This window comes from Lepisosteus oculatus, chromosome 12 (genome assembly GCF_040954835.1).
Source record: "Lepisosteus oculatus isolate fLepOcu1 chromosome 12, fLepOcu1.hap2, whole genome shotgun sequence".
NCBI lineage: Eukaryota > Metazoa > Chordata > Actinopteri > Semionotiformes > Lepisosteidae > Lepisosteus > Lepisosteus oculatus.
The window spans coordinates 26957218-27245575 of NC_090707.1; the positions used below are offsets into that span (position 1 = coordinate 26957218).

Genomic DNA, 288358 nt, shown 5'->3' on the forward strand with positions numbered 1-288358 from the left:
CCCTGGATTCTACTTGCGCCCACCCCAATTCCAGAAACAGGGTTAAAATCCCTTCAGTAGTGTGTTGTGCATATTTTATTATGTATTGCCTTGTAATTTGGACTATCTGTACTTTGCACTATGTGTATCCTGTCTACAATGTCTGTGTCAGTGTCCTGTCTGTCCTGCCTTTATTTGCACTGTGGACCAGTAGGAACAATATTTCGTTCCACTGTATACAGTACGTGAATATGGCTGGAATGACAAATAAATGTGAACTTGAACTTGAATTTGGTCAATTAGACCTATCCCTTGATAGAATAATATTTCATTGTCATACCTGCTCTCACGAATACTTGCTCATGAACCCAAATAACTATGGCAACAAGGACACAAATTTAGAAATAGGATGTATTTAACCTTACATATAATATTTGTAGTGCATAATATTTGATTATACGTTGTGGAAACCAAGTGCATATCTTAGGGAACCTTCATTTATCCGATTTTGGGACATCAAGAAGTTTATGTTTTGGAAGAAAATGTTTTCCTCTGTATCACAGATACTACAAAAAGATATCCTCTGTTCACCACAGTTGCTTTTATTGAATGATGATTCATCTATGAAACTTCCTTTATTACAAAAAAGGATGTACTAAGGCTGCCAAAAAATTACTGAATTACATTTGCTGACTTTTGGTACTCTCCCTTGGTCTCAATGGAATTTTTTTGTTTTTAGACATTTTAATTCTGGAACTTTCCAAAGCCCATATCTACTTGCCAAGATACAGACATTTATAAAATAGGAATCTGAATCTTTTTAGTTAAATCATTGCTTCAGGTTTAATTTATATTTTTATGTTATCATGGCAGTTATTTTCGAGGACGTTTTCATGATTTTTTAAATCATTTTCAGTGGGGATAAGATGGACGGGTGCAGGGAAAGGTAAGGATGTTTTGTTATGGTTTTTGGTTACTGTTTTGTGAATGTGCATTGTTTCCAAAATAAATAATAGAAATATTTTAAAAAATTGGTTTCTTTAAATTTAACCTCCATTCCTCCACCATTTCACTGTGCCAGGGAAACACATCAACAAGCTTGGTTGTTGTTCAGTTTTGACTATAGGTTGTGTGTTATCTGGTATTTACAATTCATGTCAGGATTATTATTTCACTTACATTAATTCATCCTCCTCTTCTAATTATATTATACATTTTTATAGGTTATTTTTTATTAAGTTCAATAGAGTATATTTTCATCTTTATATCTCTGGATCTTTGCATAAAAAGGCTACAGTTTTATTGAAGAATGATCCTGACAACATAATTCTGGTAATGTGTGTTCTGTATTTTTTGCTTTTCTGTGAAATACATTACATGCCAATGTAATGGATTGTGCATCTTTATATGTGCATTTCACAGTATATACAGTATATGAGACACAGCATACATACTGGATATAGAGACAGAACATGATGCAGTGTTATAGAAAGAGTGTATTATGAACCAAGAGTGTTAAAAACATTATAATATACCTTCTAATTCAATTTGATAAAAACTAAGATTCCCAGTAGGCAATGAGAAGGATTGTTAGCATCTTTTTGTGTTATGAGACATGGGTATGGTGTGGCAAACACAACACTAGATATTTTGTTTGAAGAATCTTTTTATTTGTGCTGGAGTTTAATTTGTCACACAGAAAAGTTTCATATCATGGAGAGGACAAAGCACAACTGAGTTTGAAAAATGTATGTGTACTCTAAGCTCTGAAGAATATAAAAAGAATATAGAGTCATAAGAGACCATTCTGGATTTTGCTGAAACAGGGGAATCTAAAAAGTCTTCCTATAGCTATTGTTGTGTCTTAGACTAGAAGAAGCAAGTAAAAGAGCCTGGTACCCCAAATCATCATGATCTATTAATACAGAATCGTACATATTATATCAGTAATTGTATTTATATTATAAACTTGTGAAGAGTTTGTAACATGTTCCCATACTGCAATGTGTGAAGAAGTGTTGATAAAATCTGAAAAAATATCGATTTATAATGAACAAAATCACAAATGTGAGTGCTGGTGCAGGGGAGGGAACTTCATTTACAAAGTAAAAAAAGTGCATCCACCCCAAATTACAGATTCATTTATTACACTTTTGCAACTGTAAGGTATTTTTACTTTTAAATACATGTGTCTAAATATAAGTCAAAGGACTGATATTGTAACCATATTGCATAATCATTACTTTATCAATGTGAAATACTGTAAGTTTAGATGTGTACCTGCATTTTGAAATATTACTGATATTGTATGTTTAACAAGCAGTCAAACAAATGACTAATTAATGACTAAGATGAAGCAGCTGTCTTTACGATACCTGACAGCTGCATTGCTTTCTACTTAAATACTGTATGTGTCTCTTCTTAGTAGGTGTGTTGGTTAGCCTGGTAAAAGGCCAAGATGTCACACACCTGGGTATTGCACGAGAGCTTCAGCTATTGAGAAAAATGAAATGAGCAAGAAATAGAGAGAGAGATTGGTGGAATGTATAAGGTGAATGAACCACTAGATTAACTGATTTTTTTGAGAAAATAGTGAACTCTACCCTACATTGAGGTCAAAGTTGCTTGACATTTTTCTGGCAGCCTGTAACAACATATATACTGTATACTGTATATGCACAAAATAATCAAATGACTAAACCAGTAATAACCTTATGAATACAGTATATCTTTTTTTTTCAGTTTATCATTTAAGCATGCTATATTTGTAAGTCATGTATTTTTGCATTTATCTGTAGTAAAATTACATAACAGTTATAATATTGGCCAAATATATAGACATAGATATGTATACATATCGTAATGCCTCTGGGGTTGTCATCAGACAGTCTGAAATATAGGTAGGTCTTGAGATAAAACACACCCAATCCAGATAATACAGCTTTTACTTATTTAGCAAGCAAAAAATAAAACAATAAACTAAAATTTACCTAGCATCTAACTCATTTAGTATTCTCCCTAAGTATTAGGTGTAGCTATTTTATCCCTGATATGTCAAAATAAAATAAGTTTGCCATACTGTATACTGTACTGTATAGTTAATTCAATGAAATAAAATAAATAAATCTTATAATAAAATAAATCTCTGCCAGCACACTGCTCCAGGTTTTCAGCCACATCTGTGTTCTCTCTGTCTTGAGCTATTTCCAAGCCTGTTTCCTTTGCCCTTTTGTCCTTCATTGTTTGGAGTTCTCAGCTTCTCAAGATTTAACACAGCAAGTAATTTACCTAAATAACTTTCAAAGAGATTGTTTACTCCACACAGTTGAACCTTCCAGCCTCATCTAATTACATGCATTTTTCTTCTAACTCCTCAGACTTTTGAGTAAAGGACAGTAGTACTTAAAACACAGTGTAGCAGTGTTGGTATCGAAGACTTTCACTTTGGATCACGGTACTTTCCCCGCTCTTCTCTAGTGGATTATCATGCCTGAACCAGGGTGTTCACCTGTTCCAGGTATGATTGTCATGCCACCATTTTACATACTGGTTTCTTGCTAAGGCCACCTTAGTACAGTCAAAACTTCAATAAAAACCTATGACACGCTTTTGAAACTTCCACTAGTCAAGAATTATACCTGTAGTGGCATCAGCATATAAGAGAACCTCAAAAAGATTTATTCCATTGTAAAAAGAAAAAAAATGACAACATTTCAGCTATAGAGCCTTCTTGGGGTTCTTCAGAACACCTCTTTTCTTTTCAGCATGGAATATACAGCTTTGGGTTATCAGAAAGCCAGGATTGCACAGGCAACTCCTTCTCATCTTATTATACAGAAGCGCAGTTCCTTTCAGTCCCCTGCTTTTCAGGCTACAGTTGCAGGTTCCTCTTTCTGGTAGATGGCCCTTCCAGCCTAGCCACGACCTTTCAGGTATACAATATGCTTTTACAGTTATGCGAGGATTTTAATTTACTGTAATAACTGGAAATTGGAATGGTAACATGCATAACAAACAACAAATGTAATAATGTAAATGTATTGTGGAAAAACCTGCTGTGATAATATTTGTCCAGTCAGAGATTACAACAAGAAGAGTTAATGACTTCAGTGCTAGAATACATTGTCTATAAAGTGTGTTATATAGTCAGACTGATACATTTTATCTGTCTCATTTTTATATCACTCTCAAATTCTTATAAAGAAGAAAAGTGTGTATTTACTATCACGAACTACATGTTTGGAATAATAGTTAAAATCTCAAGAAATGAGTACTTCTTTACACACTACAGCTCTTATACTAATACACTCAAACTCCCTGTAGTTCCTTTAATTATATTCAAATATTTACATTTTTGACAAAGTGGCAAAATATGTGTGGAACAAAAGTGTCACGTTTAATTTAAGTTTGTGTTGAATGGCTGGTGTCTTGGTGTCTGAGGGTTGATGCATTTCTCAGCTTATTTTTGAGCTCACTCCTATTGATCAAAGGCATCCCAAGCTTAGACGCTTATTAACTACGTACCACACAGTTCAGAGGTGACATTGGAATTGTGAGACGCGTATAACTGTATCCCAAACTAAGGGGGTGGGCACCAGAACAGGGTAAGAATAGAAGATGCATCATTACATGTGACCATCTGCATACAGCAAGTTTGTAAATCAACCCGGAACCATTAGCTTTGCCCTCACCCAAGACAAAACTCCCAGTAATAACCGACTAACCTGGCATTAAACCTGACATTGAAATTAGCTGGAGGGAAGGGGGTCAAGCCAGCATCGGTGCCATGTATTTTTGTCACTTGGTTATACTGGGATATTGAAAAAAAGGGTCAAGATGGGTAAAATAAGTATTGTGTGTGTTCACAAGTTTTGACCAGCAGTTTCAGATTATTCAGTGAAAGAGATGCTGCTCTGTAGGGAATGACTTTGCATCTTTCTCCATGTTTATTTTCTTATTTTTCTTTCCTTCTTTATTTATTTTTAACTTTTTGATAGTTTGACAGTCATTTAATGGATGTACAGGTGAAAAATGATCAGTGACAAGTAAAACTCATTAAGCTACTTGCTTTGAAAGCTGTTTTCTGCTGAATGCATAGCTGGCAATGTTGGTTTGAAATATACCTGCAAATTCCTCTTAACTTAAGGTGCTATCTGTTCCAGCCGTTGGATAAACTGCATGCCAAACTTCCTCAAGGTATTCTGAGTTCTGCACAGAACATGGATTTTAAAGGCATAATAAAAGGGATGAATATATGCAGTTCTTGCACGTATTTAGCTACACCTGTGTAAATGCTTTTACAGAGATACAGCTAGATGAGACAATATAGGACAATAATGTTCAGCCTGCAGGGTTTTCATTAGACTGGCTAGATAGAGACAAAATAACCACAGGTAAACATCATTGTGGAGGGTCTGTCTGGTAGTTAATAACTGTTGATGTTTCAAGAGCTTTTGTCCTTGGGCTGTAGGAGGAAATCAGATGTAGGTGTTTTGTGAATTTACTGGGTCAATTTAATAATTATAGCAGTAATGACGAGGTGATTCATTATGGCTATTAGAAAATCAATTGTTCAGCGACACACACACACGGATTCAATACACAAGATACATTTATTAATACATAAATTGTTTATATAAAACATACAGTATAACAGTCTGCCCGGATACAGATGGGAGATCTTACCGTGAGGGTTATCAAAATGCAAGGTATATAATCACGAGCAAGCAAAACAAAAAGAGATACAAAACAAAGAATATACTTCAGTATACCATTCAGTTATACTATCATTAATCAGTCTCATTAATACCACTTCTATATTAGAGATTCAAAATATGCATTATGCATATGTTTAAATAACAATTGAATTCTCGAGATGCATTGTAGAACATTGGGTTACTTATCCAGATATGGATATATGGATTCATATTTCTCGGGATGGACACCAAAGACCAGCTGGCAAGCTGCATCCAATCACTGCTGCATTTACTTCTGGTGGCTGCACCACAGAGATGAAGATGAGAGATGGGGCCTCATTTAAGAAAGAACAGCAACACTTGCTTTTGTCTTATTAATAAGAATTGCCACTACACAGGTATAAATAAACCTAAAAGTAACAGGGCATTAAATCCATGGCCAATCTCTCTCAAAAAGGTAATGATAATACTGTACCTGTGTTACATAGAAAAGATAAGTAAAAGCTGTTTTTTTTAATTAAAACTCATAATCACCTCACTTAACATTGTTGATTTCTCAGTATACAAAGAGCATTTTAAAATTTTCATGGAAGAGATGCATAGGCAGTTTTTGAGGATGAATGTAAAGAAGAGTGTAGGTGAAGATTATGTGTGGGCAGAGTTCTGCAATCTTCTACAGATCAGCTGTGGAACAATTTTAGTGTGCTTTTTCAGATGTCCTTAAATTTTCTAATCATCCCTTCTCTGTGAAAGAAATCTATTATTATTTCCATCCACATAAATGCCAGGACAAGCAAGCTTAACAGCTACACGCCAGTTGCTCTCATATCTACCAGTGCAAAGTCTGGAGAATAATCAAGCAACACATTACAAAGAACACACAGAAGCTTACTGATGACACAATACTGATGTTGTTAAATATGGTTTATCAGAATCTTGACTAAGATTTATCAATTTGTCAGAATCTTCTTATTGATTTTACCTTTGCTTTCAACAGAATAAATCACTCTTGCAAGCAATGAAAATCTCAGAGAACTGAAAATGAAACAGTAATTTGATAAGATGAAATTATTTATCAGAGGAGCAGGACAAAGTCTTACTGTATGTAGATTCTGTTTTATGCCCCGTGGAACAGACAAACTGCAAGGGATTCCCAGCTCTTATATACCTGTAGTACACAGGCTAAGAAAGATTATTTCACACTTTGAACATTTGTCTTCTTTTATGACCTGTTTTTAAGTATTTGTCCTGTCCTTCCATATGTGACAAAAGTTATGGGTTGGGGTATAGTCACGCCATTATTTCTATTCTTAACATCTCGTAGAAGGAAATTAGTTGCTGCAGCTGTTAAAGCAAGTCACCTTACTATTCTGTAATATTATACCTTTTGGCAAAGCCTAAATTGACAGATCCTAGCAATTATGCTAATACTTTCCACAATGTGGTTCAGTAGCTATATTGTAGCACCTGGCATGTACAATAAAGATATCAATCAAAGTTGATATATCAAATGCACAACAATACAGCATGCAGCAGTAGTTGCTGGCAATGTAATGTCTTTTCTATGAGCTCACTGGGGGGTGGGGGGATAAAAATCACAAACTTAAGGTTACAAAATAAGGTTTCATATTAGTAGATAATAATGTAATAGAAATTGAATAAAATAAACTCAGACAAAACCCATCATAGATAGAGCTGCTATGGGTCCAGGGCATATGCAATCTATTATGTCCAAGTAGTGCAGTATGCTGAATACAGTGAAAATAGTATGCCCATGTAGCCATTCTGGGTGATTTGCTGAAGGAGCTGCAGGTTGGCTATTTAGCAGTCTTATTGCCTGGAGGTAGAAGCGGTTTTGTAATATGTTGGACTTTGACCAACTGCTTCTGTACCGTTTACCAAATGGTAGGAGAGAAAACAGCTTGTAACTGGGATGACTGGGGTCTTTGAGAATGGACCTGGACTTCTTAAGACATCTAGCTGAGTAGATATCCTGGATGTTTCATAGCTCACAGCAGCAAATGCACTGCACTGACTTCACCACCCTCTGCAGTACTTCGCAATCCCAGGCAGAGAATTTCCCATACCAGGCAGTGATGCAACCAGTCAGGATACTCTCAATAGTGCACCTGTAGAAGCTGGCCTGAATATGTGATGGCATGTCGAACTTTAGCCTGTGGAGAAAGAATAGGCGCTCCTGTGCTGTTTTGACCATGCTGTTGGTGTGGTGGGTCCAGGGTTAAGTCCTCTGTGAGGTTTACTCCCAGGAACTTAAAACTGCTTACCCTCTCCACTGCAGTCCCATTGATATAGATAGATATGTGATCTCATCCCTAGTGTTTCCTATAATCCACAATCATCTCCTTAGTCTTACTGATGTTCAGAGAGAAGTTGTTCTCCTGGCACCATGCTGGCAGGGTTTCAACCTCCTCCCTGTACGCAGACTCTTCACCATGTGTGATTAGGCCAGATATATGTGCTACTTCATGACAAACAGGTGAAAGTAGGATCATTGTTATCCAATATATGTTGCTAGATCACAACAGGGCTGTGTCTTGTACCCCTTTTTGTACATTATTTTACAGTAACAATTGTAAAAGCAAACACAGAGACAGACTTGTTATTAAGTCTGCTAATGACACAGTCCTGGTCAGCTTATTAATGGACCCAGAAAATCCTCACTGGTCCATCCCATCATACATTTCACAATATATGGTGTGCCAAGTGCTCTTTTTCTCATTTTCAATTCAATTCATTTTTATATAGCACCTTTCACAACAAGGTTGCCCCAAGGTGCTTAACAATGCAAGTAACCATACATTTTATGAATACAGAACAGAAGATCAGAAGACAACGGAGAAGAGGAATGAAAAACTCATTAGTAAGGAGAAAAACTTCTAGGGGTCCAAGGTCAACTGGCTGCTCAACCCCTTTGGGCATGCTAACATCATATAATTTAAAAAAGGAAATAAATGAATGGGGGTATTAATCTATCCATCCATCATATGTCAGTACTCCATGCAGATCTCTGTAGACCAGCAAAAAACAAAAGAACTTAACATTGATTTTAAGAAAAATGCAGTTATTTAACCAACTGTAATGTTTTAACAATACTATCTCACTTGTTATTTTAACAACTGTCACACGTGCTCATGCTAGATAACTGCAAAATGCCCTAGAGTCACCATTGCAACCACCTTAGCCTCAGCTACACCCGTCAATCAACTGGCTGCCTTGACTTCACTCTGGTTGAAGATCCATTTCACCTCAACACAATTAATGTTTATTTACCTCATGCACCACAAAATATTTATGATCAGCACTACAGTCACATAATTGTTTAGTCTTAGAGCTTTGACTTGCATCTAGCCAGCAGCCATATCACCCTGCAACTCACAACTGGCAACCTACTAAAACTAAGCAGGTGTGAGCCTGGTCAGTACCTGGATGGGAGACTTCCTGGGAAAAACTAAGGTTGCTGCTGGAAGAGGTGTTAGTGGGGCCAGTAGGGGGCGCTCACCCTGCAACTCATGTGGGTCCTAATGCCCCAGTGTAGTGATGGGGACACCATACTGTAAACAGGCGCCGTCCTTCGGATGAGACGTAAAACAGAGGTCCTGACTCTCGGTGGTCATTAAAAATCCCAGGGCATTTCTCGAAAACAGTAGGGGTGTAACCCTGGCATCCTGGCCAAATGTCCCATTGGCCTTTATCAATCATGGCCTCCTAATAATCCCCATCTATGAACTGGCTTCATTACTCTGCTCTCCTCCCCACTGATAGCTGATGTGTGGTGAGCGTTCTGGCGCACTATGGCTGCTGTCGCATCATCCAGGTGGATGCTGCACATTGGTGGTAGTGGAGGGGAGTCCTCATTACCTGTAAAGCGCTTTGAGTGAAGGGTCCAGAAAAAGCATTATAAGTATAAGCAATTATTATTATTATTATTATTATTATTATCTTGGCATCTTCAGTTTTGTCTCCTCCAGTATTTGGTTCCTGCTTTTTTACTTTCAGATTTCCAATTTGTTTCTTTTTGACTTTGTCTTTCAAATTTCCCCTGTGTGTTCTACTGTGACTTTCTGGCTACAAACTTGGCTTTTTTTCCCCTACAGATACAATAATGGACTTTTTCTTTGTGTTTTCCAATATGCTTTCCTGGTTTTTGACCTCACCTTGTTTTTGACTTTGTTCTCATGATCTTCTGTAAACTGTTTGCTCATTGCCCGTCGACTGCTTCACCCTGCACTTAGGCTCACCTTGAAGTCACAGGTCACTGCTCTGAATTAGGAAAAGCGCTGTCATCACAAATACATGAAACACTGTTAATTGTGATAGGCTGGGAAGATTAGTGAATACAAACAGCAAAATCACTGAGGCAAATCAAATAAACCTAACAGCCCTCTACAAAAATAGCGTTCTAAAAAAAGACTATAGATCCTGTGACTCATCCCCTCTACTGTGAATTTACAATACACCATTCTGGGAGACAGCGCTGTATTCTCTGGTGTAACAGTAATAGACTTAGGAAATCTTTCATCCCCTCTGAAATTTCACTCTTAAACAATGTAAAGTAAGTAACTCCCTTATCTCCCAAATTACTACTATACTGTCTTCATTGATGGTAATGTATATCACTCTTTGTTATAGTGAAGTATGCCCTAAAATAAATTTATCCTATTAATAAACACAGACAGGGCCCTCAAAGCTGTGCTGCACATCTTCTAAATTGGCCATCATCCATGCATACATGGTAGTGGGGGCTTCCTCTGCTGTTGTTGTGCTCAGCTTTCAGCACAGTGGGCTGTAGCGGTGAACCCACCATAAGCATGTCGGGACAATTACGAATGATGGTCGAGTTGGTGTCCACCAACACCTGGCATGGTTCCCCCTCTACATGGGTCTGGAAAGGGTAATATAGCCAGAATTTGCTTCTTAGGTGTTTGGTGCAAGCTTTTCAAAAATTAGACCATTCTTCATGCTTTGTGGAACTGCCCAGGAGGCCATTGGTGACACTCTTACACCGATCTCCAGCAGATTCCTAGTTTCTGAGTGGTGACATTGCAGGGTCCAGTGTGGCTTCTACCTCTTAGCCATTGCCCATGGCACGGAGCTTAGACTGAGTGGCGCATGGTCCTGTGTACTCTGGACTTCCTTCTTTTTATCTGCAACAAGACTGAAGTCATGCTCATTGGCACCCCCATCGACTTCGTAAAGCCAGTCCTGTAACCCTATCTGTAGATGGCTCTGTACTTGAGCTTTAATCAAAATTGAAAAACCTTGGGGTTATATTTGATTCTGGCTTAACATTCGACCCACATGTGCAGCACACTGTCAAAACATTTTTTTCCACTTTAGAAATATCACTAAACTATACCCTATGCGATTATTAACTATGGGTGAAAAGCTGATCAACACATTTGTGTTCTCTCAAATTGGCTACTGTAATGCTCTATTCACCGGGGTATCTAAATCTTCTTTGAACAAACTGCAGTATGTCCAAAATTCAGCAGCCAGAATCCTGACCAGGTCTAGTGCAAGTGTTCACATTACTCCTATCCTGGAGTCCTTGAACTGGCTTCCAGCCAAATTCTATGTAGACTTTAAAATCTACATGCTCACCTACAAGGCTCTGCATGGCTTGGCACCTCAGTAGCTGTCTGAACTATTATTGCCCTACTCCCCACCTCGCAACCTTCACTCTTCTAATTCTGCTCTCCTTACTGTCCCCCAAGCCCATCTACATTGTATGGGTGACAGGGCCTTCTCCTGTTATGCCCCCAAGCTCTGGAACTCTCTGCCCAAAGATATCAGGAAGTCTCCTTCTCTAAACTCCTTCCAATCCAGACTCAAAACCCTCTTCTTCAGAAAAGCCTTTACTTAACTGGTTCCATTCTTCTCCCCTCTGCTCTTCTTAGCACCACCATCCACGGTCTCCTCTACATATCACAATTGTGTTCTCTTATTTCTTGTATTCTTGTTTATGGTCATCCTGTAAAGCACTTTGAGAAGCCACCTTTAAAGGCACTATATAAAATAAAGTTTATTATAAAACCTCCTCAACCTCATGCACCTTCTAGAGCATAGGGGTAGTCAGGTGGACCTGAAGCTGCAAGTGGTCAGGAATAGGGCCTTAGATGAGTAGTCAGCTCTTTTCGTACTTTATGCTAAGCCATGTGCTGGTGACAAAGAACCCAAATTTTCCCCACTAGGCCATTGCATGCAACATTTTACCTGCTACCACAACACCAGCATTCTCTCGAGTGACCGCTGAGGAAACGGGAAGATGCGGTACTTTAGGAGGGTAAGAGTCAAGTCGAGTTCTGAGGTTAATAGAAAAAGGTAGGCGAGTTGATTTCCAATCCAGAATAGGGCAAGGCTAAAGTCATAGTCAAAAGGCAGTTCCAGGATCCAAATGGTGTAGCTCAACAAGAAGGCTTCCTAATCCAAAGGGGCAAGACAGTAGATGTAGTCAAAGGTAAATTCCAAGGTGCATAACAAAGATCAAGTAGGAAACAGAATCATAGGCAAGGTAGGCACTCAAAAGAACAACCAATACCAGCCAAAAAGCAGAGCGTTCAGAAGGGCTTAAGTATTGTGCGAGGAAGAGGGTGCATTGATTGATGGGGTGTCGTGGTTGGATGATTTGCAGGAGCAGGGTCGTTTGGCAGAAGTGTTCAGGGCTGGGGAGTAATTAGTACGGGTGTGTTTCCGTGTGGGAATGTGGTAGGCAGAGGGCGTGACAAGCATGGTTCAGCAACTCCAAAGTGGCAGTCACAGGCAGAGAGGATAGCTTTAGAATTCTTCACCTTCTTATGTGCCAGGTCATTCTCTCTTGCAGTTGCAGCAATTTTAAGAGTGCGAGGATACCACATATTTATGCACGGAAAACTCAGATGAGATTTTTTATAACACCACTAATACAAGATAAATGTAATAGAACAAATGCAACTGCTTGTTGGAAAAAGTGTGGGGAGATTAAAACTCATTATGTCCATATTTTATATACCTGCCCTGTTTTGACAAGATTCTGGGATGAAGTTTAAAATTGTGGAATTTATTTTTATATGTCAACTATATTTATGCCCAGAGGATTTTCTCCTTGGAAGGACTCCCTAGATCTTGTTTTATGAAATACTGTAGATAAGTACCTCTTTAGAATAATAAGAATGTTTTAAAGTATATAACAAGATTATGATCACAAGCACCTCAAATCAGTAAATGGACTGAAACAATTAGGGAAGTGTATAAAATGGAATGGATAACACATGGCATGAGGAATCAGAACAAGCTTTTTGAAGAAAGGTGGGAAAAATAGTAATATTATGTGAAGTGACATTATGCAAAATAATGAATAACAAAGATAATAATTGTTAAATTTAATTATTATTTTATTAACATAAATGATAATTAATAACATTAATAATTCAAAAATAAAATAGTATTTCTTAAATAAATACGATATAATATATAAATATATAGATGAATATCTATTTATTCTTTACAGATGTATTGCAGATTACATTTTTAAATATAATAACTGTTTTTTTGGGGTGGTGATGGAGGGGTGAAAGGGGATCTTTTTTTGTGAGTGTATATTACCTGTTTTATTACTTTATTGTTTATTGTGTATATGACAATTATGAAAAAAACTGGATGGTAATAATAAAAGAACAAAAAGACTGAAATGGCTTCCGTACCTCTTTTTCATGGTCTTTGTTGCTACTGCTAGCCTCCCGTTGAAACACTTTGACTAATTCAGTGACTATAGTCCTTCCTGTCAGGATTCCCAAAAGGGTGAATCCATTGTTTCACCCAGCTCCAGTGTGCTCCAGCGTGCTTCAGGCAGGGGACTCCTTTCTAGCACCAATGCAGCAACACTATCTTCTTATTAGCAGTGTTTGATGAGCACAAAATGCAGACAGGAGAGCAGCTTCAGGCTCAATCAGGTGTATTGCCCTTTAGTAATACAGGTAGGAGTGCAAATAACAATACAGCCTTGGAGTGCTTAGAGTAGGAGAGACAGACATGTACTAGACAAGACCTGGGCAAAATAAGGCCTGTGGATCACATCCAGCTTGCAATCTTGTTCTGACTAGCCTGCCACATCCAAATTGAAGCAACAATATTTTACAAAATAGCAAGTGCAGAATTTGTCAAAATCAAAGAAAAAATTCTGCTAATGATCACCGATTAATACTGTAGTGGTCTCTGTTACCTCACTTGACATTTGTCAGGGAGATGTACTAAGATAGAGCTGCTGTATGGTCAAGAGGGACAGGGAGAATGGGAGATTACTATGGTGGCTAAGAGAAATGCTGTGAACTCTGTGTTTCATGTTGGACTCTGCATTGTAACTTTTTTTGCTTCTTTACCAGTTTGGTTTGGTATTAGCCCTTTCTATACATAAATGGGCAATACATTTCTTTGTATATCACAGTGTTGACCTCAGTCACTCTTGCTACAATACTTTTTCACTGTAAGTCACTTAAGTTACTTCTATTCTGATACTAAGCTTACAATGCCACCATGCTGAAGTGGGAAATGCAAGCAACAAGCAAACATACATATATCAAAGGTATTACATATCAAAGAACTGGATGAGCACTCAGATTGTGAAACTCTTTCTGAGCTATAAAAGTTAGGAATATTTAAGTTATATAAGTTATATAAGTTTGAGCTATATAAGTTTTAGTTTGTCTGTTTAGCTCGTGTTGCTGTCCTTATTGAACTCAATAAAACCCGAAACTGCACAAGACTGTTCCTGTACCTACCAGGAAAAAGTTAAATTATTTATGTTTTTAATTATTAGTGATTTAAATTACTGGGGCAAAGCCCTCGGAACTTTAAAATCTATACCTGATCAATGTTTTAATTCATTTCCCTAAAGGCGTAATTATTAGTGTTTCTTATTAAACTGTAAAGAAATGTATAAAGGTAGAGCAGTTTAAGAAAATACTAGAGCCAGTTCAGTTACAGTATGTCTCCGTCCCAGCGTTCCAGGTTTTACCAAGTTCCCTAGAGAGAAAGTTCACTTCTTGTAGTACCCGGCATGCATTGAGAAGATTTGAGTCCACGTGAAACAGCATAGTCTGATATTCGCAGTTTACAGCGGTTGTAAGAAGATCTAGGAGGGAATACAATGGCTAACTCTGAGATAGGTACTTCATATAATACTGTCATTTTTTTTTAAATTAAGATTATATACTTCGATTGTGTATGTTATGTCGTTTGTGTTACGTGTAAAATTAATGTTTCTCAGGTGCTGTATTGTGGAGTATAGACTTGGGTGAACACGAAGTGTTTGTATTTTATTAATCATCAAGCCCTTAAAAGCAATGAAGGGAATATCTGTTGTGAATCATTTTATCGAATTTAGTAATATTCCAAACTTCGGGTTTAATTCGTGCTTTTTAACATTTGTTTTGCATGTAACCTGTCATGTCCCTTAGCATTGTTTTTTTCAGGATGGCGTAGTTCATTTACGATTGAAAACAAAAAAAAAATCAAATGAGTGGAAGCGGGAGCGGAAGAAGCACTGAAAGAGCATGATCTGTTCAAGAGCTTGACTTTTTAATGACTACTCCAAGTGCTTCGTTCTCGGGGCTCAACTTCGTTATCACGAAAATAACCGTTTTATTTAATCTAATCTGTATTGAAGTGCTACTGAATGAATTGAAAACAACCCCCACGTACAGTATCTGTAGGAATTTGAATGCCACTACAGTCAGAACGCTGTTCTGTGCTAAACAGTACATTTCAATACCAGTTTCAGCGAGCTTGGTTTCTCGAAGTAGTTCCCGGCTCCTCGAAAAAATATATTATATTGCAATCAACCCAAAGGGTGTTATCGAAGGGGAAAGGGCACGGGAGTTAAGTACGTTCAGTTCTTGCTGTAGAATTAGGATTTTTAGGACTTTTTAAAGTCAATCTGGATCGTATTAAGATACCTAAAGGTATCTTTTCCTTGGACTGTATTGTAATGCTTAAGTATACATGAATTCCAGTTACAGTACACCGGTATATTGGTAATACAGCTACTAATATGTTTAGTGTCTGTGGTATTTGGTACCGAATTGTTATAAATGGACATTTTAGGGAGGGAAGCGAGGCAAACGGCATGTTACTATTGCTATTATCATATCTGGGTGTCTCTTGAGTCAGTTTATTGTCTGTTGTACTGATGCGACCACATACTGGTTGCTCTGAAGAGGGAGCTGTAATGTTAAGTAATAGGAATACTGGGTAACATGTAAGGATAGCTTAAAGCAAGTGGTCTTATCAGGTTCTTTTTAAACGTAATTATGTTTTTTGACATCTCCACCTGTTCTCCGTCTTGTGGTTGAATAATTGTCATAATTGCCATTGTATTGAAAGCAATGTTGTGAAGGTATGCACATATCATATTCCTGGCTTTCATTAGACTGTTGCATCTCCTCTTGAAAATGGCCACCCTAAAAACAGTGACTCCCAATCCATTTATTTGTGCTGCTTTTACTTTTTAATATAGCAGGGATCAAGAAATAACCAGAACATTAGGTAAAACTTTAGAAATTTGAGTTTTTTATATTCTCTTTAACTTCTGGTAATCAGAGTTGAAACTTGGTGATATAATTATTTATTAACTGTACATAATACAATCTATACAATGCACAACATAAACATAATTTGAAGTATATGTGGTGTACAAATCTAGATTTTCCAGGCCTAGGTTCTGTAGACCTAGAAACCTAGAATTCTACCTCTAATCTTAAAACACAATGCAACACATAAATGAGTTTAAAACAAAAAAAAAACATAACTGAATTAAAGATTGAATTAAAAATTCAGAACTAAATGTCCTTTTCTAAAACATGGATGCCCAAAAGTAACTAAGAATCAGTTTACTAGGAGAGAATGTTTTAGTCCATGATACAGGAAATCAGGTTTTCCTAAAATAAAACTTGTAGTGCAGTCAGGATATGAACTACATGTTTGCTAAACTTTGAAACCACTAGTGTATAATTTAGAAGGCAAGCTTCATAAAGCCTGCTTGATAGTGCCAGTCAGAAAGTGTATTTTTGGAAGAAATCTGAAAATCAAGCGGTATTAAGACTGCAGTTAGGAATTTTTTTTTATCCTAAAAAATGCTGTAAGAAGCCCCCCCAATCATACTTGCTTAAATTTTTTAAAATACATTTTACTCACAAACGACAATTTTAGGTGCTTTGTAAGCTATTTGCATACATGTTCATTTAAATGCTTTTTTCCTATAGCAATTGGGAGCTCAGAAAAATAATAAATAAAAGGTTACTGAAAGGTAACTGTTACATTGTTTTTATCCTGGTTTGTAATTTGCAACTAAGAATGTAAGGTTCTGTTTATTGCTTTGTTAGCAATAATGCAGTTTTTATATTTTGCATTTGGTAAGAAAATGTATGTTGGTACTTTTAAGTAAAGTACATTTCTAGCACTGGTGATAATCAGACAATGCAACTGTGACAACGGTATGCAGTCTACAGTGTTACTATGAATGCATGCTAACCTGCTTTGAGTAGACCTTATTAGTCAAGGAAAGGGGCCACAGACCTTTTGGTATGATAGGAAAGCAAAAACTATTCGTATATGATAAGAAATGCTTAAGCTTATTTGGCAAAGATTTTGATACCTCACCCCTATTAGATGTACTTTCTGTGTTGATTTTGCATGCTCTTCTTTGTCTGAAATGTAATTGTCTCAAAATACAGCCCAGGAAATTTCCTTGCTTCATTTTTGCTTATAAATCAGCCGTGCCCAATAGAGTTCAAAATAAAATACTATTTTAGAGAAGTCAGTTAATGACAAACTGTATATTTACAAAAATACCATTTCTCAAGTATTTTAGCCCTGATACAAACATTATGGCTGATATACAATATGTATATTGTTATGAGCTAGTGCTCTTGATGTTTAGCTATGCTAGCTGTTCACGTATTGAAATTACTACTTGGTGCCTTTCCCAGAAACCTTGAAACAATGCATATTTTTTAGCTATATGCATCACTGTAGGTGAGTGAACAGGTAGGTAAACAAAAATGTTCAAAGGGGATTTCAGATTGTCTACTTTGGTAAACTTCATAGTGAATCATTAGAAGCATAATAAAGGAGAACCATTGAGGCATAGAGCATAACATAAATATAAAGGCAAGGAAGAGGATGAGAGTAGGGAGAGAATCATATAATAATGATGATGTTCCCATAATAGTACAGCAGTAGTTTCCAACACAAAAGCTTCACATGGTGTTTTGTATTCCAGCAGAGCTCTACAGCTCCAGGCTAATTAATAATTTAATTGATCTGCGTACTTGTTTAGACTTTTTCTTTGGTCAGTCCTGAGTGTCAAAAATACCCAACTTCAAGAGTTTCCAAAAATGTACATTACCTCTTAACTAGCTTGAAAATATTACAGATTAAATAACTCTTATTACTTGATCAATAAGCAGTTGCATGAAAACGTTTGTGAACCCTTTTCTTACTCATAAAAATGTGGTCTGATTTTCAACTAAGTCACAATAATAGACAAACAATCTGCTTAAACTAATAACACAGAAACAATTCTACTTCTTGTCAGTACTGAACATATTGTTTAAACATTCACAGTCGAGGTTGGGGCAAAAGTATGTGAACCTCTAGGCTAATAACTTCTCAAAAAGCTAATTGGAATCAGGTGTTCCAATCAATGAGATGAGATTGGAGGTGTGGGTTGGTGGTGCCCTGCTCTATAAAAAGGCACACAAAGGTTGGTTACTGACAGAGACTGGTCTTCTCAAGAAAGAGCTGTTCGTGTAAACCGTACTCTGATCAAAAGAAATATCAGAGGAGCTTAGAGGATGAATTGTGGAGATGCATAAAGCTGGAAAAGGCTACAAAAGCATTATTAAAGGCCTGGGTGTTCATCAATCCACAGTAAGACAAATTGAAATCTAGGTAATTCCAAAGGGTTCACAAACTGTATGATGTACAGAGAGTGGTGTGTATGTTACGGTATCCGACACTTCCATAATGAATTTTCTTTCTGAAGGGGTCCAGCTGATTACATTTCTTGTAACACAAGTTTCAGAACTGCCTTAATTGGTGTAGGTTCCAATTTAAAATAAAATTGATGTTTTAAAAGCTGAAAAGTTTTACAAAATGTGCCTCAAACACAGAATAATTAGCCTGTGATAAAAATACCTTATAGCAAAATGCAGAATGGTGTTTCAACTGCTTTTTCGTTGTTTTCTGCAGCGCTGTTGAGTGTGTCTGACAAGACTGGTGTAGTGGACTTTGCCAAGCAGCTGGTCTCTGTCGGTCTCTCCCTGGTTGCTTCTGGGGGCACCGCACAGGCTCTGCGGGACGCTGGTCTTTCTGTAAGGTATGGATTCCAGTATACTGGCATGGGTAATCTGCTGGCCTACTGTTAACATTTTTTTTGTAAGTCTGGGTGGTAGGTGATCTGTGGGTAACAGCATATCACAAAGCTAATATTACGTTGTGTATTTATCTGAAAATACCACTTTTTAGCAATTGCCTGTATTTTCAAAATGCAAATGTACATTACCTTGTCCTTTCAGCTTTCAGCTATTATGCTTTATTTCTTTTAATAGTTATTAGTCAAATTTACTGTTTGCTTTGGGTGCCACAGTACACCTTTATGATCCTATATTCATCATGAAGTAAATGGTTATGTTGCATAATGAACATAGATCATTTCTATTTGAATTGTAGCTGAAACCCTCAATAAATTGGTAAAAAAAACTGATGAGTTAGCAGCTGTAAGCTAATAATTAGCCAGTTCATCCCAGTACATCCAACTTTCTTTTTTTCCCCAAGGGATATTTCAGAACTTACGGGATTTCCAGAAATGCTGGGAGGAAGGGTGAAGACATTGCATCCAGCAGTTCATGCAGGTAAATGTGTCAATAACACAGGTTGACTGTTTTCTTTTGAACAGAAACCGAGTTCAAATACAACTTATGTTATTGTGATGTTTGACTGTTGTAGCTTTATTTAATTTCTGTTTACTTTTTGTACGTTTATATTCGGCTAATGTTCTTCTTATTTTCTATTATCATGCAGTTTTTTAGGTATTATGTAAGAACATAATAAATGGGGCGGGCTATAGGTGACAGCGGCATGTGATTTGCTGGCCAAAGATGATCGACAGGTGGCAATTGTGGTGCATTAGATCTTAGTGAAATGATTGCTTCATTTAATCACTCTACTGTGCATGTTTAAATCTGCTTAATATGGAATATTAATATAGAATTTTACAACTAAAGGTAGGCTGGGCAAACGATTTTTTTTAATAAATAAAAAATGAGATGCGCGAAAAATGGGTGATTTTTCTTCCTCGTGATCAGCTCAGAATCTTTGTGTACGCTGTAAGGTTTTTACTTCTTAATTAAACGTTTAAAATACACGAATTTCATAAAGACAACACACGTTCCGAAGAGAAAAAATCCCATTCTTTTCTCTTCCTGGTGTGTGAAACTGATCAGCAGGTCTTTTTTTCCCAATCAGAGGCTCTGAAAATAGCGTACTGCCCACTGCGCTCCGTCAGAGAGGGGCGCGGCACCGAGAGAGGGAGGAGGCGTGGAGCTCAACAGTACAGAACGAACGTTCTGCTGGCTGGAGCGCTTATGGCAGCAATCGCGTCTGCATTTATAACTTAGTTTTTAAAATTAATCACACAATATGAACCATCTCTTTTTACTTATAAGTCACTTAATTATCATTAAGCACAGCTTTCTCACCACTTAGATTACTTTTTGATACCATCCTTAGACAAAGCAGAAACTTCTTGTTCTGTCTAATGACATTACAAGTGGAAAGATTACAGATTTTAATCGTCTTTAATTTTGTTACGTTATACATTTTAGAAACATTTCATCCATACAAACACCACAAAAATATTCTCGATTGTATTTCTGAATGGTTTGTTACACTTAGTTCACTGTTTCAAATACATCTAATTAAGAAAGTTAGGTGTTAGCATAAACTATTAGTAATCAATAATATTAAATTTAGCACTGTAATAAGTTGTTGCACTTTCCCCCGCATCTTGTAAACATATATTTTCATTGTTCAAATATACATTAAATCTGACTATCATATAATAAGTTAAATACAAAACTAAAGAAAAAATAGGGTTAAATATAATTCAAAATATTTTGCTAACAATGTTAACTGTTTATAAATAATAAATTGTATTAACTAAAGAGTAGGATGGCACAGTTGTTAGTATGCTTTTTGTTTTGTTTCTTTTTCATAAATACAACAGTAGTACCTGATGTCTCAGTGCCTTTCAAAATTAAATTATGCATGCAAACCTGTGAACTAGAAAGATAACTAAGATATCCATCCATTTATAATGGTGGCAAAGTGGTTAGCATTGCTATCTTGGAGCACTGGGGTCCTAGGTTCAATTCCTGCCATCCTGTGTGTGTGGGGTTTGCATGTTCTCTCTGGGTTACATGGTTTTTCTCCATATGTGTGATATGACTCCCTCTCGCACTCCAAAACATACTGGTAAGTTAATTGGTTTATGGGAAAACTGGCCCTGGTGTGTTTGTGTCTGTCTGTCCTGTGATGGACTAGCGCTTTGTCCAGGGTGTATTCTGCCTTGTGTCCGTTGCTTACTGGCATAGGCTCCTCTGTACTGGATAAAGAGATTAGAAATGGATGGAAGTAAAGGCACTGTGTGGATGGAACTATACACAGTGTTAGAAACCCACTATGAAATGGCAGCATCTCACTGAGAATAAAATATTTTATAGTGCTGGCTTAAGGAAACAGCCTTTCCACCTCTCTTGCACATCAGTATCCATACCTAGTTATTTAAACAAATCGCCTCTAATTATAAACATCTTAATATGCTGGCTCTGTGGATCCGCATCAGCTATGTTTGCCCATTCCTTCAATTCATGTACATCCAACACACAGTTCAACGCTAGCAACTACACATAATCTAAAATACAATCCTCATTTCAGTATCTATGTAAACATACAGTCTGTTAACTTCATCATCTTCATCAAAAGTATGCCTAACCCCATTAGGAAGTGTTCTTGTTATCAGTGTATTCCTCAGCTATCCCAAAATTATCTTCTTCTTACCAACATCTCTAGTCTTTTATCCTGCAATAACTCAGCCAACACTTAAATCTCCAAAAGCTGCTTGTGTTAATTTCTTTAAATTACAAATATCATGTGTAAATACTGGCCATGTAATACTCTGCATTGTGGAATAATAGTTTATTTTAAAGGGAACTAGAGAAACTAAGAACTAGAGAAATCAAGAAAGGCTTTTTTTTTCTAGAATTAATAAATGCACATCCTGTTCACTGGGGAAATTAAATCCACACTGAGCAATCTTCAATATGTTCAGAATATGACAGCGAGAATCCTATCAGGGATGCATTACACCTGTTTTCAAGTCCTTGCATTGGTTATCTATCAGGTTTCGAGTCAACTTCAAAATCCTCATCCTCATTCAGTACCTACAGTATATGGCTTATTATCTGTCTACTCCCCACCTTTGTCCGTCTGACTGGTCTTCTAGCTGTCCTCAAGAACATCTACATTCTGTGGGTGACAGGGTCTTCTCTAGCTGCACCCCAGAGCTCTCAATTTGTATTTCCAGTGATATCAGTCACGTACCCTGAGTGCATTTAAATCTAACCTCAGAACCTTTCTTTTCAGAAGACTTAGTGTCTGTATCTGCTTCATTTTCTAATTTTGGTAGCACCTCTAACTGCTTGTCTTTCTTATATGTATTTACTTTGTAATCTGTGGTCCTTTTATCTGTTTTTATATCTACTGTATTGCTTTGAGATGCCACTTTTAAAGGTGATATATAAAATAAAGTTTTTTATTATTGTTATAGAGAAACATGATCAGTTTTCCCTGGTTCAGATAAAAAGATCTAAAGCATTCTAGTTTGTCACTCTTCTCATTCCCTTTGCTAAATAACTTTTCATACTAATCTGATCAATCTAACTGCCTGTTTTCTGTGCTTTCTCTATCCTGCAAGATTTGCAATTATTCTGAAAATTTTCTTCTTGAAATAACTCATTTCTAAATACCTTTTTTCACTGTTAACATCTTGCAGCAACTCTGCGACAAAATATACACTTAGCACAGTTCATCCTGCTACCAACATTGAATAAAAAAAATCTTATGATTTCTATATTTATGTCTTTATTTAGTGGTTTCATTAGTGACAAAGGCTAAACTTTCTTGGAAAAACGTCTTTTATGTGTTGCGGAAAAAACTGACTTGCTTTAACAAAGTATGTTTACAAATCCTTTCACCTGGCAATCTACCTAAATGCCCAACTATCTGAGAAGCCCTCCATGAAACCATGGTTGCTATTAATTCATTTAGGGCTCATTGACAGAATTGCTGTTTTTTATGCATGCTAATTTTCTGATTCCTCACTCTGTTTCATGTTTATAGATAAGACTTTATTGATCACGAAGGGAAATTGATGTACATGATGAACATGTTTGCATGTTCTTTTGTAACATACACCTTTTTGTGATTTTTTTTTGTATATCTAAGCAAGTGTTCCTGCATCCCTCTTCTGCACTATAGGCATGGCTTTTATTCTATTTGCTCCATTTCTAAAACTTTTTGCTCATGTGCATTTTTGTATTTTTTTACACTTCTGGCACTTTAACGTCCTGAATTTTCATTTGCTTTCATTTGCCTTAATTTGTAGAATGAATTTGAGTTTTAGCCTTAAAAATCTTTTGTTTCTTGTCCTACAACTGTTATTATTGATCACCGAATTATTGTACTTGACATGACTTAATTCAGCCTTTCCTGAACGTCTATGACAGGCAGAGAGAGTGCTGTTTGTGGTGCGATCTTTTGCAGCTGACATTTCACTGTTTTAAATGAACAAGAAATTAGATTGCTCATAAATCACTTATCCTATATAAATACAGCGTAATTGCCCTCCGAAAATCCTCTTTTTCTTGTTCGTTTTAGAGACCTTGATCGAAACTGATTTTAGATGTCAGAAAGGATTTATTTTCTCTGTATTTCCTACTTTGCTTTGTCGAGATTTTAACTTTATATTTAGGCTCAGATTTCAACTATAAATCGTACACTAATTATTAGCAGTAAATACTGATGTTTTGCACCCTTCTACCACAAAAATATATATGTTTTGTAGCTGGGATGAACTTTATTTCGTACGCGTAGCTACTACCATTCGGACCCGAAGCGATTAAAGATGGCAGCAAATCAGACACCCAGAGAGGGTCTCCTCGCCTCCATAACTAAAATGCCAAATAGGAGTGGCTTAAGCGACATACACAGTCGTGTAACTGACAGTTTGAGGTAGCCTATCGTGTAAATTTCGCTTTGTTGCTGATAGGTTAAGCTTTCGAAACTCTGCCCCAAAGTCATGTGACTGATTTTTCGTTGGTTAAACGCAATGATCACAAGCACCACCATGGTAACTGGGATGTGTAGTTTTTAATTCCGTTTGAATTATAACTGTACGTACTATCTTCATATTTGGCCAAGGCTTTAAAGAGAAGGCGCGCCAAAAAATTTCGGTGCCGTCGTCTCCACTTTAAAGGTACCCTCGTGCTGGAAGAATTTGACCTCGGAACGTTTGCCCAGCGTACTAAAGGTGGACATTTAGCAGCATAAATATAACAGGAGCATAACATCCCTGACTGTCAAACTATATTAATTTAGGCATATAAATATATTATACATACTGTATATGGCAGGTAGTGGTAGCTTAAATAAAAAATGCACACCAGTATTCCACTTTCTTCATAAACATTTTGTGAATCAAATTCCATCGCTTACTATGGTTATTTCGGAAAAGTTTTGACATGCTTGTTCTGACTATATTAAGTTTATGTACTTTATAAAGAGCTAGAATGTTTTAATCTTTTCTATGAATACTTGCTGTCGTTATTGCAGTAAAAAAACGTGTGCTTTATGGAATCCACTATTAAGGAATATAATATGGAATTATGTAGTTAAAGAAACTAATAATATTAATTTAAAGATCAAAATGTATTTTTATAGTGGATAGTATTACCATAGTCCACTTTCTTTGTAAACATGTTTTGGGTTTTCTTTGACTCATTGCTTTGGAAACTGTTTGTTTCACCTACATTTCTGAGCGACACATTGATGCAGTGGGTTGGTACATGCCTCTCTGACCTCAGAGATCTGGGTTCGATTCCAGCTTAGGGCACAAGTTTTCTTTCTAAGAAAGACTCCTTTTTTAAAAATTTAAAATAGTAAATACTACGTACACTATATTAACAATTTTAATTATTTTTATATATCAAAACATATTCAGTGTTAAATGATATTAATTATAAAAAAAAACACAAATGAGCAAATGTGAATACTGTCAACAGTGTGAATAATAACCAGTTCAACCGGTTTAATTCAATTCAAAAGACTTTATCCATCCCTGTGGGGCATATTTAATACAAGCCTTTGCAACAAGCCTTAAAATGAAATTGCATATATTATAATTATAATCGAGAATAACAAAGTGGTATTAAAAAGACCACTGAAACTATAATAATGTCTGGTCATTATTGACAGTATTAATGTATTAATAAATATTTTCAAACTTCTTGTATCTTTTTTTTCAGTCATTTGTTTTCTCTGGTTATCATAACCTTCGCTTTCTTATTAACTATTTATGACACAGTGTTTCAGATGTCAATACCTTTGCGAAAAATGACTTCAAACCATAGTCATTTTAAAGATTGTGGTTTGTGAACAATTTCACAGCTTTTATTTAAACAATATCTAGGACCTGGTTGCATTTTTAGGAACCTTAGTTTGAATTAAGTGGATCCCAGGTGTAAGCTAGTTCATAACGCAAGAAGGCATTATGCTACATTTTTCATGCATCAGTCGAAGTTTTCTGGAATTTCTAAATATATAAAAAATGTAACATAATATAACACACCACAATGGCCAACTGATTTTTTTGTTTTAAAGAAAATCAAAAATAAGAAAAAAGAATGCGTCCTTGCCTAAAATAGAAATTGTCTGACTTTAAAAGCTATAAAACGTTTTAGATAGTTAAACACTTTTTATGCTTGAAAAAATGGTGATTTTTCTTCCTCATTATCAGCTTCAAATCTTTGTGTAAGCTGTAAGTTTTTTTTTTAACTTTTTAATCAAAAGTTTAAAACGCTTTAATTTTGTAAATGCAATACGTATTTCATACAGAAAAAATCCCATTCCCCAATCTTCCTGTGGTGTAAAGCAGATCAGCAGGTCTTTTAGTAATAACATGAATGAATGAACCTCAAGACCAGCTCCAGTATACTTGGAAAGAGCACAGGAGGGATTAATTTGTGCCAGCCACCTAGTGCATTATCACCTTGCAGTTAGGTGGAAGGGAAACTGGATGTGGGCTTTAATTTCATCAGTACACATTCCCAATAGTCACTGATGCAGCTTTAAGTAATTCCTGGTTTTAAGAAAATAATGTGATTTTTTTATGTATACGTTTCATGTTGTGTTGGCAAAATTATTTTAACTTAGTGTTCACAAAGATTCTAAGATGATCATGAGGAAGAAAAATCACCTTCTTTTTGAACATAATAAGTGACATTTAACTATCTAAAAACATTTTTTATAGCTTTTAAAGTCATGCAATATTTTAGTTAGTCAGGGAAATGTCATTGTTTCTTTTTGATTTTCTTTATAAAATGTTTAAAAAATCAGCTTCCCACTTTCACCTTTCCGTAACTATAGTGGGGATGAAGCATTTTTATGGGTAATTTTGGTGTCCATTGTGGCTTTCTGTTTAGAGGATTTTACTCTGCACCCGACTTTGGAGCAGTTGGAGAAAGGCAGATGTTATATGGTTTTAGTCTCTCAATTTACTGGGAATGTATCAGATGTTAAATTGAGGAAGAGAGACAACACACACCCCTTGGACAACAAAGGTGATAATGGGGATACAAATCAATTTAAAAGGGTGCAGCATGTTAACACACTCTGCCAAGAGAACCGCTTGTAAGAGCAAGGTGACTTTCTGCTCAATTTAATGAAAGTATAGTCAGACAGATTTTAAGTTCAACAGATTTAAGGCAACATTAGCCTTTTGTCAAATTCATCTAATTTGTGCAGTACAGGACCTCTGAAAAGGTACCTTTTTCTCTCGTGCAAACTCATAAAAGGTTTATTTATAAATTCGAAACCTTGGATGGTATGCCTCAGGAACTCATTCATAGTATGATCTAAACAACCCGCCACCTTTCCCTTGCTGGGTCTTGTCTTCCGCTGTTCCACACACGCCAATCCCATGAAGTCAAACCCACAGATATACCGAAACTGTAGCGTACATGGCAATTAATGGCAGTGTGATATCATTGCTAAAATTTGTATTAAGACAAATATAAAGATTTTCTTAATGCGGATGTAAACCTGAAAGGGGCACATCGCATTCACAAGAAGCTATAGTAATAAACTATTTTATACAATAATAGGGCCAAAAGGATCGCTCTAAAGGTTAATTCTAAGCTGACAAGACTCAACATATCTTCTTTATAACTCCTCAGCTTACAGCTCGTTCATGGTCATTCATTATTAATATTATTAATATTTTCTGTATTTTCTGATTTTATGATGTGGATTAAACTTGCAGAGGCCTGTGGCATTCCCTTTTGATAGAGGTCAAAGCTATTATTTTTCTTTATGAAAATACTTTAAACATATATCCTGTGTAGAGTATCAGTATTAGAGCAATTACTGAAAACCCATTAAAGCCCTTAACATTCTGCACCTCTGTAGCCTGACCATTGATGTGGTGAGAGTGCTCCACTGCATACATAGTCCACCAGAGTTATGTTTTATTTTTTTTTACATTTAGTTGTTGGTTGTTTAGGCTGCACCTTTCAACTAATTCAGCTACTTCAATTCTATATACAAATTATGTGTGTACAGAGAGTAAAGCAGAGGTGATAAGCCACAACCCTGAGGAGCTCCTGTGCTTCACCACCTGCTTCCTATCGGAAAGGAAGTCCAGTAGCCAATAACACAGTCTGATTTATGCCCATCTCTGCTAGCTTATCAAAAAGCTTGAGAAGGATAATTGTTTTAAAGCATGTCTGTAGCTAATAAAGAGGAACCGGGTGTAAGTGCTGGGTACTTCTAGATGTTGAAATAGATCATGGATCCCAAAGCAGATGTATTTTTCCATTGACATGTTTGCTCTAGGCAAACTGGCATGGGTTGAAGTGCATATTTGATAGGAAATTGGCTGAGTCACTCAATTGCCTTTACGGATGGCAAGGCCTGTAGTTGTTGAAGCAGCTCGCCATGGATTTCTTAGCTACTGGTGTTATGGTAGCCATCTTAAAGCTGTCCAGTACCTTAATTGAAAATATCTGTAAAAATATGAGTAAGTTGATTGTCACAATTTTAGTGTAGCTGTTGATACAAAGTTGGACCCAGATGTTTTTCTGCTGTTCTGTTTGTGGAAAAAACATCTTATGTCATGCTGCTGAATGATAAATGGTGGCTAAAGGGATACCACGGGCTGTCTGGGTGCAGGCCACTGCATTTTTTGTGTAAAGCCTACAGTAGAATTCATTCAGATTTTCTGCAAGAAAGTGATCATCAACTGGAGAATTTTGTCACCTACTAGTTAGTGATTAGTTGAAGGCATTACCAGCAACCTCAGGTGTCCTTGATAGTTTGTTTTTGTATTCAGCTTTGGCCATCTTTACTGCATGTTGGAATTTATATTCACTAGTTTTCAAGATGGCATCATCTACTTCTTTGAAAGCCCAGTTTTTCTTTTCCCACAGGGTTTTAATTTGCCGGTGGAACTAGGGCTTATTTTTGTACACAGTGACCAATTTGCAAGAAATGCATAGACTCTCGCAAACGTGAATATACAATGTCATTGTATCGGTGAGCTCATTAAGATCATGTCAGTGATTGAGATTCAGTACCCTTACGTGTAGATGCATTATATCCAGTCTGTTATACTTATTTACATACAAAAAACTTGGTAAACAAAAACAAAAACAATAACAAAACACTGTCTTCCAGATTGGAACCATCATTATTTATCTTTGTCTTGGCACATCCTTTTTTCATGTTTGATATTACTGCGTGCATATAATACTCTGTCACTAAGTGATATCTGCCAGGTTTCTGTCCTGTATTGAATTGACAATTCATTTACAGCTAGACAGTTGAAATAAATTTTTGTTAATTGTTGTTGAGGTTTGTTAATTCCTTGTAATTCTATTTCTCCTTTCCTTAATTGCAGTCAGGCACTGGATATTTAAATGCTTCTGGTAATTATAAAACGGCAGAATTGTTATACTGTTTCATAAGGAGCTTTTAATATGGAACTTAAGTAAAAACTTGTATTACTTGTGGTAGACTACACTGCAGTATTCCATTATTTAGTTTTTACATGTGCTTGCTGTTCAATATATATCCACTCGTAACAGTTTCATGTAAACCGAATCCTATTCAAATTGAAAGCTACCTTTCTGATCCATTGAGTGAATACATATAGAGAATTAACATTCATGATATTGCAGCAGTCCTCAGTTATTTGACCTACCTGTGCCTGCCAGTGAGGAAGGAGGGAGAGGAAAGCAGAATTGCAGACTTGCAGGTTTTTTTGTCCTTTAATGGTAAACAGGTCTGTGCTAAGTGGGGTAGAGGGCAGAGAGAATGTAGCAACAGCCATGAGGTTTCTGCTGACTTTTTATATTGTATGACTAATCAGAGTAATTCACCAGAAAACCCTTTTGATCATTTTAATCTGTCTGTAAGCTTACCTACAGCCATGTAAATCCATCAGATGAAACTCAGGTTTTAAACTTTGACTCCCCTCCAACTATTATTGAATCATTACTGATTACATATCTTTCTGCTTCTTTTAAGTCTGCTTTTTTTAAGTTAACACTTGAATTGAACAATTTCAGAAATACTTCCTTGTATTGCATGTTTCCTAATGGGTCTTTCATTTTTCTTTAAATTGTTTAAAAAGACAATTTACTCTCTAGCAAACAGTTTGATAAACTTAGTAAGGAAGCATCCAGTTGTGTACCGTTTCAGTTTATGGTGCTATTAATATTTACCAGTCTATTTAAGGAAGGTTTTACACATGTCACGTTTTTATTCCTTAATTTTTATTTGTAATATCTGAATTAGGGCATGTCTAACATACTCCTGATAATCTTTTGAATATTTGTTTTATAAATCTGACCTTCATAGATTCTCAGCAACTACCTTCATTAATCATTTTCCTGTGCCTTTTTTATTACACATTTTCTTACATCTTACTCCGTGGGACAGTGTATCCATTGATATTGTATTCTTAACTCGTTCTAATTCTTAAGTTCCATGAGACATTTGATTTCTTTTATCCAGGTATTTTGGCTAGAAACACCTCTTCTGACAACTCTGATATGGATAACCTAGGTTTCAACCTTGTGAGGTAAGAGAAGTGAAAGTTAAGTTTGCTAAATAAAAATATTTCCTTCAGACTTGGGCTTGCATAATTTGTTTTTTAAAACTTTAAAAGAATGTTTTCTGAGGTTTAATTCTATAATGTCTTCAAGAGTGTCAAATTGATTGCAATACATTTAGATCAGGAGGTTGATCATGCACATTCAAGTTAAACAGTGAAAAATGTTGTCCTCAAATTAAACACTAATTACATGTGCATAGCCACTTACAGCAGCAAGAAAAATGATTGGTTGCATGGTTGGGTGTGTGTGTCACAAGTTCATGAGGTTTATTGTAATTGATTGTGAATGAACCACATAAACTGGAATTTCACATGAGAAGCATTATAGTTTATTAATGGAACAAGACTTCATTTGTCGATACACTAAAACAAATTCCTAAAACACTAAAATAATTCCCGTGTTCCGTTAACACATTTTTAATGGATTCCACTTGGCTAACCTACAGTGGATATAAAAAGTCTGCACACCCTTATTGAAATTGCAGGTTTTTGTGATGTAAAGCCAAAAATCAAAATAATGTCAGACATTTTTCCATATTTAATGTGACCTTGCAACCAACAAAATTCAAGGGAAAAACAAATAATTATAAGGAAAAATGAATTTAAAAACTCACAACACCCTGGTTGCATAAGTGTGCACCTATCCCCCCAACTAATACTTTCTGGGAGCACCTTTTGCATTTATTACAGCAGTAAGTCTTTGTGAATAAGTCTCTATCAACTTTGCACACCTGGACTTTACATTTTTCTCCCACTCTTCCTTGCAAAAAAATTAAAGCTCCTTCAAGTTACCAGGGGATCTCCAGTGCACAGTCCTCTTTAGGTCATTCCATAGGTTTCCTGTGGGATTGAGGTCTGGGCTCTGATTGGGCCATTCCAAGACTTTGATCTCCCTTTTCTGAAGCCATTCCTTGGTTGACTTGGATGTGTGCTTTGGGTCGTTATCATGTTGGACGTTGAAATTCCTCTTCAACTTCAGCTTTTTGACAGAGGCCAGCAGGTTTTGTGCCAAAATATCTTGATTTTTGGTGCTAGTCATTATCCCATCTATCTTGACTAGAGCCCCTGTCCCAACTGAAGAGAAGCAGCCTCAAAGCATGATGCTGCCACTACCATGCTTCACAGTAGGTATGGTGTTCTTTGAATGATCAGCTGTATTGTCTTTGCACGAAACATATCTTTTAGAATTAAGGCCAAAAAGTTCAATCTTTGTCTCATCAGACCGTAAGACATTTTCCCACATGGTTTGGGGTGATTGAATGTATTTTTTTGCTAAATTTAGATGGGTTTGGATGTTTTTTTGTGAGAAATGCCTCCCGTCTTGCCACCTTACCCCATAGCCCAGACGTACAGATTAATGGGAGATTTTTGTTACGTGCAAGAAGTGACCAGTACCTGACACAAATTCCTGCAGCTCCTTTAATGTTGCTGTAGGCCTCTTTGTAGCCTCCCCGATAAGTTTCATCTTGTCCCGTCATAAACTTTGGAGGGTTGTCCTGATCTTATCAATGTCCCTGTGGTGCCATATTTTCTCCATTTATTGGTGATAGTCTTCACAGTGCTCCAGGGTGCGTCCAATGCCTTAGATATTCTTTTATACCCCTTTACTGATCGGTACCTTTCATTGTGCTGAAACAATATGCATGTTCGACCACTTTTGGCATTGCTCCCTATTTTACATTGCTGCTTGTTGGAGAAGTGTTACGACGAGCGGGATATGCCCTGCATTTTGATGAGACTTAATCACGCACTGCAACTCATGCAAATGGATTTACATGTGAAGATTTGGAATGGTGGAGAAGTGAAAACTAGATACGTAGGCTAGGAGTTTATGGGGTATGCAGTGCTCATGACATTATGGAAAAGATGCACAACACACTCTCGGAGGGTGGACTAAAAAATCCATTGAGACTGATCTGATTCCCAAATGACACCTTTCAATATTAATATTTCATGTTCAGTTTGTCAAGATATTAAGATATTGAGATACTTGAAGTTATTCAGATAGACAACAGTTTGTGTTTACGCAGTGAAGCATTTCAGGAATGAAAAAGACCATATATTTTCCTAGCCTATGTGGGCTTACTGATGAGGAATGTGGCTAATGTTCTAGGAGTAAACATGCTGTTCAGGTAAAAGAAAAGTGTGCCATGCAAGAATGTATTTCAAATGAAAGTATTCCTCTAACCAAGCTCTAGCACACCTGAAAAGAGACTAATCATTACATCACCTAGCACTTAGTGGAAAAATATGGAGGACAGCGGCCCAATGAATGAATTAAATACCATTGCTCTAAATCCTACAAATTGTTGTAGCAGTTGTAAAGCCAACTTATGAAAGTGCAGAAATATAGTCATGGAAATTTGGCTAGAAGTTATGGAAAAGTCATGGAATTTTGTTGGTAAAAATGAGTGGGAAACCTGTTCCTAATTGGTTGCTGCTGGAAGAGGTGTTAGTGGGGCCAGCAAGGGGCGCTCACACTGTGGTCCTGACTCTCTGTGGTCATTAAAAATCCCAGGGTGCTTCTCGAAAAGAGTAGGGGTGTAACCCCGGCGTCCTGGCCAAATTTCCCATTGGCCCTTACCAATCATGGTGTGTGGTGAGCATTCAGGCGCACTATGGCTGCTGTCACATCATCCAGGTGGATGCTGCACATTGGTGGTGGAGGGGAGTCCCCACTACCTGTGAAGCGCATTGAGTGGAGTGTCCAGAAAAACGCTATATAAGTGTAAGCAATTATTAATTATTATCTATTTGTTTTTCTCTAGAATTTTGTTGGTAACAAGGTCACATTAAACATGGAAAAATGTCTAACATGATTTATCTTGATTTCTGGCTTTACATCACAGAAACCTGCAGTTTCAATAAGGATATGTAGACCTTTTATATCTACTGTACTTTAGGGTTTTAAGATTAACAATAGTATTGGAATATCTATGTTTAACTTTTGCAGTTTTCCTCAGGTTTTCAGTCTTTTCCATACTTTGTTTTTCCTAATTCACAAAAGTAGTGACTCTTCAGATAACTATTTTTTTTTTCTGTTTAGGGTTGTTGTGTGTAACTTGTATCCATTTGTGAAGGCCATCTCTTCCCCCACTATCACTATGGAAGAGGCTGTGGAACAGATTGATATTGGTAAGATTATGATAAGCAGTAGATTGAAGCATGCATTTCTTGTAGAAAGAGCCATTTATTGTCTTGCTAGGACATCAGACTGTGCCATGGATAATGTGATTATATATTAATTCCTTACATTTGTATAGCACTTCCAAGCCTAAAGGAACTCAACCTTCTTTTAACATGGGAAGTGAGTATTCATTCCCCTTGGATTTTTTACACTTTATATTGCAAACCCAAATAGAAATACATCCACAGATGCAGCAATCTCGAATGCTCAGGGTGTCAGTCGGTATACCACAGTATATTTTTTCTCATGCAGGACTATTACTAATTCTGTATAAATAGTAATTGGGAAAACAATTTAGATTTTGATTATTAAATGTGTACGTAATGGCTTTAAAAACATCATATTTAAAAGCAGTGCCTGATGTAACACCCCAAGGCCTCTAGGTGTAACAATACGATTTAAGTTGTGTACTGAGTATACCTTTGCATATTTGTGTTCCTACTCAAGACTGGAAGGGCTAAGGGTGTTACATTTGTAAGTTTGTGTTTCAGAAGGATGTTCACAAGTGCCCCCAATGCGCCGTTAATGTGCCCTTCTCTGAAGTCTGCATCAGAGTGGACTTCACAGTGAAGGGAATTATGCCCAATAACTTGTTGAATGTTGACGTTTCATGTTTAGCTTATCAAAGCTGAGAAAAGTTGCCATGGAGAATAAAATATTCACGTTAGTACTTTTTTACACTTTTAAGACTCATTTTATCTAAAAGCAATTTCATTAGGTTTCTTTAGATTCATAGTGTTTGTATTGTAGGTATGAAGTTTTGACAAAGCTTTTATTTCATGTATTGCCAAGTTTACCTTATTTAGTTTGTTTTGAATGTGAATAAATGAGTTATGTTCCAAGTACTGTCAATTTTGTACTGGGACAGACTGTATGAAATGCATTAAGTAGTACAAAGCTTTGAAGAAGCACAGAGTGGCATCATCAGGTTTTCCTTAGTTTACCTGTTTTGAGTCGAGCCAGCTCAACACAAACGAACACAGTGTCACTACTTTTGTGCAGGGATAGATGTAATGAAGTTTAATTTAATCAAACTGCGAGTGGAGACTGAAAAAAATATTTTAAAAAAATTGTCGACATGCACTTAGCCACTGGAAAAGAAGCCTCAACAACAGAAAGCATTTTGACCCTGAGCCTTGTAACCAGCAGATGATAGCATGTAAGGGTGTCCCATTATCCTTTTTATGATGTACACTTAAATACTCGTGCACTTGAAGTCCACACTTGTGCTATGTCACAGAAGGATTTGGAGAAAGGGTTAAGGGCAACAACTGGGACATGGTCTTTGAGTAAGGGTACTTTGTACCAACTGTTGGTAAAGTTTAGAAGCGGGAGCAGGGAAATGAATGCCTATGCTCTCGCCTCGTTAAATCATGCGATATATCGTGGATATTCTCTTCACCCAATTTGTTAAATAAGAAATCATAAAACATTGTGGTTCTACAGTTTTCTCACAAGTCACATTTAAAATTAGACGTGCAAAATACATTTGAAGAAAAACTAATTTTTAGTTGCAAATAAAACACTGAAGCATCTTTTTCTGATAAGTATTGTTGAATTGGAAACTTAACTCAAGTTCGGTCAGAGAAAGGAGTCCTTATTGTGTACACAAGGTGCAAACACTTAGCGGGATAGCAAATTAAGCTCAAATTGCATTGAGTCTTTCATTCTCACCAGTGTTGCTAAGCAACAGAGTGGTCAGCAGAAGTACAAGTACCAGAAAAAAAGGAAAACGGGGTAAAGTAGTACTCCCAGAACCTTGAGGACTGTATGACTACTGAACTGGAAGCATTGTAGCTCGCTAGAACCTTTTTAACTCTTTATTACATCAGTATTTACCTCCTTTGCTATCACAATTCATTTTGAACCTAGATGTATCTAATTTTCTTGATCACTCTAAACTTGAATGGAGTCCATCTGTGGTCAATTCAGACCCCTACACTTTTTCCATACTTTGTTGTGTTGTAGACTTATTTCAGAATGGATTGAATTGATTCTTTTTTGCCCTCAATCGACACACAATACTTCATAATGACAAAGTGAAAACACGTTTTTAGGAATTTCTGCAAATTAAGGGCTTTGGCTGGGCCACTCAAGGGCATTCAGAGATTTGCTATAAAGCCACTCCAACATTATCTTGGCTGTGTGCTTCGGATCATTGTCATGCTGAAAGGTGAATCATTGTCCTAGTCCAAGGTTGTGTGTGCTCTGGAGCAGGTTTTCTTCAAGGACCTCTATGTATTTGGCTATGTTCATCTTTCCCTCAGTCCTAACCGTTTTACCAGTCCCTGCCACTGAGAAGCATCCCTACAGCATAATGCTGCCACGACCATGCTTCACAGTAGGGATGGTATTAGTCAGATGATGGATGACATGGCGTTTGGCATTCAGGCCAAAGAGTTCAATTTTTGTCTCATCAGACCAGAGAATCATTTTCCTCATGCTCTCAGATTCCTTTAAGTGCCATTTGGCTAACTCCAGGCGGGCTGTCATATGCCCTTTACTCAGGAGCTTCTGTCTAGCCACTCTAACATTGAGACCTGATTGATGTAGTCCTTCCAGCAGGTTCTCCCATCTTTACAAAGGAACTCTGAAGCTCTGTTAGAGTGGCAATTGGGTTCTTGGTCACCACCCTGACCAAGGCCCTTCTTGCACGAATACCCAATTTGGCCAGGCGGCCAACTCTAGGAAGTCTTGGTGGTTCCAAGCTTCCATTTGACAATGATGGAGGCCACTGTGCTCCTGTGAACCTTCAATGCATTGCCAATTTTTTTTCGTCCTTTTCCAGGTCTATGAACTGACACAATCCTATCTCGAATGTCTGCGGAGAGTTTCTTGGACTTTATGGCTTGTTTTGTACTCTGCCCTGCATTGTGAACTGTGGGACCTTATAAAGACAGGTTCTAAATCATGTCCAATCAAGTGAATTTGCCACAGGTGGACTACAGTCAAGTTCTAGAGACAGATATGAGAAAATGTTAAATGAGATTTTAAAAGACTTCAAGTTAAAAGATGTTAAATTTTAAAGGCAGACGGACACGCTCAATGTAAACCTGCATTACGGTTTTGATGTATTGCTCCCCTCCTCTAATTAAAAATGTTTAATTAAAAAGTTAAAAATACATCAAAATAGTGCATTAGATGTTAGTGAAACGATTGCTTCATTTAATCTCTCTCCTGTGCATGTTTAAATCTGCTTAATATGGAATATTAATATGGAATTTTTTTTTTTGGTATCTTAGTAGAAAAATAACAGGAGCATAACATCTCTCTATCATAAACGGTATTAATTTAGGAATATAAATATATTATACATACTGTATATGGATGGTAATGGTAGCTAAAATGTAAAAAATACACACCAGTATTCCACTTTCTTTATACACATTTTGTGAATCGGTTGGTCACTTACTATGGTTATTTTGGAAAAGTTTTGACATGCTTGTTCTGACTACATTAAGTTTATATACTTTATAAAAAGCTAGAATGTTTTAACCTTTTCTATGAATACTCGCTGTCGTTATTGCAGTAAAAAACGTGTGCTTTTTAGAATCCGTAATTAGGTAATATAATATGGAATTGTGTAGTTAAAGAAATTAATAATATTAATTTAAGGATTTAATTATATTTATATAGCTCATTGTATTTTCGTATTCCACTTTTTGTTAACATTTCCATCAATTTTTTCACTCATTCACTTGTGATTGCTTTGGAAAGATTTTGACTTACAGTATCTGTTTCGGCAATGTTTCTATGCAGCGCTTGGGTACAATGGATTTGGTGTATGAATATTAACCAGAAGGTCCGGGTTGGATTTCTGCTTAGGGTGCAAGTTTTTCTTCTAAGAAACAGATTCCTGTTTTAAAAATATAAATATATTCAAAAAGTGTACATTTAATATTTTATATCACAACATGTTCAATGTTAAGTGATATTAAAAACATAAATGAGCAAACATGAATGTTGTCAGCAGTGAGGTTAAAACCCAGTTCAACCAGTTTAAATCAATTTAGTTAAAAATACTTTTTCATCTCCATAGACCAATTTAACACAAGTCTTTACAACAAGCATTAAAACGAGATTGTGTATATATATGTATTATAATTATAATCAATAACAAAATGGTATTTAAAAGCTCACTGAAACTTAACTATAATAATGTATCTGATCATATTAATATTATTTTCTTAAGTTTCTAACTGCTTGTATTTTGTTCAGGGTCATTTGTTTTCTCTGGTTTTCATAACCTTTGCTTTCTTGTAACACATTTATGAATCACGATGCTTCAGATGTCAATAACTTTGCAAAAAATGACATGGAGCCTTCAAATCACAGGCATTTTAAAGAGTGTGATTTGCGAAAATTTTCACTGGTTTTATTTTTAATAATATGGTCAGGTTACTAGAGCTGTTACATCCTCTATAACCTCACCATATAAAGCAGAATAACAAACTCATTGGGTTCAACCTCTCTTTAATTTGAGAAACTTTCTGTATCTTCAGTTTTTCAGATACATTTTTGATAGGAGGAAAGATTTAATGTGATCAATCGCTTTTTCACCACAGCATGCATTATGCTACATTTTTACACATCAGTCATTTTAAGCATTCTAAAGTCTCTAGAAAACATAAAAAATATAACACTGTACAGCACAATGGGAAACTGGTTCTTTCATTTTATAAAGAAAATAAAAAATAAGAAAATGACGTGTTCCTGCCTAACTTAGACATTGCGTGACTTACAGTATGTTAAAGGCTTTACATGCATGAAAAACAGGTGATTTTTCTTCCTCTTCTTCCTCGTGATCAGCTTAGAATCTGTGTCAACTGTAAGTTTTTTTACTTTTAATTAAACAATTTCATTTGGTAAACACAACACCAGTTTCGTGCAGAAAAAATCACTTTATTTCTTCCTGTGGTGTGAAGAAAATCGGCAGCTCACTGAGAAAGTACCATACGGGCCACTGAGCTCCTGTTGGAGAACAGGCGGGACCTAGAGAGAGATGAGGCGTGGAGCTCAGCAATACATAAAGACCGTTCTGCAGCTTGAAGTGCATATGGCACCGAGCATGTCTGCCTTTAAAACTTAAAACTTATTTTTTTTAATTAATCATGCAATGTAAATCATTTATTTTCAACTTTCAATTGAAAGTTCAAGTCTTTCAATTATCATTAAACATAGTTTTCTCCCAACTTTGTTTCATGTTTGAAACCATCATTAAACAAAGCAGGAGCTTATTCTTAATGACATTACACATGGAAAAATTATAAAAAATGAAAACCATTATGAGATGGCAGCAGTTACTGAGGATACATACAAGTGCTGACTTAAGGAAACAACCTTTCTACATCTCTGGCACATCAGTATACATATCTAGTTTGTTGTTTAAACAAATTGCTTCTAAATTTAGACATCTTAAGATGCTGGCACTGTGGATCAGCATCAGCTACTGTATGTTTGCCTATTCCTTCTGTTTACAGATGCAGCCATTCAAAATGCGGTACAAACCGGTACTGCACACAGTTACCCACAAGTCACTGTGTAGTACCGCGGTCCATAATTGGCTGGCCAAAATTACCGACAGGGACACTTGTGGTGCATTGGTCATTAGTGAAAAAATTTAATCATTTAATCTCTTTACTGTACATATTTTAATCCGCTTAGTATTGAATACTTATATGGAATTTTACAACTTAAGGAACATTTTAGTAGCTGAGCAAAAAAAAGTGGAGCATAACGTGTCTGATGGTCATAAATGATATTAATTTAGGAACATAAACATTATGTAAACTGTATATGGATGGTATTGGTAGTTACCTTTCTTCCTAAACATTTTAAGCATGAAAGTCTTACATGTGGTTATTTTGGAAACATTTTTACGTGCTCCTTCTGACCATACTAAGTTCAAACCCAGTGGAGTCTTCTTAGGTGAGTTTGCTGATTTTCTCTCATTCTTATCCCTTAAGTTTAAAAGGATCCTTATTCTAGGGGACTTTAATATACACATTGATTCAACCTCTTTCAGTCCGGCTAAAGACTTCTTCTCTTTTGGAATGCTTTGACCTTACTCAGTTTGTTTGTACCCCTACACATAACAAAGGACACACCTTAGATCTAATTATTGCAAATGACTCCTTTGTCTCCCACTGCTCTCCCCTTGATCTAGGCTTCTCTGACCACTTAGCCATTCTCTTCAATTTGGAATTACATGTTTCTAACACCTCCTCCCCATGCTCTGTAAATATCCGCAACTGGCGATCAATTGATCACCCAAGGTTTGCAAATTCTGTTCTGTCCTCCTTATCCTGTTTCTCTTCCTCTGACCCTCTAGAGCAGTGGTTCTCAAACTGTGGTACGCGTACCAGCTGTGGTACGCGGCGCGCCGCCAGCTGGTACGCCATATTATCCATAGAACTTTGTTGTGTGCGGTGAAAAATCGGGACGGTTTTCATATTTTCTATTTTAATACGTGTCGAATACGCAGCCTACGTACTGCGATACAGTGCGCGCTAATACTTCAGTGGACACGAGATACTCTGTAATTCTATACCACTCTATAGGAATGCGTGCTATGGACAAAGTGACCAATTGTATTTAAAAAAAAACTATCTCCAGCAAATAGGGAGGTAGGAAAATGTGTGTGATTTTGGAACAATGCCAATGTTGTAAACACAGGAATGCATAGAAATACGTGCTACTAACGCTTGTAATCTTCTGAGCACAGGAAAGCGTGATAGATAACAGAAAAATATTTAAGAACTGTTCTAAGTTAATTTGAGAAAAATACACAGAGCGTATCTGCGTTTCGCTCCCATGCACATGAAATAAAAACCTAAAATAAAAACGGAAACAGGGAAAAATGCAAGCTTGCGGATTGCTAAAGCAGGTAAGCTCCACACTATTTTTGAAGAACCTTATTTACCGTTGGCAAAAGAGCTGACACGTATTATGTGTGGAGAAAAAGCTGCTAAACAGCTCAACCTGCTGCCCCCCTGAAAGACACAGTCATTCATAGAACTATTGAAATTATATCAAAAGTATGCTGACAGAGTGCGTTAAGATGAGCAGATGTTTTTCACTGCAATTAGCTGAGTCTGTAGTCAATTTAGCCAATTCACTCGTTTACGTTAGATACGAGTTTGAGGGTACGTCCCATGAGGACTTTATGTAAGCCGCTACCAACAGGAACTACAGGAGAGCACATATTTCAGCTTCTGAACGAATTTTTCGAAGAGAATGGCAAAAATTGTTTAAAAACTCGAACCATCTCCTTCTCTCGCCCTGCCCCCTGGTACAATGACCATCTGCGATTCATGAAGGCAGCCTCTTGCAAACTTGAGCGTAGGTGGCGTCTTTCTGGCCTAAATGTAAATTATCAAGCCTGGAGAGATTACTTATCTGATTATAAGGTTACTATAGAGTCTGCTAGTCACCTACTTCTCTCACATCATTGAAAATCACCAAAACAACCTCAGACATCTTTTCTCCACCATCAACAGACTGCTCAAGCCAAACTGCCCTACCACATTACCTGCCTCATCACAACTTTGCAACACATTCTTAGATTTCTTTAGATCTAAGATTGGCAATATCCGGCATCATATTCTCTCCACTACGGATATCATTTCCATACCTCCTCCCTCCTCATCCAACTTCTCTGGTTCCCGTCTCACCGGCTTCTCTCTTCTTGACTCAGCATCCCTAAACAAACTAGTTATGTGCATGAAACCCACCACATCTATTTTAGATCCCATTCCCACCACTTTATTCCAGTCCTGTTTCTCTTCTCTCTGTCCCATTGTCCTCAATATTATACATGAATCCTTGAGCACTGGCATTGTACCAACGTTCCTCAAAACTGCTGCCATTACCCCTGTGCCAAAGAAGCCTAACATGGCTCTCGACAATCTTAACAACTTTCGCCCCATCTCCAACTTACCCTTTCTCTCTAAAATTCTAGATCGTGCTGTCACACTTCAGTTACATAACCACCTCATGACAAACAACCTTTTCGAACCCCTCCAATCTGGCTTCTGTCAATTCACAGCACAGAAACCGCCCCGGTCAATGTCACCAACGATCTCCTAATAGCTTCTGATTTTGGTTCTCTTTCCATACTCATCCTTCTTGATCTCAGTGCTGCCTTTGACACTGTTGACCATAACATCTTACTTTCTCGTCTTGAGACTGTGTTTGGAGTTTCTGACACTGCCCTCAAATGGTTTAAATCTTACCTCACTGATCGCTGTCACTTTGTCTCTCTCAATGGGTACATGTCTGAAATTGGTCTTGTCAAGTCTGGTGTCCCCCAGGGCTCAATACTGGGCCCCTTGCTCTTCAGCATTTACATGTTCCCACTTGGTCAGCTTTTAAGATCACATGGATGTCAAATATACATCCATACCAAACATGACACTGATGTGGCTGTCTCTATTCTATCTAATTGCATCTCTGACATACAAATTTGGATGACTCAAAACTTCCTTCATTTTAACTGTGACAAGACTGAAGTCACGCTTATTGGTACCCCCATCAACTTCGTAAAGCCAGTCTTGTAACCCTATCTGTAGATGGCTCTGTACTTGAGCTTCAATCAAAATTGAAAAACCTTGGGGTTATATTTGATTCTGGCTTAACATTCGACCCACACGTACAGCATACTGTCAAAACGTCTTTTTTTCCACCTAAGAAATATCGCAAGACTACGCCCTATGCTATCATTAACTGTGGCTGAAAAGCTGATCAACATATTTGTATTCTCTCGAACTGACTACTGTAATGCTCTACGCGCTAGGGTATCTAAATCTACTCTGAACAAACTGCAGTATGTCCAAAATTCAGCAGCCAGAATCCTGACCAGGTCTAGTGCAAGTGTTCACATTACTCCTATCCTGGAGTCCTTGCACTGGCTTCCGGTCAAATTCCGTGTAGACTTTAAAATCCTCATGCCCACCTATAAGGCTCTACATGGCTTGGCACCTCAATACCTGTCTGAACTATTATCACCCTACTCCCCACCTCGCAACCTCCGCTCTTCAAATTCTGCCCTCCTTACTGTCCCCCAAGCCCGTCTATATTGCATGGACGACAGGGCCTTCTCCTGCTATGCCCCCAAGCTCTGGAACTCTTTGCCCAAGGATATCAGAGAGTCACCTTCTCTAAAGTCCTTCAAACCCAGACTCAAAACCTTCTTCTTCAGAAAAGGCTTTACTTAACTGGTTCCATTCTTCACCCCTCTGCTCTTCTTAGTACCACCTTCCACGGTCTCCTCTATTGTTATTGTTGTATTGCTGTAATTGTAATTGTCTTATCTTGTGTATTCTTCTTATTTATTGTTGTAGTCTTCTTATTTATTGTTATTGTCATCCTGTAAAGCACTTTGAGAAGCCACCTTTAAAGGCGCTATATAAAATAAAGTTTTTTATTATTATTATTATATACTTTTCTGCGAATACTCTTATCTGAGTAAACAAAAGCATACTTTTAGAATTTGATTAATAGGGAATATAATATGGTATCGCGCATCTAAAGACATTAATAACGATATAATTATATTAATGTACTGTAGCTCAAATAGTAGTATGATGCACTTTCTCTGCATATGTGTGCTTCAGTTTCACTCCTTTCCACATGATTACGTCTGTGGCGTGATGGCTTAAGCATGTGCCTTATATGTCTTGGGTCGGAGGATCGAACCTAGCTGTTGCCATGAGTTTTCTTTTAACAAATAAACATTTCTTTGAAAAACTAAAATAGCAAATATACTGTCCATAATATTGACATTTTTTATATTTCAAAATATCACATATGTTCGAAGCTAAGTCATTTATTAATAGCAAATAATTTAAAACTGTTACAGATATTATTACTGACAATATTATCAACACTGTATTGAATTTGTTGATGGTTCTAAATATCACGAAATGCATTTTAAACACCTTGACTTGTGAAATTTTTCACAGCCTTTGCATAAAACTATATTAGTTACACACTAACTGGAATACTGGGGGACCGCTGTGTACACATGTTCATAACACGAGACATACTGCTCAATACTGCTTCAAGCGATAGGAACCATAGGAAGCAGAACAGCGCAGTCTCCAATTACCCAGAGTGTAAGCACTGGAATAAATCTGTTTGATATTTGAAACACTTTATTTCCTGTTTTCATTCAGCAGGAAAATTCATATTTTTTACTCAATAGCTTTTTAAAAACAGCACCCATGATGTCCATGATTTTTTTTTACGTAGAAGACTGACACGGCTATATTCGGCTAGTGTGTATTGCCTGTTCAGGGTTCTGTAGCATTCCAGTTTGTTGTGTTTGTACTTGCAAGAATAGCGATTACAAACATTAAAAAAACGTAATCATACTTTTATAAAATATACCGACTTTTTCATGTTTAATGTGTAAGATGCTGTAATACAGTTTAAAATGATTAAAAGTCTAAACAGTATAAAACTTGAATTCTTATTTCTTAATATAACTATCAAGTGGTATTAAATGCAACTTTTTAGTATAGATGACACTTTTCTAAAATTAAAAATAAAAACGATTACAATCTAATCTTTCAACGTGTGATCCCATGAAGAAGTACAATACGCTCATGCTTTGTTTAATGATGGTATGAAAAATAAATCTAAATGATGAGAAAGCTATGCTTAAAGTTAATTGAGGGACTTAGAAAACAAAGATAATGATTTACATTGCATTGTCAGAATGTGAATCAATAAAGGCATTTAATTAAATGCGTTTGCGATATAAGTCAAAATTGGGGTAATGGGGACTCTATTATCAAAACTCGTTCAAATGTGGTTCTTTTGGAAACCTTTTGAAATGTTCCTTGTAACTACACTGCTGTCGCTATTGTAGCAATAGACAAAATGAAACGCTTGGAGTTTGTAATGTAGGGTTTCTATATTTTTCTTTATCTAGTGGTTTCATTAGTGACAAAGGCTAGACCAGCTTGCCTGCTCTGTCCTGAAGCTAGCTGGTGTCTGGGCCACACACACCTCAGGACGTTGACGTCACTGCCTTTCATATGAATCCTTTCAAATGGAAATATTTTGACACTGCGCTCAACAATTTAAGGAAGAACATGAAACACCTGGGATTCAATCAATTAAAAATATTTTTTTTGTAAAAACTGCACCAGGTACTAGATCTCGTTTATAGGTCTGAAGTAGAATTAACAGCTTCAGATTTAAAAGGTTATTAATAATGTCTTCAGTGTCGCATTAACATTGGAATGTTCTTCCAAGTGTAAAAAGAGGCGATACATGTGTCTCCTCTATAAAGTTTCAGTTTACAGACCATCCAAGATTATTTTTTTATGAAGAATATCTTCCATATCGCATGAGGTCCCTGCTATTCACACGGAAAGCTGGTGACGTCACTGTACTGGCAAGCCGGCTCGCATGACCTGTAATGTCGGCCGTATGCGTTACAATATATTTAGATCTTTAAATTAATATTGTTATTAATTTCTTTAGCCTCACAACATTGTCCAATAATGCTCTTCTTGTATCTTATTTTTAGTTAAGCAGGATTTGAGCTACAGACCATGAAAAAACAGCGTTCACTTTTTTCTGTCTTTCTCACCTGCTGTGATTCTGGTGTTAATAAAACACATTTACAAAGAAAGTGGAATACAGTAATACCAGCTATTTAAGTACATATACAGCATTTAGTTTCTGCATTGAAAAAAGTGGGTGGATAAAACAGTTCTTTGTTTTCAGGAGTAAATTTTGTCTGGCTTTTTGTCCATTTTTATCATAACAGTTAAACCCACCATATGTTCTTCATTCCCATATCTAAATTTTTATTTTCTTAAGAACTATTAATATGTCCTAATATTACAGATGCCTGAGACAAAACATCTCTTCATTTTGATCTGTCAGCTATACAGTTCATATTGGCATTTATACTTGTGCCCAAATAATATGAAAGTCAGTATCAACAGCGAGGAGGTTAAAGTCTGTTTTGACTTGCCCTAGTGCAGTTTGAGTTCTGTGGTAACATTTGAGCGTGGGTCATGTCACTGGCTGACTTTGACTGGGATATTCCTAGGTTCACACAGTAGAGTAGGAGCCAGTTGGTCAGAGGTCTTTGAGTGAGATAGTGGCGCCCCTTTGGATGCTTGCAGGCATTCTGAATCAGTACTGAACATCCATCAAGGGACTGTGGCACCTGTAAAGCATTAAAAGATGAATGACTTGAAGACAGGCAGTTCAGAACATCTGGATTACACTTTTTTATTTCTGCCTGTGTGCTCTTGTGGGATCATAGTTGAGACCTGGGACATGGATAAAAAATGTTTTGCCAATGATAAATTTGTTGAACCAGTTTTAATGCATTTCCTTTTCAGGATGAAGTTTGATTATAATATCTTTGGTATTCCATCTCCTTCATGGTTCAGGTGGCGTTACTCTGCTGCGTGCTGCAGCGAAGAACCATGTCCGTGTGACCATTGTGTGTGATCCCAGCGATTACAACATGGTTGTAAAGGAGATGATTAGTTCTGAAACCAAGGACACAAGTCTGGAGACTCGGAAAATGTTGGCTTTGAAGGTAATTATGGAATTATAGATTTGATCTGAAATGTAAACTAAGAGACTGGTATCCACAGGAAACAGAACTGGAAAGGCCTGGCCTCCATCTAAGTATTCATTATCCTATAATGTTGCTGAAACAATGTTTGCAGTTGTAACTTTTATATCAGCTGCACATTTTACATGCTTCATAGCTATAGCACTGTTTACAATGGAGAGGAGGACATTTGGCCCTTCTGGCTCACCTGATTGCTAGTAAGTATTCTCATTTTCTTCAGCTTTTTTTAAAAGAAAATTGGTAACGAATTTGACATTGTGGCTTGGTAGGTTTTTCCACACTCCCAGAACCTGTTATGTGAAACGTTCCCATTTTAATGCGACGTGGTAAAACGTGGTTTTAATTTTAAAACCACAACCCTGGGGATCCACTAAAATAAGTCCATCGGATTACTTTTGTAGGTACCTATAAGGATTTTGAATGCTTGAATCAGGTCTCCTTGTCGCCTTCTCCGTCCTAATCCTGAAGCTTAGGACATTCCTTTTCAGCCCTAGAATATACCTCGATGTTCTTTTTTTAAATGGATTCCAGAGCAGCAGCATTTTTGTATTGAGGTGGCAAAGTACAAGGTATTTTAAATGAAGTCTTATGCATTTCACAATCTTAATATAACTTTTCTTAATATTCACTTAAACATCCTAACATTTTATTTGCATATTTATTACTTCCCTACATAACTCTTTCTATTGCTCTTGAAGTAGATAAGTCAAGCTCAGGCTTTTCCAATTTTATTTATTAACCTTTTAAAGATATAACACTTTAAATTTCTTGTTCAGCTTCTTCACAGTTTGCTAATTCTGCTAAATTGGTATCTAATTCGAACTTGAGTAGGTTCTAGAGGACAGCAGTTCAGCAAATTGGTGTGGTGCACTATAACTATTCTATGCAGATTACACAGCAGTCCGGACTAATTCAATATAAACCCTGATTTAAAAATGGCCACAAACATAAAGAACTTTTGGAACCTTATGATTAGAAACATAATCAAAGTCTCCTGTTTCCAAAAACGAGTCTAGTTTCTTTTTAGAAAAAATAGAGATCAAATGTCAGTAATTGAAAAAATTAAATTTAAAAATGTTGAAAATATGATCCGGATGTTAAAATAGTGTAACCACTTTGCAAAAAAAGAGGCTGTTTTTAAAGATGCAGCAACTCATAATGTGTGCTATTTCTTCCAAATGTGGTAAAAGTAGCACATTGTGTTGTAGTATGTAATTCACTTGCTGTCTATTGCGATAAACGTGTACTTTTTAGAATCTGCTTAATAGGGAAAATTAAAATGGAGTTGTGTAACTAAATAAATTAATAATGATATTAACTTAAGGATCTTAATATATTTATATAGCTGGTAGTAGTACCATATTCTACTTTCTTCGTAAATATATGCATCAATTTCTTTGACTCATTCACTTGTGATTATTTTGGAAAGATTTTGGCATGTTCGTTCCGGCTACTGTTTGTTACTGAGCTGTGCTTTGGTAAAGTGGGCTAAGTGCTTCCCTATTTCCCAGAAGGTTCTGTGTTCAGTTACTGCTCAGGGTAAAAGTTTTATCTTTAACAAGTAGACTCCTAAAAATAAAATTGTAAGTAACGTGCACTCTATTGACATTTTTTATTTTTATACATCACAATGTGTTAAATGTTAAAATGATATTGATAAACATTAGTTAACAAAGTTTAATACGGTCACCGGTGGCAGTAAAAACCATTTCAACCGGTTTAATTCTATTCAGAATACTTTATCCCAGGTGGGCAATTTAAGACAAGCCTTAAAATTAATTCCTATATATTATAATTATACTCCAGAATAATAAATTGGTATTAAAAAGACCACTGAAACCAAAGTTCAATGTCTCTGATCATTAATAACAATATTAATTTATTTATAATTAATGATTCCAAATTGTTTGCATTTTGTTCAGGGTGATTTGTCACTGTTTTCACAACCTTGTTTTCTTATTGAAATAGTTGAAGTAGGTAGCTGCGTCAGCATGCGTAGACTGCAAAGGAACAGGTAACAGGTTTATTCCATGCTGAAAAGAAAGGAAATACAACGTGTGGAGCCTTCAGGTGAAGAAGGCATGGAATAAACCTGTTACCTGTTCTTTCTTATTAAAATGCCTATTTTTGAGAGACAGTGTTTCAGATGTCAATAACTTTTTGAACAAATAAACAGAGCCTTTAAACCACAGGCATTTTAAAGATCATGATTTGTGACATTTTTCACAACTTCTGTTTAAACGATATCCAGTACCTGGTTGCATTTTTAGGAACTTTAGTTTGAATAAAGTGGATCTCAGGTGTAAACGAGTTTATAATGTGAGAATTACTATTCAAAAGCTAATCTATGTATGCAAAACAGCTTTTTCCAATTATGAATTTAAGCTGTATACTCTTTAGACTTTTATTAATTTTAAATTGTGTATTACAGCATGTTAATCATTAAACATTAGGAAGTCAGTATATTTTATAAAAGCAAGATAGCTCAGTTGGACAAAAGTTCACAACCTTTCACCTTCATCATAAATATTTTATGCATCAAAGTCTTTAACTTGGTAAGTTAAATGGGTTCTGGTTTTAACGTGCTTGCTCTAACATTATTAAGCTTATATTCTGTACTTCATAGGTTATAATGCTTTATCCTTTTCTAAGAATACATAGTAAGAACACCACTTGCTGTTATTGTAAGAAGATAAATGTTGTAATGATTTAACATCACTTGATAGTTAAATTAATATTGAATCATGTAACTAAACAGCTAAAGTATCACAAGTGGACATTTCTGAAACATTTTGACATCCGTTTCTTTTTAAAAAGCTTTTATTGTCCTTGTAGTGGTAATGGACAAAGCACTGCACCCAGTGGTTCAAAGTGCAATCCGAGTATTACTTTGTTTCTTATATACAAATGCAGCCATTCAAAACGAGCGAGATACGCTGTGGTACAACGTGGTGGGCGTGTCACATCATTATGCTTTATATCATGTTATAGTGCATTATACCGCATGCAAATTAGATTGTTAATAGTATCCGGAATCACCTTGTAAAGCTCATAAAGCTTAACCTCTCATGTACAGCATTTGAGCTGTCACCAGAGAACACACGGTTTTGAATTCTGGTCAATACTGAAGGACAATCTTTATTCAGTTAAGAATTTAAGTTGTATACTCTTTAAACTTTTAATTTTAAGCTGTGTATTACAGCATGTTAACCATTAAACATTTAAAAGTTGGTATTTTATAAAAGCAAGGTTCCTCGGTTGGACATAAATATTTTAATTATGCAGAAATATTTTATGCATCAAAGTCTTTACCGAAGATATTACTAATAGTATTAATAATGAATGACCTTGGACAAGCTGTAAGCTCAAAGTATTACCCTGGTCCACTTTCTTTGTTACCGTCTTTGTAAGCGAAAAGACTTTATTTTTTCTTTGACAAAAAGTAACACCACAGCATTTCATTGATCCGATCATGTATTTGTTTCCAGTCATACAAAGTAAGTTTAGTAAATCTCCGATTTACCATGCCTTTCACATGCTCATAAATGATATAAATTTAGGAACATTAACATCTTACTGTATGTAAACTGTATTGTATATGGCTGGAGAAAGTATTCCAATTTCTCCCTAAACATTTTAAGCATCAAAGCCTTACATGTGGTTATTTTGGAAACGTTTTTACGTGCTCCTTCTGACCATATTAAGTTTATATACTTTGTGAAAAGTGATAGTGTTTGAACTTTTTCTGTGAATTCGCTTGTTATCAGCATAAACAAAAGCATACTTTTAGAATTTGATTAACAGGGAATATAATATGGAATCACATATCTAAAGAAATTAATAACGATATAATTATATTCATGTACTGCAGAATAAACTGTAGAGTTAGTTAATGCAACACGGAAGATAGTATTAATAATGTAGCGCTTTCAGGCACCAGCTGGGGAATTGAACCCGGGCCTCCAGCATCACTGAACAGGGAAGCAGCCAGTCGAGCTACAGTGTGCTCTGCCTTCAACCCTGACGGGTCCCTCCTATTCATATGAAACATAGTGATGTCACCTCCCTGGCAAGCCCTCATCAAACTTTAACTCGTTCAGAGTGCCCTACATTACAAACTCTAAGTGTTTCATTATGAGGTGAAGACACTCACACCCGAAGAAGGCTTAACAGCCGAAACGTTCATTTCTTTTCAGCATGGAATAAACCTATTACTTGTTCCTTTGCAGACTACGCAAGATGACGCAGCTACCCACCAAAAGTAGTTACAGTACAGATGCAGCCATTCAAAATGCGCGGGTGATACCGCATTATTTTCCGGTACGCTGTACGCAGTCTACCGCGAGTTACCGTAAATACCGCGAGTTACCGGTAAATACCGCTAGCAAAATAATAGTATCCGGAATTTCCGCAAGGTGGAGCTAATAAAGCTCAACCTCTCATGTTTGAGCTGTCGCAATCAAAGTCTTTAACGAAGATATTACTAATAGTATTAATAATGAATGACCTTGGACAAGCTGTAAGTGTAAACTCAAAGTATTGCCCTGGTCCGCATTCTTTTTTTCATTGACCGTCTTTGTAAAAGTAACACCACAGCATTTTGCAATCACGCATTTGTTTCCAATCATGCAAAGTACAGTAATTTTTGAGAATCCATTCACCATGCCTTTCACATGCTCATAAAAGAGATTGATTTAGGAACATAAACATATTACCGTATGCAAACTGTACTGTATACAGTATGTATATGTATATTTAACGTCTTAATTGTGCCCGTTTAAGTATTGAATATTTATATGGAATTTTGCCACTGAAGGGAAATCCTAGTGCCTGAACATAAAAAGAATAGGAGCATACTGCAACACGTGTGAAGGCCATAAACAATATTAATTTTGGAACATAAACATACAGTATATGGCTGGTCTCGGTACTTTAAAGAAAACATACACGAAACATGGTTTCATTATGACCAGAATCGGTCTTGAGATATTTTTAACTTGATTTACAGTATTTGAGAGGTATGTCTTGACACCGATACTACAGTGCTTAAGTACTGCTCACGTATATGTTTCTAGGTTTATATTATGCATTTCATATGGTCAAATTACTTTTGAGAAACTGATAAGAAGCGCGAAACGGTATGCCCAGGGCGTTTTAGTTTTCGTTTTGTTTTAATGCAGTGCGGGGACTCTGCTTTAATTATATCGCCGTGGATTGATTAGAAATATCAAGTACATACAAGTCATTTTTTAAATGTTGTAGTTCGTCTTGTAAAAATGTTACGAGTACATCATCTGTCAACAAATACACAGGTTCTGTTTCCATATTGTGGATTTTGGTTACGTAATATTTTCTAATTTCACGTTGTGAATATATGATTTGGGCAAACAGAGCTGCAAAGAAGTACATCATGGGTTTTGTTTTTTTTTGCAGTTTTATCTAGAACAAGCGATGCTTAAACCTTTGTCTGATTCTTGTGAAACTATCCACACGACAGTTACCTAGGAGTTGACTTCAGTGATGTCACTGATGGGATGTTTCTAAAAATCCATCCACTGTAAAACGCCTTCTCCAGTTGTCCTGCATATGTATTCGCTAATGAAGCTGTGTGTTCTGAGCCTGGATCTCTACATTTCTGTATGAACCAGCTTAGAGGGCTAAAGACAGCTTGTGTTTAAATTGAGTGTAAGGTAATTTATGCTTCTAAAGTCATGGTCAGCATTTATTATTGTACTGTGCTGTAAACTTGTTCTGTGCCTAATTACATTATTTTATAGCTTTATCAAATCTGTACATTGTCTGTCGATAATGTTTCTGTAGTGCTTTTTCAGCATTCAGCATGTGACCGCGCCGGTGGCGCTGTGGGTTAGGTTCCTGACTCCCATGTCATACGGTCTGTGATCGAATCCCATGGAACTATGACTTTATTTTTTAACAAACATTTCTTTGAAAAAATGAAACGTTTCCCTTGGTCAGAAATTAAAAAAACCTCACTCGCACCAAACAAATTTATATTTCTAAATATCACAATATGATCGAACTTAAGTCTTTTTAATAACAATGAATAGTCACCTATGCGTTACAAAATAAACATTTATATTGATTTGAATCGCGTTTTGATTTAAATCGTGAACGCGTGTTTAAATATATGTGTTTAAAGGTGATATACTGTATAAAAGCGATATAAAATTTATCGTTTATGGCCTTCACACGCGTTACAGTATGCTCCTATTCTTTTTATGCTCAGCTACTAAGATTTCCCTTCAGTGGTAAGATACCATATGAATATTCAATACTACAACGGGCACAGTAAAGACGTTTACTGTAAATCTTTCTATGACAGACCAACGGACCACGAGTGCCCCTGTCGGTCAACCAATCACGTACCGCGGTACCCCGTGTAATTGACGCCGTAGCCAATTACCTCCGGTACGTGACTGTACCGCGCACTTTGAATGGCTGCATCTGTATATGTATTGCAAGGCACTCTGTATTATTAATAGACACTCTGACTCAAGTGTTGTACAGTGATAATAGACGTGGGTAATGTCATCCCCATTAAACAATGTGCTTATTGCGTAAATCCTGCTAAACTAAAAATTAGACGCAAGAAGAGTATTATTGGAAAATGTTGTGAGGGTTTGGCGGAATTTCTCTGTAAACTGAAGAGTTATAGAGGAGACGCGTATCACCTCTTTTTACACTTGTAAAAAATAACATTCCACTCAGTGGGCGATGCATTGTTATCTCAATCACCTGCTTAATTCGTTTTACACCACGGGAAGATGGGAATGTGATTGTACTGTATCTGTACGGAATGTGTGTTGCCTTTTCAAAATTAAAGTGTTTAAAATGTATAATTAAAATAAAAAAACGTCAGGCTTACACAAAGATTCTAAGATGATCACAAGGAAGTGTATTACATGTCTAATGGTCTTAACCCCATTACCCCCATTTTGATTAAAATCGCAAATGCATGTTTAATTAAATGCCTTTATTAATTCACAATCTGGCAATGCAACAGATGGTGCATAATTGCTCATCAATCAAAACCCTGAGTTTCCCCGAGTGTCAGAAAAAAATAATTAGCTCACTGATACGTTTATGTAGGGGTTGTGATCTTTAAAATGGATTTGGTTTGAAGGCTTTCTGTGTTTCCCTTGCGAAGATATGGACATAAGAATATTAGTGCATGGTCAAATATATGGCATAGAAATGACAAAGTGAAGGCTGTGAAAACATTCACAATGTACTTTATACACAAAGCAAGTGTTCTCACAACTCTAGGAGGTTTTGTGAAAACCCTACTTCAAGCTAACTTAACCTCGGTAATAAAGCTTTGTTTGATTTCTGAATCCCTTTATTTATGTCCTGTTTTCATTCAGGTAAAGGTAAACTATATACATAATACTGCTAACAGCAGGAAAATTCCTATTCTTTACTCAGCAGCCTATAAAAAACAGCACCCATGATGTTCAAACCGATTTTTTACACAGAAGACTGACACAGCTTTGCATTGTAAATCTCTCTAATAAAACATTTGGCAGTCTGTCCATGGGGGGAAGGAGGACTGTCTTTCATTGGAAGGTTCGCCTATTCTACTTTGAAAATGAAGAGGGGGAGGAAAAGTGCCTGTGGTCAAAAATACAGTATGCTTAAGAGCCTTAAAACCGGTTTATTTCCAGGCAATTTAACAGACGCCTCAAGCCTTTGAAAGACTTTTTTAAAAATTAAAATAGCAAATATTATGAACACTATATTGACATTTTTAGAATTTGATTAATAGGGAATATAATATTGAATCGCGTATCTAAAGAAATTAATAACAATATAATTATATTCATATACTGTATATGCTGACAGTTCCCTGGTTTCGTACCCCTGTTATACTTGTATCCAATTGCCACCCCATCAATGACGCGTGCCAGCAGAGAAAAAGACAGACAAAGTGAGAGAGAACGAGCAAGCGCCAGAGAGAGACGAGAGAGCAACACACTGGGGTCTATTTGGGTAGTTACACAGTGCTAGGGTGGCAATTGGATACAAGTATAACAGGGGTGCGAAACCAGGGAACTATTTACAAGAATGCAGGCTATCTCATCACACTGTAATGCCGCAGGGAACTCTAGTTTTTATGTGCTTGCTTTTAACCGAGCGTTTCATAGTCTCTAAGAATAAAATTGATTTAAACTATGCGACACTTATCATTCAACGAGAGCACAAAATATCAAGTTTACACTGTTAACTGGTCAGGAAAGGTTGAATGAAAAGTCATGTCAAGTACAATAATTTGGCGATCAATAATAACAGTTGTAGGACAATGAACAAAAGATAGTGAAAACTTAAGATTTTTAAGGTTAAAACTAAAATTCAGTCTACAAATTAAGGCAAATGAAAAATAAGGATGTTAAAGTGCTAGAGGTATAAAAAGTAAAAAATGCAGATGAGCAAAAAGTTTTAGAAATGGAGCAGGTGTTACTTTGAAATAAACAAACAGAAAAAAGCCATGACTAGACATAGTGCAGAAGAGGGATGCAGGAACACTTGCTTATATATACAATAAAATCACAGAAAGGTGTATTGCAAAAGAACATGCAAACATGAAATAGATTTGGCAGAGAGTGAGGAATCAGAAAATTAGCATCCATAAAAAACGGCAGTTCTGTCAGTGAACATGGTCTCACAGAGGGCTTCTCAGATTGTTGGGCATTCATGTAGATTGCCAGGTGAAAGGATTTGTAAATGTATTTTGTTAAAGCAAGTCAGTTTTTTGCAAGAGAAAAAATAGATTCGAAGGTGAAACTGTACTTGTCCCTGCCTTAAGTCAGTGCTGATGCTGATGCATTGGCTTGATTGAAGGCACACATGAAAGAAATGCCACATCTTTCCAAAGTGGGCAGAAAGTTCATGTGCAACAAAGCTGCAAGCATGCCTTCTAAAAGGGTGTTTAGTACAAGTGGCCACATCTTATCCCCTCAGAGGTCAAGACTGTCAGAAAATTAGCACGCATAAAAAACAGCAATTCTGTCAGAGAGCCTTATATGAATGAATAGCAAACATGGTTTCATGGAGATTCTCAGATAGTTGGGCATTCGGGCAGATTGCCAGGCGAAAGGATCTGTAAATATTTATATTTTGTTAAAGCAAGTCAGGTTTTTGCAATGCATAAAATACATTTTTCCAAGAAAGTTTAGCTTTTGTCACTAATGAAACCACTAAATAAAGACAGAAATATAGAAATTTAATTTATTTTTTAATTCCATTTTGGTAGCAGGATGAACTGTCAGGCTGAGCTAAATGCTAAATGTTTTGTTGCAGAGTTGCTGCAAGATGTTAACAGTGAAAACGGGTATTTCGAAATGACTAATTTTAAGAATAAGATTTTCAGAATAATTATAAATCTAGTAGGATAGAGAAAGTAAAGAAAATACGTTAGATTGATCAGATGAGTATGCAAAGCCATTTAGCAAAGAGGGTGTGGAAAGAGTGACAGCCTAGTATTCTTGTAGATCTTTTTTTATGAACCAAGGAAATTCTGATCATGTTTCTCTATAACAATAATAAAATACTTTATTTTATATAGCACCTTTAAGAGTAACATCTCAAAGCAATACAGTAGGTGTAAAAACAGTTATAAGGACCACAGATTACAAAGTAAACACATATTTAGAAAGACAGTAACATACATAGAAAGACAAGCAGTTAGAAGTCCTACCGAAATTAGAAAATGATGCAGATACAGACACTAAATATGTCTTCTGAAAAAGGTTTTGAGGTTAGATTTAAATTCATTCAGGGTAGGTGACTCTGATATCACTGAGGATACAAATCCATGGCCCTGGGGTGCAGCTAGAGAAGGTCCTGTCACCCACAGAATGTAGATGTTCTTGAGGACAGCTAGAAGACCAGGAGTTGCAAAGGTTGCAAAGTGGGAAGTAAACAGGCAATAAGCCAAATAGATACTGAAAGAGGATGCGTATTTTGAAGTTGACTCGAAACCCGATATGAATCCACTGCAAGGACTTGAAGACAGGTGTAATGCAACCCAATCAGGATTCTGGTTGTCAAATTCTGAACATATTGGAGATTGCTCAGTGTGGATTTTATTACCCCAGTGAACAGGTTGTGCGTTTATTAAATTGTAGAAAAAAACCCTTTCTTGATTTCGCTAGTTCCTAGTTTCTCTAGTTCACTTTAAAAGAAACTATTATTCCACAATGCAGAGTACTATATGGCCAGTATTTACATATGATATTTGTGATTTAAACAAATTAACACTAACAGTTTTGGAGGATTTAAGTTTTGGCTGAGTTATTGCAGGATGTAAGACTAGAGATGAAGGTAGAAAAAATATAATTTAGAGAAAGTTGAGGAATACACTTATAACAAGATCACTTCCTAATAGGGTTAGGCATACCTTTAGATTTTGTGTAGATACTAGCATTGAACTGTGTGTTAAATGCACATGAATTAGGAATGGGCAAACATAGCTGATGCTGATCATAGCTGAAGCCAGCACTATAAAATAATTTAACAAGTAAAAGGGTTTTTCCATGTTGAAAAAAGAAGATGTCGGAAAGGATAATCTGTTTTTTGAGGGAGAAAATGGTAGAAAGCATTGGTTTTCTAGAAAATTGTTTTAGAGGTCTCTTAGTGTTACTCTGGGTGGCATCAGAGTCAACAGAAAAGGTATTAAATTTCAGGCAACATCCTTTAGGGATGATATTATGTCGACGACATCTGTAAAGGAATAGAAGGTGGTTAGAAAGCCTGGTCTTGGAACAGATAGCTGTGAAGAGACGGAATGCTGGTTTTGTGAGAGAAGCGGGCAAGTGGCCCAGGGAGGAAGAAAAGGTATGACGAAGAGATCTAGAAAAAGATCTGAAGGAAGGCATAGTAGGTCGCAGCAGGTGTAGGCTAGGTTCAGGTGGGTAGCTGCATGAGCATGCGTAGGCTGCAAGGGAACAAGTAATAGGTTTATTTCATGCAAAAAAAATCATAATTTTTTTCTTGTTCCTTTGCAGCCTTCGCATGCCGACGCAGGTCCCTCATAAAATAAGTTTAATAAAATAGTTTGTCCTCAGTGAGATGCTGCCATCTCATAGTGGGTTTCTAACACTGTGTAGAGTTCCATCCACACAGTTCCTTTACTTCCATCCATTTTCTCATATCTTTATTCAGTACAGAGGATTTTGATCCTATCCCAGCAAGCAACGGATGCAAAGCAGAATACACCCTGGACATAGCGCCAGTCCATCACAGGACAGACAAACTGACACAAACACACACACACACACACCAGAGCCAGTTTTCCCATAAGCCAATTAACCTACCAGTATGTTTTGGACTGCGAGAGGAAATCATATCACATATATGGAGAAAAAAACATGGAACCCAGAGAGAACATTCAAACTCCACACAAACAGGATGGCAGGAATTGAACCTAGGGCCCCAATGGTGTAAGATAGCAATGCTAACCAGTTCGCCACCATTAAAAATGGATGGATAGCTTAGTTATCTTTCTAGTTCAGTTTTGCATGCATAATTCAATTTTGAAAGCCACTGAGACATCTGGAACTACTGTTGTAATTATGAAAAAAGCATACAAAAAGCATGCTAACAACTGTGCCATCCTATTCCTTAGTTAATGCATTTTATTTTTATAAACATTTAACATTTAACATTTAACATTTGTTGTTAGCAAAATATTTTGAATGCATTTTATCCTATTTTTTCTTATTTTCTTATACTCAGATTTAATATATTTGAACAATGAAAATATATTTTTACAAGATCTGGGGAAAAGTCCAACAATTTAATACAGTGCTAAATTTAATATTAAGTCTCCTAGTAAGTCTTTGGTCTGCGCAGTACTGTATAGTACAATATATTGGACTGTGCAGTAATCTACTGCAGTGTGATATAATTGGTATATAAATATAAATCCACTACAGTGAAATATTTTTTTATAATCAAAATTAAGTTAATTTAGTCTTGTCAATTTTGAGGGACAATCTTTTTCCAATTATAGGTTTTAAGTTGTATACTGTTTAGACTTTAATTTTAAACGGTGTATTGCATGATAAACATACTAATTAAAAAGTAAGTATATTTTTTAAAAGCAAGATTCCTCAGGTGGATATATAAAAATAGTTTATTATTGTACTTTAGCTTGTGAACACAGTTTCATGTGTGGATGTGCATGTGTGGAACAGCAGGAGGTGAGGACCCCGGGGGGGTTTATTGAAAGTGCTGTAATATAATATTAGCAGTGTGCTGTGCATACTGTTCCTTGTTAGTGTCATGCTCAAAAGTCTTTTCACTGCATAAACTGTATATCTTCTTTATTTGGAAATTATTTATGCCTAACTTTTTGTATAGAACATTTCACTTACAAAAAACTTATATGTTTCCTATATAGTAAGAATGTCCATGATAAAAGTTTGTGATGATAACAGAGTTTAATCATTTCATCACCCATATTAATTTATTCCTTTTTCCCTTCATTTATTCCTGTTTTTAATTGTATAATGTTTGCATGCCCAAAGGGGTTGGCAGGCAGTTGACCTTGGACCCCTTGAGGTTTTTATTTGGTTCCTCTCCTCCATTGTCTTTTGCTCTTTTTTGTTCTGTATTCACAACATGTATGGTCACTTGCTTTGTTAAGCGTCTTGAGGCAACCTTGTTGGGAAAGGCCCTATAAAAAATGAATTGAGAGTTTAGAGACTTGGAAATTAATAATCCATGTTTTCTGAAATGTGTGTTTTTTCTTTCTAGGCTTTTACTCACACTGCACAGTATGATGAAGCGATTTCTGATTACTTCAGAAGAGAGTACAGTAAAGGGATATCCCATGTCCCCTTGCGTTATGGAATGAACCCCCATCAGGCACCTGCACAGCTCTACACTGTGCGACCTAAACTTCCCATCTCAGGTATGCAAGACACATGGCCCCATACTGTTGGCCAAATAAATTGTTTGAGTTTGTATTCAATTCAAAATGTGAAAGAGTTACACCAATAAGTAGGCTAATTTTAAAGTTATTATTTTAAGGTTAAGTTTATAACTTAAGGTTTAATAATAAGTTGAATATATTTAATAGACAAAATAGGAAAACAGACTGGCAGTTCTGCAAGACAAATGTTAGGGATTATCCTGCAAATGGCAGAATGTCAATGGCGGTAATCTCAGGCAGTGTACCAATGCCATGTGCAGGCCCAGCGAAGCAAGATGAAATAGGAGATCAACGTGTATAGAAGATGGTGGTCCTTCTGAAATACGTGGGCACTGTACAAACAGGATAGGTTGTACTTTATTTTTGCATAGTTAGGTGAGAGTAATGGGAATAAATACACCAACAAAAACACTTCCAAGACAGAACTGGTGGTGGTGTGGGAGTATACATCAGAGATATAAGAGTATATAGAGCTTTTAAAAGGTGCAGCTATAAAAATACTAGAATTGGACAGTGAGCCTGAAAAAAATATTACAGTAGAGGCAAATAATGCAAAACAGTTTTTCCAGTACTACAACTGTTTAAAATGTTATAAATATTATTTAATATATAGTAAATATATGCTTTAAATAGTTTGTAAGATAGCAGGGAATTAACAGAAGATGATGAAGATGTAGTAAAACATACTAAATGTCTGTTTTAAACATCTGTGTAAAAATATACTAAAAGATGCCCCATGGATAACAGTTAAGCAGTATTAGGTAAATTTAGTATAACTGATATTGAGGTTCAAAAGGCACAAATAAAATGATCAACAAATAAATCACTAGGACCTCATGGTATTTTCCCAGTCCTGCTTAAGGAAATGATATATGTTATTCACAGGAGGTGGAAGAATATTTCAACTCGAAGAAAGGCAAATTGCTGATGTACAGATTTAGCCATTCAAAATGCGCAGTAAAACCCATACCAGGGGTTCTGAGCTATAGATGCCCGTGGTATATGATTCGCTGACCAAAGATGATAGATAGGTCCCAGTTGTGGTGCATTAGATGTTAGAGAAATGATTGCTTCATCTAATCTCTCTACTGTGCATGTTTAAATCTGATTAAATGAATGTTCATCAGATCAGCAGGTTTTTTAGTAATAACATGAATGAATGAACCTCCAGACCATCACCCAGGTACTTGGAAAGGAGGGATTTGTTTCGTGCCAGCCAGTTGGTGTATTATTACCTTGCAGTAGGGGAAGGAAATGGGCTGTAATTTCACTCTCCCATCAGTACACCTTCCCAATATTCACTGATGCAGCTTTAACCAAGTAATTCCTTGAAGAATGTGATTTTTTTGTGTATAAATTATAGAGCTGCCACGATTAATCGATGAAATCGACGAAAAACAATAATGTAGTCATATTTTTTAAATCTACTAATTGCTGCCCTCCCCCTGCCCTCCACATTGTGCGCCATTAATAGGATGCTACCATGCTCTGTACATTATAGGGAATATAATATGGAATTGCTTATCTAAAGAAATTAATAATGATTTCAATTTAAGGATCTAAATATATGTAATTATATAGCTGGTAGTATTACTGTAATCCACTTTCTTTGTAAACACATTTTATTTTTAATTTTACTCATACACACAATTACTTTCGAAACATTTTTAAGACGTTCGTGTGACCATACCAATTTCACCAAGGAAAGGGAAATATACTGTAGAATAAACTGAGTTGCTTTCCGTTTAGGATAGCGACCAGAGTCCCTTATCATATAATGGGATTTCCAACCATTACCAATTCTGAATACTGTAAGTTTTTACTAGAACCTATTAGTCCTACTGTACCAATATAGAAAAGCACATATTAAATTTGAGAAATTTGGTTTCAAAAGTCCTCATATCAATGATGCCTATACTGTTTTCCTCTATGTTCCTAAATCAATATCTTTTATGAGCATGTGAAAGGCATGGTAAATCGGAGATTCTCAAAAATTACTGTACTTTGCATGATTGGAAACAAATGCGATATTGGATCAACTAAATGCTGTGGTGTTACTTTTACAAAGATGGTCAATGAAAAAAAGAATGTGGACCTGGGCATTACAGCTTGTTTACAGTTTACAGCTTGTCCAAGGTCATTCATAATAAATACTATTAGTAATATCTTCAGTAAAGACTTTGATGGCGACAGCTCAAACATGAGAGGTTGAGCTTTATTAGCTCCACCTTGCGTTAATTCCGGATACTATTATTTTTCTTGCGGTAAAGACATTGAAATCTTTCTACGACCGACCAACGCACCACTAGTGCCCCTGTCGGTCAACCAATCACGTAATCACCAGTCACGCGGTATGACGCGTGATGACGTAGACAAATGCCCGCGGTACGTGTTTGTGCTGTGCACTGTGAATGGCTGCATCTGTATTTTATAACATATTCAATGTTAAGTTATATTAACAATTAAGTAAAAACATGAATAAGCAAACGTGAATACTGTCAACTGTTCAGTCGGTTTAATTGAAAACACTTTCTTCAGTGGGGCCATTTAACAGATGCCTCAAGCCTTAAAATCAAATTGTATATATTGTAATTAGAATCGAGAATAACAAAGCGGTATTAAAAATACTACTGAAACTATAATAATGTGTCTGGTCATTATAAACAGTATTAATTTAATAATAATTTCAAACTTCTTGTATCTTTTTCAGAGTAATTTTTTTCTTTGGTTTTCATTAGCTTCGCTTATTAAAATACCTATTTATGAGACACGATGTTTCAGATGTCAGTAACTTTGTGAACAAATAACGCAGAGCCTGCAAGCTACTGGTTTAAAGATCGCGATTTGTGTAAAATTTTGCAGCTTTTATTTAAACTATCAAGTACCTGGTTGCGTTTTTAGAAACCTTAGTTTGAATAAACCGGATCTGAGGTGCAAGTGACTGTATTTAGCGCGAAGGCATTATGCCATTTTTTTAGGCATCAGTTGAAGCCTTCTGAAGTCTCTCAAGAACATAAAAATGTAACATAATATTGTGTGGCATGATGGGCAACAGATTCTTTTAATTTTAAAGAAAATCAAAAATAGGAAACAATAACGCGTGTGCCTCAAATAAACATTGCATGGTTTTAAAACCCATAAAAACGGGTTTAGTTAGAACACGAAAAACAGGTGATTTTTCTTCCTTGTGAGCAGCTTAGAATCTTTGTGTAAGCTGTAAGTTTTTAAAACTTTTTAATTAAACATTTTAAGCACTTTAATTTTGTAAACGCAACACACATTCTGTACAGATACAGTACAGACACATTCTCCTGTCTTCCCGTGGTGTGAAATGAATTAGCAGGTAATTGAGAAAAACGTTCACCTCCCACTGAGCTCAGTCATAGAAGAGGCGGCACCGACTGTATTTCAGACTGTTATGTTACATTTCAATTTTTTATATACATCTAAATAAAGTCAGGCATCAGGTGCATAAACTATTAGTAATCAATAATTAGTATTAAAAATTCGCTCTGTGATAAATTGTTCCACTTCTTCATCTTGTAAAAACATTAATTTGCAAACATGTTAAATCTGACTATAAAAAGTTCACTTTTTTCTGTCTCTACCTACTCTCTCACCCGCTGCAGTTCGGACACAGAATGGTTAAAAATGGGAAAAGGTGAGACAGGCAGAGGGAAGGGGGAGCGGGGAGGCGTCTTCCCACCTCTTTGACTAAAATGCCAAAGAGAAATGGCTTGAGTGACATACAGAGCCGAAAATGTTTGGTGCGTTCTTCTCCACTTTAAAGGTACACTTCTTGTGGAATAATTGTCACCTTGAACGTTTACACACCAGCTAACACACAGAGGCAAACTGAATACAAAATTTACTTGCAAGAATAGCAAACATTACAAACATGGAAAAAAAAAACATACTTGATTTATGCTGTTATACAGATGCAGCCATTCAAAATGGGTGAGGTATTTCGTGGCATACCCCGGTGGGCGTGTCGCGGTATCACGCAGTTCACGTGTGTCACGTGACTAACTATCCGGCGTCGCCTTGTAAAACCGCCAGGGGGAGCTTAACCTCTCATGTACAGCATTTGAGCCTTTAATTTTGAACTGTGTATTACAGCATGTTAATCATCAGTCATTAAAATGTTGGTATATTTTATGAAAGCAAGATTGCTCAGTTGGACAAAAGTACACAACCTACCTTTATCAGAAATATTTATGCATCAAAGCCTTTACTGAAGATATTACTAATAGTATTAATAATGGATGACTTTCGACAAGCTGTATACTCAAAGTATAATTTCTTTAGCACATTTGTACAAGCACTTGGAATCTGTCCAAGCCATACTTTGTCAGGCATTTTGTTTTACTTCAACGGGCATAAAAACTTCCTTGCTTTAAACAGGGCGTTTCATAATTTCTAACTACGAAAATGATTTAAAATGCGACACCTATCATTCAACTAGAGCTTAAAATATCACAAGGAAAAATACACACCGGTATTCCATTTCTCCCTAAACATTGTAAGCTTCGAAGTCTTTAACGTGATACCGGAGTCAACAAGCATACTTTTAGAATTTGATTAAAAGAGAATATAATATGGAATCGCGTATCTCAAGAATTTAATAACGGTATGATCATATCTGTGTACTGCGGCAGGGTTGTGTAGGGCTGTTTCGCCTGCCTGTTCGTGCGAGCTGTCTTGTAGCCTACTGGTCTAGGTGCGTGACTGCCAACTGGCAGTTGTGTGTTCAAATCCAGCTGGTACTGGACTTTTCATTTTTATTTATTTATTTTTTAATCGCGTAACATAAACATATTACCGTATGCAAACTGTACTGTATACAGTATGTATATGTATATTTAATGTCTTAACTGTGCCCGTTTAATTGAATTTAAAAAAATTATTTAATACACGAACATTAAGCTGTTTACATCTTCCGCCTGAGAACAGTCACCCGTTGCTACCCAACGCAGAATGGTGATTGGCTGACACCATCTGACACCCCTCTGATTGGAGAAAAAAGACGTGCTGGTTTGCTATACATACTGTACCAGGAAGAGGATTTCTTTCTATTCAAAACGTGTATTTTAAAAGTTTAAGAAGTAAAAACCTTACAGCGTACACAGATTTCTAAACTGATCAGGATCGTTATCTTTGTCTTATGCATAATAATGTTCACCGCTCTGTCCAGCAAATTAATAATAAACTTTATTTTATATCGCGTTTTAAACGAATAAGTAATTAGATTGCTCATAAACCTAATCACTTGCTTTTTCTTTTTATTTAGGCTCAGATTTCAACTATTGATCGTATTATTAATAACCATAATAACAACCAACCAACAAAAACAACCATATAAACATAATACCAACCAAAAACATAGATAACAACCACAATACAAAATCAAATAATCAAACCATTTTACTCTCGCAAAGTCCTCCAATTATCATAATCCCGCCCCTTATGCAAAACCAAACCTTCCTCCCATCCCAGTTTATCCTGTTTATCATAAACAAAATCCACCTCAATTTTCAACATAAAGCATTACACAAAATCAATACCTCAACACTCCATACTCAACAACGATAATTCACAAACAGCCAGAACATGTAACTACACATTCCCAAACAGACCTAATTTCCATAGCCCCGCCCCTTATGCAAAACCAACATCCCTCCCCTGTTCTCTCTCTCCCCTGGCGGGGGATAAATAAATAAACATAAACGTTATATTAAATTTATTATATTTATTATATTTATAATAAAATAAATTTATTATTTATTAATACGGGATAAATAAATAAACAACGGGTTTAGAAATGAGTTATTTCAAGATGAAAAAGAAAACTTACACGAAACATGGTTTCATTACGACCAGAATCTGTCTTGAGATATTTTTAACTTGATTTACAGTATTTGAGAGGTATGTCTTAACACCGATACTACAGTGCTTAAGTACTGCTCACGTATATGTTTCTAGGTTTATATTATGCATTTCATACGGTCAAATTACTTTTGAGCAACTAATAAGAAGCGCGAAACGGTATGCGTTTTACTTTCGTTTTGTGCTGGGACCCGTGGATTGATTAGAGATATCAAGTACATACAAGTCATTTTTTAAATATTGGTAATATTATTTTCTAGATTTCACGTTGTAAATATATGATTTGGGCAAACAGAGCCGCAAAGAAATACATTATTGGTTGTTGTTTTTTTTTTGCAGTTTTATCTAGAACAAGCGATGCTTAAACCTTTGTCTGATTCTTGTGAAACTACCCACACGACAGTTACAGTACGTAGGAGTTGACTTCAGTGATGTCACTGATGGGATGTTTCTAAAAATCCATCCTCTGTAAAACGTCTTCTCTAGTTGTCCTGCATATGTATTCGCTAATGAAGCTGTGTGTTCTGAGCCTGGATCTCTACATTTCTGTATGAACCAGCTTAGAGGGCTAAAGACAGCTTGTGTTTAAATTGAGTGTAAGGCAATTTATGCTTCTAAAGTCATGGTCAGCATTTATTTTTGTACTGTGCTGTAAAGTTGTTCTGTGCCAAGTCACATTATTTTATAGCGTTATCAAATCCGGTGGCGCTGTGTGTTAGTTTCCTGACTCCCATGTCACATGGTCTGTGATTAAAACCGGTTTAATTCGTCACAGCCAGCACTCTTCAGGTGTGAGGGTCTTCTGCTCAGAATGAAACGCTAAAATGTTTGTGTATATTCTAATGGTAGTGGGGGCAGGGTGTGTGGGAACAGGTTTGGTTGAAATTGCATTGGAGATCTATGTTCTTCACACCTGAAACATTTTCTCTGAAAGCATTTTCTTCGCAGTTTAACCAATCTTGTTACAGCATGTTACAGTTTACTATTATTAACCATATTAATTTTAAGTGCTTAATGTAAAATCTTGTAAAAATATATTTTCATTGTTCAAATATACATTAAGTCTGACTATCATATAATAAGTTAAATACAAAACTAAAGAAAAAATATTTTGCTAACAATGTTAACTGTTTATGAATAATAAAATGTATTAACTAAGGAGTAGGATGGCACAGTTGTTAGTATGTTTTTTGTTTTGTTTCTTTTTCATAAATACAACAGTAGTACCTGATGTCTCAGTGGCTTTCAAAATTAAATTATGCATGCAAACCTGTGAACTAGAAAGATAACTAAGATATCCATCCATTTATAATGGTGGCAAAGTGGTTAGCATTGCTATCTTGCAGCACTGGGGTCCTAGGTTCAATTCCTGCCATCCTGTGTGTTTGGGGTTTACATGTTCTCTGGGTTACATGGTTTTTCTCCATATGTGTGATATGACTCCCTCTCGCACTCTCGCACTCCAAAACATACTGGTAAGTTAATTGGTTTATGGGAAAACTGGCCCTAGTCCAGGGTGTGTTCTGCCTTGTGTCCGTTGCTTACTGGGATAGGCTCCAAATCCTCTGTACTGGATAAAGAGATTAGAAATGGAATAAAGGCACTGGGCGGATGGAACTATACACGGTGTTGGAAACCCACTATGAAATGGCAGCATCTCACTGAGAATAAAATATTTTATAGTGCTGGCTTAAGGAAACAGCCTTTCCACCTCTCTTGCACATCAGTATCCATACCTAGTTATTTAAACAAATTGCCTCTAATTATAAACATCTTAATATGCTGGCTCTGTGGATCCGCATCAGCTATGTTTGCCCATTCCTTCAATTCATGTGCATCCAACACACAGTTCAATGCTAGCAACTACACAAAATCTAAAATATGAGCTCTACTTGCCACTTACAATACCAACAGTACCAGCTAACTTTAGTAGTGACATTTTCATGGATCTTTTTAACAATAAAATTTACAACATCAGACTTCAGACACAATTAAACAGGCCTCAAAAAAGTCTGGTACAAACATTTTCAGCATGGAATAAACCGTTACTTTAATGGTATAAACCTTAAATGGATTCATATTCTCAATAAGATTTGGTGCTCAGTAACATGACTTAGAAAATGACAGAAGACATACGTATCATGCTTATCCTTCTATTTTTCATAATCGTAAACTCCTTAAGGCAGTTACATTTTCTCTGTTCTGACCTGGAGTTACAGAGAAATTTAAATTCTAATAAGAGATTTGTAATGAGGAAAGTCATACCAATCACTCATACAGTACCAGGATTTGCAATTACAATACAAATACTTTCTTTCTGTATGTGTTTATTTTGCAGTTTGAGTCTATGGCATTCCTTTGGGGGTCTATACTCCAAGCCATGACTTTTTTTATGGGAACATGACATTTTTTTAAACATATATTTTTGTGGTAGGAGGGCGCAAAACATCAGTATTTACTGCTATTAATCACTGTATGATTTATAGTTGAAATCTGAGCCTAGATATAAAGTTAGATATAAAGTTAAAATTTCGACAAAGCAATGTAGGAAATACAGAGAAAATAAATCCTTTCTGACATCTAAAATTAGTTTCGATCAAGGTCTCTAAAACGAACAAGAAAAAGAGGATTTTAGGAGGGCAATTACGCTGTGTTTATATACAATAAGTGATTTATGAGCAATCTAATTTCTTGTTCGTTTAAAACAGTGAAATGTCAGCTGCAAAAGATCGCACCAGAAACAGCACTCTCTCTGCCTATCATAGACGTTCAGGAAAGGCTGAATGAAGTCATGTCAAGTACAATTATTCGGTGATCAATAATAACAGTTGTATTATATCCATGGAAATATATTCATTATATGCCAGCGAACCTCACCGTGCCAGGCCACCACTGCTTCACAACACACAGCTGCCAGTGCACCTCTACATACCCGACCACCACTGCATCACACAGCCGCCAGCGCACCTCACCGTGCCAGGCCACCACTGCGTCACATAGCTGCAAGCGCACCTCACCGTGCCAGGCCACCACTGCATCATACAGCTGCCAGGGCACCTCACCGTGTCAGGCCACCACTGCGTAACACCACATAGCTGCCACAGCCTCACCATGCCAGGCCATCACTGAGTCAGAGATTAAATAAAACCTCACTCGCACCAAACAAATTTATATTTCTAAATATGACAACATGATCGAATTATTGTTATTAAAATGACTTAAAATAGTCACCTAGGCGTTACAATATAAACATTTATATTGATTTAAATAACGTTTTGATTTAAATCGCAAATGCGGGTTTAAATATGTGTTTTTTGAGTCACAATCAGACAAATGCAACATAAATTGATATCTTTGTCTTCTAAGTATCTTAATAAACTTTCAGCATAGCTTTCTCCCCGTTTAGATTTATTTTGGGATCAAACGTGGAAAGATTAGATTGTAATCGTTTTTATTTTTTAAATACATTTTAGAAAAGTGTAATCTATACTAAAAAGCTGCACACCACCTGCTATAAAGATACATATTGTAATACTTTCGGGTTCGGATAGGACAGACACAAGAACTCAGGCTTGCGGAGTTAAAGCAAGTTAAAGCCTTGATTTTATATATCACCTTTAAAAGTGGCATCTCAAAGCAAAGTAAATACCCAACACTGATTGTACCCATCTGTCATGCTAATAAAGCAGCTTGAATTGAATTGAGAGGGGGGGGGTATATTTGCTTTGTGTATAAAGTACATTGTGAATGTTTTTACAGCCTTCACTTTGTCGTTTTTATGCCATTTTTTGACCACGCACGAATATTCCTATGTCCGTATCTTCGCAAGGGAATCAGTGCGAATTTTAATGCTAATTAAATGACCGCGGGCACTTTCCACCCCCTCTACATTCTCAGAGTAGAACAGACTAACCTTCTAATGAAAGACGGTCCACCCCCCACGGACAGGAAAAGTGCCCACAGGCACTTAAACTTAATATGGTCAGTAACAGTAAACAGTAACATGGTCAGAAGGAGCACGTACAAACGTTTCCGAAATAACCGCATGTAAGACTCTGATGCTTAAAATGTTTAGGGAGAAAGTGGAATACTGGTGTGTATTTTTTCTTTAAACTACCAATACCAGCCATATACAGTCTGTAACGTAGGGATTTCTATATGTCTTTATTTAGTGGTTACATTAGTGACAAAGGCTAAACTTTTAGCTTCAGTAACGTGTACATATCTCCCCCTTTTTATAAAACGACTTGGTTGAAAACTGTTCCAGAGCCACTGTTGTTTCATCAGTGAAAAGTACATCATGAAATGCCTCTCCCTGTTCAATCCACTGGAAAAAAGAAAAGGAGCATAAAGCTTCTGATGGTCATAAATGATATTCATTTAGGAGCAGCATCAGAGGTATGTTTTTAACTGCACTGCATTGGAGAGAATACCATAGTGTGTTTTTTTTTTTTACTCCCTGGCGGAAACTGGCTTCCAGAAGAATCAGTATGGCTCAGATTAAATAAAACTTCACTCGCACCAAACAAATGTATATTTCTAAATATCACAACATGATCAAATTTAAGTCAATTTAATAACAATGAATAGTCACCTATGCGTTACAATATAAACATTTATATTGATTAAAATCGCGTTTAAATCACCTTTATTTAAAACCCATAAATAAAGACGATACACAATGCAACGTAAATCGCTAACTTTGTCTTCTGTGTAATAATGTTCACCTCTCTGTCCACCAAATTTACAATAGTAATAATAATGAACTTTATTGTATATGGCGCCTTTAAAGGTGGCTCCTCAAAGCGCTTTACAGGTTAAAAACAATACTGTTAGGCTGGGAAAACAATTTTTTTTTTAAGAAATTCAAATTGAGATATAATGATATGTTCCGGCTTAGACATTAACGAAGAGCATAACGCGTGTACTGTATACACTGCAAGTACAACCCAACTCTCTGCAGGAGTGCTGGCTGTGACGAATTGAACCGGTTTCACGGGTATTTTCAAAGTAGGAGGCGAGATTTCCAGCGAAAGACACCTCCCCTCCCTCAAAAACCCAGTAAGTACAGTACTTACTAGTTAAAGGCTAGGCTCCCGACTACGGCGAAAGGAACCCTTCTTTCATTAGAAGACAATGAACATATTTTAGCCCTGAATGAATTTATAGTAAACATGGTTTACATAAAAGACATTTTTCCAAGAAAGTTTAACCTTTGTTACTAATGAAACCACTAAATAAAGACATAAATATAAAAATCTTAAGATTTTTAAAAGACATGACTTTGCTAAAATTTATTTGAAAATAAAAACAATTACAACTGCCAGGGGAGAGAGAGAACAGGGGAGGGATGTTGGTTTTGCATAAGGGGCGGGGCTATGGAAATTAGGTATGTTTGGGAATGTGTAGTTACATGTTCTGGCTGTTTGTGAATTATCGTTGTTGAGTATGGAGTGTTGAGGTATTGATTTTGTGTAATGCTTTATGTTGAAAATTGAGGTGGATTTTGTTTATGATAAACAGGATAAACTGGGATGGGAGAAAGGTTTGGTTTTGCATAAGGGGCGGGATTATGATAATTGGAGGACTTTGCGAGAGTAAAATGGTTTGATTATTTGATTTTGTATTGTGGTTGTTATCTATGTTTTTGGTTGGTATTATGTTTATATGGCTGTTTTTGTTGGTTGGTTGTTATTATGGTTATTAATAATACGATCTATAGTTGAAATCTGAGCCTAAATAAAAAGAAAAAGCAAGTGATTAGGTTTATGAGCAATCTAATTACTTATTCGTTTAAAACGCTATATAAAATAAAGTTTATTATTAATTTGCTGGACAGAGCGGTGAACATTATTATGCATATGACAAAGATAAAGATCCTGATCAGTTTAGAAATCTGTGTACGCTGTAAGGTTTTTACTTCTTAAACTTTTAAAATACACGTTTTGAATAGAAAGAAATCCTCTTCCTGGTACAGTATGTATAGCAAACCAGCACGTCTTTTTTCTCCAATCAGAGGGGTGTCAGATGGTGTCAGCCAATCACCATTCTGAAGCCCTACCATAATATCTGGTATGGGGAGACCCCAGAATTCTGTCCCATAGTTTAGACAGATGATAGATACTTTTATTGATCCTGTGAGGGAAATAAAGTAAATCATTTTCATTTTAGGAAATTATTAAACGCTCGGTTAAAAGCAAAGGAGATTGTCTGTTATAGTGGACATAAAAACAAGAGTTCGCTAGCATTATATCCTGGAAGACACAGACCGGCGCCAGACCGGTAAAATGCCTGATGAACTAGGGATTGGACAGTTTCCAAGTGCTTGTACAATCGATGGAAATGTTCAAATAAATGTGCAAAAGAAAATAATCATTTGTTTCTTTATCATATTGGGTAGCTAATGTCCTCTCTTTGATAGTTAGTGGCTGTGTTTCTGCGTTGGGTAGCAACGGGTGACTGTTCTCAGGCGGAAGATGTAAACAGCTTAATGTTCGTGTTAAATAATTTTTTTAAATTAAAATTCATTCTATACAGCAATTGCATATTTGGGTACCGTTTCACAAAACTTTCATGCTTAAAATGTTTAGGGAGAAATGGAAGACTGGTGTGTATTTTTTCTTTAAAATACCAAGACCAGCCATACACAGTACAGTTTACATACATACAGTAATGTTTATGTTCCTAAATTAATATCGTTTATGACCTTCAGATGCGTTATGCTCCTCTTCTTTTTATGCTCAGCTACTAAAATTTCCCTTTAGTGGTAAAATCCATATAAATATTCAAAACTAAGCGGATTAATATGTGCACAGTAAAGACTTTAAATGATTAAATCTTTGCACTACCAACCAATGCACCACGAGTGCCCCTGTCGGTCATTTTGGCCAGCCAATCACTTACCACGGTGCCCTCCGGTGGCTTGTGGGTAGGTTACTGTACCGCGGGTTTTTATCGTGCATTTTGAATGGCTGCATCTGTAGGTGGCTAGGAAGTGTCTCTTAGCTTTTAGATAGTTTGTGACACATGGCAGAGTAAACACTTCCAGCTTGAAAGCAGAGGTGATGTTTGCTGAGATGTGGGGGATTACCAGATCAAAAACAATTGTAAAGTTTGCCTTGGTATACCTAGGTAATTAAGTCAAGAGTTAATGACTGTCAATAATCAGTATAGAAACATCATATAAGATCACAGTAAGACCACAGAGAAACAACAGGAAAAGAACGAGAAGGACAGAAGGAGAGAGGAAAGAAAGGTAAGACCACAAGAGAGGAGTTGGAACTTGGGGCTTTCACCTCGTGCAAGCTTCTGCTTCATGATCTTCCAAACGAAACCTGACAGGAGCAGGCATCTGAACCTTGCTAGGGAGAGCTTGCTATTCTGTTTTTAGGTAACTTGGGTTTCCAGGGTAAAAAAAGATACCTTGGTTAGTGACATCTTTCTGCTTAGGGTGCATTTTTAGAATAGGGAGATGGGATCCCATTTATTTTGTGGCATTGGGGATGCAGAGAGAAAGATTTAACTGCAGGTTGTATTGCATTTATTTAGAAAAGCATCTTATTTCTAATTTGGCCTTTCTGTAGGCGTTAAGAGTTTAATTCTTACTAGAAGTCTGGGGTTTTTTGTTAGGCCTCTGAAATGTCTAGTTTGTAAAAACTGTATACCTAGAGTGACTTGTGTTGTCTATAGCATAGGGTTTGTCTAGTCTTTGTTAATAAACACTTTTTTAACCAAGTGTGCCTGGATTATTGCTCTTTTCACAAAACAAAGAATCACATGCCTCTAATTATACCAACTGCTCGATAAATGTCATATTTAATCAATTTTAGTGAGCTTACCATTTTGTAGAGAATTAAGTAACTGATGCAGTGATGTGCTGTTTAATGTTTAGCAATTAAGCAAAGAATAGTGTCTTGATTATAAATTCAGTTTCATTGTGCAAGGAAAGGAATGTTACCTTTATTTTTGCCACCAGAGTATACTTGGCTTTCCAACTTATACTCAATGAATGTTGCTCACATTTCAAATTTCTTAATTAAATTCCAGATCCTTTACCATTACTTGTAGCAACCAAGCTCTTACATTATTCTGTTGTAATGTAAATAGCCATTTCATTTAAGACCAAAAAAGAGATACTTGTGAATATTCACTTGGATATTCCCTGGTATCTTGATTTCCAACAGTGCTTTTCTCTCATTGTGGTTTGTATTGATATTGGTATATTTTGGTGATTGTAAGGTACATTAGTCTGTTTTCTTAAACCAGAACCCTCTTAAAGAATCCAGTCCTTTTGAAGTGACTTTCTTGCCTTGCTAAATTTACTATCCCCTCCGTTCTGTCTCGGGTCCAGGGGATTTCCTTTCCCAGGCATGAGAGAAACCATGCTTACTTAACATTCCTACATGACAAACTCTTATTACTTGATTATTCACATTCCTTATCATACCAAGGAGTCATATGGAGGACTGATTCATATATATTAACTTAGACATTTTTCTTAAGGATTTCTCCTTAGTGGGAAAGTAATAGAAACTATTTCCCAAAGGTTTCCCATTAAGACTTGTAGGTATGTGGGGAAATACTGATTTCCTAATGATTGTATCTAGGTCTGTAAATCTTAGTTTATGTTATGTTGTAGCATTTAATATTTTTCTCACTTGTGTATTCTTTGTTTGCAGTTCTGAATGGGTCTCCTGGTTTTATCAATCTCTGTGATGCCCTGAATGCCTGGCAACTGGTGAGAGAACTGAAGGAAGCCCTGGGACTCCCTGCAGCTACATCTTTCAAGCATGTCAGCCCAGCAGGTAATATCCCGTCCTGGGATTATGTGTTTGGTCCTTAGGTCCAACCATTGAGGACCAGTGCTTCATATGATTATTTTCTTCTAGCATTAGATAAACATATTGTATTGCTATTAATAAACAAGCTAGCTGAAATGTTTGAAGTCTAAAGCAGTTAATGAGAGAGACCTATAAACTTTTCTAATTTGAGAAGAAAGGGAGGTACAATGTGGGGAATGGTAAGTGATAAATTTGTGTGTACAATATTGAAACCTTCCTTCATATCCAAAATGTAGACTCACATGAAAATCCTAAAAACTGGTCAGACTAGTTTCTCTGACTCCCCTTACATTCTTTTTATGCCTGTTCCAGCATCAACAACAATTAAAAAATTTTCCACTTACTCACAAAGTACAAAATTACCTTGCCCATCACCTCTTGCCCTAATAAATCCTTACGATTAAGAACTCCTGTACTCACCCATGTCTGCTATTTATTTGAGTTAAATTGTTTGAATTTTATATCCAATAAGTATGAAAGTGGAACACTGCAGAGTGTTTTTGATTTTATAAAATCTTTGGAATTATCTGTCTATGGTGTCAGCGAGTACTGAGATATTCCTACTACCACTACTACCTACTAGAATTCCTGCTTCTGCTCCATGACAAGGCATTCAGTATTGTCAACATTTATTTTTAATAAAGGGAAAATGGAGGAATAAGTTCAAGAAGCCAGGTGCTAGAGGTGGTGTTAATTTGGTAATTTCTGTCAAATGTCTGGTCTCTTAACAAGATAGATAAAATAGTGGCAAGAGTCAAGTTTCAGGAAGACGTCAGGCAAAGTAGTCATATTTGCTTCCCTAATACATGGCTCCATCAGATCAACAGTAATATGTACTGTTATTAGAGCAGATCAAGACAAACAGCATCACAGAAGCCCATCGGCGGGGGTCTTTGTATCTATGTCCATAACACCTAGGCTATCCATTTAAATGTATTGGGAGTAGTTATGTACTAAGGACTATTAGATTATTTCTGTCCTGTTTGGGCCATTTCATTTACCTCCTGGGTTTGAACAGATAACTATTATATTAGTTTATGTTGCTGAACCAAACAAGGAGGCTGAGGAAAGGATTGCTACCAGTTTTAATTATGTGCTTTCACGATCAGCTGACCAGCCTGTTTTTGTGGTTAGGGACTTTTGGCGTATCTTCCTACCTTGCAGCAATATTACCTGCCCTACTCATATGAGTACTACATATTTTAGTTCAGTGTTATGGAAATCTTGAAGATGCATACAAGGCAGTGTGCATACCACTGAAATCATACCATGTTGTTCCTTTCCCTCCTTGCATTTAGGTAGTGCATGGAACATGAGAAGCCTATACTATAATATCCACAGATTTATAGATTAATAGAGAGTAAGGAGGATCTTATTTACTATTTTGAAACTTTAAACTGTCAGGTGTTTTTTGACACGTGGAAGGATTTGCATGAGTTGACACTGTATAACAGCATACAGTTCTGTGAAAGCACTGTCATTACTTCTACAACTTTCAAACTATTTGCCTATAAAAACCTTGGTTGTGTAAGGATTTAAATATGTTTAAATGGGTGAAAAGTCTCTTTTTAAGTTGGGAAACTGCTGTTGTTTGGGAGAAAGATTAAGTAAAAAATAAGGAAGGCTAAGAGGGATTTTAAAGACAGGATTGACAATAGGTTCTGTGTAGACAATCCTAAGCAAGTGTGGAAGGGGCATAATGTAATTACTGTATGGGCAGAGGTGGGAAAACAGAAGAGGAATTGTGCTTTGCTCATCCTTTGTGAATGATGTTAATTATTTGTGTGGAAGATTCAGCATTGTTAATTTAAGAAATAAATATAATGAGATAATTTAGGAAATTCCAATCAATTAATGTGCCGATATGTGGGGAAAGGTGCTTAAGGTGTATGTTCAATTTAGGGAAAATTCCAACTTGGTTAATCCGGCAATACTTGATTCTTGTATTTTAGCAAATACAGTTTCAACTGTTATACCTGTACCTAAAAGTCTATGGTCAAAGCACTAAGTGACTTTTGATCAGTGATATTCACCTCCCTATTAGCTAAGTGGATGGAGGGGGTTATTTGTCAATATCCTACCCTTTCAATTGTAGATAATCTGTATCCCTTTAATTTGCTTATAGAGATTGTATGGGGACTATAGTTTCAACTTTTACTTGAGTGAATTTAGCAGCTAGTCATCTACAGATCCAGTTCAGGTGGGTAGCTGCTTCAGCATGGGTAGGCTGCAAAGGAACAATAGGTTTATTCCATGCTGAAAGGAGAAGAAAGAAAACACAGCATTTCGGCCTTGGAGCCTTCTTCAGGTGTATCTTTGCTGTATTGTTGTTTAACGATTACCCTGCTATAAATTTTCTCTAGCTTGAAATGTTAGTTTGTTTTTTTACACATCTGTAATTAGGGCTGGGTGATATGACCTCAAATCAATATCGCAATAATTTCCCACATTTACCTCAATAACGATAAATTAACAATAATTTTTCTGAGACCCATTGAAATTATAATATTACATGATATGCTGAAAGATCACATTTTAAATATGCGAAACTATTAAACTTGGTAAATGTCAGGCACCACAGCACCACAGTGTGAGAAAAAATATTTTCTTGAAGACACAATGTATCTCTTGTCATGGGCTTAACGAGTCTTTTGAAACCGCTATACTCTACTGTAGCTATAGGAACCATGTCCTTTGCTATGCAATATGTAATGGCATTAGTTGTCTCATTACATCTGCGTAAATCTTTTGCATATTGAGTGGCGTTAGTAAATGTTTATGTTAGAGACAGCTGTTTGGGGGAATCACTTCAGCCATGAGTGCGTTTGTCAGTTTCTCTCTTTTTTTGAGCCATGCACTCTTCGTATTCCACGACATGGTTGTGTTTCAAGTGATGAAACAAGGTGCTCGTATTACTCTTGGGCGCAGAAATGGTTTTCCGACAGAGTTAACATCTGACTTCTCTTTGTTTAGTATCCGGTTTTGCTCGTCTATTTCTTCCTCGCTGTTCCAAAGTCCCCCATACTGTCTCTACCGCTAGTACTTCTTTTGTCCTTATATCTCGTTTCCTTTTCTGTCTTTTTTTCTTCTTCTAAGTGTCTGCAACCTGTCATCTCTTATCTTAGCCATCCTCTCACAAAACACAGCCCTCTGCTCTTTAACTGATGCTCTAGGTTGAGATAAAACTTCTGCCTTTTTTTCAGAATCTAGTTTTTCAGTCCACTGCCAAGACCTGTTCTCCTTGAACATAATCATACCCTCAACAGCTGTTGCTCTGTCCTTAACTTTAAGTTAATTGCCAAAGATTCCAAAATCCCTCTCACAGCGTACATTCACCTTAGTTGCCGATTCAAGTTTTTTATACATCTCCTCTGAAACCTCATCATACCTGACATATTCTAAATGATCTTCTACCATCCTACAACACACCTTTACAAAACTAGCAAGGATCGGTTCCACAGCCTGTATAGTCATCTCCTCAAATTCAGGGCTCCTCTGTTCTGTGAGCTTCTGCAGAACAGGTCCAGAATGAACCTTTATGTTGGTAAACAAGCGTACCTCACCTCTGACTAACTTACTGCTATCAGCCTGCCATTCTTTCAGTTTGCACACTGCATTCATTTCTAAAACATGCTCTTTTTACCCCAGAGCTTTCTACAAAGGCTCTGTCACTAATTTACAAATAATTCCCAGTGCTCTGCATCCTGCAATAAATTGACCTACAATCAAATCCTCAAACACTGCTTCTATTAATTTGTTTTCATGATGTATATCATGCATGAATTCCAGCAATTCAGCATGCAAAAAATAAACTCTAGCTGCATTGTGGAACATTTCATTAATTCAGTTTCCTTTAAAGGGAACCAGAGGGACATGATCAGATTTGATATCTATCATTCTGGAAAGGGTTACATTTCTAAGGCTCTGGGACTCCACTGAACCACAGTGAGAGCCATATTTTCCAAAGGGAGAACATTCAGTCTGTTTGGATACATTTCTACCAACTTTGCACACCTAGTGGGAGGAATATTTGCCCATTCATCCTCACAGAATTGATCAGGCTCAGTCAAACTGTGTGGTGACCATTGATGGCCCTCTTCAAGTCATTCCAAAGATTTTCAGTGGGATTAAGGTCGGGGCTCTGACTAGGCCACTCGAGTATATTCACCTTCCTGTCCTTCAGGGACTGTACGGTTGCTCCAGGTCATTATCATGCTGAAACGTGAACCATCTTCCAATTTTCAACTTCCTGGCTGAGGGCTGAAGGTTTTCTTCAAGAATTTGCCTGTATTTTGCACCATCCATCTTCCCTTCTATGCCGACAAGTGCCCCAGTCCCAGCTGAAGAAACACCCCCACAGCAGGATGAGGAGACTTTAACAAGGAAATTAATCATAATTATTAAATTGTTTTCATAAGAATAGTCACTTATCCCTTGAACAGTAAAGAGACCATTTAATAAAGTCTATTACAATAATAGTATTCTCTTAATCGTTTTAATTTTCATATTAAACATACAATATAAGGATTTTAAAACAAACAATTATACCTTTAAGAACTCAGTGTTCAAATTCACATTATCACATCTAATTTTATATCAGTGCCAATACTAAGACAGTTTTTCTTGATTTCCTGCAGTTCTTTTTCCATGCATTTTAGAGATTGTAAAGGTACTTCAAGTTAAATGCTAAGATGATAGGAATTGAAAAACCCTTGTCGTAAGTGTCAAAGTTAAGATAGGGGTGTGTGGTGCAAAATTCAAACTTCTGGACAAACTTCTGTCATTCTGGACGAGAACTATGTTGACGACATTAGTCGGGGGAGTTTTAACATCACCATTTGGGGTGTACCTCAGTTTATTGCCGATATCAGTGTGAAAAACACAAGACTACATTAAACAGCACCCCCATGTATATTATTTCATACTTTATTAAGTATTGGCATGTTCCTTTAATCTTCCCTATTGTAGGTACTACTAATGCATTACTACCCTTACCAATTAAAGGTCACACTCAAGTATTCAGTGCCAAAAGAAACAGTTTGTCATTGTCATATTTACTCTACCTACTTATACCTGTAAAGATGTTCAATTAAAATAAGTATGCCCTTGTCCCCCTCAGGTTTTTTTGTATCCTTCCTTTCAATAAACATTTATAATGCATTTTCTAATTGGGTGTTCTTATTCCAAGTGACTGTGTTCTTTAAAAAAACACTATAAAGATATTAGTAGCATTAAACAAGATCCTTGCAGAATTGCAGTATGTTCAGGTAAGTATCTGAGCACATTTCCAAAAGCACTTGAATACTGTCCCATATTTTTCATTTTAGTTTTATACCTCAATATCTTTATTAAGCATTTTAGTGTAATTCTGTTTTTACTTATTGTATCCGACTGTTGTGCATTTTTTACACTTTTGTAGCCACACTAATGTTGCATTTTGTCCACTAGGTGCTGCTATTGGAGTGCCATTGAGTGAGGAGGATGCTAAAGTCTGTATGGCATATGATGTGTACAAGGATCTGACACCCCTGGCTACTGCATATGCAAGAGCTAGAGGTAATTTCATTACAATATCTCATTTAATGAGATTTATAAAGATTTATAATTTATAAACATTAAATGCTTGAACCACTTAATTAGAAAATCTCCTTCCATTCTTATGTCTTTCCTAAAATTATACAAATTTGTTAAATGCAAAGGGGTGTTTTAGTGGCTCCCTTTATTTTAAAGTTTTTACTTAATATAGAATAATGTTATAGACCATACAGCTACAAATTTTCTGTGTTGTTGGAACAATACTTTCTGACAATTTCCTGTAGCTCTTTAAAGTTCTGGCAAAGCAGCATTGCTGGTTGGTCACAAGCTTTGTTGTAAAGTAAATCTCAACAATGGAAAAAACTCAAGACATACAACAGTTGTTCTTGAACATTTGTATGGTTAGCAGAATACAATAATTTGTGAATGTTGGTATGGTAATTACTTTATTGTTAAAAATGTGTTTACTGGATGATCAAAGGAACTGAGAGGCAAATCAGAAAACTAAATATGTACTTATAAAGGTAAAATATGAGAAGCTGACTTTGCATAATAATGTTTGCAACCAATACTGAAGTCAGAGTAATTGATTTGTATAGTTTAAATTTACTTTTAATATGTTACTATGTAGTGCATATTTAGTAAACTTTGTATTTGTATCTTTCCAAAAAATTACCTCAAGAGCGTTCTATTTTATGTCTAGGCTCTGACAGAATGTCTTCCTTTGGAGATTTTATTGCCTTGTCTGACAGCTGTGATGTTCCCACTGCAAAACTCATCTCCAGAGAGGCAAGTTTAAGAGAAAAATCAGTTTCTTTTTGAATTAAATCTAAGGGGTTAGACTAAAAACTGATTTGGTGCTTTCAAATATGTTTCCTGCTTCGGAAGCTTTTTAATTGTGATTCTAGCAGCTCCACATGTAAGGACTTTTAATTAAATTATTTTGCAGTCCATTTAAATGGTAAGATGCTCTTTTGACACACTTTCATTTTAATGGTATGGTAGATCTGATTGCTGGCTTTCAAAAAATTAAACTGTTTTCTATTCATATGAATAAGTGTAAAATTATTAATTTTCTCTTCTAGTTTGAACTTTCCCAAATTCCTAAGCCAAAGGATTTAATTGCAAAATGTCTTATTGTGATTTCTGAATGCCATTTGTAGGTTTCTGATGGGATTATTGCTCCTGATTATGAAGAAGAGGCGTTGAAAATTTTAGCCAAGAAGAAAAATGGCAACTATTGTATTTTGAAGGTGAGACTTGTCTGGTAGCTTTTAGGTGTATTTTTCAAACCGATATTTGAATTAGTTTGTTCATTTAAAGGAATTATGACTCCCAGCTGATCTTTAAAGTGTATTATATTCAGAACACAGTGCATATAATCGTGAAAAGCTGTTAATGAATATGACAAGGAGAACTTTTACATGCAAGAGCCTATATAATTTTTTCTTAGCATTCTTTCATATACATCTCTTCTTAGCTTACCAATGTTTGTTGTGCCATAAAACATATAAAAAGCTTAAGATAAAATAATAAGTGCATAGCAAATGTGGACATCCCTTTTGTAGAAGATAACTAGTGATATCAGCGGTTAGTGATATAAACAAACCTGCACATTTTCAATCAGTTGGTGTAATGATTTTTGCAACGCTGGTAATTTAAAGTGTAGGGGTGTAGGAAGTCACAGCAAAGATTAAAGAATTTTTAAAATTGAATTTATTACAAAAATAGCCTCTTCAGAGACCAAAGACTAAATTATATCTGCTGTGCATCTAGACATTTGCAAGCTGCTCATACACTTAAAATGTTTATCAGAGTTACTATAATTGTCAGTTTTAGAGACTCTTATTGAGCATATATTGAGGACCATCATGTGTTTCAGATTAATATTTAGGTTCGACATATAGATTACTATACGTATCATGACACTCTGACAAAGCTTAGTCTCACCTTCCATTTAGTCTTACATGCTTTTTTCTGCAAACACTCCACAAAACTGGTGTCTTATCTCTCTTGCAAAGACCTTAACTAAATTTAGAATGAGCATATCACAGATCAAACTCTACAGAAGTTAAAGAAAAGGTTTAAGCAAGAACTGAACTTTGACATTAATAATAATTAGCATTGTACACAGTTTGAGTTAAAAGATCAAATCGTTTTTGTAAAAGAAAACTGAAATGGTATTTGCAAAGCACATAATGCAGTTCTGAAGCAGATGTGTGTGTAATGAAATCTGTGAGGTATCAAGTCAGTGGAGTATTTCCAAAATATTTAGAAGCTGCATAAATTGCTTATAGCGACAGGTCAGCTACAGCTAGCCTTCCATACAGATCCAGCCGTTCAAAATGAGCGAGGTACGTCCAGTTAAAACGTGGTGGACGTTGCGCAACATACCCCAACAAATCACGTTTCTTTAAATAGGATAGTAGTATCTTGTGAAACCACCAGATGGAGCTAATAACGCTTAATGTCTTATGTACAGCATTTGAGTTGTTGCCAGAAAACACCCAGCTTTGAATCCCGCTCACTGCTGAGGGACAATCTTATTCCAATTAAGAATTTAAGTTGTATACTGTTTAGACTTTTAATAATTTGAAAGTGTATTACAGCATGTTAAACATTAAAAAGTTGGTATATTTTATAATAATTCACAACCTTCCACCTTCATCATAAATAATTTAATTATGTATTAATTATTTTATGCATCAAAGTCTTTAACTTGGTAACTTACAATGGGTTCTGGTTTTAACGTGCTTGTTCTAACATTATTAAGCTTATATTCTGTACTTCATAAAAAGTTATAACGTTTTATCCTTTTCTAAGAATACATAGTAATAATAAACATTATTTTATATAGCGCCTTTAAAGGTGGCTTCTCAAAGCGCTTTACAGGATGACAACAACAATAAATAAGAAGAATACACAAGATAAAACACAATTACAATATTTAAAGGAGACTGTGGATGGTGGTTCTAAGAAAAGCAGAGGGGTGAAGAATGGAACCAGTTAAGGAAAGGCTTTTCTGAAGAAGAGGGTTTTGAGTCTGGATTTGAAGGAGTTTAGAGAAGGTGACTCTCTGATAAACTTGGGGAGAGAGTTCCAGAGCTTGTGGGCATAACAGGAGAAGGCCTTGTCACCCATACAATGTAGATGGGCTTGGGGGACAGTAAGAAGAGCAGAATTAGAAGAGCGAAGGTTGCGAGGAGGGGAGTAGGGCGATAATAGTTTAGACAGGTACTGAGGTGCCAAGCCATGCACAGCCTTATAGGTGAGAATAAGGATTTTAAAGTCTACATGGAATTTGACCAGAAGCCAGTGCAAGGACTCCAGGATAGGAGTAATGTGAACACTTGTACTAGACCTGGTCAGGATTCTGGCTGCTGAATTTTGGACATACTGCAGTTTGTTCAGAGTAGATTTAGATACCCCTGTGAGTAGAGCATTACAGTAGTCAATTCGAGAGAACACAAATGTGTTGATCAGCTTTTCAGCCACAGTTAATGATAGCATAGGGTGTAGTCTAGCGATATTTCTAAGGTGAAAAAAAGATGTTTTGACAGTATGCTGTACATGTGGGTCGAATGTTAAGCCAGAATCAAATATAACTCCAAGGTTTTTCAATTTTGATTGAAGCTCAAGTACAGAGCCATCTACAGATAGGGTTACAGGACTGGCTTTACGAAGTTGATGGGGGGTCCCAATAAGCAAGACTTCAGTCTTGTCGCAGTTAAGATGAAGGAAGTTTTGAATCATCCAAATTTTTGTGTCAGAGATGCAATTAGATAGAATAGAGATAGCCACATCAATGTCATGTTTGGTATGGATGTTTATTTGAGTATCATCAGCATAGAAATGAAAGCTGAGGCCATGTGATCTTAAAAGCTGACCCAAGTGGGAACATGTAAATGCTGAAGAGCAAGGGGCCCAGTATTGAGCCCTGAGGAACACCAATGGAAGACCAATTTCAGACCTCTACCCATTAAAAGAGACAAAGTGACAGCGATCAGTGAGGTAAGATTTGAACCGTTTGAGAGCAGTGTCAGAGACTCCAAACATAGTCTCAAGATGAGAAAGTAAGATGTTATGGTGTTAACAGTGTTAACAGTGTCAAAAGCAGCACTGAGATCAAGAAGGATGAGTATAGAAAGAGAACCAGAATCAGAAGATATTAGAAGATCGTTAGTGACTTTGACCAGGGCAGTTTCTGTGTTGTGAAGTTGACGGAAGCCAGATTGGAGGGGTTCGAAAAGGTTGTTTGTCATGAGGTGGTTATGTTACTGAAGTGTGACAGCATGTTCTAGAATTTTAGCAAGAAAGGGTAAGTTGGTAATGGGGCGAAAATTGTTAAGATTGTCGAGAGCCATGTTAGGCTTTTTTGGCACGAGGGTAATGGCAGCAGTTTTGAGGACCATTGGTACAATGCCAGTGCTCATGGATTCATGTATAATACTGAGGACAATAGGACAGAGAGAAGAGAAACAGGAATGAAATAAAGTGGTGGGAATGGGATCTAAACTAGATGTGGTGGGTTTCATGCATGTAACTAGTTTACAGAGGGATGCTGAGTCAAGAAGAGAGAAGCTGGAGAGAAGGGAACCAGAGAAGTAAGAACACCACTTGCTGTTATTGTAAAAAGATAAATGTTGTAGTGATTTAACATCATTTGATAGTTATATGAATATGGAATCGTGTAACTAAGCAGCTAAAATATCACAGGTGGACATTTCGGAAACATTTTGACATCTGTTTGTTTTTAAAAAAGCTTTTATTGTCCTTGAAGTGGTAATGGACAAAGCACTGCACCCAGTGGTTCAAAGTGCAATCAGAGTATTACTTTTGGTTTGTTTCTTATAGTGAATGCATAAAAATAGTCCACTGTTGTAGCTTGTTGTTGGCTCTGGCATGAATTTGTGTACCTGGATAAATTAAGTGATGGTTTTCTGATTAAGTATTTCTTCACAAAATTCTTTAAGCTAAACAAAGGAGGGAAGAAGGGTTATTTTTACAATTGGCACTCCAAAATTCTGACTGATTAAATTCCCCACATTTAGCTGACACGGATAAAGAAATCATAAAGTAGTTATACGTATTAGAAGGCACTCTGTTTTAATAAGACACTCCGACTCAAATTTGTGTTGTACAGTGATATAGACGTGTCATCCCTATCAAACAATGTATTTATCTCGCAAATCCTGCTAAAGTAGAAGCATTGCAGAAGGTGATAAACTGTGTGTTATTTACTGGAGCACAGTTGAGTTCAAAGAAGGAAGTCTGTGAAGCCCCCCTGTTTATTGGTACAGATGCAGCCATTCAAAATGCAAGGTACAACCCTGTACCACGTGAAATTACCCACAGTTCACCGCGTTGTACTGCAGTACGTAATTGTCTGGCCAAAATGACCGACAGGGACACTCGTGGTGCATTGGTTGTTAGTGAAATTATTTAATCATTTAATCTCTTTACTGTGCATGTTTTATTCAGCTTAATATTGAATATTTATATGGAATTTTACAACTAAAGGGAAATTTTTGTAGCTGAGCATAAAAAGAGTCATAAACGATATTCATTTAGGAACATAAACATATTATGTAAACTGTATATGGCTGGTATTGGTCGTTTAAATAAAAGATACACACCAGTATTTCACTTTCTTCCTAAACATTTTAAGCATCAAAGTCTTTCATTCAGTTACGTACTGTGGTTATTTTGGAAAAGTTTTTACGTGCTCCTTCTAACTATATTAAGTTTATATACTTCGTAAAAAGTTATAATATTTTAACCTTTAACCTAATATTTTCTTACACTCGTTATTGTAGTAAAAGCACGCATATTTTTTAGAATTTGGTTAATAGGGAATATAATATGGAATCGTGTATCTAAAGATATTAATAATGATATAATTATATTCATATAGTTCAAATTATCACAGTAGTACACTTTCTTTGTAAATGACCACATCAGTTTAACTCATTCAACTGTGATTATTATCTATTGTGTAATGGCATAGGCGTTTGCCTTGCATGCTGAAGGTCGGGGGTTCGAACCCAGCTGACGCCATGAGTTTTCTTTTAACAAATAAACATTTCTTTGAAAAACTAAAATAGCAATTATTATGGACACTATATTAACATTTTTATATTTCTAAATATCACAACATGTTTGAAGCTTAGTCATTTATTAATAACGAATAATTTCAAACTGCTGCTGTACTGGCACTACAGTATAGCTTGTGGGAAATACATTTATTTGTCGTGCATCAAAGTTTAATTCGTTTAGAGAACCCTACATTACAAACTCCAAGCGTTTCATTTTGTCTATTGCTACAATATCGACAGCGGTGTAGTTAAAAGGAACATGTCAAAATGGTAGATCGAGTCTGGGTGTGGAGAGTTTTGACTATTTTCTGCCAGTTTTAGGCGAAAGCAACCTGTCTTTCATTGGAAGGTTTGCCTATTCTACTTGTACATGAGAATATAAGGGGGAAGGAAAAGTGCCCGTGGTAATTTTTTTCACTGACAAAGTTGTGTTGTCTTAACAAAAACTATGCTTAACAGAGCCGCTTGTAAGTGCATGTGACTTTCTGCTATCTAAACCATTTTTTACAGCATTTTAAGTCACACAACGTTTGAGTTAGGCAGGAACACGTCATTGTATCTTATTTCTTTTATTTTTAAATAAATATAAGGCAACCAGCAATCAAATGTCCTGTTTTCTTAACACTCATTTTTCCATACTGTAGTTTGAGTATGTGTAAGCTGTAACTTCTTTTTACTTCTTAATTAAACATTTGAAACACTTCAATTTTGAACGCAACACACATTCCGTACAGAAATAAAATAATGTTTTCTACAGATGTTAAGCAGATTAGCGCGTTGCTGACAAAATAGTGCACCGTCCACCACTGCCCATTGATATAACTTTAATACAAGATCTAGTACAGTTTAAAAAAAATATATTTTGATTTAATTTGAATCAGCTTAGAATCTTTGTGTACACTGTAGTTTTTTTTACTATAAGTAATCAATAATATTAAATTTAGCACTGAATAAATTGTTGCAGTTTTCCCCGCATCTTGTAAAAATATATTTTCATTATTTAAATATACATTAAATCTGACTATCAGAAAATAAGTTCAATACAACATTAAAGAAACAATAGGGTAAAATAATATTCAAAATATTTAGCTAACAATGTTAACTGTTTAGACAAATAAAATGCATTAACTATGGAATAGGATGGCACAGTTGTTAGCATGCTTTTTGCATGTTTTTTTCATAAATACAACAATAGTACCAGATGTCTCTGTGGGTTTCAAAATTAAATTATTCATGCAAACCTGTGAACTAGAAAGATAACTAAGCTATCCATTCATTTCTAATGGTGGCAAACTGGTTAGCATGTCTATCTTGCAGCACGGGGGCCCTAGGTTCAATTCCTGCCGTGCTGTGTGTGTGGAGTTTGCATGTTCTCTCTGGGTTCCGTGGTTTTTCTCCATATGTGTGATATGATTTTCTCTCGCAGTTCAAAACATACTGGTAGGTTAATTGGCAAACTGCTACAGATATTATTACTGATAATAAATATTATTGACACTATATTGAATTTGTTGGTATTTCTAAATATCACAAAACGCATTTTAAAGACCTCGACTTGTGAAAATTTTCACAGCCTCTACATAAAACTATCAGTGAGATGATTCTCTGTAAACCTCAGGTTTGTCATCAAGTGTAATTACACACTAACTGGAACACTGGGGGATCGCTGTGTACACACGTTCACAACACAAGAAATACTGCTCAATATGGCTTTGTGCGATAAGAGCCATAGGAAACAGAACAGTGCAGTCTCCAATTACCCAGACTGTAAGCATGGAAATAAAGCTTTGTTTGATTTCTAAAACCCTTTCTTTATTTCCTGTTTTCATTCAGCAGGAAAATTCCTATTCTTTACTCAACAGCTTTTTAAAAACAGCACCCAATGATGTTCAAATCATGATGTCCATGATTTTTTACACAAAAGACTGACACAGCTATATTCGGCTAGTGTGTTTTGTCTTGTTTAGGGTTCTGTAGCATTCCAGTTTGTTGTGTTTGTACTTGCAAGAATAGCGATTACAATCATTAAAAACTAAAATACATAAAAAATAGTTGCTTTATACCATTTATACTAACTGAGCGATCTTGCTTTTATAAAATTTTATAAATTTTTTTGTGTTTAATGTGTTATATGCTGTAATACAGTTTAAAATGATTAAAAGTCTAAACAGTATCAACTTGAATTCTTCTCTATTAATATAACTATCAAGTGGTATTAAATAAATACAACTTTTTAGTATAGCTTACACTTTTTTAAAATGTATTAAAAAAAACGATTACAACCTAATCTTTCCACGATTGATCCCAAGAGGAAGTACAGTACACTCCTGCTTTGTTTAACGATGGTTTGAAAAATAAATCTAAAGCTATGCTTAAAGTTTATTAAGATACTTAGAAGACAAAGATAACTATTTACGTTGCATTGTCAGATTGTGAATCAATAAAGGCATTTAATTAAACACGCATTTGCGATTTAAATCAAAATGGGGGTAGTGGGGACTCTCTCTTTCTCTATTATTATCAAAACTCGTTCAATTGTGGTTCTTTTTTTGACATGTTCCTTGTAACTAAACTGGTGTCGGTATTGTAGCAATAGGAAAAATGAAATGCTTGAAGTTTGTAATGTAGGGATTTCAATATGTCTTTATCTAGTGGTTTCATTAGTAACAAAGGCTAAACTGGCTTGCCTGCCACACACACACCTCAGGATGGTGACGTCACTGCCTTTCATATTAATCCTTTCATATGGAAACATTTTGACATTGAACTTAATCTTAGGAAGAATACAAAATAGCCTGTTTTTTGCCTAAAAAATCACGCCCGAGAAAGTGAAGTAGCATTAACTAGTAATCATAGGTAGGCATAGGCATAATTCAGGCTTTATGAACTCTAATAATTACTAGCCCTAATTAATTGAATCCCAGGTGTCAGTTCATAAAGCCTGAATTACGTACACCTGTTTAATCTACTGTAAAGCTTTCAGTGCTTTGTGTATATTCTAATCGCAGTGGGGACAGGTTTAGTCTGAAATTGAATTGGGGATCTGTATTCTTCGCACCTGAAACATTTTCTCTGAATGTGTTTTCTTCCCTGTTTAGCTGATCTTGTGCTGCCTACGCATGCTTACACAGCTCCCTAGGTAAATTATCATACTTGACTGAGAAAAGCTTTAAAGAACTTAACATTTTTATTATCAACAAATTGTAAATATGACGTTTTTCACTTAAGTATATGGAGCAGACTTAAGCAGACCCCCCCTCTTAGGCTGGGCAAACATTTTTTTTAATTTTTAAAAAAGAAATAAAAAATGAGATATAACGATGTGTTCCTGCTTTACTTAGACATTGCATGACTTTAAAAGCTATAAAAGCAGGTTTTCGATAGTTTTTATGGGCGAGAAACAGGTGCTTTTCCTTCCTCGTCATCAGATCTTTTTTGGAAAAATGCCTTTTATGTGTTGCAAATAACTGACTTTCTTTAACATATTTAAAAATCCTTTCACCTGGCAATCTACCTGAATGCCCAACAATCTGAGAAGCCCTCCATGAAACCATGTTCGCTGACAGAATTGCTGTTTTTTCTGTGTGCTAATTTTCTCCCTTCCCTCCAGGGATAGACTGATAAAGCAATTTTGAAATGTGTTAACTATACATTGCAAGCCACTGCAGCAGCCACAAATAAATAAAAAACTTTTTTCTCCTGATTTAAACTGTAACAAATTGCCACGTTTCACATCCTAGCTAAACAATCATGACGTTCTCATCCAGTCAAAGGTTTGATGTTTTTTTATTTTGAAACCATGATCTTGACATGCAGGTGTGAAGTAGAGTTAACAGCTTCAGATTCAAAATGTTATTAATAATATAATAATTTATAAAAGTGTCACATTAACATTGGAATGTTCTTACAAGTGTTAAAAGAGGCAATAAACATTGTGTCTCCTCTATTAATCTTCAGCTTACAGAGGAGTTCTGCCAGAGCCTCACAACATTGTCCAATAATACTCTTCCTGTGTCTAATTTTAAGTTTAGCAGGATTTGCGCAATAAGCACTTTGTTTAATGGGGATGACATTACCCACGTCTATGTCACTGTACAACACTTGTTTGAATCAGAGTGTCTGTTAATATGTATTGGATAGCTAATACATATACTGTAACTACTTCAGATGGGTAGCTGCATCAGCATGCCTAGGCTGCAAAGGGACAAGTAATAGGTTTATTCCATGCTGAAAAGAGAAGAGAGAAAACAATGTTTCAGCTGGGAAGCCTTTTTCAGGTGTGAGGGTCTTCAGCTCACACTATTACTTGTCCCTTTACTGTAACCATTGTATCTGTTTCAGCTAAATGATTTAAGTCAGTCAGAATCTCGGAGTGCCAATTGTAAAAATAACCCTTCTTCCCTCCTTTGTTTAATGTAAATAATTTTGTGAAGAAATCCTGAATCACAATACTTAATTTATCCAGATACATAAATTCATGCCAGAGCCAACAAAAAGCTATAATAGTGGACTATTTTTATGTATTCGCTATATAAGAAACAAACCGAAAGTAATGCTCCGATTGCGCTTTGAACCATTGGGCTCAGTGCTTTGTCCATTACCACTACAAGGACAATAAAAGTTTTTTAAAAAGAAACGGATATCAAAATGTTTCTGAAATGTCCAACTGTGATATTTTAGCTGCTTAGTTACACAATTCCATATTCATATATCTATCAAGTGATGTTAAATCACTACATTTATCTTTAAACAATAACAGCAAGTGTTGTTCTTCCTATGTATTCTTAGAAAAGGATAAAACATTATAACTTTTTATGAAGTACACAATATAAGCTTAATAATGTTAAAACCAGAACCCAGTTACCATGTTAAAGACTTTGATGCGTAAAATCTTTATTAATAATTACATTATTTATGATAAAGGTGGAAGGTTGTGTACTTTTGTCCAACTGTGCAATCATGCTTTATAAAATATACCAACTTTTTAATGTTTAATGTTTAACATGCTGTAATACACAGTTTAAAATTATTAATCTAAAGAGTATACAACCTAAATTCTTAATTGTAAAAAGATTGTCCCTCAGCAGTGACCGGGATTTGAAACTGGGTGTTTTCTGCCAAGAAAGAGGTTTATTAGCTCCACCTGTCAGTTTTACAAGGTGCTTCTGGATACTTTTATCATAATTCAATTAAAATGCGGTATGATGTGGTAGGATGGTATCAGTCTGTATGTGGGGAGAAGGGAGGGAGCTGACACTTGTCCATACGCTTCGGTGGAAAATTAATAATAACGCCAATGTAAACGTCATATTTACAATTTGTTGAAAATAAAAATGGTTGTAAAGTTCTTTAAAGCTTTCTTAGTCAAGAATGAGAATTTACATAGGGAGCAGTGTAAGCACGCGTAGGCTGCAAAAGATCAGCTAAAGAGGGAAGAACACGCTTTCAGAGAAAACAATGTTTCAGGTGTGAAGAATACAGATCCTCAATTCAATTGCAGCCTAAATGTTACCAGTAGATGGTCAGGTGTTACGTAGGGATAGTACAGAAGCTGTTGTCTTTACGAATAGTAGACAGTGCGCTATTTTGTCAACAGCCTGCTAATCTGCTTAACATCTGTAGAAAACATTATTTTATTTCTCTATGGAATGCATGTTGTGTTTACAAAATTAAAGTGTTTAAAATGTTTAAGTAAAAAGCTAATTGCGCAGAAGAAAAACTACCTCTTTTTTGTGCATAAAAAGTGTTTTTAACGGATTTATATGTTTTAAGTCTTTTCATGTTGATTTAAATGTCCTTCTTTCACTTGGATTGCATGAAACAACTCGGGGTTATAGTTATGATTTCTCTGTGATTATCAAATCCCTCAACTCGTTCACTAGTGATTATTTTGGAAATATTTTGACATGTACCTTTTAACTCAGAATTTGTAATGTTGGGCACTCTGAGTTAAGCTTTGATGTAGTACACAAATATATTTCACACAAGCTTTACTGTAGTGGCTTTAAAACTATACAACATCGCAATGTTAGCATGTGGCAAGTTGTTGTTCAAGTTTTAAAACTACAGTATGGAAAATGAGTGTTAAGAGAAAACAGCACATTTGATTGCTGGTTGCCTTATGTTAAACAGAAAGAATGACAACAGAGCATGTTACTGGAAAATCCTTCGCATCCCCCAGAACTGGCAGAACTGTCTATTCTGCATAACATTACACAGAGGGGTGCTGACCGTCCCAGCCTTTGTGAAAAGTAAGGAGCTGCGTTACATAAAGTGGCTGCAATGGAATATAATAGTAGGTAAAAGTTCATTCCAAGCTGGAAAGAAAAGACAGTACATGTCTCCTCTATAAATCTTCAGTTTACAGACCGTCCATGGTAATTTATTATTAATAATATCTTCTGTATCGCATTAAAATGATAACGTTTTTGCAAGTGTAAATCCACCTATTTTCTAACCATTTTGTCCAGGACAGGTTACACTTTCACCAGTACTATTTGGTAACATTTTTTATGATTTTGACATTTTGGCATTCTGGCGTAAGAACACAGAACATCTTTCCGCCTATGAAAAATTTGCATATGTAGTTTATTCTTATCTGTGTGAAAACAGGAAATACAGAGGGTGTTTCAGAAATACCCCCCCAAAAATCGTTTCACTAACAACCAACAAGTGCCACCTGTGTGTCATTTTGACCAGTTAATCACTTGCTGCGGTATAACGCACTAATCTCCAGATAATTTCGCCCAGTATGGGGTTTTACCATGCATTTTGAATGGCTGCATCTGTAGGTTCTTTTCCACTGCATTTAGAGGTAATTGGACAAACAATTTTTTAAACAGTGGGATTTAAACGTTTTGGGCCTTTTATCAACAACAATAGAAATTAAGTGAGTATATGACTGATTTGACTTAAGCAGGAACCCCAGTTTCACATTTTCAAAATTTTGTATATACTACAATTACACATGAAAATTGGAATTAATTAACTAAATATTTTTTATAACAGGAGCAGTTTGTATAAGCCGTGGTCCTCAAAATGTTCAGGGCTTGAATTTCGGTGCGGTATTGTGGGTATGCCGCACAATTTTAGTTATTCTCGCAAGTCCAGCATTTATAATGTGGAAATTTCCAACACATATTTATTGGCAATCTATCTCCCAGATAGAATTAGCCTAAATCAATCCACATGTATTCTCTGTCAGATTGAGTTTTCCCAGCATGTTGCATGGCACTACTGCATGATTCGGTGACGTAACCATATTTGTGCAGTTGCGTTTCACGTCTCGCATTCATTATAGGCGGACAAATAGGGATAGAAAACGGGTTGATTTAGACTTGGAATTGGTTAACGTCAGTTCAACCCGAGAGCTTCAACATCTACAGATGCAGCCATTCAAAGTATTGTCAAAGTATTACCCTGGTCCACATTCTTTGTAACCGTCTTTGTAAACGAAAATACTTTATTTTTTAATTGACAAAAAACACCACAGCATTTCGTTGATCCGCTCACGTATTCGTTTCCAATCATACAAAGTAAGTCTTGACAATCTCAGATTCAGCATGCCTTTCACATGTTCAGAAACTATATTAATTTAGGAACATAAACATATTATGTAAACTGTACTATATATTGCTGGTAGTTTAAAGAAAAAATACACACCAGTATTCCATTTCTCCCTAAACATTTTAAGCATCAAAGTCTTACAGTTGGTTATTTCAGCAACATTTTTATGTGCTCCTTCTGACCATAGTAAGATTAAATACTTTGTGAAAAGTGATTGTCTTTTAACCTTTTCTGTGAATTTGTTCGTTATCGGCTTAAACAAACGCATACTTTTAGAATTTGATTAACAGGGAATGTAATATGGAATTGCGTATCTAAACAAATTAATAACGATATAATTATATTAATGTACTGTCTGGTGGAATAAACTGAAGAGTTAGTTAATGCGACAGAATTATTAAGAATTTTCACCTCTTTTTACACTTGAGAACAAATGAGAACATTCCACTCAGTGGGCGATGCATTGTTATCTCAATCACCTGCTTATTCGTTTTACACCACGGGAAGACAGGAGAATCTGATTGTACTGTATCTGTACAGAATGTGTATCTGTAAAGAATGTGTTCAATCAATACAGTAATTGATTAAAAACGCAAATGCGTGTTTAATTAAATGCCCTTTTTGATTTACAATTTGACAATAAAAACCGGGGTAAAGTTAGCTTGAATTTAAAAAACGATTTTGGCACGCCTGTAGCATTTTCACGAAACCTAGAGTTGTGATAACACTTCTTTTGTGTATAAAGTACATTGTGAATGTTTTCACAGCCTTCACTTTGTTGTTTTTATGCCATTGGTTTTACCATGCACAAATATTCTTATGTCCATATCTTCGCAAGGGAATCAGCGCAAATTTTAATACTTATTAAATGACCGCGGGCAATTTCCACCCCCTCTACTCTTCTCAGAGTAGAATAGGCTAACCTTTGGTGGATGTTTTGGGTTTTGCTTTTTCACATATCTCCCCTTTTTATAAAACGACATGGTTGATGTTCCAGAGTCAATGTTTTTTTATCAGTGAAACGTACATCATGAAATGCCTCTCCCTGTTCAATCCATTGGAAAAAAGAAAAGGAGCATAAAGCGTCTGATGGTCATAAACGATATTAATTTAGGAACCACATCTGAGAGATTTTTTTTAACTGCACTGCATCGGAGAGAATACCATAGCGCGTTTTTTACTCTTTGGCTTCCCGGGCTTCCATAAGAATCAGTATAGCTTCTGGGAAATACATTTTTCCTGCATTAAAGTTTAATTCGGTCAGAGCGTCCTACATTACAAACTCCAAGCGTTTCATTTTGAGCTGAAGACCCTCACACCTGAAGAAAGATTCACAGCCGAAATGTTGAAGGCTGACGCGGCTACCCAACAAAGTAAAAGTATTCCAAAGTATTCCAGTAAATGTTTATATCATTATATCTAATTTTTTATTTCTTTTTTTAAAATTAAAAAAATCATTTTTCCCATTTTTCTCTAATTGACAGCTGACACTCCTCCATACATTCAAGTGAAAAATTAATGCCAATGTAAATGTTGTATTTACAATTTGTTGATAATAAAAATGTTAAGTTCTCTAAAGCTTTCTCAGTCAATTATGATAATTTACCTATGGAGCTGTGTAAGCATGCGTAGGCAGCAAAAGATCAGCTAAAAACGCTTTCAGAGAAAATGTTTCAGGTGTGAAGAACACAGATCCCCAATGCAATTTCAACCAAACCTGTCCCCACACACCCTGCCCCACTGCAATTAGAATATACACAAAGCACTGAGTAGATGATCAGGGGTTTCGCAGACATAGGCATAGTACGTAATTCAGGCTTTATGAACTCACACCTGGGATTCGATTAATTAGGGTTATTAATTATTAGAGTTCATAAAGCCTGAATTACGTACTATGCCTACATCTGCAAAACAACTTTGCTAGTTAATGCTACTTCACTTTCTCGGGTGTGTTTTTTTTAGGAAAAAACCAGGCTAACAGGCTTGTTTCGTGATCTTTCTAAGATTGTTAAGCGCAGTGTCAAAATGTTTCCATATGAAAGGATGTGACGTCACCGTCCTGAGGCGTGTGTGTGTGGCAGATCTGTTGAGTGTGAATTGTGGTGAGCCTCTGATTGGGGGAAAAAAAGACCTGCTGATCTGTTCTACATACCAGGAAGACAACAGAATATGATTTTTTTTTTTTAAGTCGTGCAATTTCTAAGCAGGAACACATCATTATATCTTATATATGAAAAATGTATAATATAACTTATGTATGAAAACGTGTGTGTACTAGCTGTACTGAAAATAAAGCCCCGTTTTTCATTCAACGAGTGCCTGAGTCACTGTGTCCATCCTATATAAAAATGCCACAATATTATAAACACCCTTAGGCTGGGCAATATAATTTTTTAATTAAAAAAGTAATAAATGAGATGTAATGATGTGTTCCTGCTTAACTTAGAAATTGCATGACTTTAAAAGCGATAAAAACAGGTTTCGATAGTTAATAACCACTGCACGAAAAACGGGTGATTTTTCTTCCTCGTCATCAGATCTTTCTTGGAAAAATGTCTTACCCGCTGCAATATGGGCACAGAAGGGTTAAAAAGTCAGACAGATAGGGGGGAGAGTGAGTTGTGAAACTGTTACCTGTCCTGGATAAAGCGGTTAGAAAATAGGTGGATTTACACCTGTGAAAAGCGTTCCAATTTTAATGAGATACAGAAGACGTTATTCATAAAAAATGATTATGTTAAATATGTGTTAAATATATTTAAATCTTTGAATTAATATCGTTATTGATTTCTATTTCGTTATTTCGATTTGTCCAATAATACTCTTCTTGTGTCTAATTTTTAGTTAAGCAGGATTTGAGCTACAGACCATAAAAAACAGGATTCACTTTTTTAACATATTGATGATAATATCAGTAGCAGTTTGAAACTATTCATTGTTATTAATAAATGCCTTAGATTCAAACATGATATTTAGAAATATAAAAAAGTCAATAGAGTGTTCATAATATTGCTGTTTTGCTATTGCTATTTTAGTTTTTCAAATAAATGTTTGTTAAAAGAAAACTTGTGGCGATAGCTGGATTTAAATACCCTACCTCTCGCTTATCAGTCAGGCACTTAAACCATCACGCCACTGATGCAGTCACGTGACAAGCAGTGAAACAGCCTTACACATATCAATAGTACATGAATATAATTATCGTTATTAATTTCTTTAGATACGCGATTCCATATAATATTCCCTATTAATCAAATTCTAAAAGTATGCTTTGTTTATTCTGATAAAGAGCGTATTCACAGAAAAGGTTAAAACGATCACTTTCACAAAGTATATAAACGTACAGTCAGAAGGAGCACATAAAAATGTTTACGAAATAAACACATTTAAAGACTGTGATGCTTAAAATGTTAAGGGAGAAATGGAATACTAGTGTGTATTTTTTCTTTAAAATACCAATACCAGCAATATAGAGTTTACATAATATGTTTATGTTCCTAAATTAATATCGTTTATGACCTTCAGATGCGTTATGCTCCTCTTCTTTTTATGCTCAGCTACTAAAAATTCCCTTTAGTTGTAAAATTCCATATAAATATTAAATACTAAGTGGATTAAAACGTGCAAAGTAAAGACATTAAATGATTAAATCTTTCCAAGACCGACCAACGCACGCGTCGGTCATTTTGGCCAGCCAATCACATACCGTGATACGGTGCGGTGGCTCACGCGTAATTGCCCGTGGTATGGGTTTGAACCGTGCATTTTGAATGGCTGCATCTGTATACATACAGTATTACATTACTGTTTAGGGAATTAATGTACATAAATGTTGCTAATTGTTTCAGTGACTTCATGGAAAATGTTTTTTTACTCTTTATTCTTTCAGATGGACCCTGAATATGTTCCTGATGAAAATGAGGTGCGTGTTCTCTTTGGGTTATATTTGAAGCAGAAGAGGAACAATATTTCTATCAACGGCTCTCTTTTCAACAATGTTGTCTCCAATGGAAAAGTAAGTGCTTCTTTGGTAGAGATGTGACCACATCTCAAATCTGTGGGTGTAGCTTCTTTCCTTTGTGGTAGAAATATCCGGTTTAAAAATCTATGAAAGCAGCCCGTATTTATGATTATTATTTTTAAACTGTGATCCTCCCTGTTGTTCTCTGTCAAACTAAAAATTACTTCATACTAATGAAGCTCCTTTTAAATCTTTGATATTTTGGTAATTTTTCACTTGTGTAAAATGTTGAAAACCATAAATCTTCCAAACATACTACCAGCTCAGAAATTATTTCTGGTCAATTTAAATAATCTTATAACAGCTGCAATTTTGCATCTTTCATCATCCAAGGTCCTTGTTCCTTTCTATGGTATTCAGTTTTACTATCTTAGGGCTGAACAATAAACTAATAATTTGTTTGGTATGTGCATAAATATTATGTGAAAAAATGTTTATTCTCCCCATTTAGCTAATTTGGTAGTAGTTAATTGATCCCAGGATCTCATCCAACCAACCATGTCTTGAAAAAAGCCAAGGTACTGTATCAGCTTCAACAACATAGCTGAGTAGCTTATTCAATATACCACGGTCTGGAAAAGGTGGTACTAGTAAAGACAATTTTAAATGCACTTCCACAAATTTTCATCTACGTCCTCCGGCTCATGCTTTACTGTTTATTATGAAAAAGTCCAATTGGTAAAGTTTGTTAATACCTTTGAGAATTGTGGATACTTGTCAAGTTGTAATCTTACCTGTTAAAAGTCTAAAAAGGCTTACATTCCTTCACCCTGCCAGTGTAGGACATACATTTTAGCCCAGAAATGGTTGTAGTTGCTCTTCAAGGGAATGATTCCACTGTAACCTCTGCAGTGTCCAAAATTGTATTGAGTATTATAAAGGGGACCTTCTTAGAGCATTAATGTACATTTAGCACTCACCTCTTGATTTAAATAATATGGTCTTGGAAAAAAGAAACACAACATTTCTGGAATGAGAATCCTATAGTTATAGCTTATGTACTGTGACAAAAAGTTGTAAATTTGTTTTAAGTCCTCTGAGCAGTAATACAGCTTGTGCAGAGAGGCATTTCATCTGGCCAATCACACGAAAGCTTCTTAAATGCACTTTTACCAAGCAAGGTCGAGGTGGAACAATGCCTTTAAAAAGGCCTTAATTTAAAGCTTAGGTCACTGCAAGAAAAAGGCCACACTTAGTCAGTTTTTGTGCATTCCATAATGCCTCGATTGTCACCAGAAGCAAAGGAGAGGGCCATTGGCATGCCGGCTTGGGTAATTGTTGATTGTGTCAGGGACATGTAACAGCTGTATTTGCAGTCACAGTGTCAGAAGAGCCTGATGATTGGCTCTGTCACCATGTGTTTCTGAGGGTGGGTTTTCTGAGTTGGACAGACCTAGATAGGCCTGTGTCCACTCTGGAAGTAAGTAGATTTTGCAGTGTACAGATGCAGCCATTCAAAGTGCGCGGTACAGACACGTACCGGAGGTAATTGGCTACGGCGTCGCGCATCGTGACGCAAGATGACGCAGGGTACCGCGGTACGTGATTGGTTGACCGACAGGGGCACTCGTGGTCTGTTGGTCTGTCGTAGAAAGATTTACAGTAAACGTCTTTACTGTGTCCATTGTAGTATTTAATATTTATATGGAATTTTACCTCTGAAGGGAAATCTTAGTGCCTGAACATAAAAAGAATAGGAGCATACTGCAACGCGTGTGAAGTCCATAAACGATATTAATTTTGGAACTTAAACATACAGTATATGGCTGGTCTTGGTACTTTAAAGAAAACATACACACCAGTATTCCATTTCTCCATAAACATTTTAAGCATCGAAGTCTTTAACTAACGTGATACCGGAGTCAACAAGCATACTTTTAGAATTTGATTAAAAGGGAATATAATATGGAATCGCGTATCTCAAGAAATTAATAACGATATAATTATATACATGTTGCAAAAAAACTGCAACGGACATAAAAACTCCCTTGCTTTTAACAGAGCGTTCCATAATTTCTAACTACGAAAATGATTTAAACTGCGACACTTATCATTCACCAAGAGCTCTAAATATCACAAGGATCCTCTAGAGCACAGCAAAGACTGTATTAAAAGAATCTCGTATCTCAAGAAATTAATAAGATATAATTATATTCGTGTAATTCGTATAATTATATAATGCGAACTCTTGTTTTTATGTCCACTATAACTACGCTGGGCAAACGTTCCGAGGTCAAATTCTTCCAGCACGGGGGTACCTTTAAAGCGGAGACGACGGCACCGAAATTTTTTGGCGCGCCTTCTCTTTAAAGCCCTGGCCAAATATGAAGACAGTACGTACAGTTATAATTCAAACAGAATTAAAAACTACACATCCCAGTTACCATGGTGGTGCTTGTGATCATTGCGTTTAACCAACGAAACAGGGCGAAAAATCAGTCACATGACTTTGGGGCAGAGTTTCGAAAGCTTAACCTATTAGCAACAAAGCGAAATTTACACGATAGGCTACCTCAAACTGTCAGTTACACGACTGTGTATGTCGACATTATGAAAAAAATGTTTCAGGCATTGATGTGAAGGACAACAGAGCTTTCACTGGCCGATTATCATTATTATCATTATAATCATTATTATTAATAATGATATTAATTTAAGGGTCTAAATATCTAAACATATGTATCTGTATAGCAGATAGTATCACTGTATTCCACTTTCTTTGTAAACACGGAAAAACAGATTCACAACACAAAGCTGTATCGCTGTGTAAAAAAACCCGGTTTGTAATGAGCTGCTGAGCTAAGAATAGGAATGTTCCTGCTGGCAGAGGGGGTGGAAAGTGCCTGCGGTCATTTAATTAGTATGCTTTCAGAGAAAATGTTTCAGGTGTGAAGAACATAGATCTCCAATGCAATTTCAACCAAACCTGTTCCCACACACCCTGCCCCCACTACCATTAGAATATACACAAAGCACTCAAATCTTTCGAGCTAATGATCAGGTGACCCGAGAGAGAGCGAGAGAAACACCAAGGGGTGCGGAACCAGGGAACTATTTACATGGAAAACGGGCGATCTCCCCAGACTGTCTGCCCGTTTCACTGTTACCTGGATACCTCTTTATTTAGGACTCACTAACACTGATTTTTAGTTTAGAAGGATTCAAGTAGGGTTTTAGATGAAAGGCAGCGACCTTAATCTCTGACCAAGAGAAACGTTTCATTTTTTCAAAGAAATATTTGTTAAAAAATAAAGTCATAGTTCCGTGGGATTCAATCACAGACCGTGTGACATGGGAGTCAGGAAACTAACACACAGCGCCACCGGATTTAATAACGCTATAAAAACGCTATAAAATAATGTGACTAGGCACAGAACAAGTTTACAGCACAGTACAATAATAAATGCTGACCATGACTTTAGAAGCATAAATTGCCTTACACTCAATTTAAACACAAGCTGTCTTTAGCCCTCTAAGCTGGTTCATACAGAAATGTAGAGATCCAGGCTCAGAACACACAGCTTCATTAGCGAATACATATGCAGGACAACTAGAGAAGACGTTTTACAGAGGATGGATTTTTAGAAACATCCCATAAGTGACATCACTGAAGTCAACTCCTAGGTACTGTAGCTGTCGTGTGGATAGTTTCACAAGAATCAGACAAAGGTTTAAGCATCGCTTGTTCTAGATAAAACTGCAAAAAAAACAAACAACCCATTATGTACTTCTTTGCGGCTCTGTTTGCCCAAATCATATATTCACAACATGAAATCTAGAAAATATTACGTAACCAAAATCCACAATATGGAAACAGAACCTGTGTAATTGTTGATAGATGATGTACTCGTAACATTTTTACAAGACGAACTACAACATTTAAAAAATGACTTGTATGTACTTGATATCTCTAATCAATCCACGGCGACATTGTTAAAAGCAGAGTCCCAGCACAAAAACGAAACTAAAACGCATACCGTTTCGCGCTTCTTATTAGTTGCTCAAAAGTAATTTGACCGTATGAAATGCACAATATTAACCTAGAAACATATATGTGAGCAGTATTTACGCACTGTAGTATCGGTGTTAAGACATCCCTTTAAAATACTGTAAATCAAGTTAAAAATATCTCAAGACCGATTCTGGTCATAATGAAACCATGTTTCGTGTATGTTTTCTTTAAAGTACCGAGACCAGCCATATACTGTATGTTTATGTTCCAAAATTAATATCGTTTATGGCCTTCACACGCGTTGCAGTATGCTCCTATTCTTTTTATGCTCAGCTACTAAGATTTCCCTTCAGTGGTAAAATTTATTCAGAAGCTGAAATATGGGCTCTCCTGTAGTTCCTGTTGGTAGCAGCTTACAGAACAGAAAGTCCTCACTGGATGTACACTCAAACATGTATCTAACGTAAACGAGCAAATTGGCCAAATCAACGACATCTACAGACTCATCTAATTCCAGTGAAAAGCATCTGCTCATCTTATCGCACTCTATCAGCGTACTTTTGATATCATCCGCCATATCAATAATTCTATGAAGGACTGTGTCTTTCAGGGGGGCTGCAGGTCGAGCTGTTTAGCAGCTTTTTCTCCTCACATAATACGTGTCAGCTCTTTTGCCAACGGTAAATAAGGTTCTTCAAAAATATTGAAGTTTTTATTTCATGTGCATGGGAGCGAAACACAGAGATGTGTATTTTTGTCAAATTAACCTACAACAGTTTTTAAATATTGTTCCGTTATGTATCACGCTTTCCTGTGCTCACAAGATTGAATAATTTCTATGTATTCCTGTGCTTACAACATTGGCATTGTTCTGAAATCATGCACATTCTCCTACCTCCCTATTTCCTGGAGATAACTTTTTTAGATACAATTGGTCACTTGGGTTCGTAGCACACATTCCTATAGAATGGTATAGAATTATATAGTAGCACTTGTGTCCACTCAAGTATTAGCACGTGCTGTATCGTAGTACGTAGGCTGCGTATTCGACACGTATTAAAATAGAAAATATGAAAACCTGTCCTGATTTTTCAGTGCGCACAAAGTTTCACGGTCATATGGTGTACCAGCTGGCGGAGTTCGTGGTATGCATATCATAGTTTGAGAACGACTGTTCTAGAGAAATAACTTACAAGTTTGGGGTTATGAATATTTATTTCATTTATTGACTAAACCGTTCGGTCAAATCCAGATTTTCACCATTTTCGGAACCCCTTTGTAACAATACAATAAGAATTGTTTAAATATGTCAACTGTGTATCTGTTAAACTCACTCAAGGCTGTCACAAAGTCCATGGGCATACAAGCAGTACTCATCATTTATTCAGTTAAATCATTCTTGGCCATTTTAGAGTTAGTCATTGTGACCAAATTATTTTGAACCTGATCATTTAGCTAGCCTTCATTGATAGGCTAAAAGAGATAATTTTAGAGAAAGAGAAAAGAGGAAATGAATCAGTTGAGATGCGTCCTTCAGCAAACTGAGAAGCCAGAATCTGTCCAAATTATCTGAGCACTGGAAGAGTACCATAATATTGGTTTTAAAGGACTTGTACGTTTGGGGAAATAGTGATTTCCTAGATGTAGTATCCACAGGGTGTCATTGTTTGGTGATATTTTGGAGTAGGAAAATACTGTAGGTTTTCATTCAGTATCCATTTTTAAGTGATTTAGTCTTGGGCCGAGTCCTTGTTTCAGCCCAGGATACGGAAAGCAACACAGGTTGCTTCTTTCACCTTTTAAGATGTTTTGTATTTCAATTTCAGGGAGAATTGTACTTTTACAATGTCCTTTCATAGTTCTTTCATTTTGCAGACTAGCCCCATCCAGTTGGCCAAAAGGCAGATATATCAACTTGATTAGCAGCTGCTCTTCCATTTCAGATATCAGAGGTTACAGGTGCAATGTCTAACAATCAAAAACATAATTCTCATGAGATACTTTTTGGCGCTTGAGAATGTATGCTACATCATAAACCTTTCATATATTTGTTTTGTTGATATCTGAAGAAGAATTAAAAATATTAAAAAATATTGAAATGTCTTTCATAGCATTTTACCTTACTTCAGTACCATTGCTACTCTTCCTTAAGAGTTGTTGTGTTTGTCCAACAAAATTCACCATAATACTGCTCAACACCTTACTTATGCTTTCCTTTTATTTTTCTGTGCAGTTGTACAGCATAGGACTTGTGACCATAGATTGTATTTTTGGTGTAGACATTGTACTTTTATTGTGCTTGTCAAGAAATAAAAATGATACATAGGTATGTTTACTTACAGATACCCCCATATGTTACCTTCAAAAAGAAAGTCAAATTGTTCACTTTTACTGTACATTAATCGCATTCAGTAACAGTTGCAGGTGGTTTACCACTTCTAAGTTATTTTTCATGTAGAATTTGAATTAATATTCATTTTGATATCTGCTGATTAGAGAAGGGAAATATTTTTTGTAATTTTTATGACCTAAGCAGTCATAACTTATGTAGCATATATCACAGGACTAATACATTTGTGTGTAATTGCTATATTTAAGTTACTATAATTTAAAGGTAAGAGATCTTGGAGCAATATTTGTACACCCTAAAAATGTTTTGTGTGAGCTTGACCATACCTATGTCTTAGGTATAAGCAGATACCATTGAATTCAGTATTTTTAGTGTTCTTATCTTTGACTCTTAAATGTGAGTTGAGTAAAGATCATTTATCTATATTAAAGGTTGTGTATATATCTTTTGCTGTACAGAAAGCATTTGTGAAACTCTGTTTTAACTTCTTTGGCCTTAATCTGATATCTTACCCTTCTATTATTTCAGCTGTCGGAGCAGGCTGTTCAAGACTTACTTGTAGCCACCATAGCTGTCAAGTACACCCAGTCCAACTCTGTGTGCTATGCCAAGGATGGCCAGGTAAATAAAGCATGAGATATAATTGTACCTCATCTGGGAGAACTGGGTTTCACAGCCATGATTCGTTGTATTTCTGGTTTCACTCTCAGAAGTGGCTTATAACTTCTTGAGGCGGTTCAAAACGTGATTGGAACATTACTTTCAGTTTGTTTCTCATATATCTGAATGCAAAAAAATAGTCCACTATGATAGTTTATTGTGAACATTATGTCTCTCTTTCAGGTTTGCATCCAAATTGAGAAAATCTATATTTTGTCTTAACCCACGTAAAAAGCACGTAAAAACTTTTCCAAAATAAACCACAGTATGTAACCGAATGAAAGACCTTGATGCTTAAAATGTTTATGAAGAAAGTGGAATACTGGTGTGTATTTGTTATTTAAACTACCAATACCAGTATACAGTTTACATAATATGTTTATATTCCTAAATTAATATCGTTTATGACCTTCAAACATGTTATGCTCCTCTTCTTTTTATGCTGAGCTACTAAAATTCCCCTTTAGTTGTAAAATTCCATATTAATATTAAATATTTAGCAGATTTAAGCATGCACAGTAGAGAGATTAAATGAAACAATCGTTTCACTCACAACCAATGCACCGCAAGTGCCGCCTGTCGGTCATTTTGGCCAGCCAATCACGTACAGCTGTATAACGCGCTAAACTGCAGATCATTTAGCGCAGTATGGGGTTTTACTGCTCATTTTGAATGGCTGCATCTGTATGTGATAGTTCACTGATGTTTAGTCACTGTAAGATTGTGTTGTGTTGTATTTATTGATCAACTGATCCACGTTTTATAATAGAGCCACTTATTGATCAAAGTACCTCCTGTAGGGAAGGTGCTCAACATATTTCATTATCACTAAAATTAAACATACAACAAGTATGTTAAAGTATTGCAGGATAATGATTTAATTCCTCTATAATCTTTAAGAGCTGTATATGTGTTTACTGAAGTGATGTTAAGCAGCAACATAATAAATGTTTTATTCCTCAAGGAATAAAATACTTTATCTATTAATAAAGGTGTGATTTTGACAAACAAAATGATTTCACTAAGGCTTTAGATTAAATTATGACTTCAGGGGTAAATATATAAGGTGTAATTTTTTTACATTAAACATTTTTTTTACATGAAAGTAAAAAAATGCACTGTGGCATCTCGCAATTGAGACTTTAAATCTCAGAATTCCGAGTTTATATCTCGTTGTTGCGACATAAAATCTCAGAATTACGACTTAAAATCTCGCAATTGCGATTTTTTATCTCACATTTGCTACTTCAAAATAGTCCACATTTCATTGTCTGTCCTTTTGTTATTGTAATGGATTCGGGTTCTATGGCTTGTACCCTCGCCACTCCCACCCTAGTCCTTGCCTCACTGCATGAGCTCAAACCCAGGTTTTGCCAGCTGAGCTAAAGAAGACCTTCCGTTACACTATATTCATAAATCATACAGGATCATAGATCTATAGGCCTGAAGACTTGTCTTCTCAAGTGCCCTGATAAAAATATAATTAATTACAGTTTTATGGAATCCCATTTCCTCCAGGGAGGCTTCCATAATACCCGGATGGAATAGTGGTCTTTTTTAAAAAGTTTTTATTTAAACACCAGAAATACAAAAAAAGAGACAGACTATGAAAAAAGATACAGAAATAGGCACTTCACATCCAGAGGAATTCACAGTTCTTAAAGCAGGAAATTATACTTTTAACATTTAAATTTCTAATAGAATTTAAGTAAAAAAGGAATCATACTTTAAAAGCATTAATAGAGGGAGCAGTATTATACCATTTACTTTTATGGATGAAGTATTTAGCCAAAATAATTAACAAATTAATAATAAGAACATATACTTTATCCAAATCAGATCTAACAAAATATAAAATATAAAAAACTTAAAATGTAACATTTACCTTTAAATGTTTAATAATAACATTTTCCAAATGTATCCAAAATTGTGTTTGTATATATGCAATTAACAAACAAATGTAACAGAGATTCCTTCTCATTATTATAAAATACACATAAGTTGTCTTGTTTGTGTTTAAATCTAGAAAGTGTCAAGGATAAAATCTGTGAACGATCTTAAATGAAATTTCTTTAACTTTATTTGTAAGGCAGTATCTGCAATTGTCCAAACTAATTTCCAGTTTATATTCCTAAACATTGCATTCCAAAAGGAGACCTGGCCTGGCTATGTTCATTGCTGGCTCCAGAAGTGATGTCACAATTGCGAGATTTAAAGTCGCAATTCTAAGTTGCAATTGAGAGATATAAACTCGTAATTCTGAGATACAGATACTGCCAGATACCACACCATACCAAGAGAGATTTTTATTTTTGAATTTTGCCACTATGATGTAGCTTGAATGTTCATTATATGTGTAATGCTACAAATGTAGTGTCCTAACCATTTTCTGCAGTGTTGTTCTGTACTGTTCATATAAGTAGTTAATGAAAATCATTTATTTGAATTATGATTTTTTTTATTGTATGGCAAAGCTTCTGCTTTAAATGAGACTAAAAAAAGTACTTGGTACTTCAGTACCGAAAGGTTGAAGAGGCCTTAGGGCAAAACCTTTACATGTATTCTTAATATAACTTTATAAAATACTAGTCATATACAGTATTGTATTTTGTAATTGTTGAGATTTAGCATAGAAGGGGTAAAATAATGTAGGAAATGCTGACCATTTTTAATACCTTGTTTGTGTTCTTTGTCAGGTTATTGGGATTGGTGCTGGACAGCAGTCTCGTATCCATTGCACTCGCTTGGCTGGAGACAAAGCCGATAACTGGTGGCTGAGACACCACCCCAGGGTGCTGACCATGAAGTTTAAGCCTGGAGTGAAGAGAGCTGAAATTGCCAATGCCATCGACCAGTTTGTTAGTGGGTCCCTTGGGGCGGTAGGGAAATCTTAATCACATTTCTAAAATATTATTTGCATCCTAGGGCTTACATTTTTAAGTTTAAGAATAAGAGTGGATTTCCTGTTTCAGTAAATGAGTAATTACAAAATTTTGGTTAGTTTGGGTTAAGGGTTAGAGAAAACATATTTTCACTAATAAACAGTTCCCCACATTTTAATGGTATACTTTTCCTTTCCTTAATAAAGAATAGATTGCATCAATTTCCCTTCCTTCCTTGCAAAAAAGTACAGTAAAAACCAAGCAAAAATTAATACTAGTGACATCTAGCAGCCTTGGGGTTCTATTGCAGACATTGACGGCGCTTTAATTAAGCAGCCTGTGCCCTAGAGGGGCTAATGGGAAAGGACTAAGCATTTGATGTAAGCACACATGTTGCCTTTATGTGATTGTTTTTTCCCTATAGTTGTAATAGTTACCTATTAAGACTCCTAGCCTGGTTTTTGCTTGTAACCTTGTCAGCAGCGAAGCTACCATCCTCCTGTTGTCTTCACTTCAGTGGTCTGGTGGTTAGCAACTGTGTTTTTGAGAGATTTGGGGGTGGGGTGTTTGTTGCTGAGACAGTAAAGCAGGTGGAATTACCTTGGTCATCCTGAGTGGTGTCGTTTCTCTTAAGCAAAAATTCAATTTCTGGTAAACTTACAGTACTTAAAATGTTATAATATGTAAAAGGCAAGGTTAACAATTTTTTCCTGTAAGATTTATCAAAGCCTCAGACAACTACTATCTGAATAGTGTTAATATGGCTGTGCCTGGTTGGGTTAATGTTAATGTGGCTATGCCTGCTTGGGTTAATTTCATTTAAACCTTCAGGGCTTCAAAGCTTTAAACCCTGAAATTAGCCTTTTTGCTGTTTTATAGACTTTCTCTATAGCCTCAAATGACCAGGAAACGAATTATCATTCACCACCAAACATGACAGATGCATATTTTGAAAGATGGTTACAGTTAGTAAAGCATGTAGAGTAGGGGTTGGTAACCTACAGCATGTGTGGCATGCGCAATAAAAGTCTATTAAGCCATGAAGAATCCAAGTTAAAAAATGATAAACTATATTTGACTGTTCTGTAATTTACTACTACAATGAAAGCTTTGGTACAGAATAAAGGAATCACTTGTATGCATTAGTTTTAGCAAGGCTGGTCTTTTGTTTTCACAGCAAGTCTCACAATCCATGCTGCTGATAACATTTTTCACACTTAAGAGTAAAATCAAACTGCACAATGAACAAAAAGTTGCAAAACTGTTTCCAGCAAACATCACCGCATGTATGAATGAATTCAACCTCTGTCTTGGGACACTGGCACCTCAGCTTTTCGCTATTTCCAAGATTTTAAAGAACTTTTAAAACATTACACAATTTATAGTATGTTGCTGAATTCATGCAAGAGCTGGTATCAGAATTGTTCAATTAATTTCTGATGTTTTGGCCTGATGTTTTCTGATTATAGCAGACAGTGACATACATTTATTTTTCAAGGATCACAGTAAATGGCAGTAAATTAATTTTATATGTAATTAATTTATATGTTTTATTAATTAAAATGTAAGTAGGGCTTTTATTGACATCAAAGTATCAATGGCATGTAAATCAGTAAATTGAATTAAACTTTACTTGTTTTTGATTTAGCTCAGATTTTTGATGATAAGTAACCAGTTCAGTTTCACTTCCTTTCAGGGTGCTGATCTGGAAGCCTGGAAGGCACTGTTTGAGGAGGTTCCTGTTTTGCTGTCTGAAAATGAGAAAAAGGACTGGATTAGAACACTAAAGGCTGTGGCTCTCAGCTCTGATGCCTTCTTCCCATTCAGAGACAATGTGGATCGAGCTAAACAGGTAGTTTTTTTAATGACATAACTATACAAAATGTGCTTTCTGCTCATTTTCACATTATGTAACATTTTTTTTTACATTTTAATTCAGTTTTCAGACCAGAGCAAGACACAATAGATATCAATGGACCTCAGAAAGAGGCAAACAAATGCTGAAAAACATCTGACCACTGTTTTTGCACTTGAGGAATGTGTAAAAAGAAGCAGCATGATTCATTTTTTATGCTTGCATGTTTAAAGAAATTTCAGCTTGAACTTTGTGAATAGTGCAATAGTGCGCTTTTATGTATGTGTAGATGTAAACCTGGTAAAACATCTCCCTCGAGATTTAAAAATAATGAACACCTGTTAAGTCATTTACTCTTCTCAGTCTATATATAATGACACAGATAAGGGCTCAATGTCTTTTTTTTCTAGAGTGGAGTGGAATATATTGCAGCTCCTTCTGGATCAGCAGCAGACCAAGCAGTGATTGGTGCCTGCAATGAGCTGGGAATAACACTGGTACACACTAACCTGCGTCTGTTCCACCACTGAGACACTCACATTGCAAGATCATCATTCCTCTTGGAAGGCCAACCACGGGTGTTGGTTCCCATTATTCCATAAAAGATTGCTTGATGATGTGATGTCTGTCTGCTTTTTTTGATTAAATAAACTTATAGACATGTATTTTTTCTCTCATTTTTGATGTTCTTATAGTCCTCACGTAGTAGAATACTTGGTAAGAGAAAGCACTGTCAAAGTAAACTAAATTCAAATCCTCATCCCGCAGTTCAGGGTAAAAGTTAAAATACATTCAAGGAAGGACAGAACAAAATCAACAATGAGTCATCAACCTTAAAATGCTTAAGCTTCCTTAAGAAAAAATATGCTGTTGTCCTTTTGAGGATCAAGTCAGTATTGGCTTCGAAATTTAGCTTTGAGACCAGAACAGTCCCCAAGTACTAAAGGCTGTGGAGCTAGTATTGTTCTAATTTATAGTGTTTATAGACTTAATTTGTAGTATTGTTCTACTAGTTCCACTGAATTTCCCCCAATGTAGGTTAGGGTGAGGTTTTTTCCTGAAGCCAATTATCATGTCTTTGCCAACTGGTGTGAACAAAGCTTCCTCAAGCTAAATGTGTCCAAAACCAGCGATGAGTCTGTGGCTCTAATCCTTTGATTGCAGGAGTAACGATGACAGCCGTCTGCAAATTTGATTGTGTCTCGAGTTGTGATAGCTCTTGCAGTCATTTGTGTATAGGACAAAGAGTAAGGGAGACAATACTCATCCCTGGAGGGACCCAGTAGAAAAGTGATGTTTATTAGATAAAACATTAAGTCTCACCTTCTGAGTTCTATCTGTTAGGAAATCAGTAACCCAGTTGAAGAGATTGAGATTGAGATCAAGTTTGACAATAGTTTAGTTGCCAGTAGGTGAGATTGAATACAATTCACCAATAGCACTCTAGCATGGATCTCGTTTCCCTCAAGGTTGTTGGAGGATGAGATTGAGAAGGCATTCTGTAGCATCTTCCACCCCCATACCTGCCCTGTAAGAAAACTGGAATGGATCTAGCTGATCCTGTACTTAAGCCACAATCTCATTTTTCACAATCTGTTCAAAACTTTTCATAACCAGAGAGGTGAGGGCTACTGGTCTGTAATCATTGAGTGAACTGGGAGATTTGACTTTTGCCACTGGGACAACAACTGATTCTTTCCACACCTAAGGAACCTTTTCTTGGGTTAATGACAACTGAAAAATAAAAGATGCCACACAGCTGTCGAGCACACCTTTTCAGTACACTGCCCCCAACAGAATCGGGACCCGGACTCTTCCTCTCCTTAAACTGACTGAACCGTTTGCTCTCCATGAGACACACAGACAGGGAAAGAAGGTTGGGGTCAGAGCGCAGGGTCACCCATTTATATGGCGCTCCTGGAGAAGTTGGAGTTAAGGGCCTTGCTCAGGGGCCCAACGAAGTAGGATTCCTCTACCAGCTGTGGGATACGAACCGGCAACTTTCCAGCCACAGGTGGAAACCGGCCCTAAGGTAAATAAAATGGTCATTTTCACTGAATTAATTCTACCCAAACTGAGAATGGTGGAACTTCGGATGAGATATTGTTTTGTGCATTCTATATAGTGGATATAGAGTGGCAGCCTTTAATGGGAGAATATAATTAATGTGATTAAGTTCACTCATCAAAATTTAATTTATACTCAGAAATGTGACTGGATTTAAAAGGCATTGTCTATTTTGTTGTGGAATAAAGCCAGTAGGATCAGAAATATGAAGTAATTAATCTGTATACTATGATTATATAGGAAATATATAGATAGTATATAAGAAAACTTTTATGTTCTTGTTCTACACACTTCAAATGAATTCAATAAACAGTGATGAAAGTGGATATCCCTACCTTGTTCCATGACAAGGCATACAGTGTAAAGTATTGTCCTGAGTTAAACTAGATGCTAAAGGCAATGTATTGACCTAGGTGATGAAAACGACCAAAGCCAAATTGAATGGTAGTATTAAATAAGTATCTCTACTCATTTCACTACTCAACAAGGACTTCAAGGAGTGTCCATGTTGATGGAGTGTAAATAATATTTCAAACTAGAACAGAAATTGCCTTTTCATAAATCTTTTGTGATTTGTTAAGGAAGGGCAGACTAGATGCTAGATTTTTGGCAAGGATTCTAGTCAACGTACTAGGACTTGACTAGATCTGGCAAGGATCTTAACCAGTTAAGGTCAGAAATAAGAGATGCAAAAATTGGGGGGGTTATCTTTCTTCAGCAACAACAGTGTAGTATCTTGAGAAGGGGTAAAACATGTTAGTGTTAAGTACAAGCAGAGGTTGCTGAGCGAACCGTTTGAAAAACTGGAGATTTGCCACTTTGCTTGAACTGATTGCCATCGGGGGTGGCAACAGGGGAACTCTAGTGAAGTTTTGGGGAATATTCAAAAAGATTAAATGTTGCAAAAAGATTAAATTCACTTTAAAAGGGTAGGAGCTTTTTATAAATGTAAGGTGTTTTCAGCACTTGCCTGGTCTGTTTATAAACTATAAGTGGTCAATTCAGCATCTGCAAGTTCTTGGTCTTAATAAAGTTATTTGCCCTTAAAGATACTATAAGCCTTAACCGTTTCCCATAATGCACCAGAGGAAATGTCTATAGTGGTATTTCTTTCGAAAAAATGGGAATTAATAAAATAAAATGCGAGTCAGAGAGCAGCAGTGGATTTTCAACTTATCCACATTAAGAGGGGATGTTTAGAAATTACTATCTTCTCATAGTTGCAGTTATTATATATATAATGTATGGTACACATTTGAAAAGTACTGTATGGCTCTTGAAAAGGATGTAAGAAAACTGTCAGAGACAGCATAAGAATTAAGGATGTAATGGCTGATGCAGTCTTACATAGAGGAAGAATAGTCTAAAGGAGGGATTCCCAAACTTTTTCATGCCTCCCTTGACCAGTCAAATTTTCCACGTCACCCGTGTCCAAAATAAGGCAGTGTGATATTTTGCATTTGAAAAGGAAATGATAGGTCAAAATAAAAACATTGATTCAATTTTAATTATATTATAATATTTTTAATCATTTTCAAAACTAAAATACTTGTAAACGCTCAATCAAAATGGTTAAAATACTTGAAAAACATTTTATTGAAATTGTTTGAATGTGAAAACAATTTGAAAAAAAGTCAACACATTTGTAATATGAAAATAAATCCTGATTTACTAGGCTCCAAAATCCAAACACCAAAACTTACCAATTTCTGTGAACAGTTTCCAAATGACATTTCAATTTACTGGGTAGCATGCTCTCAGCAGCCAACGCTTTTAGGCAGACGACACACTGAGGAAGTTGTCCAGTTATGCACATGAAACAAAAATCCAAGTAACTCTCGTCATACTTCCTGTATTTGCATTTGTTTCTCTTTAGAACAAGGCTCCGTGTTCTTCACATTTTTTACTCATGTTTAAAAACCACTCCATTGCGATCATGTAACAAAAAACACACAAAATAACCACTCCTAGAAACATTGTGAAACACCAAAGCCGCACAGGGAGCTACGGTCAACTTGTATGCTGCTTACCAACTGCCGACTCTCGTGCCCAGTGTCATGCGACAACGTTGTACAGTACCTTAAAATCGGCTAGGTTGCATGCGACTCATACATTCTCTGTACACGAACAGCAGGTTTTGTTTGTAATAGAAAAAAAATCTTCGATTGGCGATACCTGCAACACCCCTGACCGATAATGACGCTTTGCTAAGGTGGCATGAAGCACAGTTTGGGGTGTGACATCACTCCACCCCCTATAACAGCACAAAAGAACCAAACCAGTCTCATTCATTAGTGCTATGTTTGTACCCATAATCCCAGTGTAGAGAGCAAAGGGGGGGAAACTTTACCTAATGTTGCCGAGTACACAGTAGCTCCTCAAGGAAGTTGGCATCATACAGGAACTTAGGTCTTCATAACAGTCTATGCAGTCATCTGCTTGGGTGGGAGACACTTGGGTTCATCCCAGCTATAACTTTTTACTGATCATGCTGGAATATTCAATATCTCAACAAAGTCTTGTTTAATTGCATTGATGAAGCAAAAAATAATTGGTTCACAAAACACATTGGAAGAAATCTTGGGCAGAATTGTTTATGAACTCTCTCAGCCTGTCATATTGGGATAAAAAGTCCTGATTTAGCAGTCCCATAGTTGGGAATGTCAGTGCCAGGTTAGTTGAAGAGAAATTGAGTTAAACAAAATTAATACTACTTTTATAAAGTCAGAAAGCACAGATGCATTGTGCAGATAACTCATTGGCTGATCATCCTGTGAGTGAAGGACAGTGACCTCTGACCCACTGCATTGGGCTGAAGGTGACACAGGGGAGACGGACTGCACCACATTTAATTAATGTGCTTCATAATGAACACGGCTTTATGATGTCCTGGTCTGCGTTCCATACCCAGACGATGTTTATCATCAGATGGGACCCTTCTACCTGCATCCCTATGCTTACACAGAGGCCCAAGCAACTTTATCAAAGCTACAGAAAAATCTTTAAGAACACTTAATTCTAAGCAAGGCATATTATTAAACTGTTACACTTGACTGTAGCGATGGTCCTGACAGAATGATGTTGTTAAGAGTGATAATTGTTGTTCGACAATGAACCCAAGAACAACTATGCAGTACTCAGTATTCCCTGACTTGAGGGTGGGATGTTTTTTTATCTTTATTGCTTGCACATCCAAGATAGTGCCAGGACTGGATTCTAATAAAATACTCAATTGTACATGGTAGTCAAAGAGATGAAGACCAACACTGAGGTTCTTGTAAAACTTTACTAATAAGGGGTTTCTGTCCACAGAAGTAATGGCTTTGGCAACTACAATATAAAAATAATAAAAAAAATCTTGTTTACATCTTGGTGTGCACTTGTACCCCTCTTTTATCCAAGCAAAGTAAGATTACAGGATGAAAAAACAGTTACTTAAGAGAACTGTTAACTACTACATTAAAAACAGTGCTGCACCAGTAAAATGAAGAAACAGGTGCTGAAGGAGAAAAAGAACAAATTAAAAGAGTAATGACCCATTAAGATGCTTTGCATTTTATAAAATGGAATAGTACAAAACAGAATGTAAGGACGTAAATGGGGTCCAGCATTTTAGAATTGTAACGGTAGATTTAACTAGTCTTGGATGACACTGTTGGGGAGTTTTGTGTCCCTATCAGGAGGTTTTGGGAGTAGTGTGTATTTAAAAAAATAGACCATAGGGCTATCGTGCTTTAAAGAATACTATATTGGTTTACAAATGCTATGCAGGGAATGCTTTTAAAGTGTCTTAAAAAGGAAAAAAAATACTTTTCAAGTATTGAACACTTCATGATACTCTGAAAAGCTGTGATTTGGAATGATAGCAGTGTTATGTTTAAATAAGGCACAGAGGTGTTATTACAGTTTTCAGATAAGAACTCAATGGCACCACTGGCTTTGGATGTAGTTCAAGAAGGCTTCTCTTCTTATTTTCCAGGAACATGTGCATCCGCAAGCAGCTCTGGCCTTGTGCACTCAATGGGACACTTGATGTGCTGCCGGGAAAAAAAAAACATTACTAAACTTTTGGAAAAAATGCAGAAAAATAAAACTTCAATCAAACGTTACATTTAGATTATTGGGGAAAAATGTCAATACAAACGTGGAAAGCATTAGATTTTCAAAATGCTGAGTTCAAATCTTTGATGGGAGAAATGGCTTCCAGAGATTCTCAGAAAACAAGGGTTCAAATGGTTATTTCCAATTTAAAAATGAAAATAAAACATCTTGCGCTGTAGATCTTTAGTGATTTGTTAGCACTGGTGGGATACATGATATAGAAATAATAATTACACTTACAACTTTCCTCAGAGTGTTGTCCCTGTATCTGTCAGAAAAGTGCGTCTGTGTGGATGGTAGGGAGACATCTACTTCAGCAGAGGGCCTGCGACAGTTTTCACAACGCCATCCCTACAGGCAAAAAAATAGCACTTACTGTAAAACCCTATATGCAGCATTGACAAATTGTGCAAGGCACTGTAAATGGCTGTATACGTGCTTGGTGAAGTTTTGCTATTTCAGACCTGATCTGATGGTATTGCATTACATACAAAATGAAATGTGTGCATTTAACTTCTCTGAATACCTGAAGAATATTTACATTAAATATCTGCAAAAAGAAAAAACTACATAAGCATTCGGATTCATAAAGAAAAACCTTGCAAGAGAAGCCACTGCATTACCTCCAACTATATATCCGGGAGCACATATATAAAGCATTACCAAAAGTATTCATATCCTTTTTATGTTAGCCCATTTTGTGAAATTAGAAAATGATACATAAATATTTCTAAAACCTTAATTTTATTACCAATTTGAATGAATAAACAAAAGCCTTAAGGGTAAGCTATTACAGTAAATATGAAATATGTTGTTTGCATAAGTATGTGGACTTGTGAACTCAAATTATTGGTACAAGCAAATGATTGAAAAAGCATAAACCTAATAAACAATGCCCAAATACCAGTTTCACTATACTAAGTGCAGAAGAACAAGTTTACCTGCTGTCCACCAAAGCATGTGCAGGTGCAGATAGCTCCAAGATATTCCTTCTGCCACTGCTGTCCAACCTGGTACATTTTACCTTCATCATAGCAGGTGGCTTCATCTTTGCAAATATAGAAAATTCCAAACACATACAACATTAGAGGGAGGAAACTTTAGAAAATCTAAAATTTTTGCCCCGGTGACTTTGTCTACTTGTCTAAATGTATTAAAAAATCCATAAAAAACAAGTAAAAATTGAACATTAACTTAACCCCCCCCCACCAAGTCTATAGGGTCTCCTACTAGAATTTCTCCTTGAAACAGTTCAGAAAAAAGGTGCATAAAACAGGCTTTGAAAACCACCCTGTTGGTGCCATTAAGCAAAAAGTACAATTTACAGGCATCTAACAACCAAAACATAATACATTTGTTGAATTGGACAGTTTTTTAAAATGCTTACCTAGTAACGTTGAGATTTTAACTTTAAAACTAACAGCAAAGAAGCTAGATTTCCCAATCAAATAGGACACAAAATATAATGCCAACTTAAGGTTACATTTTTAGTAATTACATAACACTTACGAGGCTCACACTTGAACTCTCCTTTGCCATTACCCAAGCATGTACAGCTCATCATATGACCGTTCTCTGTCTGGCGGTTCCATTTCTCACCAATTCGATAGTTGTTCCCATTGTCATGGCACCACTCTAAAAAATAAATAAATAGCACATTCCAATACCTACTTCAGATTTCTATTCATACTTAGTATTGAAGAGATAAGGGAGACACCTGGGAATTGAGATTTTTTTTGTATTTGTATTTCTGCAAACTATGAAGTCTAGTGGTTTGAAGTTGGCTTTGTGCCCAAATATATAAAGATACTGCCTGTCCTTGGTCAGTAAGATAATGGGCATGTATTTGGTAAGCTGGGTATATGCCCAGAACATGAAAAGAACATGAAAAGTCTGCAACTTAGATATAATTAATAATATTGGCATGTATTGCTATCTTATCTGTTTAGAATGTGTCGTAGTAGCTTGGTTGCTCAGTATAAAAGAGCATCTTTAGCTACTTATTTTTAAGTCTGGTGGTTGCAAGCCGGACTTTCATACAGTATGCACATGAAATAGAGACTTCTGCTTAACAGACATCTGAACTTTGTCATTTGTATGACAACAGTATAATGCTTCAATTGTTTTTTGTAATACATGTACACACCTTTCCTCGTCAAAGGAAAATACATTTCCACTGTCAGATTCTAGCCAACATCTATCATACACCTTAATTCTGTAATTGAATTACAATATGCAAAGATTTCTAGACAAAGATTTCTACCAGGACATCTAAACTGATATTCAAAAGAAAATCAGAACTATGCATGTACAGTTTTAGAAAACGTTAGTGAAATTTTTATAAACTGACTACCACAGTCGTCTTGAATGACGCAAGTTGCTGGAAAATTGCATAAGCATTAAATCATTAATTCTCTAAGACTTTGTACAATACAAGATTTTGTCTAGGTGTTTGTGGTATGGAATAACTTTATTTGCAAATTCAACTTGTTTAACTGTAAGAGAATCCAAGTCATTGACATAGATCAGGAAGTCCAAAAGGTCAAAAACAGACCCCTGCAGTACACCACCGCTCACATGAGTATTAGGGATGATGTTCCTTTATATGATACATTGTTTTCCCTTTTCCAGTCCACATGCATACATACCTAGAAGAACCCTGGGATTTAATTTTAGAATAAGTTTAAATCGAAAGCTTTCAGGACTATAAATATTGTGGATATACAGTGCAATCCATAAGTATTTGGACAGTGACAATTTTTGCTGTTTTCGCTCTGTAGTCCAGCACATTGGATTTGAAATTAAACAATGGTTACAACGTTAATACGAGGGTATTTACATCTATATTGGGAGGACCACATAGGAATCGCGGCCCTTTTTATACATAGTCCTCCCATTTTAGGGGACCAAAAGTAATTAGACAATTGGCTGCTCAGTTGTTTCTTGGCCAGCTGTATGTTGTTGCATCATTAGTTCATGCACAAGAGAGCTAACAAAAGGTCTAGAGTTGATTCTAGAAGTGGTATTTGCATCTGGAGTCTGTTGCTGTTGTCTCTCAACATGAGGACCAAAGAAGTATTAATGCCATTAAAGCGGGCCACCATAAGGCTGAGAAATCAGAATAAATCAGAGACATAGCCAAAACATTAGGTGTGTCAACATCAACTGTTTAGTACATTAAGAAGCCAGAACACACAGGTGAGCTTAGCAATTGCAAACGACCTGGTATACCATGGAGGACCACAGTAGTGGATGACCGAAGAATACTTTCAATCGTGAAGCAAAACCCCTTTTCAACTACTGAACAGATCATGAACGCTCTCCAGTGTGTAGGCATAGATGTGTCAAAGACTACCATAAAGAGAAGATTAAACCAGCATAATCTCAGAGGGTTCACCACAAGATGCAAACCACTAATAAAATGGCCAGGTTACAGTTTGCTAAAAAGTACATAAAAAAGCTTCTAGAGTTCTGGGACAAAGACTTATGGACAGATGAGACAAAGATTAACCTGTACCAGAGTGATGGAACAAGAAGAGTATGGAGAAAAAAAAATGGAACTGCTAATGATCCAAAGCATACCACCTCATCTGTGAAACACGGCAAAGGAAGAGTGTCATGGCTTGGGCATGTATGGCTGCCAGTGGAACTGGCTCACTTGTCTTTATTGATGATGTGACTGCAGATGGCAGCAGCAGGATGAATTCTGAAGTGTACAGAAGCATATCTGCTCTGAACCAAATGCTTCATTGGATGGCAATTCACCCTGTAGCAGGACAATGACCCTAAGCATACTGCTAAAGCAACGATGGGAATTTTTCTGGGGCAAAAAGTGGAATGTTTTTAACTGGCCAAGTCAATCACCCACCCTGAATTCCATTGAGCATGCATTTCACTTACTGAAGACAAGACTGAAAGCAAAAGCCCCCCAAAACAAGCATGAACTGAAAATGGCTGAATTACAGACCTGGCAGAGCATCACCAGGAAAGATACCAAACATCTGGTGATGTCAATGGGTTGCAGACTTCAGGCAGTCATCAATTGCAAAGGATTTGCAAACATGCCACATTTTATTTAAGATTATGTTAATGTGTCCAGTTACTTTTGGTCCCATGGGGGGACTATTTAGAAAAAGGGCTGTGATTCCTAAATGGTTCACCCAGTACAGACTAAAAAACCCTCAAATTAAAGCTGACATTCTGCACTTTAACCTCATAGTCATTGTTTTATTTCAAATCCAATGTGCTGAAGTACAGAGCCAAAACAGCAAAAATTGTGTCACTGTCCAAATACTTACAGACTGCACTGTAGTTATGTTATATCTCATTACACACATTTCTAATTTTTAGGGCGAGACCATATGCATTCTCAAAAGCAAGAGCTAGTAAAATTGGAGCCCTATGGCTGCCCCCTTATTTTATCAGTTGAGACAGCCACAACGGTCCAAATAGCCAGATTCAGAAATCCTCAGAAATGACAGCACTAGAAGGATCCATGGAAGGCTGAATTCTTAGGATGTCAGCAACCCAACCCATTTTTAAAGTGGCAGAGGAAAGGAAGTATAGTATAAAGATGATTTTACATCCTCTGATGAAGAAATGGCACTTTGAATGAGTTCCCACCTTTCATAGGCCAGACTGGAGTTTCTTAGATGAATTAAAAAAAAACAGCTGGTAATTTGAGCTCTGTACAAGACCAATCTTAATATTCAATGCCAGAAGAACCCCAAATGACCCACAAAACAAACCCCCCTTGTGGTTAAAATATTTGTGCATACATCTTACAATTGATTTTTTTTTTTGTTTCCTTGGGATTTAATATGGCACCAGTCAAATTCTGGTATTCTGTCCATTCTTTTAAACTAGATAATAAAATCAATTTTAACCTGCTGTTATAGCATTGTCTAAATTAAAACAAATTGAGATTCCCTATAAAACATGTAGGGCCATGACTCTAGGGCCATCCTCACTCCAGATGTGAGGATGAAGTCCATACTTCAGAAATTAGGAAACCTGCTCAGAATTGCATCCTAAAGCAAATTGTAGAAACCCTTAGGTTTTGTCACTTGATAAAGAAAAAGTGAGCAAACTAGGCATGATACAGTGATGTAATTCCAGAAATGATTCTAAAAGTATAATGGGTTTCCTCATCTACTAAATTTAGCTTCAAAATGCTACTCTAACTCAAGTGTAAATAGCAAAACGTCTAATATAATAAAAGGTTGGGGAAAAATTTTCAGAACACTGAATTTTGACAAACCTGCTATATGACATAAATGCATATCAATTCTTAAATTAGACAAAATGCATGAAAAACCTGAAGTTAGGTAAAACTTGTCCATGACCAGTAAAAGAAATCAAGAAGACTGAATTTGCATAAAATACTCAAAACCTTTTCACAATAATTAGGGCATATTTTCCTGCTTCCTAAAAACCATTAATACACTCAACTACACTCAAATTTAAAAATTGTGATCTATTATGTGGTTTGCTTTTCACCGGAACTCAGTTTCATACTCTTTACAATTACAATCGGAAATTAAACCTATAACCTTAGCACAGTTGTGTTCACTTAACATTAGTTACCAGCATATCAAGGGAAAAAAAGAGATGATTACTCACTGGATGAGTCACACCTGAAATGGCCACTGCCAAAGCCTAAGCAAGTACACCACAGCTTAAAACCAGTTTCTGACATGCGCTCCCACTCAGCTCCAACTTCATGGTATGTTGCGGTGAAAGTATCATAGCACATATCTTTTGTGGGAACCCCTTCTGAAATTGCAAGAAAATAAAATTTGTTAAACACTAAGGTGCTTTAATTGCATGAACTGACTTCAGTGAAAAGCGTGGCATTATGTGGGGCTGTGTTCAGTGTGGAGGCTGAGCCTCCAAGGGGAGAATCATTCCAGCGTCAGAATTGTGATGTGAGCGTAAGGCTGTCTGCTAACCTCACACCGGTACCTTTGCCCCTTAGACGGGGCGTTAACTTTATGGGACTCACCAGAGCTCCTCCCACTCCCGCATTATTACAAAAGACGTCAATCAAATTTTGCGTTACATCAACCTAAAACATAACACTGAGTTTCTCCCAACTTGCATTAACTTCATCTTGCAAAAGTTGTCCCCTTCCACTATTAGAAAAAATATCATTTAAAAATGTTTTGCCAATTAGAAAAACAATGTACAATATCACTAATTCTTCAGTAAACCCTGCAATGTAAGCATCTCCAAATATACCTTTTTTAAGTAGGAAATAGGAACTCAATCCACTTCTGCATTGAAGATTATTGACAAGAAACTAATCCTTACCAGCATTTCCTACTGTAATGATTTCCTCCAAAACCTTATGCTTCAGCCCTCCTTTCAGGGCCTCAACAATGACGTTATATGAAGCTCCAGATGTGAGGCCATTAAGGGTTGCACTAGTGGAAGTTCCTGGCACACGAAACTATTAACAAAAAAAATAACCATTTGATTTTAAAATGCTGAAATCTCTTAAGATGGTACTTCTCTGTAAAGCATAAAATTGATTAAAACTGCACAAAGAAGGATAGTTTTGTTCAGTTTTAGTGTTAACATTTCCCTTCTCTTTACAGTAAGCCCCATCTGGTTCCTGCAGAGGGGCAGGCTTCTTACAAGCTCAGTTGAGAAATCTGAATGGCTTCCCAGTGACTCCCAGTCAGTTGGCAAGATTTCAGGACATGCTGTAATTTCCTGTCTCTTCCGGCTAAAGGTCAGCAAGCCAAATACATTCTCATCGAAATCAGAACAAACCTCAAACATGATACAACTAACATTCTTACTGGCACAGTACCTAAAATAAGAATGATCCAAGTTGTCTAAATGACGCATATGGACTGAAAAGGGAGGTAAGGGTTGTAATTGTAATTCTGGAGATCTACAGATTTTTATTTACTTTTATTTTATAATGTAATTTATTTTAATTGATCAATTAGTGCAACTCTACCAGAATTTTAAATTGATAACTAATGCACCACATCTGAAGGATCTCCAAGCCACCTTTCTGTGCAACCTACTTTGGAAAAACAATTCAGCATTACAATGCAAGCATACTTGTATCCAAAGGTTCCAAAAGTTCTATGAAAAATTTATATTCCTGTTCAGATTAAAGATATCTAACATCTGCAGTCCTCTCTATAAAAACCAGAGACATGGTGAAAGTGATAGTGAGAAACCAAACGAGCCAGAGCAAACCCACAGAGGAAAGCAGCTTAAGAGAGCTGACAAGAGGAGATCAGAAGGAACAAAAGTCTAAGGAAGCCTTCTGCTGAAGCAGAAGAACTGAAACCAAGGGTTTTCTCTAGTTTTGGTGTCAGTGATGAAAAAACTGCCATGCTAATTCTTGCTTAAGGATGTACTCTTGGCATTGCTTTTCTATTCAGCCAGCAAACAAAACAAAAACATTCTGATGCCCCTCATTCCCATTAGTCTCCATAACCAAAAGAGTTTCTTCTGCTTTCATGCCATCACTTATTAGCATGCATTTAACCTGATTGATCAATAGCACAGTAATGTTCTAGCTAAAACAGATAAACATTGGCTACCAAAATACATTTAGAATTACCTATTACATCAGTGGACACATATGGCCACTAATGTAATATGTAATATGTAATATGTAATATGGCTGGGCTGTAGCAATCAATGGTGTCAAGCCACAGCAGCCAGGAAGTGGTACGAGCATTTGCTCTTACCCACTGATGTTGCTAAATCAGTCACACTGTAATATTAATTCCCATCTTCAAGTCTGTTTCAAAGACATTTAAGTAGTACAGGTCTTCTTTTATAGCCAAATGTAGTTTGTGTGACAGTCTCAAACTTTAAATGGTTTCATGAACCTTACCTGGAACACCTGCTCATTGGGGGCCAAAGGGTGGCAAGAAATTAGGTATTCAGAGGTTTGCTGCAGAGGATTCCAAGAAATAGTAGTCTGTGACTGGGCCTCCTGGGTGGTATCCGTCTCATTGTCTAGAATATGAAATGGAGAGCCATGTACAGGAGGTTCATTTAACACAGGGCAACTGAATACCTATCCCCTATTTTCCTTGTGAAGGAAAATATTGTATGGGCCCAGTGCTATGGGACCCACCTTGATCATGATGCCCAGAGTTTCCCAGACTCTGGTTCTCAATGTATACGTGCTGGCCCTGCTGTCCTAGCCCATGCCCATTGGTACCCACAAGCTGGATGCCATTGTCGTCATCAAACCTGATGGGAATCACCTCTGGAACATCCAGGATATCAGGCACTGGTCGCTGGGGATTTGGCAGCTGAGGTTCATGTTCTAGCAGAGAGATGGGTGTTAGAAGCAAGCATGTCGGGATCTATGGTTAGCTGCTACAGCAAGTATGTTTGGAAATAAACAGTATATTATTGCCATATTTATAGCATATGCATTGCATATAGCATTGTTTATGCAAGCAAAAGAGCAATTATATAGCTACAGCAAAAGCCTTCTTATCTCTTTTGCCATCCAACTAATTACTTGAAAATAATTTAAATTAAACCACCAACTTAGGCAGTTATCCAAAAATATCCTGCGGTTCTCACTTCATGAATCACTGTAACACAAAATAGCAGCCTGGGAAACCCCGTAGTGTATGATTTAACAAAGGAAGAATTCATCCTTTTTCCCATGAACTAGCAATATTTGATATTTTTATATGGTCTACCACTCAACTCCATGCATAAGCAGTCATAGTAAAGCAGTAAAGATTTCAGCTGCATCTTCTGTAAACTTTCTTTCTGAAGAACCTGTAGTAAAAAAACCTCTTGCATCAAACAGTTCTACTTAAAGGTACCTTCAATTTCTATGTATTTCATGGCTCTAGTTATCACTGAAAACCCCCACTTATATATTTAACCATGAAACTATACATTCAGCAGGTTCTTTCTTTTGGTATTTATATAACAATTTAGTCTGAAAAATTCCAAACAAGCTTTATACTATAAAATGGTTCATGAAAACTAACACCAGAAGAGTTTGTGGAATTATTTATATTATTTCTACTCACGTGTTCGGGCAATCCCAACAAGTGGAGCACTTCTCAAAGCATTCTGTAAAGCAATGATCTTGATGATGTACTCTGTGCCTGGTCTCAGACCTAATGAAAGCAGAAAAAAAATTAAGAACATCTAGGAACAAAAAATATTCCATGTTTGAGGGTTAGCTAAAATGTTTGTACTTCCCACCTAAGTTTTCCTATTCTGTATTTTCAATTCAATGGATATTGTCTTAAGTGTTTAAGTAGCCATCATAAATCCTCGAGATGGTCAGAACTGTCAAACATCCAAAGGAGTAAAATCAAAAGAGTGCTACCTAAATGCTGACTTTGACTAAGTATTTTTATACTATAACCGACTTAATTCAACATTTAACAGGACAATTTCTAGTCATTAAGCCAGCTTTCATGGAGATGAGAAATACATTAAAAACACACCACAGAAGAGGGAGTTGTCAACAGTAAGCATAAACTCTTTCATCAGACTGCATAATTCTTCCATAATAAATGACAATTTTTTTTTTTATCCAACGAACACTGGAAGAGAACTGTATCTTTCATGAAAGGGTGCATAATCTTATTTGTGGAAATTTTGACTTCTTATATTGTGGAATTCACAGGCTGCAATCTCTCCTTAATGGTTTATGATGCATTGTTTAGAACAGGTAAATCACTTCATATTTGTTTATTAACCTCTGTTTTAAGAGTATGTAGTCCTTGGAAGAATCCTTTTGTTTATCAAGACATTAGCACATCAGCGCAAACTCTGGAAATAATTCTGATTTTTTTCTATCTCTGTAGAAGTGACGACTGATAAGCCTGACTTATCTGATCTTACCTTTTTCTATTTTATCTGTAAATGCTTTTATATAGCTTTATCTGTCGAGTGTATTGGTGTTCCTTGTAATACATCTCTTGTTAAGCCTGCTGTGTGGTCATTACTCCAGGCACCAAGCTGTGCTCAAGAACAAATTACATGCAGCAATATACTTGGATTTTCTTAATTTGGGAGGTAAAATGATCAATAATTTTGTATCACTTGTTTGCACAACAATCCAATTTCAAGACAGTTCTTTATTTTTTATATACATCATACTTGAAATTGAAGGTCCCCATTTTTATAACTGTAGTCTTTTTGAGCACTCTTAGTTTGAAATATCACATTGATAAAAGCACTATCCAATCAATCCCAAAGGTTTTTATATTTTAATGTAACCAAATCTCCATCATAGTTTTAAATATTTGGGAAGTTTTAAATATTTGGGATTCTTGCCCCTGCCTCACTGGTAAATACCCTAAAGAAAGGTTTCTTTCAGAGTATACCACTGTAGTTTGCTGAAGAAATAGTTAAGTACTAGAAGAGTTACCCATATGGATGAGCAACAGTAGCGAACATGTAAACAGAACATTCCAAATTCTGCCTAAGTACCAGATATTGTAGCTTGACTGATGCCAGCATGGGGCTGTGGAGTGATTTCCTTGCGGCTTCCACCAGCCTCTTCATAGGTGATGAAGTAGCCAGTCACCCTGGCACGTGGGGGCTCCCAAGTGAAGGAAATGGAGCTTGGAGTGATGGAAATGAACCTGATATTTGATGGAGACTCAACTGCTGGCTTATCTAAAGAAAAGAAAACTTTTACAATCCTATTAATGTAACAAACTCTTGCTCTCCAAAAAATATCCCTGACTTCTGGATTAACTATATGTAACTTTTAAACATCTGAATTATGCCTAGTATTCAGTCCAAATGGCATACTTTTTGGATGCTAGCTTTTATATATTTCTCTTTAAAGAATAAGCTTAATAGCATACAAACAAATACAAAACGTATAAAAAACAAAAATACAAAACTATTTTCTTGCTCTTCCAAGAGACATTATGTTTTGAAGCAATGTGACAATAGACTCTTAACAAAAAAGATGTTTCAATGGTAAATAAAAGTCCCTTTGAATTGCATAATATTAAACAATCTTTGTCCTTTGTTAGAAGAATACTTACTTGTGGTGGCAGTCAAAGTGAATGGAGCACTGCGAGCTTCACCGTTCATGGCATAAATGTGAATGGTGTACATAGTGCCTGGCTGGAGGCCTGAAAAGTTTAAAGATGCATCTTAATCTCTCATGTCCAAACATTCATATTGTAGTTTGTCTACTTTGTGTCCTGTCCTATAAAAATAATCTTTCATAAATAATGGTGCTGCTGTCTTCTTGGGTGAAAAAGCACTTAGGGACCATCAAGCTCTCAAGAGTAGTCGTTTTCCCAATTAAACAAAAAGATAAGTTTCCCATCTTGTAAAACACATTCAATTGCTTACTTTCTCTCCAGAAGATGTTATGCTGAAAACCAAATATGATTTTGATCTGGTGTGAAAGACTTTCTACTGTTTAGGTGTCTGGGGAGCATAGATACGCATTATTTTTAAAAAAAAAACTTGATGTTGGAATGTATGTGGTGCTTAAGTGTTTGCATTTGCAAATGGGTGTAGTAGAACATTAGTCTGCATATGGTTATGATTTAAAATCAACTTTAAATAAGTTGAAGGAGGCTCCTGGCAAGAGGCACACAGTTAAGGTATTTTAAATGTAAGACCTGGTAAGACTTGCCTCCTAGCACAGCTTCTTTTATAGGGGAAAGGTTTTTAGTTATGTTTTGCTAGGACAACAGGTGTGTGTGGGAAGAAGCACAGTGGCTGTACTGGAAGTATCTAGCCATGACCCAGCAGGCACTTTCTAAAAAACATGGTTTTGGAAGGGAAGACCAGGAGGGGTGGCCCACTGTCAATTTTCCCCAGAGGTTTACTATGAAGTTAAAATCGAGATGGAGCTCTCAGGTAGAAATGGTGTCTGTTGTCAAAGGTTTAGCAGAGGAATTCACTTTAAATATAAGTGGACTAGAGCAATGAAGACAGTCAGGACCTTAGTTGTACATCTCATCTGAAGGAAAGCACTTTTTGTTTTACAGTATAGTGTCCCCATCACTATGCTAGGGCATTAAGACCCACAAAGACCACAGGGTGATTCCCCCTGCTGGTCCCACCTATACCTCTTCCAATAGCAACCTTAGCTTTCCCAGGAGGTCTCCCATCCAGGTACTGGCTAGGCTTAGTCGGTTGCCAGTTGTGAGTTGCAGGGTGACATACCTGGTGCAATCTATAATTAAGTACAAGGGACTAAAGGCAGTTATCCATATACTGTTCAACTAACACTGGAGAGAGTCTGGATATCAGGGCTCCTAGAACCCTTGGATGGCCATAAAAGGGAGAATGCAGCTGTGTGCTCTGCTTATTGTAATAAAGTCATCTGTAAGGCATTCTTGTAATTTCCTAGTTAAAAGAGAAGCAGCACATGAGGAACCCTGCAGTGTAAGTCCTCAGGTTAATAGTGGCCCAAAAATACTCCTGGAAATCACTTGCCTAGAGAAAAGAAGTTACTGAGTTTTCCCTGGGAGAGGAAAATATGGTTATCTATTCTGGAGAAGATTAAACTGATAACCTGTGTTCTTTTTACTTGGCTATCATGACAGAGAAAACTTCCACAAGGACCAGCTGAAGCTCATAATATCAGCTAAGGATGCATGTCTAGTCCTGGAGTTAGTGAGGCTTTGGTCGAGTCTATTTTAGGTTACAGTCTAATGAACCAGTGAAACCCCTGGACCATAGAAGAAAAACCCTGCAGCAGATCAACTAAAACACAACACTTAAAAGGGAAACTGCAAGCTGCAGGCTGTAAGGGACAGGTCGAAGATTAATATGGTGCTCATGCTGACAAGTGAAGACCCTGTGGCCTACCTGTAATGGTGTAGGTCCTGGCATCTGGGCGGACAGAGTTCTGAATAGGGGTCTGGCTTCCAGCTGGAGTAGCTTCAATATAGAAACCACTAATGGTTTCTGTTTTAGAACGCCAAGTGAGAGTGATGGAGGAATCTGACAAATCTGAGATCCTAACACGCCGAGGTGGACTTATATCTGTATAAACAAAAGGTCAGAATTATAGACTTCTTAGCCACACAAGTCTGAACTGTCACTTTAAACACACTAATATAAGACATGAACAGAGGTGAATAGTATTGTGTTTGAAGTTATTGTATAGACACTGGAAACATCACTTATTTTAATTCACAGGCTTAAAATTTACAATCTCAAATTAATTATATTTATATTAACTCAATTAAATTATATTTTAATTGCTGAAACTATTTTAGGAACACTGCTCACTGTCCAGCGTGATAACTTCTCCACGAGCAGGTCGGCTTGTCAGAGAGCTCTTCAGGGCATAGACATTTACTTCATATTTAGTAGCAACCTGGAAAACATTCAAAAATGGAATTCAGAATCCCAAACAAACACTTTGGGTTAAGTATGAACTTGATATACTGTTAATCTAAATGTTTCACATTTCCACTATTCTTCCATTTAATGTTACAAAAGTGTTTTACATTATGTGTTGTACATGAACCATTGTACTGTACTAATATAATATGCTTATTATAATATAGTATACTTAAAATAAGGCCTGCATAGTAGAAAATAACTGGGAATTTTACAGTCACATGTCTGGTTTATTAAAATACCCCAGTAATGAAAAACACTTTTACCATTAATCCTGAGACAAAAACAGAGGTTGTATCAGGTGCCAGGTTGATCTCTTTGGTTGGTCCAGTCTTATCCTTGGGATTGACCACCACACGGTAACCAGTGAGTCTGGCTTTAGGTGCTTGCCATGATATCGTCAGGCTGGATGGGGCAACTTGCGAGAACTTTAAATCAGTGGGAGCAGGTATTGCTAGAATGGGAAGACATGGAAAATAATCAATCATGAATATTTTATCAATATCAAACAATGCAACAGAAGACAGGATTCTGTATAGCTCAACCTACACACAAATCCATGCATAATTACTTGCATCTGCAGCTGAGAAGCACCCATGCAATATGTATGTGGAGCACGTCATTACATTTCACTACAGGCATGCAAATTAACAGTCCAATTGATGACTTTGGCAAAAAAAAAAACTCTTTCCACTGTTTGCATTACCTACCTCTTTTATTGTAGTATCATTAACAAATCTGACTAGTTTAACAACTATACAAGAAACTAGATTGATACAGATCAGGAAGAGCAATGGGTTTAATATTGATATATGTAGCACACCACTATTCACATATGCTTACATAGTGGTTATTCCCTTCCTTTTCTAAACCCATGTTAGCAGCCTCCTAAAATATCAAAGCATTCCAATATTTTAGAATTATTTCAATAACTATCTAAAATCAGTAAGAGATGCAAGACTGATTTCTATGTAGTTTTCATGTTCATGTCTGTCCCCATTTTTTTTGGTTTTAGATTTGAGATTTTTTAAAATCTATGGGTAATGAGTTGAAATATTCCAGATACTGCTCTGTGAATAACATCCCTCATTTCCTCATGACTTGTTTTTAACTTGTCTTCTAATCTTGTATCTCCTGTCGAACTGGTATCAAGAAGCTCAGTATCAGTTATACTGAAATTACTCAATACTGCTGGAGCTTGATCCATAACAGGCGTCTCCAACCTACGGCCCGAGAACAGAGGACAGCACCACTGCACTGCACTTTGATTATGGAAGCTCGCCGTTCTTATTTGACTGCACATAAGTAAACTGAATGTGAAACCTCATTTCAGATTTGTTTTCACATAAAATCCTTCAGACAAAAATTTATGATTTTTGAAAAACAGGTGGCAGCTAACAATATTGTTCATTTTGCAACTTGTGAAAAGTACAGAAATTAATGTACCAAATCTCTTCTGATTTCACATTCAAAATAGCAATTTTAGGACCGTTTTCAAGATTCTGACAGTATTTGCAATTCAATTCAAGGTGCTTTATTAGCATGACCGATAGGTACAATCGGTGTTGCCAACGCAAATAAAAATAATAAAATTAACATAGGACAAAACAAAAAATAGAGGTAACAGTATCTCAGAGAACATAAGATTGTTCCAGAACCCTTTTGCAAGTGATACTGGAAGATCTTCAGCCCGAGTTGCAGTTTGAAGTAATTGACATTGCTGTGAATGACTTTTCTGTCTTTGTCTCCACATATATGTGTGAACAAACTTTTAAAGATGAAATATGTAAAATCTAAATATCAAACATCACTCTGATGAGCACCCCAAGCAGATTTTGATTTGGGGGGACTACAGAATGTCCTCAAATTCTGGTTCAAACTTTGTCACAGAAGCAATTCCAAATATCACATTAAATTTGTACACATGTACATGGATTTTTCTTTTAGTCCCATTTGTTCATTTGAACATTACAATATATACATTTATTAAGTGTACATTGTGTTGTTTATTACATATTCCTCCATCATAAAATCTCCCTGTCTACCTACCCTCCCACTCTCTGGCCCTCCAACCTTTCTGCTGAAGCAAATGTGGCCCTGAAGGAAAAAAGGTTGGAGACCCCTGATCTGGAATATGGGGAATATTATCAATGCTTTCTATTGCAGACATTTCAGTGAAAAAATAACATTTTTATTGAACTCTAATGTTGTACTACTGGAAAGGGTGCTTTGAAATATTTTCTGAACCATTACAATATTCTTTTTGGCCTTCCCATAGCCAATTTTACCATAGTTTTTCAGCTGTGCCAGTAGTTCTATATATTCTTTTGAACTCAGGATCATGGACCCTTTTATGTAGTCTGGGTCCATGCAGCCTGTTAAGTGTTCTTTTCTTCCGTTTTTTTTCTTAATATCACCACTAAACCATTTAGGCCATTTTTCCCTGAAATTAAACTAATTTTGGAATAAATTCACTTTGAGCCTTTAACTATGTTTCAACTATCATGGTTTCCCCTACAGCTGTATACAGATGGCAAGCTACCAGGCAAAAAATCAGTAATAACACCGCAAGATCATTTGCCAGCTAGCAGCCGCAATAGTACATAACTACATAGCTAAAAAACGTATAATGTATTAAAGTATCAGGACAATTTATGGTCTCATGTCTTGGTCTGAAAATCTCATATATTTGCATCAAGTCTATGTTGACATAAAAAAAAGAAGAATGTAAAACTCCGAATTTGTTACAGAGACTCACAATTCAGTTAACCAATTAAAAGAATCAGTGTTTTTAGATTAAAATTTTCTTAAACTATACACCAAAAGTTGCCATATTATGAGCACAATTTCCCAGTGGAAATATCATGTCTTTCCTTAATTATATGGTGGTTATTAAAGTCAATAAGCACATCTTGCCATTTCTCTACAAAACGTAACTTAAGCCATTTCAGGCATTAATCCCCTAACAATAGTCACCTTTGCTACATACCTTCTTGATCCGATCATATAGTAAGCTACTTGTACAAATATCTTTATCAGGTGGTCTATATCATACACCCCCTGATAAGCCTTTTGAATTTCTATTTTCCAGTTTAACTCACATCTTACATATTCTAAGCTAAGATAAGACTATTGGCCATATACAATTTCATGTATTCGGAATTTGTCTTTTCGCATACCCCAACTAGCTCTCCACGAGAAACAGACAGGGAGAGAAGCTTGGGGTCAGAGCACAGGGTCAGCCATTTATATGGTGCCCCTGGGGCAGTTGGGGTTAATGGCTTTGCTCAGGGGCCCAATGGAGTAGGATTCCTCTGCTGGCCGCGGGATACTAACAGGCAACCTTCCGGCCACAGGTGCAGATCCTTAGTCACAGAGCCACCGCAACGCCTCAAGCTGTAGCCTACAGTCACATAATTCTTTCTCAATTGTGCCGATTCCTCTAATGATTGATCTCCCCCAATATGGGATGTAAACTAATTCCTGTAATATTAAATGCAACCTGCAGTGTAGTTCCACAGATCATGTACCCAACATGCAGCAGAGGCCTCATGTTGATGCTGCTTTTTGCCTTGATACTAAATACAAAAATTAATAAATGTTTGTTATATAACTTGTAATTATATCAAATTACACCTGAATACCCGCTTCCCACAAAAACTGTTGCTCCTAAGGAGGCAAAACAAGCCTGGAAGAAAATTTCCAAAAAACACTTAGGTAAAAAGTACTCCATTGCCTAAGGGCAACCAGAAAGATTGCAGGAGCAACAGCAAAATTATTTTTTCTAAAATTGAGAAATTGCAAAACTGAACAATTTCTCAATTGTTCAGTTTTGCAAAAACTGAACAATTGAGAAACTAAGAATAAGCTATAATGCTTTTGCCAGATACTTCTGAACTGAACTGTTCCTTGCATCTGTGCTATAGCATTGTGCATCCCAGTTACAACAGAATTAAGACTCATCCCAGCAGTCATTATGAATACATACATCGTCCCTGATATTCAAAACAATGTTATCCAGAAAAAATGCATTACCCGTAGCCTGAGTTCCAACAAGAGGCTGACTTTCCAAGTCATTGTGCAGAGCAATGATTTTAATAGTGTATTCAGTGCCTGGCCTCAGCCCATGCAGCTCTGCAGTATCATCCTCCCCATGGGGGGCTGGCCTCAGCTCACGTTCCCCATCTTCTGGGCTGGAATATGTCACTCTGTATGAAGTCACCTGGCCCTCAGGGCTCTCCCAGGCTATTTTGATGGAGTTTGTGTCAATGTCCGTAAAAGTAAGGGCTTTGGGACGGTCAACACCTGCAAGTGGAGAATGTTAAGTCAAACTGTAGTGCACAGTATTGAGTTTCAGAACCCAATGAATGGAACTGGAGAACTTTTGTAAAAAAAAGTTAGCAACTGTTTAAAATGTCCTGAACAACAAAAGCCCAGGAAATAAGAAAAGAAAATATGACCTTGACAGATCTACTTAAAGGGGAACTGCAGTCCCAATTTTAGACTGGTTATTAAATCTTGGTAACAAATAAATTAATTGACTTCACAATAAAAAGTTAAAAATTAAGCACAAAATCACTAACTTTGTGAAAGTACATCCCCATGAACTGCAACATGATACAGCCCTTCCTCCTTATTAGTCTCCATAATGGCTAATGTAATGTGCGAGCAAATAAAAACAGGATTTGCAGCAGAAATGTAATCACTGCAGAAATATTTCATGATATGCATGCAGAGCAAACAAGTCAGTAGTATTTGCTGGCAAATACGTATTGAAATAAAAAAACATTTGTACTGGATTTAAAAGAGACTTATTCACAAGCCTGTTCTGTCTTGGGCTCACACATCACCAGATGTTTCGTTGCTTAGTTCTGAATCGCAGAACATGGCACTGTACATACCTGGAAATTTAGCTTATTCTGTGGTGGAAATTGGAGGTTTACAAGTTTATATATATATAGTTTACTTTTATTGCGGTTAGAAATGCTGATTCTTTATAACCCTGAAATATGAAAACTGTATTGCTGTTCCCCTTGAATAGCATAATTAAAATTTTCCAATACGAGTACAATTTACATTTTGTCAAGACAGAAACTATAAAACAAATTACAAGAGATGCTATGAAGGATATTAATTTGGAACGACTGCATTTATACCGTGAAAGAAATACACTTACCTGTTACAGCGCTTTCTATAAGAGGGGCACTCTCTCCATTCTGCCCTTGGGCATACACACTAAGCACATACTCCACTGTTGGCATCAGACCCGAAAAGGTCATTTCTGTTTGGTCTGCAGTACAATAATCAACATTACCATTTTGGGGTATCAACTTTTATCCTACAGTGGCATGGTAAGTAGCAATATGCTAAAAGCACTTCTATTCACAGTTACAATAGCTTAGAGCTTCACATAGTCTTAAGATCGGTGTGTGCTTGTCACCTGTTCATGCTACTAGTGTTTTTGATCCTCACTATCCAGTTGTTTGACTATAACTTATGGAGCATGCACTTTTTATAGGCAAAAACCCAATCTCCCAAACTTCTTAATTAGATATCAAGTAAAGGTTTGGAAGCACTTAGAAGCAGAAGGAAAGAAAAGAAGGTGTTAGGGAATGAAGCATCTGTTCTGTAATAATAATCATCATCATCATCATCATCATCATCATTACAATTTTGGTGTCCCAAAAGGAAGGGAAAAATCACTTGCTGTACTTATGACTAGCTACTGTACTTTATACAGCGTGTATATTTTTGTATATTCAACAATTAAATTTAAGAGAAAAATCACTTATTTGTTCTTATGACTATTGTAACTATTACAATGTACTCTTTATGAACTATTCTTTTTTGTTTGTCTTTCCTTAAAAGTGGGGGGGAAAAGTCTTACCAGGAGAAACAACCTCAGAGAATGAAGGCCCCATGCCATTTTTGGGAATGCCTGTAACTCTGTACCCAGTAACTGATCCAGATGAAGGGGTCCACCTCACTGTAATGGCATTGTCTTTTACATCTCTCACTTCCATTCCAGAAGGAGACTCAATCTCTAAAAAAATATTAGGAAGGTTTTACACTCTTAAAATCTTTTTAAAAATAATCCGCATCCTTTAAATTTAAAAAAATGCCTACCGAGAAAATTACAAGTGAGTAGTACTATATAGTATGCAAAACTTGGGAATGTTTTGTAATCTTTTATATGTAAAGAGGCATTTTCATTATATTAAATTTCATATTGCAGTTTCTCCAGAAACATTACCTTGGAAAACTAGACAAGGGTATTAATCAACAGGCAAACTGCAGTACTGAAACAATTAAAGGGACTCTGCAAGTAAACAGCAACACTGGCAAAAACGTCCTTGAGTGCTGATACTTTGCCAATTACAAAACAAGGCAAACTGCTTTTAACTTATAGATACAGAGTTTTAGCTAAACAATTGACAAAAGCAAGCTTAAATTGGCAAACACTGAAAAGTAGAACACTGCAAGGTAGCAGCGATATAAAAACAACAATAAATGTATACCATTATTGCTATTGCCCTTTGACAAAAGCTACTTGAACAAATCAACATCTTTCCATTACGTCTATGAAAAAAGTCTCCACTTCATTAAGTATGTGGCTTAAGATAATTACAAAGCCCTTATTACTTTATATAAAATATCCTTGAGATCATAATTTTAGTGAGATCAACAAAGGTCCAGGCTCTATGTATGTTTTTCCTCCACTAATTTTGTGAAAAGACAACTGTCAATCTAGAGATGTAACGTTAAATGGGGACAATGCAACTGGATTAAGGTAGAGAACTAGAGACCACTATGCGTACGAGACTAAAAGTAACAAAAATCACCAGATCTGTGTAGTCTGTTAAGGTTTTTTGGACCACAGACAAAAGAATGATCTTGGTGGTCTGGATATGGACCACTAGCCATGTTTGTCAACTCTACTCTAGTACTTCACACATGAAAGCAGATAGTGATATCAGGAAACTGTTTTTGTAGATTTACACTGCAAAACAAAGCTAATTTAAAATATATAAGCTTTATAGTATATCATAAAAACAAATCACCCAAATACCACATTTAAATTTTCAAATTGGAGAGGACTTTTAGTCTGTCAAAAATCAGTACTAATTTAAATTGGGTTTTCCTCCAAAAACATTGCTCATCATTTATTTACAGCTCGCAAACCAAGATGACTTAATATTTCAATACACTTAAATCCCAGTTCCCTACCACAAAAAGAACTACTTGGTTCTGGCCTTCCCTGTACCTGTTTTGTGAGTGACCGCGATTGGAGTGCTGGAAGCTGGGCTGTCACCTCGCCCAGTGACAGCATACACAGTCACAGTATAATCGGTGCCAGGCTGCAGGTTTCCAATGGTGGCAGTTGACTGGGACCCAGGGACAGTGAAATCTTTAACAGGGCTGCGACCTCCTGCAGGCAGCCATAAAACGACTTTGAGGAAAAGAAAATGTCTCTCCAGAAATTCATAAATATGGGGGAATAATTTTGTCAATATTTTTATTTCTGACTTACAGCAGTACTTACAGCAACTAATAAACAAGTTACAAATCAGCTTCATTATGATTCTCAATTTAACAGTACCTATTTTTAAACTATTCAAAAATAAAAAGAGAAAGAGCTATTTAAATCAATTTTGGAAGTAAACCCCTGTATGGGTAAATCTAGGTTACTCAAAGAACACATTTTAGCTGTATCTCTTCATGAAATAATTCTGAAAAACAGAGATTTCAAACTCCACAGAATAAATATTAGCTGTTGTAAGCAACATCAATTAAAGACCATAACTGAAAACCAATTTTAATTTGAGAATCATTTAATAAAAGGGGCCTGAGGCTCAGCTTTCCTTTTAATCCTTTACTGTGTTTTGATTTAAGGACACATGCAAAAAAAGTAACTTTCTTTACAGGCAGTTTTACCTCTCACCCAAAGAACAGCACCTCTTTTTACAGTAGAGTTCCCATCACTACACTGGGGAATTAGGACTCGCATACTTCCTGCTCTCTACTTGTCTCACTAACAGCTCTTCCAGCTTTTCATATTTCTCCACCGGTAAAACACATCCGATAATTCTAATTCTTTAACAAAAGGGGGGATGTTCAGGTCACCATCAAATCCCATTAAGTTCTAGGAACTATATAATATGTATAGCTGAAGCCATCAGCAGCCAGTGGTATTTCTATACATATTAGTTAGGATACTTCATTCACAACCATGAAAGTATGCCACACTTCAAATTTAAATTTACCATTACTCAGGAGTGACTAAGATTACTTTTTAAAACGAATACCTTGGGAGTTTCCTTTAAAATGAACGGATCAATGTTGTGTTTGTATTGTTTCCATTAACTCCTTGAAGGACTTTTTAAAGTAAGCTCTTATAATGAACTTATAACCATATCAAGCACTCCATCTTGAAAGTATTGAGGAATAGATGTGGAGAAGGGAGGTCCATTTCATTCAAAAAACATTTTACAGGTTACCGCAAAGACTCCACCTACCCGTCTCTCCATACGTGATTCTGTAGTACCTCACAGTGACAGGAGGAGCCTCCCAGCTGATGGTTATACTTGTGGGAGAGGAAGAATCCACTTTCAAATCAGTTGGAGCATCAGAAACTTGAGTAAAAAAAACAAAATCACTGAGTGTCACTGAAAACAAAATCACTTCATTATGTATAAAAATGTTCTTTGGACAATTCCAAACATCAAATGTTTTAGCATCCAAAATTTGCATTGCCCTTAAACCTGATCAATAATTCTAATAACCTTAAATGTTAAAAATAATTCACAAAAGACATTTAGATAAACAGCTATATGATTTTTTTCCTGGCAATATCTAGCGTAGGTTCTGTAGTGCAGCGCACATCTTTCTGATATTTTCTAACTCATTCCACTAACTTGAGACCATGTGTTGAGAACTTAATGCAACCCTAAGACTTTATACATTTGGCATTAAGCAGCCTTACTACAAAAGCATTCTCTAGTGTCACTCTCCATAGCTTATAGACAACGCAAAAGGATAATTAAAAAGTAAACAAATCCATAACAAAGACAAGAGAAAGACTGAGGTGCCTCTACAGAACTATTTCCTTTTGTACATGTCAAGAGAGCTTGTTCACTTAAAATGGTGTAAAACCTATTGTTTTAAAACAAACAATGCAAACAGAACATTTTCCATTAATGTTACCCCCTTCAGAATTGCCTCAAAAAAGGACCTCAAAAGTGAAATTGCCAAAATACTAATGTAGTTAGTTTTCCTTTAGGAATGAACTTTTATATAAATACAGAAGATTAACAAAACCTTACTTGTTGATTGACGGCCAGTCAAAGGCAGGCTCTCATCCGTACCACTGATTGCAAAGATGTGGATGATGTACTCAGTCTGTGGGACCAGGCCAGTAAGGGTGAAATGATTGCGTGAAGGGGGCAGTCTTTCATCCTTGGAACGCCCACCACTTGCCATCTGGTACCGGATCCTGTAACCGGTAATGACTGCACGGGGTGCCAACCAGTGCACAGTGAAGGAATTTGGGTAAACCTCTGAGAAGTCAATGCCAGTGGGAGAGTCTAGGGCTAGAGAATTGCAAAAAACAAACAAACAGCTCACTTAGAAGTATTTACAAATTGCTAACAGGAGAAAAAAATAAGTACTTTTTTAGACAAGTATGTAACAGGTGACCCCATCAAACAGATTCCTTTTAACAAACCTGTTTTCTGAGTCCCAGTGACCGGCGTACTCTCTTGTTCTTCATAAACACAGACCACACTGACCAAATATTCTGTATGAGGCAGAAGACCTGTGTCACAGAGCAGAGAGACCGTCAAGACTGATGGAACATATGGACAAAGACACATCACTTTACAACAGAACAGCAAAGGATTTGCTTCTTTACCCCCACCTTCACTTTCTGAAATTCTAGTTCTTTTGCCCATTTTAATGTGCATTCCCCACATTATTAATCTGCCTACATTATTGCTCAATTCTTACAGCCTTTTTTAAATTTCCCAAGAAACAGTCAAAATAAGATAAACAAATCAAACACTAAAAAAGAAGCAGCTGTTCCTTGCTAACATCCGACTGTAAAACATTCATTGTGATTTACTTTGCGACTGACCTCGGAGCACAATATTGTTGCTTGTGCCAGGAACATTACGTTCATTGATGTCATACTCATTCTTCACAGGAGAGTAACGCACCATGAACCTGGAAATTTTAACAGATGTGGGTGCAGTCCAGGTCACTTTCATGCTATCCGGACCAATGTCAAAGAACTGAAGGTTGGTTGGTGTTGGAACAGCTGAGGAGAGAAATTTTAATCTTTAAAAAAATTATGAAGTAAATAAGACATCACATCTCACTAATCCAGAAAGAAAGTTTAAACATTATTTATGGGAATCCAATGTTTCATAAAATCCCTTTAATCATAAATGAATACCATTAAGTAAGTGGAAAGTCTACACAGGAATTCCATGTATTCAGGCTTTTGGAGAACAAACGAGGAATAGCTCCAGCTAGATACACAATTATGAGTCCATTTATCTGAACACTGAGCCAATTAGGTTTTTTACAAAATAAAACCACATAGCTTTCCAAGACTACAGACTAGCTCAAGTGAATTGAGCTCATACTATTCAATTAACATGGGAGGATAATTTTATTCAAAGTTCATCCAACTGCTGTTGGAAGCTTACATATAAGCATCGATAATGAATAATACTGAGCTTATTACTTGAAAAATCCCTCCCAAAAAAATACAGGGCAAATGTTTAAAAATGTAACAGGAACTCTGGTCCTGGACTGTAACTGAACAGAAGTTGTACAAATTAAGCAAACTGATTCATTCAGATTTCTTCTACAATTAAAAACCAATGTATTCAGCTCACCAAGGTTTGATGATTCACACTCAACAAGCACTAGTTTTTTTTTATCAATATACTCTTACAATATCAAAAACAGAATTGGCGTGGTTCAAAAGTTGATGTTAAGGGACAATTTTAATGTTTTCACATTCAAGTACAACTGAACTAAGCCATAAAATAGAAAAGTTAAGAGCTCATCAAAAAGGAAAGTTGGTGCTTGAATAATATCATTGAGTCCCTCCCAGACTGGCAGAACTAAGAAAAATCATGCAACAAGAATGTGAAATTCACCAGTTTGCTGTGTCAAGGTTGTGGGCTGACTCTCGCCGCCCTCAGTGAGAGTGATCACGCTGATGTCATAGTCAATTCCAGGTTCCAGGCCCATTACAGTGTAATATCCTGTTGTGGGCTCCACAAAGTCTTCAAAAATAGGGACGCTTTCTCCAGCGGCAACCACCGTAATGCGGTAGCCAGTTATAGCAGTATAGTTATGCGGGGTCCACCTCAGTCCGATAGTCGTATCGGTGACATCGACAAAACTGAGGTCAGTAAGCTTAGGGACATCTAGCAATTTAAAATAGCACAGAAAGGCAAAAAAAAAATAAGGCCATGATGAATTAAAAAGCAAGACATTAAACATGCTTTAAGCTTTTTAAAAGTGATATGAAGTATTTTTACCATACCACATTATAATAAACAGTTTAGTAATTCTTTATATACTATACATGTCCTACATACTGATGTTATAACAAGGTTTAATCACAGCTGCTTAAACTATAAACTGAGAAATTAGACAATTTCATTTTACTACATCCTCAGATAAAAAACCTACACTACTGAAAAGTTTTAAATACACTCATCCGTTGCCATATGAAAGCATAATACAAATGCAGCCATTCAAAACGAGTGGGGTACGCTGCGGTAAAACACAGTGGGCGTGTCGCATCACGTATCATATCGCGTCATACCGTATAATACTGCAGTTATGATAATAGTATCCGGAATCACTGCCAAGTGGAGCTAATAAAGCTTAAAGTCTCAAATACAGCATTTGAGCTGTTGCCAGAAAACGCATGGTTTTAAATCCCAGTCACTGCTGAAGGACAATCTTTTTCCAATTAAGAATTTAAGTTGTATACTCTTCAGACTTTTAATAATTTTAAACTGTATTAAAGATTGTTCATCATTAAACATTAAAAAGCCGGTATATTTTATAAAAGCAAGATTGCTCAGTTGGACAAAAGTACACAACCTACCACCTTTATCATAAATATTTTAATTATGCATCAAAGTCTTTATGGAAGATATTACTAATGGTATTAATAATGAATTACCTTGGACAGGCTGTAAGCTCAAAGTATTACCGTGGTCCACTTTCTTTGTAACCGTCTTTGTAAACTAAAATACTTTTTTCATTGACAAAAAGTAACACCACGATACACCACCATAAACGATATTAATTTAGGAACATATACATTATGTAAACTGTATATGGGTGGAATTGGTTACTTAAAGAAAATATGCACACGAGTATCAAAGTCTTACATGTGGTTATTTTGGAAACATTATTTGCTCCTTCTGACCATATTAAGTTTACATACTTTGTGAAAAGTCATAATGTTTTAACCTTTTCTGCGAATACGCTCGTTATTGGAGTAAACAAAAGCATACTTTTAGAACTTGATTAATAGGGAATATAATATGGAATCGCGCATCTAAAAAACTAATAACGATAATTATATTCATGTACTGTAGCTCAAATAGTAGTATAATACACTTTCTATGGATATGTGTGCATGGTTCCATCTGTGGCATGAAGGCTTAAGTGTGTGCCTTATAAGCCTGAGGTCTGCAGTTCAAGCCCTGCTGTCTCCATCAGTTTTCTTTTTAACAAACATTATTTTGTAAAACTAAAATAAATATTTTGGACACTATATTGACATTTGTTATATTTCTAAATATCACATGTTCAAAGCGAAGTCATTTATTAATAACAACGAATAATTTCAAACTGCTACAGATATTATTACTGACAATAAATATTATTGACACTATATTGTCATTACAAAATAGCCCCACTGTCACCAATTACTCTGTGAACTACTATTGCCCACTCAGTCAACGTTTTCCAGGAGCACAATCTTTTGTTTCAAACTCATCTTAAGATAAGTACATTTCAGGTCAGGTGAATGGTGAACCAGCTGGCAGCCATATCACTCTGCAACTCACAATAGGCAACCCACTGAAGCTAAGCAGGTGTGAGCATGGTCAGTACCTGGATGGGAGACCTCCTGGGAAAAACTAAGGTTGCTGCTAACCCTGTGGTCCATGTGGGTCCTAATGCCCCAGTATACTGACAGGAATATTATACTGTAAAAATGTGCCGTACTTTGGATGAGACAAAACTGAGGTCCTGACTCTGTTGTCATGAAAAATTCCAGGGCATTTCTCAAAAAGAGTAGGGGAGTAACCTTAGCATCCTGGCCCCAATAATGGCCACCTAATAATCCCCATCTATGAATTGGTTTAATTACCGTGTTCTCCTCCCCACTAATAGCTGATGTGTGGTGAGGGTTCTAGCGCACTATGGCTGCCGCCTATTCATCCAGGTGGGGCAGCACACTGGTGGTGGAGGGGAGTCCCTATTACCTGTAAAGCGCTTTGAGTGGTGTGTCCAGAAAAGCACTATATAAGCGTGAGCAATTATTATTATAAACCTGGTTCTGGAGAGCACCAAATCAAATTAGAATTTAGAAACTAAAGACTATACATTGAGGAAGTTAAGAAGTATAATACTGATAGGTATATAGGTAAATATTTGCATTAAGTAATGATAACATTATGAAACTATTAGTGTATTGATTAGAACTGGTGTAATAGTTGTATACATTTGATTTTTATAGTAAGTTTGCATGGCAACTTCATATCACTTTTGTAATAGCACAGAGTTTAAAATTTTAGTAAATGAGAAAATGTTAGTAAGGTGGTGAGCAATTGCTGCAAACCGAAAACCTACAAATACATTACATTGCTAAGGGTACAACATATAACATTGGACTTGCAGACTGTTCCAAAAGCAAAGCAGCTACTTAGTTATTCAAATATCAAAATTAACAAAAGTTCTGTGTTGAAAGCCTCACTGATGTAATAAGTAATAAGTATACATGTAATTGAATCAGAGAAGATTCAAAGGGTTTAAAATAAGGATTTTGTTCGACTGATACAAATTGAAGATTTTACAGCACTATACAATACAAAGATATTATATTGTTGTTGTCAATAATGGAAATATTGGTAACTAGCTCTTAAAGATCTGCTTCTTTATCCCCAAGTATCCCAAAGTGTCTCTGCTAGAGTACTTATTTTAGTTTTTTACCTTGAGTGACAATCTTGGAGACTGGTTCACTCTCCATGTTGTCTTTGACAGTGTACACACTGACATTGTATTCAACACCTGGACTCAGGTTGTCCAATGTGCAGGAGTTCTGCCCGGCCCTGACAAATTCTTCCAGGGAGTTGCCTCGCTGACCTCCATTTGGAGTGCAGGTAACTCTGTATCCAGTGATATCTAATTGAGAGTGTAAAGAAATAATTAATCATTAAGGCCTGAAAAATAGATAAAAATTAAAAGTAAGGTCACATTTCTTATGAGTCAAATCACCAGCTGATACATAGTTGAATGCACAAGGATAAGCAAGGAAAAAATAGACTACTATGAAAAGGAAAAAAAACAGTTAACATTTGTCCAAACTGAAGCAGGAGTTTGCTTAAACATTTATTGGTTTTGTTTGAGGAACAGACATTAAGAGAAATGTGTAAATAAAGTTTATACTATATTTTGATGGATTGTAAAGTTATTACTAAAACAGCACATATACAAAATAAGAAAAGTATTAGAGCTTCGATGGCACAGTAGTGGAAACTGTCAGTTGGTCAGGTCCCTGGTCTGCAGATCTACACCAACTTGGGTGGATCTAAACACGGTCTTTTTCAGACAGACTACAAGAGCACCTGCACTTTCTGTGGGGCTTAAAGAAATGCAGTATGGTAGAACAGCCCCTCGAACTTTTACCATAGCACTTTTACCAGTGTCCTCACTAGTGTTAGAGCAATAATATCATACATGACATGGATGCACTACAAAGGGTTGTGGCAACAGCAGACGATTTAAGGATGCAATTGTCTGTTGTACCCTCAGATCATGTCCCAAGACATCAGTATGAATAAGAATTCCAATGTACATATGACAACAAACCTCTCTACTACTACCGATTACCTTTTAATAGAAGAAGTCCCAATCAGGATGTGACAAAATGTTTTAAGCTATTAAAAACATTTGAGCCTGTGGTACAAGAGCATTCATATTTACCAGCTGTTTTGGTACCCTCCCACGAAACTATGAGCTCTCCAGTGTGAGGATTTGAATCCAGTTTCAGGTCAGTAGGTGGAGAGAGTGCTGACAGAAAGAAAGAACTGGATGAGTATACAGCCATGAAAGAAGTTTCAGAAAAAAAAAAACAGACCCAAATAAAATAACTGATTACCAGTGAAGCAACCACTCAGAAAAACAGCATGAATTGCATCAAAGCAATCAAATCTAATTTGGAAACAATTCACTACAATATAAAAAAAAACAAGAACTGCAATTCTAGTTTTGTAAATATTCTTCAAAGCAACAGAAATAATTTTTGCACCCATTCAAAATTAAGACATTAAATATCATATAAATAAGATAACCAATTAAGCTTTCTTTATCCAAATTTCAAAATTATAAAAGTAAACGATTTTGTTCTCATCCTCGGGCAGCTGTAATCAGCTCATCACCATAAATGATAGAATTTCTTACGCGTGATGACTTTTTTGGTGATGGGGGTACCATGCTCCTGCTCATCAACCAGGGGCTGGATACTGTAGGTATATTCTACTCCAGGAGTCAATCCAGAGATGACGATGCTGCCCGAGCCAGAGGTCACCTCTCTGGGAGCTTCACCACCCTGGCTTGGCCTAACTGTCAACTAATTCAAAGCAGAAATAAAACAGGAAATACTTTAAGCTCAGCATGTTACACTGTATTTACAATTCTTAAATGGACTTTCCAATCAGCTGAAAAAGCTCCATCATATATTAAAAAACATCAATAATTTCACAACTACAAGTACAGCAGATTGCCATTTTCCTGATTAATTGTCACTTTCTGTAGATGTACAGTGGTGTGAAAAAGTGATTGCCCCCTTCCTGATTTCTTATTTTTTTGCATGTTTGTCACACTGAAATGTTTCAGATCATCAAATAAATTGAAATATTAGACAAAGATAACACAAGTAAACACAAAATGCAAACCTACATGGCCCTGTGTGAAAAAGTGATTACCCCCCCTGTTAGAACATAAATCAACTGTGGTTTACCACATCTTTGGAAAGCTGAGTTCAATGTCTCTAGCCACACCCAGGCCTGATTACTGCCACACCTGTTCTCAATCAAGAAATCACTTAAATAGGACCTGCCTGACAAAGTGCAGCAGACCAAAAGATCCTGAAAAGCTAGACATCATGCTGTGATCCAAACAAATTCAGGAACAAATGAGAAACAGAGTAATTGAGATTTATCAGTCTGGAAAAGGTTATAAAGCCATTTCTAAAGCTTTGGGACTCCAGTGAACCACACTGAGAGCCATTATCCGCAAATGGCAAAAACATGGAACGGTGGTGAACCTTCCCAGGAGTGGCTGGCCGACCAAAATTACCCCAAGAGCGCAGCGACGACTCATCCAAGAGGTCACAAAAAAATCCACAACAACATCCAAAGAACTGCAGGCTTCACTTGCCTCAGTTAAGGTCAGTGTTCATGACTCTACCATAAGAAAAAGACTGGGCAAAAATGGCCTGCATGGCAGAGTTCCAAGATGAAAACCACTGCTAAGCAAAAAGAACATAAAGGCTCGTCTCAGTTTTGCCAGAAAACATCTTGATGATCCCCAAGACTTTTGGGAAAATACTCTGTGGACTGACGAGACAAAAGTTGAACTTTTTGGAAGGTGTGTGTCCCATTACATCTGGTGTAAAAGTAACACAGCATTTCAGAAAAGGAACATCATACCAACAGTAAAATATGGTGGTGGTAGTGTGATGGTCTGGAGCTGTTTTGCTGCTTCAGGACCTGGAAGACTTGCTGTGGTAAATGGAACCATGAATTCTGCCGTCTACCAAAAAAACCTGAAGGAGAATGTCCAGCCATCTGTTCGTGACCTCAAGCTGAAGCACACTTGGGTTCTGCAGCAGGACAATGATCCAAAACACACCAGCAAGTCCACCTCTGAATGGCTTAAGAAAAACAAAATGAAGACTTTGGAGTGGCCTAGTCAAAGTCCTGACCTGAATCCGATTGAGATGTTGTGGCATGACCTTAAAAAAGCGGTTAAGGCTCAAAAACCCTCCAATGTGGTTGAATTGCAACAATCCTACAAAGATTGATTGGCCAAAATTCCTCCACAGCGCTGTAAAAGACTCATCGCCAGTTATCGCAAACACTTGATTGCAGTTGTTGCTGCTAAGGTTGGCCCAACCAGCTATTAGGTTTAGGGGGCAATCACTTTTTCACACAGGGCCATGTAGGTTTGGATTTTTTTTCCCTTAATAAAAACCTTCATTTAAAAACTGTATTTTGTGTTGACTTGTTATCTTTGTCTAATATTTCAATTTGTTTGATGATCTGAAACATTTCAGCGTGACAAACATGCAAAAAAATAAGAAATCAGGAAGGGGGCAAACACTTTTTCACACCACTCTATATGGACATTTTAATGGGTATATCAACTGGAAGTCAACTGAGAAAGGCACCATCCTTCTGATGCTACATAAAACGGAGGTCCAAACACTGGTCGTTACAAATCCCTATGCATTTCTCGAAAAAAGAAGAGTTGTTACCCTGGTGTCCTTGCCAAAAGCCCAATTGGCCTTTACCAATCATGGCCTCCTAAAAATCCTATCTATGAATTAGTTTCATTACTCTGTTTTCCTTCCCACTGATAGCTGATGTGTGGTGAGTATTATGGCTGCCGTTCCATCATTCAGATGGATGCCACACAATTTGTGGTGGTGGAGGGGAGTCCCCATTACCTGTAAACTGCTTTGAGTGGAGTGCTCAGAAAAGCGTTTAAAAAAGTGTATGAAATTATTAAAGTAACAAGCCATTGCTGAAAGCTGTACAATTAACATGTCTCACACCAGGATGAAAATACAATCTTGTAGGATTTTGTCCCATTCTACCCTGACCCTCTATAATATCTCAGATCACCCCCATCTCAACCCATAAATGCTAAGCAATGCTCGAGTTTGGCACATATACCATGAATTCTCCAACACATTCTCTTGTAAGAAAAGCGTTATGACCAGGATGACTTATCTTGAAAATCCTGCAGTTAGGTCAATAAAAGAAGTCTAAGGACTTCACCGATGCATCATCATTCAGCAAAAAAACTTGAACTAAAAATGCCAATGCATTTGCAACACACAGACAATTCCAGCCTGTAAGCTTCTTATGTTATGATGTCCCCACCATATTGTCATATTGGCTGAAAGCTGAAAATGTGAAAAATACTCATGCATATTTAATATCAAATATCAAACCAACAAAACAAACCTAATGCAATGCCTTCCTGAGAAAGTGAATGCAAGACACTGAATATGGCCTTGATCACATTTTGCTTCTGCTCATCTAGCTAATATCTAGCCAATTCTAGATCCAGTAACTGCACCATGATACCATGTGGCTAAGGATCTGCTCCTGTGGCTGGAAGGCTGCTGGTTTGTATTCAATGGCTGGCCGAGGAATCCCACTCAGTTGGGCCCCTGAGCAAGGCCCTTAACCCCAACTGCTCCAGGGGTGCCTTATAAATGGCTGACCCAGCGCTCTGACCCCAAGCTTCTCTCCCCATCTGTGTGTTTCATGGAGAGCAAGTTGAGGTATGCAAAATTCAATTCCTAATACAAGAAATTGTATATGGCCAATAAATTGATCTTATATTATACAAAGATATGTCCAGCAGCTGTACTATGAGTCTAACGATAGGCATATTAGCATAAATCACCATCACTGCTAAACAAGGCCATTATTTTTGTACATGAAGCAGTGTTAGCCTCCAGAGACTTTAGCCTCTTCTCCAAATTTCTCGGCATCCACTTTTTAACTTTATCTGGGAATCATACAGAAATGGTAATGTTTGCAACTTCACTTCAAATCACTGCACATGGAGTTCTGTACTGACTACAGACTTTTGTACACTTCAGTATTGTATCATGGCTTTTCTGAGGGTAATTCTTTCGTGATTTAATGACCGCCCCCCATAAAGAAGAGGATCATGCCACAAACAGAAAATATTAAATGTTTAAATTAATTTAAATAATAATTAAAATATTAAATACATTGTCAGGCATTTAAACAACTAATATTTTTCAGGATTATTCAAGATGTTTGATCCTTTTAAGATAATACCTTGTATCCAATTCTCGGTGCAGGGGTCCAAGCGATGATAATTGAAGTATCTGTTACATCTGTGCTGAAACGTGGAGCACTTCCCATAGACTCCACTGAAAAAACAGATTTTAGTCTCAATACAAAAATCAAAACTGTACTTGTTTTTAATTCAATGATCCCCATTATTTTACTTACAAGTTAACAAGTCTAACATTTCAAAACCCCTCCTAGCAGCTAGATCTTAAACATCTCCAAGCATTTTCTTCATTTTCCAAAGTGACTAACATTCCTTATGCTGCCAAACATTATGCAAAAATTCTACAATTTCACAGTTTCTTTTGTTAGCACCTTTAAACATATAAAAATACATTCTGAATTACTTTTGTACTACATGAGTACGTTGTGCAGTGAAATTTTCGTTACAACCATTATAAGTGCTTCACTACCTAGCCCGGGGGAATCACAGGAGCGCTTGTAATTTTAAACCATATCTGGTAAAGTAGAAGAATGTGAAAACTTACAAGTAGTAAGCAATCTGGTGATAGCCTCACTTAGCACGCCGTCCTTCTCTGCATAAAGAGTAACCGTATATTTGGTGTTGGGTCGAAGGTTTATGAGAGAATACTGAGTCAGCCTTGGTGGTATCTTCTTCTGTTCAGGGCGCTCCCCACTAATGCTCAACAACAGACGGTACCCTGAAATTTTGGACATTGGTGCACTCCAAACAACAACAGCACCGTCCTCTGTCACATTTGTGAACTGAAGATTAGTAGGAGCATCAATTTCTAGAAAAACAAAATTTTAGAATATTCACTTTAAAGTTTGAAGTAAATTTTAACATTTATTTTTTATAGTAATGCGTTTCTCTAACTCCAAACACACACTACTCTGGCATAGTTAATGAAACTGAAAATTGACTTTACAGTGTCTAAATAATAGTTTATCACAAAAAATAGGCAACCTGAAGGGTAATACTGCCCTAAAGGACTTGCAAATTACAGAGTCTCTGCAATGTAGAAAATGCAGCACTACTACATTTGTTTTCTCTATTCATTTTCAAGATGCAAGATTACATACATATAGGACTGTTATGTCCTTGAAAAAGCCAGATATTGCTTACACATGCTAGCTCACCAGGCCTTCTATGACATCCATAATGTTGCAGTATATGAATAACTTTGCAACACAACTGCTCCCATGAAAACAACATCATGGAAGCAAGTACAGTTATGTATTTAAGCATTAACCATTATTTGAACAACTAAAAAAAATGTTAATTGTACTGTTATTAGATCTTAACAATGTTCATATTCAAATGAGAATAAAGTTTGTTTTGTATTTAGCAGTAACAATGAGAAACTAGAAAGGAACATGAGCTTGCAGGAAAATCCAAGAAGGACTCAAGCTGAAATAATGTCTCAGTAATCGAGAAAAAAAATTCAGTAGAGATATTGGTAACCCTGTAATATATATAACATGTAATTCAGGGTCAGTAGGGAGACTTTTGACAAGTGGTGTTTTCTAGAAAGTAAAACAAAAAATTATGGTACAACATTACTGATAAAACAGCATTAAGCTTCACTTTGATTATACACTTACTGGTGCTCTGTTCTCCCACTAATGGCTCACTCTGCACACCTCCATGGACAGCATAGATGTGAAAGCGGTAGGTGGTGCCTGGTTGGAGTGAAGCTATTTCAGCATAGGTGTTCCTAGTCATTGGCAACTGACGCCCCTCATTGTCACTGCCTGGAAGACCAACTGGTGTGACTGTTACACGATACCCAGACACTTCGCTTGAAGGAGGTGTCCATGTAAGGGTGATCTTCACATCAGTAACTTCCATAAACTGCAACTTTGTGGGTGATGGGACTTGTGCTGTGAAAAGAAAGGTTTACCTTTAGAAAGGCAATTTAGAATACAAATACAGACAAAAGCCTTAATTTAAAACTCATTCACCTTATTAAATCATATTATCCAACTTTAGTATTTGCAGCATGAAACATCACAGACTACTATAATTGTTAGAATGCTTATTGAAATCTATTGTTCTCCATTGTAAAGTAACAATCTCTCTTCATATTTATTTTGGCTGCAAGCCTCCACTCCTCCAGCTCTAGCAAACATCTTTCAATGCAACAGTTTGGGTCAAAGTACTGGCAGGCCCAGGGGATCGATGGTAAAACCCGCAAAATTTCCTTTCTCATTTTGGTTTAAGTCTTTCTGTAAGCTTAGGGCAATACTAGCGAACTCTTCAGCAACAAATGTAGGGTGGAGGACTCTGTATTGGGAGCCTGTGGCATGCCTTCAGAGCTGGTGTCTACCACGAGGCAGAACAGTACTCCCCATGCTTTATTCCCCCCCTCAAGGCCCTTGAGTTTGTCTCTCAGTTTACATTTTTTATAACTTTACTTATTTAATTTCTTTTAATCAATCAATGAATGGTAAAAATTGATTTCTAGTTATCTAAATATGATTCTGCTCAATCTACTGTATGCACCTTAAGCACATGGCGTGGAGTACAATGGGGTTGTTGTCCACTGCAGTGAAGCTTCATATCAGTTTGTATTAGCAGTGATTGCTTTTTCTTTTTTATTATGCGATGTATGAACGGTCGTTTTATCTGATGTAATCTGCATATTGAAGCAGTTAATTTAGTTGGTGATGGAAATGATTTTCATGTGTGGTTCTAAGGAGAAATCCATGTGCGTTTTCCAAGAACCACCAGTGACTTGTAGAACTATTGACTGTTGGACTGCTTAAAAAATAGTATACATTAATTCACCCGCAATGAATTAGAATAACTGTTAGCTAACCCGCAAATGGCTAGTGTCAGAACTTTGAAAGAACAGTCATCATAAAATACACAACACTACAAAAACTGTGAAATGGTGTTCTGTATGATTTAAAATAAAAAAATAAAAAATGGTAAACTGTGTAGAGAAAAGCAGTGGTTATGTATACATTTTGTTTTCAATCCAGTTTTGTATTTTGTCCATGTCATTATTTTTTTTTATCAGTCGGTTAGACTGGCTCGTATACACATTCGAAACATCTGCTGTGTCACATTACCCTAAACAGAACACCAAGCACAGATGTCACCATAAGGTGCTGGGAAAGTTTTAAAATCTCCAAAGACAAATATGGAAAGTTCTTAGGTTTTACCATGACGGCCTACTTAAATCAAAACAATACATTTATGTACATATCCAATAAGGTTTATAGTATCATATTAGTTTATAACATAGGGTTAAAATCATTTTATCTCTCTTGAAAAAATGTTACAGGGGATGTGAAACAGTAAGTGAATAATAACAATCAAGTATTTATGTAGATCTTGGAGGCTGTTTGGAAGGCCCCACCCTATATAAGAATCAGAAACCTTTTTATTTCCACACACCTGTATGTTGAAGACAAGGCATACTAAAATCTAAGAATTTTTGAGACCCCTGGAAAAAGTATTATTGATGCTTATCAGTCTGGAAAGGATAAGCAAACCTAGTACTAAGGATTTAGGCCTCCAACAATCAAATGACTACTGTCAGACAGCTAGTTCAAGACCACAGTTATGCGACCCAGGAGTGGTCATCCTACTAAGATCTCTCCAAGAACAGGAAAAAAAAAATCAAGGAAACTACAATGAATCCCAGAGTAATGTCCAAGTGACTGTAAGCCACTCTTGCCTTGGCTAATTAGACCACCCATAATACAACTGTCAGAAAACAACTAAACAAGAATGGTATAAAACCACTGGTCTCCAATAGGAACACTGCTGCCAACCCAAAAGTCTACCAAAGAGCACATAAATAATCCACAAGGATTCAGTGAACAATTCAAGTAGGTAGCTGTATCAGCATGTGTAGGCTGCAAAGGAACAAGTACATGTTTCCTTTGCAGCCTACACATGCTGATACAGCTACCTACTTGAAACACTATGTTTCAATGCTCTTTGAACAAGCAAGTCAATAATAGAACTCAATGAGAAATGCTTGGAGAAAACCAAAAACTGCTGTCAAACAGAAGAACATCATTCCAATCATCACACATCATGGTGGAAGTTTGGAACTGCTTGCCATCTGTGACAACTGTGAATTCTGCATTGTATCACAAGATCTTAGAGAATGGCATTGATCAGAAGTGAAAGTGGGACTTGCAGCAAGACAATGTTCTTAAACGCACAAAAGAATGGCAGCAGAGGAAGAAATGTTGTTTTACAATGCCCTAGTCAAAGACTGAACCAAAACCCCCCTGCAATGTTATGGACAGCTTGTTTCAAGTACAGCCATGAGAGGCAGCCCTGAAATGTCACAGATGTGAATGAGTTATACAAGGCAGAATGAGCCAAATCCACAAAACCCAATGTGAGACTGATCAACAGTTACAGAAAATGTTTAATTGCATTTTAATTTGAAAATTCAGCTTATTCTATCATTTGGATAAAGCTTTCTATTATTACCTCTTAGATTAAGATCCAACAACATTTTAGGTTTTAAATATGCAAAGATCAAGTGTTTGCAAACTTTCCCAGCACTGTATACCGACACAAGATCGTTTGGTATTTTCCAAAATACAGTTTTCATTCTAAATTATTAAAAATTTAAGTTCCTTTGTGTGCTGAATTGCAATATTTATTACAGATGTTTTTCAAAACAGCATACATCAAGATGTTATATGAAACATTTCTGAAAATGTAGCACCACTATTAGTGCAATGTTAAATATCTAAGCTGTTTTGAGGCCAATATTAAAAAAAAAAAACTTTTATAGCCTTTAAACATGGCTTCTCAAAGCACATAAAAATGGTAGAGATGTCTGTACAAGTTTACCCCCACCACCACCTCAGTATGAAATCATAAAAATTAGGACAAGCTTCTGATAAGTTTCCACATACAATAAGTTGAATAAAAGGCACACAACTTCAGTCTATAGCAAAATCAACATCATGCTCCAGGGAAAGAGTAATTTTTTCTGCAATGTTACCTGGCAATGGATCCCCCGCAGTGTTAACCTGAATAAAGACCGGCTCACTCTCTAGGTTCTCTTCAACTGCATAGATGCTGATGTTATAGAGCAGACCAGGACGCAGGTCACTCAAGGTTACTGAGGTGGCTGTTTCAGGTAGTGTAAGCTCAGTACTGCTCCCTTCGATTGAAGGGGTGTAGACCACACGATATCCTTAAAAAATAAAGACAATCTCTTAAGATCTGAACAATAGATTGAAGTGCTTATCACAGTCCAAATTATGTTTCTTAGAGGCTTAAAGGTTAATTACAACTTATTAGAATTTGTTTTGTAATATTTTAGCACAAGATGTACATGGATACATAGTATTGACTTCTCTGCAGTGTATAATGCCAATTTGCTATTTTTTAAACTTACACCTAAATGCAGACAGTGCAACAAAAGCCAATAACTCTGGTACCTGTGATAGGAGCCAGGGGCTTGGACCATCTGATGACAATAGAGGTTTCTCCCACATCATCGATAAGGTGTTCAGATGGTGCATCAGGAGCTGAAGAAAAACTACATCTTCACACTCAATCTAAAAGGCATGTAATTTAATTATTAAGGAATCTAAAAATTCTGCTTACCCGTTGTCTGGGTGGTAGAAAGAATGAGATTGGGTTCCCCTTCCCCTGTGACTTCAAACACATTCACAATGTACTTACGACCAGGCAGCAGGTCATTAATGTTGACAGAAGTAGCAGTATGAGGCAGGTCTGAGAGAAAAGTTAAATTGGTTATTTAACAAGTTAATCAATAAGTCAATAATCGATAAGTTAATCAACAGAATAAAATGGACTAAAAGGGATAATGTCAGTTCTATTGAACTGATATGATTTGACATTATCATGTTAACTGAACAAAAACATTCAAATGGAATAAACCAATTAATTCACAAAACTATCAGTTTTCCCAAAAAGTAACCTTGTTTTCCAGATCTCTGAGTGCCACTTTTAAACTGAATAAGTTGTAATTTAAATAGCATTTATAAGCATTTCTGGATGCAAAACTCATTTTAAAAAGCCAAATGATCTTTTGTCACTTAAATAGTTAAGGAGGTTATCTCAAGTGAATAACAGCATATTTCTATTTGAATTAAATAAAAAATAATAAATAATAGCTTTGTAGGTATAATGTGACAGTAAACACACTGGTTTGCAAACATGAAAGAGCAGACAAAATCAGTGTCTCCCACTGGAGCTCAAACACTAACAAGACCTATTCCCATTTCTGAAGTAGTAATGCAAATTTAAAATTTCTTACCAAGGATTTTCGGCTGAGCCCCTTCTTCACTGAGCTCATATTCCACCCTGAAACCTGACACAGTGTCTGAAGCAGACACCCAGGACACCACAAAACTGCTTGAAGTGATCTCAGTCACAGACTCTGAAGTATCTACCACAGGGGGGGGAGGTGTCGTCTCACCCTCCGATGTGGACACTACAGAGGAACGTAAAACAAAAACATGAAATATTAAATCATAAAAACAAATAGAATCAGTAGCAGAAAATCTGATACAAATAAATGACCCATTTTTAGTTTTAAAAAAAAACATAAAGGGTCCCCTTACCTAAAGTACAGCTTTCTTTTCAAATTGCAGCTAAAGCAGCAAAATATGTATATTCAGTATGATAGGTATATTTAATAACACAAATGTTAAAATGAACAATTTTCACTCAGTTGCTTTTCATTTACTTGTATTTCACGATTTTCTTCCTTTTGGTATAAACAGTCCAATATTGCTTTGCTTTAAAAAAAAAAACACACCCAAACAATACTGTCCATAGCATAAGCGCAAGCAAGATAAGTAGACATTCCAAATGGACATATGGCATGGCACTGAAGATAGTCAAATTAAATTTGAATGATTTATTGCCACATACACTTTAAGTGTTAAATCTGTAAATCAGTTGGAGTTTGCTTAAAATGAAATCCAAACTTTATCATGGTAACATTTTAGAAAGCATTTTTAATGTCCAATCCAACAAATATCTTAAATCTTATTCTCTCTTCTGTAAATCAGCAGAAGTTTATAGATTGTATCGGCATCAACGTACAGGATCCATATGTTGTGGTGAAGTCAAATCGTGTGACCTCTCTCCGTCCATAACGCAGGATACTGATCAGCTGACCCTCGTAAGTGATGCCAGGCTTTAGGCCTTCAATGGTGTAGGAGGTGAGGTGTCCAGGAATAACCACCTCCTTCCAGAGAACACGTCCATTTTTCTGTTTTTAGGAGATATCGTGAACTTTAAAAATGATTCAGATAGTTCTTTTGTGAATTTAAAGCAAAAAAAAACTGTAAAGCCATTTCTTCTGACTCTTTGAGGAATTGAAGTGTTTTACTATTCAGTAATGCAGCACAAATGACTTGGGAGCCAGACAGTTTTGAAACAGTCCTGTGTTGCAGTAGTACAGTAAATGTTCTTACAAAAAAGGTGATGACCGATGTTGTTGCACAAAATTGCCTACATCAAAAGTTCTGACTGCTTAACCACACACACACACACACAACATGAACAAACAGTAATACTTTCCAAAATGTACGGAGGTCAATGTTTTGTAAAAAATGAGAATATTTTTCATTGCCTTCTCTGTTCTACACTGAAGATATTTACTTCCCTTAATCCATTCATACACACTAGTCTTTTGAGATCAGCAATCATATTTTGTTACTCTTCTCACTAAGGCTTCTCCATAGTGTCTTGAAGACATCAAGACAGTGTAACATCCTGCAGCTTATAAATGAAACCTCTTATGATAACAGCAGTTTCCTATTTGTTGACCAGTTCTTGATCCATTTAAATATATTACCTTGGATTACTATGACACTTAACCTTTCATGAGGGGCACCTTCATAAACACTTTTTAGAAATATAAATGCATATGCTTTAATTTTATGTAATCTCCTGGTTGCTTTCTTGGAGAATTATAGTTCCCTTTCTAAACTAATGTTCTCTATCTTTTAAATTCTCCTTGTTTTCTATGTATTCATCTAATTTAGCTCTAATATTTTCATAAATTTACCAGAAACAGAAATGAGACTGGTCAGTTGCTTCCTGCTTCAGTTTTGCCACCATTTCTGTATACTGGGTACCACTCCCATTGAGAGAACGGAAATTTCTTAACTAGAAGTCTACTGAATATTACTCTTACTAGAAAAATGCCATCAAGCCTCGGTGATTTGTTTTTAAGGTTCTTAGCCCTTCTAGAACCTCCTATAAGTTATACTAAAATCACCCAGTACTGCTGGAGCTTGCTTTACAGCATGAAACATTTTATTCTTACATGAATATTAATATTCATTTACTGTTAAGTATATGTTTCTCATTCATTAAATTCCTATTAGCTCAAACAATTCATTGACATTTTCACTAGCAGTAAAAGAAATTTAGATGCTAATATTTAGATGCTAATTCAAGTAAAAAAAAGTGGTTTGTGTTTTTATTTACTTTTAATAAATAAAATGTTCCAGCAACTGTCTGGGCTTTTGGTGTAAGGTTTAACTTTTCACAAAAGAGCCATCTTTTGGTTATTAAATCAAAATCAGAGATTTAAAACTTTAAACGCTTACAAAAACTAAAGATTATATGATCGTTTTTAATCCTTGAAGTTCTGAAGTTGAAATATAAACGGAAAAGAAAGCTTAACAAGGCAATAGGCAATGCAAGCTTATTTTTAAATTTTGCATTCTGTACCGGTCTCCACTTAAGGATGTACTGGACGATGTGAGCAGACTGCGGCGAGTTCCACTGGAGAGGACGTGTATTGGGATTACCAGCTTCAGCAATGGAAATCACAGAGGTGCCTAAACGAAAGAAAAAAAATAGACTCAAGTGATGAATCTTGTCTTAAATATTTAAAGTGAAATGTTTACAATCCATAAACTATTCTCCATGTGTTAACTGAATTAAGTATATACGAATAGCTTTCAAAGGGCAACATTACCTTAACATTAAGATGGGAATGCCTCTACTTGAATACAAACATTCATGAAGTAAACTAGTTTTAAATATTTTCACAAAGCTTTATCAAGTTTCCTTAAGCCAAGAAATAGCAACAGTAAGAAACTTTCACAATTTTCTTTCAACACAACTGGAATGCAGTAAAGGTATATTGCGACTTTGCCATTCCACTACACATTAAATACCTCTACATTAACAGTAATCTCTTCGCTCATATTGAGCATATTTGATCCCCATCTGCATGTACTGAACCACTGAATGTGTTATTCAAATACACATCTTGGAAGCATAAAGGTGAAATTAACTGCAATCTTTTGTTTGTAGATGTACAACAATGATCTTACACAATATTAAACATTCTAGAATTCAAGATACCTTTGCCTATGAAATAGATGGAGCCCAATTATTCATATTTTCCTAATACTCTCAAAAGGATGAATGGTTGTTCACCCCCCCACCAAGCTACCTACAACTTATCACAATCACAAGCTTTTCTTTTCAACTGGTACCTCTTTTAAACTTCTGGGATCAACATATGACCGAAATGAAGATTTGTTAATGGGGCCAGCAGGGGACGCTCACCCTGCAGTCTATGTGGGTCCTAATGCCCCCGTAAAGTGATGGGGATACTATACTGTAAAAAAGCGCCGTCCTTGGGCTGAGATGTAAATCCAAGGTCCTGACTCTCTGTGGTCATTAAAAATCCCAGGGCGTTTCTCGAAAAGAGTGAGGATGTAACCCAAGCATCCTGGCCAAATTGCCCATCTGTCCTTACCAATCATGGCATCCTAATAATCCCCATCTATAAATTGGCTACATTACTCCTCCCCACTAATAGCTGATGTGTGGTGAGCGTTCTGCCAATGCATAATCCAGGTGGATGCTGCACATTGGTGGTGGTGGAGGGGAATCCCCATTACCTGTAAAGTGCTTAGAGTGGAGTGTCCAGAAAAGGGCTATATAAGTGTAAGAGATTATTATAATAACCAACCACTTAACAGAAATGATCAGTTTTAACATCTGATTAAAAGTTTATGGAAATATTTATTTTGTCAAGGACATATGAATAGCATTAAACCTAAAGGTGGTTCACCACCCCTGAATTACAAGTTAAATGAAGGTTTTCTTCTGTACCTTAGTGGAATCTGGACTCAATTTATCCTAATTACATAGGTTGCAACCTATAGGCCAAATTCGCTGTATGCAGTATTTAAATATCACTTAGAAGTGCATAACATTCCACTATTAACCACCACTTAGTCGGAACTAATTTTCAGTAATTTACCAGCACTAGTAATTTTGGAAATGTATCCACTTTTTGTTTATCCTCAGCAATATGACATGATCAAAGACATGTAAATAGGCTTCATGAATGTTTAAAATTTTAGCTTAAAACGTTTGATTGTAAATCAGGATCAGAATTCTTTGTGAAAACTATTGTTCTTAAGAAAAGCAAATGTTTAAGATATAAGCACAATCCAGGGAGAAAGAAGTCAACATGGGTAATAAAGTAACTCCCTGCTGTGACCTCCTATTATGGCAATCTAAGATCCCTAGGGGTAAACAAATAAAAGGAAGGAGGGTGGAGCAAACAAAGCCCTTCCTCCAATATAACACTTTAAAGTAATACAGCTCTCAACTGATCATTTGAGAATAGTAATACAAGTATTCTAGTAGATTTTATTCCGTATTTGAAATAAAGTGACTAAATACTGTTGGATGTTACTGAAAATCTTGTAATGTTACTGTAAAAATTAATCATAAATCTCCTCCCTGGTAGGCACTTGTTTTTATACTTGGAAAGTTCCATGTTTAAAAAAATATTTGTATTTGATGAAGGCTTGATGGTAACAAAAGTAAAACCAAACACTTATTTTTAAGTTTTCCCCAAAAGGTGACATAGAAGGTATAGGAGCTTCCTTACCACTGTGAGGCTGAGAAGGTAGGCAGCTAAGCTCTCCAATTCCATTCCCATAGCAGTAACACTTATATTGGATGCCATGGATAACCTTATCCCAGGATTCGCCAACTTGGTAAAACACTCGAGTCTCTGGTTCTTGGCACTGGTCTACAATGATAAATAAAAAGCTGTTTATATACATGTATAACTTTTTTTTTTACAGTCTACTATCCTGAAATAAATTTGATGGCTGTACCAGCAGCTACCCATTTTACCGCTCTCCTCAGTAAATTTGATTAAATTTGTTCCCAGACCAAAGAAACTCTAATGGTATTCACACTACAATGTTTTGCTTTCCTGCTGTTCTGTGCAAACGAGATCTCCCATTTCATTTCAACTGCAAAGAGATACTATCTGCCCCAGAAATTGCCATTTGAGCAGTGTACTTGAAACCCTATAATTGAAATATTGCAAACTTGTTCCAATGGTTGTAATTAACATGTTCAGTAGCAAAACATCTTATTTCAATGAAAACCTTCACAAGTCCCAGAGATTGAGTTCCTGTATTTGGTTAAACTTTAAAAAAAATGAAACTGTTTCAATTAAGGAATAAATACAGGTTTTACTGCCAGTTTACAAAGTATAGCTCTAGAAAACATATCCATGATGTTGTTGATTTCCACAATGTGCAGGAGCAGCTGTGGACACATACCAATAATCTGGCTGCATAAAAAATTCTCCCATTGCAAGATTTTTCCTGTTTTTATACAAGTAAAACAAATTTTAAGGCTACTATTATCAATATGAGCTAGTTTTAAGTATATGCTGGATATAGTGTACTAAAAATACAGTATAACAGAAGTTTATAGTGCTTTTAAAAGTAAATTCTCAAAGCGCTTTAAGTAGTTAACTTTTGTCAGTACAGTCCCTACATCTGCAAACTTAACACAAATTTGTGATTCAGTCTGACAAATGCGGTCTCACATGGAAGAAGTGTGGGATGAAACCCACCAAAGGCCATGCAACTGTCTAGGACTGCGGGATAAATCTAGCAAGTGAGTGAGCCTATCCCTGCCCAAGTACCCATTACTTTTCAATGTTTTTGTGTTGTAACAAATGTTCCTGGTTCTGTTTTGGTGAACGATTGGCTGGAGATGACTTTATAGACTCATTGTCAGTTTTACGGCCTTTTAAATTACAGTGGGGTGTGCTAATCATGAATCAGAATAATAGCTGTAAGCAACCACCCATCAGAAAGGCTGATGTTTGTTTACTGTTATTTTAATCAATGTTTTTATTAACAAAGCTAAAGCTAATCACTATAGGGAGGGTTACCCGAGTCTTTTAACCATACAGTATATCATATGTAGTACATTTGACACAGAAAGGGTGAACATGGTTATATGCAAGTTTGGCTGTTATAGACCCCTACTGTGCAAAGAAGGATGTATTTCAAGAGGTTTCTAAAATGTATAGTTCTATAACAATTAAATAAACTAATTCTGTAAAAATTTAAGGATTATACAAACTGCTTGCTATTGGTCATTTATCATTTTAAAAAGGTGGTTAACTGTGAATTAAATGTAGGTCTACCTGGGATACCTTTTCATTTTGGGAATATTCACAGAAAAAGAAAGAGCTTTGGGGCAGCCCAGGGGTCATCTTAAAACATAATAGAGATCTGAATCCTGACAATTACTTTTGAGATGCATTTGCAACAATGTATAGTGTTACCATAATGAAAACATAAAAGCATATGTTAAATTAGAAGCCAGATTGGATCAATACCTTTAAGGTCAACCAAGCAAAAAGGGGATTCCTTGTTTCAGCAGCATTGCTGTTCTTAAATATTGAATTTTATGAATTGACATCTTCTAAAATTAGTTCAAATAGGTAGCTGCATCAACATGCATAAGGCTGCAAAGGAACAAGTAAAGGTTTATTTGAAGTTGAAAAGAGAAGAACCACAATGTTTCGGCTGTCACCCGAAGAACGCTCCACAGCTGAAAAGTTGTGGTTCTTTTTTCCCCCTCTTTCCAGAATAAACCTTTACTTATCTTCTAAAATTAACTTTAAATTTTGGTATAAAATGAATTTGGAAATGGCATTCCCAGCATACTTAATAGGTGTTACTGGAAAATGTATTTCAATTGCAGTGCTTGCTCGAATCCTGTTTGATCTTAGATGTACAAAAATACTTCCCAGTCCTCTGTACCTGGGGAAAATGCAGGCAGCCATTAAGTAAATACCTCAACCAGTGACTGTACACCTCAGCTATGACTGCACATGGTCAATACAAATGAGGTACTAAATTTAATTTCTAGTGCTTATTCTTTTTGATTTGGTTTGTTGTTTTTCCACTATTTTTTGTGCTGTAGCACTACAAATCCTCACAGACATGGGACAAACAAAATTGTTGACAGTGACCAAGACTTTACAAGGATCATGAAGTGGTTTATCAGATAAAAGCCTTAAAATGTATCCAAATGGAAAAAAAAAAAATATCTTACACATAAAAATAACCTACCAATAGCATCACATTTCCATCTGCCACGGCCTTGTCCATAACATGTACAGTTCATCATATAGCCTTCATCGTGACGTTTAGTAAAGGTCTGGTTCACCTCATATGTCAGGCCATCAACAATGCACTGATCTATTTAAAGCACAGAAAAAATAGAGAAATATTCTGATAGGTATAATTTAAATAGGATTAAAACAACCTTATAACCTAATAATGCATCAGATAATAACAGATTTATTGCCTTTTACATTACATCTTTGTTTAAAAAAAAGTAATCCAATCTTAAGACAGACCTCTCAGCTGTGAATACGCAATGCAGCTCCATTCACCACGTCCATTTCCAACACATGTACACCTCATCATGTGTCCTAGGACATCATGTCGCTTGTCCCATTGGTCACCAACACGGTACATAACTCCCTCACTAGTGGTACACACCTCCTCATGAGCTGCAAATAAATGAAACTCAGCATTCAATAAATCTGACATGCCACTTAACAACCGCAGAAATGTTCATCTTGCATACAAATGAAAACAAATGTATGTAATGGTGCTCCATGCAGTTTAGAATTGTATTATAAAATGCATATTGAAATTAGTAAAAGCAGAAAACACTGGTCTACTGAATACAACTTAACTATTCCAATCAGAACATTTGAACAAACAATACAGAAGAAGTAAATTGTTTCAGGATATTTGGACATGACTGTTAAAAGGACAGGATGTTCCAAGAAGGGTGGTAGGGAAATCAAGGATGTGACTCAGAAGCCCTAAGGGGAGCAGTGGGGAATCAAGTATGTCAAAGAGTAAAGAGAAATCTGGACACTGTTATTCATGGACAAAAGCCAGATTGTGAACATGCCAGGCAGACTTCAGCTTTGGAGAAATCGGTTTAGTAATGTCGGTTTAGTAACCTCTTGCTAGACTCTTACAAAGCCATACAGTAATGGTTTTATAAAAACTCCTAATGGGCAAGCACCACTAAGAAATTTGTTATATACACAACTACCAGTGTTTTACATTACAATTAGGACTATTTGTCATAACTATGTGAAAGCTGTACTTTAGTTTTTGCCAAAACATTCAATTTTACTGTTAATCTTCTACATGTTGCAGCACAAACATTTCTATAAACAGCAGAATGTAGTCTAATACCATCATTAATTACATCAATAAGGATGAGTCAGGCAGTTACAGAGATGGCAATGCATGCCCAGGAAAACATTACCTTCACTATACTTCAGAACTTTTTTTTAAGGGGTGTGCTTAAGAACACCACCTCATTTGTCAAGCATGAGCTCCAATGTTTTTACTGACATTTTAACTCATGATACTAATAGAATAATAAATTCTGGTATTAACAGAAAAGGTTATATGCAAGAAAATGCCTCAAAGTACTGGGTAGCGATTCATTACGCAGCAAGAAAATAACCCAGAACAAACTGCCAACACAACCACCACAAAAACACTAGCTACAGCAAAACACCATTACAAATACAAACTGCTTGAACACACTGAAAAAAGTGTTGATTTTACTGACCTACTACATTGAGGGCTTTGTATATAACTCTGAAAATATTCATAATGAATAACCCTCCCACCCCCCACCATCTTAGTGAACAATGTCATGGAAATCAATAAAGTGTGGAAACACAAAGGTTTTGTCTTAAAAGTATGTGGTTTCAATTGGTATCCTACTAGTGTCTCAAAAGTAAACATTTACATTTCAAAAAGAGCTCCACACCTCTTTTAAAAGACTATTTTAACAGTCTCCTGCTAGCTGCTTTACCTGCCATTGGGCAGAACCCAAACTTCTGGTCACCATCATAATTGCTGGTGGTGCCACACCATTTCATCCCATCCCTTCTTCCGTCCGCAGTGCAGTCTGTGTAATTGCGCCCATTGTACAAGAAAGGGAAGTGACACAAAGCTCCATTGGAGTTGCCACCTCTTGTTGTTACCAACACTGTCATGAAAATTAGAAAAAAAAAGTCATTCTCCAGGAAATCTTAATTTTATTAAAGATTAAACTTACTTTCTAGTTCTAATAGCTTCTGATCTCTAATTTATGTTTAAGAAGGTTTATTTTATCCACTGTGGTCAGCCTTAAGTCTACCTCGACTGGGATAGTGGAGCAAGAGCAGGAAAAAAAAAGGATTCATTATATTCTGTGAAAATAAATATACCACATATAAACCAAAGATGATCTTCTTTCCGTATATCATTTTAAATTCCAATAAAAAGTATGCTTCGTAAATAAGTCTCCTTCTGGACATTAACCCTCACTCTAATGCAGAGGAAAAATACCACACCATTGTAATAGTGTCTTTTGACACTCACCATTCTTCTGTGTGCAGAAGGAGTACATACGGTCCTGTTCATAATTGGAGGAGGTGCTGCACCACAGCTGTCCATCACTGCGTCCCTCAGAAGTACAGGAGTAGTAGGACTTACCCATAAATACAAATGGGAAAACACAAGGCTGCCCATCTGAGTTGCCACCATAAACCTGTGACTGACCATCTAAAACAAAAAAAAATAATCTTTAAAATAATCTGTGGATACAAGAACATCAGTGTGGATGAGTGAGGACAATTTGGCCCATCTTGCTTGGTACTCTAGAAGCCAAGTAAATCCATAATTTTGTCTTGCTGTTTCATTGGTGACCACAGTTTGGGTCTCAACCAGCTAGCCAAGAAGCCTTTTCCAACTATTCTCTGAGTTTCCTATTCTGTCATAAAATTTCCCTGAAGTTTCCAATTGTGAACCAACGTCCTTATTTCACTAACAAGTGAAAAACAGTACACTAGGTTGAATCTGGCAATACCCCTTGGGATTCTTTACTTCTGATCTAATTTACTCTATATCATCTCTCTTCTAAAGACATTAAGAAGCTCCCCCAACCTGTTCATATAAAATAGTATTTTTTTCTATAGTATGGTGATCAAAATTGTACAAATGTTCTCTATATGTTGCCATCATGAGAATATAGAAAAGGCAAAACACCCAGATCTCTTCCTGAGGCACCCTTTCAAGAGGTATAGTGCATGCTCCCACTACCAGTGTGAAGCACTTGAGTTTGCCACTCACTCCTTTTTAGTATCAAGAACTTTAGTGTTTTGTAATTTATAAATCATGAATGGTATTGGGCCTAAGAAGCATTCACATCTACCCAGTTAGAGGCCATGCCCCTTTAATAATTACTATGCGTTATAACTAGTCTGATCCATGGGTATATTGGAATCCAAAGTAATGTCTTCAAACTGAAGAATCAACCTTTTATGAAGGACCTTATCAAACCGCATCACGTCATAAAAATTAAAGCATATCCAATGTCCTTCTCACTTAACTTGCTAGAAATCTGCAAACAAGACCTTACCCTTTTTAAACCTATAGTGCTGGTCTCTTAAAATGCTGTTGCTTTCCAAGTATTTGTCTAATTTAGGTCAAATTATAATTTTTATAACTTTACCACTAACAAGACTGACTGGTACTGTTTTCCACTTCAGTTCTGTCACCTTTTTCTGGATTGGGGCTACATTTGTGATTTTTCAATCTGTGTGTACTGCCCTTTACAAGGAGTTGAAATATCCTAGTTAAGGGTCTATGAATAACCCTCAAACCATAACTGGGAAAATACCAACAACCCCAGCAATTTAACTATCCTAGGTCTTCCAGGTTCTTATTTTTGGTTACATTAAAACTTACCAGTACTGCTGCAGTATACTCCAAAGGAGTATGTTATCGATGTATTCTATTGTAAATATCTATGTGAAATACTTACTCCCACTTTTGTTCTAGTCCTGTAAAACCGATTCTAATTTTTTGCTTCTTCCAATAATTTTTTTGGTCTACCTCCTGGCAATGCAATTTTCTTTCAGCTACGCAAGTAGCACTCTCTCTCTGAATTGTGGTCCATTTTATGCAGTATCTCAAGACCCCTCTCTTAATATCTCCATCGAATCATTAGGCCATAGTTTCCTAGACTTAGTATTACCATCATCTTAATGATTCTGTATCCATCTGCCACTATTACCCTTGCAAATTCTGCCTTAATCCTCATTTTTTACATTCTGTCCTTTGAGGAATTTTGGAGTATGCTTTAAAAGATACCTATAATGATCAATTTCACAGTAGTTCTATTATACTTACGCCCTAAATATAACTGGTTGTTTTGGGTGTCAAGTATATAACCCTATAACACCTATTCTTCTGAAGAAGTGTATACGTATAAATTTTAGATTTTTTCTCTATCATCCTCACCTAAATATGTGGTTCTTATAGTGACATAATCCATATATAGTTCAGCAGCAACAAGTTCTGGTGTGTTATCACTTATTCTTCTAGCACTGAAGGATATGAGTTATTGGTTTGGAATTTGTTCTTGGTGTTGCCCAGGGCTTTTGCGAATTCAGGGGTGCTCAATCGAGTTTATACCAGATTAATTAATTTGTTTTATGATTTAATCCAAAGTGACTTCTGCAAATAACTGAGAATTTAATAGCCATTTTTTAAAGTTTCCTCCCCAGTAGGCTTAATAAACTAATGTATCCAACTCATCCTTAAATGTAGATCAACCAGTGAAACAGGAGACATGGCAACTTTAAGCTTTACAAAAAAATAGATGGGCATTCAAAGTGCCAACTCATGCGGTTCAGTCCAAATAAATTATTCAGTGCAGAAAATATCAAACTAAACCCTTTTAAAGAACTATAGATCCTTAACCTGAAAGCCAAAGGTTTACTTTTCTATTACAGGCCAGTCAAATAAGTTTGCAACTGTAGAGTGGTATTTCTCAATCTTTTCCATCCCACAGCACACTTACATAAATTACAAAATAACTGTGGCATAGCTTCTCCACTCCCCCCTCACATTATTTTCAAGTGTAATCCAAATGTGCTTTGAAGTACATATATTCCTTATCCTGGCAGGAACTTATGACTGTGAAACAGAGCTCTTGCTTATATATCCATCAAACCTAAAAAAATGTCACCACATATAAGCCCCATGTAAACATCCTTCTGTCTCCCACGTTTTGTGGTATATACAAAACGTTTGGTTTGGTTATTGCATAAAGGCTAAGTATGAACAATATTTATTCACCTTTTTCCTTATATGCAGCTCTTCCAAACTTTTTGGCAAACTAACATCTGAAGATGCATCTATGTGCCACAATACACAGGCTGACAAACACTGCCCTTCAGCAAACACTGTTCTGAATCTATGGCAAATTAACACCGATTATGCTTGCAACTCACCCCATTCCACACAGCTCACTCCATTACCCAAGCATGTACAAAGCATTTGTTTGCTTCCTTGTGTCTTTATCCATTGCATCCCCTCGAAATAAGAAACACCTGAATCAGTCAGACAGGTTCCCTCTGTCGGAGGCTCTGGCTGGGGCAGGGGCTGATGTACAGTGGTCTGAACACTAGTAACCACTTGAGAACCCGTGCCTTACAAAAAAATTAACAATTTAAATTAGTTTAAAAAAATTTCACAAATGTATTACTTTAAAAATTGAATGTGAAACTAGTTTACCAAGGCTTGAAGTGTGCAGAGAAGCATGTCTTTCACATTTCCATTCCCCTCGACCATTTCCTGTACAGATGCATTGAAGAATGTGGCCTCTAGCGTCTGTCTTGGTCCAGGTGTCTCCAATTCTGTAAGAAGTCCTAGTATCCTGGTCATTGCATCTGTCTATCAAAAAGATAAAAATATGCCTTTTGAAATATTATGCTCATTTGAGATTTAATTTATATTAAAAAAAATGTTAGTCTGCAGCAAGTATTATTCTTTTGTCATAAGTAGAGAATGAGTTAAGTTTATACAATATACATTCCAATTACTTATGCTGGTTAAATATTCATATTTATAAACTTTGCAAAAGATGTATTTGTGAGCAGAGCAAAAACAAACCCCAGTAGCATTCATATTAACAATAATCCATGTGAAAATGGATAAACCTGTACAAATGAACACCTGAAAACCTAACAAATTCTATATCACGCTACTTCTCATTTTTATTTATTTTTAACATGCCATTTTGCTCTATGTCTAAAGTATACTGAATAAAAATGTATCGCAAAGATGAGTTACTCCAAATAGATTAATTAAACCGATGTTCCTGACAATTTAAGTAAGATTGCGCTTTTAATTTGAAATAATAATAATTGCTTACACTTATATAGTGCTTTTCTGGACACTCCACTCAAATTGCTTTACAGGTAATGGGGACTACCCTCCACCACCACTAATGTGCAGCCCCACCTGGATGATATGACGGCAGGCATAGTGCGCCAGAATGCTCACTACACACCAGCTATCAGTGGGGAGGAGAGCAGAGTAATGAAGCCAATTCATAGATGGGGATTATTAGGAGGCCATAATTGGTAAAGGCCAATGGGAAATTTGGCCAGGACGCCGGGGTTACACCCCTACTCTTTTCGAGAAACGCCCTGGTATTTTTAATGACCACAGAGAGTCAGGACTTCAGTTTTACGTCTCATCCGAAGGACGGCGCCTGTTTACAGTATAGTGTCCCCGTCACTATACTGGGGCATTAGGACCCACGTGGACCGCAGGGTGAGCGCCCCCTGCTGGCCCCACTAACACCTCTTCCAGCAGCAACCTTAGTTTTTCCCAGGAGGTCTCCCATCCAGGTACTGACCAGGGTCACACCTGCTTAGCTTCAGTGGGTTACCAGTTGTGAGTTGCAGAGTGATTTGAAAAATCCATTAAAATTAGACACGCTACTATCAGCAGACCCAATATATATTTTGAATTCTGAATATCAACTTCTTCCCCTTGGTAAACATTTAAGGGTTCCTTAACATAGATCAAACATACAAATATTTATTTTGTTCTAGTTAAGGTGGGTAGCTGCGTCAGCATGCATAGGCTGCAAAGGAACAAGTAATAGGTTTATTCCATGCTGAAAAAAAGAAGAAAGAAAACAACAGGAAGAAGGCTCCACGACCGAAACATTGTTTTCTTTCTTCTTTTTTTCAGCATGGAATAAACCTATTACTTGTTCCTTTATTTTGTTCTATATTACTACAAATAAATAGCAAGGTTAATGCAATTCTCAGCATAAACCAAATACGTGATGACTATGTTGTAAGGAGTTATGCATGTGTAATGATACGGGCTATGTTTTTGCGATATATTTAGATGTATCAAAGTGGTGTGTGTCCAAAAGAAATCCCCTAAAAGAAAGACATAAGAAATTAGCATTTATTCAAATTGCTCTAACTGCTTACTTCTAGAAGTGCAGGTGATATGTCCATTTCCTTCTCCCAAACAGGTGCAGTCTACCATCATCCAGCCTTGGTAGGGTTTCTCCCATATCTCACCAACCACATAAGATGTGCCAGCAGTGTTGTCATAGCATCCCTCAGCTAAAGAAGACAGGACAAATAAACTGGACAACGGCCGAAAGAACGAGCTTTGAGGAATAACCATACAGAGAAAAACAGGACAAACTGACTAAAATACTGTACCTGACACTTGAAGAATCCTTAGGTATTTCTGTTCATGTCTCCCCCCCTACCATTTTAATGTTAAATTAGATTAAGTACCTAACTGAGTAATATCCACAACTTCTGAACAGTCTCTAGTGGATACTATGAGTAACTTAATACTAGTTAATAAAAGACTAAACATGACTGGATTGGAAACTTCAGATATCTACATCTACATTATAATTATGTTACAAACCACCAGAAATGTTTATTTTCCTGCTGCTTACCAACAGGTTTGCAGGTCCATTCTCCCTTTCCATTTCCCAGACAAACACACTCCAGCATGTAGCCCCCTGTCTCATGTGGCCTCCTCCAGGTATCTCCAATCTTGTAAGATTGTCCTCCCTCATGACACCGGTCTGTCAGAAACAAGACATTTGCCATAGGCTCCTCTTTTGCTATGTACAGTATATATGTACACACTGAAGCATTAAAAGCACAAAAAATGAGCATCAGAACTAATGCTTCTCAGTAAATATACACATAAAGGTTAGAGAGGGAAGCTCTCAGACGTATGTTCTGTAAACATACATGTATAAAGAAAACGAATGTAAAACATCTATATATGGTGACAAAACTGAACTAACTTAAGACCATAAAACATGCTCCTATTACAAGTAAAGCTTTAGACACCATCATTGCAACAAAGGATTATTTTCAATTATTAAATTGCTGTTGGGAGGCACTCAAGTTAATGCATGTTGCTGAGCAGAAAACAGTACAGGAAAGGGGTGAATTATTGCTCAAATTACAGTGATATAATTAGTGGAGTACTAGAGGGGTCTGTATTCAGATTATAGCTATAGTAAAACAGCAAAAAACACAGATTAAAAATAGGAGAGTTAGTTACTGTGTAAGCTACAGAAGAAATTAATGAGGAATGCGAAATCAGGTGACATGACATTTAAAGCAGATGTGCAATTTCACATCCACAACAAAATATAATCTAAGACATTAAACACTGACATTTAAGATACTTATGAAACTGTAAAAGTACACACACATATCTAAATATAGGGAAGCAGTAAGTGAAGCCAAGAGTGTTAGAGAGCTAAATGTTTGAGTTGAATTCATCAGCTGTTATAAGCTTACTTAATTTTAAGACTTCATTTAAGATAGTATTACAGTTTTCTAAAGCTAATCAGTCCAGAACTGCATGTTTTCAGTCTTAAACATAAAAGACTACCAAAGCACAAATTCAACCCAATGCACTTTGGGTTCACAATCAGTAGTAAATCATGAAACATGGGAAAACAGAAACAACAACAAAGAAAAAAACACATTTCAAATTGAAAAGGGGAACCACTTTTTTTCTTTATACAAAGGCTTGTTGGAGTCTGATTAAAGTAATCCATCCATGATGTTGAACCTAAGTCTTTTTTACAAGAAATTACTGAGAAATTCTGAATTTTGCTACTAACAGCAAGCTAGGTGGGCCAAACAGCTTCATCTAGTAATATTTATGTTTTCAAAGACATTACAGATGTGGTTCTGGTGTGTAGTACAAAGTATCTTTGTTTTTTTAATACATTCAACTTCACAATGACTAGCAAGACTAAACACCTTGATACAGAAATAAAATTATTACAGGGTATAAAAGGGACAAATACAGTTAAGGTTTGTAATGTAATGTCTATTATAAAGTATATTTTACTACAAATTTAATAATTTAATTTAAAATCAAGCCATTAAGGAGTAGTCCATGTTATTTCAGTTAAAAGTTTTAGAGTCAACAACATGCCCAAAAAACCTTTAACACCGTGGTCCACATGAAACTCACTAGCAATTGTGCAGCTAATCTTTCCTCTGCCAGAACCAATGCAAGTACAGTCCCAGATCATGCCATCCTTTGGACGCTCATATGTTTCTCCCACGCGATAGGTCCGTCCATTGATTTTATCATAGCAAGTTTCTTCAGCTACAGGAAAGCAAGCATTGAACAGTTAGGAGTTTAGTTACAATGCACCATCTGATGATATTTATTCTTTCCTTGTATCCGTGTGTTGATGTACGCAAAAAATATCCTATTCTAATTCCAGTTTTACAGAAGTGTACTGTAATTATATTATGGAAAAAGTAACTTCCTGCAAACTCACCTTCTGGTTTAGTTTTGCATTTAATTCCTCTACTTCCATGACAAGTGCAAACCAATGTACTGCCCAGGTACGGACGCTCCCATTGTTCGTTAATTCTAAAAAATCGTTCGCCCTCAAGGCAGCCGTCTAAGAAGATAAAGAAAAATCAATTTCACTATGCGTTAAAATATCCCCCTCATCAATTATACCATAAAGATATTTAAGGCGCAGTGTTCCTTTCATATTATTGTTAAATAACACCCTCGAGCTTAGTCGACCTATGGGCAAGATTCTGGAAACAGGGCAATACGTAGTTTTGAGGTACTTCATCTTGTACGCCTACTTTTCTGAAAAAAAAACAGAAAAGTAAAAGTAACACCGTAAAATTAACACTAACAAGCTTTCTTACTGTAAAGTTGTACGTTACTAGAAAAGAGATGCTATTACTTTATAAACTGCTCTTCGAATAGAAAAACTGCAAAAACAGCAACTGCCCAATTACACAGTAATTGCAACGCATTAAACATAAATCGTCATATAAAACTCAGGTCAATCACCTCTCCTTTAAATTTTAAACTGCGAACTTAATGGTATACAATAATAAAAAGCGAGAACCCAAATTCCAGTTTTGGTAGGGATAAACGGTATGCTTACCCTGAGAAAGCGATGCTTCGTCGAAAGGGATTACTTGCTGAGCCTGCCTTTTGCTTTTAGTTGCATGTTTGGGCATACAATGGACAACACTGCTGAAACATAACGCAACTATTAAGCCTATCATAGGGCTACAAGTCATTCTATAGTTTTGAAACCTTTTGCACGAACACGAATACTGTTATTTGTAGGGCTATCCCTAGCAAAAGTAACCTCAAAAAGATCAGCACTCGGCCAATCTAATTCCTAAGGTTAAACTTCCAAGACAAATGGCCTGAACCCTTTCCCTTGCAATCACCAAACCCCAGCTCTTCGGAATGGGAGAAGGGCTGCTCCAGGGAGGGTTTTTATTTAACGGGGAATCTGTTTTCCAGAAGAGGAGGGTCTTAGGTTCTTCAGACCACTTCGGACACTTACGTCATCGAAAAGAGTAACCATTTTCTTTGCAAACAACTTTAAGTGGGATAATGTTATTTTTTGTATGTTATCCGTAAATTAGTATATATTATTTCGGGAAAAGACTGGAAATTTATAGTTAGATTTATTTTCGTTGGTTTTACTGTAAAACGTGATCTACAATGATTTCGAATCATTGCAAAGCGAGGTTTTTACAACAGTAGATTTGATCAGATATGAACATTTTCTTCACGTCTTCGCATCGTAAGTCGTCCATGTATTAGCGTGATTTTTATTTTCGTTTTTTATGTGGGTCGGTGCCTTAATAAAATTGTCTACATTACTGCTTTGTTCTTAGTTTCTGTACTGGTTAACCGTTTTTTTTACATCATTTTATTGTAACACGCATAAAGGTATTTAGTGATATTTTTTATAAAAAACGTAGTCACGTCCCAATCTGTTGAGATTTACAAAAAAATGAAGTACCCGTATTTTTAAAATATTTCAAGCCTTAGACACAAAGGGGCATACGACTGTGAAGTAACTGGTTAATTCTATGGAATACATTTTAAATTTAATTTATTTAAAATAATGAACCACGCTCATATAAGATCAAATCCTGAAATGACCGTTACAAGATAATGGGAATAATTGAAACCACCGGGAAAATTGTAACTCGGTTTCGAGAAAAAAATTTTCCAGAAACATAAATTAAATTCCTCCATTTAAACAATACTGGAAATTGCCTCCACCTTTTAGTATAAGCAGTGCCAATCAAGTAAGCGCACTATGTAAGGCTATCACTGTATAAGGGAGTATCTACTGAGAACATTTGAAAATCCACACAAATTTGCACTTAACCAAACGCAACAACAATTACATATTTTTCTCGTTTATGGTTATACTGTTACAAAAGCAGGAGCAATACCTATGCGGGAAAAGAGGCTAAATATTTGTGTTTTAAGACGATTAACTGGCGAAAATTGTTATTAATAAATTAGGTTATCAATTGAAGGGTTATTTTTAATCAAGACTCCTGTTGTCTTAGTAATTAATTTGTAACATTTATAAATATTGTTTACAGAATTAAACAAAATGAAACTACAAATGCTATTTTCTTCAGTTCAGCCCATGACAAAATATTCATATGTAAGAACGAAACAAGGCCCTGCTTTGCCTTAACATGTGTTATCAATTACACTGAATTACATTATACTCCAGTGGTGCTTCTGTGGAGGAGTGCACAAATCCTTTAGGGAACCAAATGACTTCTGGCATAAGTATTGAATATTCCCATTAAATATCAGCGGGAAACGCTTCAGTTTCATTTCATAGTTAAGCATTGACACAACATAAATAATTTAGCCTAAATATAATCTCTTGATTATATTTTATATTAGCAGAAAGAAGCAATAAGGAACACACTTAACATCATTATCTTTGGCCAGAGTAAATCAATGCATGTGTGTTCTACTGATAACCTTCTTTAAAGAGGTTAAAGTGTTTGTAAACGTATTTCTCTCATTTAAACCTGAAACAGAGTTTTAGAGATTCTTTCATTTCACACCATTATGTTAGTATTTCATTTCAAATGTAATTATATTGCAACATTTAATAAATATTTTTTAAAGACTTGAATCAGACAAATTGGAATTACAAATGCTAATTTCTTCAGTACAGGCCATGACAAAATATTAATAACGAAGGGCTACAACATACAGTGCTGTAGCTACTCATTCCACAGACCTGAAAACAGAACAAAACAAGGCCCTGCTTGCATGAACACATACATAAAAATATAAGGAACAAGTAATAGGTTTATTCCATGCTGAAAAAAAGAAGAAAGAGAACACAACGTGTGACACCTGAAGAAGGCTCCACGGCCGAAACGTTGTGTTCTCTTTCTTCTTTTTTTCAGCATGGAATAAACCTATTACTTGTTCCTTTGCAGCCTACGCATGCTGACGCAGCTACCCACCTGAACTACATAAAAATATAAGTCTTAAAAGAGAAGGCATATATCTGGTGTCCTTTATTGTTATCTGTTTGGTGATCCTTTCTGACGAATTATTGTTCACATAAATATTTTTTTTGTGTAAATAGATGGTTGTGAAACATGCTTGTGCAAATGTGTTGAAATCAAATAATCTTAACCAAACATATGTCTGGCATCAATTTAATGTTGATCTATAGAAAATCTGCTGTTTTAAGTAATGCACATTTCTAATATGTTGTTGTATTTTAAAACATTTGCTTATTTTTTCACATTCTTATGTTTTCGTCTTATGGTAGATTTATTTCAGCCTTTAAAATCTTTTTATTTCATTTAGTTTAATATACTATTCACTACATTTAATTAATTACTTATTCTAAAAAGTTTATGGTTAAGAGTGGTTTGGAACTGTCCAGTCTGTGCTAATTCATGAAGAGAAAAAATACCTTGGAATTTTACATCCTTGATTTGTATTTTATTGTTTATTTGCTTAGGCATCTATGTCTACATGTGAATACAGTAGAATAATATAAACACCCTGTTCGTAAGGTTTCCATGCAATTTCCAAATTACATTGAGAGTCTGGGTAAAACATTAGTACCACTAATGTTAAAGGTTTTATTTGAGAACTGAGAGATCACAGGTTCTGCCTAAACAGTTGTGTCTTGACAAGCCACAAAGGTGGTCGGAAACTGAGCAATTCTGATTTCAGGGGGCAATTTGTTAAACCACGGGGGTGTGAGGGTGTATAGGTCTGGATGAAGAGTAGGAACAGCAGAGAGGGTGAGGGGTGTGCAGGGAACGTTAAACGAAAGATGATCAGTAGCAAAGTAATTGAGAATACAAAGCAAGAACTGGAACCTTGAATTAGATACATATAGAAATTATGAGCCATTGTAGAGACTGGAATAATGAAGCAGCATGAGGAAAATGAGAAAGAGAGAAGTCAAAGTAAACATTCTTAAATTCTGAAAGATTGGAATAGGTAAATAGCAATGGCAGTTACAGTTTTCTAGGCAGGAGCCAAAGAGAGAAGAAGAAAGGGAAAAGGCTCAGATTTTAAAAAGCTGAGTTTGAGGTGAAGGGAATGCATACAAGCAGTATTTATAATCCTACAAGTATTTAGGGGTACACCTGGATGATAAGCTGGAATGGACTGTTAACGCTGACACCCTGTACAAGAAAGGTCAGAGCCGACTCTATGTACTTAGGAAGCTCAGGTCCTTTGGTGTGTGTGGAACACTGCTACACATTTTTTATGAATCAGCGGTGGCAGTGGCCATCTTCTACGCTGTTGTGTGCTGGGGCAGCAGCATCGTGGCAAGAGATGTAAATAGACTCAATACACTCATCAAGAAGGCTGGCTCTGTGTTGGGGCTGAGCCTTGACCCCCTGGAGGTGGTGGCTGAGAGGAGATTGCTGACCAAGCTCACAGCCATCATGAACAACTCCTCTCATCCACTACATGGGACTGTTATTAGGCAGTGGAGAACATTTAGCAACAGACTGCTCCAGCTACGGTGTTCAAGGGAACGTTTCTGCAGGTCCTTCCTCCTGGCAGCTGTCAGGGTGTATAACTCTGCCTTAGGCTAGGACTGTTAGCCCTTCATCTGCTCATCTATAGACAGCATGTTGCACTATTGTACTTTTTGTACACTGCATTAATATACTATTTATAGTGTGGTACTTTCAATGTGTATATACCTATTCGCATTTTGCACATACTTTATTGTTTTACAGCGAATATGAGCATATTTTGCAAACACCTAACTCTCTCTATTTTATTTCATATTGCTGTATTTATTTAATTTTAATTTTTAGTCTACTCTGATGTCTGTTTTTGCTTGTTTTCGGCTGGGCCACTGTAACACCTCAATTTCCTTTCAGAATCAATAAAGTCTTATCTATCTATACAAAATCCAAGCAGATAGCACCCTGAAACTTGAACCTGTGTGCTATGAAGCATCAATGCAAACCACTATGCAACCATTCTGCCCATAATATTTTATAATCCATGAAAATACATAATGTGATTCAGTATTAATAAAGATAATTCACTTTTAGTATATCTACAGGATTATTTTTCTGCAAATCATTGAAGCCTATGTAGCAATCAAATGTAGCAATCAAATGAGCAAGAAAGGCCAAGTGGTCTATGTACATTGTAATCTTTCTTCTATTTTTATTTGTGACAATATGTCACAAATGCACTCCCATTCGTGACTCTTCCAAGAATATATTTGTGATAATTTAGTATGCATAAGCAGAAAAAACAGAGAACCATGAAGCCTATATATTGTAGAATGTTCAACTTGAAAATAGGTGGGGAATGGCAAAACATTACTCCATTACTTTTTGCTTTCATATTAACACACTTATTGTGTTGTATTGAAGACTTTCCTTCCTTTATGTCTAAAGGGAAAGGTAATGATTCAAGTATACAGTAGGCCAGCCAGCAAGAGAGCAAGAGAGCCACACAGTTTAAGCCTCAACTACTTGGCTGGGAAGCTCACAACTTGTTATTTAAAAGTGTTTTCTATTCTTCTTCACGTAATAAATCCACTTTTAGTTTCTGGCTATAACTATGTGTCCTTGTTTCACTACTAAGTGTGAAGAAGCCCCTTGGGTTAATCCTATTTATAAAATCTGTGGTTATGTACCCTATTAGAATCCTGTATACTTCAGTCTGCTCTTCTTTTCAAATCTAGACTGAGAAGATTTAGTTCTGTTTGTCTGTGTATATTCTGAGACCTGGAATATTTATTGTTTCTGTTTCTTAAATTTTTTTATAAACTATAATATTCTTTTTATGGTATTGTAAAAATCTGGCTGTGGCCTGGTCATTACACTTAACGTGGCTTACAACAACTGTTGTATGTGACATCTCAGGAATAGCTGAAGGAAGGGATAATGTTATCAGGAATAGCCACTGTGCCATAAGTGGAACCATTTTCTATGAGTCCAATATAATAGGTAATGGTTACTCATAAACTTCATAAACACCAACTCATAGTAATAATATAGGGTGACCATAGCTGGACTTAGAATGTATAACACTGCTGGAATTTGGGACACTCTGGGGGAAGCATCTTGTGTGTGTCTTCTTTCAGTGTTCTCTGGAAATAGATGTTTATTTTACAAATTAAACTCATCTCAACTCACACTGAACAGCTCTGTAACTCCTTGCATCCCTATAATATGGTGATCAAAACTGAACACAATATTATAGGTGAACCCATGTCTGCAATCTGAAGCTCATGTCCCAAATATTGTGAATGTGTATTATTCATATTTACTGAAGCTAAGATGTTAATGCATGCCTTGTCTTTTCCAGATGGCCATTACAACGAAGCTTGGAGTTTAGTTGTCAAATAGTTGGTGACTCATTGTAGTGTACAAACAGTTGCTTCTTGGGACTTTGAAGACTATTTTGGTATATGACAACTTCCATGTTTCAAGTCATTTGGTCTAGCAGTTCCTAAGACAGTAGTAGAAAAATAGCTTCCTCCATGTTCGAACTGTAGGAGGAAACTGGAGCACCCAGCAAAAGCCCACATATACATAGGGCCAACATACAAACACCACACAGAGAGCAGCCCAGAAATTGAACCAAGGGCCCCAACACCAGGAAGCAGCAATGCTAACCATTATGCTACCTGATTGTTCCACTCTATAGTCTTGAAATAAAAAAAAATATTTTGTATTTGTGATGACATTTTTGTGATAAACATTACAAAAAAGTGTAAATGGTAAATTCACACAAATTAGTCCTACCGATTCTGGCAGTAGGCTAATGACTACAGTTACCTTTTAATTTGCCAATTTTAACAAATTTCAGTGTCAGTCCAGTGTAATTTTGATGTGCAAAATATTAAGTTCTGGCACCCATTACTTGAGGAAATATCTTGCTGTCAGAACTTATCAAAAAGATCTTGAGGTCCCCAAACACATTGAAATAATTCTAATGTTCAAGTATAATTTTTACAAAGACCCCCTCTCTCCCCTACCTCTAGATTTGCTTTGATCTACATTTTTTATTTCCTTGCATGCACATAATGTGTATACAGCATGTTTTTTTTTGGCAAAGACAACATGCAAATGTAAATATTTACTCTGCTAATGCTTACATTTACAGTACGATGATAAATAAAAATGCTCAAACATTCTAACAGACAAGGACTTCTTGCTTTCTGTAACAAATCATGAGACTAAATATTAAAAAGGATTATTCAATGGAATTATTAAATAAACATTTAGATTAAGTTAAATTATTAAAAATACAAATGACCAGACTCTTCCCCATTTTCTGAGGGGTGAATGTTTTGCTTGTATTTAAAAAAAAAACACAAGACACATTTAAGCACATGGCTATAAAAAAGAAATCTATTAAATGTGAAATTGAGATTCTTACAGTATACCATAACTTAATTTCTTGGTTAATTTCTTGGTAGAAAAGAGCTGACTTCAAATATGAGCTGTATTAAGGAAACCACACAATTTTTACCTTCTGCATCCTGTAAACTTCAGATCAGTAGAATAATTACACTTTAACAGTACTCTAAGGAAATAAATTACATTCATGTTTTTTTATATTTTAAAATTATTTTAATTTCTCTAATATTTTCACTCATCCAGTTAGAGTTGCCTATAACAAACAGGCTTGTATCTGAGAATTTGCACTAGACAGAAATGACTTACAGTATACACATATAAAGATCCTTAGATGATAAAAAGAGCAAGATTTCCCTTACAGGATGTTAACATTTTACTCTCCTTGACATCAAGAATGGGTGGGCCTGATGTTATCTATTCAGTTAACCTTTGATGCTCAAATTAAGACTATTTTTTTCATTATTTTCTTCTTTCACATGTTCCCTTCTTGTTGCAGCTATGCAATCAGTGCCACGCTACTTTTGTGGGTTTGACTTGGGTATCCTGAGGTACATTTCAATTTGATAGACAAAATATAATTGTAAGTAGAAAAAAACATAAACCATGAAAGTACAAATATAGCTATGTTTTCAAGTAGTGAAGTTGTTTCTAATCAAAGCAGAAAGCATTTTTGTTATATTGCGATGCAAATGATATATTTGATTAAAAAATGCTACACAACAACTGTTTTTAGAATTTTATTTAAATCAAATCCTCTGGCTCTAGAACTTAAAGGTAACATCTTATAAATGTTAATTTGTTCTTATACATAACACATTGTATTCTAAATGTATTTAAATTAATCATCTTAATAATGTTTGTTCCTTTTTTAAAATGACAGAGGAAGTAGACCCCTCATTTAAGCACATGGCAGATTGCTTTCCTGCCCTTGAGATTTTTTTTTGTGTGAAATCTTTCTGTTTTTTGTTCTTCTCTCCAGGACATTTGGCTGGAGAATTGCTAGTGATGTAATGCAAGACTCCCAAACTACCCAAGGAGTCCTCTGTGGGAGGCCAGTGAGTGGGTTGTTATACAGTTCAGTCAGCAAAGTCTGTACCCTTTCCACAATATCCATACATGGTAAACATAGGGATCCAATGAGGAAGAAGGAAGAAGTTCCTGGTAGACAAAGTGCAGTCTTGCATTTTTTCACTCTGAGTTACTTTGTGGAGGGGACTCACTTCATCTGCCTCTGACCTGTCTAACAAACAAGGCTGTTTTTTTGAAGTACACAGAAGATAAGGCAGTGAATTGAGTAATTGTTTAGTCATTTAAACCAAAGGGAGGAGTGGGGTTCAGAAATGAATCACACAGTCCCAATGCTGAATTAAATTCAATTAATAGAAGCACTAGGGTTTGTATATCTACTTTTTAAAATATAGCTGTGTCTTCAAGTCATGAAGACTTTGGTTTATTGTATCATCCACAAAATTGAAACTACAATTTCCACCAATATAGCGGATGCATTTTTCAAATATACAACTATGAAACTCTTTTTTAATAAAAAAATGAGATAACCTAACTATTGGAAAAAATGTTGGAATTTTACTAAGGATGTATTACTACCTATAACATATATTATCTGGTACAAATATGCTGTACAAAAAAGTACAGCTTTTAGGAAACAACAAACTGGAAAACTGAAATGATTTGATTACAGTTGCTTTATAGAACTGAATAACTTGCTGCAGTGCCATTGGATGAACAGATACCATATTTGGATTATTTAGGATCTAAGGGATATTTTAAATTTATTGAGGTCTGGTTATGACGAACTGAAGTTCATCCATTCAGTTATTCATAGTTTTCAAAAAAAGTTTTAAAGTGTATGAACATACACTATCTAATGTTTATGAATATCATAAATAATAAGATTGCAGATATTTAAACTGTAAAAACAAAGGGGTGGCATAGTGATGCAGTGGTTAGCATTGCTGTTTTGCAGTGTGGGAACCTTGGGTTCAATCTCTGTGGAGTTTATATAGGCTTTTGCTGGATGCTTAAGTTAAGATAAATGTATAGATTCTTTATATCTTTGTGGAGCATATAGTTCTTAATGCATACCACTAAGAAACTTGTGGTCTATATAGGGACAACGTTTGTTCTGAAGCATGAAGCAAAACTGTTGCAGAAATTGTGAGATTTATATGTTTTGATTTGAGAATCTTCAAAATTATAAAGTTGCATTGGAATCCGAGTGTAGAACCAGTTAATTGACAATAGCATTACTTGCTACAAACCAGTTACATTTCCGTTTTCCATTTCCATTTTTTTAGACTTCACGTTTGCTGGTGTTAGTGTTTTTTGTGGACCAGCAGATGTCATTCTTCCCTATGGGCAAGAATTCCATACCAAATAGGAGCAGTGTTATCTAATGGAGGGAACATCATAGTGCTGTGTGTAGTTTTGCATCAAAAGAGCAGTAGACAGTCATGCGCAGTTTCAGTCTTTATTGAGCTCATGTACATTTGGCAACACAGCATGGTTCCCAACTCTTATACAGTATAGATACAGTGGATGTGATAATGTGAGGTTCATTTAACACCATAGGTGTTTTTGTACTGTTTTTTTAAATGTGACTGAGGTTTATTTCACACTTCAGGTCTTTGTCATGTTCTTTGAGGTTTATGACTTCTACTCTTAACACTTTGTAGGAGGAAATTAGTTGCTGCAGGTGTTAATACAAATAAGCTTTCTTTAACATACCTTTTATAGTACTGGCTTTACAAGGCTATGTTAACAGATTCTGGCAATTATAATACCTTCTGTAGTGTAATTATACTGTTTACATTGTAACCTTGAAATGTAAGATGTATATATGCCCCATTTCAATACCAAAAATTATCCCTTTAAACAACTTATCACAGTGGGAGTTTGTAACTGTATTTGCCAGAAAGATTGGGCTTAGTTGTGAACTAATGAGTCACTGGGACAAATGCATTTCAAATAATTTAAACAAAGCACCCATTTTTCAGCAACCAGTTGTGCCTTTACAAGTCAGTGCTAAATCACAGAAGTGAAATGCAGCTGACCACTCATAAGAACATAAAAGCATAAGAATGGTCACAAATAAGAGACCATTTGGCCTTTTCTAGCTTATTTGGCTTTTTGTTTCTGATTGAACCAAACTAGTCATTCCTTAAAAAAAAACAGAATATCAGTTTAGAGAATCTGAGAATGCCCCCCAGCTTTTTATGCACTCTTCCTAAACATTGCTCAAGATGAGGCAGTTACCCCACCCTGTGTGATCCAGTTACAGCTGTGCTGCCTACACTTGTGGTTTTCCTTATAAACTACCCTAAACATACCTTGACTCATGCCCACAAGTAATACATTGCTGTAATAACTGAAACAAAAAATGCAGTTTCATTCTGAGAATTTAAAATCATGAAAACTAAGTTTGTTCTCAGAATCAAAACCTGCCATCAGTAACAAATTACGATATTGTATATGTTAACTTTTTTATTTCAGCATTATTTTACATCAATCAACAGTTTTCCAGTTTTTAAGTTTAATTTATAAATGATATGTACATATTTGTTTATATTTGATTTGTTTATAAATGTCTATCAATATGCATTCACTAGTAGATTATGTGAATCACAACATTACATTATTTTAATTAATCAAAATAGTGTAAAAACCATGTAAGGTAGAATAATTATATTTTAAGATCATAAAATTTTTAGTTATGACACAAAATGGCCAGGAGTTTTCACCATAGACTATTATATAGATTCATATAAAATGCATTACACACACAATACTTATTTTACCCAGCTTCATGTAATATATGAATCTGCTTAAGTCTGATGTTGACCTTTTTTAAAAAAGAAAACAACATACAGCAAACATACAGATACAGCTCAGAGATAAAACTATACAAGTATCCCCAAATTTATCCAAAAGCAGTGCCCTCGTTGGGATCCTTGGTAAAGATAAGCAAGAAAGGCTATGAAAAAATGTCCTTGTTGTTTATCAGCTTGATATTACACTGAAAATATGAGAGAAATCTCACCTTTCAGTGAGGTAAAATTACTCAAAGAAAAAAAAAATCCTTATAAAAAATAAACATTTTTTTCAAAAACACGTGTCACAATTATTGACACCCCTAGAAAGTGTATTTGGCCCCCATACACAGTGAGGAGGATGGTTTAAGATGGTTTAAAACTTTCTCTGAGGATCAAAGTTGGACAATTGCAGTTGGTTGCATCCTGGGGTCACCAAAACTACGATGAGACACAACCTCCATGCCAACAAACTATTTGGAAGGCTTGCCAGAAGAAAGCCTCTGTTGTCGTTAAACCACAAATGTAAGCGCCTGGTGTTCACTAAACATCACTGGAACTTTGATTGGAACTGGGTTCTATGGTCAGATGAGACAAAAATAGAGCTTTTTTGCAACAAACACCAGAGGTGGGTTTGGCATAAAAAGAGTCAAGGTCAAGCAGAAAATAACCTAATCACCACTGTGAAGAATTGTGGTGAATCTGTTGTAGGGCTGTTTTTCTTCCAAAGCCCTGGGGAATCTTGTTAGTATACTGTACATGGCATTATGGACTCCATCAAAATACCAGGAGATTCTAGATCAAGATCTGCCTGCCTCTGCCAGGAAGCGAAGACTGGGTCTTGGTTGGATCTCCCAGCAGGACAATGATCCAAATCATACCTCCAGATGCACACAAAAATGGTTCAGTGACCACATAATCAAGCTTTTGCATTGGCTATCCCAGTTCACTGACCTAAACCTCATTGAAAACCTGTGGGTTAAGCTGAAGAGGAGAGTCCACAAATGAGGACCAAGGACTCTGAAAGATCTGGAGAGATTAATTATGGAGGAATGTTCTCAGATCCCTTTATATGTGTTCTCCCACCTCATACAGCATTATAAGAGAAGACTCAGTGCTGTTATCTTGGTCAATAAATGTGAATGGTTTGGAGCTGACAATGCCGTTGTCAATGGATCAGCTCTATACCTCAGATGCAATAGATAATGTGTCATTTTGAAAGTGTGCGTTTCTGGTCATTCTCAAATAAAAGTGCAAACATCTTAATTTCTGAAGAATAGCTCTGCCCCAGTGTTTCATAAAACAAATTAATTTAATTTGTGCAGGTAACTTAATTAATTGGACACAATGTCTTGGTATAAGCCTTAGATGCCATAAATTGAACAAAAATATAGAACAAATGTATTCCTTCAATAGCTCAGATAATCTCTAAATAATCAAATTACAGCTAAACACATTGTGGACAATTTAACCTAATCAAGTCAGGGCACCTTTCTGTGTAATCAAGATACTTTTAAGACATAGTGTTACCAAATTCTATAACATTTGCAATTCACATCTTATTGCACTACTCAAAGCCTAAACAGACAATCTGAGAACAATGAATAAAATCTGAAATGTTTGCCTAGCTGCAGACAGCTAGGCAAGCCAAAAGCAGATAAAACAAACGATCAAAGGTTTTTTTTTTGGTTATTTACTCTGGTTAATTAACTTTTTGGTATGTAATTCTTCATCATTATGTCCTAAAATACAACACAAAGCACAAAGACAGAATAAAGGACAGAAAGTAATCAGAAGGAAGCTTGTACCATATGAGAGGACTAGGTTCTGATTAGTCTTGGAGACAAGATTCTGGCTAAGAAATCTGAATTTAGTTTTAGAAAGTTTGCTGTCTTATTTATTTTAGGAAATTATTATTTCCTTTATTGTGGAATCCCACTAAAAATGACCTCTCTTAATTTGTTAATACATTTGTCTAAGTTTTATTACTATTTCCAAGAGCCAAAGCAAGCAATCAGCCAGCAATGTTCCAGAGAATATAAAGAACTGGTGCCATTTCTCACATGCTTTAAATTGTTACCCACTGCGTGGGTACATTTTAACATTTTAGTTTTCCACTCCCCCTATTTTGTAACAATATACTAGTTTTCTATATGATAGAAAATGTAATGGCTCTCAAGGATCTTAGATATAATGTAACATACCTCCTTGAGAATATTTCATACATATGTACAAAAAGATAGGCAGTGAAGCTTCATATGTGGAACGCAGACAAAAGAAAAAACAGATAAAAATTATTGGCTGGGTTTCTAGTGTTAAAAATAAAAAGCAAACTGTGAAGGAATTCAGTTTGAGAATTGCATACTAAAGTGCTAACATTTATCACTTGAAAATCAACCCTCAGTGAGAGACATTTTTTTTTATAGTGGCAAATGAATAGCCATGGAAAAACAGGAATAGTATCGCTGGACCAGAGACGCCAAGTACAAAAACAAAATCCATATCAATAGGCTAGTGTGGTGACAAGGATAACTGCTCTCTAGGAGTTCTGACTCACAGAGAAGATATCCACAATTGAAGTATTGTACACAGTGTTTGCACAAATGATCAAATCAAGATTAAATCAAAGCAAACAATCAACCAGCAATTTCACATTTTAAACCTTTACTCACCTATTACTTGAAGGTTTCCCTTTGCGTAGATGCAAAAAACCTGTAGAAAACAGTTGTATTTTTATTAATGTTTCTCTTGATCTAAGCTCCTGTATCAAATTATTTTAATGTTTGGGGTAGTGCCAAATATAATGTTAAATATAAAATGGGTCTTTCCTATATTTTTTTCTGAAGTAATTAAAATACTTTTTTTCAGTAAGATCCTAGCAAACAAACAAGCAAGATGGACCCTATGATCTACTAGATATGGAACCACTCAGGAAACAGAAGTTGGTTAATTCTGCTTGATGTTTAATTAAGTTCTAGCCTACACTGCTTTTCATGTTCATGTTTTCTCACCACTACCTATGAAAATTTGATGTTTGCATTAACACAATAACTAGTTTTAGTTTATTAATTATTACAAGTTTAGTTTAATAATTATTGATACATTTTCTGTTAACTTAAGATGCATGTCCCAATATTCAAAACCTTTGTATGTCTTTTGTTTTTTTCTTTACATCAACCTTCTTTCCCATACCACTGTACAATGATGAAATGTCCTGGTTTACTATTTTGCTACTCCTTTACTGCCCTCTAGAATGGTTTTACAGAGAAAGAAATATAAATAAATTGAAAAAACAGAAAATTACTCTAGTCTTGGAGAGGGAAGAAATCAAATAAGAAATTAAGCAGTTCTCACATGACATTGCAGTTAGTGAAAATCCACGGTGAAGTAGTCACATCAGTGGTAGTGAGGTAAAACCAACTACCAAACAAGCTAAAAGAATTAAGTAGTTTCCTTCATCTGTATCTCTTCTTATACTCTTAAAAATGGGACAGGGTTGACCCTGCCATCTCAGATTAGGATCCCAACAGACCCCTTGGGTTAATGTGGCTAGGTTCCCCAGGAACTAATCTGATACAAGGTATTGATGTCATGTTGGTGACCATAGCTGTCCATAGACACTTGTCCATTGCTGATGACTGCATTCCTTATTGTTAGAACTTGCTTTACAATTTTTTTTCTCGACTGAAGCCATTCCTTGGTGCTTGTTTAATTAACTAGCCATTTGTTTTTTTTATTTTTGCATATAAGATACTGTATATACTGTACATATCTCACTGTGAATGTGAAACAGCCAAACAAACTGATCCCAGACTTTATAAGTTATGATATTTAAAACACATATTAATTTACAAGAATTGGACAAATGGAGTTAATATATAACAGCCCAATTTTTAAATTGTACATGGTTAAATAGAGGACCTCCACTTGTTATTGAATACATAGTGAGATCACATGCCTTCTTTAATTTTCTGTGAGCAATCTGGTGGTTGAGAAATAATTGAACAAGCATTTAATACATATGGATTTGTTAAATACACACAAGGCACAAACTTTTATTTAATGTAACATATTAGTATCCACAAGTACCATTGGAGTGAGCTACAGAGCCCATAGCACCATGTTCAACTTATACTCACTGAATTAGTGACACTAATAAAACCCTAATGTACTCATAGACTTAAATCTTTATAAAGGAAAAACATGTTTATTTTGAATTCAGTAATGCTTTCGTACTGCTGCTGTATATTTTGAACTACACGCCAAACATTGAACCCCATACAAAATTCATGTTAATACATAAAAGTGGCATACTTTAATAGGATACTTTGTCAGGAATGGCATTAAATAACTTGACATATATGAAAAGTACTCCTTTTCTAAATTTATTATGAGCACATTTGGAGGAAGCTATCTGTAAGCCCTCAGTCCAATTTCTTTACCTCCTGCTCCTTATTTCTTCTAAACTGCCTATCCTTTGGGTCTCTTTTTTATGTAAACTACTGGGTACATGAGCTGGCTGGTCTGCACTGGATAATTCCAGTTCCCAAGGATATGGAGTCATCTAGTCTCCTCTCAGCTGGGACTGCTATCTGATAAGATTACTGTTGTTGTGCAAACACACATCAACCAACATCTTCCCACTCCCAACTAGCAATTCTGATTACTCCTAAATGCCAGAGCAGCTCAATCAAAGAATCAACCAATCAATTTGGTACAGTGCCCTTTGCAAAACTTTGCTACAGAGCACTTTATAAATTTACAGCAACTGCAAGGCAATAAAATAATCAATGAAGATCCAATATTAGGAGCAAATGACCTGTACATCCAATATCTTTATATACTACTGCATAGCAGTAGTAAAATGATAATAAAGTAATATATTCAATACACCTGTCCTAGAAAGCCTGTATTTACTATAATACCCTGTATTTGAATAGCAGTTTTCATTGCTTGGCCTCACAAAGTACTCTGTTAACCTACTTTATCAACTTGTGAGGGGCACCACCCATTTTACATCAACAGCCCCTTAGAAAGCAGACCAAACCATAATAAAAGTTACAAATAAAATGAACTTATCCCACCCATGAGTATCTCTCGCCAGTAGCAAACTCATCCAAGGATTTCTTCCAATAATTTTTTAAGGGCAAATGCTTAGAAAAATATGGTAATTTAACTTGTTCCTGACTCCCACAACACATACAATGTGCTGCATTGTTTCAGAAATAATGGGGGCAAAAATAGCAGTTGTTTTCATTTCCATTATTTCTGTTTTTCATTCTACCTTCTGAAAATAAAAGGTGTTCCTACACCATTCTACAGGAAAGTGTACAGTGGTAACAGATTAATGTAGCACTAATGGCAAATGTGTCTTTTTGCCCAAAGTTGAAGTGTAATTCTGAAATATCTAACTCTATAACTTCATATCATTCAGTTTGCTAGAATCATCAGGATACCAAAATCTCAGCAGAATCATAAGACAAAATACACAATGGTATAAGGCACAAATAAAGGTTACAGAATTCTAAAGAAGATGTTCTAAGATGGATGAATATATTAGTTTATTTTTACACTCCTGTATTCTCCAGAGCCAGTTGCACGGCATTGCAGATATCTTGAGGTACATTAAATCTGCTTGGGTTAGTATTTCCATTCTTACATATAGTGCCTTTGAGTTTAATAATCACAAGCAAACGTAGTTAGGACACCAGTTCTGTGCCTTATGTGAACAACTGCACCCACTACAGCACAGTGTCCTCTGTGACCATGCTGGGGTTTTGGTTTGTAATTTCTAATCTGGTGGGAATTGTGCCACATACTGGTTCACTGACAATACTTCAAACAGTTACCTTATTTTCCTTAAATCGCTTTCACAAACAAGAAATACAATGATACAGTGCTCTCCTAAATCAGGGTTGTGTGCTGTCTGTATTTGTGACCATTTGAATAGTTCATATCCATCCATCCATTTTCTAACCACTTTATCACTATAGTGTCAAGGGGGAGCCTATCCTGGCAAGCAACAGAAGCAAGTCAGGATACACACTGGACGGGATGTCCAATGCACAGCACACACAGACAAAAACACACATACTCACACTAGGGCCAATGTTCCCAGAAGCCAATTAACCGATGAGTTTGAGCCTACCATATGGCCCATCTCAGGCTCTCTATTGTGTATTTTTATGAATGACAATTTTTATTTGATTCATTTAACATATTTGCAGGTTTTAACAATTTGTAGCATCTAATGAAGGAATTATTGAATGTTGTAGCAAGTGTCATAGTCTGACACACAGGCAACATTAATTTCCAGAAACAGTCATTAAACCTCCTGCAGCAAGGAACATACTTGGTATAGTTGGTTTGGTATTTCTTGCCAACAAAGATGGGGAGCTCAGAGGATGCATCTAAATGTGTGTATATCATACTACATAACTAAACCTGTGCTCATATACTTTATTTTCTCTTTCACAAAAAATTATATTTTAAAAAAATATTTTTATAATCACAGTTTTTTTAATATTTATGTTGCTATTCCTATTCCAGCATACACACAAATATGTTTTTCTTCAGCAAGAAGGACAACAAGCCATACAGTTTTGATAATTTATTCTTTAGTTCATTTTATTCTCCCAACATCTGCAGTTTGTCATACACCACTAAAACTTGGCTTTTTCCTGGAAAAAGCATTTTCCAGATGTTGAAAAACTCAAACCACGAGGAGCATTTGTGGGAAGCTGCCTTATAATTCCATTAAGAACTATAGGGATGAATTGAAATAAAAATGCTTTTAATTTTTACCTCTGTAATGTGTCAATAAATAGTTGAAATAATTAAATAAATTACATAAAACAAATAAAACGTCCTATAACCTTATATAGCTGACCTCCATATGCATCAAAGAATGAAGTGATACAACTATTTTTTAATTTCAGTTATAAAATTGCTATTTATTGATTAAGGATTTTAGCTGATTAATAGGTTATATACACAAATTACTATACACATTCAAACCAAATAAACAAAAACAAAGCAGTAAATAGATTATTACTAAAAAAAATGTAAAAGTCCATCAGTCAAGTAGTGAATTTCAAAAACATATTAAAAAACTAGACCAATAAACTTTCAAAACGACTCAGGAATAAAGCTGTATAAATGCAAAGATCCGGAGAAAGGTGTAGGGTGGTGATTTGTCAGAATCAGAGCCCTGAGAGTGAAAAGTGAAAGGTGAGAATGAAATAATTGATTACTGAGCAGCAGGGCTAATCAGGGCTAATCAGGCCAAGCTGGTCAGTAATGGGGAGGACAATCCCAGGAGAAGATAACTGCATCCCTGGTGAAAAAACGCTGCTAAAACACAGCCTGTTGTAAAAAGCAAGACTCCTAAAAAAGAAACAGAAAGGGATAAAAGGTCAGTCCTCAGAAGTGTGGGGTGTAGAACATAAGAGTCGACGAGGTGGCCAGTGAAAAGAGAATGCGTAAAATAAAGTTCTGGCTAGAATCTAAGACTGCTGTGTCAGGCGATGCGCAGTGCGCCGTCCAAGCCGTGCCTCGGCTTTATATAGAAAAGTGGAAATTGAATAATAAGCTAATAAACGAAAAGATGATCCGGTCAGAGCAGCAAACCTTGGAAAACCATGAGCCCTTATGAGAATTTGATGGTTTCCCATGTCATAAAAAAATAAATAAAGATCCATCATATATCTTTAAGCATGGTAAAGCTGATTGTTAAAAAGTGCCCAAAAACTGAGTGGCCAGGTAAGGAGGAAACTGTTTAGGGAAGCCACTGTGAGGCCAGCATTGATTTTGAAAGAATTACAGAGTTCAATTGCTTAGATGGGAGAAAATGAACCTGGTTCAACAATATCTTGGTCACTCCACAATGGAAGCTTGTATAGAACTGTAATGAAACATCTCAAATTCTGCATGAGTTTTGCAAAAAAGCATTTGATTGATACTAAAACTGTGCCAAAAAGTTTATGTTCTAAATGGAAAAAAGGAAAAATGTGTGGTCTAAATGGAAAATGTTACACCTGTTTCATATCCCATGTAGTGCCTAACCCAACCCACATAAAAGAATGTAAAAGACATGAAAGAACATAAGATACTGATAGGTAGGTGGATGCTGCACACTGGTGGTAGTGGAGGTGATCCCCATTACCTATAAAAAAGCTTTGAGTGGAGTGTTCAGAAAAGCGCTTTATAAGTAAAAGCAATTATTAATTATTATTAGTAGAAGTATTATTATTATGATGATTATACACCATCCCTACTGTCAAACATCGTATTGTCCTTCAGGAAAATTTACAGTTGCAGATTGTCTTGCATTTGCAGTAGCTCACCTGCCATTATGTTTAAAGGCTAAATTGGCACTGAGAACACAAATCATTTTCATCCATTTATCAAACATTTATGCAGATCATCATGTGCCAATGTGATGACCTTTGGCCTTCCAGTACATGGCCTATTCCTCACAGAGGCAGTTTCCTGGTTTCTCTGGTCTGCTGATTGTTGAAGCAGAGCATCACAGCTTCTCTCACACATAGGCTGCCACACTTAAAGAAAGCAACCACGTGATCTTCATTGTTTCATTGCTCGGGTAAAGTATAGTTATACTTTTTAAATTATTACTTAATGTTGATGCTTTATTTATGGCTGTTTATTCAAATGGTTAAGTAATTAATTTACATCAATCAAATTACAGGCACCTGGTGTTTTAATGAGAATGCATCGTAAGCGTGGTATTTTGTTATTTCAAACAACAATACTTGGAACACTTCTAATCATAAATCAACACCTGTACATTAATATTAAAATAAAGCTAACATAACATTATGTATGTGCCCATGGTTTTTTTTATTGTAAATATAGATAGTTGCACTTTCATTGTTTAGTACATATTTTCTACATTTTGTTTGAATGAAAAATTCAAACTTGCTCTACTAAACTGATCATTTTATCTCTCGCACACACTCTATAACATTTATTATTTTATTCTTATTATGTTCTTGTATAACTAAATATAACATTTGTGTGTACTGGAAGTTTGTACTTATTGCACTTTAAAGGAATTGAGACAACAGCTTTTTCACTGGGGTAAAGTCAGTCCTCATAATCATTGTTCTCACATGGAATAAATGCTGGAGGCTGTGAAATTAATTACAGGAATTTTTTAATATGTTCATGCATAGTAGATTTGGCAGTAAAAGAGAGTCACAAATGGCAATTACTAATCTAAAAATATTTTCTTGGTGAAACATTTTTAAAGTCTTCTTGTAAAGTCTGATGTATGGCAGGATTACTCATTCATTCCTGTCTAGACTGTCTGTAATTATGTAATGTTCATGTTTGGCTGTGCAGAGGTAAGAAGGACACATTTTGTTTCTCCTCTCTGTTTGAATATCCTATTGCAGCTGGTGGTAATTTTAATCATTGGCGTAAAGTTGAGTTTCAGTTTGTTGTGAAAGAGAAATAAATACAACAAGGGTTCTTTGATTAAAAAGCAAAGCATTTCATTAACCTCACCACAAAGGTGAATTTGAATGGTGTCTGAAAGTTTTTCTGAGGTTTTGGAAAACAAATCTTCATATTAAGAAAAAAGAAAATAAAAGTCTCAGTAGGAAAATAAATGTCAGAATTATTGTAACTGTTTGCTAAGAAGTCTACCTAAGCAGGTTTGTTTAAACAGCAGGTCTTTTTTTGAGACTTCCAGAACTTTCAAGTTAATTGAATCAAGAGAGTTTTCGGTTATTTAAAATACAGTTCTGCTTTCATTGGTAAGAAAAGGTACAGTTACCACTTTGAGGAATTAAATTAGAATATACATTGACCACTTATCCTTTTCTAAACTGGCATTGCTTCTGAATATCATAATGCTAATTTTCAATATTTTTAAAAGAGATTTAAAAATTCTTGACAATTTTGTCATCATTATTTATATGTTAATTGTATTTGATTATTTTTTCATTACCCAAATTATTAACTATTCATATTATTATTTATTAAAAGAGGAAACACAAAGGACAAAAGAAGGTAGGACACCCTGACACCTGGTCACCTACAGTATATACAATCAGTTCAATGGGTATCAGCAACTTGTTTATATCTACCCTTCCTCTGTGAGTAACTGGACATTCCCAACCCTTATTCAAGTCATGGAGTTCTGGGCAGAGGGAGGCATGAGCAAAGAGTAAAAAATAATCTAATAAAAAGGGTGAGCTTAGGATTGGAACACTTGGATGTTATCTTCTTCCTCCCTATCCTGTAGTTGTTTCATAAAGCAGGGTAGGGGAAGTGTAATGGAAAATATTATTTGGGACTGTCTGTGCTAAAAAGCAATACTCCCCATGTTCACATAAGTTTCCTGCCACAGTCTATAGACATACTGGTAGTTTAACCTGCTCTGGAAAAATTGACCCTGGTGTCAGTGTGCATGTGTTTTGTGAGTGTGTGCAAAGTAGCATCCCATCCAGGGGGTATCCTGACTTGTGGATAAAACAGAATATGAATGGAGGGATTTCTTTTGCACGTTCCTTGTGGATCACTTTGTTTTTTCTTTTATGTTTTGATAAATAATTGTGGTGGCTCCAGGGCCACTGCTAGCCCATATGGCGCCTTTCTGCAAATTAGAAAAAGGCGCCCCTTCCTCAAGTATTTTTTTTTAGTTAGTATATTATTTATTTCTCAATAATAACAATTATAACAAACATAAAGCCATTCTGTATAAATTATACAAATCAAATTATCAGAATAATTAGGAACTCAAAGTCACTAGGATATAATAATTTGTTATAAAATACACGTCTTGCTTTGACGGAAATGAAATGCTTTATGACAGTTTAAATGCTTACTTGCTCCAATATCTCATTTTCTATAGAAACGGGCACTAGATTTGACAGTCTTTCATATGACATTGTAGATCTTGAGTCAACAAACTACAGTACATAACAAACTACATTTGTTATGTACTGAATAATTAATGTGTTTACCACTGTTATATGGAAGCCTCCAACAGTACAATTTCCAGAATGTAGATCATATATTCATAAGTTCAAAACCAAATGTAACTATATATAATTGTGAAGCTTAAAAATTCTAAATTTTAAAAGAAATTAAATGAGAAAGTTCTACATTATGAGCATACTGGTTTTTTATATATGCTTGTATGCTATTTTCCTATGGTGCTATTGATCACCTTTGTTCACTCAATATTTGTTTGCTTTCCTTCCCTGTACTGTTTACAGGGAAGACATTGATAGTCTTTAGAGATAGTCTTCCACGTGTGCACTAGTTTTGAATTCACTGAAGATATTATCAAGTGACTTTTAGTCTGTCAATGATACACAGTCTGCTGTTATTTTAACCATTTCTCAGTGCAGTGTTTAGAGCATTCATTAAATGTTAAGTATAGAGAAATATTTAATATTTAGTTAAAGTATAAGGTCATAAATCAACTGTCTTCAAATTATTTTTGTCTTCACTTCCCTTATAGGTAATTGTGGATCTCAAACAATTAATTATTAATGCCTTTTGGAATACTCAGTGCATTTATCTTACAAAGGGTGGTTTTTCTGAAGAGAGAAGAGAACTGTACAAAAAATCAATGTATTACCTGGAGAAAGCTACAAACTGGCAAAACAGGAATACAAAGAAAAACAACTCAAAGCAAATGTGGCAAGGCTTGCAGGCTGTCAAGAACTATAAAGCTATAGTTATTGACTAGCTTTATATAAGCTATATATTATATATATGATAGTGGAATTTCCTGTCGATGTATCACTACCAGATGAACTGAACACCTTCTACACTCACTATGAAGCTCAGAGCACTGAGCCCGCTGTCAAGGCTCTCAGTGAACCAGGAGTGTTTGTGCTACAGCTCTCAAAATAGGAGGTGTGGAGAGCCTTTATGAGAGTGAAAACCCACAAAGCAGCCAGCCCAGATGATGTTTCACCTCATGTCCTTAAGGCTTGTCCAGGTCAGTTATCTCCTGTATACTTGTACAGTATATAGATAGACATTATTTCTATAATATAATATTATTTCTATAATAATGTATATAGACATTTTTACCTCTCTCTGTCCCTGTCAGTTGTACCAAAGTGCTTTAAGATAATCAGAACTGTTCCACTACCCAAGAAGATCAAGTGAACGTGTTTGAATGATTACCACCCAGTGGCAGTCACTTCTATGGTTATGACAAGTTTTATTATATATAAATTGCAGTATCCCACACTCCTTCGACCCAATTCATTTTAATGCTCAAATAGGTCAGATGATGATGCTATATCTCTAGCAGTATGTACAGCCTTTAAATATCTAGACAGGCAGGGCAGCTCTGTTAGAATGCTATTTATAGCTTACAGCTGGTTTCCAAAACTCTGGAATATGGGCTTATACAACTCCATCTTCATCTGGACACTGAATTTCCTGACAGGCAGACCTCAGGTGGTTAAAATTGGCAACAGTACAGTACAATACAGAAGTGTTTCTATAAATCTAGGTACAATTGACTTGTATCAACATTTGTTGTGTCAACATTTCCAACTTCAAAGCAAAGGGATGTTTGGCTGAGATGCAGGGTGTCCAAACTGAGTTCAGTTTATTGTCATATGCACAAGTGAAGTGAAGTTCACATTGCCATGTATGCTCAAATACAAAGACATTAAAGGAATCACCAAAAACATAAACACAGTATAGAGCAGCAACAAGTTAAATAACATACAACTTAAAAAACTTGGACAAGCAATTTGAGAAAAAAACATCAATGCGTTCCCTTGGTAGGGGTAGAGTTCAGTAATGTTCAGAAAAGTGAGAAACCAGAATGACTACATTAAACAATTAGTGATGAAGGTACCCAGGAGCTTGAAGCTGCTAACCATCTCTACAGCCACCCCATTGATATGAATAGGGAATAGTGGTCCCCACCCTGCTTTCTAAAAGTGTTTATCAGCTCTTTAGTTTTTGCTGACATTAAGGGAGAGATTCAGTGATCAAAGCAATTGTAAACTTTACCCTGGGTTACCTTAGTTGACACAGTTCAGGGTAAATGATTAAGTGTCAATCAACAGTCCAGAAAACACCATATAAAAGGATGGTGAAGCAGAGGAAAGGGGGAAAAAGGAAGAAGAGACATAAAGACAAAAAGCGAGAGGGCCTTGTTCCAGATCACCTGGAAAGACCAGATTGGAGCTAAGTATTTGAACCTTAAGAGAACTTGCTATTCTGTGTTTTTAGGGAACTCTTATTTCCTGTGTAAAGAATCCTTGGTTAAAAAAGGCTATATTCTATTTAGTTTAGAAGGCAGTTTATGTCTTCTTTTGGTCTTATTAAGGCATTATTTAAGAGTTGAAAACTTGGTAGCAGTTTTTCTTGGTGGTTGGGATGTTAGGCTTCCGGGAAGCCATATTTGTAAATTTGTACTTAAAGTAACCTGTGTGTTTGTGTGCATGGAATTGACTGTGTGTATTGTCATTATTAATAAATATTGGTTTAATGCATGCCCGAAATATTACTCTTTTCACCAAAGCTGTGCAGAGATCAAAGAATCCAGGTACCTCTAATTATACCACCAGTTTGGGTATATTCTTTTCAAAATCATTTACAAGTTGGAGGTTATAATTATTAAATTTACATGTTGATTAATCCACTCAGTCATTCATTTTCTGATTTTCTCAATTTTTGTAACCCCCAAATTTGTAACAATATCACCTGTACAGTGATCCTAGATACTGGAGATCCCCAATGCTGCTGTCTCAGTCCAAGGCTGTCCCAGTCCTTGTTCACCTATAAGTTTACAGCATTTACACAGCAACCACATTATTAAGCTCACTAATGACACCACAGTTATTTTGTTGATAAGCAACAAGGATGTGTGTACATACTGTATAGGAGTAAGGTGGAGCATCTGAAAAGGTGGTGCCATGACAACAACCTGGCCACGAACGCCAACAAGACAAAAAAAGTAATTGTCTTCTCCCTGTTGTATATACTTCCCAGAAGGAGTCATGCCCCAATCACAACAGAAAACTGTCAGCTGCTTCAGATTCTGCCAACTTGGCTTGGTCTCAAAACATGTAAAGCAGTCTGAAAAAGGAACAATAGCACCTCCACTCTCTGCAGTGGAACATTCCTAAAGAAATGTGGTATGGGAAAGCAGCTTTGAAGCAGCATGAGCTTTTACAGAAGTACCATAGAAAGTGTCTTAACCAGTGGTATAACTGTATGGTATGGTATCCTACCATACAGATGCAGCCATTCAAAACGAGCGAGGTACACTGCGGTAAAACATGGTGTGCATGTCGTTCACTATGTTTCATATCACGTCATACCGTATCATACCGCGGTTATGATAATGGTATCCGGAATCGGCACCAGGTGGAGCTAATAAAGCTTAACCTCTCATGTACAGCATTTGGGTTGTCGCCAGAAAATGCCCGGTTTCGAATGCCGATCACTGCAGAGGGACAATCTTTTTCCAATTAAGAATTTAAGCTGTATACTCTTTAGACTTTTAATAATTTTAAACTGTGTATTACAGCATGTTAATCATTAAACATTAAAAAGTCGGTATATTTAATAAAAGCAAGATTGCTCAGCTGGACAAAAGTACACAAACCTTCCACCTTCATCATAAATAATTGAATTACTCATTAATATTTTAAGTCAAATTAAGTGATGGTACTGTGATTAAGGATTTCTTCGTGAAACAAAGGAGTTATTTTTACAATTGCCACTCCGAGATTCTGACTTATTCAATTCCTCTCATTTAGCTGAAACGGTTAAAGAAATCATGCAGTAGTTATATTTTTTTGAAGGAGTTTGTTTTATTAACAGACACTCCGACTCACACCTGTGTTGTACAATAATATAGACATGGGTAATGTGATCCCCATTAAACAATGTGCTTATCACACAAATCCTGCTAAACTAGAAATTAGACACTGCGGCTCCGGCAGAATTTCACTGTAAACTGACAAGTTATAGAGGAGACACATTGTGTATCGCCTCATTTTAAACTTGTAAGAACATTACAATTGTAACACAACCAGGGCTCAGGCAGGCACCCTTGCCACATTAGGTCAGCCCCCCACCATCAGGGGCTCGAACCCAGGACTCCCATGTCACTCTGCAGTGACCCAGCCCAGTGAGCCAAAGAGAGATCTCACTACAGCCCCCTAGCTGTAGTCCTGCTATCACAGGGAAGGGCGGTGACATCACCTGCTCTGGTACGCCGGCTCTTACACAGTGCCTGTCGGCCGTAAGCGGGCTCCCTTGCCGCATTAGGTCGGCCCCGCACCGTCGGGGGCTCAAACCCGGGACTCCCGCGTCCCTCAGCAGAGACCCAGCCCGGTGAGCCAAAGAGAGATCTCTCTTTGGCTCACCGGGCTGGGTCCCTGCTGAGCAACGTGGGAGTCCCAGGTTTGAGCCCCCAATGATGGGGGGCTAACCTAATGCGGCAAGGGTGCCCGCCTGAGCCCCTGTTGCGTTACACAATGTTAATGCAACATGGAACATATTATTAATAAGCTTTAAAATCTGAAGCTGTTAACCCTACTTCACACCTGTATGTCAAGATCATGGTTTCAAAACAAAAAAACATCAAACCTTTGATTGGATGAGAACATCATGATTGTTTCGTAAGGATGTGAAATGTGACAATTTGTTACTTAACATCATGAGAAAAAAAAGTGTTTTTTTATTTATTTGTGGCTATTGCAGTGGCTTGCATTAGCTGGATAGTTAACACTCACCAATTCTCTAAAAGTTCTCTAAAGCTTTCTCAGTCAAGTACGAGAATTCACCTAGGGCAGTGGTTCTCAAACTTTTTGGACCAAGTACCACCCCTGATCAAACCAAAGCATCCAAGTACCACCTACAAATCATTTTCTCATAGGAACCCCCAAAATTCTCAATGACCAACATGAGCGCGTGCACACACACACTCACATACACATATAATAAATATTATAATAATAAACTTTATTTGATATAGTGCCTTTAAAGGTGGCTTCTCAAAGCGTTTTACAGAAAAAAAACAGGAACAACAACAAATAAAAATAAACAATAAAAAAGCACCATTTCAGTGAGAGGGGTTTACCTGTTTATTCGAGCAAAGCAGATGTGAATTCATTTTTCGAGCCTTGATACAATTCACAACAGAGTCTAACAGATTTTAAATCATCAGGCATTTTCTTGACGGCAAAGGTCTCGCCGTGGATGTTGCAATGCGTCTATTAATTTCTGGAGCAACCTCTCTAATTCATGCAACTACACCGCTGTGTCGGCTTGTCATTGCTCTAGCACCATCTGTACAAACTCCGACGCATTTTATTCAGTCGATGCCATTCTCTTTGATAAATTCATTCAGAAACTGAAATATGTGCTCTCCTGTAGCTCCTGTTGGTAGCAGCTTACAGAACAGAAAGTCCTCGTGGGATGTACCCTCAAACTTGTATCTAACGTAAATGAGCAAAATGGCCAAATTTTCTCCACACATAATACGTGTCAGCTCCTTTGCCAACGGTAAATAAGGTTCTTCAAAAATAGTGTGGGGCTTACCTGCTTTAGCAATCCTCAAGCTTGCATTTTTCCCCGTTTCCCTTTCAGGAGTCTGTTTCAGAAGTTAAAAGAAGTTTTTATTTTATGTGCATGGGAGCGAAACACAGGGATGCTCAGTGTATTTTTCTGAAATTAACCTAAAACAGTTCTTAAATATTTTTTCTGTTATCTATCACAATATTACCAGCGTTCGTAGCACGCATTTCTATGCATTCCTGTGTTTACAACATTGGCATTGTTCCTAAATCACGCACATTCTCATACCTCTCTATTTTTTGGAGATACGTTTTTTAAATACATACAATAAGCATGCTTAGGCAGCAAAAGATCAGCTAAAGAGGGAATAAAACGCTTTCAGAAAAAACAATGTTTCAGGTGTGAATAATACAGATTCCCAGTTCAATTGCAGCCTAAACCTTTCCCCACACACGCTGCCCCCACTGCGATTAGAATATACACAAACAGGCACTGTGTATGATCCGGTTTACCAGAGCAGTGATGTCACCCTGTAATAGCAGGACCATAGCCACTGGGCTAGGGAGAGATCTCTTTAGCTCACCAGGCTGGATCCCTGTTGAGTGATGCCGGAGGCCTGGGTTTGCATCCCTGATGGTGTGGGGCTGACCTGTGTAGGCAGCAGGCAAGGGTGCCCACCTGAACCCTGTTGCGTAACATTGGTTTCAGCAGTGGGATGGGATAGCCCTTCGCCAAGGATGGCAAGTTAAGCGGGGGAGAGTGTAATGCATATGGCCGACAGGCACTGTGTAAGAGCCGGCTTACCAGAGTGGTGATGTCACCGCACTTCCCTGTAATAACAAGACCATAGCTGCTGGGCTGGGGAAAGATCTCTCTTTAGCTCACCAGGCTGGGTCCCTGTTGAGTGATGCTGGACTCCTGGGTTCGAGCCCCCGACAGTGGGGGGCCGACCTGATGCGGCAAGGGCGCCCACCTGAACCCTGTCACGTTACAGTACGTAATTCTGGCTATATGAACTCACACCTGGGATCTGATTAATTTAAAATAAGTTTTTTTTAAACTGCAACAAGTACTAGATCTTGTTTATACTGAAGTTATATCATTGGGCAGTGGTGGACGGTGCACTATTTTGTTGGCAACCTGCTAATCTGCTTAACACAATTTTATTTCTATATGGAACATGTGTTGCATTTACAAAAGTGTTTCAAATATTTAAGAAGTAAAAAGAGCTTACCCAACTTACAGTATGGAAAAACAAATGTTAAGAAAAACAGGACATTTTATTGCTGTTTGCCTTATATTTATTCTAAAAAATGAAATAAAAAATAAGATACAATGACCAGTTCCTGTTTAACTCAAACATTGTGTGACTTTAAAATCTGTAAAAAATGGTTCAGATAGCAGAAAGTCACCTTGCTCTTACAAGCAGCTCTGTTAAGCACGGTTTGTGTTAACACAACACAACTTTGTCTGTCAAGTGAAAAAAAATACTGTGGGCACTTTTCCTTCCCTCCATATTCTTATGTGAAAGTAAAATAGGCGAATCTTTCAATGAAACATGTTCCTTACGCCAAGACTGGTAGAAAACAGTCGAAACTCGCCACACCCAGACTGATAACTCGATCAACCTTTTTTAATAGCCTTGCAAATACGTTCACACTGTAGGATATACACTCAACCCCGCCACATTTACTGTACATGTCAGTAAAGCAAAGCTTATGAAAACTAAAAAAAATAACTGAAAAAGATACAAGAAAATTGACATTATTCTTATTAAATTAATACTGTTAATAATGACCAGACACATTATTATAGTTTCAATGATATTTTTAATACTGCTTTGTTATTCTCGATTCTAATTACAATAAATACGATTTCGTTTTAAGGCTTGACGGGTCTGTTAAATTGCCCCACTGAATAAAGTGTTTTGAATTAAACCGGTTGAGCAGTTGATAGTATTTACGTTAGCAAATTCACGTTTTTATTTCATTATTAATATAACTTAACATTGAATATGTTATACTATATATACAAAAAACATGTTCATATAGTGTACATAATACTTCATCATGCGTGAATGAGTCAAATTAAAAATAAAACGTGTTTACAAAGTGGATTACAGTAATACTAATAGCTATATAAGTACATATATTTAGATCCTTAAATTAATATTGTTATTAATTTCTTTAGATACGTAATTCCACATTATATTCCCTATTAATCAAATTCTAAAAAGTATGAGTTTTTTACTGCGATAACGAGCGCAAATATTCATATATTCAACTTTTACAACTTTTAAAAAATAAGCACAGATGGAACCAAATGAAAGACTTTGATGCTTAAAATGTTTAGGAAGAAAGTGGAATGATTTTTTATGTAAACTACCAATACCAGGCATATACAGTTTACTGTAAACACGTAAAACTCCTAATAATCCCCGTCTATGAATTGGCTTCATTTCTCTGCTCTCCTCCCCACTGATAGCTGATGTGTGGTGAGCGTTCTGGCGCACTATGGCTGCCGTCACATCATCCAGGTGCACATTGGTGGTGGCTGAGGGGATCCCCATTACCTGTAAAGCGCTTTGAGTGGAGTGTCCAGAAAAGCGCTATATAAGTGCTAGCAATTATTATTATTACATAATATGTTTATGTTCTAAATTAATACTGTTTATGATCTTCAGACGAGTTATGCTCCTCTTCTTTTTATGCTCAGCTACTAAAATTTCCCTTTAGTTGTAAAATTCCATATAAATATTCAATATTAAGCGGATTGAAACATGCACAGTAAAGAAATTAAATGATTAAATCGTTTCACTAACAACCAATGCACCACTAGTGCCCCTTTCGGTCATTTTGGCCAGCCAATCACATATTGCGGTACAACGCGGTGAACTATAATTTTGCGTGATACGGTGTAGTACCGTGCATTTTGAGTGGCTGTATCTGTGGATGTGTGCTGAATCCGAAAATGTGTTGGAATTGACCCGTAGTGACCAGGCTTGGTCTTACTAAACTGCCGGGATATATTGAAATCAAGCTACACGTGTTATGCTTGTGCAGGGACTGACTCATGTCCTATAGTCGTGTCCTGTTAATCAGTCCCATGTTTTTCCAATCAAACAGCCAATCTATCTCTCAGTCAGTTTAACAAGCTGCCTGTCCAAGGCAGCTAGCTCCGCTGTGTCAATGCTCTGTCGTTGAGCTTCACAGCATTCAATCACTCAAACGCATTGCCCTATTTTCCTTTTTCTAATGTTTTTTTATTATTAAACAAATTATCTCTGTTTTTTTCATCAGAACAGTGTCAAAGTGGAAAATCTTTTAGCCAGTGCAATTACCATTCACTGCTAGCTGTGATCTTTTTGCCTAGCGGCAATTTCAGCTTTCAAACTGTCTTTTCAATTTCTAGCTAAGAGTCTGTATCCTTTTTACTTCACAATTTCTTAATTAATTTAATTCTTCCCTTCAGCTCCCTTACTGTATCCCTGGCAGTTATTTCTAAAACTCATCCTTCTCATTTTCAGCTGCCTGCACCCTCTCTCTCCATAACTGAATAAGCTCCCTGAATCTGCACTTGGGCTCCAACCTTTCTCCACACTGAATCTTCATTTAAACTTCAGCCACAGCATAACAATATGTTGGTAAAGTTGCTGCTAAGGAATTAGGACTAGCTTTGATTTGTGCTGAGGATTTACTCATAAAAGCTTTCTTTCAAGATTTAATCAATGGTACACCACCCTCATCAGACGTGGATGGGGCACTGAGTGGACAAGCAATGGGGCTGGTGATGTCAGCCTCAGGAGTGCATGATGGGATAGATGAGAACCTGTCTGCAATAGTGGGGAGATATCAGGGGCATTAACTCCTGGGACTTGAGGGGGAAGGACAGAGGTTTCTGTTCATCCCTCACACCTGAAGAAGGCCCCATGGCCAAAACGTTGTTTTCTTTCTTCTCTTTTTTTCAGCATGGAATAAACATATTATGTTCATGTTGTACTTGTGTGACTGTTCTATTTTTCCCCATCCTGATTTTTGATCTCGGGTTCCTACCCTGACCTGCCTGGCCTGTATTAGTGAGGACTCTGCACCTTAACGCCATATTGCAGTCATTTTATTCTTATTGGCTAGGGAGAGCAGTCCTTTTAAAGATATTTGTTTTATGCTTTTTTGATTAATCAAAGAGTATAGGTGTGTTCCTATTAAACCTTGCAAAAACAAACAATAAAAATAACAGGCTTTTTGGGGAACAATAGGGTTGGGTCACACCACTCAAAACCTAACCAAAGCTTTACCAAATTTAATAATTTCCGAATATAAATGTTAGCACGGTTTAAAAACCTCTCCATTTGAATCATATAATGAAAAACTCACAAAATAACCACACATAGCAACATGAAACACAGAAGCTGTGGTCAACTGGCACACTGCTTGCAGACTCTCTTGCCTAGTGTCATCTGATACAATCTAGCTAGGTATCGCGCAACTCATACATGCTGTGTGCATGAACAGCTGGTTTTGCTTGTAATAAATTTACTAATAATAATAATAATAATAATAATAATAAAAACAACAACAACAACAACAACAATAATAATAATAATTTGGCTGGCAATACTTGTGACACCCCTGACTGACAATGGCACCTCCCCAAGGCAGCATGATGCACAGTTTGGAACCACTGTGGTAAAATGGTTGTGTGCCATGTAATGGCAAGAATAATGAAATGTTAGAAAAAATAGCACCAAACAAGTGCAATATGGCAAATATTGACTCATTTATATTTTATCTGAAGGGCCGGTTAAAACTGGCAGCCAATATCGAATGCCTGTATGAGCTGCATACCCGAGTTTTCCCACTTCGGTCCAAAAAGCCAGCCTTGTTACAGCAGGCCTTGGACATTGAAATGGAGGCCCTGCTTATGGAGGTGGGCATGGACAGGCAGAAGTGCATGCCCCGGGAAGGGTTGATAGCCAAGGAAACACCGAAATGGAGACATACCAGTAGCAGAGGTGGAGAAGGAATTGTGAGCATATTCCGCCCAGGGGAGTAGGGAAACCCAGTTGTCCTGCATGGTAGAGATGTAATCTCTTAGAAAAGTCTGAAGTTCTTGATTGGAACGTTCTGTTTACCCATTAGCTTGTGGGTGGTATGTGGAGGTCAAGGAAACTAAGGCTCCAAGAGATTTACAGAAAGCATGCCAGAACGGAAACAAACTGAGGACCCCAATCCGAGACTATGTCCTCGGGAATTCCATGGAGTCTGAATACATGCTGAATGAAAAGGCTGGCCAGTTCCTGGGTGGTGGGCAAAGATGGCAGGGGAACAAATTTAGCAGATTTCAAGAACCGGTCGATGATGACTAGGATGGTGGTGCAACCCTGGCTGATGGGGAGGTCATTGACAAAGTCCACCGAGAGGTGGTTCCAGGGGTGCTCCGGATTGGGTATAGGCTAAAGCAATCCAGGGGTCTTAGTGCAAGGAGTCTTGATTCGGGCACAGATAGTGCATGCATGGATGTAGCCACCAATGTCCTTCTGAATTGTAGACCACCAGAAGTCTCTAGAAACCACCTCAAGAGTGCGTTTGATGTTGGGGTGTCCCACAAAGCAGGAGTCATGTGCCCATTGAAGGACTGCGGACCTGACTGAGTTGACCACATAAAGTTTGTCCAGGGGACAATGCTTGGGGTACAGTGTGGCTCTCCAGGGCGTGTCTTACTGTCTGTTCAATATCCCATCTATAAGGGATATTGAACAGGGAGTGTTGTGCCCCCATTGTGCCTCCAACCAGTGTCTCCATTGTTCAAGTGGCAACTTGATGGCTAAGAGTTCACGATCTCTGACATCGTAGTTCATCTCAGCCGTGGTCAACTTTTTAGAGAAAAAAGCACAAGGGTGTAGGATGCCTTTGTCCCCGTGGTGCTGAGAGAGAACGGCCCCGACACCATGGCCCTAAGGCGTCAACTTCAACAACAAAAGGAAGGGTGGGATCTGGGTATTTCAGAAGAGGGGCAGAGGTAAAAAGGTCCTTTAAGCATCCAAAGGCGTCATCGGCTTGAGGGGTCCATTTACCCTGTTACGGGCCCTTCCGTGTGAGCGCCGTAATAGGAGCCACTACGGAACTAAAGTTACGAATAAACCTCCTATAAAAGCTTGTGAAACCCAGAAAACGTTGTACCTGTCTTAGGGTTTTTGGAGTTGGCCAATCTGTAATTGCAGCAATCTTGCTTTGGTCCATCGTGACCCCTTGTGGTGACAGGATATAGCCCAGGAATTGGATTTTGGATACATGAAAAATGCATTTTTCTTCTTTACATAGAGCTTGTGATGAATCAAGATACACAAGGAGGCATTTCTGAATGAGATCTCGAAAAATATTGTTCATAAAAGACTGGAAGACCGCAGGTGCATTCACAAGACCAAAAGGCATGACGGGATACTCATAATGTCCATGAGTTGTTAGAAAGGCAATCTTCCAATCATCCCCCTCCATTATTCTAATTAGATTGTATGCCCCCTGTAAAACCAGCTTGGTAAAAATTGTAGCACCCCAAACAGATTCTAAAGCTGAAGGAATGACGGGGAGGGGATAGCGGTTCTTGACTGTGATGGCATTAAGGCATCGATAATCAATGCAGGGACGGAGGAGTTAAACACTGAGGACCCGTAGCTAGCAACTCACCCCCACGCAAAACTGAGGTTTGTGTTTTTGTAACCATGGGAACCCCAAGACCAGAGGGAGGTGTGGTGTTTCCAGGAGGTCAAATTGTATAAGTTCCTGATGAAGGGCACCGACCTGAAAAGACAATAATGAGGTCTGTTAACTAATGACACCCAGGGAAACAGGGGATCCATCGAGGGTCTGCACACGAAGAGGGGGTCGAACAGGGATAAAGGGAATATTTCAGGAACGAGCCAAGGAGACGTCTACGAAATTTCGGGTGGCCTCTGAATTGATAAAAGCTAGAAGGTCAAGTTTAGATGAGCCCCAAGGGAGGGAAGTGGGAACAGACAAGGCATTAAAAGAGGCAGTGAAATGTTGACTGCGTCCCACCTCTGAACTGGGATCAAGACCTCATCATCCCAGGACAGCTCCGCCGCAATGACCCAGAATTCTAGTGCATAGTCCGCCACCGACCTCTTGCCCTGCCTCAAAGCCATCAGTCTGGAAGGTGCATCCTGAGACGGGGAGGGGTGGTGAAATACAGTTCTCAAGGTCTCTTGAAAAAGATTAAAATCTGAAATTTCAGGAGCTTGTCGCTCTAAGAGCACAGTTGCATTCCAGAGCTCTTCCAGAACAAAGGGAGACAATAAAAGCTACCTTAGCCACGGGAGAAAAAAATTCTTCTGGATGTAAGCGAAAAACCATGAAGCACTGAGCTAAAAAGCCCCTACACTTGCTAGGATTTCTGTCAGACTTTTCCGTGGTGATAAACGGTACTACTCAAGAAGAATGGGAAGCTGCAGGGGGGGCGGGAATGTCCTTCGGTAGTACTAGTGGGACTGCTGCTGATTCTGCCTCTGCAGGGGCAGGTGCCGCTGCTGCGGCTGGCTGTGTTGACATATTAGGCAGGTGAGCAGTAACGCCGTGAATCTCAACACTTTCTGTGGGGTCCATATTAAGGGCTCAGTATTCTGTTAAGAATTAGTAGTGAGGACCCTATGCAAAAAACCAGGGTGATCTCCAGAGGCGTAGTCAATAGAACAATCCGAGGTCCTAATGCCGAAGATAGACAAGCCGGTGCAAAAGTACAAACCAGAAGCAAAGCCGTAAACCATGAGGAAGCTGAGAGTCGGAACCAGAAAGAGAATCATAATACCAAAACCAAAAAACCAAGAGACGTAGTCAAAAAACAAGCCAGGATCAGGAAGCCAAAAACCATGTAGTAAATAATTGCGAGAATCGAGGTAACTCTAGCCAGGAAGAGCCCTAATACTGAGCACAGTGGAGAGTGTGAGGCAGCATTAAATAGGCAGGGGTAAATGGGCTAATTGGGAACAGTGCTGGAATGCGAGGTGGAATGCCGATTCCTCCGGGGGCGTGGCGTAACAACTGGCCTACCATTTGTCATTTGGGGAGCATCACTGTGTGTCCCAAGGATGATTCCCTCCTCCACAGTCTGCTTGGCAGCTGGTCAGTCACCGGAAGAAGCGCCATCAGGGGTGCAGTGCTCACGCCCCCAGAATCAACCAACAGCCTGCCAGATCGGCAGCACTGGGAGCGATGTCAGGGGGCCCAGCACTCGCACCCCCCTGAAGCAAATGACCACCTACTATTCTGGCAGCACAGACAGCACCATCCCCAACCCTCACTGGTTTCTGCAGGGTTCCCTGGGGACATGAGCAGCCCACATTGGAAGGCTCTCTATACCCCAGCTCTTGGGGAAACCCCCAGTGGAGCCTCTATAGAAAAGGGGGCAGGGCTGGGGCTTTCAGCAGACAAGATAGGCAGTGCAGGAGCTTTTTCAATGCAGCTGTCTGGGACTGAATAAGCTACAACAGCAGCAGCTGCAGGAGTTGTTGGCTGAAAATGTGGACTTGTTTGCAGCAAGGGATGAGGACTACACTCAAATGGGCCTGGTGCCTTCATGACTTCTACACTGGGGAAGCCCATCCGTATTCCCCCCCGTAGCATGTCCTTTGCAAAGAGAGCTGTAGCAGATCAAAGAGATGGCAACTGCTGTGGTTATTGGACCATCAAACAGCCCATGGTTCTTCCCAGTTGTCCTCATCAAGAAGAAGGATGGGACGTGACGGTTTTGTGTGAATTACAAGAAGCTGAACAGCATCACCCAGAAGGACCCCTACCCTCTTCCCTGGATCAATGACACCCTAGATTGCCTTGCATCTCTGTAGCAGTTATTGGCAGGTGGAGCTCACTTTGGAAGCTCGTGCCAGGACTGCTTTCTCACTGGACAGGGACTGTGGCAGTTCACAGTAATGCCCTTTGAATTGTACAATGCCCCTGCCAACATCTAGTGCCTGCTGGAGATGCTAGCATCTGTTCCCCTGTCCCTTATAATATTTAAATATTGTTAAGAGTTGATGTAGTCATACTTTTTACTAAAGTAGTTCTAGATGTTAACTTTTGCTTTTACTTAATTACAGTTTTTTCATAGTACAGTATTTTGACTAACATAACACATTTGAATACTTTACACACTCTGTCTTCTACAACAGAGTTTATAACAGATGCATAGGGAGAGAAGCCTCATGATTAAATCCCAGCAGGAGCAGGGCATCATATTACTAACATGGCTAACAAACATATTTTCATTCCTGTTACACTGGCACATTGTAGTTCTGGAGCCAAATAAACAGGTAACAAATTAGAAGAAACAAACATATTGTAACGCAACGGGGGCTCAGGCGGGCGCCCTTGCCGCATCTGGTCGGCCCCATCCCGACTGGAGGCTCGAACCCGGGACTTCCGCGTCTCTCTGCAGCGACCTAGCCCCGTGAGCTAAAGAGAGATCTCTCCACAGCCCAGTAGCTGTAGTCCTGCTATCACAGGGAAGGGCGGTGACGTCACCTGCTCTGGTACGCCGGCTCTTACACAGTGCCTGTCGGCCCTAAGCGTTACACTCTCCCCCGCTTAAATCGCCGTCCCCGGCGAAAGGCTATCCCACCCCGCTTCTGACACCAATGTAACGCAACGGGGGCTCAGGCGGGCGCCCTTGCCGCATCTGGTCGGCCCCATCCCGACTGGGGGCTCGAACCCGGGACTTCCGCGTCTCTCTGCAGCGACCTAGCCCCGTGAGCTAAAGAGAGATCTCTCTACAGCCCAGTAGCTGTGGTCCTGCTATCACAGGGAAGGGTGGTGACGTCACCCGCTCTGGTACGCCGGCTCTTACACACAGTGCTTGTCGGCCGTAAGCGTTACAATATATTCCATCCCTCCATCCCTCCCCTCCAGGGAGCCTAGCCATTTGTCTTGTATATGACTGCGCCATTTGTATTGCTAGATGGCATAGTCATATACAAGGCAGTAAATAATTCTTGTTTGAGGGGTCACCTCACTGTGACAGGTATTCTCTTTAATCTTTTCAGAAGAATGTGTGTGAAGTGAACGTGCTGTGTCAGACCTGAAACACAGGCATATTATCACAATGCTGGCAGGATTACTTACTTAGAAATTAGTGCTTAGACTACATTTAGTCTATGGTGATTTTTGACTGAAATTATGTCAAACCTCACTGTGACAGTTATATTGTATAAGAAAAAAATAATTATCATGTAAAAGTAATAATTCAATGATGTGATCGTAGAATGTGTCTGTAAAACCTAATGTTTAACAGAACGATTGAATTTAACCTGAGAAGTACCACTATCTTTTTAGAAGCACTGAAAAGAGCTATAAAAAGACAATAAAAGTTTGAAAATTTACAGACTTCCAACAGGTTTTCTTTTCACTTCAAGAGCAACATTCTTTTAAGAACATTACTTTTGAACTGAAAAGACTGTCATACAATTTCACCCTACAGTGCAGTAAGAAATACCAGTCATTATGTTGTGTAACATAAATTCAACTGATTTCAGAATGTTTGTGTAATTGTGCACTTCTCACCAAACAATCTTTATCCTGCAAAGTAAATCTCTTTTTAGAGCCATTGCTTCAACCTGAGAAGAATTTCTGTTGCACAATAACACCCAAATCAGTGTTTTATGGAAAAAGGTAATTATATTTTGTAAGCAACTACAAGAAAGTGATATCATTGTGGAAGATGTATAAGTGCATAACTGAAGCAGAAAAATTGCTTTTATCCTGTTGAGAAGGTCTTTACGAACTTTGTACATACTTTTCCTGCTGACCCTGCAGTATTTTATAAGTTAGACATGAAAACCTGTTTTGAACTGGAATGGAGGAATGTTGGAAAAAATGGGCTACTATGTAATTCTATACTGTCTTGTATAGGGATGCATTCTACAAAAGTAACCAATCGTACTAAAAGACTCTTTGGCAAATACGGAAGGGAAAGATGAGCATGATTCTGGAATGCTGCCAATCTGAAAAGCACAGGGAAGCATGATAGATAACAGAAAAAATACTTAAGAACTGTTCTAGTTTAATTGCATTGAGAAAAATACATCTCTGTGTGTTTCACTCCAATACGCATTAAATAAATAATTCTTTTAAGTTCTGAGATGGACTCCTAACTGTCTTTTAAGGGGAAGCAGAAAAAAATATCCAACAATTGGCATCACGAACTGGATTCTTAATTAGGGTAAGTACCTTGGATTTATTAGTCGTCTTTGTTTCATCCCATTACAGGAGAAATCTTTTAAGAGATGAAAAAAGTGCTCCAGGCAGTATTAGGAAACCAAGGTTACTGGCCGAGGCCAGATTGTTTGGGTCTGAGGGGGGACCAGATCAGTTCTCAAAGGTAGTGGCTCAAGACACTGCCAGGTTTTCTGGTAGTAGGATTTTTTTGAAAGGGCACAATGTACTAAGTTGACCCAGGTAGTTCATAACGTAGCTGCAAAGCAATTTTGGAAACTACCATCTCACACGTGCAGACCGCAGAAATATTGGAAAAACACAATGGGATACTAAAAAAATCCTGTTTCTTTTCGCATTTACGAATTTGCTTTGCATAAAAAAGAAAAATAATGGTCTTACAATTATTGGTCAATACAATTTTTAAATTAATATTTCTAACCTTTTTAAATACGTGGCTTGAAAGACAGGTTGAATCTTTAAATGTCCCTTGATTTGCATATTTATTTAAGAAGGATACAATGAGAAACTGATTACTTCTTCAGATTTATAAAAGGACACAGCTACAAAATATTAAGATGTGTTTATTAAAGCCTTTTTAAGAACATGCAATTGTTTTCTAATGTTCGCTTTTTTAGGCTAAACCCGCAACTCTTCTGTTTAATGTATAACATTGGAGACAAATTAAATTGTCCTGTTCACACAAACACACAGAGGACAATGGTATTAACTGCAAAATCAATTTCGGAGTGCCAAATGTTAAAATACAGTAACCCTTCTTCCCTCCTTTGTTTAACTTAAAGAATTTAGCAAAGAATTAATCAGAAAACCATCACTTAATTTATCCAGATACACAAATTCACACCAGAGCAAACAGCAGGCTATAATAGTGGACTATTTTAATGTATTCGCTATATAAGAAACAAACGAAAAAGTAATACTCTGATCATGCTTTGAATCATTGGGTGCAGTACTTTGTCCATTACCACTACAAGGACAATACGTTTTTTAAAAGAAACGGATGTCAAAATGTTTCCGAAATATCCACCTGTGATATTTAAGCTGCTTAGTTATGTCACGGCCAGTACACCGCTCTACTTATCTCCTGTTCTTAGTTTTCCTGTGATTATTCATGTCTTTCTGGTATGTCTTGTTGTGTAGCCTATTTACTTCCTGCTTGTGCTCTGCTCCTCCCTCAGTACTGAGGTTCGGATGTCCTGAAACCTTCCTATCACCTACCATGAAATTGTTAAAAATCTAAAGAGAATACAACTTAAATTCTTTATTGGAAAAATATTGTCCCTCTGCAGCGACCTGGATTCGAAACCGTGCATTTTCTGGCGACAGCTCAAATGCTGTATATGAGATGTTAAGCTTTATTAGCTCCACCTGTCGGTTTTACAAGGTGATTTATTCATTAGTTGTAGATCTTTTTTGCAGTACCCGATCTAAAGTTTAAACTATTCATCCATTGTAAAGGTTTGTAAAGGTTTTCTATCAAGTACATTTATAGGCACTGGGCTTTGAGCTGACAAACTTTGTGCCTTGGTGAAGAGAGCAATGTGTCCTAAGGAGTCGTTGGTTAATAAGTTTAGTTGTATGCTTGCAACAGACATTAATGACAAAAATGACCCATATTAAACAAAAAACATCAGGTTTATTGCCTCAATGACAGATTTATGATAAAACATGACTGTACTGTGTGTTACCAACAAAGCATAGTTTTTTTAGCAAAAATATTTTACAGCTTTTCCTTGATCTTAAATAATTTTATCAACATATCACAATTGCAAGGAACACCAAAATATATATCTGTAAAATGTATTTTTCCCTAAAAATATTTAACAGAATATATGCTGACACACATACAGACACTCAAAACACAAAATAAATATTATGAATTAATAATGAACAGTCTTTATCAGCTGATGTTAGATGTAGTGAACCTAATCAAACTTTCCTAGTGTATGCAACAATATTATTTTGGTGAAATTAGACTAAATTAGTTTAGTGCAAGTAAATGTGTGTGTTTAAGAGTTAATAAACTAGTCTCTAGACCAGTGGTTTTAAACCTGTGGGCCGCGTTCTCCCAGTGGGGGGTGTGACTGACATGACTGTCATTTAGCACAATTATAGTCCAAAGTAAAATAGAAGCCACAATAAAGAAACTGGAAATGTGGGTCAAACTTATAGACCAGTAAAACCTACGACTCGTTTGAAAATTCTGTCAGATTTTCTAACAAACGAACAAATGCAACTACCAGTGTCTGTCATGACGTTAATTACAGAGCACATGCAAAGATTGAGGACCCAACTACGTGACTACTTCCCGGCTTCAGATGTTCGGTTAAGCTGGATTGAAAATCCTTTTGTAAACCTATGCGAAGATCCTGCTACAAAACGTAATTTTCAGCTCAAATAAACGCTTCTCTACACCATTTTTCATCCATATGTAACTTATGTTACCAGAACTGTATACAGAGTCAGCTATTACCAACAATGTTCAGAATGCTCCAAAACGTCATTTTCAGCTCAAATAAACACTTTTCTGCACCGTTTTATACCCCAATGTTACTAGTGTTTCCAGAACTGTATACAGAGTAAGGTATAATCAACAATCTTTAGAATGCTACAAAACGCCAATTTCAGCTCGAATAAATGCTTTTCTGCACCCTTTTACATCTACCTGTAACAGGTGTAACCAGAACTGCATATAGAGTAAGTTATTAACAACAATGCAGAGAATACTACAAAAGGTCATTTTCAGCTTAAATAAACGCTTTTCTGCACCAGTAACAGGTGTTACCACAACTCCATACAGATTCAGCTATTATCATTAATGTTCATAATGCTACAAAACGTCATTTTCGGCTCAAATAAACGCTTTTCTGCATTCGTTTACATCTACCTCTAACATGAGTTACCACAACTATGTTCATATTGCTACAAAATGTCATTTTCAGCTAAAATAAACGCTTCTCTGCACCGTTATATATCCCAATGTAACAGGTGTTAACAGAACTGTATACAGAGTATTACCAACAATGTTCAGAATGCTACAAAATGTCATTTTCAGCTCAAATAAATGCTTTTCTGCACCGTTTTATTTCCCAATGTAACTAGTTTCCAGAACTGTATACAGAGTCAGCTATTATCAACAATGTTCAGAATGCTAGAAAACGTCATTTTCAGCTCAAAGAAACGCTTTTCTGCACCGTTTTATATCCCAATGTAACCAGTGTTTCCAGAACTGTATACAGAGTCAGCTATTATCAACAATGTTCATAATGCTTAAAAACGTCATTTTCAGCTTAAATAAACAATTTTCTGCACAGTTTTACATCTGCCTGTAACAGGAGTTACCAGAACTGCATATAGAGTCAGCTATTATCAACAATGTTCAGAATGCTACAAAACGTCATTTTAAGATCAAATAAACGCTTTTCTGCACCGTTTTACATCCCAATGTAACAGGTGTTAACAGAACTGTATACAGAGTTAGCTATTACCAACGATGTTCAGAATGCTACAAAATGTCATTTTCAGGAAAAAAAAACGCTTTTCTGCACCTTTTTACATCCACCTGTAAGATGTGTTCCAGAACTGCATACAGAGTCAGCTATTATCAACAATGTTCACAATGGTACAAAACGTCATCTACAGCTGAAAAAAAAAAGCTTTTCTGCACCATTTTACATCCACCTCCAACATGTGTTTCCAGAACTGTATACAGAGACAGCTATTATCAACAATGTTCAGAATGGTACAAAACGTCATTTTCAGTTCAAATAAACGCTTTTCTGCACTGTTTTACATCTACCAGTAACAGGTGTTACCAGAACTGCATACAGAGTCAGCTATTATCAACAATGTTCAGAATGCTACAAAACCTCATTTTCAGCTCAAATAAAGACTTTTCTGCACCGTTTTATATCCCAATGTAACTAGTGTTTCCATAACTGTATACAGAGATAGCTATTATCAACAATGTTCACAATGGTACAAAATGTCATTTTCAGTTCAAATAAACGCTTTTCTGCACCAGTTTACATCTACCTCTAACATGAGTTACCACAACTCCATACAGAGTCAACTATTATCAACAATGGATATAATTCTCCAAAACGTCATTTTCAGCTCAAATAAATGCTTTTCTGCACCATTTTACTTCTTCCTGTAACATTTGTTACCACAACTCCATACAGATTCAGCTATTAACAACAATGTTCAGAATGGTCCAGAACGTCATTTTGAGCTCAAATAAACACTTTTCTGCACCGGTTTAGATCCACCAGTAACAGGTGTTACCAGAACTGCATACAGAGTCAGCTATTATCAACAATGTTCCGAATGATATAAAACATTATTTTCAGCTCAAATAAATGCTTCTCTGCACCATTTTTCCTCTATACAGATAGAGCTATTCAAAGTACACGGCACAGACACGTACAGTGGTTAACTAGCTACGGCCTCGCGCATCGTGACACACGATGGCGTAAAATACCACGGTACGTGATTGGTTGACCAACAGGGGCAGTCGTAAAATGATTTAAATGTCTTTACTGTGCCCGTTTTAGTATTGAATATTTATATGGAATTTTACCACTGAAGGGAAATCTTAGTAGCATAAAAAGAATAGGAGCATACAGCAACGCGTGTGAAGGCCATAAACAATATTAATTTTGGAACATAAACATACAGTATACTGTATAGCTGGTCTCGGTACTTTAAAGAACAAATACACACCAGTATTCCATTTCTCCCTAAACATTTTAAGCATCGAAGTCTTTAACTAATGAAATAGAGTGTAAGAAAGTGGTAGTTTTAAGCTTTTCTGCTAGTATAATATGGAATCGTGTATCTAAGGAAATTAATAACGATATAATTATATTCATATACTGCAACACAGTAGTACACTCTGTACAATGTCTGTTGATATTGTTTGTGTAGGGCTTTTTCACAGCTCCTCATGTGACCTTGTGGTCTAGGTGCTGCACTTGCAAACCAGAGATTGTGTGTTCAAATACAGCCAGCACCATGACTTTTCTTTTAACAAACAATTCTTTGAAAAAATAAAATAGCAATATTATGGATAATTAATTGACTTTTTATATTTCTAAATATCAAATGTTCGAATCCAAGTCATTTTTAACAACAATGGGTAAAATGGGTAAACTATCACAAAGCTTTAGAGAACTTAACAATAGCAATATTATGGACAATCAATTGACAATAAATATAGAAAAGCACATATTAAAGTTGGGAAATAGTTTTAATATGTAAATAGTTCCCTGGTTCTGCACCCCTGGGTGTTTCTCTCTCTGGTCAGGGCGCGCGAGAGCTTGCTGGCAAGTGATGACGGAGAGGAAAAATAAAGGCAGCTTTTAACTCCGCAAGTCTGAGTTTTTGGTTCCGTCCTATCCGAACCCAAAATTGTTACACTATCATTTTGTCCATCGAAAACCCGTTTATATGTGTTCTGAAAGGTCACCTATCTGTTTTCTTCCTAGCACAATTTATGAGCACTCTGTGATTAAATTAATTCTCATTACATTATCATTCTCACTGTGCATAACAAGGAAGATTAATAAACATAAGGTTGTTTAATGACAATATAATGTTTACAATATAAACATTTACTGTCAAACTTTAAATCAACAATTGATATAAAGACAATCTGTCAAAGTGCAATGAAATACAATATTGTTGTTGTTGTTCTTATTGTTGTTTTTATCCTGTAAAGCGTTTTGAGAAGCCACCTTTAAAGGCACTATATAAAGGTGCTGATTCTTATGGAATGTGTTTTTTTTCTTCTTTTTTTCAGCATGGAATAAATCTATTACAGTACTTGATTCTTATGGATGCCCACTTCCGCCGGGGATTAAAAAAAACCATGGAATCGCGTATCCAAGGAAATAGCAGTATAACTATATTCATGCACAAACAGTAGCATGTTACATTATTAATTTGGGTCTCTCCTCTTGCCAGAAAGCTCTAAATTGCATTCCGAGTGCGGTTTTTGTCTTTTTTTAAAATACAACCCAAAAGTCTTAATTCCGTCTTAATTAAACATTTAAAATACACGTTTTGAATAGAAATAATCCTCTTCCTGGTATGTAGAACAGATCAGCAGGTCTTTTTTCCCCAATCAGAGGGGTTTCAGATGGTGCCAGCCAATCACCATTCTGATGCCTACCATAATCTCTGGTATAGGGACAACCCAGAATGCTGGTCTTGGTACCGTGTTTCACAGAAAAAAAAAACACACCAGTATTCCATTTCTCCCGTGTAATTTCTCTCCTGTCACAGTGCAGTAGGAAGTGCACCTCTGTCTCTATTTCTCCCTGCTTGCTGGCAGTGGGAGCACAGCCTGTCCTGTCTTGGTAACCAGGTATTTCACGCATGAAAGGTGGTTATTAACAATCGAAAACTTTCATTTATTTTATTTTTATTTTGATTAAGAGTTCCCTTCACCCCCATATCCCTCGGGAGGGGGATCAGAATACCTCCTGGGTATCCCTCCCTGTCGTAAGAGGCGACTAAGAGGGTTGTGTCAGGAAGGGCATCCGACGTAAAACCATCTTGCCAAAACCATGGTTGCAAAGAACACAAAGCACATACCGGATCGGCCGGGGCCCGGGTTAACAACGTCCGCCATTAGTGCTGTGTCCCAACAGGGTACTAATGGAAATTATGCTACTGTGGGGAAAACTGTAGAGTGGGGGCTACAGAAAAGAAACAAGGTGAAGGGGTCTGGAAGGAATGTTAAGTCAATGAGAGTGGGGAGTTGGAATGTTGGTACCATGACAGGGAGAGGGAGAGAATTGGTTGAAACTATGGCAAGGAGAAAAGTGGAGATCTTGTGTGTGCAAGAAACCAAGTGGAAAGGAAACAGCTCAAGACACCTAGGAGAGGGATACAAGATTCTATACGCTGGAAAGAGTACAAAAATGAATGGAGTGGGTGTGATAGTGTGCAAAGACCTAGCAGACAAGATAGTGAGGGTGGTTAGACACTCAGACAGGATTATCAATGTACAGGTGGCTTTTGAGAGTGGGTTATAGAATATCATCTTTGTATATGCACCACAGGTAGGAAGACCACAGGAGGAAAAGGATAGCTTTTTGGAAGATCTCGAAGAAGTGGTTAGCAGAATCCCAGGAAATGAAATGGTGGTAATTGGAGGAGACTTCAATGGACATTTAGGAGAGAAATGCCCAGATTATCCAGATGAACATGGTCAGAGAGGGCTAGGAGAGAGAAATGAAGAAGGAGGAAGGCTACTAGAAACACTCCAAGCTCTTGAATTGTTTGCAGTGAACACAGGGTTCACGAAGAATTATGAGCAAAAGGTGACATACAGGAGTGGAGGCCATGATACCCAAATAGATTACATATTAGTGAGAAGAATTGATAGAGCGAAAGTCCAAGATGCTAAAGTCCTGCCCTATGAGGCTGTTACCAGACAACACAGGCTACTGGTGATGGACATCACAATATTGAAGGAGCAAAGAATAAGGCAGAGGAAACACCCAGCACGAACAAAAGTGTGGAAACTGAGAGAAAACAAAGTAGATTTCAACAGGCTGGTGAAAGAAATGAAAAACAACACAGAGGAAACAGAGGAGCCTTCAGTTTAAGAAGAGTGGACTGAGATGAGCCACATCCTAGAAGAGGCTGCTACCAGGGTTTGTGGAAAGACAAGAGGAGGCAGACCGAGGGAAAATGAAGAGTGGTGGTGGGATATTCAGGAAACACTGAAGGAAAAGAAAAAAGCATACAAGGCACTGAAAGATGGCACTGGAGAATTACAAGAATATAAGAGACTAAAGAAGGTAGCACAAGCAAAGGAAAGAGCCTGGAAAGAATGGTATGAGAAACTTGAAACAAAGGAAGGAGAGGACCAAATCTACAAGATTGCTAAACATAGAAAGAGACAGAAAAAAATATATTATCCGGGTGGCAGTACTAAAGGATGGAGAAGGCAGAGTCTTGATTAAAGAAGAACAGATCAAGCAAAGATGGCTGGAGTACTTCAAAAATCTGTTAAATGTAGAAAATGAGAGGGAGAACCTAGTGGAGGCAGACGTAGTGTGTGGACCAATCCAAGAAATTTCAGTAAGGGAAGTGACAGAAGCTATCAAAGAGATGAAAGTGGGCAAAGCAACTGGACCATCAGGAATAGCAGCAGAACACTTTAAGAACCTCGATGAAGAGGGGATTCAGTGGCTGACGAGATTGCTAAACAATATTGCAAAGGAAGAGAGAATTCCAGAAGAATGGACAAAAAGCACTATGGTTACCATCTACAAGGAGAAAGGAGACCCAATGGAGTGTAAAAACTATAGAGGAATAAAACTTCTGGAACATGGATTGAAAATCCTGGAAAAAAATCTGGACAAGAGACTCAGGAAGATAATCAGGATCCACAACTCACAATTTGGATTCTCAGTGGGGAAAAGCACAACAGATGCCATTTTTGTGATGAGACAGTTACAGGAGAAGACACTAGAGAAAGGGAAAAAGCTGTATGTGGCCTTTCTGGACTTGGAGAAGGCATATGACCGTGTGCCCAGAAAGGTGGTGTATTGGTGCTTGAGGAAGAAAGGAGTACCAGAAAGCATGGTGAAGTTAGTTCAAGCAACCTATAGAGATGCAACTACGAAGATGATAACACAACAGGGAGAGACAAAAGAGTTTGAAATCACAGTTGGAGTACACCAAGGATCAGCACTAAGTCCTTTCCTTTTCATAAACATTATTGACACACTGACAGAGGAGGTAAGAACAGAAGTGCCTTGGGAACTCATCTTTGCTGATGATGTGGCACTGATAGCAGATTCAGAAGTAGAACTACAGGAGAAAGTGTTCAAATGGCAGAGGAGTCTGGAAAAGACTGTGGACTGAAAATGAATGCAGAAAAATCTGAAATAATGGTAATGGAGAGAAGAGGAGATACTATGACCAATGTTGAGGAGACAAATGGAGGAAAACTGAAACAAGTTGATGACTTTAAATACCTTGGATCAAAACTGGTAAAGGGAGGAGAATCACTGGAGGCAGTAAAACAAAGAGTGAAAGCTGGATGGAACAAGTGGAGAGAAATAACTGGAATAATCTGTGACAGGAATATTCCCAGAAAGTTAAAGTGCAAAATGTACAAGACTGTGATTAGACCTGTACTACTATATGGAGCTGAATGCTTGGCAGTTGGAAAGAGGGAAGAGAACTTGATGAGAAGAACTGAAATGAGGATGTTGAGATGGATTCTGCAGATTTCAATGAAGGATAAGATCAGAAATGAAGAAATCCGTAGACGATGTAGGGTGGTGGATGTGGTTGAGAAGATGCGAGAGGCGAGGTTACGGTGGTATGGACATATCATGAGGAGGGACGTTGAGGAAGTAACAAAGAGGGTAATGGAATTTGAGGTGGAAGGTAACAGAGGAAGAGGCAGGCCTAGAAAGAGATGGATAGATTGTGTGAGAAAAGATATGGAGGTATGTGAAGTGAGTGAGGAAGATGTGCTCAACAGAGACAAATGGAGAAGAGCAACCAAAGCAGCTGACCCCAGGACAGTCTGGGACTAAGGCTGTGAAAAAGAAGAAGAAGAAGTTCCCGTCACCCCCATTTCCATTTAAATCGCAAACCCGTGTTTAATTAAATGTCTTTATTGATTCACAATCTGGCAAGACAACGTTGTCGCTGTTGTGAATGTCTGTAGAGTGTATCTTATTTTTAGTTTTGGAGCCAAAGCAGATCATAATATCAAGGAACGAAGCAATTACCATTCTTTTTCAATGAAAGACGGGTTCCTTTCGCCGTAGTCGGGAGACATTAGAAGCTTGCCACACCCGGACTGTTACACCAACGCATTAGCATGTTAAAGCGATTCCATTGAGGAGCCGGGCACAATAATAAAAGCCATTTGGCTGCAGCGAATGTGAATTCTGTCTGGCATTGCGGAAAAAAAAAAGTATTTAAATCCAGATGGGGGGTAAGGGAGTCATCTCTATGACACTCTCCCTTACAAAATTAAAGTGAAACAAAACTAAAACTAAAAATAAGATACAATCTACAGACATTCACATCGTAGACATATCTTAAAACATTTACATATATTGTTAAATTATTACTTTAAATATATACTTTAAGTTACGGAACACATCATTATATCTCATTTTTTATTTCTTTTTTTGCCCAGCATAACGGTATTGTTGTTTTTATCCTGTACAGCGCATTGAGAAGCCACTTTTAAAGGTGCTATATAAAATAAAGTTCATTATTAATTTGCTGGACAGAGAGGTGAACATTGTTATGCAGAAGACAAAGATAAGGATTTACGTTGCCTTTACAGATTGTGAATCAATAAAGACATTTAATTAAACACGGGTTTGCGATTTAAATGGAAATGGGGGTGACGGGAACTCTTAATCTAAATAAAAATAAAATAAATAAAACAGGTTTCGATTGTTAATAACCACTTTTTAGGCGCGAAACACCTGGCTGCCCAGAGAGGACAGGCTGTGCTCCCACTGCCAGTAGGGAGAAATAGAGACAGAGGTGCACTTCCTACTGCACTGTGACAAGACACAGGAGAAAATGAATACTGGTGTGTATTTTTTCTTTAAAATACAGTGCGAAGACCAGCCATACACGCCTTTATATAGAGCCTTTAAAGCTGTCCCACTGTGAAACGGACGTACATTCTGGGGAGATCGCCCATTTTCCATGTAAATAGTTCCCTGGCTCCGCACCCCTCTCCCTCTCCAGACACAGCTGCATGAGTTCCACCAGTCAGGACAGGAGGCTCTACTGTACACAGAGAGGGGCAGGAGGGGGGGAACAAGCTGTCCAGCCATGTGGAATGCTACAGAATTGCCCTCTGTCAAAAAAGAGACTCCTGGGGGATCATTTTGTGGTACAGAGCACAGCTCAGTCACTCCATACAATTAGTAAAGAGAGAAGAGTCACGAGTTTGGCTTAAAATCAAAAGAAATATCATCTGTACAGAAAATGAGGTTTTCCTGTGTGCTGTCTACATCCCACCCTCAGAATCCAGAATACAGTGAGGGACTTCTCCCCAGTCTCCACGCAGAGATCGGTCACTTCCAGGGCCAGGGAAACTTGCTGCTCTGTGGTGACCTCAATGCACGAACAGACACAGGCAGACTACACCAGCACACAGGGAAACACTCCCGTATTTGTCTACATCATGCCTACAGTATATGTACAGTGGTGTGAAAAAGTGTTTGCCCCCTTCCTGATTTCTTGTCTGTCACACTGAAAATGTTTCAGATCATCAAACAAATTGAAATATTAGACAAAGATAACACAAGTAAACACAAAATGCAGTTTTTAAATGAAGGTTTTTATTATTAAGGGAAAAAAAATCCAAACCTACATGGCCCTGTGTGAAAAAGTGATTGCCCCCCCTGTTAAAACATAAATCAACTGTGGTTTATCACATCTTTGGAAAGCTGAGTTCAATTTCTCTAGCCACACCCAGGCCTGATTACTGCCACACCTGTTCTCAATCAAGAAATCACTTAAATAGGACCTGCCTGACAAAGTGAAGTAGACCAAAAGATCCTGAAAAGCTAGACATCATGCTGCGATCCAAAGAAATTCAGGAACAAATGAGAAACAGAGTAATTGAGATTCATCAGTCTGGAAAAGGTTATAAAGCCATTTCTAAAGCTTTGGGACTCCAGCGAACCACAGTGAGAGCCATTATCCACAAATGGCGAAAACATGGAAGTGGAGAACCTTCCCAGGAGTGGCTGGCCGACCAAAATTACCCCAAGAGCGCAGTGACGACTCATCCAAGAGGTCATGAAAAACCCCACAACAACATCCAAAGAACTGCAGGCTTCACTTGCCTCAGTTAAGGTCAGTGTTCATGACTCCACCATAAGAAAGAGACTGGGCAAAAATGGCCTGCATGGCAGAGTTCCAAGATGAAAACCACTGCTAAGCAAAAATAACATAAAGGCTCGTCTCAGTTTTGCCAGAAAACATCTTGATGATCCCCAAGACTTTTGGGAAAATACTCTGTGGACTGACGAGACAAAAGTTGAACTTTTTGGAAGGGGTGTGTCCCATTACATCTGGCGTAAAAGTAACACAGCATTTCAGAAAAGGAACATCATACCAACAGTAAAATATGGTGGTGGTAGTGTGATGGTCTAGGGCTGTTTTGCTGCTTCAGGACCTGGAAGACTTGCTGTGGTACATAGAACCATGAATTCTGCTATCTACCAAAAAATCCTGAAGGAGAATGTCCGGCCATCTGTTCGTGAGCTCAACCTGAAGCGCACTTGGGTTCTGCAGCAGGACAATGATCCAAAACACACTAGCAAGTCCACCTCTGAATGGCTTAAGAAAAACAAAATTAAGACTTTGGAGTGGCCTAGTCAAAGTCCAACCAGTTATTAGGTTTAGGGGGCAATCACTTTTTCACACAGGGCCATGTAGGTTTGGATTTTTTTTTCCCTTAATAATAAAAACATCATTTAAAAACTGTATTTTGTGTTTACTTGTGTTATCTTTGTCTAATATTTCAATTTGTTTGATGATCTGAAACATTTCAGTGTGACAAACATGCAAAAAAATAAGAAATCAGGAAGAGGGCAAACACTTTTTAACACCACTGTAAATATCACAACAGGTCCCAATCCTACTGGGAGAGGGAAGAGGGAACTCAGTGGAACTGGCAGCCCAGTATGTGATCTCCTGTCACAGCCTGAGGAACAGTGAGCCTGTCTCCCAATAATTCTCCTTGTGTCTGTAGTATATGTCAATATTTTATAATATGTCTCTGTTGTAAATATCTGTAATAGGTCTGTAGATTTTATTTTACTTTTATTTTGTGTTTTGTTCCATGATTATTTTATTTGCTTTGGCAACACTGTCATGCTAATAAAGCACCTTGAATTGAATTGAACTGGGGGGGGGGGAGGGAGCGAGAGACAACAGACAATAGATTAGCATACTGTAGAGGAAAACAGTATAGGCATCGTTGATATGAGGACTTTTGAAACCAAATTTCCCAAATATAATATGTGCTTCTCTATATTTATTTTCAATTTATTGTCCATAATATTGCTATTCTACGCAAGAAGGAGCGCTTCACCCTGCCTTCTGTGGGAAGAGTTGGCTTATTCTTTCCCTGCCTCACCAAGGGCAGACCCTGCCAGGCCCTCGTCGACACCGGTTCAACCGTCACCCTGCTAGGCCTGGTGTCCTGCCGGGCACTGAGGCAGCCAGACCCCCAGGGCGCTCACCGTGCACTTTGGAGCTGCGAGGATGAAACACCCCTTCTACCTTGCCCCAGTCCATGATGACTGTATCCTGGGGTTGGACTGGTTGCAGCAGGTGGGTGCTTGACTTGACTTGGGCGTGAGGGACGGGGTGCTGCGTTGGGGGTGGCGGGTGCCCTCTAGCGGCGAGGTCAGGTGGCAGTTTGTGGTGGGATAGTTCTCCAAGGGGTGCACGGCCAGCCGGAGGCCGCTAAGCAGTGACCTCGCCGCTGGAGGGCACCTGCCACCCCCGGCGCAGCACCCCGTCCCTCACCTCCAAGGCCTCTCACAGTGCACAGAGTGTCTTACAGACTTCGGGTAGGGGCAAGCGTATCACCATACTATATTTTTATATTATATTCCCTATTAATCAAACTCTAAGAGTATGTATCGGCTTGTCCCCACCTCCCGCCCCTCTCTGTGTACAGTAGATCCTCCTGTCCTGGATGGTGGAGCCCATACAGCTATGTCTGGAGAGAATCCAGGGTATCAGCTTCAACCACACAGCTGTGCAGCTTGTACAGGAGGCTCTACTGTACACAGAGAGGGGCGGGAGGGGGGAACAAGCTGTCCAGCTGTGTGGAATGCTACAGAACCCTAAACAGACAACACACACTAGCCGAATATTTGACCAAGATATCCAGACACAGCTGGATGAGCTCCACCAGCCAGGACAGGCCAATAAGATACACTCCACAGACATTCACAACAGCGACATATCATGCACATATTGTTAACTTATTACTTGTTTTTCAGGAAGTTAAAAAAACACTTGAATTACTTATCCAGTCTCTCGAAATAAAATTATTTTTCAAGCAATGCAATGTGTTTTTTTTAATCCAACATTGACATTCACATCTTAAATCTTGTCAGTCAGCTCTTTTTTCTCTATTTGAATTGTGGCGATTCAAACAACTTGGGATAACAAGTGGTCTCAAAGTCACTGAGCTCACAGAGCATCACCAACAGATGACAACTTCTTTAGTCATTCCTTAGTCTTCCTGAAATTGTCAGATTATGAGTGAATAAAAGCAATTTATTAAAAACACGTTTGCATTTGTTTGGGAGCTATATTATGTATTTTTCATATGTAAGATATAATGATGTGTACCTGCTTACACATCGCACGACTAGAAAAGGCTAGAAAAGCTAGAAGAAGCTAGAAAAACAGGTTTCGATTCGTGTCTTTTTCACATTATCTGGCGAGCCTTGTTTTGTCAATGGACAGCACATACTTTGAAAAGACCGCAAATCTATTAGCAAGGGTTAATTGCACTATGGACCGCACAAAGAAATTCAAAATAGGTGTGAGGGCAGGAGTGGATCGCAGCAGGCATAATCAACAAATAACTAGAAAACAAAGAACAGGGCAGGTGAGACGAGTATCCAGAGAGCGAGTGATAAGAAAAAGGAAACAATTGTTATGCCCAGGTTTTCGACGCAATTTTTTTAAACTTGCTAATGCATCAGACACATTTCCTGGCATATTGTGTTTTAAATAAAATAGGAGTGTCTTTCCCTGGTATTAGCTCATTGTTACGGTGTAAGTTTTATCTGTACCATACTGTATACAGGTACAGACTTCAAGCTGCACCACTGTATCGCTTTGGTAAGGAGACGGACTATGGCCAAAATCACGAAGACTCTCTCACACCAAATAATGAAGATGAAAAGAAACGGGAAGTCAACACGAGACATTGTACAGCATTTGGCTTTGAGGGACATCTTTGTTTGTGAAAGCACAGTGAGACGACATTATAAAGGGGAGAGGATGCAAAGAGAATCTAAACCGAGGATGATTCAAAGGTAAATAACTTTCTAAAAATACTTTTCTTGCATGTAAATACAACTACGCACATTATTTTTAAAACTGTTGATCTCTTTTTTTTCAAGTCCTATTGTGCGAGCCATCGACGGACTGTCGGATGAAAATGATGAGCTACCGGCGATGCAAGTCCAAAGACGGCTATGGGCTGACCTTGGTGCGAGCATTAGTCCGACATCAATAAGAAGTGTGTGCAGAAGGCTTGGATGGAGATACAGAAAAACCAACACATGCCCCATGATAAGGGTAAAAAACAAAGAGGAAAGACTCAAACAAGAGCTCCAATAGATTGAACAGGGGGAGGCATTTCATTATGTACTTTTCACCGACAAAACAACAGTGGCTCTGGAACAGTTTTCAAAAATGTCATTTTGTAAAAAGGGGAGATATGTGGACAAGCCAAAGCCCAAACCTCCACTGAAGGTTCACGTCTGAGGGGGTATATCTAGAAGAGGCCCGGGACCACTTCTTATTTTCGAAGGAATTACGGATCGTGAATTCTTCGAGGAAGTCGTGGTGAAACAGCATGCCGCCCCATATATCAGGGAGCACTTTGGATCGAGGCACAGTCTCTTTCAAGACAACGATCCGAAACACACAGCAGCAAGGGCGAGGCTTGTAGCAGAAGGAATGAACTGCGTGAAAACTCCAGCCGAATCCCCAGATCTAAATCCGATAGAGATGGTTTGGCATTCCCTGAAAGACTATGGTTGGAAAACTGCTAAACCTGTCACAAAGCAGGAACTGATCGATCCGATCTATAAATTCTGGGAGGAAGAACTGACCGAACAAAATTGCAACAATTTTAATAACAGGCTGTTTCATGTTCTTCCTAGGATTGTTGACCGGGGCGGGGGACATTCAGGAATGTGAGTCTGATAAAGACAGTCTCACGTTTGTGGACAGTCTGTCCACAAACAAAACATTCCTGTTAGACAAGAGGAATGTAAAAAAACCACAATAACTTTTTGTCAATGAAAACCGGTGTGTGTGTCTCTCTCTCTCTCATTTGCGTTTGTCTGGGTATTTACTTTATAATCTGTGGTCCTTTTAACTGTTTTTACATCTACTGTATTGCTTTGAGATGCCACTTTTAAAGGTGATATATAAAATAAAGTTTTTTATTATTGTTATAGAGAACCATGATCAGATTTTCCCTGGTTCAGAAAAAAAAGATCTAAAGTATACTAGTTTGTCACTCTTCTCATTTCCTCTTTGCTAAATGGCTTTTAATAGTAATCTGATCAATCTAACTGCCTGTTTCCTGTGCTTTCTCTATCCTTTAAAATAAACTATTATTTCACAATGCAGGGTATTACATAGCCAGTATCACAGGCCAGTCCACAGGTTTGCATGCATAATTTAATTTTGCCACTGAGGTACTACTGTTGTATTTACATATAGACATTAGGTACTACTGTTGTATTTATGAAAAAGAAACAAAACAAAAAGCATAGTAACAACTGTGCCATCCTACTCCTTAGTTAATACATTTCATTATTTATAAACAGATAACATTGTTAGCAAAATATTTTGAATTATATTTTACCCTGTTTTTTCTTTGGTTTTGTATTTAACTTATTATATGATAGTCAGATTTAATGTATATTTGAACAATTAAAATATATTTTTACAAGATGCGGGGGAAAGTGCAACAACTTATTACAGTGCTAAATTCAATATTATTGATTACTAATAGTTTATGCTAACACCTAACTTTCTTAATTAGATGTATTCAAAACAGTGAACTACTGTAAGTGTGACAACATTCAGAAATACAATCGAGAATAGTTTTGTGGTGTTTGTATAGATTAAACGTTTCTAAAATGTATAACATAACAAAATTAAAGATGATTAAAATCTGTAATCTTTCCACTTGTATGTCATCAGAAAATACAACAAGTTTCTGCTTTGTCTAAGGATGGTATCAAAAATTAGTCTAAGTGGTGAGAAAGCTGTGCTTAATGATAAGGGACTTAAAAGTAAAAAGAGATGCTTTATATTGCTTGACTAATTTTAAAAACTAAGTTATAAATGCAGACGCTCTCTCGGTGCCGTGCGGGTCTAAATATCTAAACATATTGCAGCGCATTCGCCCCGGGCAGAGTCCGAAGGGCGCCCGGCTAGGGAGCGCGGGGAAGAGCAGGACAGGAGGTGGCAGGTGGTGATGGAGAAGAAAAATAAAGGCTTTAACTTGCTTTAACTCCGCAAGTCTGAGATCTTGTGTCCGTCCTATCCGAACCTGAAAGTATTACAATATGTATCTATATATCAGGTGGTATGCAGCTTTTTAGTATAGATTACACTTTTCTAAAATGTATTTAAAAAATAAAAACCATTACAATCTAATCTTTCCACGTTTGATCCCAAAATCCCAAGAACAATAAATCTAAACGGGGAGAAAGCTATGCTGAAAGTTTATTTTTTCAAAGAAATGTTTGTTAAAAGAAAAGTCAAGGCCTTTAGCTGGATTTGAACACATAACCTGTGAGTTAATAGCACGCTACTGGTGAAGTCACATGAAGTGAGGCGAAACAGCCCTACACAGCCCTGTCGCAGTACACGAATATAATTACATCGTTATTAATTTCTTTAGATACGCGATTCCATATTATATTAGCAGAAAAGCTTAAAACTACCACTTTTTTACACGCTATTTCACATGTTAGTTAAAGACTTCGATGCTTAAAATGTTTAGGGGGAAATGGAATACTGGTGTGTATTTTTTCTTTAAAGTACCGATTCCTGGAATCTGACTGGCTGACACCCTTCTGAAGTGGTACCATAATATCTGGTATGCGGAAAAGAAAGCGTAGATAAAAAAGCTTGGATTCTCATGTATCTGATACAAGTATCTTTTAATACAGTCTTTGTTGTGTCTTGAGGATCCTTGTGATATTTTGAGCTCTGGTTGAATGATAAGTGTCACAGTTTAAATACTTTTCGTAGTTAGAAATTATTAAACGCTCTCTTAAAAGCAAGGGAGTTTTTATGTTCGTTACAGTAAAGGAAAATGCCTGACAAAGTAGGGCTTGGACAGATTCCAAGTGCTTGTACAAATGTACTAAAGAAATTAGCAAAAAAAGTCATTCCTTTATCGTATTGGCTAGCTAATGTCCTGTCCTCGTTAGTTAGATCAACGAAATGCTGCGGTGTTTGTCAAAGAAAAAAATAAAAGTATTTTCATTTAAAATGATGGTTAGAAAGAATGTGGACCAGTGTAATACTTTGAGTTTACAGCTTGTCCAAAGTCATTCATTATTAATACTATTAGTAATATCTTCGGTAAAGGCTTTGACGCATAAAATATTTCTGCAAAATTAAAATATTTATGATAAAGGTAGGTTGTGTACTTTTGTCCAACTGATTTTATGAATCTTGCTTTCATAAAATATACCAACTTTTTAATGACTGATGATTACCAACAGTAATTACCAACAGTATTCAGAATGGTACAAAACGTCATTTTCAGCTTAAATAAATGCTTTTTTGCATCGTTTCACGTTGTAGGAAAACCAGCTCAGGGACGCCAAATATGTAATGTAGTGGCTCTCTGAAGGCACCAGTTCTGTAGGGTTTGGGCATTTACTGAGACAATTATTAATTGTAGCAGTAAATCACAAAGTTGATTCTTTTGATGGCTTTAGAATCCAACCATGCGACATAACTCAAACAACGCGCACACACAGGTACTAATACACGAGGATACATTTATTAATACATAGAATATGCATGTAAACCTAACAGATCTTATCGAGAGGGTTATCAGAATACAAAAGCTATATTCGGTCAGTTACAAAGAGTTACATATATCAAGAGGACATACGTTCAGTATATCATTCATTAAGACATTTCGTAAAGTGAACTTGGTTACAACTTCTACATTAGATACTCAAAAACAAGTACATAACTCTTAGGAATTAAATTGATATCAACTGGTTGGGATAACAATTGAATTCTCGAGCTGTAATGCATTGAAGTTGAATACTCATCCAATCTTTGGGGATTCAGATCTCCTGCGGGCACAAAGAAACAGTTGCAGGCTGTTGCCGTCCAATCCGCGCTCTCTGGCTCCATGCCAGGCTGTGCTGTGTGGCTTGCGACGGTGCGCTGCTGATGTTCACCGTTGGCTTTAACTAGCAAAGTTTGTGCACGGGAGAAAAGATGACTTTGGGTCCCAGCAAGTCAGGAAGAGGACCGGTTCGTTCCTGGTGAAGAGCTAGTTCTGAATAGTGATTCAGCTTTCCACAGTTCCGACCTGTTTACGAGGCCTGCTGCTGGTGCTAACCTCGGGTGGATCCTCTGGTTATTCTCTGGCAACCTCCGCTCTCGACTCTTAGAACAAAGGAAAGTTCTGGCACTCGGACACACTGGCCGTTCCGTGGTTGTCCGGGCTGAGTCTCAGGATGGTCAGGAGGCGCGCTGCGAGAATGTCCTGCCCTTGGGAGCCTTCTGCTCCTGGGCCGTCCTGCCCTGGAATTCTCCTTTGAATTCCCTTTAGAACAGTCCACAGAATCCTCTCGAGAATCATACTGAATCTTGTTGAATCTGAATCTATCAGGCTCTCTGTGTTGCCTGTTTTTACCTGGAGGAACTTCAGCTCGTTGATTGGCTGAAAGTTCCATGGGCATCAGAGTCCCACGTGGGTTACTCGGCCCTACCAGTCCCTGATTGGTTGATCAAGGTGAGATATGAGTCACTTAGTCCTGACACTTAGTAATGCAGTCCAGATGTCCAACTGGCACTCCCTAGACAGGCGCCAATGGATGACCATTGATCATGATAGCCAGGCTTAGCTATGTGCATCCCCCTTTGGGAGCTGTCTTTTATCAAAGGAACCCTAAATCAGCCTGCATGGTTTCTCTGTGGCTGCACCACAGAGATGAACAGAGAAATGAGGCCTAATTTGGGAAAGCTCAGAAACACTTAATTCTTTCTTATTAATAAGCCTCGCCGCTACATATCCCCCCTTTTTGAAGGTCACGAGGTCCTGAGGCGTTGTTGCCTTCAAAACAAAACAGAGTTAAGTGATGTCCCTTGCCATTAGAACATTAACCTTAAATGTCCACATTACTCCTCGAGAATTCATACCGGAACCAGCATTGGATACAAACAGGATGAATAACATCTGGAGTATGTATAAACACGGTAGGAGACATTATCTAAGTCTAGGAATTACACATCAGGAAGTTCACTGTCAATATCTGATAGCTCTGTAGTAGATATTTGGGGAGAAGTCACTTCCTTTCTTTTGACATGCTACCTTTGACTCATTCATGCTACCCGGAGTACATCTTGATGCGAGAGTACAGCATTCAGAGTACACTGTCAGTCATGATCCAGCTACCCGGCAGTAGTGTTACAATAACAATGGTTCCTGTTCCCAGCCCCCCGATAAACCACAACACCTGTGTTGGGTATCTGCTAGGGTGGTTTGGAGTTTTTTTTTCCATTAAAGCAAACTAACTACCTGTACCTCTTCAGGGCTTACTGTTTCTTGGATTTCTATCCAGTTCCTTAGTGTGGCACCTGAAGGCATCCACGACCTCAAGTTTGGTCTTATATTGTCTGGTTCCAGACCGTACAGTATTAAGTCACCAAGCTGTACTATGGCCTCCTCGGGAACTTACAGGAAACTGTTTGATTAGGTAGCTGCATTGTGGTAGCTGTATCATGCCTGTCACAAGTCATGGTGACAGTTAAATGTGGTGTGCTTACCAGCCATTTACTTCCCACCTGCTCTTCATGGGGTTCATTAACCTCCCTCTGCTCGTTAGTAGCTTTACACCCTTCATTGGTGAATCGTTTAGACACAGCCAATGGATAGCTTGGGTAGCCATACCCATCTCAAGATTTGGAACCGAATTCAATCTTGGATTGTTTTCTGGGTGAGCTATGAGCGATGGGGTTAATGTCACACCCTCCTCTACTGAGAAGAGTGGAATCAAGTGGGTTGGGAATTGTGCCATGGTTAGACTGGCTACAGTGGCACTAAGCTCCCTTAACAGGTCTTGTGTCAACATTCTGGCCTGTTGCACACAAGCATAAACCCACTGTATAACACCAACAATCATGTCCACTAGTTGGGGAATAAGGTTTAACCCTGTTGCATAGGAAGTTGCCTGTAGGGTTTTCCCTAAGCTTTCCAACTTTTGCTGCTGTTGATACAGTCTGTCACTACCCTCTGGCATCTCTGACACCTGCCTTCTTGGGGCAGTCAGGGTGAGAGTGCCAGTAGCACACAAACCTACCAGAAAAAGCAAATGAGCAACAGTGGCGGCAGCAATTAGTCCTCCCAAAAGTCTTTTCGGGTGGCTAATCCCAGTCATCTCCTTCTGAGTGACTGTTGCCTTTCTAAGCTGGCGCAGCATGTACATGGTGTCTTTCTCAGTATGCCATGTGGCATCTTGGGCACCAACATCCTGGAAATCTGTGGAGATCTGATGCAGCTGCTGATGCTGCTCCTCCTTTTCCAGGGCATCTGCTTTTTCGATTTGTTCATGCCTGTGCTCTAGGAACCCTGCAGGGGGCGGTGCAGCGGTGGAGCATGCCTGACCCTCGGCTGAGTGGTCATCTGGAGCACCTGAGTGATCTAGGATTGTTACCCCATTCTCACTGTTCAGGTCCACCCTGCACACTTCCTGATTGAGGAATCCCTCTATCGGCATGTTTACAATCGTTCGCTGGGCGTGGGTGTAGGACACCTGCTCGCTCCCCCTTTCCCTCGCTAGGGGTTCAGGGAGCTGCCCCAGCACTGGGATAGATAGTTCACTGTCTTTGAACTTACTATCACTCACCAGGCCCATGTCAGTGCAGGCGGGGATTCTGACACCCCTCTTTGCGATGTCCTGCACTGGCAGGCGGGTGACTTGACCATCCAGCTCCAGTCTGGCTGAACCACTGTTGGTCAGACTCAGACTGACAGACTGAGCTGGTGGCTGTAAGAAAACCGGCTCGGCTTTAATTCCCTGTCCCTTCTGGGGGACTGGGTGTGTTGGAAACCCTGCCGTTGAGGCAGGAACAATCAGGTCAGTCTCACACTACCTGGTAGTTGTGAGAAATAATGTTACCTGATTGCAGGTTCCCTGGGTCACAGCAGAGGGAATCGGCATCTGGGATCAGGTGTGTCCACAGCGCAGTAGTCTCAGCGTCCAGCTGGACCTCCTGTCTAACCTGTGAATGTTGCACCAGGGGCACCTGGCGGTGGCCCTGTGACAGCTGCTCAAGCAGATCCTCACTAATAGAGGACCTCTGAGGGCTAAGGGTGAGGGCTACATCACCAACCTGCTCTCCTGCCATCTGGATCCCTTCCACCACTGCGGGGTGGTGTTCCTGACCCCTCTTGGGTGACAGGGTGCACAAGGAAAGCTCCTTTTCATCGCCAGGTGGGGAGATCTGCTCCTCTTTAGGGATGTAAAAGGTGTGTGCTTTACCTGGTGGATCAGGCGGCTGCTTGGAGCACCGCTCCTGTGGCAGGGAGGCTGTTGAGACCTCGGCCGGGACACGACTTCCCTGTATATTCGGGGAACAAGAAAATATTTTCATTTCTTGTCCAGAGGGAACAGAAGGAATCTCCGCATGGGCTTCTGTGTTCGGTGGGCACTGTGTGAGCACAGTCTGCCTCGGCCCCCCTTTCCTTCTGTACAGAAGGCTTAGGAGCCTTGACCTGTTTCCACACTTTGCCTTTCTGGCGATCCACCAAAGGTTCCTCTCTAAGTAGCATGCCCTTTTCTTTATCTACCCGTTTGAGCTTGCCGTGTGACATCAAACACCTTTCAACCTCAGTGTCAATCAGTGTCTCACTGTGTAAGACATCTCCCATGGCAGCCTTGAGGTAAAAGCTTCTTGCTTTTCCTCTGTGGTTTACTGCCTGCTCTGTGACTTCAGGGGTGGAGTCAGCACCCGCTTGGGAGTGGCTGAATACATCCAGGCAGGAACCTTTCCGCTCAATCAGATAGACTGAGGGAGGGAGAGGGGGCGGGTCTCCGCCTCCTCCAGTGGAGAGTATCAGCTCATTCAAGCTTCCGGCAGCCTTGGGGAGCGGTTGTCCCTGTCCTAATAAAGCTTGTTCAAGCCTGGCCAGGCGGGCGGCTGCTAAATCCCTTTGTTCAACCTTTTCTAGCCCTTTCCCTCCCCCGGTGTTCTCATGGCACTTAGGACGCTGGGTGCGGTCCTGTGTGAGTGCTTTGGAACAGGGCTTAGCCAGCTCAGGAGCCTGTGCTCCTTCGAGCAGGAGGGAGTTAACCCTGCTGGCTCTGACGGCGAACACAGTCGCTTTAACAGCTTTTGGCTCAGAGCGACTTTGGACATCATACTCCCAGGCTTTCTGCACGAATCTCTTAATATCAGTCATTTTCATGGTCTGTGCATCTGTATGCATTAAGATCATCTTTCTGACTGACGGGTGGAGATTCGCAATGAATAAACCCTTGAAATGTGTGTTCTCTTCGCAACCCTCATGATTTCGCCCTGCAAAATAAGTTCGTCTAAGTCTCTCGTAATATTCGCGAGGGGACTCTGCTCTCTCGTGCTTAATGTTAAGGGCGGCGGCTATCGCAGCCGTCGGGTCAATAAACGCACTGTATTCTCCAGGTAAGTGCATGACAAAGCTGTTCAAAGTCATTACAGACTTCTTTCATCTGCCTAGCCATCCACTCATGTACAGCTCTGCTGGTAGTTTTCCTGACCAGAAACACTCTCCTGTTCTGTTGCGTTTGGCAGGTACTGCAGGTTATACCTGAGGTCCTGAATATAACTCTCGATATTATTCTCTGACACTGCGGGGTCAAATCTCTCTATGTCCTTCGCTAGCTCTCTCAGAGAATGGAGGTTTATTCTCCTAGCTTCTCCGCTGATGGAAAGATGACGGAGATCGTGGTCAGACCTGTCGCTGCTAGAGAGAGTGCTTAATAGCGACTCGAATTCAGACCTTTTAGCAACCATCATTAAACTTAAAGAGTATTACTTTTAAGTACGAAATCACAGTTTTACCACAGAAAACCACAAGATCAAGTATGCAATCAACCTGGTAGATCGCAAAAGATCACAAAACAATCAAGCACTGCTTAAAGAGCAAGGGGAACTTTTTTCCTTTCGGCTTTCAGCACACTGTATTGTCGTGTATGAAACCCGCGGCGTTTTATATTGAATTATTCCGCTTGGTTGACTCATTTCAGTCTTGCCACGCCTGTGCCAGGGATTCCAAATATGTAGGAAAACCGGCTCAGGGACGCCAAATATGTAATGTAGTGGCTCTCTGAAGGCACCAGTTCTGTACGGTTTGGGCATTTACTGAGACAATTATTAATTGTAGCAGTAAATCACAAAGTTGTTTCTTTTGATGGCTTTAGAATCCAACCATGCGACATAACTCAAACAACGCGCACACACAGGTACTAATACACGAGGATACATTTATTAATACATAGAATATGCATGTAAACCTAACAGATCTTATCGAGAGGGTTATCAGAATACAAAAGGTATATTCGGTCAGTTACAAAGAGTTACATATATCAAGAGGACATACGTTCAGTATATCATTCATTAAGACCGTTTCGTAAAGTGAACTTGGTTACAACTTCTACATTAGATACTCAAAAACAAGTACATAACTCTTAGGAATTAAATTGATATCAACTGGTTGGGATAACAATTGAATTCTCGAGCTGTAATGCATTGAAGTTGAATACTCATCCAATCTCTGGGGATTCAGATCTCCTGCGGGCACAAAGAAACAGTTGCAGGCTGTTGCTGTCCAATCCATGCTCCCTGGCTGCGTGCCAGGCTGTGCTGTGCGCCTTGCGACGGTGCGCTGCTGATGCTCACTGACCGGCTAGTTAGTGTTGGCTTTAACTAGCAAAGTTTGTGCACAGGAGAAAAGATGACTGTGGGTCCCAGCAAGTCAGGAAGAGGACCGGTTCTTTCCTGATAAAGAGCTAGTTCTGAATAGTGATTCAGCTGTCCACAGTTCCCACCTGTTCACGAGGCTTGCTGCTGGTGCTAACCTTGGGTGGATCCTCTGGTTACTCTCTGGCAACCTCCGCTCTCGACTCTTAGAACAAAGGAAAGTTCTGGCACTCGGACACACTGGCAGTTCCGTGGTTGTCTGGGCTGAGTCTCAGGATGGTCAGGAGGCGCGCTGCGAGAATGTCCTGCCCTCGGGAGCCTTCTGCACCTGCGCCGTCCTGCCGTGGAATTCTCCTTTGAATTCCCTTTAGAAAAGTCCACAGAATAGTCTCCAGAATTCACAGAATTCTCTCAGGCCCTCTGTGTTGCATGTTTTTACCTGGAGGAACTTCAGCTCATTCATTGGCTGAAAGTTCCATGGGCATCAGAGTCCCACGTGGGTTACTCGGCCCTACCAGTACCTGATTGGTTGATCAACGTGAGATATGAGTCACTTACTCCTGACACTTAGGAATGCAGTCCAGATGTCCATCTGGCACTCCCTAGACAGATAGGCGCCAATGGATGACCATTGATCATGATAGCCAGGCTTAGCTAAATGCATCCCCCTTTGGGAGCTGTCCCTTATCAAAAGAAAACATCTTTAAATCAGCCTGCATGAATAGTTTCTCTGTGGCTGCACCACAGAGATGAACAGAGAGATGAGGCCTCATTTGGGAAAGCACCCCAACACTTAATTCTGTCTTATTAACAAGCATTGCCGCTACAGCTGTATAGAATGAATTTTAATTTTTAAAAATTATTTAACCCAAAAATTAAGCTGTTTACATCTTCCGCCTGAGAACAGTCACACGTTGCTACCCAATGCAGAAACACAGCCACTAGCAAAGAGAGGACATTAGCTAGCCAATATGATAAAGAAATAAATTATTATTTTATTTCTTTTGCACGTTTATTTGAACATTTCCATCGATTGTACAAGCACTTGGAAACTGTCCAATCCCTAGTTCATCAGGCATTTTCTTTTACGCTGCGGGCATTCTCCCGGTCTGGCGCCGGTCTGTCTTCTAGGATATAATGCCAGCGAACTCTTGTTTTTATGTCCACTATAACAGACAATCTCCTTTGCTTTTAACTGAGCGTCTAACCCCTCTGATTACAGCGTACACAGATTTCTAAAGTGATCAGGATCGCTTTTTTTGTCTTATCCATAATAATGTTCACCGCTCTGTCCAGCAAATTAATAATAAACTTTATTTTATATAGCGTTTTAAACAAATAAGTAATTAGATTGCTCATAAACCTAATCACTTTTTCTACATAAACACAGCATAATTGCTCTCTGAAAATGCTTTTTCTTTTTATTTAGGCTCAGATTTCAACTATAGATCTTATTATTATAAACTTTATTGGAAAAATGTATTTTATGTAAACCATGTTTGCTATTAATTCATTTAGGGCTAGAATATGTTCATTGTCTTCCAATCAAGTTGAGTTGACATTAGAAGCTTGCCACGCCAGGACTGTTACAACAACGCATTAGCATGTTAAAGCGATTTCATTGAGGAGCCTAGCTTTCTTAACTAGTAAGTACTGTACTTCCTTGTTTTTGGAGGGGGGAGGTGTCTTTTGCTGGAAATATTGCCCCCTTCTACTTTGAAAATATCTGTGAAACCCGTTTAATTCGCCACAGCCAGCACTCCCGCAGAGAGGGGGGTTGTACTCATTAATGTCTTAGCCGGAACACATCATTATATCTCATTTTGTATTTCTATAAAAAAATCGTTTGCCCAGCTTAACACTATTGTTGTTATTGTTTTTATCCTGTAAAGCGCTTTGAGGAGCACAGCTTTCTCACCACTAAGATTACTTTTTGATACCATCCTTACACAAAGCAGAAACTTCTTGTATTTTCCGATGACATACAAGTAGAAAGATTACAGATTTTAATAGTCTTTTTTTCTGAACCAGGGAAAATCTGATCATGTTTCTCTATAACAATAATAAAAAACTTTATTTTACATATCACCTTTAAACGTGGCATCTCAAAGCAATACAGTAGATGTAAACCACAGATTACAAAGTAAATACCCAGACAAACGCAGACGTGTTTTTAATAAAATGCTTTTATTCATTCAGCAGAGAGAAAGCGTAAAACCTGGGCGTAACAGCTGTTCCTTTTTCTGCTCACTCTCTCTCTGGATAAACATCTCACCTGTCCTGTTCTTTGTTTTCCTAATTTGCTGATTATGCGTTCTGCGATCCACTCCTGCCCTCACACCTAAAGAAGACTATTTTTTCTTTGCGCGGTCCATTGTGCAATTAACCCTTGTATGTGCTGTCTTTAAGGTGATATCACATAAAGGTAATATGTAAAATAATGTTTTTTATTATTGTTATAGAGAAACATGATCAGATTTTCCCCGGTTCAGAAAAAAAGATCTAAAGTATACTAGTTTATCACTCTTCTCATCCCCTCTTTGCTAAATGGCTTTTGAATAGAGTCACATGAAGAGAAAGGTGAAACAGCATTACACAGCCCTGTTGCAGTACATGAATATAATTATATCTTATTAATTTCTTTAGATACGCGATTATTTTAATACAGTCTTTGGTGCGCTCCTGGGGATCCTTGTGATATTTCGAGCTCTGGTTGAATGATAAGTGTCGCAGTTTATATAATTTTCCTAGTTAGAAATTATGGAACGCTCTGTTAAAAGCAAGGGAGTTTTTATGTCGTTGCAGTTTTTTTGCAACATGAATATAATTATATCGTTATTAATTTCTTTAGATACGCGATTCCATATTACATTTCCTTTTAAACAAATCTAAAAGTATGCTTGTTGACTCCGGTATCACGCTAGTTAAAGACTTCAATGCTTAAAATGTTTAGGGAGAAATGGAATACTGGTGTTTATGTTTTCTTTAAAGTACCGAGACCAGCCATATACTGTATGTTTATGTTCCAAAATATTGTTTATGGCCTTCACACGCGTTACAGTATGCTTCTATTCTTTTTATGCTCAGGTACTTAGATTTCCCTTCAGTGGTAAAATGCCATATAAATATTCAATACTTAAACGGGCACAGTTAAGACATTAAACATACATATACATACTGTATACAGTACAGTTTGCATACAGTAATATGTTTATGTTCCTAAATCAATCTCTTTTATGAGCATGTGAAAGACATGGTGAATCGATTCTCAAAAATTACTGTACATTGCATTATTGGAAACAAATGCGTGATTGCGAAATGCTGTGGTGTTACTTTTACAAAGACGGTCAATGAAAAAAATAATGTGGACCAGGGCAATACTTTGAGTTTACAGCTTGTCCACGGTCATTCATTATTAATACTATTAGTAATATCTTTGTTAAAGACTTTGATGGTGACAGCTCAAACATGAGAGGTTGAGCTTTATTAGCTCCACCTTGCGGAAATTCCGGATACTATTATTTTGCTTGCGGTATTATAGGAGAATTTACGGTAACTCGCGGTAGACTGGGTAAAGCGCACCGGTAAATAATGCGGTATCGCCCACGCATTTTGAATGGCTGCATCTGTATACAAAAGCATAGGAAGTATATTGATTTAAATAAGATTTATCTGCCCCTATCAAAAAAAGGCAAATGACAGCCATTTTCCATGTCTCACTGATAAAATTCAAGCTAAATAAATAATGTAACCTAGAATAAACATCGATATATATCCCTAGATAAGAGAGTTTATCTGTTACTCTTAATGGAGAATAATCAATATTTCCACATTTACCCAGAAGCACTGCTTCTGATTTACTGTAATTAATTTTACAATGTGGGAAAGTGCCAAATCTATTTATCAAACCTATAACAGGAATTCAACTTTCTGGGTTAGAGACAAAAACCAGAATGTCATCTGCATAAAGGGAAATAAAATGATCCACATTACCAATTCTGTTTTCAGGTTTTGACTTTAGAAATATGCATCACATGTACAGTATGATTCATTTTTTGACTTTTTTTTTTCTATCAAATATTGCAGTCTTGTTAAACCGGTTAATGTTAGTTATAGAAATTAAACAGAAGTGAACAAAGTGAATTTTAAAATGTCTGACAGAAAAATAGACCTAAAAGACACTGCCCCAATACTTTATCAATGCATTGATGCATTAATTAAATAGAAAAGTAAGTGAATAGTACTGTGTTTACAGCAACTGTCTATATCATAAAACAGATTAATGTGCACTATTCCCTTTCAACAGGATCCATGTGTGTAACACAATAGCATTTGATTAAACCAAAAGCTTTGCGCTATAACCGGTGCACAAATCTACAGTATTTGTGCCAAACAGTGGATGTACACATCTGCCAGGGTGGGTCATGACACAGCAGAGAAAAGTTTCACCTTCCAAGTTCGCTAGTCGCCACCAGAGGGCCCCAGAGATGAGAAAACTGTCTCTCTCCCCCCGATGTCTCGGTACTAACTCCTGTGGTCTTAATCGAGAGAACTATATTAAAGTTCATTGCTGCGTCAGCATGCGTAGGCTGCAAAGGAACAAGTAAATGTTTATTCCATGCTGAAAAGAGAAGAAAGGAAAAACAACATTTCGGCTGTGGAGCCTTCTTTGGGTGTGAGAAAGACAGGGAAATCGGCGGAGATTATATACCATACGAGGACAAAAGCCGGGGGTGTGGAGGAGGTGGGAGCAGGGGGGAGACAGAGTGGGCACTCTGGTGGTGCAAAATCGAGAGAGGTGAAGAGAGGTGTGAAGTTGAAACCTGCAAATGAATAGAGAGGATCAGAAGAAAACGAGTCTGTCGTTGAGAGAAGGGGGAAGGTGTGAACCAATCTCAGGATAATTTTGGTTTCGGGTGTCTTTCTGCTATAGGAGTTAAGAAATCCTTCTTTGAGAACAGAGACGGAGAGATCAGTGTGATCATAGCCATCAGAGGTTGAATGAGAACTCTGGGCTTGGAGAATAACAGCCCTAACATGCTCTCTGAAGTGGTCTCCAAGTCTCCCCACACCCAAAGAAGGCTCCACAGCTTAAACATTGTGTTTCCTTTCTTCTCTTTTCAGCATGAACTATATTAAATGCTCACACGTCTTCTCAGCTGTTCGTCCCAGAACCACGCCAAGAGTCCTGAGCTCAGCTCAGGCACACCCTTATTCTCCACAAGAGAGGATAAATCTTTCACAGAGTCTTCTCTCACCCTTAAACTTGGATAACACAATAACCTACAAGGAGCGCTCTATATCCTTCGGATGTAACGCCAGCGAACAGCGCAGCCCAGTAACCAACGCACTGTCGCAATATCTATGGATCAATTCGCTATTAGAACTAATCAAGGGAAATGGGCTGATTGAAAACCTTTCTTCTGGTTTTTTGAGAAATGTTCCCATTGTCAATCACTGAGTGTTAAAGGTCTGAAGACGCAGCTCAAGGTTTACATCCAGAAGAGCTCGCTGTTCATGGCCGTGCAGACTTGCCTGGTCATTGTAACATAACAGATTAAACTCGCTTACTGCGTAAAGCAATTTGACTCATTTTTAGCTCTGTTTGGTCTCCAAATTTGGTTTGGTGTCATACAGTAAGTAGGGAAAAAATAAAAGGTATTCTTCAAGCCTAGGGAGCAAAAATTAGTGGGTGATTTTAAAACCCCAGAAAGTTCCATTTAAAATAGAAAGAAAGCTAGAAGTTATACAAGCTATCCTATTGGAGGTACTCAATGTGAGGACCCCAGGCCTTGTGCTGTTCTTTACCTTTACAGCTTCCAGTCACCTTCAGAAGGGCCTTGCTGATGTAGCTGCAATGCTTGTTAATAAGACAGAATTAAGTGTTGCTGTGCTTTCCCAAATGAGGCCCCATCTCTCTGTTCATCTCTGTGGTGCAGCCACAGAGAAACTATTCATGCTGGCTGATTTAAAGATGTTTTCTTTTGATAAGGGACAGCCCCCAAATGGGGGTGCACTTAGCTAAGCCTGGCTATCATGATCAATGGTCATCCATTGGCGCCTATCTGTCTAGGGAGTGCCAGATGGACATCTGGACTGCATTTCTAGGTGTCAGGAGTAAGTGACTCATATCTCACCTTGATCAACCAATCAGGGACTGGTAGGGCCGAGTAACCCACGTGGGACTCTGATGCCCATGGAACTTTCAGCCAATGAATGAGCTGAAGTTCCTCCAGGTAAAAACATGCAACACAGAGGGCCTGAGAGAATTCTGTGAATTCTGGAGACTATTCTGTGGACTTTTCTAAAGGGAATTCAAAGGAGAATTCCACGGCAGGACGGCGCAGGAGCAGAAGGCTCCCAAGGACATTCTCGCAGCGCGCCTCCTGACCATCCTGAGACTCAGCCCAGACAACCACGGAACGGCCAGTGTGTCAGAGTGCCAGAACTTTCCTTTGTTCTAAGAGTCGAGAGCGGAGGTTGCCAGAGAGTAACCAGAGGATCCACCCAAGGTTAGCACCAGCAGCAAGCCTCGTGAACAGGTGGGAACTGTGGACAGCTGAATCACTATTCAGAACTAGCTCTTCATCAGGAAAGAACCGGTCCTCTTCCTGACTTGCTGGGACCCACAGTCATCTTTTCTCCTGTGCACAAACTTTGCTAGTTAAAGCCAACACTAACTAGCCGGTCAGTGAGCATCAGCAGCGCACCGTCGCAAGCCGCACAGCACAGCCTGGCACGCAGCCAGAGAGCATAGATTGGACAGCAACAGCCTGCAACTGTTTCTTTGTGCCCGCAGGAGATCTGAATCCCCAGAGATTGGATGAGTATTCAACTTCAATGCATTACAGCTCGAGAATTCAATTGTTATCCCAACCAGTTGATATCAATTTAATTCCTAAGAGTTATGTACTTGTTTTTGAGTATCTAATGTAGAAGTTGTAACCAAGTTCACTTTACGAAACGGTCTTAATGAATGATATACTGAACGTATGTCCTCTTGATATATGTAACTCTTTGTAACTGACCGAATATACCTTTTGTATTCTGATAACCCTCTCGATAAGATCTGTTAGGTTTACATGCATATTCTATGTATTAATAAATGTATCCTCGTGTATTAGTACCTGTGTGTGCGCGTTGTTTGAGTTATGTCGCATGGTTGGATTCTAAAGCCATCAAAAGAAACAACTTTGTGATTTACTGCTACAATTAATAATTGTCTCAGTAAATGCCCAAACCCTACAGAACTGGTGCCTTCAGAGAGCACACTACACTGACATCGCCGGCGGTGGTGATGTAGAAGTAGTCCACACTGGAGCTGCCTACTGTCTGAGGACTGAACCGCAGTGGTATCCTCAGTGGGCTGCCTGATGGCACACAGCCCTGCCTGGTCTCACAGGAAAACACATCCTCTAGCAGTGCAGGACGGGAAGCCTTGGTAACTCTGCATGAAGCTTTCACCTGCCAACTGTCACAAATGCAGACCGACAGTGAATGAATATTAAAGTACCGTACATGTGTGTTTTATGAAAAAGAGAGAACATTTAATAAATTGTCTTTGATGTGTTGAGTAGCTTGTTCCAGACTCCCATAACCCTTTGTGTAAAGAAGTGCCCCCTTTTCTCCTTTTAAAATGCACTTCCTCTATGCTTTCATTTGTGTCCTTTGGTTTATAATAAATAATAAAAATAATAAACTTTATTTTATATAGCACCTTTCAAGGCAGCTTCTCAAAGTGCTTTAAATAATGACAACAACAATAAATAAAAAGAATACACAAGATAAAACACAATTATAATTACAGAGGAGACTGTGGATGGTGGTACTAAGAAAAGTAGAAGCAGAAGGGTAAAGAATGGAACCAGGTAAGTAAAGGCTCTTCTAAAGAAGGTTTTGAGTCTGGATTTGAAGGAGTTTAGAGAAGGTGACTCTCTGATATCCTTGGGCAGAGAGTTCCAGAGCTTGTGGGCATAACAGGAGAAGGCCCTGTCACCCATACAATGTAGATGGGCTTGGGGGGCAGTTAGGAGACTAGAATTAGAAGAGCGAAGGTTGCGAGTTGGGGAGTAGGGCAATAATAGTTAATACAGGTACTGAGGTGCCAAGCAATGCAGAGGCTTATAGGTGAGCATGAGGATTTTAAAGTCCACACGGAATTTGACAGGAAGCCAGTGCAAGGACTCCAGGATAGGAGTAATGTGATCACTTGCACTAGACCTGGTCAGGATTCTGGCTGCCAAATTTTGGACATACTGCAGTTTGTTCAAAGCAGATTTAGATACCCCAGCAAGTCGAGAAAAGGTTTATGTTTCATTGTTGATTCTGAAGTCCAGAGGGTGAACTTTGTCAGTGCATTTGAGCATTCTGAATACTTCAATGATTCACCCAATGTGAAAAGGTCCCTCTCACCCCTTCATCAATTATCAAATTAATTAAATTATTAATTAATGCACCACAAGTGAAACTATTACAAACAATAGTGGCCTTAATTAATTCTAGTGGTACAGTAGGTCATCTGAAATCACTATTTTCATTACTGCTGGCCTGCCACAACCCCCTTGTAGTCTGTTCAAAACTTAAAAGATTCAGTTCTGTACAGGACATTCCTTTGAACTTAAGGACGTACTGGTTGCTCCCTTCTGGTCTGATTCCAAAGCAGCGATACCTATTTTTGTATCGCGGTGACCACAGATGTATACAATGTTCTAAATGAGAGCATCGTAAAATTTTTACATGGCATCCCTGGAATGAAATACAGTACTTTTACTACATATCTTCATATTTGCTTTGCATATTTTATTTTTAAAATGATGTCTCTACTTTAAAACTTGTCTTTCATTCAAGCTCAGTGCTACACAGTTTGTATTTGTAGCTGTATGTTGTATTGAATGGGAAAGGTATATTACACTAAAATGAAGGATATGAATGCATAAGGATACACTAGGTGAAGGAAATTATTGCTGTATTTGAACTAAGCATATGAGGGCATTTTTAAAAATCGTTTGTCGTCTTGATTTGCACGTCTTACCACAGACAAGTTACTGCCCTGACGTCTGAGAGAGATGCCCTGGCGCGCTCACCAGGAGGTGGGAATATTTTGCTGTGTAGACACAGACAATGATGCGTAGCACAGTACAGCCAGTGATAACTATTTCAACAATAATATCTTACTTCACCAATTCAGAAGGTTGTGGCTTATAAGTTCATCCGTACTACAATGGATACCATGCATCATTCTTTACAGCAACGTCCCTCAGTGAAGACTTAATTGTATTTTTTCAGCCGATTTCAAATCATTTAGCTTTCAGACTAAATTCATTTTAGAATGTGGCTTTTATAACACTTAGCTTTCGCAGGAAAACAATACAAGCAGATTTTACAAAAGAGAATCATGCAAAACATACAATGTAGGGCAGACAAAAATCATTTCTGAAAGAAAATACTACCTGCAAAAAGTAGTAATCTCTGTTATTATAAACTTTTGTCACAACAGGATGTTCCAAAGCCAGTTAGGCAGTTGTTTTGTTTGTTGGTTAAGGAATATGTTACGACCCCAAGTGTCTAGGGGTAAAGGGGTGTAACATTTAGGATAATTCTTTTGGAAGCAGGGGGATTCTGGTGAGGGACTAGGAAGCGTGATAACAAGGGTAAGGAACTAGAGTGGTGCCAAAGAAAAGAAAATAACAAACAAAATGGAGCTGGCTAGGACAGTGAGGGAAAGCTAATCTGACTACAAAAGAAAGCCCAAAACACACGGTCTTTGGCGTCTTCAACACCCTAACTAACCTCCCCTGACTACCCAAACCATACAAGACAAACGGCACTCACCCGTACTAGACTAGTGTTACTCATACAAAGTCAGCTAAGTGTGTACCCAACAAGCTAAACTAACCTTATACACAAAAGTTCACACAAAAACGCAAGTGAACCAGGAATACAAATAAGGGAAAACGAGAGTAAGCAACAGGAACAGAGTACAAAAGAACACAAAGGTTGAACATGTAACACGTTAGGGCAAGGTAATGGAAACAAGGATAAACACACAAACAAACGAAAGTACTAAGAAACTAACAGAAAACCAACAAAACAACAAAGCAGAAGCAATAACCAAAAGCGAAGCGATAACCAAAACCAAACAGGACCGAAGTCAAACGAAAGGCCTCTTCTTCCTGAAAACCTCCATGTTATATGCTGAATAAGATGCACTCTGATTAACTGATAAGCTAATTGATCATGATGTCATACAGAAAGTGTGGTGTAATAGTGGGCCAATGGGGAAGGGAGAACAATCAAGGGTCAGCAGTATGGAACATAAAAAAAACACACAGAGATCACAGACTGGGACGTAACATAATCACTCTGTATCTCACAACTGGCAACCCACTTAAGCTCAGCAGGTGTGAGTCTGGTCAGTACCTTGATGGGAGACCTCCTGGGAAAAACTAAGGTTGCTGCTGGAAGAGGTGTTAGTGGGCCCAGCAAGGGGTGCTCACCATGTTGTCCCTATTACCCCAGTATAGTGACCAGGACACTATACTGTAAACAGGTGCCGTCCTTTGGATGAGACGTAAAACCGAGGTCCTGACTCTCTGTGGTCATTAAAAATCCCAGGGCGTTTCTTGAAAAGAGTAGAGGTGTAGCCCCAGTGTCCTGCCCAAATTTCCCATTGGCCCTTACCAATCATGGCCTCATAATAATCCCCATATATGAATTGGCTTTATTTCTCTGCTCTCCTCCCCACTGATAGCTGATGTGTGGTGAGTGTTCTGGCGCACTATGGCTGCCATCGCATCATCCAGGTGGGGGCTGCACATTGGGGGTGGAGGTGGAAGAGAGTCCCCATTACTTGTAAAATGCTTTGAGTGGAGTGCCCAGAAAAGCGCTATATAAGTGTAAGAAATTATTATTACAGCAAGTGGTGTTCTTGCTACCTATTCTTCCTAAAGGATAACATTTTATAATTTTTTGTGAAGTACGGAATATAAGCTTAATAATGTTAGAACAAGCACATTAAAACCAGAACCCAATGTAAGTTACCAAGACTTTTAAAAAAGATTTATGCATAATTAAATTATTTATGATGAAGGTGGAAGCTTGTGTACTTTTGTCCAACAGAACAATCTTGCTTTTATAAAATATACCACCTTTTAAATGTTTAATGATTAAGATGCTGTAATACACAGTTAAAAAATACTAAAAGACTAAAAACTAAACTACTTAAATTCTTAATTGAAAAAAGATTGTCCTTCAGCAGTGACTGGGATTCGAAACCGAGCGTTTTCTGGCGACAGCTCAAATGCTGTACATGGGACGGTTTTACAAGGTGCTCTGGATACTATTATCCTTTTCCAGAAAAACATGCAGTATGATGCAGTATATTGTTCCAGGCACACCGTGTTATAACACAGCATACCTCGTTCATTTTGAATGGCTGGATCTGTACCTCATGCTATGTTTCCTAATTGACTTTCACTCTTCTAGGACAAACAATTCTCTCTGTTAAGTTCTTTATAATATACTAAGCAAATTATAAATTACTTTCTTACGTATACCCATATGTTATGAACGTTATGAACATACATTTCACCAAGACCCCAACAGGTTTTTGGACTCTACAGTGAATTAGTAACATCACAACCTTACAACAAGTGAAATGATAGAGTAAGAACAATCACTGAACCTCATGAACGTTACAACAATACTTTTTTAATGAGTTAGAAATTTCATAGATGTGCTCTAGGGAATGTTCCTTCCTTAAAACATATTACTAATCAACCTGAATTTAAAACAGAAAACACACAAGGTGTAAAACTCTCAGCATTTTCCCTCATTCAATGTTCATGAAGTGGTTAGATAATAAAGGGAGTTCATCCTTTACAATCCCTTGGATCCTACATGCTGACACCAGTTGAGTCTGAAAGGAAACAAACTTGCAAACAAACTAAAACAACTCAATTTAATAATCTGAATGGACTCAGACATCATACATCGTGATGAAGCCGCTGGCTTACCCGTCCAAGAACAAACTGCCTGAAGACTGACGCTCTCGGGCTGGGTGAAAAGCAGAAGAGTTTGCGCCCCCTGTAGGGAGAAAAATAAATCAGCCACTTTACTGAGAAAAAGGTTCAGCAGATTCCTGGAAACAGAACACTTTTTGAAATATAAATGCATTCTGGATGTGTGTGGCACACTGACATTAGAGAAGAGCAGAGAGAAAACAGTAGGGAGCCCAGGACAGAGGCCTAAGGGACTCCAGTGGAGAGAGAGTAAGGAGATGTCTTTCCAGGAGACCTGGTGTGTGTATGAAGTGAGGGAAGAGGAGAACTGGGCGAGAGCAGTACCACAAATACTAAGATCTAAAGTACTGTATATAAATTACAAAAAGTCACCAAAGGCATATTTATGTATATCTGGTGGTGGTATATTGATGGTGTTGGAGGGGAGTCCCCATTACCTGTGAAGCTCTTTGAGTGGAGTGTCCAGAAAAGCGCTATATAAGTGTAAGCAATTATAATTATTTCAGAGTTTTCAGGAATCAAAGGCTTCCTATTTACAGTCAGAATTACAGCACTGTCAGATTTATTGCTAAATAATAGCTCCATCTCCACAATACCAAACTACTGGACAAAATATAATACCACAACTAAAGAAACATACACATATTCTAAAATGCACAGAAATGTGTTTACATTAAGGAAAAGGGGGAAAAACTAAAATAAGGCATAAGGGAAAGTTTAACAAAATCATTACAATCTCTCCATTAAATGTTTCATCAAGATTTCTAAGCGTGTGACATCATAAAAGACCCTGTAGAAGACCGTGTTACCATGGTGCCGATGATGTCACTCAAAGAGTCTTGAAGACGACAGATGTATTAATCTGTTTCTCAGTCTGAACATGGAGCTGCAATGGGAAACACACTGAGCTGTCTGTAGTGTTCCCCTTCTCAATGTACAACATGGGACTGTCAGAGAAAAACAAACAAGAAGGCTGATCTGCTAGATGACATCAGACAGAGGAGCAAGCCTGAGAGGAGGAGGAGAGAAAGAGAAGAAAGGAGAGGAAGGGCGAAAGCCACCAAAAGCCTGAAACAGAACAGAAACAGGAGGGCAGGAGGAGCCTGGGTCAAGAGGACTCCTGAAACAACACAGGGGGACAAAGGAGACTCTGCTGCCAACAGCCCAGCTTGGCTGAGTCACTGCCGAGCCTCAGAAATTAAGCCCGCCTCTGGTGGAGTGTATAACACAAATAAGATCCAGCAACAGGAGAAAGACAGAAACAATGACCAAGAACTTTCACCAACTAAGGAACAGGAACAAGAGATGCCAAACCTCACTGTGCCAGCAAAGGAGAACTCAGACCCTCCAGAATCTCTGACGGAACTAATGCCTGATAATGCAACACAGCAGGAGTCTGGCTAAAACACGGTTGTGATGAACTTTTCCTCCTTCCCCTGAGCCCATTAAGCACCGTAGGAGGAAAAGAATCAGGGGCAGAAAGAAAAATAAAAATTTGGATGCAGAAGGGGATGAACCTCCCCCAGCAGAGACAACGCAAAATAACTCCAAGGAGATGCAGTTCGATTACCGTGCCAAGACAGAGGGAGAAAGGAGAAGACAGACAACCCAGACTGTCAAGGAGGAGAAAGTGTCACCTGAGCCCCTCATACAGACAATCGGCATCCACACTGGGGCCCGACAGGTCCAGCCTCAGATCTCACAGTCAGGTCCGCGGCCTGGCATGAGGAACAGGTGTAACACAGAGCACATGTCTTCCTCCTCAGAAAGCCACTCCAATGGATCAGCTCATGAGGGAATATCAATGAACAGGAACACAATCACATTCAGAAACAAGAGAGAGTTCACATCTAGTACCAGGCAGGGGTGTGGACCTCCACAACCATTCTCAACTCGGGGGCAGACGCAAAGTTCAGACACAAAGTTGGGCCCCCATGGTTTCTATTGGACTTTAGTTTTCTGGAACAGTCAGATGAGGGACAGACAAGTGAAGAGATGGTCCACCTGCCCTGAAAGGATTACACCCTGCCCCCAGACACGCTCCTCCACCCACACAGACAGCGAACAAACAAAAAGACAGTCAGACACTGACAGTGCTCCACAGAAACTCAGACGAGCTGAACGGAGCTCTAGTGCAGCATTTGCACGCACACAAGGAGGAAAATGTAGAGCTAAAAACATGCAGAAACAGACAAGCGGACCCAACACCTGTCAAGTCTTTAAACACAAGAGGACCGAAGCCCACCTGGCCTACTCTGAGGTAGTGAGAAGACAGTCTGGGCCTGGTGGGAAGAGCAATCCCGAGTCAAACCCCCCCACAGATTACAACGGGGGGAATCACTGCGGACCTGGACAACAGCCTGTGACCAAGAACACTGATTAAGCACCTAAAAAACTCTCAACTTCATTTCTTCAAAAAGAAATTTACAATATGCAATAATAGCTGTGTTTCTCTTCTTTTTACACTAAAAACCTGAGTGCATTTTGTTTCAGAAATGTAGTAGATTTCAGCACAGGTATGGAATGATGGAGAAAAATGTCCAGTCTGGTGTGACACATGAATTTTGTGTCTGTAAATAAATAAAGACAGACTTTATTTATTCAATGCTTCAACAAGCTTTTGAAATAACTTATTTGTAATATATTAAGAAATTAAAAAGAAAATTATTGAAATTACTTTCCTACGTATAACCATACGTTATGGTTTGGTTTCACCAAAACCCCTCAACAGCTTTATGGACTCTAATTTACAGTCTATCAGTAATATTACAGCCCTACAATAAGTGAAATGATACAATAAGAACAATCACTGAACCTGATGAACGTCACATCAATACTTTTTTAATGTGATAGAAATGTCATAGATGTGCTCTAGAGAATGTTCGTTCCTTAAAACACATTACTAATCAACTAATCTTTACTGAGAAAAAGATTCAAAATGTTCAACAGATTCCTGGAAACGGAATGCTTTTTGAAATAAAAATTGACTTTGGATGTGTGTGGCACACCAACATACAGTGAATACATTTTGTCCTCAAATCCACCACCACTTGTATGAATCATAGCCCTGCCAAATGATGCAAATTCTGCTGCAATGGTTGTGTGCAGGAATTATTCAGCATGGCATCTCCATGTTCAAGTAGACACTGCTCTGTGTGCAAATGCAAATGTATTTAAAAAAGTTTTTTATTTAAAAAAGCCACCTTTAAAGGCGCTATATAAAATAAAGTTTATTAATATATATATATATTATTAATAATATTGATGATATTCTTCTTCCCAGGACTTGTAAGATAGTTGTTGTTGTTATCCTGTAAAGCGCTTTGAGAAGCATGCTGTGCAGCATATTGTATTTCATTGCACTTTGATAGATCGTTTTTAATCACTTGTTGTTAGAATATCCCCCAAAAGGATATCCCCCAAGAGGTATCCAGGTAACAGTGAAATGGGCGTACAGTCTGGGGAGATCGCCTGTTTTCCATGTAACTAGTTTCCTGGTTCCACACCCCTCGGTCTCGGTCTCGGTCTTTCGGGCCCACGCTCTTGGAGGGCTCGTCTTGTGTCTCTCTCTCGTCTGGGCGCGGGAGTGTCTGCTGGCGGGTGGTGACGGAGAAGAAATGAAGCGCAGTTTTTAACTCCACAAGTTTGAGTCTCTGTGTTCGTCCTCAACGAACCCAAATTCATTACATTAGTGTCAGAAGCGGGAGGATGGACAGTGAACGGCCGATGATGTCGGTCTCAGAGAAGCGCCGGTTTCCCCAGCAGCCGAGTGACCCCCTAAAGCGCCTTTTGAAGGCGAGCAGCAGCCCCCAGGCACCGGGACGACCCCTCAGCACCGCCAATGGCCACAGCCCTTATCAGGGCTACCCCACGGTGACCTACTCAGCGGAAGGGGGCCCTTTCCCGGGTCGCCTCAGGCCGTGTGGCAGGAAGGAGACGCCAGACCAGCGGAGTCCAGCCAGCCACCCCTGCATCAGCCTGCACCAGTGAGGCCGAGCCGTTATAATGGGGAGGTCCCATGGCAGATGTTTGAGGCCCAGTTCCAGATGGTGGCCTGGCCAAACGGCTGGTCTCAGGTGGAGATGGCGGGCCACCTCGCCGCGGTCCTGGAGGGGAAGGCCTGCTAGGCATTGCTGGATGTACCCGGGGACCAGCAGTACAACTACGTGGCGTTGGCGTTGGTCGTTCGCTGCTGCCTAGCGGGAGGGCCACTGGGTCCGGTTGCCACAGACGTGGCCTACTTAGCTCACCAGGGTTACCCTACTCTCCCGGAGGAGGCCCACCAGGAGATAGCGCTCTAGGCATTCCTCTGGGCCCTGGCGCCAACTGAGGTGCAGCGCCACGTGATGCTGGTGGCGCCGGTCCTCTTGGAGCAGGCCCTGGCTCTGGCTGAGCAGGCTGATGCTGTATTCGAGGAGACCGGTGGGCACCAACGGAGGGGCACATAGGGAATCAGATGGGGAGGAGGAGACGGCCAGAGCGGAGATGCTGGGGGAGCGACGACGGCGGGTCATCTGCAACCGCTGTGGGGGGAGGGGACACATCGCCCAGGAGTGCCGGGCGCTGGAGCCCCGGGGACTCCGGAGGCCGCTGGGAAATGGGAGCGGGGCGGCCTAAAGGGGGGAAGGCTGTCCTTGAGTGACGCTACCCACGCTCCGGAAAGCCAGGGTTGGCCACAGTTGGGGCTTATTTCTTCCCTGCCTCATCGAGGGCGAACCCTGCCAGGCCCTCGTCGACACCGGTTTGACCATCACCCAGCTGCCGTCTGGTGTCCTGCCGGGCACCAAGGCAACCGGACCTCCAGGGCGCTCACCGTGCAGTTTGGGGCTGCGAGGGTGAAACACCCCTTCTACCTTGCCCCAGTCCGTGAGGACTGTATCCTGGGGTTGGACTGGTAGAGTGTTTCACCCTCACAGCCCCAAAGTGCACGGTGAGTGCCCTGGGGGTCCAGCTGCCTTGGTGCCCGGCAGGACACCAGGCTACAGAAGGGTAATGGTCGAACCAGTGTCAACGAGCGCCTGGCAGGGTCTGCCCTCGGTGAGGCAAGGAAGGAATAAGCCCCGGCTGTGGCCAACCCTTCCCACGGCAGCAGGTGGGGTGAAGCTCCTTCTGGCTTTCCGGAGCAGGGGTAGCGTCAATCAAGGGCGGCCTTCCCCCCTTTAGACCATCCTGCTCCTGTTTCCCGACGGGCTCTGGAGTCCTCGGGGCTGGGGGAACCGGTGGTTCTCTGAGACCGACATCATCGGCCGTTCACCGTCCATCTTCCCGCTTCTGACCCCAATGTAATGAATTTGGGTTGCTGAGGACGAACACAGAGACTCAAACTTTTCTGAGCTAAAAACTGTGCTTTATTTCTTCTCCGTCACCACCTGCCAGCAGCACTCCCGCGCCCAGACGAGAGAGAGACACAAGACAAGCCCTCCAAGAGTGCGGGACCGAAGAGAGAGAGAGAGAGAGAGAGAGAGAGAGAGAGAGAGAGAGAGAGAGAGAGAGAGAGAGACACCAAGGGGTGCAGAACCAAGGAACTATTTACATGGAAAACGGGCGATCTCCCCAGACTGTACGCCCGTTTCACTGTTACCTGGATACCTCTTGGGGGATATCCTCTATATCCTCTTGGGGGGGATAACCTCTTGGGGGATATTCTACCCTACCAACAAGTGATTATAATACGATCTGTCAAAGTGCAATGGAATACAATATGCTGGACAGTATGCTTCTCAAAGCGCCTTACAGGATAACAACAATAACAACAACAATTTTACAGTCCTGGGAGGAAGAATATCATCAATATTATTAATAATAATAAACTTTATATAGCACCTTTAAAGGTGGCAATTACTGTAGCAATAGCAAAATAGCAATATAGTGGACACACAATTGACTTTTAAAAAAAAAACTTGTTTTTGACAACTGGTTTTTGTTGACAGCTTGACAGAAGTTTATCAGTGAAAAGACCACGGGCATTCTTCCTCCCCCCTACATTCTCAAGAGTAGAATAGAATTTATTATTAGCACAATTTATTACAGTGCTAAATTTAATATTATTGATTACTAATAATTCATGCTAACACCTAGCTTTCTTAACGCGAGAAGTACTACCGTAAGTATGCACTGGACTTACTGTACTGTACTTAAGTACTACTGTAAGCAAACAAAAGGGGCTTTGGGGGTGTCTTTCGCTGGAAGACTCGCCCCCTTCTACTTTGAAAATACCTGTGAAACCGGTTTAATTTGTCACAGCCAGAACTCCCACAGAGAGTGATGAAAACCGCGCAGCGCCAGGTGAATGCACATAATGTTGGGCTTTTGGGCTCAGGTGGATTTGTGCCTTACAGTTCAACCTGCGGTACCGCTGTGTACTGTACATACAGTACGAACGTGTTATTTTGAAATATAAAAAATGTCAATATACTGTAGTGTCCATAATATTTGCTATTTTAGTTTTTCAAAGAAGTGTTTCTGTTAGAAGAAAACTCATAGCTACTCCTGGATTTGAACACCCGACCTCAAGCTTATACTGTAAATTAGTCACTTAAGCCGTGACGGCACCAAGGCAAGTCATGTGACACACTGAAACAGCAATACAGATACAGATGCAGCCATTCAAAACAAGCATTATTTACCGGTGCGCTTGACGCAGTTTACCATATTAATACCATAAATTCTCGCATAGTGCCACATGATACCACGTGGTACCGCAAGTAAAATAATAGTATCTGCAATTTCTGCAAGGTGGAGCTAATAAAGCTCAACCTCTCATGTTTGAGCTGTCACCATCAAAGTCTTTACCGAAGATATTACTAATAGTATTAATAATGAATGAACTTAGACAATCTGTATACTCAAAGTATTGCCCTGGTCCACATTCTTTTTTTCATTGACCGTCTTTGTAAAAGTAACACCACAGCATTTCGCAATCACGCATTTGTTTCCAATCATGCAAAGTACAGTAATTCTTGAGAGTCTCCGATTCACCATGCCTTTCACATGCTCCTAAAAGATATTGATTTAGGAACATAAACATATTACTGTATGCAAACTGTACTGTATACAGTATGTATATGTATATTTAATGACTTTACTGTGCCCGTTTAAGTATTGAATACTTATATGGAACTTTACCACTGAAGGGAAATCTTAGTAGCTGAGCATAAAAAGAATAGGAGCATACTGTAATGCGTGTGAAGGCCATAAACCATATTAATTTTGGAACATAAACATACAGTATATGGCTGGTCTTGGTACTTTAAAGAAAAAATATACACCAGTATTCCATTTCTCCCTAAACATTTTAAGCATCGAAGTCTTTAACTAACATGTGAAATAGCGTGTATAAAAAGTGGTAGTTTTAAGCTTTTCTGCTAATATAATATGGAATCGTGTATCTAAAGAAATTAATAATGATATAATTATATTAGTGTACTGCAACACAGTAATACACGCTGTACAATGTTTGTTAATTCTGTATTCACCTCTGCTCATGTGACTTTGCTGGTAGCCTGGTGGTCTATGTACCGGATTAATAACCCACAGGTTGTGTGCTCAAATCCAGCCGCTGCCGTGACTTTTCTTTTAACAAACATTTCTTTGAAAAACTAGAATAGCAATATTATGGACAATTAATTGACTTTTTATATTTCTAAATATCACAACATGATTGAATTTAAGTCATTTTTAATAACAAAGAATAGTCACCTTCTTTCCTTCTGACAACTTTCCTTGCTTCTGCTTCCTGCTTCTATCGCGTGTGTGTGTGTGCGCGCGTGCGTGCGTGCGTGTGTGTGTGTGTGTTTGGGGGGATCCCTTCAGATTTAAAAGGTTATTAATCATATCTTTGGTGTCGCATCTTCCCAGTGTAGCTGATCTTTTGCTACCTGGGTAAACTCACACAAAACTTTAGAGATAGCTTTAGAGCTTAACATTTCTATTATCAACCAATTGTAAATAAATTACACTGGCATTATTAATTTTTCACTTGAGTGAATGGAGGATTGTCAGCTGTCACTGAGAGTAGACCCCCCCCCTCTCAGGCTGCGCAAACGATCTTTTAAATTTTTTAGAGGCTGAACAGTATGCGTTACAATATATACATTTATATTGATTTTAATCGCAAACGCGTGTTTAATTATATGTATTTTTCGATTTACAATCAGACAAATGCAACATAAATTGTTATCTTTGTCTTCTAAGTATCTTAATAAACTTTCAGCATAGCTTTCTCCCCGTTTAGATTTATTGTTCTTGGGATTTTGGGATCAAACGTGGAAAGATTAGATTGTAATGGTTTTTATTTTTTAAATACATTTTAGAAAAGTGTAATCTATACTAAAAAGCTGTATACCACCTGCTATATAGATACATATTGTAATACTTTCAGGTTCGGACAGGACGGACATAAGAACTCAGACTTGCGGAGTTAAAGCAAGTTAAAGCCTTTATTTTTCTTCTCCATCACCACCTGCCACCTCCTGTCCTGCTCTTCCCCGCGCTCCCCAGCCGGGCGCCCTTCGGACTCTGCCCGGGGCGAATGCGCTGCAATATGTTTAGATATTTAGACCCGCACGGCACCGAGAGAGCGTCTGCATTTATAACTTAGTTTTTAAAATTAGTCAAGCAATATGAAGCATCTCTTTTTACTTTTAAGTCCCTTAATTATCATTAAGCACAGCTTTCTCACCACTTAGACTACTTTTTTATACCATCATTAGACAAAGCAGAAACTTGTTGTATTTTCTGATGACCTACAAATGAAAAGATTACAGATTTTAATCATCTTTAAATTTATGTTATACATTTTAGAAACGTTTCATCTATACAAACACCACAAAACTATTCTCGATTGTATTTCTGAATGTTGTTACACTTACAGTAATTCACTGTTTTGAATACATCTAATTAAGAAAGTTAGGTGTTAGCATAAACTATTAGTAATCAATAATATTGAATTTAGCACTGTAATAAGTTGTTGCACTTTCCCCCACATCTTGTAAACATATATTTTAATTGTTCAAATATACATTAAATTTGACTATCATATAATAAATAAAATACAAAACCAAAGAAAAAACAGGGTAAAATATAATTCAAAATATTTTGCTAACAATGTTATCTGTTTATAAATAATGAAATGTATCAACTAAGGAGTAGGATGGCACAGTTGTTAGTATGCTTTTTGTTTTGTTTCTTTTTCATAAATACAACAGTGGTACCTGATGTCTCAGTAGCTTTCAAAATTAAATTATGCATGCAAACCTGTGGACTGGCCTGTGATACTGGCTATGTAATACCCTGCATTGTGGAATAATAGTTTATTTTAAAGCAGTGGTTCTCAAACTGTGGTACGTGTACCGGCAGTGGTACGTGGAGTGCCGCCAGGGGGTACACCAAATGACCCTGGAACTGTGTCATGTGCGTTGAAAAATCGGGACGGGTTTTCATATTTTGTATTTTAATACGTGTCAAATACGCAGCCTACGTACTACGATACAGTGCGCGCTAATACTTCAGTGGACACAAGAGATACTCTGTAATTCTATACCACTCTATAGGAATGCGTGCTACGGATGCAAGTGACCAATTGTATTTAAAAAAAGCTCCTGTATCTTCAGCACATAGGGAGAAAGGAGAATGTGCGTGATTTTGGAACAATGCCAACGTTGTAAACACAGGAATGCATAGAAATACGTGCTACGAACGCAGGTAATCTTGTGAGCACACGAAAGCGTGATAACAGAAAAATATTTAAGAACTGTTCTTATTTGAGAAACATACACCGAGTGTCTCTGTGTTTCGCTCCCATGCCGTGAAATAAAAACTTTAAATAAATACGGAAATAACGGAAACGGGGAAAAATGCAAGCTTGCGGATTGCTAAAGCAGGTAAGCTACACTATTTTTGAAGAACCTTATTTACCGTTGGCAAAAGAGCTGACACGTATTATGTGTAGAGAAAAGGCTGCTAAACAACTCGACCTGCTGCCCCCCTCCCCCTGAAAGATACAGTCATTCATATAATTATTGAAATGAAGGATTATATCAAAAGTACACTGATAGAGCGCGTTAAGATGAGCAGATGTTTTTCACTGAAATTAGATGAGTCTGTACTCGATTTGGCCAATTTGCTCGTTTATGTTAGATACGAGTTTGAGGGCATATCCCATGAGGACTTTCTGTTCTTTAAACCGCTACCAACAGGAACTACAGGAGAGCACATATTTCAGCTTCTGAATTAATTTATCGAAGAGAATGGCATCAACTGGATAAAATGCGTCAGAGTTTGTACAGACGGTGCTAGAGCGATGACAAGCCGAAACAGCGGTGTAGCTGCACGAATTAGAGAGGTTGCTGCAGAAATGAATGGGCGCATTGCAACATGCACTGTGAGACCTTTGCCATCAAGAAAATGCCTGACAATTTATAATCTGTTAGACTCTGTTGTGAATTGTATCAAGGCTCAAAAAATGAATTCACATCTGCTTTGCTCAACTAAACAGGCTCACCCCTCTCACTGAAATGGTGCTTTTTTATTGTTTATTTTTATTTGTTGTTGTTCCTGTTTTTTTTCTGTAAAGGGCTTTGAGAAGCCACCTTTAAAGGCGCTTTATCAAATAAAGTTTATTATTATAATAGGTATTATATGTGTGTGTGAGTGTGTGCGCATACGCACGCTCATGTTGGTCATTGAGAATTTCTGGGGTTCCTATGAGAAGATGACTTGTAGGTGGTACTTGGATGCTTTGGTTTGATCAGGGGTGGTACTTGGTCCAAAAAGTTTGAGAACCACTGGACTAGGAGATGGGGAGGTAATATTTAACGCCGTCATGTGGGTAGCACCTACCCCAGATCTGTTGGGATGGGATGCTCTGAAATACCTACAAGGGATTACATTAACCGTACATGAGGAGAGGGTGGAGGTAAACATCTGGTCCCTCCAAAAAGACAAACTAAAAGGGCATTCAATTTGGACTATGGATATGGAACCCGCCACATTGAATGGGAATTCCCCGCCATACACAAAGCCATATAAAATCAACAAAGAGGCGGAGGAAGGGGTTCAACCAGTAATACAAAAACTACTGGCTCAAGGCATTGTACAAAAAACACATAGTACAAGCAACAGTCCAATATGGCCCATAAAGAAAGCCAGCGGAGCATGGCGATTCACAGTTGATTACTCAAAAGCTAATCAACACATCAACCGTCTCACCCCCTTGGTAGCAGATTCCTCTGCTATTTTTCAACTGCTGACCCCTGAGCACCAGGTGTTTTCAGTAATTGACATGACTAATGGGTTCTGGTCCGTTCCTCTACATCCAGAAGTACAAGATTGGTTCGCTTTTGTTGTGGATGGAGATCAATATACTTGGACCAGGTAACCACAGGGGTTTCATAATAGCCCCACCGTGTATCAGATGGCACTTTGGAGGCATCTCCGGGAGTTGCCTCCGGTGTCCTCTATTGTTATCCAATATGTGGATGATATTTTAATTGCGTCTCCCGACGAGGAAACCCACAAGAAGGACCTCCAAATTATTCTCAACCATTTGGTTAAAAAAGGACACAAGGCTAGTTATAGCAAAGCACAGTTATGCCTAGACACCGTAAATTTTAGTCAGCGAAAGAGGGAATTGACAGAAGATTGGGCCCAGGCAATCCGAACACATCTAGTCCCAATACGGTGAGAGAGCTCCAATCATTTCTGGGTCTGTGCAATTTCAACAGAAATTGGGTTGATGCTTTTTCTGAAAGGGCCAAACCACTTACAGACCTATTAAAGGGGGGAGGGAGGTCCCTTGATCCTATTGCTTGGAGTTCTGATGCTGAACACGCTTTAAATGATTTAAAACAAGCTCTGTTACAGGCTCCTGCATTGGGGTTTCCTCAGACAGATCAACCATTCCACCTCTCAGTAAGTGAAAAGAATGGATTTTGGACAGCTGTACTAACACAGGACCATGGGGGTAGGTACCGCCCGGTAGGGTATTACTCTGGAAACTTGGACGAGGTAGCCCGGGGCTGGGGACCATGTCTACGTGCCGTTCAGGCCGTCTGTCTAGAAGTGCAGGCAGTTAATAACATAGTGCTAGATCAACAACTGATTGTTCGATGCCCACATGCAGTACACACCCTCATGTCCCTGAATCGAGTCAGTGAGGTTAATGCGATACGATGGAGAAAGTGACAGGTCTTGTTAGAGGCTCCAAATATTACTATTGAATGTGAAGGAGCTCTAAATCCAGCCACATTGTTACCTGACTCCTCAGAAGCCTATCTGTTAGAACACAGCTGTGATGTTTGGGCAATGGTAAAAGATGAGGGCATCAAAATAGCCGAGCAACCACTAGGGAATGAAGACCTCATCCTCTTCACTGATGGAACCTCATTCATCAATTCTAGTGGGGAAAGGAAAGCGGGTTGGTCTGTGACTACAGAACATGATATCCAATGTGGGGGAAGATTTGAGGTACCCACGTCAGCACAGCGAGGTGAACTGAAAGCTTTGGTGAAAGCCTGTAAATTAGCAAAAGGCAAGACCACCACAATATACAGATGCAGCCATTCAAAGTGCGCGGTACAAACACGTACCGGAGGTAATTGGCTACGGCGTCTCGCATCGTGACGCGCAATAACGCAAAATACCGCGGTACGTGATTGGTTGACCGTCAGGGGCACTCGTGGTCCGTTGGTCGGTCGTAGAAAGATTTACAGTAAATGTCTTTACTGTGCCTGTTTTAGCATTGAATATTTATATGGAATTCTACCACTGAAGGGAAATCTTAGTAGCTGAGCATAAAAAGAATAGGAGCATACTGTAACGCGTGTGAAGGCCATAAACGATATTAATTTTGGAACATAAACATACAGTATATGGCTGGTCTCGGTACTTTAAATAAAAAATACACACCAGTATTTCATTTCTCCCTAAACATTTTAAGCTTCGAAGTCTTTAACTAACGTGATACCGGAGTCAACAAGCATACTTTTAGAATTTGATTAAAAGGGAATATAATATGGAATCGCGTATCTAAAGAATTTAATAACGGTATGATTATATTCGTGTGCTGCGACAGGGCTGTGTAGGGCTGTTTCGCCTGCCTGTTCATGCGAGCTGTCTTGTAGCCGACTGGTCTAGGTGCGTGACTACCAACGAGCAGGTTGTGTGTTTGGATCCAGCTGGTGCTGGACTTTTCTTTTAACAAACATTTCTTCGAAAAAACAGGTAAGCGATATTATGGACAGTCAATTGACTTTTATATTTCAAAATATCGCAACATGATCGATATTTGCGATATTTTGAACATATCTTCCCTTCTGACAGCGGTTCCTGCTTCTATTGTGTGTGTGTGTGCAACATAGTAAATTTTTATAGAGAAATGGAGGCTGGACAGTATGCATTACAATATAAGCATTTATATTGATTTAAATCGTCTTCTGATTTAAATCACAAATGCGTGTTTAATTATGTGTTTTTTAATCGTAATCAGGCTAATGCATTTCTACATTTTCTGTATGAACCAGCTTAGAGGTTCATACAGAAAGACAGCTTGTGTTTAAATTGAGTGTAAGGTAATTTATGCTTCTAAAGTCATGGTCAGCATTTATTATTGTACTGTGCTGTAAACTTTTTCTGTGCCTAGTCACATTATTTTATAGCGTTTTTATTGCGTTATTAAATCCGGTGGCGCTGTGTGTTAGTTTCCTGACTCCCATTATTTAAACTGCGACACTGATCATTCATCTCTAAATAAACTTTATTTTATATAGCGTTTTAAGCAAATAGGTAATTAGATTGCTCATAAACCTAATCGCTTTTTCTACATAAACACAGCGTGATTGCTCTCTGAAAATGCTTTTCCTTTATTTTTAAAGTAGGCTCAGATTTCAACTAAAGATCGTATTATTATAAACTTTCTTGGAAAAATGTATTTTATGTAAACCATGTTTGCTATTAATTCATTTAGGGCTAAAATACGTTCATTGTCTTCCAATCGAGTCGAGTTGACATTGGAAGCCTGCCACACCTGGACTGTTAAACCAATGCATTAGCACGTCAAAGCCCATTGAGGGTATTGAGCCAGTATTGGCTTTAGTATTCCCCCCCTCTCCCCTCAATTCAATTCAATTCAAGGTGTTTTATTTGCATGACAGATGGGTACAAGCAGTGTTGGGTATGTATATTGTAACGCTTACGGCAGACAGGCACTGTGTAAGAGCCGGCGCACCAGAGCATCGCACCGAGGGAGCGTCTGCATTTATAACTTAGTTTTTAAAATTAGTCAAGCAATATGAAGCATCTCCTTTTACTTAGTGCCTGAGCATTAAAAGAATAGGTGCATACTGCAACGCGTGTGAAGTCCATAAACGATATTAATTTTGGAACTTAAACATACAGTATATGGCTGGTCTCGGTACTTTAAAGAAAACATACACACCAGTATTCCATTTCTCCCTAAACATTTTAAGCATCGAAGTCTTTAACTAACGCGATACCGGAGTCAACAAGCATACTTTTAGAATTTGATTAAAAGGGAATGTAATATGGAATCGCGTATCTCAAGAAATTAATAACGATATAATTATATTCATGTTGCAAAAGAACTGCAACGGACATAAAAACTCCCTTGCTTTTAACAGAGCGTTCCATAATTTCTAACTACGAAAATGCCAGGTGAAAGGATTTGTAAACATATTTTGTTAAAGCAAGTCAGTTTTTTCCACAACACATAAAAGACATTTTTCCAAGAAAGTTTAGCCTTTGTCACTAATGAAACCACTAAATAAAGACATAAATATAGAAATCTTAAGATTTGTTTTATTTAATGTTGGTAGCAGGATGAACTGTCAGAGTGTATACCAGCTAACTTTAGTAGTGACATTTTCATGGATCTTTTTAACAATAAAATTTACAACATCAGACTTCAGACACAATTAAACAGGCCTCAAAAAAGTGTGGTACAAACATTTTCAGCATGGAATAAACAGTTACTTTAATGGTATAAACCTTAAATGGATTCATATTCTCAATAAGATTTGGTGCTCAGTAACATGACTTAGAAAATGACAGAAGACATACATATCATGCTTATCCTTCTATTTTTCATAATCGTAAACTCCTTAAGGCAGTTACATTTTCTCTGTTCTGACCTGGAGTTACAGAGAAATTTAAATTCTAATAAGAGATTTGTAATGAGGAAAGTCATACCAATCACTCATACCAGGATTTGCAATTACAATACAAATACTTTCTTTCTGTATGTGTTTATTTTGCAGTTTGAGTCTATGGCATTCCTTTGGGGGTCTATACTCCAAGGCATGACTTTTTTATGGGAACATGACATTTTTTTAAAGTCTTTAAATGCAAGCTTCATATAAACCCTTAGCAGTGGTTACTGTCTGGAGCAGGTACTTAAATGGCACAGATTCATTGAAATGATTCAATTTCTTTTGAAAATATTTGGGATAATACATATTCCAGAAATCACAGCAGTTGAATTATCCAGAAATTAATTTCTCTCAGGGTGTATTTAACCCCTCATGGACGGCATTGTATGAAATGAGTTTGTAGTTCCCCATTTGTCTATATTATGAGATGCTGTGGACACTATTTTATACATTTTAGGAGTGTCCATAGAAAGGTATGTTCTAGAAAGAGTGAACTTCTGTTTTGCCATTATTTTTAATAGGGACATTACATGTTTACACAGGATATGATTAATCTAGGCTTATCACAGAAACTGAAACACAACTGGTTGGTGAGTCTACTGTGGGTAAAATGTTACTGGTACCGCATGTTGTAAAGCTCGGTATTTTCTCTCTTGGCCTGACTTTTTTAATGTCTGAGTGTTAGAATCCATGTTGTTGCTGGTAAGGGAACGGTAGGTGCTGTGATTGACACAGTCAAAGCCTTGTACAGAGATACCATTGTAGCTGTTTGACAGTATTTTAGATGCCCTTAGTTAAAAGCATGGGAGGAAGTACTGCCAAGGGGAGGGGGGGGAGCAAGGATCAAGTTTGTGAGGTTATTTTTTGTTATATTGTGTTTCAGAAAGCAAGAAAATAAAATTTACTGTATGATAAAAAGAGAAAGAGCTGGAGTAGATCCTCAGATCAGTTTGCTACCAGCAATCAAACAAAAAAAATGGAAAGAATTGTCTCCTCCTGATTGGAACCTTTCTTACTGTCTTATAATTTATCAGGCTACCTTTTAATTTCCACTGAGAGAAGGAAGTCACTTGTCATGCAGCTATTTTATTCTTCATTGCACAATATGCTCTAAGTCAGCAAATGAAACATGAACACTTATTGAAAAAAATCAAGAATACGATTAACATGAATGTATAAACATCCAAACTATACTTTATCACATTTAATTATTGGGTTAGCTTTTTATTGAGCCAAAATGTTATACATGTGTGAACGTCTGTAAAATAGAAATATTTATATTTTTCTCTTTTCTGTTACCTGCCTGACAGCATTTTGTATCCCATTCTGTATATTACTGGAAAATATTAGACCCAACCTAAAGAATTCATGGGGGTAATGGGACACAGTACTGCAAAGAGTCTCCTAAAGGGACAGAGCTATTAGTACTTATGTGTTTGAGTCTGGAGAATATAGTAAACTCTAAACATTAAGGGAATGTATGGAATCGGAAAATATAAATTGCATAGTACACAAGACTTAACTGGTTTATTCTAGGAAAGCAGACAAGACTGAGTCATGGGACTCAGAGGATCCAAGGCTACACTGAGTATAATAGGCTTCGGGCTTCTATTGTGACATCTACTGTAAATTACAGAAATGTTAAAAGTAAACAAAATAAAGTAACTAAAATGTGGTCTGAAATCACCCCTTTAGACACCCCTTTTACTTCACTGGTGTCAGATATGAAAGGAAAAAGTCTCCCGTTCTGTCTGCTGTGTGTTGCAGCAGAGGGACTCCCTGCAGCTGAAAGGGGCAGAGTAACTTGCATGCCCTCTAGTACAGTTTACACATGCACAACTTTAAAAGCTAGCAAGACAGGTTTCGATTCACATTAGCTGGCGAGCCTTGTTAAAAAAACAAATGATAATGTAACATGCCACTGTTCATGAACAAAGTTATACTGAGATTTCCTAAGATACGCGATTAAAAAATAAATAAATAAAAATTTGAATCTGCTGCGGAACACATTCCATAAGAATCAGCGGTTTTACAGTATATATCGCCTTTAAAGGTGGCTTCTCAAAATGCTTTACGGGATAAAAACAACCAGAACAGCAGCAACAACAATATTGTATTTCGTTGCACTTTGAAAACCAAGTAATAACTTACCTATACAGTACGTGCAAACGACATGTTGCTGTCGTGAATGCCTGTGTACCCATAAGTATCTTATTTGCCTTGAGTCTGTCTACAGTATATCTGTCCCACTACCCCCCTTTCTCCCTCAATTCAATTCAATTCAAGGTGTTTTATTTGCATGACAGATGGGTACAATTCTTGTTGGGAATGTATACTTTGATATTTACACCTGGCGCGGCACCGAGGGAGCGTCTGCATTTATAACTTGGTTTTTAAAATTAGTCAAGCAATATGAAGCATCTTCTTTTATTATCCCAAATATTTTCAAAAGAAATTGAATCATTTCAATGAATCTGTGCCATTCAAGTACCTGCTCCAGACAGTAACCACTGCTAAGGGTTTATATGAAGCTTGCATTAAAAGACTTTAAAAAAATGTCATGTTCCCATAAAAAAGTCATGCCTTGGAGTATAGACCCCCAAAGGAATGCCATAGACTCAAACTGCAAAATAAACACATACAGAAAGAAAGTATTTGTATTGTAATTGCAAATCCTGGTATGAGTGATTGGTATGACTTTCCTCATTACAAATCTCTTATTAGAATTTAAATTTCTCTGTAACTCCAGGTCAGAACAGAGAAAATGTAACTGCCTTAAGGAGTTTACGATTATGAAAAATAGAAGGATAAGCATGATATGTATGTCTTCTGTCATTTTCTAAGTCATGTTACTGAGCACCAAATCTTATTGAGAATATGAATCCATTTAAGGTTTATACCATTAAAGTAAAGGTTTATTCCATGCTGAAAATGTTTGTACCACACTTTTTTGAGGCCTGTTTAATTGTGTCTGAAGTCTGATGTTGTAAATTTTATTGTTAAAAAGATCCATGAAAATGTCACTACTAAAGTTAGCTGGTATACACTCTGACAGTTCATCCTGCTACCAACATTAAATAAAACAAATCTTAAGATTTCTATATTTATGTCTTTATTTAGTGGTTTCATTAGTGACAAAGGCTAAACTTTCTTGGAAAAATGTCTTTTATGTGTTGTGGAAAAAACTGACTTGCTTTAACAAAATATGTTTACAAATCCTTTCACCTGGCATTTTCGTAGTTAGAAATTATGGAACGCTCTGTTAAAAGCAAGGGAGTTTTTATGTCCGTTGCAGTTCTTTTGCAACATGAATATAATTATATCGTTATTAATTTCTTGAGATACGCGATTCCATATTATATTCCCTTTTAATCAAATTCTAAAATTATGCTTGTTGACTCCGGTATCGCGTTAGTTAAAGACTTCGATGCTTAAAATGTTTAGGGAGAAATGGAATACTGGTGTGTATGTTTTCTTTAAAGTACCGAGACCAGCCATATACTGTATGTTTAAGTTCCAAAATTAATATCGTTTATGGACTTCACACGCGTTGCAGTATGCACCTATTCTTTTAATGCTCAGGCACTAAGTAAAAGGAGATGCTTCATATTGCTTGACTAATTTTAAAAACTAAGTTATAAATGCAGACGCTCCCTCGGTGCGCTGCTCTGGTGCGCCAGCTCTTACACAGTGCCTGTCTGCCATAAGCGTTACAATATACATACCCAACACTGCTTGTACCCATCTGTCATGCAAATAAAACACCTTGAATTGAATTGAATTGAGGGGAGAGGGGGGGAATACTAAAGCCAATACTGGCTCAATACCCTCAATGGGCTTTGACGTGCTAATGCATTGGTTTAACAGTCCGGGTGTGGCAGGCTTCCAATGTCAACTCGACTCGATTGGAAGACAATGAACGTATTTTAGCCCTAAATGAATTAATAGCAAACATGGTTTACATAAAATACATTTTTCCAAGAAAGTTTATAATAATACGATCTTTAGTTGAAATCTGAGCCTACTTTAAAAATAAAGGAAAAGCATTTTCAGAGAGCAATCACGCTGTGTTTATGTAGAAAAAGCGATTAGGTTTATAAGCAATCTAATTACTTATTTGCTTAAAACGCTATATAAAATAAAGTTTATTTAGAGATGAATGATCAGTGTCGCAGTTTAAATAATGGGAGTCAGGAAACTAACACACAGCGCCACCGGATTTAATAACGCAATAAAAACGCTATAAAATAATGTGACTAGGCACAGAAAAAGTTTACAGCACAGTACAATAATAAATGCTGACCATGACTTTAGAAGCATAAATTACCTTACACTCAATTTAAACACAAGCTGTCTTTCTGTATGAACCTCTAAGCTGGTTCATACAGAAAATGTAGAAATGAATTAGCCTGATTATGATTAAAAAACACATATAATTAAACACGCGTTTGCGATTTAAATCAGAACACGATTTAAATCAATATAAATGTTTATATTGTAACGCATACTGTCCAGCCTCCAATTCTCTATAAAAATTTACTCTGTTGCACACACACACACAATAGAAGCAGGAACCGCTGTCAGAAGGGAAGATATGTTCAAAATATCGCAAATATCGATCATGTTGCGATATTTTGAAATATAAAAGTCAATTGATTGTCCATAATATCGCTATTCTATTTTTTCGAAGAAATGTTTGTTAAAAGAAAAGTCCAGCACCAGCTGGATCCAAACACACAACCTGCTCGTTGGTAGTCACGCACCTAGACCAGTCGGCTACAAGACAGCTCGCATGAACAGGCAGGCGAAACAGCCCTACACAGCCCTGTCGCAGCACAGGAATACCGTTATTAAATTCTTTAGATACGCGATTCCATATTATATTAGCAGAAAAGCTCAAAACTACCACTTTTTCACACGCTATTTCACATGCTAGTTAAATACTTCGATGCTTAAAATCATTAGGGAGAAATGGAATACCGGTTTGTATTTTTCCTTTAAAGTGCCGATTCCTGGAATCTGACTGACTGACACCCCTCTGAAGTGGTTCCATAAAATCTGGTATACGGAAAAGAAAGCGTTGATAAATACAAGTGTCTTTTAATACACTCTTTGCCGTGCTCTTGAGGATCCTTGTGATATTTTAAGCTCTAGTTGAATGATAGGTGTCGCATTTCAAATCATTTTCGTAGTTAGAAATTATGAAACGCCCTGTTAAAAGCAAGGAAGTTTTTATGCCCATTGAAGTAAAACAAAATGCCTGACAAAGTATGGCTTGGACAGATTCCAAGTGCTTGTACAAATGTGCTAAAGAAATTATACTTTGAGTATACAGCTTGTCCAAAGTCATCCATTATTAATACTATTAGTAATATCTTCAGTAAAGGCTTTGATGCATAAATATTTCTGATAAAGGTAGGTTGTGTACTTTTGTCCAACTGAGCAATCTTGCTTTCATAAAATATACCAACATTTTAATGACTGATGATTAACATGCTGTAATACACAGTTCAAAATTAAAGGTTCAAATGCTGTACATGAGAGGTTAAGCTCCCCCTGGCGGTTTTACAAGGCGACGCCGGATAGTTAGCTACATGACACACGTGAACTGCGTGATACCGCGACACGCCCACCGGGGTATGCCGCGAAATACCTCACCCATTTTGAATGGCTGCATCTGTACACAGACTCATGATATGCGTTCGGAGAATGCCATGACTTTGGAAGGTTATGGAGTAATAGGGATTTTTTTACCTCTGCTGGCACTAAAGGATGCTGATTTGGTGTCTGAGCTGCTTGCGGCTCTCCAACTCCCAAAGCAGGTAGCTGTGGTCAAATGTAAGGGCCACAGCAGAGAGAACATTCCCGAAGCCAGGGGCAATAAGCTGGCAGACTGGACAGCACGTCAAGCTGCCCTGGGGCAATGGGAGGAGTGGTCTATAGAAAGACCTCTTCAGATTGTTTCAGTTTGCACAGTGAACATACAGGCACTCCGTACGGAACAGCTCAGCGAGCTCCAGGCCCAGGCCCCAAGGACTGAGAAATGGACCTGGATGGAACGCAATGTGGGGCTGCAGAGGGATGGGACCTTGAGGTGCCAGAGAACAGGCAGACCCGCCTGCCCCAAGCAGCTAATGCTCTGCCTGGCACAACAAATACACTCCACTGGACACCCAGGAGTTAGCCAAATGACTCAATGCTTTGTTCAGAGCTGGGTGGTCACAGGCTTCACACCCTTCGCGGCGGAGAGTGCCAAAAAGCCTCTGGAGCGCCGCCGGTTCGGGCTCCTAATCTACGACGTCCTGCACCCGAGGGACCCTTTAGACACTGTCAAATAGACTATTGTTCACTGCCATCCTGTAAAGGGAAAACAGGCCTCCTGATGATGGTGGACCAGTTTTCTAGATGGGTGGAGGCTGTCCCTGTCAAACGAGAGACTGCACAGACAACTGCCAAATATCTTGTGACTGAAGTAATTCCCCGATGGGGACTCCCGTGTCGCATAGACTCAGACCAGGGCAAACATTTATTGGAAAAGTGTGTCAGGTGGTGGCAGACCTACTGGGGATCAAATGGGGCCTGCATTGCCCTCATCACCCGCAGTCCTCCGGCATGGTGGAATGGGTGAACCGAACTTTGAAAGTTAAATTGACAAAGTACCACCTGGGAGGGATCCCCTAGGTAGATGCCCTGCCCGCCGTACTGTGTAGCATCCGTGCGGGGACAAATCTAACTGTGGGGCTGAGCCCGTTTGAGGTGATCATGGGGTGCCCCATGAGACTGAGTGACTCCCCACGACATGACAGAGTAGACTTGTGTGTACTAACTGATTCTCTGTTACAGTATTGCAAGTTGCTGACAGAGGCCATCCAAGGTGCCCGCGAGCAGGTCCTGGAGGCGTGGGGACCACCACCTGAAGGAGGACACGACCTCATCCTAGGAGAGTGGGTGTGGATCAGGAAATTTCCCTCACAGGTTCTCCAGCCCAGGTGGGACGGACCCTACCAGATCCTGTTGACAACCGAGTCTGCAGCTCGAGTGGAAGGAAAAAATCGCTGGATGAGCCTCATCCCCAGTTGCAGACTCAGAATGAAATCATTACTGTTAATAACGTTGATGGTTGCTGTAGGACTATGTTTCACAGGGATTAATGAACATCATTCCCACAAAGGAGAACATGGAGTTAATTCATTTTTAGGCCTCTCCTATCTGACAGCCAAGAAAACCAACCAAAGTGCCTGCTGGGTGTGTGCCGCATTACCCAAATATGTACAGGGAGGACTTCCTATGGGGGCCATTCCTTGTGTCTCAAGGAGGTCATAGGTATGATCATTTGGAGAGATGATATAGGGGATTTTAATATGAAAAACTATGGGGGTTGAAATAACACAACTTTAACCTGCACAACACTGCAATATCTACAGGAGTGAGGCTTAGAGCCCACGAATTTCACAGGCTCTTACGCTCCTGAATATAACAGAAGCCATACACCACCATACCTGACTCTAAATAAGGAACATGAGGGAAACATATGTTTTCAGCACACTAATGGCCTGCACTGGGTGGGATGGAGTATTTGCAACCTTACCATCGCTGTAGATGTATCTACCTCTACCTTTCAAATTCCAGAATGGGATCAGCACACCCCATAGTTCGGTATAAGCTTCTTATTTTCAGAGGCATGGGGAGTGCCAAATGGAACATACTTCATTTGTGGAAAACAAGCCTACCCATGGTTGCCAGCCCAGTGGTCTGGCTCATGTTATTTAGGATATGTGGTTCCTCATATCCGGGTTCAATCCCACAGCCCCTTCGGACCTAACCACAGACCACAAAGGAAACTGGCTGATTGGGAGTATTATTTAGGTATAATATTTCCACAAGCCGGCATGAACTTTCTAAGTCGAGAATTAATTCAAATGGCTTCGACTTTAGAGGAATAAGCAAATTCTACCTCATCTAGTCTGAAGGCTGTTAATGATGAGATGGTAGCCCTCAGAACAGTGGCCATGCAGAACCGACTAGCCTTAGATTATGTACTGGCGGCCCAAGGAGGAACTTGTGCAGTAATTGGCACTGAATGCTGCACATATATTCCTGATAATTCTGAGCACATCTCAGATCTGGCCCAACATATTTACAATGAGGGACAGAAATATCATGACAAAAACAATGTACAATGTCATGGCAATGCATACCTGTTCACCTAGGCCCTCGCCCTGACATTGTATGTTTAAAAAATAGGCTACACTGACGTATGCCATATTTTATAAGGGGGGAATGAAGAAAGATGTGAAGACGGGGGTCTAAATTAAATCCTTTCTGTATGAGGTTTAGACTTCTAAATCACAAGCTGGAGTTTATGGCAGGAAAGGGGGGTTACCTGATAAAGATTCCAGATGCAAACTAGGAACCCCCCTGGGTGTAATCTTAAACTGACCATTTGGCCAGGAACTCTTAACTGGCCAAATACCATGACCCCCCCTCTTTACTATCAGACCGAGTGATATCAGAAACAGAAAAGATACTATATAACCCAAAAGTTTGTACCGGCACATCGAACAATACTTCGGTTTTGTTGTTTCTTGTGGGAAACAAGACTTTGGCTTTATTGTTCCTTGCATGCAATAAACTCATCTGTTTTACTTCATCTCGGGATCCAGAACCTTATTCTTTCTGTTACATTACAGTCTTTGTTGTTCTCTTGAGGATCCTTGTGTTATTTTGAGCTCTGGTTGAATGATAAGTGTCGCAGTTTAAATAATTTTCATTGTTAGAAATTATGAAACGCTCTGTTAAAAGCAAGGGAGTTTTTATGTCTGTTATACTAAAAGAAAATGCCCGATGAACTAGGGATTGGACAGTTTTTCAGTGCTTGTACAATTGATGGAAATGCTCAAATAAATGTGCTAAAGAAATAAACAAAAAAAGTAATTTATATCTTTATCCTATTGGCTAGCTAATGTCCCGTCCTTGTTAGTTAGATCAAGGAAATGCTGTGGTGTTACTTTTTGTCAATGAAACAAATAAAGTATTTTCATTTAAAATGATGCTTACAAATAATGTGGACCAGCATAATACTTTGAGTTTACAGCTTGTCCAAGGTCATTCATTATTAATACTATTAGTAATATCTTCGGTAAAGGCTTTGATGCATAAAATATTTCTGCATAATTAAAATATTTATGATAAAGGTAGGTTGTGTACTTTTGCCCAACTGAGCAATCTTGCTTTCATAAAATATACCAACTTTATAATGACTGATGATTAACATGCTGTAATACACAGTTTAAATTTAAAAGCTCAAATGTACATGAGAGGTTAAGCTTTACTGGCTCCTCCTGGCAGTTTTACAAGGTGATTCTGGATACTTTCCGATATGACGTCATATGACGTTACACTGCATCATACCGCGTTAGGATGCGAAATGCCCACCGCATGGTACCGTGGTGTACCTCACTCGTTTTGAATGGCTACATCTCTAAATGAATATAAATGTTGTATTGATTGTATATCTTTTGGCAGTACTGCAATTTACCGGTCATCCCAGGAAAGCTGTTTGAATTTGAGAGGAGACATAGAAATCGGCGATACAGAATGAATTCTAGTCTTGAATACGTATGGTAAACAATGTCTGAAGACACAACTGAGTTTTTAAAACTCATCAAGCAACGTACATCATTTCCATTGACTTCTAAGCCCTTTATCATTAAATAAACTGAGCTTTATCACGAGTTAGATTAATCATTTGATACCATCATTAAACAAAGCAGGTGTTTATTGTACTTCTTATGATATCTGGCCTAATGATCAATCTCTAATCGGGCTTTGAACCGCCTGGGTGCAGCGCATTATATGACAGTCCATTGCCGATTATCACTATAAAGACATTAATATTTTTTTAAAAGAAACAAATGTCAAAATGTTTCCAAAACGCCCACTTGTGATACTTTAGCTGCTTAGTTACACAATTCCATATTAATATAACTATCAAGTGATGTTAAATCACTTCAACATTTATTATTTAGATACTTATTTACACGATTCCATATTAATTCCATATTAATATACAGTGGTGTTTTTCCCCTTCCTGATTTCTTATATTTTTGCATGTTTGTCACACTGAAATGTTTCAGATCATCAAACAAATTGAAATATTAGACAAAGATAACACAAGTAAACACAAAATGCAGTTTTTAAATGAAGGTTTTTATTATTAAGGGAAAAAAAAATCCAAACCTACATGGCCCTGTGTGAAAAGGTGATTGCCCCCTAAACCTAATAACTGGTTGGGCCACCCTTAGCAGCAACAACTGCAATCAAGCGTTTGCAATAACTGGCAATGAGTCTTTTACAGCGCTCTGGAGGAATTTTGGCCCACTCATCTTTGCAGAATTGTTGTAATTCAGCCACATTGGAGGGCTTTCGAGCCTTAACTGCTTTTTTAAGGTCATGCCACAACATCTCAATCGGATTCAGGTCAGGACTTTGACGAGGCCACTCCAAAGTCTTCATTTTGTTTTTCTTAAGCCATTCAGAGGTGGACTTGCTGGTGTGTTTTGGATCATTGTCCTGCTCCAGAACCCAAGTGCGCTTCAGCTTGAGGTCACGAACAGATGGCCGGACATTCTCCTTCAGGATTTTTTGGTAGACAGCAGAATTCATGGTTCCATTTACCACAGCAAGTCTCCCAGGTCCTGAAGCAGCAAAACAGCCCCAGACCATCACACTACCACCACCATATTTTACTGTTGGTATGATGTTCCTTTTCTGAAATGCTGTGTTACTTTTACACCAGATGTAATGGGACACACCGCTTCCAAAAAGTTCAACTTTTGTCTCGTCAGTCCACAGAGTCTTTTCCCAAAAGACTTGGGGATCATCAAGATGTTTTCTGGCAAAACTGAGACGAGCCTTTATGTTCTTTTTGCCCAACAGTGGTTTCCATCTTGGAACTGTGCCATCCAGGCCATTTTTGCCCAGTCTCTTTCTTATGGTGGAGTCATGAACACTGACCTTAACTGAGGCAAGTGAAGCCTGCAGTTCTTTGGATGTTGCTGTGGGTTTTTTGTGACCTCTTGGATGAGTCGTCGCTGCGCTCTTGGGTCAATTTTGGTTGGCCGGCCACTTCTGGGAAGGTTCACCACTGTTCCATGTTTTCGCCATTTGTGGATTATGGCCCTCACTGTGGTTCGCTGGAGTCCCAAAGCTTTAGAAATGGCTTTATAACCTTTTCCAGACTGATAAATCTCAATTACTCTGTTTCTCATTTGTTCCTGAATTTGTTTGGATCGCAGCATGATGTCTAGCTTTTGAGGATCTTTTGGTCTACTTCACTTTGTCATGAAGGTCCTATTTAAATGATTTCTTGATTGAGAACAGGTGTGGCAGTAATCAGGCCTGGGTGTGACTAGAGAAATTGAACTCAGCTTTCCAAAGATGTGATAAAGGGTTTGGATTTTTTTTCCCTTAATAATAAAAACCTTCATTTAAAAACTGCATTTTGTGTTTACTTGTGTTATCTTTGTCTAATATTTCAATTTGTTTGATGATCTGAAACATTTCAGAGTGACAAACACGCGAGAAAATAAGAAATCAGGAAGGGGGCAAACACTTTTCACACCACTGTAACTATCAAGTGATGTTAAATCACCACAACATTTATCTTTTAATAATTATGGCTGCCAGCACATATCACTCTGCAACTCACAACTGGCAACCCACTGAACCTAAGCAAGTGTGAGCCTGGTCAGTACCTGGATGGGAAACCTCCTGGGAAAAACTAAGGTTGCTGCTGGAAGAGGTGTTAGTGGGGCCAACAGGGGGCACTCACCCTGTAGTGCATGTGGGTCCTAATACCTCAGTATAGTGAGTGGGACACTATACTGTAAACAGGTGCCGTGCTTCGGATGAGACGTAAAACCGAGGTCCTGACTCTTTGTGGTCATTAAAAATATCAGGGCGTTTCTTGAAAAGAGTAGGGGTGTAGCCCCAGCGTCCTGGACAAATTTCCCACTAGCCCTTACCAATCATGGCCTCATAATAATATCCATCTATAAATTGGCTTCAATACTCTGCTCTCCTCCCCACTGATAGCTGATGTGCGGTGAGCGTTCTGGCGCACTATGGCTGCTGTTGCATCATCCAGGTGGGGCTGCACATTGGTGATGGTTGCGGAAGAGAGTCCCTATTACTTGTAAAGCGCTTTGAGTGGAGTGTCAAGAAAAGTGCTATATAAAAGTGTAAGAAATTATTAATTATAATTACAGCAAGTGGTTTTCTTACTACCTATTCTTCCAAAAGGATAACATTTTATAACTTTTATGAAGTACAGAATATAAGCTTAGTAATGTTAGAACAAGCACATTAGAACCAGAACCCACTGTAAGTTAGCACTTTAAAGACTTTTAAAAAATATGTATGCATAATTAAATTATTTATGATGAAGGTGAAAGGTTCTGTACTGTTGTCCAACAGAATAATCTTGCTTTTATAAAATATACCACCTTTTTAATGTTTAATAATGAACATGCTATAATATACAGTTAAAAATTACTAAAAGTCTAAAAACTATACTACTTAAATTCTTAATTGAAAAAAGATTGTCCTTTTTTGGACACTTGAAATTACTTTCCTACGTTTAACCATACGTTATGGTTTGGTTTCACCAATACCCCTCAACAGCTTTTTGGACTCTAATTTACAGTCTATCAGTAATATTACCTACTTACAATAAGTGAAATAATAGAGTAAGAACAATTACTCAACCTGAAGAACATCACATCAATACTTCTTTAATGTGATAGAAATGTCATAGACATGCCCTAGAGATTTTCCTTCCTTAAAAAATAATACCAATAAACCTGAATTTAAAACAGAAAATATACAAGGTGTAATACTCTCAGCATTTTCCCTCATTCAATGTTCATGAAGTGGTTAGAAAATAACGGGGAGTTCATCCTTTACAATCCCTTGGATCCTACATGCTGACAACAGTTGAGTCTGAAAGGAAACAAACTTGCAAACAAACTAAAACAACTCAATGTAATAATTCGAATGGACTCAGACATCATACATCACGATGAAGCCGCTGGCTTACCTGTCCAAGAACAAACTGCCTGAAGACTTACGCTCTCGGGCTGGGTGAAAAGCAGAAGAGTTTGCGCCCCCTGTATGGAGAAAAATAAATCAGCCACTTTACTGAGAAAAAGGTTCAACAGATTCCTGGAAACAGAACACTTTTTTACATATAAATGCATTCTGGATGTGTGTGGCACACTGACATTAGAGAAGAGCAGAGAGAAAACAGTAGGGAGCCCAGGACAGAGGCCTAAGGGGCTCCAGGGGAGAGAGAGAAAGGAGACGTCTTTCCAGGAGACCTGGTGTGTGTATGAAGTGAGGGAAGAGGAGAACTGGGTGAGAGCAGTACCACAAATACTAAGATCTAAAGTACTGTATATAAATTACAAAACGTCACCGATGGCATACTTATGTAAATATATTATGCAATTTACAATAAAACTTTCCGATCAAAGGCTTCCTATATACAGTCAGAATTACAGCACTGTCAAATTTATTGCCAAATAATATCTCCATCTCCACAATACCAAACTACTGGACAGAATATAAAACCACCACAACAAAAACATACACATGTTCCAAATATACAGAAATGTGTTTACATTTACATTTAAAAACCCAAATAAGTCATAAGGGAAAGTTAGAAAAAATCATTACAATCTCTCCATTAAATGTTGGATCAAGATTTCTAAGCGTGTGACATCATAGAAGACCCTGTTAGAAGACTGTGTTACCATAGCGCCAATGATGTCACTCAAAGAGTCTTGAAGATGACAGTTGTATTAATCTGCTTCTCAGTCTGAACATGGAGCTGCAATGGGAAACACACTGAGCTGCTTGCAGTGTTCCCCTTGTCAATGTACATGGGACTGTCAGAGAAAAACAAACAAGAAGGCTGATCTGCTAGATGACATCAGACAGAGGAGCAAGCCTGAGAGGAGGAGGAGAGAAAGAGAAGAAAGGAGAGGAAGGGCGAAAGCCACCAAAAGCCTGAAACAGAACAGAAACAGGAGGGCAGGAGGAGCCTGGGTCAAGAGGACTCCTGAAACAACACAGGGGGACAAAAAAGAGTCTGCTGCCAATAGCCCAGCTTTTCTGAGTAACTGCCAAGCCTCAAAAATTAAGCCCGCCTGTGGTGGAATGTATAACACAAATAAGATCCAGCAACAGGAGAAAGACAGAAACAATGACCAAGAACAAGAGATGCCGAACCTCACTGTGCCTCCAGAATCTCTGACGGAACTGAAGGACAGGCCTGGGCCTCTACAGGAACCTGGGCTAGAGGAAAACCCCACCCCCTCTCAACTCTCACTGAACAGACTGCTCCGAGAATGACAGCCCAGGAACCAAACTGAGGACACAAAAGACAATCAGCAGGAAAATGAGCAACAAGTCATGGCTGACAATGACAGTAAATTAGAAGAAGAACGAACGATGAAGACTGAGAATAGGGATGAGGAAGAAACTCCTAAAGAAAATCTGGACAAGGGAATCAAAGCACTAAAGAAGGTAAAAGAGAAAGAGCTGGAAACTACGCATAACAATGAAACACAAAAAGAACAAGATAGGCTACAACCTGAAAATGCTTCCAGGGATGAGAATGATATCAAAAAAGACATAGTAACACCCTATCCAGCCAGGGACAATTCAAAGTCTGAAGCTGAAGACGAGTTTAGCCTAATTCCTGTGCTAGACTACAATCTTGAAAGCAGAAGACAAATGAATGACTGGACACCTGAGTGCTTTTACCTATCGCCCACACAAACACACGGTACAGGGACAACAGTTGACAACTTGAGAGGGGACTGTGAAAAGACAACACAAGGACTGCCAGAGCAAAACACAGAACACCCTAGAGACAGCTCTGAGGATGACATGAAGAGACACAACACTGGAATGGAGAAGGAGGTGGAGAGAAGTGAGGCAGAACTAACTGTCATCAACCAAGAAAAAAAAGTAATAGACTCTGGAAAAAGAATTGCAATGCCAAACACAGAAGAGGACATAATTCAGGACAGGATTCAACAAGAAACGTGTGAAGAATACACAAATTCACCTTTGTGTGGAACAGACACTGAAAGAACAACATCAAGTCCATTTGATGGAAGACGCAAAAAGTCCACTAGACACGCAACATGAAGACATTAAAGAGGACAAAGACATAGAAAATAACAATGAAGAACACTTAAACTCTAAGATACAAGAGAAACCCTTAGTGACACAAGACAACAATATAAGAAATATGCCACCTTATTCCCCAATGGCTCAATCCAAGGCTCCAGCTGAACACAGGATCAGCCCACTTGCTGTCTCAGACTACAGTCTTGGAAGGAGAAGCCTCATCTGTTGCAGAAGGCAAAGGAATGACTGGAGAGCTGAGGGCTTTTTCCTATTGCCTACAGAGACAGAAGGCAGTGGACTGACAGTGGAGTACAAGACACAGGACTCTGAAATAAAGGACAGCTCTGAGGATGACATGAAGAAACACAAGACAGAAATGGAGAAGGAGGTGGGGAGAAGTGGGTCAGGACGAACTGGCATCAGCCAACAGAAAACAGTAATAGTTCTAATTCTAATGCAAAACATAGTGGAGGACATAGTAAAGGATGGGTTTCAGGAAGAAAATTCTGAAGACAACACAAATTCCGCTTTGTGTGGAACAGACACTGAAAGAACAACATCAAGTCCATCTGAAGCCCCACCTGTGCAGCAGCAATTCCTGACCACCGCAGAACCTCACAGCTCTGCACCTGACACAAAGGACCAAGCTCACCTGAGAGGACAGGAGGGCCACACAAATGGAGCCCCCAGCACACCTCCCACCTCCTGAGAGACGAAGGGCTAAGAAATACAGAAACACAAAACGAACATGAGCTTGAAAAGGAAGAGGAGAAAAGGGAGACAGAGGAGGGAGAAGTGGAAGCCTTACACAACACTGAAACAGAAAGGGAAGAAAATAAGCAACATGATGGAAATGGTACCAGCAGAGTGGAGGAGACAGAAAAAACAAAGAGCCAGTCAAGAGGAAAATATGATGGCTGTGAAAAAAATGACAAAGGTAAGGAGAGTGTGTTAGCAGAATGTAAGGAAGTGACACTCAACAGAACTGAGCCCACAATGTTGCCTGGAACACAGATAGAGCGAACAGTCTGCACTCCTGGAACTTCAAAGAGCCCCGTTCCTGCCACACTGCACCTTCACCCACAAGAAATACAGAGCGGGAAGAAAACTGAGGACGACAGGATGTTCCAAACCCACCAAGTAGACAACAAACTGCGGAAGGAAGATGCACAAAGTGCAGCAGGCAGTGAACACCAAGACAAGAAAGAAGACAAAGACACAGACAACAAGAATGAAGAAAACTTAAATGTAAAGATAAAAATGAAACCATTAGCTATACAGGACAACAATCTGAAGGAGAAATCGCAGCACGGAGAGAAGAGAGATTTAATGGCAGAAATACCAACTAATCTTCCCCCTGTCAAAACACCTCATGATGCAGCACAGGAGTCTGGCTTAAACACAGTTGTGATGAACTTTTCTCATTCTCCTGAGCCCATTAAGCATAGCAGGAGGAGAAGAATCAGGGGAAGAAAGAAAAAGAAAAATATGGAGGCAGGAGGGGATGAACCTGCCCCAGCAGACACGACGCAAAATAACTCCAAGGAGATGCAGTTCGATTACCGTGCCAAGACAGAGGGAGAAAGGAAAAGACAGACAACCCAGACTGTCAAGGAGGAGAAAGTGTCACCTGAGCCCCTCATACAGACAACCGGCGTCCACACTGGGGCCCGACAGGTCCAGCCTCAAATCTCACAGTCAGGTCCACAGCCTGGCATGAGGAACAGGTGTAAGACAGAGCATATGTCTTCCTCCTCAGAAAGCCACTCCAATGGAATGGGAAAGGGGAATGGGAAAATCAATGAACAGGAACACAGTCACATTCCGAAACAAGAGAGAGCTCATATCCAGTGCCAGGCAGGGGTGTGGACCTGCAAAATAATTCTCAACCCGGGGGCAGATGCAAAGTTCAGACACAAAGTTGGGGCCCCCTGGCTTCTATCGGACTTTAGTTTTCTGGAACAGTCAGATGAGGGACAGACGAGTGAAGAGATGGTCCAACTGCACTGAAAGGATTACACCCTGCCCCTAGGCACGCCCTTCCACCCACACAGACAGTGAACAAAAAAAAAAAGACAGTCAGACAGTAACAGTGCACCACAGAAAGTCAGACAAGCTGAACGGAGCTCTAGTGCCACATTTGCACATACACAAGGAGGAAAATGTAAAGCTCAAAACATACAGGACCAGACAAGCGGACCCAACACCTGTCAAGTCTTTAAACACAAGAGGACCGAAGCCCACCTGGCCTACTCTGAGGTAGTGAGAAGACAGTCTGGGCCTGGTGGGAAGAGCAATCCCAAGTCAGACCCCCCCACAGATTACAACGGGGGGAATCACTGAGGACCTGGACAACAGCCTGTGACCAAGAACACTGACTAAGCACCTAAAAAACTCTCAACTTCATTTCTTCAAAAAGAAATTTACAATATGCAATAATAGCTGTGTTTCTCTTCTTTCTACACTAAAAACCTAAGTGCATTTTGTTTCAGAAATGTAGTAGATTCCAGCACAGGTATGGAATGATGGAGAGGCATGTCCTGTCTGGTGTGACACATGAATTTTGTGTCTGTAAATAAATAAAGAAAGACTTTATTCAATGCTTCAACAAGCTTTTGAAATAACTTATTTGTAATATATTAAGAAACTATAAAGAACATTATTGGAATTACTTTCCTACGTATAACCATACGTTATGGTTTGGTTTCACCAATACCCCTCAACAGCTTTTTGGACTCTAATTTACAGTCTATCAGTAATATTACAGACCTAGAATAAGTGAAATGATACAATAAGAACAATCACTGAACCTGATGAACGTCACATCAATACTTTTTTAATGTGATAGAAATTGCATAAATGTGCTCTAGAGAACGTTCCTTCCTTAAAACATATTCCTAATCAACCTAAATTTAAAACAAAAAACATGCAAGATTTATTTAAGTTGTAAAACTCTCAACATTTTCCCTCATTCAATGTTCATGCAATGGATAGAAAGATATAAAGAGAGTTCATCCTTTACAATCCCTTGGATCCTACATGCTGACAACAGTTGAGTCTGCAAAGAAACAAACTTGCAAACAAACTAAAACAACTCAATGTAATAATTCGAATGGACTCAGACATCATACATCACGATGAAGCCGCTGGCTTACCTGTCCAAGAACAAACTGCCTGAAGACTTACGCTCTAGGGCTGGGTGAAAAGCAGAAGAGTTTGCGCCCCCTGTAGGGAGAAAAATAAATCAGCCGCTTTACTGAGAAAAAGGTTCAACAGATTCCTGGAAACTGAATGCTTTTTGAAATATAAATTGACTTTGGATGTGTGTGGCACACCAACAAAAGACAATGAACTCTCTCAGCTGTATCCTTCTGCATTCATTGTCAAGTATTCTTGTACTCATACTCTTCATTTTAACCTTTCTTTCCAAACATTTTAACATTATCCAGTTATACTCCCTATTTAAGTCTTAAAACTGATAAGCCAAAAAATTAAACTTTGATAACATCTTGTTTCCAAAGAAACATGCTAATGACTCTCATGCAACGGCATTCAGATAAAAAATAGTCCACAAACCTGCCAACAACATATCCAACATTCACAGCTCTAATGACAAAGAGGTTGACTGATATTCATCCAGAACAATAGAAAAAGCCAAAAGTTAAGACTAAACTCTTTGAGGGCGACCATGAGCTACTTTGTATGGCCCAAATGAGACAAATATCTAGTATGTGTTGACAGAAATGGATTCTATCCAAAATATACTTGAGACTTTAATATATACAGTAGGAAAGGACTTTCAGAAATTTAGAGAATATGAAAAGGTCTCTGTAAGCTCTCCTGAATTCAGTCCTCCTCTGCTTCATGCAAAGACATTTTTTGGCTCAAAGTGACCATGGAGTATTACTGTATTAACACTGGTGGTGATGGGTAGAATTCTTACCATGTGATTCATTGCAGCTTAACATTTCCTGAGGAGAGTGTGTCAGGGTAAAACAGAAACACCCTTTACACATGTTTTGAACAATATAAGAAGGACAGGGCTGACAAGGAACAGAGAATGGTTGGTCATACCTTCACTCCCTGTGGACAAGACGCTAAAGTCCAGGTGCAAAAGGGGCTGTTGGCTTTAATTCTGAAGAATCCTCTATCTGGGGAGGTGAGAGTCAATTAATTTAAAGAAAAAAACATTACCGATTGCAAAACAGGTTTAAAAACAAACACGAAAAAATATTTTTCAATAAAAACATTAAAATATGATGTTGTTTTTTCATACTTGAGTTTATGACTGTCAATAGTATGTGAATTTGCCAACCTAGTTTAGTTGTTAGTACCACATTGATGTAAGAATCTCATCAAGCAGCACACTGGAGAGCCATAACCCGAATTCTGTATAGTGTTGCTAATGTGGCAGAGCAAAGGTAGCGATGCACTGTGCACAGTATGATATCGCATTAAACACTGAAATTGGCCCCGTGGATGAACCAGGGTGAAAAAAAACATACCTCTTCAAAACGAAAATTGAACAGGTCAGCAAACTAGACAAGTCTAGGATTCTAATCAACACAATATTTCTCTCGGGTGATCAATATTCTTAATTCCAAGAACCGTTTCAATTGGAAAACCTCTGAGGCAAAAAAATAAGGGGGAAATGCTGGAAGTTTTAAGATATTTAAGAATACCTCCAGGATGGAGATTTAAGGACCAAACAGGAGGAACAACGTGCATGTGGTAACCCTATAACGTAAACAGAAGTGCTGTATGTGTAGAGTACACATCCTATATAAATACAGCAAATACTCTATCCTTACCTTGTACCCTAGTCATGTTTTCACATCCACTGCTGCTTCTTAGGATTTCAACAGCTTCATTATTGCTTGAGTGGTCAGGATGCACACTGACTCACTGACCTGTCGCTGGAAACACAGCACACAGAACATACTGAAATGCAGGGGGACCCTGCTTTTACGCCATTGACCACACCCTTAAAGGGAGTCCAACAGTAACTTTCTAGTTAAATCATTGCAAAAAGGGTTTTGTATTATATAAAAATAATGTGCTATATACGTAACTGTCTTGTTTTACACCTATGGGTGACTGAGATGTTTATGTGATTTTTACGTCTTTTCCATGCCCCGACATTACGGCCTCTGAACACAAAGCCCCCAACAAGGTTCAGAGAACCGTCGAGAAGCACAAGCAGACTAAGTCGCCTTAGAAGTTAAATGTCATTTTCCTCAATACAGTACAGGGTGTCCTTATTTTTCACATATACAGTTTTCAATGTAACTTAATGTAGTACTGTACTGTACATAATAGTTTAATTTAAAAGTATTTTACTGTGTGTTGTTTCATCTTCTGCAGCACTGCACGTTCGCGGTACACGACGCCATCTTGTGCGGGAACAGCCTCCCCGTCTCTCATCAGAGTCGTGCGTGGAGAGTCACACGCAGGATTTCTCTCTCGCTCACACAGTCTGTCTCTTTTACTGTTTATTTTTCATTTCCAAGTGTTTCCAGAACGTATAAAAGACGTTTTAATTACATTTAAGTGCTTAACTTAAGAAGTACTATATTACAGTAACCATTCTGTTAATACACAGAAAACGTGAATGGACATTACTACTATCGACTTGCAGTACATCATGCCCTGGTTCCTATTATATTTTTAACACATTGGTACTTGAGGAGATGTCGCACATAAAGCCCTCCGTAGACTATTGACTAACCACTGTTTCCCTTATTTCTTGTTGGAAATCATTCCCCGCTTATCGTCTCTGTTTTACGGTGCCCGTCGAAGACATTAAGTCAAATACCGGCACTTCAGATTTTACTACAGTATGTCTGTGCCCGGGGTACCGCTACACTGGACTCACGCAAATTCTGTGGTTCCCATGATAATGTTTTCTCGGTGAGGAGAGTTTCCATTACTCAGGCGGCGAGCTCCTCCCGCTGGTGAGGACCGCGTCTCCACCAGGGCTGCTTCCCACGCCTGCGGGAGCTTCTGCATATTATCTCACGATTCTTCACGGACATTTTCAACTATCCGTATTTTAACGAAGTCAGGAAAACACCCAAGGGAATTTGATTTTGTTTTTTATTTCGTTTATTTACTGATTAGTATAGTAGTATAATGTATAGTGACGTCCTGCCTGCTTTCTATTACAGTTTAAAACTTGGAATTTTAAGTACTTCATAAATTACTGACCAAGATGTTAAAAGCAGCTCATATCCTGTCAGATTTTGCTAACGTTAGCTTTTTACAGGTACTGTACATAAATTCTGCTAAGTGTGAAAGTTATACTGTACATTTGTTTTAGGAAGCAAACGTCAAACATAAATGGCATTTTTCACAAGACTTTCTAAGTCTCTCCTTAATTAAAGGATATATAACCACCTTTCATAAATAAAATTTGTCCTTTGTAAAAGTTGTTCTCTGTGCCCCATTGTATCCAGTACAGATGGTGTGGATTGAAATAATCCAATCCGTTTAGTCTAAAATGATTTATATCACTTACATGGACAGTGGCCTCGCAGCTATCGTCAGTATAATGTACGCAGGCGAACATCTCTCTCTGTCAGTCCGACAGTTAACGGCATCAACCAGGGGTTTGTGTGCGAGTCTGTTGTTTAATTCGTGTCAGTGTGTACAAGACGATGAATTCCCACACTTTTTATCAATTATTACTTAATATAATTATTTTAGTTCCAATATATTGTAGCGTTTACAGGTTCTTTTCAGAACAAAGGACGAGTGGAGACGCGATTAACAAACAACCATTAGCTTTATTCATTAACAACCAGCAGCCATATCACCCTGCAACTCACAACTGGCAACCCACTGAAGCTAAGCAGGTGTGAGCCTGGTCAGTACCTGGATGGGAGACCTCCTGGGAAAAACTAAGGTTGCTGCTGGAAGAGGTGTTAGTGGGGCCAGCAGGGGGCGCTCACCCTGTGGTCCATGTGGGTCCTAATGCCCCAGTATAGTGATGGGGACACTATACTGTAAACAGGCGCCGTCCTTCGGATGAGACGTAAAACCGAGGTCCTGACTCTCTGTGGTCATTAAAAATCCCAGGGCGCTTCTCGAAAAAAGAGTAGGGGTGTAACCCTGGTGTCCTGGCCAAATTTCCAATTGGCCCTTACCAATCATGGCCTCCTAATAATCCCCCTCTATGAATTGGCTACATCACTCTGCTCTCCTCCCCACTGATAGCTGATGTGTGGTGAGCGTTCTGGCGCACTATGGCTGCCGTCGCATCATCCAGGTGGATGCTACACATTGGTGGTGGTGGAGGGGAGTCCCCATTACCTGTAAAGCGCTTTGAGTGGAGTGTCCAGAAAAGCGCTATATAAGTGTAAGCAATTATTATTATTATTATAACCACACAAAACCAAACACAGGATATACACGCACATGAGGAGACTGACGGAACACGTACACATCGTTAGGGTTGTAATTACCTAACAACACACTATACTTTTACAAGACTACACAGGGCACTCGAACTACTAGGACATTATTTACACAGGTAGGGTCAGCCGCTGGTCATCGTGCTGACCCTCAGACTCTCCCCAGCTACCACTCCCAGCATGCCCAGCGGTACTACAAGCACCTAGGGGCGCTTCCTCCTCACCACCAGGCGAGGGCGTTACACTGCCCCCACCTGAAGCGTCTGGTGTCTCGCCGACGTCGAACACCCCCCTCAGGCTGTACTCGTACTCGGCTAACTGCTGTGGAACCCTGCGTGAGTGGCCGCTGCGCCGCGGTGATGGCTGGCAGCCCACGGACGCCCCATTATTGGCCGGCTCCAGCCCTGGCTGCTCCTCTAGAGCCTCCCCACACGGCTCCTCCTCCCGGGCCCGGTAGGGGGCCAGGCGGTCTCGGTGCAGCACCACCACACTCCCCCGTGTTCGCAACCGGACACGGTAGCAGACCTCGCCCACCACCCCGAGTACCTCAGCGGGCCCCTCCCACGACGGCGCCAGCTTAGGGCTGAGGCCTTTGCGGCGGCGCGGGTTGTACACCCAAACCGAGTCCCCGGGCTGGAAGGCAGGCCCCCTGCAGCGCAGGTCGTAGTGCCACTTCTGCTGGACCCCCGCCTGTGTCAGGTGGGTCCGTGCAAAGCTGTGCACCCGCTGCATCTGCTGCCGCAGGTCCCACTCGTAGTCCGGTCCAGCCGGCGGTGCCAACCAGTGGATTCCTGGACCGCGGTCCTATACGCCCAGAGCGCAAGGGGGAGGTGGCAGTCCCAGTACCGTTGGTGCCGGCCACCAAGACGTAACGGTTCCCGGCCTCGGTGTGCGGAAATGGGCCTAAAACTTCCACCCCCACCCGCTCCATAGGAGCCCCCACCTGGTGTTGTTGGAGGGGGGCCCGAGAGCGCTCGGGGGGACCCTTCTGCGCCACGCACACCGCACACGTTCGGCAGTACCGCTCCACGTCCTGGTGGCAAAGACCCCAATAAAAATGGCCTCGGAGACCCTGCAGGGTTTTTTTACCACCCTGCCCCACACCCGGCTGGCCATGCACTGCTCGGAGCACCGCCCTGCGGAGCGACCGAGGCACCACCAGCTGCCACCGTACCTCGCCACTCGAGGGTACCCACCACCCCCGGCGCAGCACCCCGTCCTTTACCTCCAAGGCCTCCCACAGGGCGCAGAGGGCCTTGACGGACTTCGGGTGCGGGGCGAGCTCCTCTCGCGTAGGCCGCACTCCTACTGCCCCCCAGCGGAGCACCGGCCCCACGTCAGGATCAGCTGCCTGACGCTGCGCCAGGTCTGGCAGGCCCACCCCCAGCGGCCCCTCCCGGGCCGTGGCCGCGGTGCTCACCTCCGCCATGGTGCGGACAGCCTCCTCACGCTGCTCCCGCTGGGCGCAGTGGTGGCAGTCCGCGGCCTCGCAGGGGCGCCGCGAGAGAGAGTCGGTATTGAGATGGCGAGACCCTGCACGGTGCACGACAGTAAAGTCGTACTCCTGCAGGATCTCTATCCATTGTGCCATCTGCCCCTCCGGCTCCTTAAAGTGGAGCAGCCAGGTGAGGGACGCATGGTCGGTCCTCAGCCGGAACCAGGTCCCGAACAGGTAAGGCCTGAAGTGGTGGACCGCCGCCATCACCGCCAGCAGCTCGCGACGGGTCAAGCAGTAGTTCCGTTCAGCCCTAGTCAAAGCCCGACTATATTAGGCCACTACGCGTTCCCCATCCGGCCCCTCCTGCGCCAACACCGCATCCACCCCCGAGTTACTCGCGTCGGTATCGAGAACATACGGCAACCGCGGGTCGGGGTAGGCCAGCACGGGGGCCCCCACCAGAGCTTCACGTTAACCGGCCAAAGGCAGTCTCACAGCCCGAGTCCCAGTCGAAACGATGGCCCTTGTCGGTGAGGCGGTGCAGCGGGGCAGCGATGCTGGCAAAGTCCCGGACGAACCTCCGGTAGTACGAGGCCAACCCCAGAAAGTTGCGGAGCTCCGCGACGGTGCGTGGAGTCGGCCAGCTCTTCACTGCGGCGACCTTACCTGGGTCCGTAGCCACCCCTCGCGGTCCAACAACATGTCCCAGGAAGGTCATCTCCCGCCGCAGGAGCTCGCACTTGCGGGGGTTGAGCCTCAGGCCAGCAGGGTGGATGCAGGCCAGCACCGCCTGGAGGTTCGTCAAGGCCTGGTGGAAACCCCGGGCATGAACCAGCAGATCGTCCAGATACAGCACACACTGGTTCCGCGGGACAGATGCCAGCACCCTTTCCATTAGCCTCTCGAACGTCACCGGGGCATTGCACAGGCCAAAAGGCATGACAGTAAACTGCCAGAGGCCCTGGCCGATGGAAAAGGCCATCTTCGGACGAGCATCAGGAGCAAGCGGTACCTGCCAGTAGCCGCAGCGGAGGTCCAGGGAGCTGAACCAGGTCGACCCGGTGATGTAGTCCAGGGCGTCATCTATCCTCGGCAGGGGGTAGGAATCTTTCCGGGTGACCTCGTTCAGCTTGCGGTAGTTGACGCAGAACCTCCACGAGCCGTTTTTTTTTTACCAGTACAGCTGGCGCCGACCAAGGGCTTGCGGAGTGCTCAATCACCCCCGCTGTGGCCATCTCCCGGATCTTTTCCTCGGCGGCTGTCCGCTTGGCGTGAATCATGCATCCCGGTGGGATGCGGATGGGCCGAGCGTTGCCGGTGTCAATCTCGTGTTGGACCAGGGCAGTGCGGGTGCAGTCCTCATCTCTCGCCGCAAAGAGATCCTCGTTCTGGGCGAGTAGCTCCTGGAGCAGCTGCCGCTGGTCCTGTTCGAGGCCCTCGCAGCTCAGCTGGTAGAGATCCTCAACGGCGCGCCTCGCTTCCACGCAACGCTCGGCCCCCGCTGCCGCCGCCTTGTCTTGCCCCCCGGCTGACTTGGGGGCAGGATCCGGCACGCTCGCTCCCTGGCTCACAGGCCTGGTCTTTTTATGCTGACCCTCAGACTCTCCCCGGCTACCACTCCCAGCATGCCCAGCGGTACTACGAGCGCCTAGGGGCGCTTCCTCCTCACCACCAGGTGAGGGCGTTACAATATTATGTATTTGTGTCAACTTAAATAAAGGAAGAGTTTGTAATTTAGTTTAGAGTTAACATATTAATAATAAAGGTATATATTAGTGATTATGATAAAACCTCAGACCAGGGTAAAGTTAGCTTGAAGTTCGAAAACGATTTTGGCACGCCTGTAGCGCTTTCGCGAAACCTCTTAGAGTTGCGAGAACACTTGCTTTGTATGCTTTCTCAGCCTTCACTTTGTCGTTTGTATTACATTTTTTTGACCAAGCACGAATATTCTTTTGTCCATACCTTCGCAATGGAAGCACAGAACGCCTTCAAACCAAATGCATTTTAAAGACCACAACTTGTGGAAATTTCCACAGCCTCTACATCAAACCATCAGTGAGCTAATTATCTTTTTTTTAAACCTCCGGTTTTTCATCGATACGAAATAACGCACTAAGTGGAACCCGGGGGACCGCTGTGTACACACGTTCACAACGCGAGAGATATTGTTCAATACGGCTTCGTGCGAAAAACCCATATATAACCATAGGAGGCAGAACAGCGCAGTCTCCAATTACCCACACTGTAAGCACGGGAATAAAGCTTTGTTTGATTTCTGAAAACCTTCCTTTACGTCCTGTTTTCATTCAGGTAAGGGTCAACTATATTCACAATACTACTGACAGCAGGAAGAATAAAATATTCTTTACTCAGCAGCTTATTAAAAACTGCACCCATGATGTTTGAACCAATTTTTTTACACAGAACACTGACACTGCTTTGCGTTCTGAATCTCTTTTTCTCGTGCTTTTATTTAATGTGGCACAATGCACTGGAATAGGGGTATTCTGTTCACAAACCAATAGCATTTTAACCACAGCACCCACAATGCTTAGTGTTTTACACACTAAGCAAGTTCTTTGACCTTTCCCAGCTTTGTTTTGGGTTGTGGAATTTTTCCTTATCTTGTTATGATTTTTTGAAGATAACACTACAGGTAATACATTGAGATAGGGGGTCTTCTTCATGACTCAA

General features: G+C 38.1%; 2 protein-coding genes and 1 long non-coding RNA gene across 6 annotated transcripts; 1 reads left to right on the forward strand and 2 right to left on the reverse strand.

Moving 5' to 3' along the window:
- Positions 1–14728: 14728 nt before the first annotated feature.
- atic (5-aminoimidazole-4-carboxamide ribonucleotide formyltransferase/IMP cyclohydrolase) lies at positions 14729–109239 on the forward strand. The gene is made up of 16 exons (XM_006636665.3): positions 14729–14836; positions 18921–19047; positions 19506–19582; positions 30081–30147; positions 33227–33315; positions 45787–45938; positions 58755–58911; positions 73497–73622; positions 79107–79214; positions 79897–79982; positions 80357–80446; positions 96744–96869; positions 103706–103798; positions 106534–106716; positions 108416–108571; positions 108985–109239. Exons 1-16 carry the CDS (start codon positions 14818–14820, stop codon positions 109102–109104), a joined length of 1776 nt encoding a protein of 591 aa, XP_006636728.1. The 5' UTR covers positions 14729–14817; the 3' UTR covers positions 109105–109239.
- A 2980-nt stretch (positions 109240–112219) lies between these two features.
- Positions 112220–171408, reverse strand: LOC102684349 (fibronectin). Of its 3 annotated transcripts, XM_015359187.2 has the most exons (47): positions 171089–171408; positions 170456–170581; positions 170140–170277; positions 168587–168718; positions 168099–168236; positions 166378–166536; positions 166095–166292; positions 163177–163359; positions 162626–162802; positions 161130–161285; positions 160840–160968; positions 158337–158480; positions 156146–156255; positions 154505–154673; positions 153711–153887; positions 153035–153163; positions 152866–152955; positions 152424–152618; positions 149044–149322; positions 147966–148229; positions 147463–147557; positions 143819–143987; positions 143342–143428; positions 142349–142540; positions 139264–139536; positions 138228–138410; positions 137820–137909; positions 137419–137685; positions 136612–136728; positions 135360–135524; positions 133983–134138; positions 133272–133385; positions 132131–132400; positions 128362–128549; positions 127982–128069; positions 127556–127732; positions 125767–125856; positions 125198–125386; positions 123781–123870; positions 122856–123050; positions 122610–122734; positions 121055–121193; positions 120365–120517; positions 116252–116377; positions 115684–115790; positions 114983–115093; positions 112220–114678 (listed from the first exon to the last, which is right to left on the reverse strand). In XM_015359187.2, the coding sequence occupies exons 1-47, from the start codon at positions 171225–171227 to the stop codon at positions 114610–114612; spliced, it is 7257 nt and encodes a 2418-aa protein (XP_015214673.2). In that variant the 5' UTR covers positions 171228–171408; the 3' UTR covers positions 112220–114609. The 3 variants fall into 3 exon arrangements, with proteins under 3 accessions (XP_015214673.2, XP_015214675.2, XP_015214674.2); XM_015359189.2 differs by lacking the exon at positions 139264–139536; XM_015359188.2 differs by lacking the exon at positions 122856–123050.
- Positions 171409–279965: 108557 nt separating this feature from the next.
- LOC107078802 (uncharacterized) lies at positions 279966–282799 on the reverse strand. Of its 2 annotated transcripts, none has more exons than XR_001479774.2 (4): positions 282687–282799; positions 281623–281727; positions 280886–280962; positions 279966–280036 (listed from the first exon to the last, which is right to left on the reverse strand). It is a non-coding gene; the product is annotated as an uncharacterized lncRNA (long non-coding RNA). The 2 variants fall into 2 exon arrangements; XR_001479773.2 differs by lacking the exon at positions 282687–282799 and adding an exon at positions 282152–282409.
- Positions 282800–288358: the final 5559 nt, after the last annotated feature.

Bases quoted from the DNA above. Each gene is read 5' to 3' on its own strand.
- atic (XM_006636665.3), top strand. The intron at 73,623-79,106 runs GTAATATCCCGT...TTTGTCCACTAG, and splicing joins CAAGCATGTCAGCCCAGCAG to GTGCTGCTATTGGAGTGCCA. The intron at 79,983-80,356 runs GCAAGTTTAAGA...TGCCATTTGTAG, and splicing joins CAAAACTCATCTCCAGAGAG to GTTTCTGATGGGATTATTGC.
- LOC102684349 (XM_015359187.2), bottom strand. From the start codon at position 171,227: ATGACTTGTAGCCCTATGATAGGCTTAATAGTTGCGTTATGTTTCAGC. The intron at 156,256-158,336 runs GTAAGGAAGCTC...TCTTTCGTTTAG, and splicing joins ACCTTCTCAGCCTCACAGTG to GCACCTCTGTGATTTCCATT. The intron at 122,735-122,855 runs GTGGGTCCCATA...TTCATATTCTAG, and splicing joins CTCTGGGCATCATGATCAAG to ACAATGAGACGGATACCACC.